Source organism: Mustela erminea, chromosome 9 (assembly GCF_009829155.1).
Source record: "Mustela erminea isolate mMusErm1 chromosome 9, mMusErm1.Pri, whole genome shotgun sequence".
In the NCBI taxonomy this organism is placed as follows: Eukaryota; Metazoa; Chordata; class Mammalia; order Carnivora; family Mustelidae; genus Mustela; species Mustela erminea.
This window is the reverse complement of record NC_045622.1, coordinates 4,935,464-5,222,972: the sequence shown is the minus strand read 5'-3', so window position 1 is coordinate 5,222,972 and position 287,509 is coordinate 4,935,464. Positions and strand designations below refer to the sequence as shown.

Sequence of the window (287,509 nt, the reverse complement as noted above, 5' to 3'; positions counted from 1 at the left end):
CCAGCTCCGTTGGTTCTCCCGGCACAGATACGTGTTGACACTTTCCCGACTGCTTGCAGATGACCACACCGAGGCACAGGGAAATGAAGTAACTGGACCAAGGTCACAGAGTGAATGAGTGGCAGCTCTGGGCTTCGCCTCCGGATGACAGTTCCCGACCACGCTCTCGGCGACCGCATTTTATTGCATTCTTTGCTGGGACCATCCTGCCAGGTCAGACCCAAGTCAGCTGCGCCTGAGAGCAAAGGGAGCACCGAGTGAGGAATGAACAAGGAAATTCTTGATATTGGCTGCAGTTCTGTGACCCATAACAGAAATGAGACCTGTTGTCACAACCCAGATTTGTTTCCTTTTTGGGTTCTGTGTGGTAGCAGACCCCCCTTTGCTGCTACCGCCTCTGGTTCAGGGGCCGTTAGGGGCAATAATCTCCCTGTGGACCACCCCTTGGCATGCTGACAGCGAGTCGTTTCAGGTGTTTCTGTTTTCTCTGCCGTTGCGAGTGTGCCCCAGACAGGGAAGCGTTAGTGGCCCGGGCAACTCTCCGTTATGGGGGTTTGGGGTGGGGTTGTTGGATACATTCTGACCTCTGACCTTGAGAGGTCACCTCTGAGTTGTGTTTAATCTGTTCCCCAGAGAAGCCCTGGGGGGCTTGGCGGCACTTGTCCACAGCGGTGACCGGCTCATAACCATGCCTCGTTGGCTTTCCCCTTTCCTGTCTCGCTCCTCCCAGTCTCCAGTTCCTCCTTCAGGAGACCACCTCCCAAATAAGTAAGTGCAGCAAGCCTTTGACTCAGGTTAACAGGTATACACCTGAACCACTTCCCTTCATCCTTTTCTTCTTTGTTTCCCTCGGATTTATACAGGGTGTGTGGCTGGCGGTTAGCCTCAGAATTCAGCCGCTGTTACAGAACGTGGACTGTGGCTGGACGAGAAGGGGAATGAACAGCACGCAGAGATGGAGGGCGTGATTCTTTAGAATCTGGACGTATCCTCCCTGTGAGAGGTTTTGGTGTGTCTTTATACCACGAAGGATAATTGCATCGTGTGAGACCAGAATGGGTTGTTTCGTTGCCGTTGTGTGGAAGGCTCAGCACGGGTACAAGTGCACATAGACATTGAGTAACCAAAGGCTGAATTTGGGGGGAACATAATTCATAACTCAGCCTCCATTCCCGAGGCTTCCTACTTTGCCTTCCTAGACTTCAGAGTCTGCAAAGTTACAGACTGGTCTTCCCTGGTATTTAGGGTTATTGTTAAGATAGTTTCCACACATTAGATACATCAGTTATGGTTTAAGGTGGAAGTGAGGTGAAGGCATCTGTCTGCCGTCATGTACAGTCATGGGGTGTTTTTTTTCTTCAGTGTCCAACCTCCAGCTGTGCTGATAGCAAGAGGCAAGGCGTGGGGTATGTGCCAGGCATGAGGGAACCCTCAAGCACCACGTGCAGCAGCGGGGACTTCCTGATCCCTTAGCTTCCATGGTAGGTTCTGGAGAAAGCCCCTGTTTCTCCATCTTCCTGGTTGTAGCAGAGCCTGGGGCTCCTCTGCTGGGCTGGTTCTGGGTTCTTCCTAGACGTCATGGCCTGAGACCAGTCTAGAGTCTGCTTCTCTATGCATTCCAGACATTTTTTGGTAAGCACCTAATTCCAATTCCCCGATTTATATCCTTTTATGTTTAAAAAAGGAGTTCCTAGATGCTGTTTTCTGCATTTGCAACCCTGAGTGAAAAGATTAGAATAAGACATGTCTCTTGGGGCACCTGGGTGGCTCAGTCGGTTAAGCATCTGACTCTTGACTTGGGCTGAGGTCATGATCTCGGGGTCGTGAGATCAAGCCCGGAGTCTGGCTCCAGGCTCAGCAGGGAGTCTGCTTGTCCCTCTGCCTCTGCTCCTCTCTCTGCTTGCACGCTCTCTCTCTTCCTCTCTAATAAATAAATAAGTAAAATTAAAAAAAAAGAAAAGACATGTCTCTGTGCTGTATCATCTTTGGGTTATGACTGGGTCAAGCTCCTGGATCCGCAGACCCAAGGGGCTAGCCCTCAACTACTCTTGCCTCATCGGGGTGACAGCCTCTGTGAGAGCCAGTCTGAGTTAGCTCCCTTCACCGTTTCTGTTCTCAACTAAAGCAAAAGCTCTTTTCAAGAACGTTATATCGGGAGGCACAAAAAGATAACCTCAGCACCCTTATTTTACTTAAAAATTTTTTTGTACTATATTTTTTTGTTTCTTTTTTTTTTTTTTTTTAAATATTTTATTATTTATTTGACAGAGAGAGTGTGCACACAAGCAGGGAAGCAGCAGAGGGAGAGGGAGAAGCAGACTTCCCGCTGAGCAGGAATCCGGTCATGGGGCTTGATCCCAGGACCCTGGGATCATGACCTGAGCTGAGGGCAGTTGCTTAACCCACTAAGCCACTCCGGTGCCCCTGATTTCCTTTTTATTTACTTTATAAATTGGGTATCACTTAGAGTAAGATGCAGGTTAACAGTGTAGCTCCATAAAGTTTTTCCATGTATATACCTTATGTAACCACTCCCCAGATTAAGATACAAAATGGTTTTTCATAGCCCAGAAGGTTCCTTCATTTTCTCTCCTTAGGTGATACCTCCCCACAGGGCGTTTCCCAGGGCTTTCGTTACAGATTGCCACAAAACAGTGGCTCGCACAACAGAAATTTATTGTCTCTGAGTTCTGGAGGCTTGAAGTCCAAAATCGAGGTATCAGTTATACTGGTTCCTTCTGGAGGCTCTTGGGGAGAAGCTGTTGTAGACTGTCTCCCAGCTCCTGCTGGCTGCCAGTGTCCTCAGAGCTCCCTATCCTGCCGCCGCCTCACTGAGCTCTGCCTCCTCATCACATGGCCTTCTCCATGCACATCCGTCTGTCTCTAAGTGTCCAAATTTTCCATCTTAAATGACACCCATCATTGAGGTAGGGCCCACGCTAATTGACCATGACCCTGTCCTACTTATTAGATCTTCAAAGATCCTATTTCCAATAAGGTCACATTCATAGGCACAGGAAATAGGACTTCAACCTATCTCTTTGGGAAACTCAATTCAACCCCTAACACCAGAAGTAACCACTATTCTGATTCCTGTCACAATAGATTACATTCTTGGGCTTCTTGAAATTCACATAAATGGAAGCCCAGAGTAGTTCTGGACTTTTTCACTCTATATACTTCTTTAGATTCATCCCATGTTGTTTCACACATCAGTACATTGTGTTTTTTCCAATGCAGCATACTATTACAACGTCGAGATTTCTTGTCCTACTGGTGTGAAAAATCTATAAACTCGGCGTCAGAAGAGTTCTGTGGGAAAAACCAGATTTGAGTAATCCACAAACTAGAAAACAACCAAATGTGCATGAAACCCATTGCTGAGTTGGAAGGAAAGGCGCACCTCTGCCATTGGCCTCAGAGACCCTGGGAACTAAGAATGTGTTAAAGCCCATTTTTGCCCTGAAGGTTGCTGAGAAACCCTGAAGGTTTAAGTTAAAGTTCCGGGCATGCTTAGGGTGAGGGCCTACTAATAAACCTCTGAATAAAGGTGGAAGCTCCAAGAACTACCCCATCTGGTCTACCTCTTCATTCTTCAACGTGGTGTGACAGAGAAACTTGGGCACCAAAGGAGAAGAAATCCTTTGGGTCCCCCACATAGAAGTAACTCAACTTTGAGAGCAGTCAACTCCAATCTAGATATTAACATATTCACAAATAATATTTCTTCTTTTTTCTTTTTAAAAAAAATTAAAATTTTTTTTATTAACATACATTATTAGCCCTGGGTGCAGGTCTGTGAATCGCCAGGTTAACACACTTTACAGCACTCACCATAGCACACACCCTCCCCAATGCCCATAACTCAACCACCCTCTCCCTCCCCACCTACCCCCGGCAACCCCCAGTTTATTTTGTGAGATTAAAGAGTCTCTTATGGTTTGTCTCCCTCCCGATCCCATCTTGTTACATTTATGTCTTTCCTACCCCCCAAACCCCCCATGTTGCCTCTCAACTTCCTCATATCAGGGAGATCATATGATAATTGTCTTTCTCCGACAATTTTCGCTAAGCATAACACCCTCTAGTTCCATCCACATTGTCGCAAATGGCAAGATTTCATTTCTTTTGATGGCTGCATAGTATTCCATTGTATATATATACCACCTCTTCTTTTTTTTTTTTTTTTTAAGATTTTTTATTTATTTATTTGACAGACAGAAATCACAAGTAGACAGAGAGGCAGGCAGAGAGAGAGAGAGGGAAGCAGGCTCCCTGCTGAGCAGAGAGCCCGATGCGGGCCTCGATCCCAGGACCCTGAGATCATGACCTGAGCCGAAGGCAGCGGCTTAACCCACTGAGCCACCCAGGCGCCCTATACCACCTCTTCTTTATCCATTCATCTGTTGATGGACATCTAGGTTCTTTTCATAGTTTGGCTATTGTGGACATTGCTGCTATAAACATTCGGGTGCATGTGCCCCTTCAGATCACTACATTTGTATCTTTAGGGTAAATACCCAGTAGTGCGATTGCTGGGTCGTAGCGTAGCTCTATTTTCAACTTCTTGAGAACCTCCATGCTGTTTTCCAGAGTGGCTGCACCAGCTGGCATTCCCACCAAAAGTGTAGGAGGGTTCCCCTTTCTCCGTATCCTCGCCAGCATCTGTCCTTTCCTGACTTGTTAATTTTAGCCATTCTGACTGGCGTGAGGTGGTATCTCATTGTGGTTTTGATTTATATTTCCCTGATGCTGAGTGATGTTTGGCACTTTTTCATGTGTCTGTTGGCCATCTGGATGTCATTTTTGCAGAAATGTCTGTTCATATCCTCTGCCCATTTCTTTTTTTTTTTTTTTTTAAAGATTTTATTTATTCATTTGACAGAGAGAGATCACAAGTAGGCAGAGAGGCAGGCAGAGAGAGAGGAAGGGAAGCAGGCTCCCTGCTGAGCAGAGAGCCCCATGCGGGACTCTATCCCAGGACCCCGAGATCACGACCCGAGCCGAAGGCAGCGGCTCAACCCACCGAGCCACCCAGGCGCCCCCTCTGCCCATTTCTTGATTGGATTATTTGTTCTTTGGGTGTTGCGTTTGATAAGTTCTTTATAGATTTTGGATACAAGCCCTTTATCTGATATGTCATTTGCAAATATCTTCTCCCATTCTGTCAGTTGTCTTTTGGTTTTGTTAACTGTTTCCTTTCCTGTGCAAAATCTTTTGATCTTGATGAAGTCCCAATAGTTCATTTTTGCCCCTGCTTCCCTTGTCTTTGGCCATGTTTCTAGGAAGAAGTTGCTGTAGCTGAGGTCGAAGAGGTTGCTGCCTCACAGATAATATTTCAAAGAAAAGAACAGTTCAAGAGAAGTAAGGCATTGGGGTGCCTGGGTAGCTTAGCTGGCTAAGCAGTTGACTCCTGGTTTCAGCTCAGGTCATGACCTCAGGGTCATGAGATGGAGTCCCACGTCAGGGTCTGCACGGAGCATGGAGTCTGCTTAGGATTCTTTCTCTCTCCCTCTGCTCCTGCCCTGCTCATGCTCACTCTCTCTCTCTAAATAAAAGAGAAGAGAGAAATAAGGTATTAACAGTAAGAAAAGATAGAAGCAAGGAACAGCAGAAGGCCTCTAAAAATGTCAACTTTTGAAATTTTAAGATAGAATATATATAAAATAACATTATTTAAAGCAACAAGAGTGAAGCTTGAAAATATGAAGAAGAAACAAGTAAATCTGCAAAATAACCTCTAGAAATAATTGAAAAGAAAATCTCAAGGGCGCCTGGGTGGCTCAGTGGGTTAAGCCGCTGCCTTCGGCTCAGGTCATGATCTCAGGGTCCTGGGATCGAGGCCCGCATTGGGCTCTCTGCTCAGCAGGGAGCCTGCTTCCCTCTCTGTCTCTCTGCTTGCCTCTCCATCTACTTGTTATTTCTCTCTGTCAAATAAATAAATAAATCTTTTAAAAAAAAAAAATCTCAAAATTGGTTTAATCACCATTAGACACAATTAAAAAGAGAGTTAACATTATTGAAGGTAGAGTTGAAATAATTTTCCAGAATAAATTTAGAGAAAAAAATATGGAAAATATAAAAGAAACTGAGAAATGCGAAGGAGAGAATAAGAACGGCTGATCTACGTCTGAAAGGCGTTCCCGGGGCACCTTGGTGGCTCAGTCAGTTGAGTGTCCAGCTCTTGATTTCTGCTGAGGTCATGATCTCAGGGTTCTGAGATTGAGCCCTCTTTTGGGAATCCACACTCTATGGGAAGTCTGCTTGAGATTCTTTCTCTCCCCTCCCCCATTCCTCTGCCCCAGTCTCACTCTCTATCTCTCTAAAATAAATACATAAATAAAATCTTAAAAAAAAAATAAAAGGAGTTCCAATAAATAAATAAAGTAATTTCTGAAGAAGATAATAGACCAGAGAAAGGGCAATATGGATCTAATGGTTGAATATTTTCCCATGTATTGAAAGATATCTTCAAATCTGGGAAGCCCAACAAAGCCAAACAAATTCCAAACAATATATCAACATTGAGTCACATCACAGTGAAATGTACAACCTCAAAAAAACCCCCAAAAAACAAAAACACAAAAATCCAAGAAACAAAAACCCAAACAAAAAAAAAAAACCCCAAAACAAACCAAAACAGAAAAGATAGTGAAAAGCCACAGGAAGGGACGCCTGGGTGGCTCAGTTGGTTAAGCAGCTGCCTTCGGCTCAGGTCATGATCCCAGAGTCCTGGGATCGAGTCCCACATCGGGCTCCTTGCTCGGCAGGGAGTCTGCTTCTCCCTCTGCCTGTCTGCCATTCTGTCTGCCTGTGTTCGCTCTCTCTCTGACGACAAAAAAAAAAAAAAAAAAAAAAAAAAAGCCACAGGAAGAGTCTTGTCACCTACAAGGAAAAGGTAAATTGATGGTTGGCTGACTCGGATACAACAGTGTAAAATATATTCCAGGTAAATTATATTCCAAATGATGAGAGAAAATATTCATCACTCTGAAGTTATATATCCACCAAAACTATCTTAAAAAATAAAGAAGGACGGTGACTGGGTGGCTCAGTCAGTTAAGTATCTGACTCTTGGTTTTAGCTCAGGTCATGATCTCAGGGTCTTAGGATCAAGCCCCATGTTGGGTTCTGTACTAGCACAGTCTGCTTGTCCTTCTCCCTCTGCTCCTCCTTGCCCGCCTATAATAAATAAAATCTAAACAACAACAACAAAAACAGCAACAACAAAACAAAGAAGAGGGATGCCTGGGTGGCTCCGTCAGCTAAGGGTCTGCCTTCTGCTCAGGTCATGATCCCAAGGTCCTGGGATGGAGTCCTGCCTTGGGCTTTCTGCTCAGAGTCTGCTTCTCCCTCTTCCTCTGCCCCTCCCCCACTGCTTGTGCTTTCTCTCTGTGTCTCTAATTTAAAAAAATTAAAAGAAAAAGAAGATACCATCAAGATACTTTCAGACAATCAAAAATAGAGAGACTTTACTATCAAAAGACACTCTAAAGGAAGTTCTAAGATGTAACTCAAGTGGAAAGAAAATAAATTCTTGATGGAAGATCTGGCTACATAATTTTGGGGTCTCAGTGCAAAGCCCTGAAAGTGCAGGGCTCCTTGTTAAAAAAATTATTAAAAATTTCAAGAGTAAGGAGTCAAGCATTGGGCCTTCTGAGCAGGAGGCTCCATGGGACTTTATAGGTTACACCATGAATTACACTCCATGAATCTGGTCCTAGATATGTCTAAATAATCAGTGACTGTATGAAACAATAATAAATTTATCTATGTTGTGTGGGGAAAAAAGGAAAAATTAAAGTACTAGACAATGAAACTTAGAGAAATTATTCTAGAATTCTTGTATTGTTTAGAAAAATGATTAACACTGATTAATTTCAAACTTTGTTAAGTTTGCATGTTAGAGAGGCGTGTGAGTGGCTCAGTTGGTTAAGTGGCTGCCTTTGGCTCAAGTCATGGCCTCAGGGTCCTAGGATAGAGCCCCATGTCTGGCTCCCTGCTCAGCGGGGAGCCCACTTCCTGCTCTCCCTCTCCTGCCGCTGTGCCTACTTGTGTGCTCTCTCTCTCTCTCTCTGTGTCAAATAAATAAATAAAATCTTTAAAAAAATGTTTGCATGTTAGAATAGCTAGGGCAACCCAAAAGAATAAACATAGTTATATAACTTATACATAAACATTTATCAACATATTAAGTTATATAACTTACAAATAAATAGGGAAAAAATATAGCCAAACCAAAAGAAGGCAAGAAAGAGAAAAAAAAAAGTACCATTGAGTTAGACAAGTTGAAAACACATAGTAATTTGATATAAATAAATCTGAATATTCCATTAATCATTCTATGTGTAACTATATTAAACTCTGATGAAAAGACAAAGATCATCAGATCAAAAAACAAAACAAAGTCCAGCTATACACTAGTTCAAGCTACTCTACAGACACGTTACTGAAAGACAAAGAATTTCATCAGGGCCATGTTCGCGATGTCTTAAAGATTTCCTGGTAGACGTGTCAAGTAAGCAGTCAGACATGTGAATTTCCAGCTCAGGGGATTCCCACACCAGAGATAAAAAAAATGTGGGCATCTTCAGCCTCTGGATAGTATTTGAAACCATGCAACCGGGCAATAGGAAATAGATATGGGTAACCACAAACTTTAGGTTTCTTCTGAAGAGCCCCTCCCCCCTTTTTGATTTTTTATTGTTGTTCAACTGCACATCTATTGCCTCTTCATTGACCCGTAAGTCCTTATTTCAGATGCTGGATGATCTGAGGGGAAAGGATTCAGGCAGTAGCATCTGGAAGAGGGGAAGAGAAGAGAAATCCTTCAGGACTGCGCAGAAAAGAGGACATGATGCGGGGACTGGCTGTGACTAAGAAGTAATCCTGGAAAAATGTCATGTTTCAAGCTCTTCTCTCCTTGCAGAGATAATAGGGTCCTGTAGGGTTCCATGCAGATATTCTCTATTAAATTTTAGACCATTCGAGGGCAAGAGCCGAGCCCTCTTCATTATTAAATTTTCCCTGCCACCTACATTATTAAACTTTTCCTGCCATCATTTCCATGGCACCTACACCGACCTAGAACACCTGGTTAGAGCAGGTGTTCTAAAGTGTTTGTGGGGAGGGAAGAAAGGAAAGGTGGAAGAAAAGGGAAAAGCATTTTTCATGTCTCGAATATTGCTGATCATATCTAGAACTGCAGCCTGCACATACTTTGCATTCAACCAATACCTGCTCAATTGATTTACAATACTCCCTATCATAAGATAATGGTTTTGATGTGAGTTCTCCAAAGTTGCCATCTAAGCATGCAGTATTATTGATTTACTCTATTTAATGACAAATAATTCTGACATTTTCATTTTTGGTACCTTATGTACTTCCAGCAATTCAGATCGAAGATAGCTTGATACCAAGATTCTTAGAACACCTGGGGAAGAGAAGGTAAGGAGGCTTAGCTAGAACAAGACAGGGTCTTGTGGGCCTCATGTGTAGTGGCAGTAGGATGCTAGAAAGTGGATTTTTTAAAATAAGGGTTTTTCCTCCAGCTTCATCCAGATGTAATTGACAAATAACATTGTGTCAGTTGGAAGTGTACAGTATGATCCTCTGACATCCATATATATATATATGGTAAAGTGATTATCACATTAAGGTTAAATTAACTCACCCATTCCCTCACATGCTTTCTTCCTTTTTTTTTTTTTCATGAAAACATTTAAGGTCTGTTCTCTTAGCAAATTTCAAGTTTACAGTTCAGTGTGGCTAACTGTCCTCACCAGGATGTACATTGGATCCAAGATCTTATTCATCTTTTAACTGAAGGTTAGTACTTTGACTGACATCTCCCCATTTCTAGCTCCCAGCCCCTGGGAACCACCATTCTACTCTATTCTCTGGTTCACCTTTTTAAGGCTCTGCATATAAGTGAGGTCATGCAATATTTGTCTTTTTCTGACTTATTTCACTTAGCACAGTGCCCTCAAGTTTCATCCACGTTGAGGCAAATGGCAGGATTTCCTTTGTTATGACTAAATAAACTCCCATTGTATTAAAATAAGGCTTTTTATGTAAGGGCTTTAAGAGGAAGTTAAATACAGACTGCATTTGTAAAGTTCCCATTTACTTTTCACGAAAAGGACAATAGTTCTGGATTCAAAGAGTCTATTTTTTCTTTTTTTTTTTAAGTAGCCTCCCCACCCAGCATGGAGGCCAATGTGAGCTTGAACTCATGACCCTGAGATCAAGACCTGAGCTGCAATCAAGTCAGATGCTTAACTGACTGAGCCACCAGGCACCCCTGGATTCAAAGAGTTTTAAACATTGATGTCTGTAGTTTGTTTGAAAATGTTTCTTCTTCCTGATCCTTTGTAGTTCATTACGAATATGGCATTTTTAGGGTTCAAATATGCCTCACAAAATGACATGATATAAAATCTTAAACACTGAGAACCACAATCTTATGTTATTGGATTGATGAGAATCAATATGGATGTGACCGTAACAGCTTTTATTAGACAGTCTGTTGTATTGGGTGAAATTTCAAAGTATGTTTATCTACAATTATTTGTACAAACAGGGAAAAGAAGATCTAGAGAACGAGGCTCATGTGTGCTTGTCAGTTACATTGGAGAAGCAGCCTGGGGAGACTGATGTCAGAATCAGTTACTATCCTAAAGAACAGGGGCAAGTCCCTTAATCTTTCTGAGCTTTCGCTTATTCACCTGAAAAAACAGGGCTAAAGAGCTGATAAGAGCTGGGAAGCCTAGCATTTCGGAAAGCATTTGTGGCTGACTCTGCTTTGCAAGGATGTTTGCAACGGTATCTCCCATCCCACAGGCTCTCCCCGCTGTGACTTCTCTGTGAAACGTCTCCCATAGACAGGTGGGTATTGTCTTTGTCTATTCGAGCTGCTTTAACAAGTTACCATAGACCATTTTCCTTAAACAACAAGCATTTATTTCTTTGTTCTGGAAGCTCTTAGTCTGAGAACCATGGTCAGGATCTGGGGAGAGCCCTCGTCTGGGTTGTAGGCTACTGACTGCTCACTGTATCCTCACGAGGCAGAGAAGTGAGCCAGCTCTATGGCCTCCGTTCAGGACCTTAATTACCTCCCAAAGACCCCACCTCCAGACACCACCACACTGGGGATTAGATTTCAACACACTCATTTGGGAGGGGCACATGCATTCAATCTAAAACAGGGATCCTTGCGTCTAGATGGCCTTGTGATTATTATGAAGATGATGCTATGTGACTTTTGATGCTAGGCCATAAATGGAGCTACTAAGACCAAGAAAAAAAAAATAAAATAAAAAAAATTTAAAATAAATAAATAAATAAAATAAAAAATTAAAAAATGAGGCTTTAACATTTGGAAACTGACCTGGCACTCACAGCTAGGCCAGTTTTCATTTTTTCTTGTGTTGGACATAAACAATCTCATGGAGTATACCATCCTCAGACAAGATTACTCTGAGACCATGATAAAATGAGACAAGACAAGGCCAGTTCCTAATTTTATCGAAGCAGAAGCCAGGATCACTGCACCACCCACAAAATACTGACTCTCCTTCTCTCTTTGGTCAAAATGAGTGGCTGTTACTTCTTCACCAATTGGAGTTTTAGCCCCACCATACCTGGCCCTCCATATAGATAAGATATATTGATTGAGATACCAATCAGAATCTCATCCAGTCCCACAGCATTCAACCCAGAGAAAATCCTTGCTTCCTTACATTGTTCCTCAAATCATTCAACCAAAGCCCATCCTATAATAGGTTCTTTCTAACATCCTCTTACTGAGAAAGTCAATGGTTCTCCCATGGGGTTTGTTCTCCCTTGATGCAAGGAGTAATAAATTCTACTTGTTTAACTACATGTATATTGTCAGTGGTCTTTGGCTGGAGGACATTAGCAATGTTTCGGCTTTTTTTCTCCTGGGACACTAGCTTGGGGGTGGTTGACCAGTTGCCATATAAGCAGACTAATAACCCCAAAATCACCAGGCTGGAAGGAAGTCCAAATTAGCCCACAACAAGAGACCCCATGGTCTAAGTGAAGAAAGAGAGAGGTGAGTCAGTCCCTCACTGCTCCAGCCTACCTAACACCCAACCACCCCCCAACACCGCCACCTTCCAGCTTCAACTATTTTTTGACTGCAAATGCATGGAAGACGTTGAACCAGATGGACTGGCCCAAACCTTCCTAAATTTCTGACTCACAGAAACCATAAGAGATAATAAAGGCATTATTGTATGAAGCCACTAAGGTTTTGATATATACAATAGATAACTGGAACAGAATTGAAAATGTCTGTGAAGTATCCGGCAGATAGTAGGTGCTCAATTAGTGGTAGCTGTTTTTTGGTACTTGTAAGAAGTAAGGCTATTATGTACAAAATCTCCCAACAACTAAATAATTATTTTTAGTGAATTTCCTTTGACAAAACCTTGTGGATCAATGCCCACAGATCCACTCAATGTATGTTAATCCTGATACCAAAATAATATAGACTGATCACTGATCAATAATCTTTAGTTAGGGGATGAGCTCACTTTGGGGGCAAAGCTAGAGCCATCCTACTACTGCTTTTTGAGGCGGATCTTCAGTTTAGAAAATACATATAACTTTGTCCTTAACTTCAGAATCCACATCAGTGGTTGACTCTATTTCCTGACCTCATTTTTCTGTGTGGGTGAGATGTTGAGCCTAATACGTTTTCAATTAGGATTAACATGACCTGTGGGAAAAAATGTCTTAGTTGAATATTTTTCAAGCTGCGGAAGTAGCATATGCCTACAGTAAGAACACAAAATGAAGATGTATAATGTAAGGACGTTTCTCTTCCCTTATCCCTCTCCGCCACGTCGCCTCCCATCACTCCCGTGACTTAAACAGGACCAGTAGCCTGGTATATACTCTTCTATACCTTCTTCTTCATATAAACAGAAGCAAAGGTAAATACACGCATATAGATGTGTACAGTACACATAAAGATACTTAGTTACTTAGTAGGTGGCGTTTACTAAAACAGAATCATGTTATACAACTATTCTGCAAGTCTGTAACTTGCTTCTTTCACCCTACAGTGTATCATGATCTCTACAAGTTAGTGTAGCTACTTGTTTCCTACGACTGCTGTAACAAATCATTACCAGTCTAGTAGCTTCAAAAAGCAAAAGTTATTCTCTTATGGTTCTGGAGGTCAGAAGTTTGAAAGCAGTTTTATTGGGCTATAGATGAGGCTTTAGTGGGCAGTGCTACTTCCTCCCTGAGGCTCTGAGCTTCTCATGGCTGTTGACTCCTTGGCTTTGAAAATGTGGTATATTTTCAAGGTGTATTCCCCCAATCTCTGCTTCTCTCAGTGTCACTTTCTCTCCCGCTGTAAATCTCTATGGGCTTTTCTTTCGTCACGACACGTGTGACTACGTTAAAGCCCACCAGATAAATCAGGATAATTTCCTCATCTCAAGATCTATCATTTAATCATATCTGCAAATCTCTTCCACTGTACTGTAAAGGCAGCTTTTAGGCAACAGGCTTGCTTGTGCAATGGAATGGAGAAAGGGCCCTTAGGCGGCTGAATGCACACAAGCCCATCTGAAAACATCTGTAAGCCCTAACTGACCAATGGCTTATTGACACTTGGACACAGTAACCAAACAAAGAAAATTCTGTAAGTTCCATTCCCATACATCCTCACCTTCCTCCTTTAAATACAGACCCACCCACTGGCTCCCGACAGTGTCTCCTTTGCTATCTGACCCGTCATATGCTTCCTCCCAGCTCCCTTGCTGTGAATTCCAGAAACTTCTACCTTCTTTGTTTTGCTTCAGGTGACTCTTTTCACCGCAGGTACCGCGGACCCCCTCCCTACATTTGGGGACCCCATCTGATTGGGAGAGACACCGCATATTTAAAGGAATATTTTCATGTTCTAGAGATTAGGAACTGAATATTTTTTTGGGTGGGGGGTATTATTCAGCCTGCCCCAACATCTAAATCTACCTTTTAATCTCATATTTAGAACACACACTTTAATATAATAGAGACTATATCATACAAGCTGGAGTTTTGTTTTGTTTTGTTTTGTTTTCTTGTCTGTATCCCTTAACTTCTTTCCGGTTACTTGTGTTGACATGTGTCCCATACTTTTCTCCATGCTCACGTACCTATAGACATATTGTCAAATAAAAAACAAATCTAGGGCGCCTGGCTGCCTAGATTGGTGGACATGAGACTCTTGATCTGAGGGTTGTGAGTTCAAGCCCCACATGGGGTGGGGAGATAACTTAAGTAAAATCTTTTTAAAAAATCTGATTTAGGGGGACGCCTGGGTGGCTCAGTCGGTTAGGCCGTTGCCTTCGGCTCAGGTCATGATCCCAGCGTCCTGGGATCGAGTCCCGCATCGGGCTCCTTGTCCAGCAGGGAGCTTGCTTTCTCTCTCTGCCTCTGCCTGCAACTCTGCCTGCTTGTGCTATCTCTCTGACAATAAATAAATAAAAAATATTAAAAAAAAATCTGATTTAGGTAAGAAGAGACTATTGGAAAGAATTATTGTGAGGAGGAAGGGGAGGACTGGTGCAAAAGGGGAACAGGGACTCTTCCCTCCCGAGGAAAGAGTGGAATGGAAGGCTGGCTTAATTGAATTGTAGATCAGAGAACGTTTTGCCTATTTTTTTTTTTTAAGATTCCATTTATTTATTTGACAGAGAGAGACACAGCAGCAAGAGAGGGAACACAAGCAGGGGAGTGGGAGAGGGAGAAGCAGGCCTCCTGTGGAGCAGGGAGCTTGATGTGGGGCTCAATCCCAGGCCCCTGGGCCTGAGATTATTTTACTTTGAGGGGACCAAGTTCTCAAGAGGGACCCATTAAGGATGGTTACAAGCTGGCTCAGGCTGAGGTGAGTGAAAGTTCCCAGGCCTGGAGGAAGAAGAGGAATGTAGTCAGTTGAGTTAACAAGTATTTTGTTCTGAATGGTCAGTGGGGAAAAGTGGTTTAGCCATCATTTACGAGGCAGACGACTGGAGCTTGGAGGGTCCATGTCTGGCTTTGTCCTAGGTGAAAAAGAACAACTCTGGGTCTTTCCCTGAGTCACAGGGGAAGCCTGTTTCTTTGCAGCTGCCTATTCTAAGAATACCAAAGTAGGGGGGGAGTTCTTTCTTTCTTTCTTTCTTTCTTTCTTTCTTTCTTTCTTTCTCTTTCTTTCTGAGAAAGCAAGGGGGTGGGGCAGGCAGCGGGAGGGGCAGAGAGAGAGGGAGAGAGAGAATCTTAGGTAGAAACCAGGAGCCCAGCAGGGGAGCCCAGTGGGGGGAGCCCCTTCTGGGGCTCTATCTCAGGACCCTGAGATCATGACCTGAGCCTAGATCAAGGGTGGGATGCTTAACCGGCTGAGCCACCCGGGTGGTTCCTAACCGCTACTGCCTTCCAGAAGCACAGGGCTCAGGTAGAATTCAACACTGTCAATATATAAGGTATAATGGGCTGTTTGGTTTAGAAAAATGAGATTACATTATCATTAAACATACTCCTCTATATCTTGCTTTTTTCACTCAAAAAGAGCTAGAGAAAATCCTCCCAAGTCTTGGCACAGCTCTTTTCCTTGCGATGCTGTTGTACCATAATACTCCGTGGTCCCTCTCTTGGATGACCTTGTTCTCCAACAATTAAAAAATAATAATTTCATTTAAACTTTGGGGGTTTCTGTAGCTGCAGAACTTGGGGTCCCTAAAGCTTCATTCCATTCTTCAAAATCTATTTTCTTTCTTACAACCTTCTCACGGAACTGCCAACTCGTTTGAATTTACCTTTATTTTGCTCCTTCTTCACACCCCTCCTCGGTCCTCCGCCCTGGCCCGGGGTGGGAGGTGGTTAGGTAGAGAAAGGGTCCCATACCTTCTCCCTGGTCTTCTGGGTCCTTCTGTGGGTGACGATCGGGAACTTTTACACCGCAGGTGCTCGTCGCTCTTCCGCCCGCAGAGGCATCGCAAGGCGTGGCCGGGCGCCCGGGGGCCCTGGGTGCGCGCCCGCGGGTGGCGGCGAGCGCGGCGTGGGTACCTGCCGGCCGAGCCTGCACGCCGAGGGCCGCGCCGCGCACACCCTCACGAACGAGGCACCCCACGAAGGCGTGTCGCAAAAATCCCTGTGGGCGTTTACGCAGGTTTTGCCTTGAAAAGAAGAGTCCCCAACGGAGCGTTTCAGTCCTTTTAGATGGAAGTGTCTTTTGTCAAAGAGAGGGAGGGCGGCGGGCGGGGGAGGCGTCAGCCCGCCGGGGAGGAGTCAGCGGCCCTTCCCGGTTAGCAAAGTTCGGGCGGTTGCGAAGTCACGGCTCCTTAGGTCGGGGCACGCGGCGTAGCCTCGCCTCACCTCGTGAGCCGCTTCTGAACAGGGACCCATAAAACCCCGAAACGCATGTGGGGTGTCACGCATCCCCGAGGCGCCAGTGCCCGGGCGGGGGAGCGCAGCGCCCCGTGTCCTCCGGCGCCCCGGGAGGGGCCAGGCTGTAGTCCGCGGCTGTCTGGTCCCGCCCCGGAGGCCTGAGGAGGGCGAGGGCTGGGCGGCCGCCGAGGCCCGAGGAGGGAGGCACGCGAGCGAGCGAGCGGGCGCGGGCGCGCGGGCACGGGGCCGGGTCCCGCCGGCCGCCCAGGCGCCGCCCCCGCCCCGTCCTCCCCGCCCCGGCACGTCGGGGGGTTCCGGGCGCCGAGCCTGCATGGAGGCGGCCTCGCCGGCGGGACCCCGCGTCCCGCAGCCGTACGCGCCGGGAGCGGCGGGCGCGCTGGGGAGCCTGCTGCGCGGGCTCAAAGGCCAGCTCTTCACCTGGTGAGTGCGGGGGCGGCCGGCCGGGAAGGGGGGGGCGGCCGCGCCGACTCCCGGGCCGGGTCCGGCGGCTCAGCACGTGCGGCGGGGACGTGGCGGCTCACCTGGCTTTGTGAGGCGCCGCGCGCTCTCCCGCCGCGGCGCCCTCTTGGAAATCGTGGGTATGTGTTCCAGACGATTCGGCGGACGTCGGCCGTGTCGGCGCGGTCAGGTGGGTCCTCGGCGGCATCCCCGGCCCCCTTCTCCCCCTCGTCGCCGGCGACCAGGAGGGGACGAGCTCCCCGGGGATGCCCGGCAGGTGGGGGAGCCCGCGCCCGGCTTCCTGCCGCTGCCAGGCCGGTCCGGCAGGGCCCCGGTCCTCCACGGAGCGGTGAGTTCACCCGAATGAGGAATCTGGGTGAAGTTTTGTGGTCCCGCCCCGAGCTCGTCCGGAGCCTGCCTCCTCCCTGGCCCGGGGCGAGGTGACACAGCCTCCTCCGGGCCCGGGGGTGCAAGGCCCGGTGCTCGCCGGGAACAGCGAAATGAGTGCTTCAGGGATTGGCGGCGACCCTGCTCGGGGAAAGCCTTTCTGTGGTCGCCGCGGGGCTTGCCTCCTGCAGACGCAGAGGACTTAGGACCTCAGTCACCAAAGCCTTGGGTATGGCGCAGTCGGTGCCTGGCCTGTTCATGTGGACACCATCAGGTGGTTTTGCCTACTTCGTGGGTGACACTGTCGTTACAGCCACTCTGGGGAAGAAACAAGCAAAGCTGGGCATTTTGCCCAAGATTTTGAGATGACCCGTAAGGGTGGTGCCCTCCAGCGCCCGTCAAGACTGTGATTTAGCTACTTCTGCCCACTGCCCCCCTCATGAAACAGGCACCCTCCGCCTCCCCCCGCCCAGATTAACAAAGCAAATATCCCATTAAAAATTGTGAAAACTCATTTTCAGAACCAGGTCAGGAATGGTGTGCACATTTTTGTTGCACAGTTAAAAATAGTGGGAAATACATGAGTGTGCTTACAGGGCCAAGTCGGTCAAAATCGCCTGCGTATTCCAGCTGTGTATGTCCTGATAAATGTCCACAGGTTCTCGGCTGGGAGGCAGCGACGGGTTTCATGGCTAAGGGCCCAGATTCTGGTCTCAGCTCCTGTTTGTGCCACTTATGAGCTGGGTGACCTTGGGCAAGTCACTTAACTTCTCTGTGCCCCATTTTCTTACTTGTAAACTGGAGAAGATAACAGTTTGTGCCTTGTAGGGGAATTTGTGAGCTGAGGTGGCTGACTTCACTTCCTGGCTCATGGTACTGCTCTGTGGAGTTTGGTGGTCGCCTGCCATCAGCGCTCCATTCCTGGGTGTTGTTTCAGGAGGTGCCAGAGGCCCTGAGGTTGGGCAGACGGCAGTGTAGCAAGACAGAAGAACAAGGGTTAGCAGTGATTGCTTTTTTTCTCCTAATGTTCTCATGTTTAAAATCCTGGTATCTAATAGCTTCCTAAATAGGAGATTTCTTCTGTCTCTGAACACACTTTTTTGTACCTCCTTTATGCATTGTTATTTTCTTCCTTGTTTGTGGCCATTTTACATTTCTAATGGATGGAGTCCTTCACAGCAGGAATAAAGACTTTTTCCTTTTTCCGTCTCCGACAACCCTTAGCACATAAATGCATGAATGAATGAGGGATGACAAGGGTCTTGAGGCTTCCTTTACCTTCTGCCACACTCCCTGCGTGCTTCCTTTCATTGGTCTTTATTCTAAGGATGTTTGGCTGGAGCTTTATTTATTTTTTTATTTTTTGTTTGGCATAACTCTTTTTTAATTTTGTTATTTTTCTTTCTTTCTTTTTTTTTTTAAAAGCCTCTTATCATTTACTTTCTTAATTTTGTTATTTTTTTAAATTTATTTTAGAGATGGAGACAAAGTGTGAACAGGGGAAGGGGCAGAGGGAGAGAATATCCAAGCAGACTCCCTCTGAGCGCAGAACCGGACGTCGGGCTTGATCTCGTGACCCATGAGATCAGGACTTGAGCTGAAATCAAGAGTTGGCTGGTGCCTGGTTGGCAGAACTCTTGTTCACTAAGGTTTTCATTCCTACCTCTGGCAACCGTCCAGACACTCAGATTCTGCTTTGCAGTTTTTCCTTATCTGACCCAGCAGTCAGAAAAATGCACTTTAGCAGATATCCAGTATCCTTTATACTCATTGTTTTAAACTCTCGGTATTAAAACACACCTCCCAGATTTAAGTTTGAATGGCTGGCTGTAGCCAGAGAGCCATTGGGGAGGCTGATGGGTGGATGTGTTATTACCACATGGGAAGTATGTGGCGGGATAGTTTGTACATAGAGGGACAGGCACAAAAAGGGAAAAGAGTAGCCCTTTCAGCAACTGGGTGCTAAATACAGGGGAAACATTTGGGGCCTGTTTTCATTATGAGAAGGATGTATTCTAGGTAACCCCAGCTCCTGATAAACTTGCCTCACTAGTAGATAATTTTACCCTTTGAATACGACTATCAGATCACTCACTCAATAAAAGTTTATCGAGGACGCAGTATGCGCCAGGCATTCACAATAAGAAGCACTGTATGTTTTCGAGACGGCTTCACGTGTAACTTGGGCTTCGGCCATTTGTTGCTGTCGTGCAAATGACAACGGCTGTGACCGGAGGCTCTGGGTTTCCTAGGATCCCTGAGATGTATTTAATTGGATGCCATTTAGCAGTTTACGTCCTAACACCTGTACTGTAATCGTATATGAAAAAATGCATATTTCTTACCATGACTACCGAGTTTGCATCTCTAGCAAGCATCTTCAATGTTTATTTCACGTATTTGTCCTTTCCCTGTTGAAGAAATGGTAAGCCTTTTAGGTTATATTTTAGGTTATATTTTCAGTATTTTCTACTGATGAAAAATGAGTTCCCGTTCATTTTAAAGATGCAGTCGCGTATAACAAGATCAGAATTCTTTCCATTCCACTAACTGTATTTACAGTTGTATTTTGTGTGTTTCTTTCAAGTCTTTTATTTCTAAATTTTGTGAGGATGTGTGATGGTATATACGAAGGGACTTTTGGGTACAGTAATTTATTTTCTCTAAGTGTAATGTTGACTTAGAATTCTAATATTTTATTTTTTTAAAGATTTTATTTGTGAGAGAGAGTGTAAACATGAGTGGGGGGAGGGGCAGAGGGAGAAGCAAGACTACCCATTGAGCAGGGAGCCTGGTGCAGGACTTGAACCCAGGACCGACCCTGAGGTCATGACCTGAGCCACCCAGGTGCCCCAGTATTTATTTACTTTAGAGAGACAGAGAGAAAGAGAGAGAATGTGCAAGGGAGCAAGGGTTAGGCAGAATGGGGAGAGGGAGACACTCTCAAGTGGACTCCGCACTAATCGGGGCTCCATCTCGCAACCCTGAGATCATGACCTGAGCCAAAATCAAGAGCCACCCAGGCACCTGTAGAATGCTAATATTTTAATTCTTATTAGTTTTTCTACATCTTTTCATTTATTTGTTATCTAAGATGGTAAGCTTTTGAGGGCACAGACTTTACCCTACTCTATTTGTAGCACGATGCAGGACATGCGTTCATTTGTTCTTTCATTTGCTACACCTCGAGCTTCTGTGGTGTTCTAGGTTCTAGACCCCTCTCTGGCCTACAAGAGATGACTAGGGTTTAGTTTGAGAGAGTTCATGATTGAGTCGCGTTTAGTAGAGGTGAGCACAAGGAACAGAGGGCACGAAGGAAGGCAGAAATCAAGGTCACCAGGGTGAGGTAGGGTTGGAAAGCGTGGCCGAGAGGGTGATCAGGAATTGGAGGCATTAATAGGAGTTTTCCAGGTGAACTAGGAGAGGAAGAGTGTTTTGCTTAAGGAACTGCAAGTCGCTTGGTGTGAGGGGGGCGTGGGCGTGAGGAGGCAAGGCCACTAGTCGTCGGTCCGTGGACACCTGTGCACTGTGCACACCTGTGATTGTCTGGCAACGGGCCTGGCCCTTGGGCTCCTCCTTTCTGCTCAGTTTCCTTCTTTCAAACGTGAAGGCCCAGGAGTTTTTGAAGGCGTCGCTTAGTGGTGAACTCTAGAGCCTTCATCCGTTGATGGGACAGACATGTCCTGAGGGTTCCTTGTGGGCACAGCAAGGTCTCTATGTGGCTTGCAGCTCTGCCGAGCGGGACCGTTCCTTAAGGTCACGTAAGCAAGGATGTAAGTGGCTTTCTGTGGCTCGTGTAAGTGCAGAACTGAGGAACTCTAGATCCTGCCCGTCTCCAACATATCTCCTCCTTTCCCCCTTGCCTCCATGAGATTATTTAATTCACATCTGTCCCCTCTACTGACACCAGGAGAGGAGAAGTGCTACTTACTTTTTAGTCACTGTTGTCTACTCTGCTGAGCACAGTGCCTACCTTATTTTAGATACATGATGAACACCAGATGATTGAATGAATCCTTAGTTCCCAACAGGAATTTTATTTTTTTTTATTATTTTTTTTAAGATTTTACTTATTTATTTAACAGAGAGAGAGAGAGCGTGAGAGCATGCATACAAGCAGGGGGAGCAGCAGGCAGAGAGGGAGAAGCGGGGGAGCCTGACCTTGGGCTCCATCCCTGGATCCTGGATCATGACCTGAGCTGAAGGCAGACGCTTAACCGACTGAGCCACCCGGGTGCCCCCCCATAGGAATTTTATAATAGATCTCTTTTCTTTTCTTTTCTTTTAAGATTATTTATTTTAGAGAGAGAGAGGGTGAGGGAGGGTGAGTGGGGGGAGGGGCGGAGGGAGAGAATCCTAAGCAGACTCCCTGCTGAGTACAGAGCCCCACGAAGGGCTCGATCTCAGGACCCTGAAATCATAACTGAGCCTAAGTCAAGAGTCAGGTGCTCAGGCCGCCGAGCCACCCAGGCGCCCGCACAGAGCCGTCCGTGCTCCCACGGCCCTCCGGGGCTGGCCACCCATGCAGTCTCCAACTCGTAGCCTCCACAAACCACAGGGTGACCAGCGGGCTCCTGCATGTCTCCTTCTGTGCTGGGGAAGAGCCAGTGGCCGGGCTCAGGTGCGTCCTGCTAGGTGACTAAGGAGGAGAGAGGGGATGAACCCCAGGATGGGGCCTCTGTGGGCACCAGCTTCACTGCTCACTGATCTCACTGTGCTGTTCTGGGCCCTGCTGGCAGGCTGTTCTAGAATCCTGGCAGCTGCTCTGGAAAGAGGAGGAGGCCATCTCTCTGGGTTGTGGCCCACAAGCTCTAAGGGCTTGGAGGGAGGGGGTGGGTGGAGGAATGATTTTTGGCTGGACAGCGTGTACCTTTTTATTAGCTTCTCAGTGCGGCAGGGAGTTGGTAAAGGGACAGGCGGTCAGTGTCCCCATGCAGCATGGGACGGAGGTGAGGGTGGACGAGGGTGGACGTCACTTCACTCCAGCGTGCCCTGACTGGGCCCCTGCAGGTGTCTGCCCCAGACTGCCGTCCTCTCCCTCCTGCAGAGCAGCTGCGCACACAACCTTTGAGTTACTCCTGCTGATCTCTGCTCCTTTCTTCAAGCTGATTGGGACATGAATGAGATGATGGCTTTCCAGTGCTTGTTCCCACCTTATTCTCTTTCTTTTTAAATTTTTTTTTATCATTAACATATAATGTATTGTTTGTTGGGGGGAGGGGGCGTGGTAACAGGTCTGTGAATCGTCAGGCTCACACAATTCCCAGCACTCCCCGCAACACATGCCCTCCGCAGTGTCCATCCCCCATCGCCCCGTCCCTCCCGCCTCCCTCCCCCCAGCAGCCCTCAGTTTGTTTCCTGAGATGAAGAGTCTCTTAGGGTTTGCCTCCCTCCTCGGTCCCATCTTGTTCATTTTTTTTCTCTCCCTACCCCCCACGGCGCCCTACCCTGCTTCTGAAGTTCCTCGTATCAGAGAGATCATCTGATAATTGTCCCTTTCTGACTGACTCACTTATTTTGCTTAACATAATACCCTCTAGTTCCATCTACATCGTTGCAAATGACAAGAATTCTTTTTTTTTTGATGGCTGCTCCATCTTTTTCTTTTTTTTTTTTTTTTTTAAATTTATATATTTATTTGAGAGAGAGAGAGAGCATGGGGAGGGGCCGAGGGGGAGGAAGAGGGACAAGCCCACTCTGCTTAGGGAGACACGGAGCTCGATCGCATGATCTCATGACCCCGAGCCCACCACCCTGACCCAAACCAAGCCCAACCCACTCTGCCCCCCAGGTGCCCCAATTCCCCATCCTGACAGCACTTCCGGGCTATTTACAGGGTCCACCTCCCTCTTCAGTCCCTGCGCTCAGGACTTCAGAGCGGGCCTCTGTCGTCTCTCCCGTGGACTCTTGTCCCCGCGGCCATCCCTGCACTTCCTGCCGCAGCATCTCCCGTCACAGGAGCCAGAGTGCTGCGGTATAACACCGGACGCTGTCAGAGCTGCCGTCAAGTGAGAATTCACCCGTGTCAGGTGTCTGACTTCCCTTCATCCACCAGGTCTTACAACAATCCTGTGCAAATATTTTTAGTCCTGTTGGTGGCAGGTCAGTACCCTGCCCCCAGGCGCGGCTGAGAGGCAGACTCAGGACAGTTTCCTTTGATCTTAAGGACCAGACCTGCTTTACTCTTTCAGAAATCCCATTGCATCCTGTTCAGCTTCCTCTGGGGACCTGCACCGGGTTTGCAAACCAGGGTGCTTTTGGGGTTCCCTGGAGACTCCTCAGGGGCTCTTGTGGGGCAGGTTGGGACCTGGTGGGCTCCTGGGCTGGTCTCTGGCACCCATCAGATCTGTTGCTCTGCCTGGTGTGTGGTTAGGTTTTTATGCCGGATGGTTGCAGAAAGGGTTCTGGAGCTAAAAAGTCTGAGAGCAACTGGTGATGGGATAGAGCTCCGGCTGTGGGGGGGGGGTTCCCATCCCCCCTTCCCGTGCCTCCTCCTCCTCCTCCTTCTTCCCCTGAACACAATGATGACATTTTTAGTGGTTTTCATTGTGGTAAAATATAAATCATAAAATTTACCTTTGTAACCATTTTTTAAAAGGTTTTATTTATTTATTTGACAGAGAGATCACAAGTAGGCAGAGAAGCAGGCAGAGAGAGAGGAGGAAGCAGACTCCCCGCTGAGCAGAGAGCCCGATGCGGGGCTCGATCCCAGGACCCTGAGATCATGACCTGAGCCGAAGGCAGAGGCTTAACCCACTGAGCCACCCAGGCACCCACTCTAACCATTTTTAAGGGTACAATTCAGTCACGTGAAGTACATTCACAGTGTTGTACACCCATCACCACTGTCCACTTCAAGAATTTGTTGTTCGTCCCATACAGAAACCCTGTCCCTGTCGAATGCTAACTCCGCGTCCCCCTCTCTCCTCAGCTGCTGGTAAGCACCGTCCCGCTTCTTTCTGTCTCTATGAACTGACTATTCTCGGTCCCTCATGGAAGTGCTGTCACACAGTATTTGTCCTTTTAGGAGGGCCAACCCTGACATGAACGACAGAGGCCGCCCGTCACTGGCCCCCATGCCTCTCCGGGCTCATCATCCCTCTCCCAGAATGTCTGTCTCTGAGGATAGCAACGAGCCTGTGATTCCCTGCACACACCTTCCCACCTGTAGCTTCCTCCAGGGAGGGTTGTCTTATCCCCCTCTTCAGGCTGCGTAGAGACCCTGTAGATGGCCCCGAGTCGGGCGGTTTTCTTCCCTCTCTTCACACACGTCTTGGCTTCGGGGCCCTTCGTCCATGTCCTTCCGGCCCCGTTCCTCACTCATTGCATGGACCGTATCGGGCCATAGGGGTCGTCATCACCAGCCTGGGAGAATGTGTTAAGGCTGGGGACGGCAGTTCGTCTGAAATACCGGTACAGCTGACGTCGTGCCTGGCCTTGACCCGAAGCCGTGGCTCTGGATTTCTAGGAACAGTGCTAGCCTGCGGGCGGCGGGACTGGTCGATCAGATGCCCGTGTTAGGGCTGAGGTTCAAGCGGGCTGTTTGCCCTGGACGGTAGCCGCGTCTGGGGAAGAAGTGAGTTGCCTCCCAGGGTAACTGCTTGTGTATGTAAGTTTGGGTAAGTTTATTAAAAAAAGGTATAAAACCTTCCTTATAGTATTATTTATTGAGGATCATCAGAGAAAAACGGATCCTTTCACACAGGTGAATTTGCAGGTAACTTAAAACGCACTCTTTTGAGTATTAAAGTTTACTTTAAAATCCAGTTGAGTGGCTTTAGGCATGAAATGGATGACTCACTTCTGTAAACTAATTCATGATTTTGGGCAGCAGTTCTTCCACATTTTATTGATTTGTATTGGACAGCTTTCAGGGGCATGCCGCTATTTTGTGGGTGTATTTGCAACTAATCCTGAGATTTTGCCCAGAAAAAAACCAAAACATTATTTAAATCTCTTCGTGGTAGGGGCACCTGAGTGGCTCAGCCGGTCAGGTGTCTGACTCTCGATGTGAGCTCAGGTCATGATCTCAGGGTGGTGAGATTGAACCCCACCTTGGACTCTGTGCTGGGCGTGGAGTTTGCTCACGAGACTCTCTCCCTCTCCCTCTGCCCCTTCCCCTACCTCTCTCCCTCTCTTAAAAAAAAAAGAAAGAAAGACTTTATGGCATATTTACTTATTTATTTATTAAGATTTTATATATTTATTTGACAGATAGAAATCACAAGTAGGCAGAGAGGCAGGCAGAGAGAGAGGGGGAAGCAGGCTCCCTGCCAAGCAGAGAGCCCAATGTGGGCCTCGATCCCAGGACCCTGAGATCATGACCTGAGCCGAAGGCAGAGGCTTTAACCCACTGAGCTACCCAGGCGCCCCCTTTATGGCATATTTAAAACAAATGTATGAGACTATTCACCTTTTAGTAACGCGTATTCATAACACCTTTTCTTCACGATTCAGGATCATTCTCGTGAAGTTTAATTATTCTGCTGAGCGGCAGTAATAAGAATATGTTCAGGGGCCAGTGAAGTCAATTATTTGTCTTTTTTTTTTTTTTTCCACAGTTGTCACATGTGATTTTTTCTGTGTTACTGAACATATCTCCGGAAGTCTGCATTCTTTCTAAATGAGGACTTCTGTGCTGACCCTGTAGAAACCAGATAACCCGATTTCTCAGAATTGCTTGTGGTGAAAGTATTAGTGGGCCGTGAATAAAGATTTAAATAATTTTCATTTTAATAAATTATATAGAAACTTTTAGTCCATAGATTTGAGGTCTTTTATTTTTAAATGGTGATAGATGTCTGTGTTAATTAAAGTCATCAGATAAGTGATACAGCACAAAAATTTGGCTACTTGTGTAAATGAGGCAGAGAGAGAGTCTATGAAAAAATCATAGTTTTTTACTAGATTTGACTAGATAGTTTTGACTAGAACCTCTTTCTAGTCATTTCTTGCAAGATAGCATACTTAAGGAACATACTGACTCAGTTTCTTCAGTCCAACAAATCCTTAGTGAGAGTCTGAGACCGGTATTGTGGTGTGTGATGTCTAGCTAGCCAGAGTCGTACTGGGACAACCCTGCTTGGAAGAGTTTAGAAGAGGGGCGTCTGGCTGGCTCAGTCAGGGGAGCATGTGACTCTTGATCTCGGGGTTGTGGGTTCAGGCCCCACGTTGGGTGTAGAGATTACTTAAAAAATTAAAAAAAAAATTTAAAAAGATTTTATTTATTTGACAGAGAGAGAGAGATCACAAGTAGGCAGAGAGGCAGGCAGAGAAAGGGGGAAGCAGGCTCCCTGCTGAGCAGAGAGCCCAAAAATAAAATCTTAAAAAAAAAAAAAAAAAGTCTACAAGAACCATTTCTTAAGCTTTTCACAGTGGTATCAAGCCAAAGTTAAAAAAAAAATTAATAATATAAAATAAAGTCTTTGTTGGGTAAAGCTGAGTTGGTGAACTTAGAGCAACCTCCCTGTTCCGGGACCTCAGAGAGGCTTAAGTCAGTGTCGTCCTACAGTAAATTTCTGCGGTAAGCATTATAATGCTGTCATTGGCAGCCTCATTGGACACACGTGGAAACTGAGGCACGGAGGGGTCAGGTATTTCCCTCAGAGTCACATGATTACACAGCAGGAAGGAGGGCAATGAGGTTTCACCCTGTTCCTCTGGGTATTTCTAAAAAGTATGCTTTTACTGTCTTTTCTTTTACTTTATTAAAAGGGTATCATACTATAGACAGTCTGTCGTGATTTAGTTCCCCTTCCGTGTCACACTGCCAAGATTGATCTGTGCAGTTGCCTAATGCTGCAGGAACCCTCACTTGGACTCTATGTAATATTCTTTCCTGTGCATAAACCGTACTTTATTAATTCAGTTAATGGGCATTTGGGTTTTTTCCAGGTTTTTTCTTATAGTGAACAGGACTTCCAGGAACAGTCTGCTATATGTCTTCTATTGATCACGTATACGCACTTCTTTTTTTTTTTCCCCCAAGCGAGTGAGAGAAAGAGCATGAGTGGGAAGAAGGGCAGAGGGAGAGGGAAAGAATCTTCAGCAGGTTCCACGCTCAACGCAGAGCCCGATGTGGGGCTCCAGCTCATGACCCTGAGATCACGACCTGAGCCAAAATTAAGAGTCTGAGCTCAACTGCCTAAGCCACCCAGGTGCCCAGCTCTTCTTTTACACACACACACACACACACACACACACACACACACACACACCCGTGCATACAGAGTATCTGAGTGTGGGCGGGGGTGCGGACAGCTAGATGCTAGGGCAGGTGACTTCAACTTCACAGAATGCTGAACTGTTCCCGAAGCGGTTGTACCAGTTTACGAAGCCACCCGCTGAGTATGAGAACAAACATCCTTTCTAACACTTGGTATTATTAGACTTTTAAACTTTTGAGTCCAATGAATGTAAAGGGTGTCTCTAATCTGCACATCCCTGATCCCCGGTGCAGGTGGGGCTCTGTTCATAGACCTTCGTGTTTCCACTTTGGAAAGATGCCCCTATTACCTGTCAAGAGCCTTGTTGAGGGATGCCTGGGTGGCTCAGTGGGTTAAGCCGCTGCCTTCGGCTCAGGTCATGATCTTGGGGTCCTGGGATTGAGCTCTGCATCAGGCTCCCTGCTTAGCAGGGAACCAGTTTCTCCCTCTCCCTCTGCAGCTCCCCCTGCTTGGTCTCTCTCTCTCTCTGTTAAATAAGTAAATAAAATCTTAAAAAAAAAAAAAGAACCATGTTTTGCACGTTGTTTTTATAATAAATGGTTTGCCCTATACACGGTGCAATTTACATGGATTTTAAGGATACCCCCTGAGAGTCGAAAAAGTTGGGGTTGGCTTCAGGTTCCCCACAAATGGTGATTTACTTCTCTTTGCCTAATACAGGCATTCTTTTGAAAAGCTTGAGAGTTGGCTGGGTTAAATCAGGAGCAGGGAAGCTGACTAAGGAGGGGAGTGGGTTTTTCTGGTGTGAGCCCTTGTGGAGGGTTGAGAAGCTCACAAGCTCACAGGAAATCTCCCTTCCGCCTCCGCCTCCCCATCCCTCCAGGCCAAGTGCCAGGAACTTTCTAGAGCAGACTCAGATTGCTCTTTTCTAGTGCCTGGTTGATGTTTGATGAGTGTATTAGTGAGAAATGCAGCTCCCCACTGGTGTAGGTAAAACAGCGGATTTACAGCCTCACAGAGTTTGAGGAGGAGAATGTGCCAAACCGCAGAGGGCGGGGGCAGGGCTGGGGCCCGGAACCCTGCCACACTGCCACACGGGGGTTTTCTGTCTGTGCTCTGGCTGCTGTTTTTCGTTTCCTTCTTTTAACTGCCCACTGGTTGCTTGTCCTCACTCCAGGATCGCCTTTGATGGTTTAAGCCACACGCAGAAACCAGCAGTTTTGTTTTGATCATCTGCAGGAAGGCTCATTGAGATTTTACAACAGTTAAGAAAAAAAACAACAATGGCCCTTCAGAACTTCTGATGTAGCCTCCGCGAGAATTTAGAGTTTGATGGTCTGTGGCTTCTTGGCTGCTTGCTGAGAACAGGGTTAGTCTGTTTCCTTCCGTGCCTGTGCCAGACCGGGGCTGGTGGAGAGAGGGAGGCTCACCTGTTGTAAATGTCATCCTCCAGACTCTCGAAACAGCAGGGCAATGCTTGGCCCGGACTAAGCCCGTCCTTGGGAATCCGCCCTTCCCCCACCCCTGCACCCTCCTTGCCCGCCCGCCTGGGGCTCCTGTTCCTGGCCTCTGGAGCAGGTTCCCGGGGGTGCCTCTGGCTGAATTCTCACAGAGGGTAACCAAAGAGAATCGGCAATGTGCCCACGTGTTTCATGCTTTCTCATTTCAACCAGTCCCACGTCAGAGGACAGAGGGAGGCTATCGTATATAGATATTATGTCCTCTCTTGTTTCCATGAGAATACCACTTATTAAGATCAAGCACACCATCAAATGGGTGGTGCTAAGCTGTGCCAACTGTTAGAGATGCAGGATAACTTGTATCACTTGATCTCCTCGCGTGGTGTCAGAATCTTCCATATTACAGGATTTATTTTTGTTATCATCAGGGAGGCAGTGGGTAGAATGGGGGAAAACAGAGACTTGGTGATTTTCTGACCTTAGGGACACTTCTCACTGGGACAGATGTGTACACGTGATCCCTGTCCCAGGAGAGGTTTTGTGAGTTTTATTTATTTATTTATTAAAAAGGTTTTATTTATTTGACAGAGAGAGAGTACTAGCAGGGGGAGTAGCAGGCAGAAGGTGTTTGAGAGAGGGAGGGAGAAAAGAGACCGAGAAGCAGACTCCCCGGCGTACAGGGAGCTCAATGTGGGACTCGATCCCAGGACCCTGAGATCATGACCTGAGCTGAAACAACTGAGCCACCAGGCACCCGTTTTGTGAGTTTTAAGTGGAGTAACACAGATAAACACTTAGTATGGCGCTGGCCCTGCCGTTATTTTTATGAAGCCACCTCACTTTTGTTGAGATAATGAAAAAGGTTTTCTGAGTCCCTGCTAGATGCCAGCAGCGTACTCCTGTGCGACAGAGACGAGGAGCCCACCCTGCTTCGTTGCTCTCCAGGTTCTGCCATTCGCTAGCTGTGTGATATTGGGCATGATGTGCGACATCTCTGTGCCTCAGTTTCGTTATAAAAACCAACAACAGAGGGGCGCCTGGGTGGCTCAGTGGTTTGGGCTGCTGCCTTCGGCTCGGGTCATGATCTCAGGGTCCTGGGATCGAGCCCCGCATCGGGCTCCCTGCTCCGCAGGAAGCCTGCTTCCCTCTCTCTCTCTCTCTCTCTGCCTGCCTCTCTGCCTACTTGTGATCTCTGTCTGTCAAATAAATAAATAAAATCTTAAAAAAAAAAACAAAACCCAACAACAGAGCACCTACCTCTTAGGATTGAATGAAACAGGACTGTGAAATCCTGCAATTGTTAGGACAGGACCTGGTATGTAGAAAGAGTGCACTCAGGGTGTTAGATACTGTTCTCACTGTTAAGAGTAACAGTGTTAACAGTCACAGCGGTAATTAAATAGTAACTACAACCATGGTAACAACAACCATGACAGTAACAGTACTAGATACTGTTCTCCAGACAGAATGGGTGTCTTATGATTTAGTTATGACACTGCCTGAAAGTAGCACAGGTGAAGGGGTCCCCCAAGGTTGCCCTCCCCCAGCTCCCTACCCCCCACTTCAGACACTGGTCAGGATTGCCAGGTTGGCACCTTGTACTTCTGACTGACCAACTGCAAATCAGAGGCTCCCACGACCTCCGCCTTGGGTTCAGTGATTTGCTAGAGTAGCTCACAGAACTCAGGGAAACAGTTTATTTATTAAATTACCAGTCAATGATGAAAAGGTACAACTCAGAAACAGCCAGGTAGAAGAGATGCATAGGGCGAGGTAGTGGGGAAGGAAAAGGGCAGGGAACTTCACCCTCCTAGCACCTCAGTGTGCTCACCAAACCTGGAAGGTCTCTGAGTTCCTTGGTTAGGATTAAAAAAAAAAAAAAAAAAAAGATTTATTTATTTATTAATTTTAGAGAGAACGCGTGGTGGGGGAGGGGCAGAGGGCAAGGGAGGGAATCCTCAGGCAGACTCCCTGCTGACCGAGGAGCTCAGAGCCTGGGATCATGACCTGAGCTGAGACCAAGAGCCAGATGCTTAACGTACTGAGCCACCCAGCCTTCCCTTTAGTTAGGGGTTTTAGGGAAGGTGTCATTATATAGGCACAGGTGATGAGCTCATTGGTCGTCAGGGCATGGCTCAGCCTCCAGCCCCTCTCCCCATCCTGGGGGGCTGGGGTGAAGAATCCAAGCCTCCAAGTCCAGGCTGGTTCCCCCGGAAACCAGCTCCCCTCTCCTCAGGGGCTTTCCAGAAGTCACCTCATCAACATAAACTTGGGTGTCCTTGAATGGGGCTTGTCATGAAGAACAAAAGATGCTCCTCTTTCTCTTATCACTTTTAGGAACTCTGGGGAAGACAAGATCAAAAATATATATTCCTTATCATATCCCAGTTTGGGAGGTGATGTATTCCCAGGTTCACATGGAAAAATTCACATGGGAATTTTTGAGGAACCTTATTCTGCCTCCTCCATTTGGTGATAGAATCCAAACGTGGTTCCGAGAAGAAAATAGAGCCCCAAGACCCCTAGATGCTGGTGAAAAACTAAACAATAATTTATAAAATGTCAAGGAAACGTTTTCTCGACTCCTCTAACCCACCGCCTTTGGTCAGCATTTGAAGTAATCAACCGAGCTGTGCTAGACTTGGTTTTAAGCTGCAGGACATGCTTGAAAGAGATCCGGTGGCCGTTCCTCTGTGCGGGAGCTGCATGGACGGGCTGCGGGCACGGAGGGTGATGGACGGTACACGCTGTTCCTGCTGCTGGGACAGCAGTTCCTGTCCTTGTCTCTTGACCCGAACAACTTGTCTTCGTTGGTCAAGTCTCAGATGAAGTATCACCTTGTGAGGAAAGCCTCCCACGGAGTCTCACATTAGGTTAGGTCCCCTCGTGCTGTTTTTGACAAAACGGATGGACCTCAAGGACGCTACATGGAATAAGTCCAACTGTTCCTTGTTTTTCTTCGCTGCTGTGTTAAGAGCTGGGTGAAGGCGGGGCTGGTCACTTCCCTGTCCTCGGAGCCTGGCCGTGTCTGGGACCTACTTGGTAGTAAAAAATACTTGGTGGATTGAACAGGATACTGTTAAGAAGATAGTAATAAAAAGGTCACTGTGGGCTGTTGAAGTTGCTGTTGTGGGACGATTTCTCCCAAGCAGATGAGAATTCGCACAGATTCTGCTCTCTAGGTAGGAGTCTGGGAGGGGGACAGCAAGACCTACCCCCCACTCCTCCGAAAAGGCACAGATACAAACTCGATTTGAGCATCCCTGAGACAGGTCAGCTCCGTCAGACCAGGCTGCCGTGTCGCAGGCGGTGGTGTGGTTTCCCTCACATCCTTCGGTGGCCATTCCCTGTCCCTGCATACTTCTTTCTGCCTGCCTGTGTGTGTGTGTGTGTGTGTGTGTGTGTGTGTGCACGCGCAAAGGCTCAGAAGCCAACCAAGGCGGGGAGTGCTGACCCCTTCAACTAGCGTTCACTTGATTTTCTGCCAAACTCTAATTTTCCAGAAGATTTGATACTGCTAGCTTTCTCTTCTTGGCTGTGGGATGACATTGTGATGATTAAAGTGCACACGTATTAGGGAAGGTTGTGTCCTTCATTAGTGCAGACAGTATTGATTAAATCGACTGGAGTGTGTTAGGCTATATTTGCCCACAAAATTCCAAGTAAAATGTAAAATAGTTCTCATTCTATAGGAACCTGTTCTGTGATAACTGAGTCTACAATTATCACGGACTGTATTTTGTACGGGAAAATACATTATTGAAGTCCTATTCAATGATCGGCTAAGAGGCCAGGCATTTAAAGAAGAGCCGTTGAATGATCTGACCTGCATTTTTGCAGCTTCATCCATTTTCATCAAATATGGGTTAGAGAGGAGTGCCTGGGTGGCTCAGTTGTTAAGCATCTGCCTTCGGCTCAGGTCATGATCCCAGGGTCCTGGGATCAAGCTACACATCAGGCTCCCTGCTCAGTGGGGAACCTGCTTCTCCCTCTCCCACTCCCCCTGCTTGTGTTTCCTCTTTCGCTGTGTTCTTCTCTGTCTAATAAATAAATAAAAATCTTTAAAAAAAATGGGTTAAAGAGGGAAGAAAAGGGGATGAGTCCTCTGTTCTGAAGTTATTTTATTTAATTTTTTTTTAAAGATTTATTTGTTTATTTGAGAGAAAGAGCACAAGCGAGCCAATGAGAGTGTTGGGATGGGTCGGGGGAGGGGGGAGAGAGAATCCCAAACAGATTCCTAGCTAGCCTGGAGCCTAACACAGGGCTCGATTCTACGACCCTGAGATCGTGACCTGAGCCGAAACCAAGAGGGGACACTTAACCGACGTCACCAGCCAGACCTCCTGAAGTTATTTAACAGAGCCATGTAGGAGGGAATGTAGTAGGCTAGCAGATGCACTTTGCTTAGTGCTGGGGGTTTGCATTTTGTCCCCGATTCTGCCACTTTTGAACAACGCCAGTTGGGTGACCCGTTTCGCCTCTCCAAGCTTCATTTTGTTCATCTGTCACTCTGCTGGGTCAAAACTTAAAAATGAGAAGGTGCAGGAACGTTTTTGTAAATGGCAAGGCCCTGTGGAAAACAAAGTCAGATATTCTGATGGGGTCCATTAGCATGAATGTGATAAATAAATAATACCTGGTAATGATGCGTGCCCTACCCGCAAATCCGAGGAGCTCTAAGTCAGCGTCTGGAACCTCGAGTTGTCTGGACAAAGAGTCCCAGGTCGTAGGAGAGCAGGTGAGCTCTGAATCCAGATGAGCACAAGGATTCGGAGCAAGGAGTCAGGAATGCTTCCAGTGCTACTCTTAATGCTTGCTTTCTGGTCCTTTCCTGGTTCTTTCAAGAAAAAAGCATAGATTTGGAAAAATAGATTTCTCCTTGTTAGAAAATTTGGTATGCCCAGAATGGATAAAGAAGAAAATAACCAAAAAATGGATAAAGAAGAAAATAACCAAAAATGTCCTATAATTCAACCTAAATTCTCTGTTAATTTTAAGGTTCAATCAGGCAGTCTGACCCGTCAGTCACTGTAGTCACTGACTTCTTATCCCTTTGACTAGTGTCCTTTGGCTGTAGGCCTTCTCTTGTTTCCAGAGAGTCAGAATAGGAAGAAACAGTTCAGGGGCATCAGGGTGGCTCACTCTTGGTTTTGGTTCAGGTCCTGAACCTCAGGGTCATGGGATGGAGCCCCATGTCAGGCTCCATGCCCAGTGGGGTGTCTACTTGAGATTCTCTCCCTCTCCCTCCCGCTCACTCTCTTTCTCTCTCTCTCAAATAAATAAAATCACTGGGGGAAGAAAAAAAGAGAAAGAAACAATTCCAGGAATTCCCGACTGCTCAGTCGGGAAGGTCCAGAGGTTGAAGTTCAGACAGGGTGATCATACCTGAGGTACAGTTAAAGTGAGTGGGTGCAGTTGGGTGGGTTCCTTGCTGGATTTAGACGGGCGCTAAGCTTGCCCTTCTCTCGGCTTCTGCTGTATTGTTACAGAATACTGAAGATTTGGTTAGCCCCACTCCCCCACCTCGGATCTAAGTAGTTCAACAGGACATACGGTGAAGATAGTAGAGGAGAGATGTTGTCCTAATTTCAGAAGTGTCCTGCTCCATTGTTCTACATAATAATCATAAATACGAGAAAACTTGATGGGTGTTATTTATGGCACCCTTTTTAGAAGAGCTTGCTTCAGTGACTTAGTTAAGTACGGGACTGTGGTTTTGGCAAATCTCCATGAACGTGCTTAAGAAAGCTGACCTCTGAAACTCTGGATTCTTGTACGTTGCTGGAATATTCCAGTCTTCTGTGTCTGGGACATCACGGTCAGTTCACTTGAGGAGGTCACCGGGCTCTAGATAAGATGATTCTTGCTATTCAAGCTCACATTTACGCCTGAAAATAAATGTATTAATTTATAATGAGAATTGTTGCTGTCAAATTTGACAGCTGCTCATAGGAAGACCATCCCAATAGAAAAACGTACTTGGGAAATATGAGCTCTGAAGTTGCTTAGTGAATGTAGAACAAAGACAAAAGAAATCACATGTCTATCCACCCCACTGCCCACCTTTATGAGACCCAGACCTCTACTCTCGATACCTGCCTTCCAGTGATGAGTGACTTGTTAAGAGATCAGGGGGCCCTTGCTCCTTGATGGGACTGGAGAAACAGATAACTTGCCAAGTTTCCTTTTTCTGGAGTTGATATTGTTCAGCAGAGCAGGCCACTGTTACTCTGTCCATGTCAAGATGCAATGTAACTTATTTTAAATTTTCATTTTATTTTTAAAAGATTTTATGTATTTGAGAGAGAGAGAGCACATGCGTGTGTGTGTGCACAGGCGCTGGGGCAAGGAAGGGCAAAGGGAGAGGAAGAACCAGACTCCCCGCTGAGCACAGAACCGGACTTGGGGCTCCATCTCAAGACCCCGAGATCACGACCTAAGCCAAAACCGAGAGTTGGACGCTTAACTGACTGAACCACCCAGGAGCCCCTCATTATAGTTTTGATTTGGATCTTTTCATGTGTCTGTTGGCCACCTGCATGTCTTCTTTGGAGAAATGACTGTTCATGTCTTCTGCCCATTTTTTAATTGGATTATTTGGGGGTTTTTGGATATTGAATTATTCAAGTTCTGTATATATTTTGGATACGAACCTTTTAGGGAATGTATTTCTGTCATCATCTCATTGCCCTGAGGTATCATTTGTATAGGAAGGGCAGAGTAAAAGTTTGTTTCTTCCTCTTTATCTGTGAATTTTCAAAGTAATGGGTTATTGGTTCCCTAGCATCCTTCCAAGGTTACCATTGAGGTTTTTTTTTTTTATTATTATCATTTTTTATTTTATTTTATTTTTAAATATTTTACTTATTTATTTGACAGACAGAGATCACAAGTAGGCAGAGAGGCCGGCAGAGAGAGGAGGAAGCAGGTTCCCTGCTGAGCAGAGAGCCCGATGCAGGACTCGATCTCAGGACCCTGAGATTATGACCCGAGCCAAAGGCAGAGGCCTAACCCACTGAGCCATCCAGGTGCCCCTATTTTTATTTTTTTTTTTTAAAGATTTTTTGTTTATTATTTTATATATAGAGAGAGACAGAGAGAGGCAGGGAGAGAGCACACGCAGGGGGAGGGACAGAGGGAGAGGGAAAGAGAGAATCTCCAGCAGATCCCTACTGATCCAGGAGCCCGACGCAGGGGTGGATCTCGTGACCCTGAGATCAGGACCTGAGCCAAAACCAAGAGTCGGACGCTTAACCAACTGAGCCACCCAGGCGCTCCATGAGTTTTATTATTATTATTATTTTTATTTTAAGCATTGCTTATTAATTCATGGATTTAAACGTATTTGAGGTATTTCAGTCCATTGCGGTTGTTCTTTTGATGTTCAGAATGTCTTCTTGTCATGACACCACTAGTGTTTTGCTCACTTTACTGCCATCCAATGTGACGAGATAGTCTAGGCTTATTTTGTATGTTTCTTACCCCAAGTCTGAAATCAGCGGTTCTCCAAGGAGCCCTAGTTCTTTGTAGTGGGAAATCGCATTTAGATGCCGTACCTGGGCACAAAGAATGTTCAGGATTGTTGGTCGGTCATTGTTTCAAGCTGGCTTTTCAGTGGACAGAGATAGGAATTATGTATCTTTAAAATATATGAAATACGGTGTAAGTTAATTCTAATTTTCAGTCGGGTTCAGAACAGTGCGGGTTTACCTCACCCTGTTCGATCCCACATCTTCATCTCCTTTTCCTCCACTGTTAACCGTGCGTCAGGATAATTTTCTTTTTTCTTTCCTGACCTATAGATGACTTTGAAAACAGTTTTGGTTTTCTCTTTACACTTAAAAATAACAAACACGGGTCAGCGTTAGCATTCCATACTCATTTTGCTCCGCATTTGCTTTTTAAAGTAGATCCTGGCCGTCACTTCATAGCAGTGGGTAGAAACGTTTGCCTGGCTTTTATAGCCCACGGTACTCTTTTCTGTTTATTCGGGTGGTTCCCTATTGGTAGGCATTTAGGTTTTTATCTTTAGTCCTTTACTGTTCTAGATAGTCGTGTAAGGAATAGCCTGTATGTAGGCCTTTTGTATTTTTGCCAGAGGGTCTTGGTGAGAGACCGCTAGAAGTACAATTCCCCACGCTGTGTCCCCCAGTAAGGATTGTGTCATTTTGCTTTGTTACCAGCAACAGTCAGAAAGTACCACTAAGCCTTTTGAAGTGTCACAGATTGTGTCCAGACTGCCATCATTTGTTCTGTGGATTTCTAGAATTGAGAGAACTCAGACCTGGAAGCCCTTCTCTAGAGCTCTGCTCCTCAAAGTGTGGTCTGTGGACTGGAAACCCAGGCATCACCGAGAGCTGGTGTGAAGTACAGATCTCAGGCTTCTCTCCAAATGTGTTGAATCACAATGTGCAATTAAAAAAAAAAAAAGATTTTATTTACTTGAGAGAGGGAGAGTAGGAACATGAGTGGGGAGCGGGGGGCCGAGGGAGAGGGAGAAGCAGACTCCTTGCTGAGCAGAGAGCTGGACGCGGGATCGATGTGAAGACCCTGGGATCACGACCAGAGCTGAAGGCAGAGGCTTAACCCACTGAGCCACCCAGGCACCCCCAGAATGTGCAATGTAACAAGATCTTCAGGTGTTCACATCACATTAAGATTTGAGAAGCACCGGTCTGGAGTTGTGGTGTTCTGTGTGGTAGCTCCTAGCCACATGGGTGACTTAAATCAGAATGAATTACACTGAACTACAGTAGAAACTTCAGGTCCTCATTCACACTCCTAGCCCCATTTCAGATGCTCAGTAGCTCCTTCTCAAACATTTCCGTCACTGCAGTAACGCCACTGCACAGTGTTGGTTTGTGGCTACTCTAGCCATTTATGGCTATTTTAATTTAAATTGAAATTATGTAACATTCAAAATTCAGTTCCTCATTTACTTTAGCCCTGTTGCAAGTGCGTGTTTGCTCCATATGGCCGGAGGCGACTCTATTGGTTGGTGCATATACAGAGCATTTTCATCATCGCAGAAACTTCTGTTGGACAGTTCTGGGCAGAAGGGTTCCAAAAGGCTGGGTGAGCCAGAGGAATGAGGGAAAGAAAATTTACCGAGTGCCTAAGACGGTGGGTACTTTTTTTCTACAGGTTACATTAATTAGCCCTTAAACACAAACAAGTGGTTTTACACCCATTAAAATAAAGAAACAGGGGTCTCCTGGATGGCATAGTCGGCTGAACATCTGACTCTTGGTTTTGGCTCAGGTCCTGATCACGTGGTTTGTGAGATCGAGTCCCGCCTTGGGCTCTGCACCCAGCGGCGGCGGGGTAGGGGGGTCAGCTTGGATTCTCTGTCTCTCACTATCCCTCCCACCCTGCCCTCCATTTGTGTGCCTGCTCTCTCTCAAATAAATAAATCTTTTAAAAAAAGTAAAAAAAAGAACGTTTTTGAAACACTAGTTGAACTTCATAACACTAATAAGGGGTGGGATTAAACATTCTGATTCGAAGTCTAGGGTTCTCTGCACAGTGTTCACAAGGAATTCTTCCCTAAAGATCACATCTGGGGTACAGTCTCCACCAGCTTTTTATGGAACAAAACATGAAGTGGAAAACACGTTTTCCACTTGTCAGCACCTGTTTCTCTTCTCTTTCTTTTTTCAAATTTAAATCTAGACCCCAGTGTTCTCTGTTTGTTGTGCTCTTGTTACTGCCACTATCACGTTGCGTGAGCTCCTCTCTCCGTGTCTCCTAACTGCAGTATTTGTCTCCCTTGCGTTTTAATGTTACAGGATCTCATCTGACATTACCACATCTCAAGAACTAATTGCGTGTAGTCACTAATCTAATAAACATTTACTGAGCATCAACTCTGCATAAGACATAATCTAGTGGGGAGAAAAGAAAACACATTTCCTTCCCTTACTTGCCTTCGTTGTAAGGTAATGATATATCCTAGTACACTTTCTAGTCTTTGAAATTTGGCTTCTGTGGACTTGAATATGCCTTTTTACGTGAGACTGGGGTTCTTCCAAAGCGCTAGCTCCTTGTGTTTATAAGAAGGTCATGATGCAGGGCGCCTGGGTGGCTCAGTGGGTTAAGCTGCTGCCTTCGGCTCAGGTCATGATCTCAGGGTCCTGGGATCGAGGCCCGCATCGGGCTCTCTGCTCAGCGGGGAGCCTGCTTCCCTCTCTCTCTCTCTCTCTGCCTGCCTCTCTGCCTACTTGTGATCTCTCTCTGTCAAATAAATAAATAAAATCTTTAAAAAAAAAAAAAAGAAGGTCATGATGCATGGTTCTGTTATATCCCATATATTACCCCTTCATTGTCCTAAGGAAGACATTTTCTCTTAGAGATTTTCATTTTAGTGTATCTTTAAAAAATCTTGTGTTAAGTTGCCTCCATCGTTTTTTTGGGGGTTTGGACAACCCAGGAATGGCCCTTTTGTGTCTATGATGTTGCTGTTCACCGCTTTTCTTGATAGGCCTAGTACAATCTTGGGAACAGGGTTGCTGTGTGCTGAAGGTTGGACAGTAGCTCTTAGCCTTGCCTATCTTAGGTAGTTATGCTGTGCATTTTTTTTTTTATTGGTGTACCACGTTTGCTTTGTCCCTGATATCTTTGGAGTTTTTCTGAAAAATGGAGCAGTAATACAGCATCAACTTATTAAAATACGTTTTAAGCCTTTAAAAAAAAAAAGAAGAAGAAGAAGGTCATGATACAGTAATGGCTGAATTTTTGAATCCTAGAAATGTAGATACGGAAAGAAGATAACCTGTCATCGAGGCTGCTTCTCACTATGTAAAGAAAGACTATTTTCTAGCTTGCTGCCAGTATCATTTTAAATGCTCTAGTAATAGACACTGGATGATCTTTATGCTAAGGCTGAGGACTTGGTCTAAATGAGTATTTCTTGTAATAGGATTTTTATAGAGGGGCTGGAAGTTACTATTCTCTACCAGGTATTTACAGGTGACAGGTGTGATGGATTTTAAAATCTCCCCAAGGAAGCTGGGCTCCGTACAAGCCTCTTAGCCCTAGTATGAAATCCTCCCTTTAGCTGACAGTGTGCAACCCAGCAGCACAGATTTATTGAGACATAAAATGAAGAAAAATGTGTGATTTGCATTCCAGCAGTGCATTTTAATCACTCATTTGGAACTCTTTTTTTTTTTTTCCTTCAAATAAAAGGAAGAGAAAAACTCAATGGTTTGCCATCCTCATTGTATAATAATTAGACTCACCCAGGGGGCTATTTAAATAGACTGATCATGGGACCCGACTTCCCCACTTTCCTAAGAATCTGACTCAACTGGTTTGGGCTGAGGTCAAGTTTGTTTGTTCTTCTTTTTTTTCAAACCCTCCAATGATTTTTTAAAAAATGTACACTTAAGCAGAGCACTGATGGTCGACTTTATTGCCTGTTAAGAAGAGCTAAAGAAATGAATCAATCTGATCTTTGTGTCTCATGTATATTTTATGTAAAACTAGTGTTTGAAGTAGGCAAGGACCCATATAGCTTTTTCTTCATTCCTGAATCTTCCTGGAAATTGTTGACTTTTCTGACCCATCCTGGGAACCTTCGCTGCGCAGTCTGGGTCCTTTCTTCCCCTTGGCCACAGACCCAGCTCGACACTGACGCTTTCCATCTTGTTGTGGTTCTGTGTGGTGAGGTCCTTCTCCTCCACCAGACAGAAAGCTCCTTATTATGTTTAAAAATGACCAGGGGCCCGTTAAGCACTTACGTGTACTAGGCACTGTGTTCATCATGGAAGAGACGAATGTCCCTGTCCTCTTGGAGTAGAGATCTGGAGAGGGGGAGACCCCAAGCAGTGTGGTAGGTATTATAATAGAGGGGTGTGGTGTTTTTTCCAGGCACAAAGCCTGAGGCCCCCCCCCCCGCCCCCCGCCCATCTGGTCTGGGTAGAATGGGATATGGGACCAGTAAATACATGGGCCTTTTAAATTCTAAATCCCTTTCTCTTGGCATGTGTTAGGCACCCAACAGATTTCAGTAAATACATGACTGAACACACGAATAAGACAAGAGAGAAGACAGAGTTCCATTAACAAGTGTGTGCACGAGTATTTTGGAATGGAAGGAATATGAAGATATGTGCTTTTAAGTTCTCTGGAAGAAGGAAGGGGGGAGATAAAATGCTTTAAATCTCTTTTCTTCTTTCCGTCCTTAAATTCTCTTTTTTAAGATTTTTATTTATTATTTACGAGAGAGAGAGCGAACATGAGCAGGGGGAGGGGCAGCAGGAGAAGCAGGCTCCCTGCCGAGCTGGGAGCCCGATGTGGGGCTCCATCCCAGGATCCTGGGATCATGACCTGAGCCGAAAGCAGAGGCTTAACGGACTGAACTATTCGGGCTCCCTAAATTCTTTTTTTTTTTTTTAAAGATTTTATTTATTTATTTATTTGTCAGAGAGAGAGAGAGAGCGAGCACAGGCAGACAGAATGGCAGGCAGAGGCAGAGGGAGAAGCAGGCTCCCCACCGAGCAAGGAGCCCGATGTGGGACTCGATCCCAGGACCCCAGGATCATGACCTGAGCCGAAGGCAGCTGCTCAACCAACTGGGCCACCCAGGCGTCCCTGGGCTCCCTAAATTCTTAAATCCATGTACTATACTCGAGGAGTCATACGGTCAGAAGTGCTCTCCTTCATTTATCTTACACCTGCCTGCCCAGCCGACCCCGAGTGACTGACCACTCCTGTCCGCTCTGTTTTCTGGGGGCCTGGCTCCCCAGCAGGAAGCCACCTTGGATAATGTGTCTTAGAGCTGGAACCATGTCCTGCCTTTGGAGTTCACTGCAGTGGAGGTTCCGTTTGAAAAGCCGGGACAGGTTACACCCCATGGTTAGATGCACGTTGTTTCTGGCGGCTTCCCTTAGGAAGGAATGGGTTTTGTTACGGTTTGGAGAGTCCCCGTGCTCAGGTCAGAACTCCGTGACCCAGGACCTTGTGGTGAAACGCAAATGCTTTCCTGTGAAGCCACAGTAACAAAAATTGTTCTGAGGCCTTTGGTATCTCTCTTGACAAGTCTGGATACTTTTTCTCTTCTTTCTTGTGTCCAGTGCCCACCTCCTTCAGGTTCTCAGCTTCTCCCTCTCTCCCTAGTGCTCTCTCTCCCTCCCAACCCCCCCACCCCAGTCTCTCTCTCCCCCTCTCTCCCTGTCTCTTGCCCTCTTGCTTCTCCATTAGAGATGAGGTCATTATGATTTGGAGCCAAGAGAAGTGCATTCCTGTAACTTTAAATCTCCCTACTCAATTTGCGACTTTTTTTTGGTTGTTGTTGTAGAGGATGGCGATACTTTATAGTTGGAGGACAGCTTGCTTCATTGTGCTATTTTAGATGGCGAATGAGAGCTCACCAGAGGAACGTTGTCAATTTGCGAACAGGGCTTAGTGCTTCCAGACTTCTATCCTCCCTTATTTCAAGTGTATCGTTGCTCTTGAGTCCATTATGGGATGGGAAAAATGGTCTGAATTTGGTTAGGTTATGGGCCACTTGGTTAGCTCCCTGGGGCCCTGTAGTTTGGACACCCAGGTCCCCGCTGATGGACAGGGAAGCAGGGCTCGTTCTCGTAGCAGAGAGAGCAGCCTAGATCCTTTCCGGACAGCGAGGTGGGGATCCTTTGAAGAACGGGTTTTCTGGTATTAGCTCTGTTATTAAGTCATGGCGGAGAAGGGAAGCAGGGTGAAGAGAGGGGTATGGGGCGGGGAGTGAGGAGGAGGAGATACAGAAATTAAGAAACCAACACTGAGGGAGGATCTCACTGTTATCCCAAGACCACGTGTTGTGGGGGAACAGCGGTATTTGTGACCGGACAACTTGGGCATCCCCTCGGCTTCTCTATCATCTTGGGTAAAACTCTTCCTTCTTCCTGGGTCACAGTCTTTTCAACTAAAAAAAGGGGGGGGGCGGGTTTAGCACCAAAGTTCTGTACTTCCGAGACTTTCTTCCAGGAAGGAGAGGAGACCTTTCCCTAGGTCCTTTTCTATAAGCAGATTTGAACCCCTGATCAGTCTTTTAATGGCTGAGAGCACTGACTTCCTCTGCCTTCTCGTGGCTGTGTGGCTGTGGCTGAGTCACGCAGCCCCTCCGAGTCTCGGTTTCCTCCCCCATAGCAGGAGGGTGGTCGTACTTTTCTCCGGTCACGGTGAGGGTTACGTGGAGAACGTGTCCTGTGCAGCGATATCAGCCGAACGACGAAGTACAGGAGAGCTGGAACCGTTGCTTCATGCAGGTGTCCTTCCTCGTGTGATTCCTGAGGGAGTCCGGAGCCGGGGACAGTGACGTAGAATGAAGTTGTTTCCCATTTTTTAGCTTTGGCTCTTTGACTTCAGTCGTCTCCTGGTGCTCTAGGCAGATCAAGTAGTGAATTTCTTTTGTTTAGCCTAAAATCTAGAATCAGTGTTTCCTTTAGAAAGAAGTGAGCACAAGAGGAAGAGGTCAGAACGCTGGCATCCAGCTTGCCTCATCAGCGGGTGATGGGCACAGCCTCCCTGGAAAGACTCCTACCCTTGTGGGAGCAAGTCCTGAACTCCTTGCTCACCTGACTGAAAGTGTCCTTACAGAGCCTAAAAAATGTCTTTGCATCTGGCCAGGGACTGATACCATTCTTCCCCTTGAAGGGTAGGGATTCCTGCACTTCCTTTCTTTTGAGAGTAACAGAGTAAACAGCGTGCGGTAAGAGAACACTTTCAAGAGGCATCGAGCAAAACAAATAAAATGGAAGATGCTTCTGTGAGGTTAAGAGCAGCCGTTCCACTCTGAGATGTTTCTCCAGAGCAAGTGATTCCTTTAAACTTCGTGCAACAAGTAGGAAGTCATTCTATCTGCAGGATACCCTGAGTAGTCCCTGCCAGGCCATCCTGAGAGCTTAGGTCCCACCATCCTGAGCAGATTCTGTATTAGCATATCAGCAACACGCCTGCCGCAGTTTGCTAAAAACCGGAAAAACTTCTAGATAAGTCGGGGAGTCGTACACAAGAATGTTTGTGGAGGCATTGTTTACGAGAGCTCACACCCCTCCCACACACACACACCCCTCAGAATACAACCTAAGTATCGAGAAGGGAATGGAGAAAGTGATAGGATCACGTACTAGGAAGGAATAAACCAGAAAAGCCTATGGACAAGATGACTCTTGTACACTGTTGATCAAAATAGCAAGTTGCAACAAAACTATACCTACCTGTTACGCTGTTTACATAAAATTTTTTTTAAATATTTTTTTTATTTATTTGACAGAGATCACAAGTAGGCAGAGAGGCAAGGCAGAGAGAGGAGGAAGCAGGCTCCCTGCTGAGCAGAAAGCCCGATGCGGGGCTCGATCCCATGACCCTGGGATCATGACCTGAGCCGAAGGCAGAGGCTTTAAGCCACTGAGCCACCCAGGCACCCTGTTTACATAAAATTTTAAAGCAAGCAGAGCAATGCTGTTTATTGCTTAGGGATATTTGCACAAGTATTAAAATACAGGGAAATGCATGGCATAGATAGATGCCCAGTTCTGGAGCAGCTGGTTACCTCCGAGAGCTGAGGCTGGGGAGAGCAGGAGGGGGACGTGTCTATGTTGCCAATATTTTGTTCCCAGGCTCCCTGGTAGATACATCCATGTGTGTTGGCTATACATTATACTTTGTTATATGTCGAGTATTTTATAGAAGTTTAAAAAGGCAACAATTAAAGCTGCGAGAGAGTAGTCCCCAGTGAGACCAGCAAAGGGAATTTGGGGTCAGATGGATGGGGTGCCCTGCAGGCCATTTTAAGGTTTGGCTTTCATTTAGGGATGAAGAGATCCTTGCTGAGAGATTTCAGGAAGGGTGGGGGTGATCCCCTTAACTTTCCGTTAACATTCGGAACATTGACTCCTGCTAGGGAGTAGAGATTGGATCTGTGGAGAGTGATGCAGTTAGGAGAAATTTGCTACAGCCCGAATGGTAGAGCACTTTCTCTTTAAAGTGCCGTCTTCTCCTGCTTCCAGAATGGTCTTCCTCCCTTGTTCTCTCCCTCTTCTCTGGACATGCCTCTCCATCCTTATCTCTAATTCCCTTTCTTCCTCTGGCTCCTAAGTGTTGCTGATTCCCAGAATGTTTCTTTCTTTCTTTCTTCTTTTTTTTTAATCTCTCTCTCTTTTTTTAATGTATATGTGTTAGCATTATTTATATTCCAATTTCAGTTGCCATCTCTATGCTTTTACTTCTCAAATTTATTTCTGCAACCCAGTCCTTCTTCCCAGCTCTCAACTGCCTACTGGATAGTTTTTCCTTGACCGTCTCATAATTATACAAACTCCAGCATGTCCAAATGGAGTTATTCTCTTTTCCAGATGTGCCTTTTTCCTGCTGCCATTGGGGTCTTGGCTAACCATATTGTGATCTGTGCAGCTGTCTGATCTAGAAAACCGGGTACTCTTCTAGACTCCGCTCTCTGTCAACTTTCCTCTTTAACTGGTTTTCATGTGAGGCATTAAGGGTAAGGTTTTGGTGCTATGTGCTATGACATATTTAGGGACCCAGGAATGCTCAGTCACTGATGTGCTAGTCACTTCACTCCCCGCTATTCAGAAGATCTCAGTGATCTCACCCCCAGCAAGATAAGATGCCAACCTTAGAGCAACCTTCTTTGCAGCTCCATCAACCCACTTGAAATCCCTGAATGTGCCCTACTGTTTTAGGGCTCTGTGCCTTAGTGTATGCTGTTCCATCTGCTTAACATGCCTTTCCTTGCTGTTCTTGTCTGGTGAACTCTTGAAGTTTTGTAAGCCACTGCATTATAGCACTTGTCCTAATTCCTAGTTTACATGCCTATTTATCCCCAGGAGACTCTGAACCTCTGAGGCACAGAGTGTGTCTCTTAAGGGTTTTTTGTTTCTGTTATTTTTATTTTTATTTGAGAGAGAGAGAGAGAGAGAGAGAGTGAGCAAGCGCATGTGTGAATGGCCAGAGGAGCCGAAGAAGAGGGAAAGAGTCTTAAGCAGGTTCCGTGCTCAGTATGGAGCCGGATGTGGGGCTTGATCCCACTACCCTGAGATCATGCCCTGAGTTGAAATCAAGTCGGACACTTAACCGACCGAGCCACCCGGGCGCCCCTCAGATTTTCTCTTCTTGTCCTGACACATGGCAAAGACTCTTCCAGTACATTCACTTAGGGTTGACTCACCCAGCAAGCGTCCCCTTTGTTTTTGGGCCCCTGGGCTAGGATTGTTTGAGTTAGTTGCAAATTACTGAAGTAAACGTTCCAGAGGGAAAAATACATTGTAAACTCTTAGAACAGATATTCTTTGTCTTCTGCTGCAGTATTTTCTACTTTGCTTCTGAGCAACTCTGGAAGGATTTATAGGAACATTTTGAACAAAAGTGGTGGTTCTCAGTCCTGTGTCCTGATCCTTCCAGGAGCTGTCTTCACTCTCTCCTTTCAGTTTCTTCTTGGTCAGTCTTCAAGTTTTCCTTCACACTGCCTTCTGCTCATCTCCCAGATATGTTTACACTTCCATGTTTAATGAGATGATAATAATAATAAATAATAATAAACCTGTCTTAAGCACTGCTGTGTATTCTTCAAACTCCTTCCTTATTTCTGTTCTCCTTTTCATCATTAAAACAAAAACAAAAACAAAAACAGTTATTTCTGCTTGATCCATTCAGTGGCTTATAATCTATGCACCCCACCCACCGGAATCTGACTTTGGGCATTCCCACTAGCCACAAGCTTTCTTTGAAAGCGATGAGAAGCTTCCAGCTTGCCAGTCCAACTCTATCGCTTTAGCCATAAGGCTGCCCCTTCTCTCTGTAGTTTTTGATACTATCATATCGATGATCTCTTCCTTTTAAAAAAAGTGTTTCCACTCTTAGCTTCTGTATCACGGCACTCCCATAATTTCTAGTTTTTCTCTGACTCTTGGGTTTCACTGGAAAACTAGAGAAGTGTCTTATATTTGGAGGTACCATATATTTGAGCGTATATGATAATTTCTTTATCCATTTACATTCATTCAACGCATACTTAACTGAGGGACAGCAAAGCGCCAGGCCCTGGATGTGTAGTGGAGAGAAAGCAGATGTGGTCTAACTTTCTGCAATCCAGAGTTTCAACTTTGTTATCTGTTACTGGATAACACGTTGTCACAGACTTCCGTGACCTTTGTAAGACAGAGGTGTTGGGGATCAGGCATCAGGGCGAGGTCTAGCTCTGACCTTGGCTTAGAGGCCTCTCGCTAGGCTGCAGTCATGGTGTCTGCTGCGGCCTCCAGCGGGGACAGATCTGCTTCTAAGCTCACGTGGACGTTAGCAAGTTTCCAAGTTAGCAAGTTTTCTTTCCTTGCCGATCGGTGGGCTGATGTTCCCAGTTCCTTGCTGGGGTTTGGCCAGAACACACCTTCAGTTCCTTTCCACGCGGGTCTTTCTGTATAAGCTTGTTTCATGGGATCCAGCAGGGGAGAGAGTAGAGTTGACTTGCAAGATGGAAGTGATAACCTTAGGAACGTGTTCATGGAAATGACATCCCATTACTTGTACTGTATTCCAGTGGTTAGAAGCAAGTGACAGGTCCTGCCCACACTCAAGAGGAGATCACACAGGGCAAAGCTGCCAGGAAGCAGAGACTCCCTGGGGAGCTTCTTAGAGTCCTCCTGTCACAAACCTCTTCCTGTTTTTCCTGGGATTTGCCCAGTCATTCACTCTAGAAACCCTAACCCTAGGCAGCTCAGATGGTTGAACGTCCCACTCTTGGTTTTGGCTCAGGTCATTGTCTCAGGGTCGTGGGATCGAGCCCCGTGGCGGGCTCTGCGCTCAGCTCAGAGTCTGCTTGAGATTCTCTCTCCCTCTGCCCCTCCCTACCTTGTGCTCGCTCATTCTCACTCTCCCTGCCCTCTCAAATAAATAAATAAAATCTAAAAAAGAAAGAAAGAAAGAAAGAAACAAACAAACAAAGAAACAAAGAAAGAAAGAAACCCAGAGATCATTTTCAATACCTCCCCTGGAGGTTTCACAGGCTGCTGGGTTCTCTACATTCTGCCCCTGTGGCACCTTTCACGCCGGCCTCTACTTTCCACTGATGGTGATGTGGTTTCGTTGGTTGTTAAGACGCTTCTTTTAAATGCCAAAAGGCAGAGTCTGGGTCTTATTCTTCTGTGAATTCAAAGTGTCAGCCTCAAGCATGATTCAGAGTCTTGGCTGCACACTGGAATAACCTGGGAAGCTTGGAGCATCATCCACTCCTGGGACCCTGATGCCTGGGATCCCGACGCCTGGGACCCACTGCCCGAGACAAGGATGCGGTCGGTCCATCCAGGCGCAGCTGAACATTGGCGTTTACAGTCTCCATGATTCAGGGATGCTGGGTGGCCTAGTCGGTTACTGTCAGACTCTTGATTTCCACTCGAGTCAGGATCTCAGGGTCGTGGGATCAAGCCCTGCATCAGGCTCTGCACTCAGTGGGGAGGCTGCTTGTGGGTCTCTCTCTGCCCCTCCCCCCACTCATGCCTGCATGTGTGCGATGCTCACTCTCTCTCTCTAAAATAAATAAACAATAAAACCTTCGAAAACTCTCCGTGACTCAAACCTGCAGGCAACCTTGAAAGCCATTGCTTCTTGTTGAAGAAATCAAGTCCCCGGGAGACCGAAAGGTTGAGAAAGTGGTGAACACTTCATGCATGGGAAGAATTTAAAACTAGTGTCAACGTTTTAAAAAAAAAAAAAAAAAAGGAAAAATCACCCACATACTTTATTTATTTTTTTTTAAAAGATTTTATTTATTTATTTTACAGAGAGAAATCACAAGTAGATGGAGAGGCAGGCAGAGAGAGAGAGAGAGAGGAAAGCAGGCTCCCTGCTGAGCAGAGAGCCCGATGCGGGGCTCGATCCCAGGACCCTGAGATCATGACCTGAGCCGAAGGCAGCGGCTTAACCCACTGAGCCACCCAGGCGCCCCTCACCCACATACTTTAAACGGTAGATGACATCACTTAGTAATCCAAATGATCTGTGTGGTCAGTGAAGGTGGGGAATATGTTTTTTGGTGGGAATGAGGGGGAAAATCAGAAACGTAAAAGCAAAGATAGAGTCTCTCGAAATACGAAACTTTCGTTTTAGTGCATGTGAAGTGAGCAATGAAGTGAACTGAAGAACCACCTGGGATAATTAGAATATTTCTTCGTGTTGAGCCTCTGTGTGTGTGTGTGTGTGTGTGTGTGTGTGTGTGTGTGTGTGGAATAACTTAGTTGGGAGTTGTTCTGATTTTCTCCTTTGTTTTCTAGGAATATCTTGAAGACAATTGCCCTGGGTCAGATGTTGTCCTTGTGCATATGCGGGACAGCCATCACCAGCCAGTTCCTGGCAGAAAAATACAAAGTGAACACCCCCATGCTTCAGAGCTTTATCAACTACTGCCTGCTGTTTCTCTTTTATACAGTGACGCTGGCGTTTCAGTCAGGTAGGTCAAATGTGAGGGTGACCTTTTCAACAAATTATCTCTGTAAAAATGTTTTGGCTTCTAGATATTAAAAAAAATAAAATGAGGTAAAAACCAAGAAAAGCTATCTAATAACTTCATAAAAGTTATTAGATAAGTATGACACCCCTGAATGCTCTGAAAATTTATGGAGATTTAGGTATAATTCGGTGAAAATGTTGATTAAAACAGGTAGCGCCGGGGCACCTGGGTGGCTCAGTGGGTTAAGCCTCTGCCTTCAGCTCAGGTCATGATCTCAGGGTCCTGGGATCAAGCCCCGAGTCGGGCTCTCTGCTCAGCAGGGAGTCTGCTTCCCCCCCCCTCCCTGCCTACCTCTCTGCCTACTTGTGATCTCTCTCTCTCTCTGTCAAATAAACAAATAAAATCTTAAAACAAAAAACAAAAAACAGGTAGCGTCAAACTGTCCCAGTAGAAGTTGTCAAAATATAAAAAAGTGCTGGTGTGCCTGGCTGATGTAGCGTGGGACTCTTGAGCCCCATATTGGGTATAGAAATTACTTTAAAAAAATTTAAAAAGTAAAATTTAAAAAAAAATTGTAAATGCCATTACGAGTTAGGTTTTGTTTTTTTCTCCCGTGGTTGGTATTTAAGAGACAATACTAAACAGCCCTTAAAAAGAGCCTCACTCTCCAAAATATATATTTCCAGTTAAGTGGAACACTGGGTGCATGTACATGAAGTCTGTGTCCTGAGGGAGACAAAGCCAAAAACTGGCAAGGAATTAACATCTTTATCGCTGGCTGTTTTTTGTTGTTGTTGTTGTTGTTGTTTTTTAAGGATTTATCATTCTTGGGGCCCCTGAGTGACTCATTTGTTAAGCATCTGACTTCGGCTCAGGTCATGATCCCAGAGTCCTGGCATCGAGCTCCCTGGCTCGGTGGGGAGTCTGCTTCTCCCTTTCCCTCTGCTGCTCCCCCTGCTTGTATTCCCTCTCCCACTGTCTCTCTCTCTCTCTGTCAAATAAATCAATAAAATCTTAAAAAAATAAATAATTTATCATTCTTTTTAAAAAGATTTCATTGTTTATTATAGAGAGAGATGGAGAGTGTGTGCGTCTAAGCAGGGGATGGGGCAGAGGGAGAGAATCTCAAGCAGATCCCTTGCTGAATGAGGAGCCTGATGCGGTGCTCGATCTCACAACCCTGAGATCAGAACGTGAGCCGAAACCAAGCATCCGAGGCTTGCCTGACGGAGCCACCCAGATGCCCAAGTGAAGTTGTTTTAGAATCATTGTAGAAATATGATTTGTAACTAATGACACAGAAAATGGGCAAAGTGAGATTCTGGTGGACACTTCTGTGCCAGGCATCATTTTAATTGATTAACTCACTTTGGTGATGTGTCACCTCACTCTCAGTGAAGCATGTGGGGATTACTGTTACCCCCACTTTGCAGATGAGGAAACTGAGGCACGCAGCACTTAGCTAACGGTCCATGAGTCCTGTAGGTAGGAACTGGAGCCGGATTCCGACCCAGCTAGCCTGCCTCTGGGCCTGTCCTCTTACCGCCGCACCACACTGAGGGCTGCTAGGCATGACAGACCTCCTTCCCACGAGAGGGGGGCATGGCTTTAAAAATACATGAAATGGGATGGAACTCAGAAACATGAAGACGACGGGTAGCCCATCACCTGATCGGGAGGGGGCAATACTTCCGTCTTCATCGTTTTAAGGTGAATGATGAAATCATCAGTGCTTGGGCTCCTGGGTGGCTCAGTGGGTTAAGCCTCTGCCTTCAGCTCAGGTCATGATCTCAGGGTCCTGGGATCAAGCCCCGAGTCGGGCTCTCTGCTCAGCGGGGAGCCTGCTTCCCCCTCTCTCTCTGCCTGCCTCTCTGACTACTTGTGATCTCTGTCTGTCAAATAAAAATAAAAATAAAAAAAAGAAATCACCAATGCTTGTGAATCCTTAACGTCATATGAACCTTAACATGCACAATGGTATTCCAGTGTCGGAATAAGTGACTTTTTTTTTTTTTTAAGATTTTATTTATTTATTTGAGAGAAAGAGCATGAGAGGAGAGAGGTCAGTGGGAGAAGCAGACTCCCTGCTGAGCAGGGAGCCCAATGCGGGACTTGATCCCGGGACTCCAGGATCATGACCCAAGCCGAAGGCAGACCCCCAACCAGCTGAGCCATCCAGGTTCCCTAAGTGACTTATTTTTGAAAGAAAGTGGAAACCAGTTGGGGGAGAGGGAAAAACATGTTAAGGGGAAAGTGCCAAATTTGGTAAGAGCTTAGGAGTTGGAATTAGATGCCTGGGTACATGGTCAATAGGGCTAGACTTTGCTTCTTTGTAGTGTTGGCCTTTAGGGAGTCAGTGTGACTCGTAAGTACATCAGTGAGGTCCCCTGTGGGATGGTGGGTGGGCATCTGCCATGTCATCTTGAGAAGACTGACTTTGTGTTTTCAGGATGTTCCTGCTAATTGGGTTTTAATAACAATCATTTGGTTATGATTCCTACTTGTAGGTTATTTTTACATAAAGTCTTCTCATATGTGTGCTAATTATATATCTCCTGTCTGCCAATGTCTCCAAAGAAGTGAATTGCCATTAACTTGAATAAGAAGAATTTGGGGATAAAAGGTGTTTGTTCAGTGATGCCACCAAATCTTTTTTATGAACTTAACACTGACTTAATTTTCTCTGGAAAGCACATCTCTTCCAGAAGAATGACCACATGCAGATGTTAAATAGCCATTGAATTCATAAGAAAACATTTGATTTTTTAAGGATAACCAGTAGCTTGTCAAGAATGACAACATTTAAACCCATACCTGATTATTATATTTCTGTTACAGTAGGAAATGAAATTTAACCCCTTTTCTCCTACTTACTTCTTTTTGGTGCTTTCTTTTTCCTTTTTTTTAAGATTTTATTTATTTGACAGACAGAGATCACAAGTAGGCAGAGAGGCAGGCAAAGAGAGAGGGGGGAAGCAGGCTCCCTGCTGAGGAGAGAGCCCGATGCAGGGCTCTATCCTAGGACCCTGAAATCATGACCTGAGCCGAAGGGAGAGGCTTTAGCCCACTGAGCCACCCAGGGGCCCCTCTCTGGTGGTTTCTTTAAACCCTTAGTCTATGCGGACATCTTAGCTTGGGTCTTGTAATAGAAGAAATCTAACAACTTGCTAAACTGTCTTAGGCATTTTGGTTATGAACAATGGAAATTAGAAGTGGCCACATTCAGGGCACCTGGGTGGCTCAGTCGTTGAGCATTTGCCTTTGGCTCGGGTCATGATCTCAGTGTCCTGGGATCGAGCCCTGCATCGGGCTCCCCGTTTGGTGGGAAGCCTTCTTCTCCCTCTCCCACTCCCCCTGCTTGTGTTCCCTCTCTCGCTGTGTCTCTCTCTGTGAAATAAATAAATAAAATCTTTTTTTTTTTTTTTTTTTTGTAAAAGAGTGACCATATTCAAAAGACATAGTAAATCTTTACTTTGACTCTTTAATCTTTAAATCAACATGCGTAACATCATTTTCAAGGACATGTACCAACCCGGATTTCTTTCAACCAGGTAGCGATAACCTTGTATCCATCTTGAAGAGAAAATGGTGGAAGTACGTCCTGCTCGGGCTAGCAGATGTGGAAGCTAATTACCTGATCGTCAGAGCATACCAGTACACCACTCTCACCAGTGTCCAGGTGAGGGCCCTCCTCCGACCCGTGTGGGTTTTTCAGCTTCGAGAGAAGAATCCGAACCCATATGTGCTAACCCAATTTTATGGAAAAGCCGTTTCCTTGTAGAAAAACCTAAACACAGTGGACACTGTCTGTTTCTTCACGGAGCATAGGTGCTAATGAGTAAAATTTCCCTGAATTAGAGAAAATGTATACAAGTTAATCAGTTCCCAAACTGCCAAAGCTATTACGGAATTAAACAGTTGCTACCAAAATAAACATAAATATTTAGTTGGCAATTGATGCTGTGCTGTTGACAAGAATTCTTTTTTAAGTTTGCTTGAAGATGACGTATAAAGGGAATGTACTTTTGTGCTGCAGAAAAGTTGAATGTTTGCTAGGGAAGTAGATATTCGAGACAAAATGAGCCATTGGAGTTGTTGGAAGCAACCTTGTAGATATCTGGGGGTAGAGATTACGCACCTTGAATAGCCAGAGGTAAAACTGATGTCCCTATTCCTTTTTTAGGTTTTATTCTTGCTGCATTAAAGGAAAAATGTTCCTGCAGAGCAGTACTTTTTAGCTAGGTGTTGAGGAAGACTGATTCAATTGTCTCGATGGTAGCGAACTCTGGGCTGTATAATGACAGTGAGTCACCGCTGCGAACAACTCAAGTTTCCTGAAGGGAAGTGAAAGTGAGAGACTCCAATGCTAGGTTTAGTCTTCACAATTAATAAATTTGTAAGTTTTTTTTTTTAAGGTTTTTATTTATTTATCTGAGAAGGAGAGTGAGAGACAAAGAGAACAGGATCTGGGGTGAGGGTGAGGGGGAGAAGCAGGCTCCCTGCTGAGCAGAGAGCCTAATGTGGGGCTCGATCCCAGGACCCTGAGATCGTGACCTGAGCTGAAGGCCTTCACCACCTGATCCACCCAGGTGCCCCCAAATTTGTAATTTTCTGATGTATCAGTTTTCTCACTATATGAAACAGAGGCGTCCTTATCTCATCTCTGGAAAAATTAAAGTGTAATTAGACTTATTTTGCTTGGAAGACGTGAGGACTGATGAAAATTCAGTACTTTCCCAATGTGAATATACATTAAATGCTACCCTTATCTGAATGCATCATATTAAATATTTTCTCTTCCGTAACATCGTGCTAATCATGCTAAGATTGTCTTCAGCAGACCTTTTGGTTTTGGGAAATTAGAGTTAAGACAGATATCACAGGAAGCATGTAGGAAAACCCAGCATTCATAAAAATTAAAACCAGGAGGTAGGGATGCTTGGGTGGCTCAGTGAGTTAAGCGTCTGCCTTCGTCTCAGGTCATAATCCCAGGGTCCTGGGATTGAGCCCCACATCGGGCTCTCTGCTCAGCGGGCTCTCTGCTCTCTCTACTGTTCCTCCTGCTTGTGATCTCTCTCTCTCTCTGACAAATAAATAAATAAAATCTTTAAAAAAAAAGCTGTTAAAAACTAGAGTTACCTAAAGGATCAAGTTCCTCACAAATAGGGTTACGTGTGCTTTTAGCTCTGGGTAGTAAGCGTACACTTAAATAGAAGACGGCATTTCCCAGTCACATCTACCCTCCTCGTACACAATTACTTGATTATAATTTCCTGGAACTCTGGATGACTGATAATGACCAGTTTTCACTTGGTACAAGGTCTAAACGCAGCTAAGCAAAAACCCCAACAGTTGGGTTTCTGTATTGAAAACAGTTTCTTCCATTCTAGCCTCTTAGAAAAACAAGCATTTGGTCGTCACAGGTTAGTGCTCTGGTCCTCTCAAGGAGGCCATGACAAAAAGGCCATCTGGCAGGCACAGCTCCCTGCTGAGGTGGTTCGGACTGTCCCTGGGACTCTTCCAGATGATTCTCTACTTGAGTAAATCTGCAGTTTGGGTAGAAGGTTGGAAGTTGGGCTCTGGGGCCTCTGAACCTCCTCCTTAGGGATTCCTTCGCAGATGCTGGAGCGGCGACCACGGACGGAGTGGTTTACGGGAGGCTTACAACGTGCCTGTGGGCACCCTGTGGGCTAGGTTTCCGCCCCTGTGTCCTCCTGCTTTACCACTGTTCCTTCTGTTCCTCTCTGTTCCTTCCCCACCCACGGCCAGCTTCTCCTCCGTTGGGCTGCTCTGTTCTTCCTAGAACACGTGCCGTTTGACGCCCCCGTCCTCCATTCTCTACGGCCTCCTTCTGTCTCCGTTTGTCCTTTCCACTCCATGTCTAATAAAGTATTTCTAACAAAGTCTAACTCAGTTTTGTATCTGTGCCTGCCTCCGCTGGCCGTCTGACTTCATACCTTGCGGACTGTGGCTGGACAATAATTTTTTTTTAAAATTTATTTATTTGACAGAGACACAGCGAGAGAGGGAACACAAGCAGAGGGAGTGGGAGAGGGAGAAGCAGGCTTCTGCCGAGCAGGGAGCCCAACGTATGGCTTGATTCCAGGACGCTGGGATCATGACCTGAGCCTAAGGCAGCTGCTTAACAACTAAGCCTCCCAGGGGCCCCAGTAATTTTTAAAGATTAAGTTAAATAGGGAGGCTCTTGGGACTGAACTCATCAAGGAGAAGACAGCCATCACCAAGAGTATATAAGAAGGAGAGTCCATGTAGGTAGATGGCCTGGTGTGCTAGAGAGCATATGAGAAGGGGAACTTTTGAAACTGTGAGATCATCTAGTCTGATCTCTTCATTTCTCACTGTGACGCCAGGGAGGACTGGCCAGGGAGCACGGCGTAGGCAGGTCCCTTAGATGGCCACTCACGGCCCACCCCAAATTGTTGAAAATAGAGCACGTTTCTTTTTAAGATTTTATTTATTTATTTATTTGACAGAGAGGGATTGAGAGAGCACAAACAAGGGAGCGGCAGGCAGAGGCAGAGAGAGAAGCAGGCTCCCCGCTGAGCAGGGAGCTCCACTCGGGCTGGATCCCAGGACCCTGAGATCATGACCTGAGCCGAAGGCAGAGGCTTCACCGATGGAGCCCCCCTCAGGCGCCCCCAGAATAGAATAAACTTAAGTTCAATTTTAAGGCACAATTTAAGGATAGGGAGTCTCCTGTGAGACTTTAGAGAGGGACCTTTTTTTTTTTTTTTTTACTTTTTTGGGTTTAAGGAACATCGTTTAGACTTTGTTAAGTCATTATGGCTGGATTGTGCTGGCGTCTTCCGGGACAGGCTGTTATCATTTGCATCATTTAATGGTTTGTTATTCAGGCTGGCTCCGTAAAGCACTTAGGGGATTGGAGCTCTGCAGCTGGAATAAATAACAAGGCGAGGTGCCCGTTCCCGCACCCAGGCTCAGGGGCCTGCAGGACTGACACCGCAACAAAAGGCAATCAGTCAGCAGCCGGGGATGGGCTCGAAGAGGCTGCGGGAGATTTAGGGCCTTGTCCAAAAGGAGACAGACACAGAGAGAATCCAAGTCAAGGTTAAAAAAAAAAAAAGAACAGGAGGAATGGTAAAGTAGGTTTGGGACTATTGTTAGCGTACGGAATATATTTTATCCTTGAATGCACTTCACATGATTTGTGAATTCAAGAATGGAGGGAATAAAATCTCCATTTTTCCCCCCTTAATCTTACAAGTGATTTTGAATTTGCTGTGATTTTTGGCACTGCCTTGTAGCCTGGCCATATCAGGCGTGGAGAGGGTTTTTCTGGACCCAGGATCACTGGGTGACGGAGGAATATCGATTTGCTGTGAGCCACGGTGCGGTTGGCCAGTCAGGGAGATGGTGTCTTTGGGCTTTCTGACAGTCTCCTGTACCTCTCGGTGGCTCTTAGCCCAACAGCAGTTGAACACCTGCTTGTGTGACTATTTCTTCTGTGTCTGTCTAGCCTTCTGTTGGCTCCTGAGGGCTGGGCCGTGTCTCTCGCGTTCTCTGCACTCCAGCTCCTCTCCTAAGGTCTCCCCGACCTGAGGTGCGGAAGTACTGGTCGAGTGAGGGAGAGCAGGTCTGCCTGCTGGACTGGAGGAGAAACACGAGCCTACGAGACACAGTCTACGAGACAGAATCCCTGGGGTCAGCCACTGCTGACCGCTTCCAGCTGTGGGACCCGGAGCACCTCATTTAACCCGACTGCGCCTTGGTTTTCCTCATGTGTAAAATGGGGACCGTGGTTTCAGTCTCCCAGGGCTGTGAAGGTACAGTGCGCCCATCCAGGGGAAGGTAAACCTGAGGAATCCGGTAGATCGCCGTCGAGACATACAGGACGGGCAGGAACTCCGAGCATGAGTCACCCATGTTTTAGTTGAGGACAGAAGGCTCACGCAGTTTGTGTCTCCTTCCTCGCAGCTCTTGGACTGCTTCGGGATCCCTGTGTTGATGGCTCTCTCGTGGTTTATTCTTTACGCAAGATACAGAGCGACCCACTTCATCGCCGTGGCTGTGTGTCTGTTGGGCGTGGGGACGATGGTCGGAGCAGACATCCTGGCGGGGAGGGAGGACAATTCAGGTGAGGCTGTAGTCCTTCTGCTTCGGTCACAGAAAACAAGGTGTTGCTTGTGTTTTCGCTTCCGTATTGCAAAGCTCTACGGGAAAAGACGGAAGACGTGTCTTGCTTAAACTGTCTTTTCAGTTTTATTTTCACATTTACTGGCTTCTGCTGTCGGGACACGGTCCACCAAGCGTGCTTTGCATTCCTGCCTGCCCATGGTCCTTGCTCCTTTTTGTCACACTAAATAGTTTTGTTTTGTCTCATGAGAGAGAAGTTTCTTTAAATATTTGCAATAATCCTCTTTTGGTCCATCCATTTGGATTAGTTGCTGGAAAGCCTACTGTAGGGGCGCCTGGGTGGCTCAGTGGGTTAAGCCTCTGCCTTTGGCTCAGGTCATGATCTCAGGGTCCTGGGATCCAGCCCCACATTGGGCTTTCTGCTCGGCAGGGAGCCTGCTTCCCCCCTCTCTCTCTGCCTGCCTCTCTGCCTACTTGTGATCTCTCTCTGTCAAATAAATAAATAAAATCTTAAAAAGAAAGAAAGAAAGAAAAATAAATCCTACTGATTCATGGCTCTTTATCAAAAGGAAGCTTCTGTCCACTGGGTGACTGACCTCTTTCTAGTCGCTCCGTGAATGAGAACACTTGGACTTCCTTCGGGTCAAAGTTCAGATGATGCTTTAAAATCTAAATATGGTGTCTGAATTTACCTAGTCTACAAGTGACCTCACGGTGTCCTCGGATTGAGAGAAGATGACCTTGACTACCTAGCTTCCTTCCCTGTAGTTTTTAGTTAATTCCCTTTCCTAAATTCCATTAATTTCTTTGTCATAGAATCATTTCCTAAGGCCTTACATTATCCGTCTTCCAGTTGCATCATCTCCCGAGGGGTCAGAATATGAAAAATCACGGCAGAATTATGCCAGAAAGTGAGAGGAGTAAGAGTCTTTAAACTTCTAGAAACCAGGGTCTCCCCTTCTATAAAATCTTATTCAAATGGACGTGAACCAGATCAACTCCTAGAACCAGGCGAGAAGGGTCCCCTGTCTTGATGCTGTGTACCTTTTTGTGTCTTGTCTTCCTGTAGGCAGTAACGTCCTGATTGGTGACATCTTGGTCCTTCTAGGCGCTTCCCTCTATGCTGTGTCTAACGTGTGTGAAGAGTACATTGTGAAGAAGCTGAGCAGACAGGAGTTTTTAGGGATGGTGGGCTTATTTGGAACAGTGATCAGCGGCATACAGCTGTAAGAGTCTAAAGTCTCCCTTCAAAACAAAATAAGCCCATCTGTGGTACACGATTCCTTTCCTGCTACTGATACTCATTGTGGTTTGGCCCAGATTCCCATGTGAAATCAGGAGCTGGCTAATGATTAGAAGATTCTTGAAATATCAAGAATCGCACCTTGTTTTCTTACATGCGCATGAAGCTTAGGATTTCTGCTTACGGTGTGGTACAGGCATTCCCAGTACAGACGTTATTTTTCAGTTATTAACAGAAAATATTAACTCCCTGTTCAAATGGAAAGCATAATCTCATGCTGGGTGCTCTTTGAAAAGTGCCTCGAAGGGCCTTGAGCATGTTTATGGGCTCCTTTGGTTTTATTTGTTGTCATTTATCTTATAGATACTTATTTTTATACACTAAGAAAGATTTCAAAATCAACATAATTCCTCACCTTAGCTTGAGTAGAGCAACTAAAATGCTTACAAGCTAGTGACAATGAGTGTGTGGTTCTCTCTGGTTTTGATCTCAGGTTGATCGTGGAATATAAGGATATTGCCGGCATTCGGTGGGACTGGAAGATCGGTACGTACATCCATGGTCTTCCTCTTTGAGTCAGTAGCCTTTCCTCTCGAGTGACAAAAGTAGGCATTGAGAAATAAATACTTCATTTAAGTAATATTAAACCATTTCTGTAAAATCACAGAGCAGTGTGGTACCCAGAGTTCTCCAGGATTTTACATTGAGTTTTCCCTGAGAACTCGTAAATGAACCTTCACAGGAGTTAATTCTTAATCTTTACGCCCAGGAAGAGCTTTTCTTTACCAGGAATTCTGAACAAGACCGACTGACCTTTGGTCACACTCACTTTCCATTAGGTCTGCGTCGCGAGTCCTCAAGCCTCGTTTGAAGGTTGTCTGCTCCATGTAATTCGTGAAACATTAACCCCAATACTCTGACGGCGTGGAATCACCCGCCGCCTTCCATATGACTCTCACCTGATGTTCCTGGGCATCTGCACAAACAAACAATGTAGCAAACAGTGAGGGAACGGTTAGGAAGGACTCCTCCAACCTTATTGAGTGACGGGTGGAAGGAAGTTAGAAACAGTCCGTGAAATGTCACAAAGTGTGTTGGCTGTGCTTACGTAATTTGATTCAGTTAAAGAACCTGGCTTGTGAGAGTGTGATTGAGTGTGTGTGAATGTGAGTGAGTGTGACTGGGGGTGTGTTGAGTATGGGGGTGGGATTGAAGGAGTGGTTGCAAAGCTGAGCGGTCACGCGCTGTGCCCTGAAGAGGATGGTTAGACCGTGCTTTCAGAGGGCGCTGAATTTAGTGACGCAAGCACAAGGTAATAAGCATAAGCTGCCTTTGGTGACTAAAAACGCTTTATTCTGAGTCCGGTGACACGAATCATGTCCAACCAATGAACCAGACAAAAACAAACGAAAGACTATGGTGATTTTTCTTGATAGTGATTCTGCTTTTTTTGACCTTTTATCACAGCATCACACTCTCTGGGGTGGGCGGTTGGGGCCAGTGATGAGAGCTGCTGAACCATTCACACCATGAGCAAGTCCCCACGGACTTCACCATTGAACACCGTGTTGCGATTTTGAAGTCCTTCCTCGGTGTCGTATCTTGTTATTGTTATGACTATTTTTTGCCGTGAGGGCTTTCTGCAAATTTCAGCATTTGCAATGCTGAGCATTAGCAAGTGGCTCTGTGGAGAGTTTGTGGAAGGGTCAGGGAATTGTAGATGGCAGCCAAGCCTTAAAAGGGTCTTTGCCTTCCGATTTCTTCCTGTAATGTTAGCTGTTACACTTTGCTTTTTCCGCAGCTCTGCTGTTTGTGGCGTTTGCCCTCTCTATGTTTTGCCTGTACAGCTTCATGCCACTAGTGATTAAAGTCACCAGTGCCACCTCTGTGAACTTGGGCATCCTGACGGCCGACCTCTACAGTCTTTTCTTTGGACTCTTTCTGTTTGGCTATAAGGTAAGCAAATAGATCGTGTTCAAATACAAACACTTGCTTGGCCTAAAAGAAGCTGTGGGTGTCTTTTTTTTTTTTTTTAAAGATTTTATTTATTTATTTGTCAGAGAGAGAGAGCGAGAGTGAGCACAGGCAGACAGAGTGGCAGGCAGAGTCAGAGGGAGAAGCAGGCTTCCCGCGGAGCAAGGAGCCCGATATGGGACTCAATCCCAGGACGCTGGGATCATGACCTGAGCCGAAGGCAGCTGCTTAACCAACTGAGCCACCCAGGCGTCCCTCTGTGGGTGTCTTTTAGATCCACAAATAAAACCTCATCTTTTTGGGCAACAATCTCGTTGGACGATCTACTCCATGCAAATATAATCATGTTCATAATATAATAAAAGTTTTGATGTTATAGACTTTTGAAAGGGTCTTGGGTGCCTAAGGTCTTAGGAGTGTACTTTGAGAACTGCTACATTGGAAATCTGTCTTTCTTGAGTATACATTCAGTAAATGCTTGTCGATGAGCTTGCTATCCTAGTTATTTGAACAAATACCGAGAATGTTGGCTGTTGCTTGATACTTTTAGTTTCATTTGGGGACAGCAAATACATTTCTTTGTCCTTGTAGAATTTTATACCTAGGCAGAAATTGCTTGACACTGATTTACACTATTCCCAGGAATTGGCCATGAACTCACAGCGCCTTGTTCAGTGGGTTCTCAGAAATTTCGGCTAAAGAAACATAAACCATTTGCCTTACCTATGAAAGGAACTCGGTGTTATCTTTACAAACTTGGTGGTTAAGGTGTTCCTGAACTTAGACTGAAAGAGTATTTGTAACTTTTTGTTGCATCATTAAAAGGCAACAAATGTTGGAGTGAATCAGAGAAGTGACCTGACAGGCCTAGATTTTTAAAAATTTCTTCTTATTATTATTTTAAAGATTTTATTTATTTATTTGACAGAGATCACAGGTAGGCAGAGAGAGAGAAAGGAGGAAGCAGGCTCTCCGCTGAGCTGAGAGCCCAACGCAGGGCTTGATTCCAGGACCCTGAGATCATGACCCAAGCTGAGGCAAAGGCTTTAACCCACTGAGCTACCCAGGTGCCCTATTATTATTATTATTATTATTATTATTATTATTTTAATGAGAACAGCTGCCAAGGGCTACAAAATGAGCCTTAAAAGTGAGCTGTGGTGCTGTGCTGGCATTTCACATGGCTGCCACCAGGAGGTGATGTTGTTTTTATTCTGCAGTTAAGCTTAGTGGTTATAGGTTATCTATGTAAAGTAGGACCCCACTCACCTGTGCGTTTTTCTTTTTAAACCAAATATATTGGTTTAGCTTTAGTAGTTTAATTTCTTCTAAGCAAAATACTATCCCAGCGGGAAGGAGAAAGTAAGGTTAAAGAAAGAAAAGCTTTTAAAATACACCTGCCACTACCTGTTATAAGCTCTTTTCATGTAGATATTTGCTCTTTAACTGCTCTTAACTTGAACATGAAAAAGCTTTTTGTATTTCATTTTTTTGACCATATAACTTTAAACCGTTATTTCAAAATTAGAGCATGCGAACGTTAAATTCCTTCTCCATTCTTTTGCTTTATGTTTCTTTCTTTGTCCCTGCATGTCTCTTAATCCAGATCAGATTTAATTGTTTTTGTTCAAAGGCCATTTCAAGACTTGTAGAACAGAGAGTAGGTCTGCTGTGATCTTCAGAGTAAATTATAGAGGTGGGAAACCATTCAGAGCTTAAAGAAGATACCTAGCGCTTAAAAAAAGTTATTTAAAGATTTTATTTATTTATTCATGAGAGGTAGAGAGAGACAGAGGGAGAAGCCAACTCCCCATGGAGCAGGGAGCCCGACATGGGACTCGATTGCAGGACCCCGAGAGCTCATGACCTGAGCTGAAGGCAAATTCTTAACCTACTGAGCCCCCCGGGTGCGCAATACCTAGCATTTTGAAGCAGTTTTAAAGGCAGTTATGAGCCCAGTATACCACCAATTCTTAAAATTGTAGTTTCTAAAATAACCTTGGCTCTGATTTTTAAAATCCACAGTTGAAAAGTTTAAACATTTCTGCACTCCTCAGTGTCAGACTCTGCCTCTTCTGGAATTGATCTTGAGTAAATACTTACTGACCAGAGTAGCCACAAGAAACTTCCAGTATAGATCCTGACACAACCAGTAGAATTGAAAAAAGAAGAAGAAAAAAAAAAAAGAAAAAAGGAAAAGAAAAAAAAAAGAATGAAAAGAAGGGAGATAAAGGTTAGAGCCTCTAATTCAGGAGACTTCCCTCATTCCCTCAGAGTCTCTCCCTTCTAAGGGAAATGACTCCATTTGATCACCTGCTTCTTAAGAGGATCCAACCATTTAAAACCACCAAACCAAACAGGACATGTTTTGAACAAGTTATGTAGGCTTCCCTACAGGTAACAGTAAACATTTTATAGGAGGCCATAGATACTGACTTTATAATACTGACTTTGAAAATTAAGGGTAATCTAAATAGGTTTAATTTTCCCTAATAGTCTCTGAATCTCCTTTTTCCCCCAAAAATATTTATTAAATGCCAGCTGTGTTTGGCCATGCTTGTGAGGACCATGCTTGGTTTGGATCCAAGAACTAAAGCCAGGTTTGGGTGTCAAGCCAAGCTTGACTCACGTCATTATCATTGACTCTTTGCACTGAATCTGGTGAAGGCTTTCCTGTTTTGGGGAGGGCTGTGGCTCTTCCATTCCTTAAAGATATCTAAAGGCTTAAGGTTAGGAAGTGATTGAGCATCTTTAGAAAATAAACGTGCAGAAGCCAGTGGTGACTCAGAGAAGCCCGGAGATGACCAGGACTGTACATAATACTCATTTCAAAACCCTATTTAGTTCCTCCTGCTACTTTTTGGAGTGTATCTTGTTCTTTCTCCTCTCTCCCCCTCTCCTCTCCTTTCCTAGTCTGTTATGTTTTCTTATTGTTTTTCTTTATCACCTTCTTATTAGAACTCTTTTTAGGCATTAGAACTCTTTGGGAGCATACTTTGAAATCTTAAGTGAATTAAACATTTGTTGGCTTGAATAAAATAGCATGCTCCATTCTTTTTTTTTTTTAATTAAGATTTTATTTATTTATCTGAGAGAGCACAAGTGGTGGGGAGGGTAGAGGGAGAGGGACACTCCCTACGGAGTGGGGAGCCTAAAGCGGGGCTCGATCCCATAACCCTGAGATCATGACCTGAGCAGAAGTCAGACACTTAACCGACTGAGCCACCAAGCACCCCCAGCATTCTCTGTTTTTAACTTTGAAATCAGGTTAGCAAGACCACTCATAAATTTGAGTTTGCTTGTACCAAGAAAAAAAAAATGATCCTAGGTGTTTAATGGCACATTAATTATGTTACATAGTTACCTTAATTTTTACTACATCATCCTTGGTCTGTCTTCAGCTCTTCTCTTTCTTTAATCTTTCATGCTGTTAAAAATAATTATTAATTTCCTTAATACTTGAACTTTTGTATGGCTCCTCCATTCAAATAAGAGCAAATATGCAAAGTGCATATTATTATTTATTCAAACTTTGGGGGTATGTCAGAAGGCCGTTTTTCAGTAATAATAAACAGTGTATTAGTGTTTTTGTCTTCACTGCATTTTATTCTGGATGTTTGTTTTCCTAACAGAGGGGGTGGGTTGGAGAAGGTCACCAGAAACTCTGAACATCCTTGTGGTGTGTTTGTCAGAATGGGCTCTCGCTGCAGTTGGTCCTTCCAGAATCCCGGACGGTGGGAGGCTCACCCACAAGGCTCCGCGCCCTGGGCTTGTCCGACTGCACTTCACACCAGTGTCCTCTTGGGGTTTGAGGCTTTTCCAAAAAATGACGTTCTTCGAGCTCTAAAAATCTTACCTGCTTGTTACGCTTGTCTACCGAAAGAAGATAATTTATTAAATTTTAACAAACTGGATTTTATTGCATTCGCATACGCGAAGGGTTTTGGAGAACTTGTCTTTTCTGTTTGCCCACATTTTATCCTGGGTCCTGTGTTTCTCTGTTTCATAGCCACATTACAAGCAGGGCTTAGGGTCTGAAATGGGCTCGCTCCTGGTGTCCGGGCTGACCTCTGATGGTCTGCACTGAGTGGGGCTGGTTGCGGGGTGGCTGTCCAGCCGGGCTTAGCACAGAGAAAGGCAGAAGTTCCGCTTCCTAGAGATGCAGGGATCGGCTGATGGGACAGGTGATGCCCAAGACCGTGTCTTCACGCACGCGTGCACCGGAGGGCTTGGGGGTATCGGCGTCTCCTTAGGCAGCTTCCAGAAACAAAGGTCACGGGATCGCGTGGTTGGCCCAGGGCAGCAGCCGGCCTGCGTTTGCCAGAGACCACAGCCCCCTCCTGTTCTCCTTCTAGTTCTCCGGGCTCTACATCCTGTCCTTCACCGTCATCATGGTGGGCTTCGTGCTGTACTGCTCCGTCCCGACGCGCACGGCTGAGCCGGCCGACAGCGACGTGCCGCCGGTCACCAGCATCGGCATCGACAACCTGGGGTTGAAGTTGGAGGAGAACCTGCCAGAGACCTACTCCGCCGCCTTGTAGCTGGAGAGGAAGGCGCGGAGCGTGGGCACCCGAGGCTTCCCGGGAAACCGGGGGCCGTCGCTGGGAGGCGGCAGAGCCTGCTGGGGGCGGAGGGGACTCTTGGAAAATTACTGGGGGGGGCGAGCCCTGAGACATTGGATTGGAGCCAGTGGTTAGATTTTATAAAGGAATAGAAAATAATGCATCAAAACTAGAAATCGGAAAATAGAGCAGAAGCTGAGGTGGCTAGGATTGTGTGTCTGTGGGTTTGAGGACCAATGCCCGGTCATGCCAGGGGGACAGGTGCGGGCCATGCTGGGGTCTCGGAGGCACCCGCGGGAAAGCCTGGTGGGGCGTATACCCAGGCGTGATCCAGCCTCAGGGCACGGCCGCAAGCGGGCTGTCCTGGCGGGAGTGGGGGCAGTCCAAGCCTGTTCAGGAGGGGAGAAGCCTTCCACAGTTGGAGGCCTCCGGGTGCTTTGTCTTGCTGAGGTCGTCCTCGTCCGCAAGCCCTGTGGCCCACCCCGGGGTCTGATGATTGCATATGGCAGCAACGGGTTGGGGTAGCCCTTGAGAAAGACTGGGATACTGGTGTGAGCGCCGTCCAGGCAGGAGAGAGGGGTGGTGCGGGAGACCTGGGGACCCCCTGTCCACTGTTCGAAGAGGACAGTACACGGCTTCTCACTGAGGATTTGTAACGTGCTGTGAGATTTTTCCGATCCTTCTTCAATTCACAGTGTGAATGTGTAGCATCATCATGATTATCCACGACCATGCTGCCACTTTGCAAAAACTGTAAACTCTACGTAAACTTTTTTTTTAATGTAATAAAGAAATTGAGGGTAACTGTTCATGTGATTAAAAGATTTTGATTTCATGGCAATACATTCGTTGTGCGGTTTCTTTGATGAACCCGTTTCCCTTCTGGATTTTTAAATGACTTAATATAGTTGACATTTCTTCCTGTCCGGCTTCTCAGAATCATGTCTTCGGTGAGCTGCGGCAGACCTACCTGGGATTATGTTGGGATGGAGGGGAAGTCAGAGGGAGCCCACGGATCATTTGCTGGAAGAAACTTTTTAAAATTCTGAATTACCTTAATTTTTTCTTTTCCTTTTTTTTTTTTTAAGTTTTTCGAGTGAAATAACCTTTTATTGTCTGCAGCCCTTTAAAACTAATGTTTTATTTTCACTGTGTATCATTCACAGCTGCCAATGAATGGGAAAAGTTTAGGTTGCTGTGTTTCACCTTTGGGGCAAGACTTCCGTTTGGATGAACACATTATTTCTTAAACACCCTGCGTAGGAACAAACCTGTGTGCGTGGGGTGACGTGAAGAGCCTGAGGTGATGACGCCCCACGTGCGTGTCAAGTCTGAGCTCAACCATCATCTCTGGCTCTGAAGCCTGTCAGGCTCCCTCTCCTCTAGGTTCCCAGGGCCCTTGTTCATATGTTCCTTGTTGCACTTACGGAGTGCTTGCTGTTTACCTGCCGTTCCTCGCCGCCGGCTGAGCTCTTCGATGTCAACCATGGTCTCTATTCATCTTTCTAGACCTCTTTTTGTCTCAGTTCTTGGGCATTTAGTTACTTTTTTTTTTTTTTTTAAAGATTTTATTTATTTATCAGAGAGAGAGAGAGGGAGAGAGGGCGAGCACAGGCAGACAGAATGGCAGGCAGAGGCAGAGGGAGAGGCAGGCTCCCTGCTGAGCAAGGAGCCCGATGTGGGACTCGATCCCAGGACGCTGGGATCATGACCTGAGCCGAAGGCAGCTGCTTAACCAACTGAGCCACCCAAGCGTCCCCATTTAGTTACTTTTAAAAAAGATTTTGTTAATTTACTAGAGAAAGAGAGCGAGCAGGAGCAGCGGGCTGGGGCGAAGGGAGAGGGAGAAGCAGACTCCCCAGCCGAACGGGGAGCTCGATGAAGCCTCCACCCCAGCACTCCGAGATCACTACCTGAGCTGAAGGCAGACTGAGCCACCCAGGCGCCCCCTTGGACATTTATTAAATGAACTTTGTCTCTGGCTGCAGTTCAGAACATTTAAGGGGAGACTGGCCTAAACTAAGGCGTTTTCTGCAGATATATGTGCGCAGTGTTAATCTCCTCCTGCTTGGCTCTTCCCCCTGTCCCCCTAAACCCAGAGTTTTTTTTTTTTTTTTTTTTTTTTCCTTACCTGCTCCCTCTGGAGAGGGGCAAAGGACTTCAACCCTGAGCATCCTAAATCAAAACTTAGAATTCAGTGTTGCAGAGAAGCCGTGCTGTGAGTGACAGTCAGCACTTAAATAATTGGATCGCAAATCCTGCATCCTAGTTTATAGAAGTCCGTAAAGACCGAGAGTTTCCCCGGTCTCGGTACCACCACTCCCATGGAAAATGTATTTTCAAACATCTGGCTCACATACAAGCTTTTGAAATGTAACACGTTCTTAGGCTGATAATCTCCCATAAATTCTTTTCCACCCTATTAGAAGAATATTGATTTTTCAGTATTTTCTTGTAGATATTTATGCCATTAACAAAACCCTGCTGAATAGTATAATAGGGCTGCTGGATTGTTCCCTCGTGTTGTATTGAGGTAATAAATTGCGCATTTGGACTGTGGTGATGCTGGAAGAAGAGAGGGCTTGGCTGGAGTCATTCTCCCTGTTTGGACATGGAAACTATGTTCTCTGGTTGACAGTGGACGTTTCCCCCCTTTTTGGGGACCAGTGGCTTGCGGAGAATGTATGTGTGTTATCCATGGCATGTCCAGCAGGTGGCGCTTTAGCAAGTATGACCAAGACCTGTGACCTAAACCACCTAGGATTTTACAACTTCTCCAGGTCCTTTTTAAAAGATTTTATTTATGCATTTGAGAGAGAGAGCGCGCACAAGCAGGGAGGTGGGGAAGAAGGAGGCGGGGGGGAAGCAGACTCCCTGCTCAGCAGGGAGCCCCACACGAGGCTGGATCTCAGGACTGCAACATCATGACCTGAGCTGAAAGCAGGTGCTTAACTAGCTGAGCCCCCCAGGTGCACCTAAAAGACGGTGTTAGGATGACTTCCCTCAGCAGGGATTGTCTTCGATGAGCCGCCGAAGGACGGGGTTCTCAGGCAAGCTGAACCATCACGAGGAGGGCACACAGTTTGGTGCCCGTGGTGAAAACAGAAGCCAGGATTGCTTTCAGCAGCTCTAGCAGCCTGCAGTAGGCACCCCCCCTCCATCCCCCGACCGCTGAGTCAGCACACGCATCCTGGGAGAGAAGGTGGAAGATTCTCGTGTAGAGCCCAGCTTGTTAGTGGTTTTCCCCGCAGCCCCGGAGCCTGCCCTTTTAAGCGTCTGTCTGCCTGTGTGTCTGTGGCCCTCTGTATGCCTAGTCACGGTTCTCTCCTCCATCATTATTATGGGGACGTGCCATTTTCATCCACATTTAATCACTTAGTATCTGGACATATCCTCAGCCCTCAAAAGAGATCCATAAATCAGGGAAATTCAGCAGATAGCCACTTAGCTGATGAAAAGGCAAGAGATTTATGAGGAAATTAGGTAATGCTGAACAGGCAGTTCTCCAGTAGCCTTAGAAAGGGCGTTTTGAGACGTCCAGCAATCTAGAGATGGTATCTCAAGGGGAGTAAAGGCGCTTCAGACCAGCAAAATTTTACTTGTAGAATTTAATGTCCCCAAATGTCTTCTCTTAATGCTTTTGTCATGCACTTTATTCCTTGGTCTCCGTATTATCTTCTTAGAACAATCTTTTATTTTATTTTTTTTTAAGATTTATTTTATTTATTTGAGAGAGGGGCTGGGAAGAAGCAGAAGGAGAGGGACAAGCGATCCGCGCTGAGCGTGGAGCCCAGCGCAGGGCTCCATCCCACCATCCCAGATCACAACCCAGGCTGTAATCAGGAGTCGAATGCTCAACCCACTGAGCCACCTGGAGGCCCCTCGAGAAATCTTCAAGTGCAGATACTTTTGGAGGAGGAGGAAATTTAGGTTGGAAGGGAAAGAGAAGTGATACCAAGGAAAAATACAAAAGTCATTTGAACAATTGTTGGCTCCACCTGATCGCATCAAGTATTCAGATGGTGCCAAATGGTCATCCCACGACCAGCTGTTCCTAGCCACGGCTGACCCAGCGGAGAGGCTGAGATGATGAAGCTGGAGTTTCCGTGCAGAGTCCCGCCTTCCTTGACCACTGATGTCTCTTCCCGCTGGGTAACCAGGCTTTTCAATCATGCCCGAGTATTTCCCATTTTTTCGTTCTTTCAGATTTCTTTTCAGACTTTGGTCTTGTGAGCCCATGTGAGACCTCATCCAGCTTGGTCTTTGTGAAAAGACTGCTCGTTCAGTGCGTACACCTTTACACACGGAGACACACACAGACACGCCACCGATACCACCGCCGTCACCTGTAGCACCAGCCCCGTCCCCACCTTGCCTTCTAGCATCTCTTTTCTCCAGAAATTGCCTTGTCGGTAAGATTGCTTGCAGCTGCTTCGGGGAATCTGCCCCCACCCTTGACACCCACCTAGAGGCATTCCTGTAAAGCCTCGGTTCCCTAGTCCATCTGTTGGTTGAGTGTAAATGGTACCTTTACTTGCCCACAACTGGTACACATTTATTTGATCCCTACTGTCCGTTCGGAGGATTAGACGGGAGGAGGAGGACAGCCAGGGCCTGGTTCCTGATCTGCTCACTGAAGTGTGAGCCATGCCAGAGCAGGGGTATGTGGCTCGACTGGGGAGCGAAGTGTCCATCCCCTGGGACTGTTAGGTCCGGATGCACAAACATCGTTCATGCCCTGTCTCATTGTGCGGAGCAGAGCAGGATGACTTCAGGTCAGGCCAGGAGACTCTGGGAGACTTATTTGTAGAGAGCAGGGCAATTTCTTTTCTTTTCTTTTTCCAGATAGAAATTTATTTATTTATTTTATATATGTATATGTGTATATTTTTATTGTGTTATGTTAGTCACCATAAAATACATCATTGGTTTTTGATGCAGTGTTTCAAGATCCATTGTTTATGCATCACACCCAGTGCTCCATGCAATACGTGCCCTCCTTGATACCCACCACAGGCTCACCCAATCCCCCAGTCCCGCCCCTCCAAAACCCTCCGTTTGTTTCTCAGAGTCCACAGTCTCTCATGGTTCGTCTCCCCCTCCGACTTCCCCCAACTCACTTCTCTCCGTCTCCCAATGTCCTCCGTGTTATTCCTTATGCTCCACAAGTAAGTGAAACCATATGATAATTGACTCTCTCTGCTTGACTTATTTTACACAGCATAGTCTCCTCTAGTCCTGTCCATGTTGCTACAAAAGTTGGGTATTCATCCTTTCTGATGGAGGCATATTACTCCATAGTGTATATGGACCACATCTTCCTTATCCATTCGTCTGTTGAAGGGCATCTCGGCTTTTTCTACAGTTTGGCGACTATGGCCATTGCTGCTATAAACCTTGGGATACATATGGCCCTTCTTTTCACTACATCTGTATCTTTGGGGTAAATACCCAGCAGGGCACTTTCTAATTGCCTGGAGTTCAGTGAGGGCATGCTTATCTCCTAGGAAGAAGGTTGGCTAGGTTATGGGAGGATACTCACGTAGATCCCCAAGACAGCGATGCATGGGACAAGAACAAACTAGGGAAAGTCAGAGCCCGGGGGCCTCTGGTACTATGAATGGCACTGAAGGGCTTTCAAAAGTTGGTTTGTAGAATCAATATCTAATGTAAGAAAATGGGAAGTCTACGAAAACACTGAATTTGAGGTCTACTTTCTGCCTTATATTGCTAATTTACCTAATTGCCAACCCATGTGAATATTTTACCCTTCTCATGAAAGTGTAAAATCTAGATGGGCAGATCTTGCCCTACTCGTAGCAAACTGAAACACCAATGGAATGAGAAAGGTCATGAACATACACTTTGAAACATTTAACACAGCACCAAACATCAAGCCTTAAAAATAACAGGGACTCAGTAGAACTGCGTTTCTGTTGCTGACCATGCGTTTCTATGTTCTGGTCAGTCTTGGAGTTGAGAAGCATTATTTTTGGTTTTGGAAAGTAGGTAATAATTCTGTGGTGGAAGAAACCCAAAGATGATTTAGTGTGTGGGATGAGGCTGGATGGTATCTGTGAACTGCTTGTGAGTCTTCCTCCCAGCTCATCTCATTCTTGGCATCAGTGCAAATAGGGCCAAAGAATTCTAGAAGATATTTGGTGAGGAAATGCTGCACTAGTTGGGTGAAAGAAGCACCTAGATCAGTAGGTTGTATTTCCTGTGGTTAGACAAGTGTTGCTGAGAAATGTCAAGCAAATTAAATAGAAGGGAATAAGAGGAAATTATGATCACCCCAGTATTCACATGAACCCTGGGGAGAGTGACTATATTTGGAAGCCAGAATTTGCATGTCTGAGTAGAGAGCTAGCACTTTGATAGACTCTCCAAGTGACTGCTTAGGAGGAAAGGATGGTTCTATGATTAAAGATCGGGATGAACTTGAGCAATCCTTTGCCCCTTTCTACTTGTACCTCTTACTGATCTAGATGTAGTACGTGTCTCACAGCGTGGTGGGTTTTCCTAAAACCTGCATTATTTATGTAAACTTCACAACATTCTAAGGAGGTAGATTCTTTTTTTTTTTTTTTTTTAAGTAGGCCCCAACGCGGGGTCTGAGCTCATGACCCTGAGATTAAGACTGAGCTGAAATCAAGAGTGGGATGCTTAACCGATTGTGCCACCTGGGTGCCTCTAAGGATGCAGATTCTATTCATGCCCCTATTGAACAAGTGGGGAAATTGGGCTTTATTAGTCAAGATGGGTTAAGTTATGCTGCTGTAACAAACAACAACAAATATATTATTGGTTTAAAACAACAAGGATTTCATTTTTGGCCATGCTCCAGTCCACTGTGGATCTGGTTCAAGTTGTCCTCACTCTGGGGCTCTGGCTAATGAAACAGCTTTACCAGAAAGAGGGAATCACAGAAAATCCCTCCCTGACTCTTAAAGGCTGCCTGGAAGGGGCAGGTAGCACTTTCTCTTACATTTCATCGGCCAAAGCAAGTCACCTGGCCTTGTCCAAATTCAAAGGAAATGCAGTTCTACTATGTGCTTGGATGGGGAGAAGCCTTGGGGGTGTTTATGTGCATCTATATCTGTCGGAAGACCTAAAGAAGTTAAGCAACTTTATGAAATTTAGGCTCTCATCTGTCTGACTCCAGAGTCTGGACTCTACCATCACACTGTGACGCTATGGTAAAGTAGTAATGCCTTCATTGTCTGTCACTGTTGAAATAGTAACACCAGTAATGTGTGACAGAAATAAAGAGTAATCAAATTGCAAAACATTGTTTTAATTTTCATAATAAAGCCATAGTCATTTAGACGCATGGAAGTCTTGTTAGAACCAGGAGAATTATGGGCTTTAAGCATGGATGCTTTGTTTTGTCCTGATTAGTGGCACTCAGGTGCAATCATTTGATCTAGAACTTGGTAGCACTCACGCCTGTCAGAGAGTCCTTTCAGGCCCTGGTAATTTGAGAATAAGTTCTGAGCTTTAGGTTTTGGTTGCTTTCTGGACATAGGCCTGCTACCTGGGGAACTATTAGAAACGCCAGCTAGAATAATTAATATTATGAACTTAAACCCTGTAAGAGATGGAGTTCTTTGTCTAGGACTTGAAAAAAAAAAATCAAACAAGAAACAACCAACCTAAAAAACCCTTGGGTAAAAAACAAAAAAAACAAAAAAAAAAACCCTTGGGTGAATTGGAGGACACGAGGCATCTTTGGGCCTGAGCAGAGATGTCTTCTGGAGGAAACCACCAGTCTTGTGATCACAGAGCCGCTGGGTTGCCCTCTAGCGCTGAGCACTGTGCAACACCACCCTTCCGGCCATGTTGGGGCCCTTCATCCTCCAGAGGTGCTGGCTCTGCCTCCCACAACTGCAGTCACCACCCCATCCCCCACGCTACACTTCAACTCTTTTGAGTTTCGCAATCTCACGACTTCCCTTGTCATCTTGAGACAGTTGTTTCTGTTGTGGACTGCGAAGGGCCAAGATCCAAAAATCAAGAAAGCACAAAGTGACTCGTCATTATTATTATTATTTTTTTAAGATTTTATTTATTTACTTGACAGATCACAAGTAGGCAGAGAGGCAGGCAGAGAGAGAGGAGGAAGCAGGCTCCCCGCTGAGCAGAGAGCCCGATGAGGGGCTAGATCCCAGGACACTGGGATCATGACCTGAGCCGAAGGCAGAGGCTTTAACCCACTGAGCCACCCAGGCGCCCCAGTGACTCGTCATTATTAATGTCACAGATAGAAACCGCTCCATAAAATGGGGCACAGTTACATCATGTTTATTTTACTAATGAATTAGTCTAGAACTCATGGTCCTTATTAGTAAGAAAATTCTCTTTTGAGGGGCTCTCCCGCTTCCCTGAATTACCTGAAAACCTATAGACCATCAGTCTTCCTGAAGGAGGCAATCTTAACTCCTTTGAAAGCCATGAAGGTAACTCACCCTTTTAGAGGAGATTTTCCAAGGGATTCACCTGTGTCTACACCAAATTCTGGGGAAGTAACTATTTTCAATGAACCTGAGATATCTTATCCCCTTTTGAAGGGAAGCTGTTGTCACTGAGGATAGAGCAGTTTTCTGGTGCCTTCCTGGCTGAAAAAGAGAAAAAAGAAACTCCTATGAAGTTGTTACCTGGACAAAGTTGTTCCACTATATTAAACTTAGGATGACTTACATTTAAGAATAAACTATCAAGTTTAAAAAATCTAACGATTTTTCTTTAGAAGCTTAACATCTACTAGGAGTCATTTCTCTGATGGGGATTAAAAAGTATTTGTGCATTATTGCCAGAAGCAGTAAAATTTGTTGCCAACAGTATTATTCCAGTTTTTGGCCCAATGGAATGATTAGTCTGTGATTTTCTTCCAGTTTCACGTTTAGTTTCATACTCTCTATCTCGTGGTATGGTCAGCCAACTCCTGCCCCCCCAGTCACTCGCCAGCTCTCACTGGGGACTCTGACCCTGGCCGCCATCTTCCTATTCAAATGCCTCCATCATTTCTTTGGTCAGTGCCCATGTGGATGAACTGCCCACATCTGGACCTCAACATGTATATATGTCCTTCATGCCAATCTATTGCCTTAACTTGTCTCTGTTACTCTCATGATAAATCTGTATGTTGCTATCAAAAGTGCTCAATATAGTCCCATATTCTAGATTCTGAGTACAATTTACATCCCTAAACCCAGCACACCAGTTTTTCAAGCCCTTCTGAACTCTTCCTTTCATTCACCCCCTTCTGGAATGTTCTCCCTATTCTGCCTAGAGTCTGTGATTGGCTGCTTTGGATTTCTTCCCTTCTCACCTACACTGTTCATTTCCTTGCACTCACATCCTGCCCAGCAAAACCCCAATGCTAGATCAGTGGTGTGAGACAAGATCTTCCATGCCTTCCTAGCCTGAGAGAGAGATTTGCCCCAGCCTGATGTCCTAGCCCATACATTGCCCAACTCCCTGCTTAACATCACCTCTGGTGTAGCTTGGGAAATTCGTGTTGGAGAATCCCCAGGGCTGAAGTCTGGCTTATCTTCTATCTAGTCGAGGGAGTTATAGCCTATAACTTTGTGACTTGGGATAAGTTACTTAACCTCTCTGAGCCTCAGTATTCCCACCCCAGGAGCAGTGCCTACAGGACTGATTCAACATCTCCAGTGGGAAGAGCTTGGCGCAGTGCTTGGCACACAGTAAATGCTCCTTAAAAGGTGGCTAGTAGTTTGGTAGAAGGACATCACCTTACTTTCCTGGTGTACCTTACAATTAGAAGAACACCCTGTGCACAGTATATGCTTCATAAATTTCTCCTGGATTGATCTAATTTCAGAAAATAGTATTTTGAGGGTGATTTTCATGTTGGGGGCTCATTTAGTCCTTTCAAAAGCTGTTTTCCCCTATTTACACAAATGGCCGATTATTGTTATGAAAAACTAAAGAAATACAGGTAAGAATAAGAAGGTAGCAAAAATCCCCCCAAATCCTACCAACCAGAGATAATCAGCATCAATAATTTGGAGAATGTCTTTCCAGATTTTTATACTTGTGCTCCCATGATTCAAGTTTACACACACACACACACACACACACACACACATCTACCTGCATTGAACTACAATAGTGCATACCACTTTGTGACACCCCCCCCCACACACACACACACTCAACAAGTTATCACAGATACCTTTCCAAGGTAGAGAAAGTGGACCTTCCTGTCTTCAGAGTTGAATACTTGAGCAGGTCGTGGCAGGCTTGGTAAGTCCAGAAGTAGACACTAGGTGGCAGTGTTGAAACAATGACAAATTTGGAAGAAACCTACCAGAATCACACAGGCATGGGAGGCCGCTGGGACTTCATTCCCCCCGAATCTTGTTATTGACATTCTGATAATTAATAACTGGTAAAAGGACATTTATCTGATTAAGATTGTATTACTTTGGAGGCTCCATATTCCCCCAGCAGAAGCTCCTATGATTCCAAGATTTTTGTAAGACTGCCTTTAGATCTGTTTTGTCATCCATCTGGGAAAGTGAAAATGTGCCCTCTGCGGGAGGAAGAAACGACTTGCCGTCTTTTTTCACACTCTCTTCCCAGCCCCCATACCAGACACAGCAGATGGACTGACACTCTCGCCGCCTTCCCACCCTGAGAAGCCGGCCTGATCCTTGTATCTATCTGCCAGCGGCAGTAAACTGGGAACAGGGTCCCTGCCTGGCCTGGGGCCCCCTGGGTGCTGCCTCCCTCTGAGGTGCCAAGTCCCAGAGACCTGGAGCCCTGCCCTCCCCATCAAGCGCGTCAGCCCAGATCGTCAGAATCCTAGTCTTCTTTGAGTCACCTTGTTTTTTGTAGATAATTTCTGCTTCTGATCCCAACACACACACACACACACACACACACACACACACACACCCTCTGGTATCCGGGCAGTGTGCTCTATTGGGAAAAAAGCAATGTGCAAGTCAGGAATTTTAACTCAGCTGCTAACCAACCTTATGACCTTGGTTAAATCCCTTACCCTATTTCTCCTTCTTGGTTTTGTTAAATAGGAGTGTTAATGGGGCGCCTGGGTGGCTCAGCCAGTTAAGCATCTGACTTTTGATTTGGGCTTAGGTCATGATCTCAGGATCATGAGATCAAGCCACGCCTGGGGCTCCACGTCCAGCTGCCCAGCTTAAGGTCTGCCCCCACCCCCCACCAACTCGCATGTGTGCGCGGTCTCTCTCTCTCTCTCTCTCAAAAAAAAAAAAAAAAAAAAAGTATTAGAAAACCACAAGTCCAAGATGGAGTCACTTAGGCCAGGCCAAATCACGAGGATGGGGCTTACTACCTAACCTGATTGCAATTCCAACCTCCTCCAGAAATGTAGTGTTTTTGGTTTTTAAGATTTTTATTTTTAAGTAATCTACACCCAACATGGTCTCAAGCCCACGACCCTCAGATTAAGAGTCTCAAGCAATGGGGTGCCTGGGTGGCTCAGTGGGTTAAGCCTCTGCCTTCGGCTCCGGTCATGATCTCCAGAGTCCTGGGATCCAGCCCTGTAATGGGCTCTCTGCTCAGCGGGGAGTTTGCTTCCCCCTCTCTCTCTGCCTGCCTCTCTGCCTACTTGTGATCTCTGTCTGTCAAATAAATAAATAAAAAACTCCACTGACCAAGCCAGTCGAAATGTAATCTTACCTTGTCAGTCAGGAATTTTTTGGTCAGCACCAATGATGTGACTTTCACATGGTCCCTCTCCATCCCCGCAAAGGAAGATGAGGTCACCCACCTAATAAGACCCCCTGCCCTTCCCTCTCAGGGAAGGTGACTTTGCCTGGAAAAATCCTTTCTTTTCTTTTGCTAATAAGGTCCTTGCCCCACCCTCCTTCCTTGGGATGGGGAGTTCCGCCCTGCTTGCTCCGTGGGGAACTGTCCAGCTGACAGCTAACGAAACTTTCCTGAACAGCTTCCCAAGGCCAGTTAGATCTTAAAATGGACTCAGTGGGATTTGTTTGTTAACATGAATAGCAACAGCCGGCCCCATTCTGGGGCATCAAATAGGTAGACAATACACACGCTTAGGACTCTGCCAACCACACCCATTAATTAGAAAAAATATTCTGAATTTGATCATTTGTATTTTTAAGAACAGTGGTCATGGGAAAAATCAGTACTTTATGAATTTCTTTAATTTGTCATACCATTTAATACCCTTTTATTTGGCACTGCACTGACACCTCAAACCACTCCAGAGTAGAGACTCTCACAAGCTTAGTCCCACGAATATACTCGGTGATTCAAGACATGAAGGTATTTCCAGAGTCAGAGCTCAGTCCTGCCGCATTCACTGACAGTAACCCCACGTGTCTATTATAGCACTGAGTCACTGACATGAATTTCGGGAAGTGACACGAGGGAACGCGAGGTGGCTTTGTTCACACGGACCCACGAAAAGCTACCAGTCGCGCTTGCTCTGGTAGCCAACCCTGCTGCCTTATGCCGGAGAAAATACCTGTCTTCACTGCAGAGCCTGGAGAGGGAAAGCTTGAGGAGATGGTTTGGGAAAGGAAATTAACCGAAAATGTAAAGGCAAGCTCACCCAAATGAAGCATCGTCAATTTGGCGACATTACGTTCAGTTGAATTCAGTGAAAGATATTCCAATCCCATTAACAGCTTTTTGTGTGCCTCCTACGGCTGGGCACTGTGAAGGATGAGGCGGGTGTGATGTCATCCCTGCCTCCAGGAGCTGTAATCTGGCAGAGACAGGCGTGCACACAACTGTCTTCTCCAGCGCAGTCCGGTAAACCCGGGGGCTTTGTGCGTCCCACGCATCAGGCCTTTACCCTCTGCCAGGAGCTCGGAGGAGCTCGTCCTTGGGTCTGGGTGAGCGACTGTGTAATCCACACAGGGCGCCATGTGACAGGAGCCCTCGCAGAGATGAAGGGTGGTGTTGGAACACATTTAAAGGGAACGAGGGCGTCTGGGGGAAGGTGGTGTTTGAGCAGAGCCCGGAGGGATGGGAAGCATTTTGAAGGCAGCAGGGACGGGGAGAGCCACTGATCTCTTGTTCCAGGAGGGAATGTGGGCACCGGGGCAGGGAAGTCAGGAGAGACAGGGGCACGCTGAACTTCAGTGCAAAGCCCCACCAACACTCCGCTTTAAGTGCCTTGTGAGCAGTAACTCCCTGAGTCCCCGACGCTCCCGTGAACTCTGTGCGAGGAGGAGCTGGTCTCTCAGAGGAGAAGGCTGCGGCACAGAAAGGTTGAGTCCCGGCTCAGGTCCCCCCACCATCACCTGACAGGGCCAGCATCCAAACCCAGGCCAGTCGGTCTCGGAAGACGGTAACCTTACCTGCGTCCAGCAAATTGCAGACGCGGACGTGGTGCTTTTCTCTCTGTGGGGACGGCCTGCGAACCTGCCTCTGTCCTTCCTCCCATCAAGAAGTGCCATGGACTTTCTCTAACCCCTGAAGTCTGGACAGAACCTGCAACGTGCTTTGGTCAGTCCCATGTAGCCTGGGTGCCCCCGCAGGTTGGGGACACAGACAACGGCCCTGTGACCGCCTTTGCTCCATCTGACAACAGCCTGTTCCCAGAACGTCCCAGCTGATCCTGGCCCAAATTCCCGATCCATGAAATCGGGGCCCAGATAAACTGTGGTTGTTTAAAGCCCCTAAACCGGGGGTACCTTGTGAAGTGATGAAGACTGATTTGCCCGGGACGACAAGATGCACTCTATTCTGATGTTTCGTACGTGATTTTTTTTTTTTTTAAAGATTTTATTTATTTGAGAGAGAGACAGTGAGAGAGAGCATGAGTGAGGAGAAGGTCAGAGAGAGAAGCCGACTCCCCATGGAGCTGGGAGCCTGATGCAGGACTCGATCCCGGGACTCCAGGATCATGACCTGAGCCGAAGGCAGTCGTCCAACCAGCTGAGCCACCCAGGCGTCCCTCGTACATGATTTTGTGTGTAGTCTCATAGTCACTACATGATATAGGATTTAAAAAAAAAAAAAAGCAGAGATTGTAGGAAGTTAAGTTACCCAAGATCAAATCACTAATCGATGGGGGAAAAACGGGATTAAAACGTATAAAATGTATAGTCTGTCCGTGTCCTGAGCCACACAGGCGCCCCTGGAGCTCCCAGGCAGGGTAATGAACATGTAATTAAGTGCCTGGGATCATTTTTTCCCGCTTGGAACAAGCAAACTCAAATATATGAATGGTCCTGCCAACCCGACTTTAATGTTAAGAACAGCACATGATGGGGCGCCTGGGTGGCTCAGGGAGTGAAGCATCTGACTTCAGCTCAGGTCCTGATCTCAGGATCCTGGGATCGATTCCCGATCCCCGTGTTGGGCTCTCTGCTCTTTTCTTAAAAAAAGGAAGAAAGCAAGCAAGCAAGCTGACTTTGCTCTAATGCTGCTAAGGAACAGAGGCTACTTCTGGTTCTAGATGAGCTGGTGAACTAGCAGGGCTGCCGGCCCTCCTCACCCAACCACAGACACGCCGCGGAGGAGAGAGAAAAGCACTGGATTTGAAGTACTGAAGCAGAAGGCGTGAGAACCCCACGAGTCAGCCTTGGGGAGATGCAAAGTGATTAGGGTCTGGTGTGGAAAGGGAAGCTCAGGGAGGGGTGAGGAAGTCCCAGCTCCGGTTGGATCGAGGAGAAACTTGGTGATGCTCTTGTCTGCTGCCCACGTGGGTCCCTGAGGGCCGTCCTGCAGTGTAGAACAGAGCTACAGCAGCTCCCATGCGGGGCGAGGGAACCAGTGGGGAAACAGCATAACAAGGATATGGTCCGAGCATCGAGCCTCCCTCTTCTTCCTATTGAAAAAATGCGGTGTTTTTCTCTCCTGCTACACTCACACTTCCCTTCTGGCCCTGTCTGCCTGCACCAGCATCACGCGCCCCAGGTTCAAGAGCTCCGTCTCACAGACTGCCCCACTCGCTATCAGACATCCAGCCCCAAGCCTTAGGTGGTCACTGTACTTCTGACCGTCCAGATGGAAATCAGTGGTTCCTAGGACAACCTCCTCAGGCTTTGTAATTTGCTATAAGGGCTCAGAGAAGTCCAGAAAGCCATGCGCTTACTAGATGACTGGTTTGTCATAAAAGGCAGTAACCCAGGACCAGCCAAGACGGAAGACGTGCATAAGGCAATGTTTGTGGGAAGGGGTGAGGAGCTCCCTGCCCTCTCAAAGAAGACTACCCTCCCGCATCTGAAAGCTCTCTGAACCCCTTCAGCTCCCCCTCCCCCACCTTTTTTTTTCAAATGGAATCTTCATTATGTAGGCACAAGTGATTAAATCATTGACCAATGGTGATTGAACTCCACCTCCAGGCCCTCTCCCCTCCCTAGAGGTCAGGGGTGGGACTGGAAGCTCCAACCTTCTCATCACAAGGTTGGTCCTTGCCACCACTGCCCCCATCAAGAGTGATCTCATTAGCATGAACACCATGTGGTTAAGACGGGCTTGTAAGCATCACAGATGCTTCTCTCCCCTTTATAACCTTTATTGCTTAGGACATTCCAAAGATCTTAAGACCTTGGTGCCTAGGAGGAGGACAAGGACCAAATATGTATTCCTTATTATCAATCCCAGTATCACACCCCCACACATCTGGGGTGGACAGTTACAGTGCAGAGAGAAAAAAAGATCTTTCAGGGGTGATTTCTGAGAAGTTTATGTAGCTTCTCCTATAACTTGGAGATCGAATCAGAGTTACCAGGTGAAAGTTTAAAAAACGGGACCCCCCCCCAACTCTCCAGGAATGATTCCAGCAAGGGTCTGGGCCTCAACTCCTCACTCTAGGTCCACATCACAGATGAAAAAGTTCACAGGAGTCCGGTGTGTTTGAGAGAAAGAACCCTGATCAAGTGACCTTTATTGAGGAAAACAATTAGTGGGAAACGTGGACTAAGACTTTAAAAGAAAATAAGCTGAATAGAACCCCTCAGAGACATAGCAGGTGATATTGGTCGTAAGAAGTAGGGACAGAAAGCCACCAAGAAGAGCCGTGTAGATGTCCTGAGTATAAGAATGCTGTCGTTGAAGCCAGATTCAACAGCTCACTGCATCCAGCCGAAGGAACACAGAATGAAGGACTGTGCTGTGATGTTGGGTCAAGAGAGTCTCCTGCAAGGGTGAGGAGTGGAGGCCCTGACTGTACCCATGTTTGCACCACGCCCTGGAGAGTTCTGAGGGAATAAGTTTCTGGGCCTGTGATGGAGAGCTTGTCTGGGGGTACCATACCAGCTAACACAAAACTTGGAGAGGGGCGCCTGGGTGGCTCAGTGGGTTAAAGCCTCTGCCTTCAGCTCAGGTCATGATCCCAGGGTCCTGGGATCGAGCCCCGCATCAGGCTCTCTGCTCAGCAGGGAAGCTGTTTCCCCCTCTCTCTGCCTGCCTCTCTGCCCACTTGTGATTTCTGCCTGTCAAATAAATAAAAAAAATCTTAAAAAAACACAAAACTTGGAGAATTTTCCTGTCCCTGCTAATGTTCTGCTTGACCAGAAACAGAGCTCAGCCAGTCCCCAACCGCCAAGCCAACTCTGGGCTCCAGGTTACTTCTTTGTTCCTCATTTTTTATCCTATGAAAGCATCATGTCTTCTGCCCTGTTTTGCAGGTTGCCAGACCTTTGGGGAATAGAAACTGCCCACTTCATAAAATGCTAAAGTCTGTTTGGATCACCTGAATTGTCTTCTTTAATCATATTTAACAGCAGGAGGGGAAAATTCTCCCTCTTTCTCTCTCTCATCTGATCTCGGACTCTTCCTTAAGTAAAGGGAACGCACTATATACTCTGTTTGGAATCTTGCTTTTTTATGCAATCCCAGAGATTATTCCACAGCAAAAGAAGAGATCTCCCTTATTTACTTCTATGGTTGTAGAGCGCTCTGCAGAATGGTACAGTTTATCCAAACAGTTCCTTACTGATGGACAATTGGACGCTTTCCAGTATTTTGCTGCAATGGTTAGCCTTGTTCATGTTGGAGGAGGTAATCCAGAGAAGGTGGCCCCTGGCCGACCCAAGAGCTGGGCCTGGGAAATTGGGAGCCCCTCCCTGACTCTGCTGTCCTTGGAATGCAGCTTCTGCCCACCGTTCCCACAGTGGAGGCCATGTTCAAGGACACAGCCTTAAGAGAGCGATGTGTTGTGGAGACCATCTGGACGGTATCGGAGACCAAAGCCAGCTAAGGCTTCTACATAAAGTTGTAAGATACGGCAGGCAGGTGGGCAAGTTGGCCTGTCTTTTAAGTATGCTTGCCTATTAAAATGGTCACCTACCAATTTGGAGGGACCTATCTCTTTCTGAGGTCTCTCCTTGCCCTCTGAGTACAAGGCCAGTTTGGGAGCCAACAGTTCACTATTACTTTTTTTGATGTGTGCACAAGCAGGGAGGAGGGGCAGAGAGAAATTTAAGCAGGCTCCTTCCCTAGCATGGACCCCATTGCAGGGTTCGACCTCCCAACCCTGAGATCATGACCTGAGCGGAAGTCAAGGGTCATATGCTTAACCGGCTGAGCCATCCAGGTGCCCCTGTTCACTACTACATTTTACCATGGTGAAGGAAGTCCTGGGTACTGCGGAGACAAACAAAAGAGACAAGAAGTGTAAGGACTGAAAGGAACATGTAGAGGCCAAGGGCAGGCCACCCCAGCGGGGGTCCCTTTGACACAGAAGTTATTTTGAATTAAAAACAATCAAAACCCAGCAGATTCAGAAAAGATCTTTGCTTCCCCCACAACTGTCTAAAAAGAATTTAGACAGAAGACCTGCTCCGGGAAGAGAACTCTTCCCACTGAGAAGCACATTGTACTGGGACCTGGATATGGCGGACAGAGAGGAACCTCTAGCAAGTCCTGTTTGAGCCAAGTCCTCCGGGTCCCATTGTTTCCAAATGTCCCAGAAACTATTCGTTTACCAAACATTTACTCTTTCTCATATTCTTGTGAATTGCAGTCCTTCTCTTTGAAGTCCCAGACCCCTACCCCCTTCCTTGGTTCAGAATGACACATATACCTCATTTTGCCTGACTGACTAGAATTTCCATGTCTGTGTGTGGATTCCTTGTAGGTACAGAATTAAATTGATTTTCTCCTGTTAAACTGTCTCATGTCACTATAGTTCTTAGTCCGGACCTTGAAGGTGATAAGATATTGTTGCTCCTCAACAGAAGAGTTAAAACCGACCTATTCAATGTGTAAGTATATTAGAACTAATATGAATATTTGATAAAATTGATACAAGGTCAAATAAAATGGATACAAGGTCAAATAAAAAAAAAAATCAACACTCTTCCTCTAGGCCAGGAAAAACAAAGTTGAACGTGATAGAGAAAGCATCTTTTGAAAAATAGCAATAAAACTTGCACAAGAGGATAGATCATTAAAATATAGTGGATACGGCTGAAACAGAAGTTTTGAACTAGATATTCATACAGGAACAAATAATCCTTAAAAATGGCGTTGAAGTGGGGGACCTGGGTGGCTCAGTCGGTTGAGCATCTGCCTTTGGCTCAGGTCATGATCCCAGGGTCCGCAGGGGAATCTGCTTCTCCCTCACCTGCTGCTCCCCCTGCTTGTTCTCTCTCTCTCTCTCTGTCTCTGTCAAATGAATGAATAAAAACTTAAAACAAAAATACCGTTGGCGGGGGCGCCTGGATGGCTCAGTGGGTTAAAGCCTCTGCCTTCAGCTCGGGTCATGATCCCAGGGTCCTGGGATTGAGCCCTGTATAGGGCTCTCTGCTCGGTGGGGAGCCTGCTTCCTCCTCTCTGCCTGCCTCTCTGCCTGCTTGTGTTCTCTGTCAAATAAATAAATAAAATTAAAAAAAAAATAGCGTTGCGGCGCCTAGGTAGCTCAGTCACTTAAGCATCTGCCTTCGGCTCAAGTCCTGATCCTATAGTCCAGGGATCAAACCCTGCGTCGGGCTCCCTACTCAGTGGGGAGTCTGCTTCTCCCTCTCTCCCTCCCCCAACTCTAGCTCTTTATATAATAAATAAATAAATAAATAAAATAAATAAACAAAATCCTTTAAAAATGGTGTTGATGCAACAGTAAGAAAAAAATTAAAGTTATTTGAGGGGGGTCTGGGTGGCTCAGTGGGTTAAAGCCTCTGCCTTAGGCTCAGATCATGATCCCAGGATCCTGGGATGGAGCCCCGCATTGATCTTTCTGCTCAGCAGGGAGCCTGCTTCCTCCCCTCTCTCTCTGCCTGGCTCTCTGCCTACTTGTGATTTCTCTCTGTCAGATAAATAAATAAAATCTTTAAAAAAAAATTAAAGTTATTTGAAAAGAATAAGTTTCATGAGAATATATGCCTGATCAAGAATATTCTATAAAATGCATTCTAGGTAGTGACTCTGGGGATTGGGAATGTAGGAAAAGAATAAAGGGATTAAGTAAAATATAAAAAGAAATAAAATAAAAGAATCAAGAGATAAGAAGAGTGGTATTTGGCTTGGACTGATGATGACACTGTGTTAAGAATTAGGATTCTGCATACCTTTTCTTCTGAGGTAAAGCAAAACAAACAAAACCAGACCTCATAAATAGACATCCCAGCAAATCCTCAGGGACGAGGCTCAGGTTACGCTGGGCAAGTGAAGGTTACAGAAATGGATCATTAGAAATCGCATGGCATGTTGAGAAGCTGTATGACAGATTTTCCAAGCATGTAAGTATTTTGTTGAAATAAATTCAACAACTTGTTAAATCAAGGTCTCCGTGTCTTAACTAAAATGGCAGGTGTGGCACGGCGCCTTTTTCCATCCTTCTGAGACCTATTTTTTAAAAAAAACCTCACTGACTTGTCTCCCACAAAACCTACTTAGCAGAGTGTAGGGGTTTCCGCTGTTAGGTGGCGATTGTCGCACCACAGAATTTAAAGTGGGAAGCCACTGTCAGTGACCCTGGGTCACAAAGATTCATGGTTAGAATATTTCTGCCTCATGGAATATTCTGCATAAATATCACCTCCTGTTGATGGAATTCACATCAGGGCCCCTCTGGGTGGTGGTGTTTAGAAAGTACACGGTCTCAAAGAGGGTTGAGTTTCAATTGGCTTAATCCAGTTGGCTAAAAGAATGAGCTCGAGGCAGTGTGGTCAAAACAAAAGTATCCAAGGAAACTGTGTTCCTTTGACTCATAGAATATTTTTAGAAGAAGCCTATTAAATGGTTGTCCCATCCAGTTCTTCATGTGATGCTTAACACCGCTTAGCAAAATTCCATTAATTAGTCATTTAATTAGGATTGAACATCCTTGTCTGGAAAGCTCATTAAGCCAGCAATATTGATGGTATGACTCTTTTCATACAGTAATATATTTATTCACAAAAATGTATTGAATACCAACTCTGTGCCAAGCACCAGGCATGCAAAGTTGAACGAGACACACTCCCTCCTCCGTGGGTCTTGACATCTGGTTAGAGAGGGGAATCAGTGCACAGATAAAGGAGAATGTCACTAAGTAATCAGTGTACGTGATATAATAAAGACGTAATGATGAGGGACGGCTCTGTTAGGTGAACTAGGATGGAAGGACCTCCCTGATGACATAGCACATAAATGGAGATCTGACAAACAGTCATTCGAAGGAAATTTCAGGGAAATGCGCTCCAGACTGAGATGGGAACTGGTGTAGAGATTTGCTGACCAGAGAAATAATACCCAGTGTTGGAAGAAGAGGAAGATCTTGACGAGGAGGGCAGGTGTTTCCTACTCACTTTTTTTTTCTATTTTGGGAATCCTATTTATGTATTCATATTTTTTACCTTTTGGAAAATTGAATGTCCTTTCTTTTTCTTAGATGTCTTCAGGTGTTCGGGGACAACCTTGATGTTAATTCCTTGTTGGTTTTATATATGGCAAACATCTTCTAACCTGTCATGTTACCCCTTGGTATGGTATGCTTTGTTGAACAGAAATCCTTAATTTTGATGCAGTCAGATCTCATCAGCTTCTCTCCTTCTGGTGAGCCAACACTGGGTCTTTGTTTAAGAAATCCTTCTCTAAGTTGATAATATTTTTTCTGACTTTTTTTTTTCTTATTTGCCTTGTGGATTTACCTTTCACGTGTAGCTATTTAACACATCAGGGATTTACCTTGATTAATGGTGTGAAGTGTGGACCCACATTCATTTTTTTTCCCCATGTCATGAGCCCCTCTTTTCAACATCATCTTTGCCTCTTCTTTAGTGAGGTCACTTCTACTATAAACCAAGATCTGGGCCCTGGGGATGCTCATTGCTGCTGGTGTGTTTCAGAAATCGTGAGTTCATGTTTATACTTCTAATGCCAATTCAAGACTGCAAGAATCTGCCCATTGCATAGTTGTACCTCCTTTCTTCATACTGAGAATGCTGGCTTCCTCAAACATAATCACCTTTACTCAGTCCTACAATAGAGGATGGATTCAGAATAGTTCCATCCATACCATTATGAAAAACAAATCTACCGAAAGAGGAGTTCAGGATTTGTTTGCCCTGTTCCCTCCCTCTCTCATTCATTCATTGGAAGTACAATTGAATTCATTTGTTTCCATTTATACTCAGCTTTAGGTATCCCCATTCTTGCTGATTTAATTTCATTGTTTGACTATGCAGCGTATTAACAGGCTTCCCAAAGTCAACAGTATACTCAGAGGACTACGGCTCCCTTCCAACCCATCCCTCCTCATTGCCTCATTTCTCCCCACTCCCCGTATGGAATCGATTTTATTATTCTTTTTGTTATCCTTCTTGTGTTTCTTTTTGCAAAAATAAATAGGTACATGTATGTCTCCTCTTTTTTTTTTTTTTTTAAGATTTTATTTATTTGAGGGAGAGCGGGAGGAGGAGCAGAGGGAGAGGGACAGGCAGACTCTGGGCTGAGCTCTGAGAGTGACTTGAGACTCCAACTCAGGACCCTGAGCTGAAATCAAGAGTCAGATGCTCAACCAACTGAGCCACAGGCAAAGCTCTTGTCTCCCTCTTTTAACACAAAGGCTAGCACGCCACACTACTCCATACTCTTTAGTGCTTGTTTCCCTTAAGAAGGTATCCTGGAAATAACTCCTCAACCCTGCCGTTTATTTAATGCTACAACTATTAAACTATCGTATAAATTATATTTACTATGCTTCTTTACTATTTAAAAACATTTCTTTTGGCAGTTGGAAAGTTTGTATTATTCGTTGTAACAGTTATCTTTGTTTTTTAAATTGAGAAGTAATTGACATGTAACATGATGTTAGTTTCAGGTGTACAAATAATGATTCAATATTTCCACATATTGAGAAGTGATCACAGTAAGTCTTGTTAACATGCATCCCCACACATGGTTACAATTTTTTTTCTTTGGGATGAGAATTTATCCACGGTCACCATGCTGTATATTACAGCGCCATGACTTATTTATTTTACGGTTGGGGGTTTATCCCTTTTGATCCCCTTCATCCATTTGCCTGCCCCCTACCCCCTGTCTCTGGCCACCACCAGTCTGTTCTCAGGACCTGGGAGTTCGAATTATTTGTTTGTGCATTTGTTTTAGGTTCCACATATGAGTGCGCTCACATGGTATTTGCCTCTCAATGTCTGACTTATTATTTCACTTAGCCTAAGGCTCTCAGCATCCATTCCTGTTGTTGCAGCTAGCAAGACTTCCTTCTGTTTTACAGCTGGGTAACAAACCGTGGGATATATGTACATACACACCATAGTTTCCATACGTGTTCACCCACTGATGGACACTTTGCTGGTTTCCATGTCTTGGCTACTGTAATAGTGCTGCAAAGAACGTGGGTGCGTCTAATAGCGATCTTTGTTCTAAAATCTTTTCTGGTACCCCTAGTTCCTGTTTTATACCCTTTTAGTTTAAAGGGGCACCTTTTTCTTCCCCCCCCCCCCCCCCAGAGTCAGTCATCTTTTTTCTCCTTTCTCTTTTATCTCTTCTCCTCTTGGTATGTTAACAGCATTGTTTTTGTTTTGTTCACACGCCAGTCTTCCAAGCCTTGTTTTATTCTTAGTTCTGCAGTAAAATACACCAAACGCTCACCAGCAGACCTCTTGCTGAAGTTTTCTTAGTTCTCTCTTGTTTGGATGAAACTTATCCCCAGTACGTTTCTCCAGAAATGTTTCTGCGTACCAGGAGGATATCTTGACTGGGTATAAATGGATATAAAATCCTTGGTTCTGCCAGTCTTCCTATCAAATCTGCTCCCTGGTTCCTTTCGTCTCCTACAGGACTGGAGACTTGCTGGGATCCTCCTGATGTCAAATATCCTGTCCCATCATCAAACCTGTGTCAGATCACAAGTTCTACTTCTGGGTTCAATATATGGTCACCAAAACTTTAAGCTTAGTGTTCTATACAAGAATTAGTAATAATGGAGTTTCATGTCAAGGCATTTGGCTAGGGGTGGGGGTGGGGGCTGGAGAGAAATAATCCAGAACTTCCAGACCCCATCACCCTTTAAACCTGGTGTGGAAGCTTCCTTTAGACAGGGTTCCTAGAATATAAATAGATAAGACACTGAGTGGGGAATGCCTCTGGGGTGAGGCTACTGAGAAAAGAAGAGGCTTTCATAATTAAAAAAAATGTTCCACAGTTTCCTTCCCTTGTAACAGCTGACAGTAGATTCCTAACCCCTTTCCAGCACTGACTCCAACAAAAGGTCACTCATTTGCAATCTCTTTAAAGCCTTTGAGATTTCGTAGGAGGTTCGAGTGTCAGGGCTGGAAGCAATCTTAGAAGTGATCTAATCTACCTTTTCTTTCTTTAGCAGATGAGCAGACTGGTGGTGTCAAGACTGAAATGGGAAGAGAATATTTGAAACTTGCGTGTGAAATGTCAGGCTTGCTTAAAATGTTTTGAAAAATAATTTTGGTGCAGAAACGAACAAAGAATTAGAAAATATTTTTAAGTCTTAGGTTTGGATTAAAAAATTATTTTTAAGGAAAAATAAGCCCATAAGCATAACATGTACAGAGAAGTTAAATCACTGTGTCGTACGTGAGACAAATGTAACATGGTGTGCCAACTCTACTCAAATAAAAAAAAAAAAAGAAAAGAAAACCCAACAAAATTGAAGTCCCTGGGTTCCCTTCTTAATCCCATTCCTGTCCTTTTCCAGAGGAAACCATTATCACAACTTTGGTAAATGTTCAGTCCTGCATTTATACTTTTGCTCCTGTATGTATTATATAATTGTATTTTCACCACTCATATGTAATGATAGAATTTATAGAAATGGTAACACAGTATATAGCATTCTGAAATTTGCTTTCTAAAAACTTTGATGGCAAACAATACTTCAGTGAACCACCTTGGTGTGTGTGTGTGTGTGTGTGTGAATTTCTTGAATTATCTATCTATTCATCTGTCTATCACCTATCTCTGATTATGTATCTAGATATGGAATTAATTGCTGGGTCATTGAGCATTTTTCAGCTTTACTCTACATTGTCTTACGCCTTGCCAGAATGGGATTCTTGGTTCTATCTTCATCCACAATTCTTATGGTTAGACTTTAAAATTTTTATAAATCTGACTGAGGTGGAAGACTTGTTATCTTCATGTTTTACTGTGCATTTTTTATTGACCGTGGTCATTTTTCATGCATTAATTGTTTGTTGTGGAGTGTCTACTGATATCCTTTGCCCATGTTTCTGTTGGGTTATGTCTTTTTCTTCTTGACTTGCAGAAATTTCCTGAACTCTGGATATTATTTCTTTGCTTGAAGGTGCAGTTTATATTTTTTCCTCAGTCTCTGGCTTGTGTTTTAACTTTGTTTATAGAGTCTTGCTTTTACAAAAATTTTGCTTTTTTATGTAGTAAAAATTAACAGTCTTTTCATTTGTAAGGAGGCTGACCTACAACCTTACACCAAATCAAGGCAAGACCAAGGAAACCCCAGTCGTTTCAGTGTCCTTCAGGCTGCTGGTGAACAAGTCGTTCGACACAAGTATTCTCGTAATGGGACATCTTGTGATAATTAGCAGCGGTCAGTCCGTATTAGGTGTCAGGACGCTCTTGCCTTCTGGAAGGAGCTTTGGATGAGGAGTCCAGTCCCCTGCTGGCTCTGTTTCTAACGCTGTGACTTTGGTAGAGGAGCTGAGGTGTGGCAGAATGAGCAGCGAATGGGACTCTGGAAGACCCGGCTTCCAGCGCTACCGCCATGCTAATTCCACTCCAGCCTCAGGGTCCTGATACGTGAAGGAAAACGGCGCTGCCTCACAGGGCTGGATAGGGGTGAAAATGCTTTGTGAGATGAGAGATAAAAGCCACATGCTGTCATTTCTTACTTCTGGGGGCTTCGGTTTTATCTCTGCAGAACCAGAGTTACTGAAGTAGGTTTTCCCTCTGTGGCTCCACAGTAGCCTGCGATTCTGTGACGGGGATATAAACAGACCACCCGGGATCAGAGGGGTAGCAGGCGGCCTCTGGAGATTTAGGACTCTTGGTAAGGCCACCTTCTGGCACAAGAAATCTTATGAGGCCAGTGAGATCATCTAGCATCTCTTCCTCCCTCCATCGCTTCTTCCATTCTTCCCGTCCTCCTCCTGTCCGTCCACCCGCTCGTCGTCTTCCTCTCTCCTTTCTTCCATTCCCTGCACTTGCTGTACTTCCTGGAACACTCAGTCCCACGCTTCCTGGCTCACCTTCTTCAGATGTTCTTTGTCCTTCTGGGCAGCGTCCCGTTTGGAGGCTTTTCCTTATTCCTCAGATCCTGCGTGCGATGCTCTGCCCATGGGATCCCATAGTGTGCTCACAACCCTATCATTGCACGGGCCACACTTCCTTTAATTGTCTGCAACCCCAAAGAGAATATAAGCCTGGCGGCGTGGGAGGCCATGCCTTGTTCACTGCTGGATCTCCAGAGCCTGTTCTAGTGCCTGGAACATAACAAATACTGAAATCCGGTTGAATTGGATGAATGAATGAATGAATGAATGAATGTATATACAGGTACTATGCCAGCAGCATGGATACAGAAATAAATAAAGCAAAGCCTTAGCTCTCTCAAGGAACTAAAAGTCTTCTTCTTCTTCTTCTTCTTCTTCTTCAAGATTTTATTTATTTATTTGACAGAGAGAGTGAGAGAGCACAAAGCAGGGCAGATAGTGGGGAGAGAGGAGGAGAAGTAGACCCCTCACCGAGCTGGGAGCCCGATGCGGGGCTTGATCCCAGGACCCTGGGATCATGACCTGAGCCGAAGGCAGATGCTTAACCCACTGAGCCACCCAGGTGCCCCAGAACTAAAAGTGTAGGGAGGACAGACGTGCAAGTAACTGCAGGGCTGTGATGCAACAACAAGCTACAGAAATGTGTTAAAAATGCAGATAAATAGAGAGGAAGGAGTCGAGCGGGTCAAAGGAAGCTGTACGAGAGGGAGGCGAACTGAATCTTGAAGCATGAGCAGGAATGTGTTAATCTGAGAAAAGTCAAGTGTGTGCCAGACAGAGCTGCAACATATTTATTCCCGAGTTTACTCAACCAATATTTGTTGAAGTCCGACTATGTGCCGAGCACTGCTGCAGGTATGGAGGTGGAAAGTAAACACAGGGATACTGCCCCCCTCCCCGCCCCATCTGGGAGACCCTCCCCTCCTCATCCTCTGTCTGACCCATATCGTCTGCTTCTCTGCGCGATCTTCTGCAGGGTGGGTGTTTACTGCATATGGAGTCCTATGGAGCAGTCGGCATGCCTTTCCTTCATCCAAGAGAACAGGGTCCTGGCTGGTTTTTAAGTATGTGGACGTGAGGGTTTGTGTGTCTCAGTGTTTTGATCAAAGGCACACAGCTGTTACGTGAGAACGCCTTGGAAATGTAACCCGAGTCCCCGAGGGCAGCTCACCATCTGTTTCAGGCCACAGTTTGACTGAGGACTATCTTTGGCCCAACGCCCCTGGCATGGGTCAGATATTAACACAGGCATTTGCTAGAGGGAAAGAACAAAGTAAGGAAAAATACAAATGGAACGAAGTGTGGAAGAAGTTTCAGAACTCAACCTATGTGATGATGCAGGGCTTTCAAAGAGAAAATCAGAAAGAACTAAGGACAGCTATAAACAGGTGAAAGATCAATCATTACGAGGTTGTCTTATCTTAAGACTAGAATTTCCATTTCCCGCAAGGTTGGGGCCCATGTATACAGAGTGCTGGAAAGGAAATGATTTTCTTTATTGTCTAATTGAGTTCTGCTCATTTACCAGAGTAAGTCAACTTGTTCTTTAAAACCCTCCTTCCAGCTGATGGACCAGAGGAGGTGGCATAAGGCTTGTAATGAGGGAGGAAGCCCGGAGAGAAGAGAGGGAAGGAAGGGGAGAAGAGGAGAGATGGAGGATAAACATGTGACGCTACGCAGAAACGTGGATCTATGTTGTATTTTATTTTTTAATTTAATTTATTTTTTTTTTTACAGAGGGAGAGAGAGCATGCGTGCACAAGCAGGGGATTGGGACAGAGTGGGGGGCGGGAGAGAGAGAGAGAATGAGAGAGAGAGAGAGAGAATCTCAAGCAGATTCCACACAGCACGGCGTGCGGGGCTCGATTTCACAACCCTGAGACTGAGACCTGAGCTGAAATCAAGAGTCTGATACTTAACTGACTGAGCTACCCAGGGACCACATCTGCATTTTAATCTTTTAAGTTATACACGTCCTAGTGTAAGGTGACTGAGGACTTTACAACGCCCCGGAGTAGTTCTCTGCTTACCCCCATGTCTCCTCCCTCAGAAGCCAACATCTCCACCTTTTTGCTGATTCATTTCACGTTTACTTACATATTTTTTAATAATGTGTTTGCATTACTCCTTGATTTTTCAACGTTAAGCATGATATTGACTTCTTACTATGGTAGAAAAGCTTATTTCCTTTTACTCGTCTCTCCTCCATGTCCCAATAGAGTTATGCCTTAATATCATCTAGCTCAATATTCATTTTTTACATTAGTGAAGTGGAAATGCTATTCATAGTTGAGTCGTGTCATAAACTGTGACTACTTTTTATTTTCTGTACAAAATTTAATTTTTTTCCCTGTTGGTAAGAATTGACATCTTTTGTTTGCTTGCTTGCTTTTCTAATATTAAAAATAAGCAGTTACTGAGGGTTGCTGGGGGGAGGGGGGGTTGGGAGAAGGGGGTGGGGTTATGGACATTGGGGAGGGTATGTGCTTTGGTGAGTGCTGTGAAGTGTGTAAACCTGGTGATTCACAGACCTGTACCCCTGGGGATAAAAATATATGTTTATTAAAAATTTAAAAAAAAAAAAGGGGCACCTGGGTGGCTCAGTTGGTTAAGCAGCTGCCTTCAGCTCAGGTCATGATTCCAGGGTCCTGGGATCGAGCCCCACATCAACTCCAAATTTTTCTCATTCTCTAAAGCTCTTTTCAAGATATTCAGGCATATCAAGCCAGCGGTTTGTGCTTTCCAGAAGGCGTCTCTCATGGCTGCTGACCTACTCCAGTGTAGACCAATGGCTCTTTATTCCAAGGTACCCAGACATCACTTTGCCACATCCATTTACAACTATCTTGGCATCCCCTTAGAAGTGTGGTTTCTTGGATCTCATGTCCTTCTTCATGGGTAACCCCTTCTTTTTTGTGGAGTACATCATCTGGGGCTGAACTAATGGGAGGTGAGGCATTTGAAGCCAAGCATGTCTGAAAATATCTTTATTTACCCTTTCCCTTGATGGATAGTTGACTGGGGATAAAATTCTCAGTTGGAGATAGTTTTTCTTCAGAATTTTCAGGTAATTTCTCCATTGCCTACTATCTCCCAATGTTGCTGGTGAGAAATTGGACACCAATCTGATTTCTTCTTTGCATGTTTTTTTCTCCCCTGTATGATTTCTGTCTCCTGAAAGTTGCTTTTCTTCTGTTTATTTGGGGCTCTAACTTCCACTTTTTCTGCTAATATTTAAGCATGTGGACTAAAAACTGTGAAGACTCTTTGAGGACATGAGTCAGGTTTCCAATGGTACAATTCTCTATAAGATGAGCTGTTGGGGCCTTTTCTTTTCTTCTTCATCTTTTCTTTTTCTAAGTTTTTATTTTAATTCCCTTTTGTTAACATGCAGTATTATATTAGTTTCTGTTGTATGATATAGTGATTCAACACTCACATACAACATCTGGTGCTCATCTTGACAAGAGCTCTCTTTCATCCCATCACCTATTTCCCCCATCCCCCTGTCCACCTTCCTCTGCTCACTGTCAGTGTGTTGTCTATAGTTAAGAGTCTGTTTCTTGGTTTCTCTCTCTCTTTCTTTTCTCTTTGCTCATTTGTTTTGTTTCCTAAACCCCACATATGATTGAAATCATATGACTGAAATCAGTCTTTCTCTGGCGGACTTATTTAACTTAACATAATACTCTCTAGCTCCATCCATGTTGTTGCAAATGGCAAGATTTAATTCCTTTTCATGGTTGAGTAATATTCCATTATATAGGTAGACCACATTTTCCTTATCCATTTGTCAACTGATGGACACTTGGGCTTCTTCCATTTCTTGGCTATTGTGAATAATGCTGCAAATATATGGATGTGTGAATCCCTTTTAATTAGTCTTTTTTGTATTCAAAGTACCCAGCAGTGAAATTGTTAGTTCATAGGGTAGTTCTATTTTTAAATTTTGGAAGAATTTCCATGCTTTTTTCCACAGTGGCTGCGCCAGTTTGCATTCCCTCCAAGAGTGCACGAGGGTTCCTTTTTCTCCACATCCTCACTAACACCTGTTGTTTCTTGTGTTTTTGAGTTTAGCCATTCTGACAGGTGTGAGGTGATATCCCACTGTAGTTTTGATTTGCATTTCCCTCCCACATCTTCTCATCTGTCTGTTGGCTGTTTGTATGTCTTCTTTGAAAAAATGTCTGTCCATGTCTTCTGCCCATTTTTTAACTGGATTATTTGTTTTGGGTTGTTGAGTTTTGGAAGTTCTTCACACATTTGGACACAAACTCTTTATCAGATAAGTCACTTGCAAATGTCTTCTGCCATTCTGTAGGTTGCCTTTTAGTCTTGTTGGTTGTTTCTTCTGCTGTGCAGAAGCTTTTTGTCTTGATGTAGTCCCAATAGTTTGTTGTTGCTTTTGTTTCCCTTTCCTCAGAAGACATTTAGTATGAAGTTGCTATGACCAGTCAGAGGAGTTACTACCTATTCTAGGAATTTTGTGGTTTTTTATCTCACATTTAAGTACTTAAATAATTTTGAGTTTATTTTTCTGTATGATGTAAGAAAGTGGTCCAGTTTCATTCTTCTGCGTGTTGTTGTCCAGCTTTCCCAACATCATTTGTTGAAGATACTCTCTCTTTGCCATTGGATATTCTTTCTTGTTTTGCCAAGAATTAATTGACCATATAGTCATGGGTTTATTTCTGGGATTTCTATTCTGTTGCACTGATATTGAGGCCTTTTCACTGGGGAATTCCAATGTCAGTTTCCCTTCTTTTTGGGTTGCCCAGATTCCTCAGAGAATTTTCTTCTCATCTTTTGCCTGGGGCTTCATGTGAAGGCTTAGCTTCTACTCTTTTGGAACCTGAGCAGGAGAAGAGGGGTTGGTTGGGAGATAGGTTCGTCATTCAGATGTACATTCATTTAAATCCCCTCGTCAATAGGATACTTCTTTCTTTAAGTGTGCTTGTGGTTTCTTAGTCCAGAGACTCTCTCCAGGGAATAAAACTCCAGCCTTCTGTCTGGGTGGGGGAAGGGCAACTGTTGGCTGTACCAAAGCTAGGGGAAGGGAGAGATCTTGGCACCTAACAATTTCTTGAAAAACTCTCAACCAGTTCTCATTCTCCTTATTTTAGACACCCCATTTTTTATCCCCACTGCTGCCAATCTGTAGAGTCTAAATCAGATTGGCTCTTGGCTTTCTCTACTACCAGTTTAGGATTCAGCTTTCTTAGCTTAGCTAAATTGGTTACACCCGTCCTTTTGCTTTACAGCTTTTAAAATTTATTTGCTGCGTTTTCCTTGATTCTCCTGTCCTTATGGCTTTATGTCTTTAAAAAAAATCCTCCTACTGTTATTTTAGTGGGGTTTGGAGCGGGAGCAAAATCAGATGCATATGTTCAATCTGCTTTCTTCACCCAGAAGCCCAGAAATCTTTTAAAGTGAGGGTAAAGGAATGCTATTCTTATTACTGAATCTTGAACATCTATTGAAGCCAGGAAATTAACAACCAGATAGCACAAGGATTCAAAGCTTAGACCCTGGGATTAAACCTGGGATTGAGCCCTATGTCTGCCACTTGCTGGGTTTCTGACCTTTTGACATTTGCCTAATCTCTCCTAGCCTCAGTATTTTAAAAATCTTTATAGTAGAGATAATAATGTAGCCCCTTGGGGCGCCTGGGTAGCTCAGTGGGTTAAGCCTCTGCTTTCAGCTCAAGTCATGATCCTAGGGTTCTTGGATCGAGACCCACATCGGGCTCCTTGCTCAGCAGGGAGCCTGCTTCTCTCTCTGCCTCTGCCTGCCACTCTCCCTGCTTGTGCGTGCTCTCTCTCTCTGACAAATAAATACATAAAATCTTAAAAAATTTTTTTGTGGTAAGTGTTATAAAGGGACAGAACAGAATGCTTCAAAGGAGAATAACCAGGGAGAATTACTTGGGGTCAGTCTGTTGGGAAAAGCTTTTAATGTCTGAGAATAATGCTTATGTTGAATCCAGATGAATGTCAAAATGGATCAATAGAATGAACATACCTTTTAGCTATTCAGAGTAAATTAATATTAACCTGTAACATAGGTGAAAGGGATTAGAGTGATCTTTTTGTCAAATCATTTAGCTTCCCTTGGCCTTGATTTCCTTATCTATAAAACAGAGATTAGACAGAATAATTTCTCAACTCACAGCTTCTACGATTCTGTACAAATTTAGGATGGTAAGAATATTATAAATGAGGTTAATTATAGAGAAGAGAAATAGAAGAAAATTGTCTGGCAACAGAAGCCAGGAAAGAGTGCAGTTATTGCTTCAAAGTACTGAGAGAAAATAAATGAAAACAAAATTTGATACTTGGAAAAAAAATCACAAAAACATTAAATGGATAATTTTCTAGTAATAGAGTAAATTTCCAGAATTGACTTAAGAATAAACAGAAAACCGAGGAGTCAAGATGGCGGAGAAGTAGCAGGCTGAGACTGCTTCAGCTAGCCGGAGATCAGCTAGATAGCTTATCTAAAGATTGCAAACACCTGAAAATCCATCGGCAGATCGAAGAGAAGAAGAACAGCAATTCTGGAAACAGAAAAACAACCACTTTCTGAAAGGTAGGACCGGCGGAGAAGTGAATCCAAAGCGACGGGAAGATAGACCCCGGGGGGAGGGGCCGGCTCCCGGCAAGCGGCAGAGCAACCGCGCACAAAATCAGGACTTTTAAAAGTCTGTTCCGCTGAGGGACATCGCTCCAGAGGCTAAACCGGGGCGAAGCCCACGCGGGTTCAGCGTGGCCTCAGGTCCCGCAGGGTCACAGAAGGATCGGGGGTGTCTGAGTGTCGCAGACCTTGCGGGTATTGGAACGGGAAAGCCGGCTACAGAGACAGAGCCGACAGTAAGCTCACAGCTCGGGGTTACCTTGAACCAGTCGCAGGCTCGGTGAGCTCGGAGCGCGGCCGGAGGTCAGGCAGGCGGGAGTAACTGGGCGCTGTTCTCTGAGGGCGCACTGAGGAGTGCGGCCCTGGGCTCTCAGCTCCTCTGGGCGGGAGACCAGGAGGCCGCCATTTGTATTCCCGTCCTCCGGAACTCTACGGAAAACGCTCAGGGAACAAAAGCTCCTGAAAGCAAACCCGAGCGGATTACTCACCCCGCCCCGGGTAAGGGCGGTGTAATTCCGCCTGGGGCAAAGACACTTGAGAATCACTACAACAGGCCCCTCCCCCAGAAGATCAACAAGAAATCCAGCCGAGACCAAGTTCACCTACCAAGGAGTGCGGTTTCAATACCAAGGAGAGCAGCAGAATTCCAGAAAAGGAGAAAGCCAAGGACGGAACTCATGGCTTTTTCCCTGTGATTTTTTTTTAGTCTTGCAGTTAATTTAATTTTTTTTCTTTTTCATTTTTTGTTTTTTTTTTCTCACCTTCGGGTAAAATTTTTTTTTTCTTTTAAACTGTTACCTTTTTCTTTTTTAACGATTTTTTACTAGTTTATATAATATATATATTTTTTCTTTTTTACATTTTTCTTAGGTGTTTTCTTTTTTTTAATTCTTTTCTTTTCTTTTTTTTTTTCCTTTTTTCTTTTTTTTTCTTTCTTCCTTTTTGAACCTCTATTTATCCCCTTTCTACCCCCTCACAATTAGGGATCTCTTCTAATTTGGTTAAAGCATTTTTTCCTGGGGTTGTTGCCACCCTTTTAGTATTTTACTTGCCCCTTCATATACTCTTATCTGGACAAAATGACAAGACGGAAAAATTCAACACAAAAAAAAGAACAAGAGGCAGTACCGAAGGCTAGGGACCTAATCAATACAGACATTGGTAATATGTCAGATCTAGAGTTCAGAATGACAATTCTCAAGGTTCTAGCCGGGCTCGAAAAAGGCATGGAAGATATTAGAGAAACCCTCTCGAGAGATATAAAAGCCCTTTCTGGAGAAATAAAAGAACTAAAATCTAACCAAGTTGAAATCAAAAAAGCTATTAATGAGGTGCAATCAAAAATGGAGGCTCTCACTGCTAGGATAAATGAGGCAGAAGAAAGAATTAGTGATATAGAAGACCAAATGACAGAGAATAAAGAAGCTGAGCAAAAGAGGGACAAACAGCTACTGGACCACGAGGGGAGAATTCGAGAGATAAGTGACACCATAAGACGAAACAACATTAGAATAATTGGGATTCCAGAAGAAGAAGAAAGAGAGAGGGGAGCAGAATGTATACTGGAGAGAATTATTGGGGAGAATTTCCCCAATATGGCAAAGGGAACGAGCATCAAAATTCAGGAGGTTCAGAGAACGCCGCTCAAAATCAATAGGCCCACACCCCGTCACCTAATAGTAAAATTTACAAGTCTCAGTGACAAAGAGAAAATCCTGAAAGCAGCCCGGGAAAAGAAGTCTGTAACATACAATGGTAAAAATATTAGATTGGCAGCTGACTTATCCACAGAGACCTGGCAGGCCAGAAAGAGCTGGCATGATATTTTCAGAGCACTAAACGAGAAAAACTTGCAGCCAAGAATACTATATCCAGCTAGGCTATCATTGAAAATAGAAGGAGAGATTAAAAGCTTCCAGGACAAACAAAAACTGAAAGAATTTGCAAATACCAAACCAGCTCTACAGGAAATCTTGAAAGGGGTCCTCTAAGCAAAGAGAGAGCCTACAAGTGGTAGATCAGAAAGGAACAGAGACCATATACAGTAACAGTCACCTTACAGGCAATACAATGGCACTAAATTCATATCTCTCAATAGTTACCCTGAATGTTAATGGGCTAAATGCCCCTGTCAAAAGACACAGGGTATCAGAATGGATAAAAAAACAAAACCCATCTATATGTTGCCTCCAAGAAACTCATTTTAAGCCCGAAGACACCTCCAGATTTAAAGTGAGGGGGTGGAAAAGAATTTACCATGCTAATGGACATCAGAAGAAAGCAGGAGTGGCAATCCTTATATCAGATCAATTAGATTTTAAGCCAAAGACTATAATAAGAGATGAGGAAGGACACTATATCATACTCAAAGGGTCTGTCCAACAAGAAGATTTAACAATTTTAAATATCTATGCCCCCAACGTGGGAGCAGCCAACTATATAAACCAATTAATAACAAAATCAAAGAAACACATCAACAATAATACAATAATAGTAGGGGACTTTAACACTCCCCTCACTGAAATGGACAGATCATCCAAGCAAAAGATCAGCAAGGAAATAAAGGCCTTAAACGACACACTGGACCAGATGGACATCACAGATATATTCAGAATATTTCATCCCAAAGCAACAGAATACACATTCTTCTCTAGTGCACATGGAACATTCTCCAGAATAGATCACATCCTCGGTCCTAAATCAGGACACAACCGGTATCAAAAGATTGGGATCATTCCCTGAATATTTTCAGATCACAATGCTCTAAAGCTAGAACTCAACCACAAAAGGAAGTTTGGAAAGAATCCAAATACATGGAGACTAAACAGCATCCTTCTAAAGAATGAATGGGTCAACCGGGAAATTAAAGAAGAATTGAAAAAAATCATGGAAACAAATGATAACGAAAATACAACGGTTCAAAATCTGTGGGACACAACAATGGCAGTCCTGAGAGGAAAATATATAGCAGTAGAAGCCTTTCTCAAGAAACAAGAAAGGTCTCAGGTACACAGCCTAACCCTACACCTAAAGGAGCTGGAGAAAGAACAAGAAAGAAACCCTAAGCCCAGCAGGAGAAGAGAAATCATAAAGATCAGAGCAGAAATCAATGAAATAGAAACCAAAAAAACAATAGAACAAATCAACGAAACTAGGAGCTGGTTCTTTGAAAGAATTAATAAAATTGATAAACCCCTGGCCCGACTTATCAAAAAGAAAAGAGAAAGGACCCAAATAAATAAAATCATGAATGAAAGAGGAGAGATCACAACTAACACCAAAGAAATACAAACTATTATAAGAACATACTATGAGCAACTCTACGCCAATAAATTTGACAATCTGGAAGAAATGGATGCATTCCTAGAAACATATAAACTACCACAACTGAACCAGGAAGAAATAGAAAGCCTGAACAGACCCATAACCAGTAAGGAGATTGAAACAGTCATTAAAAATCTCCAAACAAACAAAAGCCCAGGGCCAGACGGCTTCCCGGGGGAATTCTACCAAACATTTAAAGAAGAACTAATTCCTATTCTCCTGAAACTGTTCCAAAAAATAGAAATGGAAGGAAAACTTCCAAACTCATTTTATGAGGCCAGCATCACCTTGATCCCAAAACCAGACAAGGATCCCACCAAAAAAGAGAGCTATAGACCGATATCCTTGATGAACACAGATGCAAAAATATTCAACAAAATACTAGCCAATAGGATTCAACAGTACATTAAAAAGATTTTCACCACGACCAAGTGGGATTTATTCCAGGGCTGCAAGGTTGGTTCAACATCCGCAAATCAGTCAATGTGATACAACACATCAATAAAAGAAAGAACAAGAACCATATGATACTCTCAATAGATGCTGAAAAAGTATTTGACAATGTACAGCATCCCTTCCTGATCAAAACTCTTCAAAGTGTAGGGATAGAGGGCACATACCTCAATATCATCAAAGCCATCTATGAAAAACCCACCGCAAATATCATTCTCAATGGAGAAAAACTGAAAGCTTTTCCGCTAAGGTCAGGAACACAGCAAGGATGTCCATTATCACCACTGCTATTCAACATAGTACTAGAGGTCCTAGCCTCAGCAATCAGACAACAAAAGGAAATTAAAGGCATCCAAATCGGCAAAGAAGAAGTCAAATTATCCCTCTTCGCAGATGATATGATACTATATGTGGAAAACCCAAAAGACTCCACTCCAAAACTGCTAGAACTTATACAGGAATTCAGTAAAGTGTCAGGATATAAAATCAATGCACAGAAATCAGTTGCATTTCTCTACACCAACAGCAAGACAGAAGAAAGAGAAATTAAGGAGTCAATCCCATTTACAATTGCACCCAAAACCATAAGATACCTAGGAATAAACCTAACCAAAGAGACACAGAATCTATACTCAGAAAACTATAAAGTACTCATGAAAGAAATTGAGGAAGACACAAAGAAATGGAAAAATGTTCCATGCTCCTGGATTGGAAGAATAAATATTGTGAAAATGTCTATGCTACCTAAAGCAATCTACACATTTAATGCAATTCCTATCAAAGTACCATCCATCTTTTTCAAAGAAATGGAACAAATAATGCTAAAATTTATATGGAACCAGAAAAGACCTCGAATAGCCAAAGGGATATTGAAAAAGAAAGCCAACGTTGGTGGCATCACAATTCCGGACTTCAAGCTCTATTACAAAGCTGTCGTCATCAAGACAGCATGGTACTGGCACAAAAACAGACACATAGATCAATGGAACAGAATAGAGAGCCCAGAAATAGACCCTCAACTGTATGGTCAACTAATCTTCGACAAAGCAGGAAAGAATGTCCAATGGAAAAAAGATAGCCTCTTCAATAAATGGTGCTGGGAAAATTGGACAGCCACATGCAGAAAAATGAAATTGGACCATTTCCTTACACCACACACAAAAATAGACTCAAAATGGATAAAGGACCTCAATGTGCGAAAGGAATCCATCAAAATCCTTGAGGAGAACACAGGCAGCAACCTCTTTGACCTCTGCCGCAGCAACATCTTCCTAGGAACAACACAAAAGGCAAGGGAAGCAAGGGCAAAAATGAACTATTGGGATTTCATCAAGATCAAAAGCTTTTGCACAGCAAAGGAAACAGTTAACAAAATCAAAAGACAACTGACAGAATGGGAGAAGATATTTGCAAACGACATATCAGATAAAGGACTAGTGTCCAGAATCTATAAAGAACTTAGCAAACTCAACACCCAAAGAACAAATAATCCAATCAAGAAATGGGCAGAGGACATGAACAGACATTTCTGCAAAGAAGACATCCAGATGGCCAACAGACACATGAAAAAGTGCTCCATATCACTCGGCATCAGGGAAATACAAATCAAAACCACAATGAGATATCACCTCACACCAGTCAGAATGGCTAAAATCATCAAGTCAGGAAATGACAGATGCTGGCGAGGATGCGGAGAAAGGGGAACCGTCCTACACTGTTGGTGGGAATGCAAGCTGGTACAGCCACTCTGGAAAACAGCATGGAGGTTCCTCAAAATGTTGAAAATAGAACTGCCCTATGACCCAGCAATTGCACTATTGGGTATTTACCCTAAGGATACAAACATAGTGATCCAAAGGGGCACATGCACCCGAATGTTTATAGCAGCAATGTCCACAATAGCCAAACTATGGAAAGAACCTAGATGTCCATCAACAGATGAATGGATCAAGAAGATGTGGTATATATACACAATGGAATACTATGCAGCCATCAAAAGAAATGAAATCTTGCCATTTGCAACAACATGGATGGAGCTAGAGCGTATCATGCTTAGCGAAATAAGTCAAGCAGAGAAAGACAACTATCATATGATCTTCCTGATATGAGGAAGTGGTGATGCAACATGGGGGCTTAAGTGGGTAGGAGAAGAATAAATGAAACAAGATGGGATTGGGAGGGAGACAAACCATAAGTGACTCTTAATCTCACAAAACAAACTGAGGGTTGCTGGGGGGAGGGGGTTTGGGAGAAGGGGGTGGGATTATGGACATTGGGGAGGGTATGTGCTTTGGTGAGTGCTGTGAAGTGTGTAAACCTGGTGATTCACAGACCTGTACCCCTGGGGATAAAAATATATGTTTATAAAAAATAAAAAATTAATTAAAAAAAAAAAAGAATAAACAGAAAACCTATAACCATGAAAAATCATGAAATCAGTAGTCAAAAATTTCCTCTTATACTCCAAAAAGGTTACCAGGCCCATACAGTTTAGGAACTGGTAGTTCCAAATCTTAAAAAAGAAAAAAAAAAAAAGGTAAGGCCCATTTTACACAAACTGTTTCAGAGTAGAAAGAAAGAGGGAAACCTCTCTACCAGACTAGCATAATCTAGATGCTAAATCTAAAAGGTTTAATTATAGAACTTGGACTGTACCCCAAACTCATAGCAGCTGTTTTATCGAGGGAGATGGGAAGGAGCATAGCATTGACGGTTCAATGGCACCTCAGCTTTATCAATCATATTTTAATTCCTTTATTTAAAAAAGACATGAAACAATCTGACACAGATATTAAGAATTGCTAATTTTGTGTGGTAGGCACATTTGAATTATATTTTACATTGCTCAATTAAAAAGTTTTCTTCTAAAAAATCTATAACAAATTACGTTGCTGCTCAGCATATTATGTACCAACCTAAAAAATAGCTGTCAGATCTGATCAGTGGTAAGAAGCCTAGAATGTACTATTTTTAGATCAGGAAACCCTAAGTGGTTCAAATTACTCCAGGTCTTGTGAACATCATCATCTTTTATCACATAAATTGTTGAAAGGTTAGAGAGTTTTATTTATTTATTTATTTATTATATTATATTATTTTTTGAAGAGATTTATTTATTTATTTTGAAGAGAGGGAGTGTGTGTGAGCGGGAGGAAGGGCAGAGGGAGAGGGAGAGAGTCTTACTTAAAGAAGCCACACTGAGCTGGAAGCCCCAGCTGGGACTTGATCTCAGGACCCACGCTTAACCAACTGCACCAAGAGTCCCACGCTTAACCAACTGCACCACCCAGGCACACGAGAGGCTTATTTTTACAACATTCATTGGCCCGTGACTCTCCAGAGTTGAACAGCCCATCATTTTTGCATTCAGACATGTTTTTATTCCACAAACTTCTATGGGGCCATCCACTACATTTTTTACAGTACCTGACTCGGCGCTGCGTCCACAGGGGGAGATATCTGATCCTCGTTCTTAAGTCAGGGAGATGGACAAGAAGGTCCATGTTGAGAGTAGGCTGGAGTTAGTAGTGTGTAAGTCTCCATAGATCCCACCGTTAAAGACCTGGGCATGTGATGTTGGATTTGATTCTGGTCCCATTGTTCATCATCAAGAATGGGAACTTCACCCGGGAGTTACAGGAAACCGCTGACACACAAAATAGTATGCTTTCTGTCTGCAGCGCGGAGAAGCCAATTCGTGCTCTGTCCTCCAGGGAGGGATGTTTGGTGGCAAGCGCAGTGCGCTACACGGTCTGTGCAAGGATGCTGGAGTGGGGGGTCCTGAGTGGGAGCAGGAGCGGGAACGGCGTGTAGGGCTGCATTTCAACAACAGACCAGGAGAGGTTGGTTTGCTCTGGAAACTTAGCCGCCTGCCGAGAGACGATTCATCCTAAGAAAAGGAAAGTTTAGTACCAGATGCTATTAGCGGGAGGGGAGAAGTGAGTCTGAGATGAGAAGATGCACCTGACTTCTATGTAGGGCCTGGCTGGACTTCCCCCTGCACTCACGTCTGGAGCAAGAGCAAGGTCTTCCTTCGGTATTCCTCAGCACACAGAAGGCACCCTCCCTCACCGCCCCCTTATCTTGCTCCAGAAGTGAGCGTAACTCCAGGACCATGTTGGTCAAAATCCGTGGTACCCAGGAGAGGAGGCTGCAGAAGAGAGGGGTCTTGTAGGCAGAAGCCAAGCCAAGCCACGGGGTGGGGAGGGGTGCTAGGGAGATGCCAGAGTGGAAGTGGCAGGAATGTCTCTGCTTATGTCAGTGCCCGGTGGGCCTGGCTGGCTGGTAAGCGCTTGGCGAGCATCTAGCAAAAAGAGGGGAGACCGAATGGGAGGAGACAAAGAAGAAGTTTCCTGTCTGGGTTTGTGTTAATGCCAACGGGATACCCCCATGAGGACACAGATACAACTGGCCTGAGGTGTGGGGGCCTCCTTTCCTCCTGGACACTGGCACCTGAGGGCAGGAGCCAGCGAAATGTAAACTAAGAGGAGGCCTGAACCACCTCTCCCAGATAAGCTGCCCCAATTCCCAGAACACGAACCCCTGGCAATTCCACGTTACTTACTGTAAAAGTGTAAAAGGTTAGGTTACTCCCCAGGGTCTAGAGCAAGTGCCCAATTGCTCTCGGAGAGAGTACATCCCTCATCCAAAAGGAAACCTAGCCTGCAGCGTGCACCCAGCTAACCTCGCACATCGCTGCAACGAGGCGCTTGCGTCGTACCGTTGCCTTCACGGAGAGCAGAGTTAGATTTTCAGGATTCGTCACGACGCTCTTCTCTTGGCTTCCGTAAGCCATAGCTAAAGCCCGATGTTCTCGTTCACAGAGAACAAGCCATTTTGCCTTACAATTCGTGTCGAAATTGCAATTGTGTTATTCTGACTGACAGATTCTCCAAAGAGACTCAGTGAACTCCTCGATCAAATTCACCAGGAAACAGCAGGTTTCCAGTAGGCGTGCCTGGCCCGTCTCCCTGAACGACTCAGTAACAGCACATCGAAAGACGGCTGAATTCTTATTTCCCATCAGGAAAAATAACAAAGCCAGGCTGAAATCTGGGAGTGTTTTGAGGGCAGATGGTATTAGCCTAGTAGTAAACACATTTTTGGCTGCTTCTTTTTTCTCCCTGGCTGCTTTGTTTAATGTGCTGAAAGAAAGCTGTTTGCTTGCAGAATCTTATTATAGAGCAGAAATACGCTTGTTCCAGAGAAGAGGGATTTAATTGGTTCCAAGTCAAATGATGGTAACAGGTGTCATGTCCCCAAACCAGGACGTGAAATGGGTTATTATAAAAAGAACTAATACATATTTTTTTTTATGGCTCTTGCTCCCACCTGTTATGCAAGACGGCTGCCCCTTTCATGTTCTTCCTGACCATTTCCAGCAGCTTGAAGAGGTGGTTCACACGGCCCCGGGCACAAGAGCCGCGGGCGACCGCACGGTGCTTGCCATTTTCTTGACCTTCCGCTTCAGCTCCTCTCCGTGAGTGTTTGCTACTGAGGCCTGCACAGCTGGATGCGAAGTGCAAGTTGGTCTTGATCTGTATGGCGGCTTCTCAGGTTCCCTGACCCCTCACGGAAGGAAGGAAGGAACATTGCTGATTCCCTCGATGCTGTGGTCCGCGAGATGGCGCAGGTTGAGGGAGCGTCTCTCTCTCTCTCCCGCTCAGTGCTACGAGCTACGGACAGTTTTTATCCTTATCTAGGCCCCAGACCCCAGGCTGTAGTGAAGCAGGATGGGTAGCGTATGGGTAAGGGGCCGTGAGATGGTGCCTCTCACTGACAGCAGCGACGTCGAGGTGGATCCCAGCTGAAGTCATGATCGTGGCCACACAGAAGCCGTGTACCCTGGGGGCTCAACGGGTCAATGGCTGAACGTGGAAGGAAGACCAAGGCCAGCCCCTCCCTGAGACACACGGGATGTCACTGACATGTACTATGACTTGAGGCTTCCTCGCAGCCTTGTCAAACTTCCCTTAGAACTGAATTGCGGGGGCACCTGGGTGGCTCAGTTGGTTGAGCAGCTGCCTTCGGCTCGGGTCGTGATTCCAGCGCCCTGGGATCAAGTCCCACATAGGGCTCCTTGCTTGGCGGGGAGCCTGCTTCTCCCTCTGTCTCTGCCTGCCTCTTTGTCTGCCTATGCTCACTCTCTCTACCTCTCTCTCTCTGACAAATAAAAATAAAAAAAAACTTTAAAAATATTAAAAAACAATTAAAAAATTAAAAAAAAAAAGAACTGAATTGCGGTCTGCGATGCTTCTACCCACCTCTCTTCCTTGTCCCCCGTCTCTTTCTCTTGCCGTTCGATGGCTCTCTCAGTCTCTCGCTCTCTCTCTCTCCATGTTTTCTCTCTCAGGCATTTCCCCTAATTTATTTTCCCTTTGCACGTTTAGTCCCACCTTGACATCCACATCTCATGGGACCTGGCTAGCCAGGTATGTTATGTGTAGTGGAATGACATCTATAGTTTCCCTGCTGCGGAACCACATGTATCTTTTTGATCATTTCCCTTCAAAGGAGTTTTCTGTCCTAGGTGGTGTCTAGATCCTTGAATGAGTAGAAGAGATGTCGACCTCAGCTTCCCCCACTCAGGTTTGCTGGGCACACTCAGACACGTCTGGCTCTCAGGAGAAAAGGAGCAAACTGAGCCCCTTGCTGTATGTTCTAGAGCACCTATTATGATATTCTGTTGGTTCTATGCACGGCTTGAGGACAAAAGAAATACAAAAAACCATCCCTGCCTTTGAAACACAATCCAGTGAGTGAGACAAATAAAATCACACGTACACCAAAAGCGATTGAGAATACAGGTAATGACCATGGCTCTTTCAAGGACACGGAAAGAGCTTCAAGACATAGGGTTTCCTCTTCCTTTGGGCTTGCATTGGTGTTTGGGTTAATGAGAAAGCATAGCAGAAAGCAGTTTCTTTCCTTCTGAGCAGCTCCATGGGCAGCGGGATGTCAAGATGCGAAGGTGGGAAAGGTGAGACGAATCATCATATTTGTCCCCTCCATGGGCTAAGAGCTTATCACCTTTCATCAGGCCTTGCTGATTTCTTCCATCATGTCATAGACTTGACCCAGGAGTCATGGACTGACTTGAGGTGTTCAGTTTTTGCAAAGTAAAACGGTGGATGAAAATGGGGAATAACCGGGCACAAGAGCTCAGCATTGATTCTCAATGCATGTACTATACCGAAGAATGGGTGCCTAAGGGTCAAGCAGATCATCAGTACCCACGTCAGTGTGAACATTATTTACTTGACATTTTTTTAAAGTATTTTTAAAAAGATTTTGTTTATTTATTTGACAGAGATCACAAGTAGGCAGAGAGGCAGGCAGAGAGAGACAGAGGAGGAAGCAGGCTCTCCGCTGAGCAGAGAGCTCGGTTCGGGGCTCAATCCCAGGACCCTGGGATGATGATCTGAGCTGAAAGCAGAGGCTTTAACCTACTGAGCCACCCAGGTGTCCCAACATTTTTTAAAAGATTGTATTTATTTACTAATTTGGCAGAGAAAGAGAGAATAAGCAGTGGAAGCAGCAGAGGGAGGGGGAGAAGCAGGCTCCCCACTGAGCCGGGAGCCTAATGCGGGGCTCAATTCCAGGACCCTGGGATCACGACCTGAGCAGAAGGCAGACACTTAACTGACTGAGGCATCCAGGTGTCCCTTTACTTGACATTTTTGGCCTGTGGCTGAATTCTACTTTAATAGGTATAGAAATAACCTCAAAGGATTTTCTATTAAGTCTTGTTGACGGGCAGAACAGCATCTTTAAAGAAAGTTGAGAGGGAATGCGTGCTGTTAAGTCTCGGGAACTGCTCACAGAAAGGAAAGTAGCAGCAGACTTCAAGGAAGGTTAATTGAAAGGGATGCTTTTGCTTTGGCACTGAGGTTTGAAATCTTGTTATTCTCAGGTTCTTAAAGGAGAGACAGTAATGTTGATCTATTTATTTATTTATTTGTTGGGAAAAGACCTGCAAATCCTCAGGGCTAAACTATCCCCATAGGCCCTGAATAGTTGTCCAGTGACTTCGGGTGGCATATTTTTCTGGAGCGGGTCAGGTCAAACTGATAACAAGCTAAATTCTCAATGTAATCTCACTCTCTCATGACATCACAGGATAATCCCCTACTATGCAGAAGCTTCTGAGCCTCTATCTGGGAATTTGACAATATCCTGGGCAGAGTAGTCCCTGGTACAAAGTGGATAGACTTCAGTGGGACAACCAAGCAGGCCAACGGAAATGACTCATGAATAGGCAGTAGGGTTTTCCCTCTCAGTTGCATTGATATTGACCTCTTTTCACCAAACTGACCATGTTGGCCAGCTGTTTTAGAATATGTTAACATTCCCCCCATTATATATAATGTTTTAGAGATTGTACAGCGAATCCTGTTTTGAACATGTACAAAATAAATGCTTGTCCCCTATACACAATACCAGTCCCAGGGCATAGTATGAATTTGATTCTTCTTGACTCCAAAAAGATAACGGTTTTCCAGGGATCAGATCCCTTTACCAAAAATATCTTGGGAATTTGAGATTGTGTCTGTACAGCCCAAGCATGAATAAAAAGTAGTAGAAAGGATTCCCTACCCGCCCCCCGCCCCGGTTGAGTGGTGAGATTAATAGCTAATAGAAATTTTCTTTATGATTTATTATTTTCAAATGCTCTTTAATAAATATATAACCTTTTGATTGCCCCCAACATAATTTTGAGTGGTTAAAAGAAGGTATGGGCGTGGCTTGGCAACTAGGAAAACACTCCTAGCTTTTGAAACGATCTGGCAAGGGCTCGGAGGCAAAAGACAGAAATCTGACTACATTCGAGAGGGTTTGCCAGATGGCAACACATCAGTGCCAATGTTCGATTGAGCTATAATTATTATATACTATCTGTCACTTCACCAAGCTATCTTTTTACAAGGCATGTGGTGACAGAATGTTGTCTTAACATTATCTGTCAGTGGGTTTATGTTGAAAATGAAGAAAAGGATGGAAAGTCTTTTAGTAACGTCTCTGCAGTATGAGGCCTGGTGGGGAGAGGACTGACAATGAACACAACGAGAGGGAGAATTTTGCTTGCTTATGCCTTCTGGAAATGCATTATTTTGATTGACCCTGAATTTGGGAATTCAGAGGGGAATTTTCTCTGTTATCTGTAAGGAAGGGATTTGCTGAGCAAGCAGTTGCTGGGGTCCTGGGGAAAGTGTTTTGCTGATGTGCTTTCAAGTTCCGTTAAGTAGTTCAGGGCTCCATTTACCTCCAGACCTCAGGAATGTTGCTTGTAAACTCATTGTAGCAGCCTAGTTTTAGTTCGCGTTTATAACCGAAGGTTACACGCTTCTGTCTCTTGCAGAGAGGCTCCATAACTCACGATTGTGCTAGTGTCCACCATGTCTCCTTTTACCCCCCGAGGTCTCTCCGAAGGACTGACTTTTGCTGTATGAGTTTGCTGTGGAATTAGCTTACTGACAGAGAGACATAAACCATGCCTTCCACAGCTGTCTTGGATGAAACTGTATATTAATGTGTAAACTTCCAAAATATGGCTTAGCTGGAATGTTATGCAGAGCAGGTGACCGAGGAGATAGCTTTAACTGCTTGGATGAAGGTCAGTCTGGAGGAGCTGGAGATGTCTGTTTGAATATAGGTGCCCGCATGTTTTGGGGTGTGCATGGGCAAGGCAGAGAATGCTGCACATTTCGGATAGTTAAGGACAAAGTATTTTTTTATACCCTCGTGTGATGAGTCGGGTGAATGGCCCATTTCAGTGTTATCTGTTAGTATTAGTCTATCGCTTTGGGTTTGTGTTGTTTGAAACACATGTTAGAGCTATTCATGAAGATGTGTAAGATAAATGTAAAATCCACATTAATCATGCCTACAGTCCATGGGAAGGGAAAATGTTAGGTCTGTGTGGTGTTAGTACAAATAAGCAGCCAAAGGACTAGATTCTTAGTCAACAGACGTCTATATTCCCCTGAAACACAAATAGCCTCAAACCGTTGGAGGTGGTTCCTTTGAGATGTTTCATCAGTGACATCACAGTGACTGCCACCGCCCTCAGACTACTTTAGGCCCTGCCCAGAGTCCAGGAGTCCAGAGAGCCTGGGAGACAAGCAGGAGCGGGAGCCTGAGGTGGAGAGAGAGAGAAGAAGCCTACTGCAGCCAGGTGTGTCCTTGACCCTCTTCAGGTGACAACAGTATTTTTACACTTAGCAGAGAGAGAAAGAGAGAGAGGGAGTGTGTGTGCATGTGTGTGTGTGTATGTGTGTGTGTGTACAAGTTACAAATGAGAAACACGAGGTGTATTTACATTCCTTTATGAAATAGGCAATACCTATTGTGTCCAGTATTTTTTACGATGTAAAGAGTATTATTTATTCTTATTTGTTTTTTTTCTTCCATCTCGTGGCATGCATTTCTATCCTCCTAATTCTCACAGCCTCCATTCAAAGAAGGTCAATGTCTATGTGTTCAGGGCTTTCCTGGCTCTGGCAGTCACTTTGGATCACACGGTGGGACCTTGACTTTGGGATATATTTACAACGAGGCCACAATCGTCTTTGTGGGGTAACAACAGACAAGTGGAAGATTGCTGATCTGAACATCTGCCTAACCTTGGTATAAATGTATGTGATAGTGAAGTCCATTTCCTACTGTTAGCCTGAGCGTTGATTCAATTGCATTCATTTTAAATTCTCACCTTCACTATTTGTATTCTATGTATTTAAATCGTATATTACACAGCAAATATTCAAGTTCACCATCAAAGTGCGAGTAATAGTAAGAAGTAAACTGTAGGAAATAAAGAAGTATATGAGGTAGCCTGCCAATTCAGAGACTACTGGATAAAAATGCAAAGAATCATAAAACATATTTTGGACAATAATTATAAAGCAGCACCTGTCTACCGTCACCCACGTCAAGGAAGAGATCGTTGATGGCAGCCCAGAAGTCCATTCTTGATTATCTCTCCCCTCTGCCCCACCATCTTGATTGCTGAGATAAATTTGTTTATTCTCTTCTTTATAATTTTACCACCGAGGTCAAGATTCCTAAACAACATGATTAAGTTCCCCATTCTGGGTTTTGTATAAATGGAATCACAGTCTGTTTGTCTTTTGTAAATTCTTCTTTGGCCAGACAGTTGCACCTGTGACAGCCATCTTGTTGTGTGTTGCTGTAGTTCATAAATTTGCTTTGCTCTATAGCATTCAAGTATATGAATGTACCAAAATTCATCATCCATCCCATGGATGTTGATGAAGACCTGAGTGGTTTCCAGTTTGTGGATATTATGAAATGTGGCTGTGAACATTCTTATATATGGATCCTGGTGCACACACGCTTGAGTTTCTAAGAGCAGAAGTGAAATAGCGAGGTAATAGAGAGTTAGCATTAACAACCTTAATAAAAAATGTGAAATTGTTTTCCCAAAGTGTTGAAATTTTACACATGCTTTGTGTAGTCAGGACAGTTAGTTGAAGTAATAACTCATTCTTGTAATCACTCCAGTATCATAACCACAATTCTAACATCTAGTTCCAGTCTGCCAGTTCTGGTTCTGCTCTAAATTGCTATGTGCCATCACGCAAACAAGGTACCTCATCTCGCAGCTTCTTAGCTATAGTCGTGGAAGAGAGAATAATCGTGGTAATATTTGCCAGAGTTGTGAAAGTCACAGAGCTGTGACTGTCACACAAACAGCTGTGGACGGCTTTCAATAACATTTTCTGAGTATGTTCCTGTTGGGTCCCTCCCCATGGATCCCTTTATTTAAGAGATTAATCTAAAAAGCAGTTTGGGTGCGATAGTGATTTTGCCCTCCCTGAACTGGGTTGTTTTGATCATTATAAATAGAGCCTCTCTCTCTTTGCATATCTCTGTATTTCTCCAAAATGCACCCCAGTAATTAGTGTTTGGAACAGCACTAGATTTTATTAAGAGGGAAGAGTCTGATTCCCATTCCTTTGTGTCCAGGCTCCTGGCCTGGATTCATCACCTTCCCTTTCCTCTCCCTATTCTGTTCTTCTGACACATTCTCTCTACTTCTTTTATCCATTTATTTTCTTCTGTTTACTTTCTCCTTCAAGCAAACCTTTGTGAAGAGTTTCATTGGAATTCACTGCATCCTGGATGTGGAGGGTCGAAGGATGGGTAACCATTCAAAGGAAAATGACACAGAGATCATCATTATCGGCCATTTTTTAAAGCCAGATTCTGACAAGCTCCTAGTTGACACCATGTCCTTAGAACCCATGTGTTAATTACACCAGCCATCCCATAATATGAAGAACGATCATTTAGTTGGTGTGTACAACTAATAATTCCACCATTACTAGTATAATAACCGTGGTAATTACAATTAATCATTCAGTCCCGTTAGATGGTTAAAAGACGCCATTCAGGCCGAAAGCACACTAACAACACTTCCTACCCCCTGAACTCCTACCCTTAACAGATAAACAAAACACACCTTCCCCCTAAACTTTTTTACTGCATAGAATCTAAAATTTTATCTTTAATCTTTCATTCGGTTTGCAAACACAGACTACTCATTATGCCACATCACCGAAGGCAACAATCTCGTGGATTGCATTGCATATGTTCTCGAAGTACGATTTCCTGCACGTACGATCTGCACGCATTCTAAGGATACCATCCCTGCTCTGTGAAGTGTTTACAATATAGGCACATCCTGCACTTGACTAAAAATAGCTGGCAGAAGCCCTTTTTGAAATAGAAGTACCCATGAGGTTAACACTTGCTCTGTCGACTGAGTGCCTGTTATGCGAGGGACTTTCGGTTGACCCCGGTAGGCCCGTGCCCGGCGCAGGGCTTAGAAGAGGCCAAGCAGCTGCTGCAAGACCTTCATGCACTCGCGGGCTTGGATGGAGACCTGCGGCAGCCCAGCCCTTAAGAGATGACAGGGCCCTGCTCCTGCATGCAAATCCAAGCAAGAACAAATACTAAATCATACCACTTTTAGGCTTTATTTTGTTTCTGTGACTTTGCTTGCTGGTACCCCACATTAGCAAGGCAAACACATACATCCTGGGAGAGAGAAAATACAATATTTTGTGTTTTATCCAGAGGATCTATATATTCATCCCAGGAAAAAAATTAGGACTTTGTTGGTCTTTGTGACATTGGGCAGAAAACCCAGGTTCTTATTAGTTAGGGTTCTTCAGGCAAACAGAGCTAGTAGGGTGTGTGTGTGTGTGTGTGTGTGAGAGAGAGAGAGAGAGAGAGAGAGAGACCCACATGTATATGTGAATTTCAAGTCAGATGTAGGCAGATATATGGATAAAATTGGCTTAGGTGATTGTGGACCCTGACAAGTCTGGAATCTAGAGGGGATGTCAGCAAACTGGAGACCCAGGAAGAGTTGCTGCCCTAGTCCAAAGATAGTTCGGAGGCTAGACATTTAAACAGAAGATGTTGGCAGGGTTGATTCCTTCTGTGGCTTCCCTCCTTGTCTGGGAGATGACTGCCTTCCCTGCCTTCACACAGACTTCCTTCTTACATGTCTGTGTCCTCGTCTACTTTTCTTGTAAGAACACCAGCTATTGTGGAACAGGGCACAACTTAATGGCCTCAGACAAACTTAATTACCTCTTGAAAGACCCTTTCTCCAAATACAGTCATATATTGAGATGCAGGATGTTAGGGCTTCAACATGTAAATTTTGTTGGGGCCACCGTTCAGCCCATTACACTTTGCTCTTCCACAGCTAGGACAGCACCCTCACAAGTCTCCCCATTTTTCTTCATTACTTCCCACTAGGTGAGGACCAGCAGGAGGTCTTTGGCGTGCCCTCCAAAGTCCACCGTCCGTTCTCATCGAGCCAACTCGGAGAATGGGGATATCCACCCGAGAGCTGTTTCTCAACTTCACTATTGTCCTGATCACCGTAATTCTTATGTGGCTCCTTGTGAGGTCCTATCAGTACTGAGAAGCCATGTCACGCCCTGGGATTGACTGCAACTCTCGAGCTGCCTGCTGGATGTCCTGAGCACCCACTGCTGTCATGGGATGCCTTTCTCAGAACCCCAACTCACCTCTGACCCACAAGCACACCGTCTGAGGTCCTCTACTGTTAGGATCGATTGTGTGTCCTCTAAAGATGCCGCCCACAAGGGCTGTCAAGTATCTGCAGTAAGCATTAGATCTATTCCTCAACTCTTCCTGCAAATGGGTTAGACAAACCACAAAGTTAAAATTAAATGATTCGTGATGACGTAGAATTGTAACAAACCCCTGATCTGTCTTCCCATACGTCCCTTCTCCCCACACTGTCTGCCGCCAAACTCTCCATCAACCCATCAGAAGAAAGAAATGTTAGAGGAAGTCATTGTCAACCCCTGTAGCTATCATGTGAATAAAGTGAAGTCAACTGCAAAATGACTTCTGGGATTTATTTCGGCTTCTACTTGTGGTCCTGCATTTGACCCTTGGCTGGGATTGAAGTGACAAATGTTACAGTATTTCTGGCATTTGAGATGCTTCAACTGCTGGGGATTTGAAACTACATCAATTAAGATTTGTCACATTTCAAATAATTCTGTTGACTCAGGGTTCCTCAGACTTTCCCTCTGGAGTAGTCCTGAGGACAGAGGGAGAAGAAATTTCAGTGGGAGGTCTGGGGCATAGCCTGAAGTGTCCCCTTGAAGCAAAAAAATTTCCTTGAAGTCTTGCATTTTATCTTTAAAATTCACAAGAAATGGATATTGTACCCTATAACATCCGCTTGTTTGTTTTAATGTAAATATTTAAAATCGTTGCCAAAGAGTAAAGTAAGACACGAATATTTCAGCTTATTACACATGATTATGCACTAGATCTAGTCACTAATAAACTACAGTTATAACAAGGAGAAAAACAGAAAATACACATTTACATATGTGTGTATGAAGTAGACATTTCTTAAACATGTTGCTAGGGGGCCCCATACTAAAGAGACCATACTTGTTCTTTCTGCCACTTCTGGGAAAAGAAACGTTGATTCACCTCTTCTTTCCGAGCCCCCTCAGGAAGGTGCTCCCAGCTGAGAATTCAGTCCATCTCTGGGGCAGTGCCTGCCTAACATCATGGTTCTCAGCCCTGGCCGCCCAGCTTATGTGCTTAGGGGTGACTTTTTAAAGTATTTATTCGTGATCCTTTTTGGACCAATTAGGTAGAAGCCTTAGGGGGTAGAGCCCAAGCATCTGCATTTTCCCAGATTCCTCTAGATGATTCTGTTGTGCAGCCAGAGTCGCACTAGCACTTCTCAAACCTTGATGTGATTATGGATCATTGGAAGCGAGCATTCTGATTTGTTTCAATTCTAATTCAGTCTGGACTGGGGCCTGAGAGCCTACATTTTATTTATTTTTATTTTTTAAAAAAATATTTTATTTATTTATTTGACAGAGAGAGATCACAAGTAGGCAGAGAGGCAGGCAGAGTGAGAGAGGGGGAAGCAGGCTCACCGCTGAGCAGAGAGCCCGATGTGGGGCTCGATTCCAAGACCGTAGGATCATGACCTGAGCCGAAGGCAGAGGCTTTAACCCACTGAGCCACCCAGGCACCCCCTACATTTTATTTTTTTAATTATTATTTTTAAAACTATTTTATTTATTTATTTGACAGAGCGAGCACAAGCAGAGGGAGCAGAAGAAGGAGAAGCAGGATCCCCTCTGAGCAAGGAGCCCAATGCAGGACTTGATCCAAGAACTTGGATCATGACCTGAGCCAAAGGCACACGCCTCACCGACTGAGCCACCCAGGCACCCCAAAAGGAGATCCCACTTTAAACAATCTTCTTGGTGAGGCTGGTGCTGTGGTCCAGGGTCTGCACATGAATCAACGTGTTAGAATCACCTGGGATCTTCAGAAAACCATCCAAACTTGAGCCCCCTTCCCAGGGGTTTGCAATCTAATTGGTCTGGGGTGAACCCAAACATCATTCTTTTTCAGAAGGATTCCAGGTGATTCTTCTGTGCAACCAATTACGAACCCGGATATAATTAAGGGAAAAATTGTTTTTTTGAAGGGTTCCCAGCAAAAGTTAGGAAATAGCAGTGTATGGTCCTCAATGTCCTGTTCCTCATTTTATTTCATTTCTTTCAAGATTGATTTATTTATTTTGGAGGGGAGGGGCAGAGGGAAAGGGGGAGGGAAAGCAGTGGACACCTCCCTCCCCCCACCCAGCCTTGAGCTCCAAGTTTGGTGAGACCGATGCAGGGCTCCATCTCAGGACCCTGAGATCGTGACCTGAGCCAAAATCAAGAGTCGGTCCTGAGCCAGGTGGCCCTCCCCTTCCTATGTTAGAGTCAGACTACACACAGGGATGTGCAGTCGTTAATTTAGTGCGCAGTGCGCCTCCTCCTAGACAAGGGGCTCAGGGGCCCTTGGCAGAGGGTTATTAGTCTCTCCCTCACGCTAAGAAGACCTCAGACAATCTACGGCTGTTTGTGTCTGCGTTTGAGAAGGTGTGTGTATGGAGGTGGAGCAAGGAGTGGACAAAATGAGTGACAAGTCTCATCACCTCAGTCAGTGCTGGTGCCGACACTTACCAGAACCACCAAGTACCGAGTTTGCTGTATACGAAGTTCTGTCCTGGGCACTTTCCGTGTCTTACCCCATTTAGTAGATGTGGGAGCTGAGGACCACAGACCTCACTCGCCAGGGTGACAAAAGCACCATGCTCGTCTCTGTCAGGACTGCAAACAAATCATGCTTTATTATAGATCTCCAAACCATTTGATTATAAGGTTTTTTTTTAAAAGATTTTATTTATTTATTTGACAGACAGAGATCACAAGTAGGCAGAGAGGCAGGCAGAGAGAGAGAGGGGGAAGCAGGCTCCCTGCTGAGCCCACTGTGGGGCTCGATCCCATCAACTCTGAGATCATGACCTGAGCCACCCAGGCGCCCCTGATTATAAGTTTTCACTTTCACGTTCTTTAGCATTCTAGAACGTCACGCTAATGAGATAAAGGTAACAGCTGTAATTCTCTATGTAATTTCTCTGCTCTCTTGCCTTTCTCTTCCTTACTTGCTGTGATTGGATCTCCTGATGGGACCCATTTGCAGACCACAATATGAATCGCCTCTGCGGGCATAGAACAGCCATTAGCAAATGTATCTGATTTCCTCCAGGTTCAGGAGTCCTAGTCATTATACCTAAATTCCTGTTTGACTTATAAGTCTCCCCCCGCCTTTTTTAAGACTGTATTTATTTGAGAAGAATGAGCAAGAGAACATGAGTGGGGTGGGGGCAAAGGGAGAGGGAGCAGGAGACTCCCCACGGAGCAGGGAGCCCAACGTGGGTTCAATCCTAGGACCCCAGGATCATGACCTGAGCCGAAGGCAGACACTTCATTGATGGAGACATCCAGGAGTCCTCTAAGTCTCCTTTTATGTACAACCTTCCCTGAGTCCTCAGGTACCTGAATGATCACAGTTCCCTCAGTGTTGGCCTCACCCACTGAAACAAGATGCTAGTTCTCGGCAACCAGAAGGCTGGATCCTACTTGTTATTCCAGCTCAGGAGCTTGAACCATCGCTAGCTTTAGTTTAGTTCGATCTTTAGTTCGTTCAATTTGACAAGCACCTATATGGAACTAGAATGTGTTGGGCATTATACCACCACTGGGGATAAAATAGCTAATAAGACGGGCAAGCCCCCTGCTCAAGGAGCATTTCATTTACTGGGGGAGACAGATATATGACTGTGTGGTTATAATAGCGTAAGTTCTTCAATGGGAGGATAGGGTGGGTGTTGTTGGAAGAATTTCCAGGCAGAGGGAACAACAAGAATAGAATTTCAAAGGTCAGACAGCTTGGCAATTCCAGGAAATTGAAAGTATCACCACAGCTATAGCACAAGAACCTCTCCAACCAGACAGAAGTTATACCCCACGAGGGTGGGTCTCAAGGTTCTGACTGCCTCTGATATTCAAAGTTGGACGGTCTCTGGTTTTCCTCACTGTCATGCCTCCTCACTCACTGGAAGGGATCTCCGGCCCCCAGCAATCATCTGAATCATGCCTGGGCTTACATAGGAACCTGACACTGGGCCTGGGAACACCTGGCCACATGTACCCCCAGCAGTGAGGAGAGTTCTCCCCACTACCAACTCACCCTTGGGATAGCTCTCTGTTGGGTAATGATCTCTTCTCCTCACGAACCCCAGACTGCCCATTCAAGCACCTCGTAAAGCTGAGGTGCTCATAGTACAGTGGCAACCAACCATATAAATTTTAAAATGAGTTTGGAAGTTTTCCTTCCATTTCCATTTTTTTTTAGAGATTTTATTTATATATTTGACAGAGAGAGATCACAAGTAGGCAGAGAGGCAGGCAGAGAGAGAGAGAGGAGGAAGCAGACTCCCTGCTGAGCAGAAAGCCCTATGCGGGGCTCGATCCCAGGACCCTGAGATCATGACCCGAGCCAAAGGCAGCGGCTTAACCCACTGAGCCACCCAGGCGCCCCCCCCCCCCCATTTCCATTTTTTGGAACAGTTTCAGGAGAATAGGTATTAGTTCTTCTTTAAATGTTTGATAGAATTCCCCTGGGAAGCCGTCTGGGCCTGGGCTCTTGTTTTTTGGGAGACTTTTGATTACTACTTCAATTTCCTTGCTGGTTTTGGTCTGTTCAGGTTTTCTATTTCTTCCTGGTTCATGTTTGGTAGTTTATACATTCTAGGAATTCATCCATTTCTTCCAGATTGTCAAATTTGCTGGTGTATAGATGCTCCTAATATGTTCTTATTATTGTTTGTATTTCTTTGGTGTTGGCTGTGATCTCTCCTCTTTCACTCATGATTTTATTTATTTGGGTCCTTTCTTTTTTCTTTTTGATAAGTCTGGTCAGGAGTTTATCAATCTTATTAATTCTTTCAAAGAACCAGCTCCTAGTTTCATTGATCTCGTCTACTGTTCTTTTGGTTTCTGTTTCAGTGATTTCTGCTCTGGTCTTTATTATTTCTTTTCTCCTGCTGGGTTTAGGCTTTCTTTCCTATTCTTTCTCCAACTCCTTTAGGTGTAGGGTTAGGCTGTGTACTTGAGACCTTTCTTGTTTCTTGAGAAAGGCTTGTATCGCTATATACTTTCCTCTCAGGACCACCTTTGCTTCATGCAAAAGATTTTGAACAGTTATATTTTCATTTTCATTTGTTTCCATGAATTTTTAAAAATTCTTCTTTATTCCTGGTTGACCCATTCCTTCTTTAGTAGGGTGCTCTTTAGCTTCCATGTATTTGAGTTCTTTCCAACGTTCCTCTTGTGATTAAGTTTGAGTTTCAAAGCACTGTGGTCTGAAAATGTGTAGGAATGATCCCAATCTTTTGGTACTGGTTGAGACCTGATTTGTGATCCAGGATGTGATCTGTTTTGGAGAATGTTCCATGTGCTCTAGAGAAGAATGTGTATTCTGTTGCTTTGGGATGGAATGTTCTGAATATGTCTGTGATGTTCGTCTGGCCCAGTGTGTCATTTAGAGCTTTTATTTCCTTGTTGATCTTTTGCTTAGATGATCTGTCCATTTCAGTGAGGGGGTATTTTTTTTTTTAAGATTTTATTTATTTATTTGACAGAGAGAGATCACAAGCAGGCAGAGAGGCAGGCAGAGAGAGAGGAGGAAGCAGGCTCCCTGCTGAGCAGAGAGCCTGATGCAGGGCTCGATCCCAGGACCCTGGGATCATGACCTGAGCCGAAGGCAGCGGCTTAACCCTCTGAGCCACCCAGGCGCCCCACAGTGAGGGGGTATTAAAGTCTCCTACTTTTACTGTATTATTGTCAATGTGTTTCTTTGATTTTGTAATTAATTGGCTTATATAATTGGCTGTTCCCATGTTAGGGGAGTAAATATTTACAAATGTTAGATTTTCTTATTGGAGAGACCCTTTAAGTATGATATAATGTCCTTCTTCATCTCTTATTATAGTCTTTGGTTTAAAATCTAATTTATCTGATAGAAGGATTGCCAACCTAGCTTTCTTTTGATGTCCATTAGCATGGTAAATGGCTTTCTGCTGCAGAATCCTTCTTTAGAAGGCAGTCTCACATGAAAAGGTAAAGGTTGGATGTGCAGTTTTATTTTCTTCCACCTTCTTCCTATTCTTATTTGTTTAGAGTCAAAAGAGCAAGATTCACAGAAAAAAAGGTGTTTCTTGTTCCATGGAGAGAGAAAGAAAAAGAGAGAACAAGTGGTGGAGAGGGAGGGAGAAGCAGACTCCCTGCTGAACAGGGATCCTGATGCAGGGCTCCCTCCCAGGACCCTGCCATCATGACCTGAGCTGAAGGCAGCCACCGAACTGACTGAGCACCCCAGGTGTGCGTCCCTAGGACACAATTCTTGTGCCATTCCACATGCCCACCAGCCATTTGGGTGCGTGAGATCTGTCATTCCTGTATGGGATCCCAGAGCCTTCCTTAGCAGGAAGGTATGTGTGTTACCTCCTTGAGACCTCACTACCCAGAATACTGTTCTGAATACCTAGAGTACCCCCATTAGGTAGGGATCAAATAAACTAAACTGGTTCTGTGCCTCTTTCCTCCACACACATTACCTAGCATTCTCCTAGATGTGTTTTATCATTTTCTTGCTTTTAGAATGTCTTTTAAAAATTTTTGGCATGGAAGACCTTTTTGAGCTGACTTATGTCTACCTGTAACTTCTCTCTGTTTACCTGTCCCACGTGCCCCACTCCATCCCCCATTTCCCACTATCTCCTACTATTTGTAGTTTTCAAGTATGCCACGCTCTCTTACAGTGGTGTGACCTTGTACATCTCTTCCCTTTGCCTGAACTTTCTTCTCTTTCTTTTCCTGGCTAATGCATTTGTTAAGATTGCCATTAAGTGTTATTACCTCTTGGAGGTTATCCCCAGATGATTCTCTTTATGAGTTTCATGCCTCACATGTTCTTAGCCCTTATCCCATTGCATAGTTTGTTGTTTGTCTCTCTCATTTCTTTTTAGTCCATGGGCGAGTGGGGGTGGGGGGGGTCTCATTTCAAAGCTAAATTTTAGTTCCTAGCTGGTGGACCATCATCACTAGGTAAGTATCCATTGAATCCATCAGGAAATGCTTGGCTGGATGTAATAATCCTGGGAATAGACATGTACCTATTTCTTTGATTAGATACATGGTCTCTGCTCACCACAGTGTAAGAAGAGGGGGCATGAAATCTGTGCTCTGAAAACTCTCTCACAGTAATGAACAAAGCAAACTTTCTTTAAACTTTAGACAGTTGAAACAGCTTTTCCAAAGGCAGTTTGCATCTTTATGAAGTATTCATGGGGCTTGCTTCTTTTGATCTATCTCTGTCACCACCGTAAACAGTTTGACAGTATTTAGGGATGACTCAGCAAAGCCCAATGTGTTGAGCACATATTTGAGTTCATCTACACAAACAGGGTGATACTGAAGAAATTTCCATTTTTTAAGTTGTATAAAGTTAGGGTTAAATTTTATTTATAAACACCATAGTTAAACAAAACCTACAGTCTACCTACTGTGTGTAAATAAGAGAAACTTATTTCTTTTATCTTGTTAAGTATCCATTTTCATTCATACCTTCAGAGTGAGAAGCCTGGACAGAAAGGCTCAGAAAGGACAGTTGATTAGTCCTAAGACAGAGCTAAGGAGAGCTGGAGCTGAGAGGCAAATCCAGTTCTTTCCAGCTCTGACCACAGAGAGCTCTTTTGAATCACAGGGCTGCCCCTTTGCAGTATCAGATGAGTGACTCTAGCAGAGAAGGCACAATCCCTTAATCTGGGCTGAAAGTGCCAAAGGATAGTATATATATATCAGAGGTCTCCAGGCAAATAATTTAATTGCTCTATAGGTCAAACATACAAGGTGTGTAATATACATAACTCTATTTTCTAAGAGTTTGATACAAAGTCCTGGAATCATCTTTTCTTTGTTAGTCAACTGAGCAGTAGACAAGAAAGGACAAGAATATTGATGGGTGATTTAAACTATTTTCAATGGGTCAGTGTTAGGATTAAGTAGAAATGACAGCTCTGTCTACAGCACCAGCCTCTTATACACACTTGTAGGAGTTTGTCACATGGAGATGTTTTCATCTCCCATTCATTAGATCATTTTAAAATAAAGCACTGGAAAAAGTATGGTTTTTGGATTCACAGACTATATTTTGTGTATTAACCTGTGATCCCAGACAAATTACCGAACTTTTGTGAGCCACAGTTTTCTTAGCCAGAACAATAGAGAATAATATTTTCTTTGTAGGAAGTTTAGACATTATTTAGATATCCTGCGTTTAAGTAGAGTGCCTGGAAATTAGCAAATACTCATTAATCAATAGTTAGTATTGTAACATAAATAAAGCGTATACAATGTTTGGAACATTGTAACCCTTGGTGGTAAGGAATTCCGTTAAGATTTCAATGGTATTTCTTTTAAGAGGGAAAATGAAACACTTTGTAAAGTTTGATTTTTTTTTTTTTTAAAGTAGAGGAAAGGGATGGGAGAATGGCTGATTCCTTTATTCCAGAAGAGTACAGTATTTTCTCAAAATGTGAGGACCATTTGAATGATACCTAGATTCCTGTGCCAACCCCAAATCTACTGATGGAATCTCTAGGAGTAGGGTCTGGCTTGCTATCTTTTAAGCTTGCTGCCTAGATGATTCTTATTTCCCTAAAGCTTGAGAACCACATATCTGCAACATCCACACATGCCAACCCACAAGATTTGCATCTCTAATACTATTAAGGATTTGGGTGCTGGCTGGACTCACAAATTCTCCCACTTTCACTTTCTCAGAGGGATCACAGAATTCTCACTCAATCCCCTTGAACTGCTAATTTATGTTCTTGTTCCTCCCTGTCTTTACAGGGAAAGCTCTCCTTGCACCCTCTATACCCTATTCTTAGTCGTTCCCATGCTGGATCTATAGATTCTCTCTCAAAAGCATTTGCTTCTTTGTACCTTCAGATTCAGATGCTCTCTACACCTCCACTAATACTAATACTAATACTAATACTAATACTAATACTATTTCTAAACCTGAGGTTGTGTAATGTATTAGCTTGTATACAAGAGTTCTATTTGGATACATTTTCAAAGAAAATATTGGAGCTGTCACTCAAATTTTGAAGCGTTAGAAACATAAACATCAAGAGATCTTCCAAATTATGTTCCCATTTGACCTCACCTTCTTCCTGGCAATGAGACTGCACCCAAGGCTAGAACATCAGCGGAAAGCAGTCTTCTCATTAGACCTCAGATTTTAAAAAATGCAGAACTTTGTTATGTTCTCCCTGTGTGGGTAAAGTGAAAATGACTTTTCTCAGCAGCAGCTGTTTCATCCAGGGTCTGCCTGATGTGATACTGGTCTGGTAGCAATGTTCACAGGCTCCAGACAATACTGTCTGACCTAGATCCACCTGCGAATTGCTTCTCTTCCAACCACTTACCCGCTTTAGAGTCCTCTGACACAGCCTCAAAAAGGCCACGGAGGAAAAAAAAAGTCTATTTTCAACACATGCTATAGTGACATGCAAAGTGATACCCAGCCCCCCCTCCCAAGTCCTGCCAAGTCCTAAGATGATTTGTCTTCACAATGCAACCTGTCTTAAATCCACTAACTTTAACAATGGTTCTGGACCAGTTCATTTTGAATACCACTTATGAAAGATCATATCATTGACATTGATTATTATGGATGATTAGCCTCTAAGCCATAATGTGTTCTCTTCCTGAGAATGCATATTTCATGATAGGTATCATGAAATATATTTTCCTTGAAGATGTCTGTACTTGTTCCCATCTTTTCTATCTTCTCCTGATATTTTCAGGAGCTTATATTTATACCATAATGATTAATATGACTATTGGCTGAGGCTATACTTAATCTGTAAATCAATACCCCAAATAAAAGCACATTTTTTTCTATTTACAGTGAAGAGTCAAAGCAAGCCCCATCTTTAGTCCTAGCTACATAAACCACATGACCCCTCTTCTATGGAGATGAGAATGAAGGAATATCTCCTATGGGAGAAAAGGATGCAGCAGTACCCAATAATAAGGCATGTATTTTGGTAAGTACTATTCTTTATTTGCAATTCAAAGATGTGCTTCTGAATATTAGATATGATGACTTAAAAAAAAAAAGGTTAACAGAAATCTTTTTCTACCTGGGTGCCAATCAAAAAAAGAACTCAACCTTTTTTTTTTTTTTTCAGGAGTGAAATAAATGCTGGGTGGTAGCTTTATGGTTTTATTAACACAAATGTGATATGCACACAAACTGTCTATTCATTTTCTTCACTACACAGCCCGGCGTGGGGACTGGTGACTCTGGTTGCCAGCTGGGCTGTTTTGTCCACATCTTTGTGGTTCTCGGAGGAGACATTGTGAGCAGTCTCTGCACAGTCAGCTTTATTGTACATCAACAGCACTTCAAGCTCCTTGACATTGTGGAGTAGGAACTTCCGGAAGCCACTGGGCAACATGGGCTTTGTTGTCTTGTTGCTTCCGTAACCAATGTTGGGCATCAAGATCTGGCTCCTGAATCTTCTGCACACCCTATTGTCAATGCTTCTGGGTTTCCACCAGTTGTGCTTAATTTGGACATATTGGTCTGACGGGTTCCGGATGAACCTCTTGGTTCTCTTTTTAACGATTTTGTACTTCACCAGAAGTCTGAGGGCAGCCATGATGCCATTGACTCGAAGCTCATGGTGGTCAGTCTGTTGTTAGGTGGTTGGGCTGCAGCAGCAAGCCCAAGGCCAGAAAACCAGTAAGAGATGGCTGTCAACTCCGCAGGCAGTGCCGAGAAAGAGAGGGGAAGGAACTCAGTCCTTTTCAAAAAAAATTTTTAAATTTAAATTATAGTTAGTTAACAGTCAGTGCAATATTGGCTTCAGGAGTACAATTCAGTGATTTGTCACTTATATACAACACCCAATGCTCATTATAACAAGTGAAGAATTCAGACCTGAAATATGAGTTATATATCTTACTATACTATTTAATTAAAACTGGTTATAACACTTCATTATAATGTCTTATATTTTCTGGAAAGAGAAACTTACTCAAATTTTGTTTAGCTGGAGTTTCCCTGAGGCTTTTGGAACTCTTTGGTAAAGTGAGTGTTCTTAAGCTACTCTTGCACTATGGCAAACAACATGGAAATAGTGTTGACAAAAAATACAAAGTTTCTTAAAAAGGAAGAAAGGAAGAAAAAAACCAGAAACCTTTCAAATGAAGTCTTCACGTTGGGCAGCATCCGATGATGATACTTAAACCAGACCAAGTGATGTAGGCATGACTTCAATGGAGAGGCAGGAGAAGTTCCCCCACAATAATTTGGGGCTAATCTCAAACATAGGGAGTCACTTTCTCTTCACTACCAGACTGATAAAATTTCTGGAATGTTTCAGCTAGAGAGAATTTCAAAGATACTTGTCTCAACAGTGAAATTTTAGGGTGGGCAGCCAAGCCTAAAAAAGTTAAGCAACTACTCTTGATCTGTTAGTTGCAATTTGGTGGCAAGAAGCCACATATCCTGATGTTTAGGCCACCATTTTCCAACTGACACGACCAAATAATTGGATTTCTGTGATGGAATCTCTCTTCATAGCTCTCAGATAGGAGGGAAAAGGGCAAAATCCAGTTCTTTTAGTCTGTGGCCCAAAGAGTAGATCTCAGTTTGTATACAACTGGAGGGAGGAACAAACAGCTCCTGTGACCTCTGAGATTTCCTACAATATCACTGGATGCTTTCCCTGAGAACTTTCTTTACAACTCAGATGCTGAAACCAGCTGCTTTCAGATATATTTGCTACTCTCAAGGAACATGATCTAAATATGAATCATCACAGGCACCAAGACCGTGGCTAGAAAATCTTCCTAGTGACATAGTATCCTATTCCCTGAGTGATGCCAGAGGAATTCTTTCCACAGCTTCTTCCTCAGAAGAGAGGCAATAGGGCATAGTGGAAAAAGCTCTGCTTTGGCTACCGCTGAAGTATTCATCCTGACTCAGCCATTTGCGGGCTGTGTGACCTATGATAAGCAAAATAATTTCCCAGAGCTGCAATGTCCAATCTAAAAATGGAGATAATGTTATGTACCTCCGAAGGTAGTGAAAAAGTAGAAATAGTACATATAAAATACTCTAATACAGTAGGTTCTAGATATTATAACTTATAACTATGACGCATAGGTTGAGTGTGATTACTAGAACGGAGCACCATCTCTCTATAAGGTAAGCTTGTGAGATTTACTACCCCACCAAATCCTACACATGAATCAGAGCATGTGTGTGTTGGGGTGGGAGTTTATAGGAGAGAAGGCAAGAATAAGAAATAAGATCTGCGGTGCCTGGGTGGCTCACTCAGTTAAGGGTCCATCTCTTGATTTGGTGCAAGTTATGATCTCAGGGTGGTGTGACTGAGCACATGGGCTCTGCGCTGAGTGGGAGGGGAGGGTCTGTTTTACTCCCTCTCTCTCAGCCAACCCCCCCAAATAAATAAATAAATCTTTAAAAAAAATCTTATTTATTTATTTGACAGACAGAGATCACAAGTAGGCAGAGAGGCAGGCAGAGAGAGAGGAGGAAGCAGGCTCCCTGCTGAGCAGAGAGCCCGATATGGGGCTCGATCCCAGGACCCTGAGATCATGACCTGAGCCGAAGGCAGAGGCTTTAACCCACTGAGCCAACCAGGCACCCCAAATAAATAAATCTTTTAAAAAAACAAGAAAGACCTAATTTTCACCTTTTTTTTTTTTTTACTAAGGTGTTAGTATTCTCTTTTCCCCTTACCTTTCTTGTTACTTACTTTACTGAGACTGCCTCTGTAGTTTCCCCATTAGATATGATATTTGATGTAAATTTCTGATAGATAACTTTTACCTCATAAGGATAATTTCTTTTCTTTTTAAAATTTCTTTTCTATTTTGAACTAGCTAATTAAAAGAACCAGGGTATGGGTTTAGCTTTACCAAATGTTATTCCTTTGAGATTATCATACAGGTCTTTTTTTTCTCATTTGATCTGGTAATTAATTAATCTACTTACATTCCTGGGATATATCCTACCTGATCAGAATGTATCACTCTTTCACCGTACTACCAGTTAGGGTGGCCAGTAATGCTGGCGGCAAAGATTTGCACAAAAAAGTAGAGCAATAAGCAGGGCAGAGTTTATTTACTCTCCAAGGGTGGAGAGAGGCCAGGCATGGAGGGAGATGTTGGACCTATGTTTGTTAGGCTGGGCCTTTTAAGGGATTTTATGGTGTGGGTTGCGGTTGCGCCCACAGGGGAGGGTTTGTAAGAAAGGTCAACTCTTGGCCAGGTAGAGCAGGAGTAACAAGTTTCAGAGTCAGGGGCCGGGGTGGGGGTGGGGTGGAGGTGGGGAAGCCTCTGTCCAGGGCCCTTCCGGAATATGTGTTGTGGTTTGGTTGGAGAGGAATATGTTTTGTAGTTGTCTGTTTTCTGAGGATGAGAGGCTCCATGACCTGGAAAAACAAAGAGTCAGGGCCAAGTACAGACACCCTCGAGTTTTGTCAGTAAGCTTGGCTGGGGAGGGGTCTTTGAATAGAACCCTTTCGCTACCGGAGTCAGAGTCATAGCGGTTCATGAAGAGCTCAAGAAGTGGCTTCATACACAGAATTAAGGCCTTCATTTCTTTGGTTCTCACTCTTCTGTGATTTTTCCAATATTCCCTAGCTCTCAAGAGCACCTTTTCATGGTCCTTAGAAAGCTGGAGTTAGAAAGCAGGAGTACTGGTTTTGTTGTTGTTTTTCCATGCAGTTGCATACTTTCCATAGCTGGGTCTGGCTCTACAAAGGGTAGAAACAAGAGGGAGAAAACAATAGAGTTTCCTTCAACACTCTTCAGATCACAGGGACTCCTTTTCTCAGTTCTCATGTAATAAAGAAGGATTTTCTCCAGATTTTAGGTGCCTGCAACTCATCACAGCTGCTTTGTTGCAAGAGTTGTGGCTTTATGACTACACAGGGCAGGGTCAGGAGATTAATAAAAGAAAAAAGTGGGAGATTTTCTTCAAATTCACAATCCCCTACCTGGTCCTCCGACTAGAAAAGAGAGGTTTCTCTGGGAGCTAGTCTGTTGACACATGCTATGTAGTTCCAGGATTTGGGCTTGTCCTAGAGACTGAATTAAGACTGGAGCAGAAAAAATAACCAGAAAACTCACTATTTTAATAGTTGTTAGATGATTTTAGAGAAAGATATAGAGTGAGGTTTATTCATTTTAGGCAAAAGTAGAAGTGCCTGAAGTCTAGATTTGAACCATCTAACCCCCCTGACCAGATTAAGATGATACAGATTCTTAAGTGTGGCAGTGGTCTGGTGGAGCAAATGAAAACCCTCTTGGGAGAGACTCTCTCATAATTCTAGAGCTCCATTTATTTTTATTTTTATTTTTATTTATTATTTTTTTTCTAAAGATTTTATTTATTTATTTGACAGAGAGAGATCACAAGTAGGCAGAGAGGCAGGCAGAGAGAGGAAGGGAAGCAGGCTCTCCGCTGAGCAGAGTGCCCGATGCGGGACTCGATCCCAGGACCCTGAGATCATGACCCGAGCGGAAGGCAGTGGCTTAACCCACTGAGCCACCCAGGCGCCCTCCATTTATTTGTATAATTTCTGATATGGAATATCTACACTCAATTAAAAAAGGCCCATGAAGAGACACAAGAAGATAACAAAAAATGAGAAACAACAGACAATAAAGAAGACCCACAGAAAACAGACACGGACTTTGAAATAACTACTAACATGGTCAAGGAAAAAATATATAGTTATAAAGTTGTCCCTTATATTCTCTAATAGCTTATAATATTCTCTGTATCTACAACTTGGTCTTCCTTTAGAAGACTGGCAAGCTGTGGCTGCCTTTTTGTTTTGTTTTTCCCTGCGAAAACATTTATTTTTCCATTTGGTCTAGGTGTGGGAAAGGTCTTGCGCATGGCCGAAAAGCTGTCTAGTGGCTGCATTGGGAGGCTCAGGCAGAAGCTCCGACACCAGGGGGACAAGAAGGGGACACTACAGGGGCCCCTCAAAGCCTGCTGGGCTCCAGAGGCTCTGGTTGTGCTTGAGAGCTGAGTCAGGGGGCCGCCATCTTCCTGACGGGGTCACCTCCCACCCCGGAAGTGGTTCTCCGGGAGCTCACAGACACGGGGGCCTGAGCCGGCAGGGCACGCCTGAGGGCTCTGGCTCTGGGTGGGCGCCCCTCACGTTCTTGTCCAGAACCACGGTGGCTTCCAGGGCGGCCTGGGGGCCACCCCACTCGTCGGTGGAGGCCTTGTGCAGGTCCTGGAAGAGGGCACAGCCCCGTGCTGGGTTAGCGCCTTCCAGAGACGACGACGTCCTTGCGCTTCTCCTCAGGCGATTCTGACGAAGTGGCCGCGCGGTGCAGAGCCACGTGGAGGTGGCGGACACGGGAGCCCCGAGACAGGTAGGCTGGCACCCGTCTGGTGAGCGTCGCGAGTGGGGTGCACTCGGGCTCCGCCTGGCCTGACTAGTCCTGACGTATCGGGGTGTGCGAACTTGGCGGGCACGAGCGAGCGCGTGGGCTGGTGCCGCGGGGGAGGCTGCGGACCGGCTTCTTGAGGTCGCGACTGGGAAGGAGGGTGGAGGGTGGTCGGAGGCCAGACCAAGGGGCGTCTGGGGGTCTGTGCCGTCCACACCCTGAGAAAGCGGGGGGGCAGCCGGGCCTCACTTTCGGGCGCACCGCCCGCCCTTCTACTAAATGGGTTGAGTTCGCTGTATGGGAGTGTGGGGGAATCCCTTTAGAAGAAAAGAATGTGGGATGCGTGGGAGGCTCAGTCAGTGAAGCGTCTGCTTTGGGCTCGGGTCCTGGGATCCAGCCCCATAACTGGCTCCTTGCTCAGCGGGGAGCCTGCTCCTCCCTCTGCCCACCGCTCTCCCTGCGTGTGTTTATTCCTTCTCTGACAACATCTTTAAGGAAAAAAAAAAAAAGGGAAAAAAAAGTGTTACAAAGTCAGCGACCTTTCCAGAATAAACAGTACTACGGCCTGTCTGGAGTAGAGTAGACGAATTAGAGTCAGTCTAACTAGTAGACTAGTTAGAGTCACTTGTACTTGGCCCATATTTTTATTTCTAAAATTTTATTTACTTATATATTTTGAGATTTTATTTTTAAATAATCTCTACACCCGAGGTGGGGCTCAGACTCGAAACCCGCGGATCTACTACAGTCGCGTGCTCTACAGGATGAGCCAGTCAGGCGCCCCTGGAGCTAAATCCAGACTTTATTAAAAAAAAAAAAAAATTCATCTTACCCATTTGGACTATAGTCTCCAGGTTATTTGAGTGCCCTCTTTTTTTGAGAGGTAACATTTTCTTCAGAGAATGTTACCTTTGTTTGGTGATTTGTTTTGTCTTAATCTTCCCTTCTGTCCTGCCTCATCTTAATTTTGTGAATTTTCTTCTCCTATCCCTTGGAAAGGCTTAGGATTCCCCTAGAGGTGGCCCTCTTACTTGCCTCAGGTAACACTGAAAAGGGAAAAGGTTTCAAAATTTACTCAAATTTGTTGCTGCAGTTACAGAACCATCATATATCCCGGTGAGTGTCAATTGTCAATTTTAGTCAAAATTAGTTCAAAGGAACTGATACTCCAGCAGTAGCAGAATTCAGGAATAAAGGAGTTTTGTATTTGTGAAAGGCACGGTACTATGCTTGGCTCATCTTGTTCCTGGCTTTGGGTCTCCAGGGCATGAAGCGTGGCTGTAAGAGCATAGCACTGCCACGTCATGGGGCTTTGTTCGTAATGGAGGCGAATGAGAAGAGGCCAGTGTCTGTGGAGCACTGCACATGGAGTAATTTCAGAGCAACTTTCTTTGAATATGGTTTCTCTTAAGTAAAAACAGGTACATAACTGGAAATGCATCTCCCCACTCCCATTGCCTTTCTTACCACAGTGGCCAAACAGTATCTGCTGATCTATAAATTATATACTCTTTTCAGACAAATGCAGTATTTTAAGTAATTTGCTGCGTGATTAATTTTAATTTTTTTATTCCTTCTGTTTGAACATTTTCTTTACAGTTACATGGTTAATCATGGCACATGATATGATTTATGTGCTTTACATGGGCATTGCTCAGAATTTGTCTGTTCTCTCGGTTGACGTACTTCTACATCCAAGTGTCTTTAGTTAAAATCCCAAGAGATGGACACGTCCCATCTACATGGTTGCTTTCTCGCTTTCTTTTTAGAGGATTTTCAAACATGGTAAGGTGTGGAGTACTGTGAGCTGTCCTTCCATCTATTCCACCACCCCTCTTTCTTTAATTATTCCATTATTACTTATGAAGGGCTAATTTGTGATCTAGACAAGATATAAAACCTGAGTCAGAGATGCCTGGGTGGTGCAGTCATTTCAGTGTCTGACTCTTGGTTTCAGCTCAGGTGGTGACTCGGGGTTGTGAAACTGAGGCCCGCATCCAGCTACATGCTCAGTGCAGAGTCTGGGAATCTCTCTCTCTCTCTGCCTATTCTACTCGTGCTCTCTTTCTCTCTTTCACTCTCTCCACAATAAATAAATCTTAAAAAGAAAGTTAAACCCAAGCCAAAACATTTTGTTTTTTAAAAAATCAGATGATGTGGGTGATTGCAGCTATAAAATGAATGACCCCAGGGGTAGCACTGGGGAGGGAAATCAGTACCCCCTTGTTAAGGAGATGAATCCTTTGCCTGGAACAAGTCTTTCTGGAAATTTCTAGCTTTACTCCTGAATTCCCTCAAGAGTTTTGGTTCATTCCCAGATGTGTGAACAAATCCATACACAGCAGAGGGCGCCCCAGTATAACACTAAAGCCCCAGGGCCACTGAACAGCTCTGCAGTTAACTGGGTTTGTGCTCAGTTCTTATAGATCTGGTGATAGCTGTTCAACAAACATCTGGTGAGTGTTTATTATTTGCCAGGCACATATACACTTTAGGCATTTCAGACACGAAGATGAATTTGGCTCAGTTCCTGCTCTCAAGAAACTTACATGCAGCCGAGTAGGGAAGATGAGAGTATGTGTTTTAAAAATCACAACAGCTAACATTTATTTTCCACTTACTATGCTTCACACACCATGCTAAGGGTTTTGCCTTCATAGTCTCATCTATTATTCATGAGATTTCTAGAAGTCAGGTACTGTTGTTATGTCTGGCACCACACTGTGAGCTGTGCTGTAACTAAGAAATAAGAGTGCTTGGGAAGAAATAAGAAAGACTTAAGTCTACCGAAGGGAGTCGGAGGTGAAAGAAATAAGACAGTGACATTAGCCTTTCCTGAACTGTGAGCTGCTTTAGTGGGCGGACTATGTTTTATTCAGTTTTAAAACTTTAGTGCTTAGCCTTCGATAAATACCTCATGATCGAAAGAATGATGTTTGAGCTTGATCTTGAATGATGAGATTTTTCACAATATAGGAGAGAGGAAAGGGCCTTCTAGGCAGCGGGTACAGCATAACAAAGGCAGTGAGATATGACTGTAAAATAGGGCATTTCAAGTACTTTGGGATGAAGGAATATCAGAGTACAAGGTAGGGAGTGGGAGGAGAAGCTGGAAAGTAGGTTGGTGTCTCAACTGTGCTGTGTAGTAAGTCACCATAAGCTTTGTTCTGTGACAGATTACCATAAATGTAGTATTTTAAGCAATCAGTATTAATTATTGTTTATGAGGGTACAGGGCAGTTGGGGGGTTTTGCTGTTCTGGTCAGACTTGGCTGATTTCATGTGGGCTTGGCTGAATTCAGGTGGGCTTGGTTAAAAGTCTGTGGTGACCAAATGGGTAGACTAGGGGCTGCTTTGCCTATCATGGCAACCACACATGTGGTGGTTGGCTGGATGTTGGATGGTGAATCAAGGTGATTGGGCCTGTCATCATTTAGTAGGCTAGCCTGGGTTTATTCACTTGGCAGTGGGAGGGTTCTGAGGTGAGTAGAAGTGGGCAAAGCCTCTTGAGACCTCAGCTTGTAATTGGTCCTCTGGCATTTCTGCCACTTTCTATTGGCCAAAGTTAGTCACAGGCCAGCCTATATTCACAGGGTGGGGAAGTTGACTCCACCTCTTGTTGGGAGCAGCTACAAAGTCAAATTGCAAGGGATGGGGATACAGAGAGGGGTGAAGAATTGTGGATGTGTTTGCACTCAATCTCTTGCGGTAAGATCAGATACCAGAGGTTATCTCCATCTGAGTACTAAGTGTGGACATTATTTTATAAAAATGGGAAGCTCTCAAAGGCATGACATAGATTTGGGTTTTAGAAAGATATCTCTGGTAGTGGTATGATACAAAGTTTGGAGGGGGAGAGATTGAAGGCAAGATGCCTTTGAGGTAGGCTTTGGTTTAAACAGAACCCACAACCTTAGTTCACTCCATCTAGTGAACAAGACCACCTCTTCTCTTTCTGTACCCACCAATTCATTTTTCATAGAGATTTTAGGGTTTGAATTTAAATTTAAATTTGTATGCCTATGAATTAACTTCGGGCACCTCTGACTTTCTTGTCTATGTGAAATTTCCATCATTTCCTTCTCAGTGGTTGTTCCAAATGCCTTGAGGATGAAATACTGTCTAAAAGTTATTTTCTTACATAAAAGAAATACAGATTGGGCACCTGGGTGGCTCCGTGGGTTGAGCCTCTGCCTTCGGCCCAGGTCATGATCTCAGGGTCCTGGGATCGAGCCCCACATCAGTCTCTGCTAAGCGGGGAGCCTGCTTCCCTCTCTCTCTGCCTGCCTCTCTGCCTACTTGTGATCTCTCTCTCTGTGTCAAATAAATAAATAAATAAATCTTAAAAAAAAAACAAAAACAGAAATACAGGTTGTGAGGGATCAAGGAAGATTTTTAAGCCAGAAGTAATGTGATCATAGATACCACTTGGAAGGTGAGTTTCACAAGGAATAGTAGAATAGATTGATGGAGGAATATTGTAGTAAGGTAACCAATTTGGAACCCGTGGAGATAGTTCATGTAGGAATTCATAAGGCCCAGTTTAGACAGGGGATGGAGGTGGGGGATGGGAATTGGGAGTGGGAAGGGAGGGATGATCTGGAGGGTACTTCTACTCAGCTGGGGAGAATGTCTGCAAATAGAGAACAAACTGATGGTTTCAGTGGGAAAGGAGCGGGGGGTTGGGGGGGTGGGGGGGATGGACAAAATGGGTGAAGGGCAGTGGGAGATACAGGCTTCCAGTTATGGAATGAATAGTAAGTCATGGGGATGAAAGGCACAGCATAGGGGATATAGTCAGTAGTACTGTTTCTTTTTCAAAGATTTTTATTTATTTATTTGACAGAGAGTGAGTGAGCACAAGCAGAGGAGCAGCTGGCAGAGGGAGAAGCAGGCTCCCCGCTGAGCAGGGAGCCTGACCTAGGACTTGATCCCAGGACCCTGGGATCATGACATGAGCTAAAGGCAGACACTTAACTGAATGAGCCACCCAGGTGCCCCTAGTCAATAGTAGCGTAATAGCATTGTACAGTGACAGATGGTAGCTACACTGTAGTGAGCATAGCATAAGGTATAGAGATGCTGAATCACTGTTATACACCTGAAACTAATGCAGCATTATTTGATAAACTATGCCTCAATTAAAAAATAATATCAAGTGAAAATAAAAATGGTTGATAAATTAGACCTCATTAAAAATGTAAAACATGTTTTCTCCAAAGTTACCATTAGGAGAGTGAAAAGATAAACCACTGAGTGAAAGGTGTTTTCAATATGTACATCTGATATAAGATTCACAGAATATATAAAGATATGCCAATCAATAGGAGAAATTGGGCAGGGTATTTTTTTTTTAAGTGAGTTGAAGTATGGGACAGGAATTTCACAAAAATATTCAGATGGCCAATAAACAAATATAAAAATAGTTAATATCATTTGTTATTAGAGAAATCTAAATTAAAGCAAAAATAATATGTGCATCTGCCAAAATAGTTGAAAATAAATGAATGTAATAATATCTAGTGTTAGTGAGATATAGAGAAACAACAATTCTCATATACTGCTGTTATGATTTAAAATTAATGTAATTACTTTGAAATTAATAGGATCACTTTGGAAAATTCAGAAAGCTATATGTTGGTTTTATGTGCCAGCAGTTTCACTCCTAGATAAATACACTATATCAGTGAATGTATATGTACAATAAAAGCTTGCACAAGAATGTTTATTACAGTACTCTTCCTAATAGACCAAAATAGAAAACAATCAAAATGTTCATGAATTGTAGCATAGGTAAATTATAAAATTCAAACAATGGATTATTATGCGGCACCGAAGCAGAACAAAGTATTGGAGTATGAAACAACAGGTATAAATCTGACAAACATAACCTTTAATTAAAGAGGCCAAATACAGTGGATTCCATTTCCTATATTTCCATTTATATTAAGTTTGAAAACAGGCAAACTAATAATCTGGGTTGATAGAATTCTGCAGAATAGTAGTTCTGTTTATGGGGGTTATTGACTGGACAGAACATAAAGGAGCTCTCTGGAGAGCTGGTGATACTTCCTTTCTTGATATGAATGATTTCATTGGCTATACATATGTAAAAATCCATGTTTTATACATTACTATATTATACTTCAATTAACACTTATACCAGAAAAAAGTGTAAATCATCCCAGAGGCCAGATGCATAATGACAAAAGCACCACCTTGTTTTGGAAATATTATGGCAAATTTTCCACAGTGGAATTACTAAATACTAAATGGCCTAAACAGAGGTTACTCTTGTGTTAGACAATTGTACTGTTAAGCTTAGAAAATGATTAAGTTCATTTTTTATACAGTCACAGAAAGATTAGCGGGAACTTGGAAACTGCCTTGTTATAGGAATTTGACCAGGGAGAGGAAAAGATGGTGGTAAGTTCATTGATTAATGTCAGTCTTCAGTTCCCACTCTATCTCCAAGGTCACCATTTTATAAAAATTAAATTTTATTGCTTAGAGAGTAATAGCTAGTCATCATGGAAAATGCATGGGATTTTCAAGGCTTTCTGGAGGAGGTAAACTTGAGTTGAGGCCGACAGTAGAAGTTAGATATAGACATGAAACTGACTCTGCCGTTGGTACTAAGTGTGGGACCCAGGGCAAGTTTTTACCTTCTCTGAGTCTCAGTTTCCTTATATATAAAAAGATGATTGTGCCTACTTGATACATTGTGAAGGGCATAGAGAATTGTTTGTATAGTAGTCAGTACATAATGACAATAGCAAATAATTATATAGCATTTACCAGGTGTTGGACATTATTCTCATTTACATTATTACTTAATTTCTCAGGTAATATAACTCATTGAATCCTCATAACAATTCTGTGATGTAGATGTTTCTATTATACTCATTTTGCATATGAAGAAATCTAGACCATAGATGTTAAACAGCTAGCTTGTTATATAGTATATAAGTGGATAAATGAGAAAAGAAAGAAAAAAAAAGAATTTTTTTTTTAAATTAAATCTTGAAATTTTTTTTATTTGGGTGTAGTTGCATATATCTTTTTGAGTTAGCATTTTTGTTTTCTTTGAATAAATACTCAGGAGAGGAATTGTTGTATCAGACAGTATTTATATTTTTAATTTTTGGGGGAACCTCCATAATGTTTACCATGGTGGCTGTACAAATTGATACTCCCATCAGCAGTATTACAAGGGTTCTTTTTTCTCTACCTCCTTGCCAACACTAGTTATTTCTTATCTTTTTTATTTTGGCCATTCTGACAAGTGTGAGGTGATAACTCATTGTGGTTTTGATTTGCATTTCCCTGATGATGAGTGAACATCTTTTTATGTGTTTGTTGGCTATCTATATGTCCTCTTCGGAAAAAGGTCTATTCAGGTCCTCCGTCCATTTTAAAATTTTTTTTTTGGTGTTGAGTTGTATAGGTTCTTTATATAGTTTGGATATTAACCCCTTATTGGGTATATATTTTGTGAATATATTCTCCTATCCAGTAGGTTGCTTTTTGTTTTCTTGTTGGTTCCTTCACTGTGAAAAAGCTTTTTATTTTGATGTAGTCCTAATAGGTGGTTTTTTTTTTCTTTTTTCTTTTTTGTTTCCCTTCCCTGAGACATATATAGAAAAATACTGCTATGGGCAGTGACAGAAAAATTCCTGCTTGTGCTCTCTTTTAGGATTTTTATGGTTTCAGGTCTCATATTTAGGACCTAATCTGGAATTTTAAATAAATAAATAAATAATAATAATTATTATTATTATTATTGAAGGAAGAAAAATGCCTGAAGCACAGGAAACAGTGTGTAAAAGGACAGGAAGTAAGAGAGCCTAACATTGACTTATGCCTAAGACTGGTTTTGGCGGGATGTTATTGCATCATCAATCAAGTTTCTCTGTCTCCTATACTAGAAACTGACTCAGAGTAACTTCAGCTAAAGGGAAATTTTGGCAGGTTGTTAGGGGACTCACACAACAGGAGGCTGAACAAACAGCTTGGAAATGTAGAACCCATAAAAACCCATGGAAATCTCAGTAGGCATTTTGGGGAAGGAACTGTGTGGTGAGCAACATTTGAAAAGAATAATCCCCAACCCTAACTCAGCTGAAGCTGGCTCAAATTCTAAGTCCTCAGGATGTGTCTTATTGTTCAGTCTTAGTTACTTGCATCACTCCTGGCCCCTACTCCCAGGGCCAGGAGGAGGATCTGAGCCCTTCATCTTCTGTTACGGAAAGTGGTTTCCAAAAATTTTCTTCTAAGAAAACACACACTGGAGGAAAATTAGTTCCACAAGAAAATTGGGGTATTATTAGAAGGGAGATGCATATTGGAAGCTAAACAATGACCTTATCTACTACGTGTATTAAGAGAGCAATTAAAGTTGATACTTGGCTGCCACTTCCTGTGTCATCAAACAGGTTAGTGCTCCAAGGAGAAAAAGACATTTGATTATTTTCCTAGTGTCAAAAAAGAGTCCTTATTACTGTTGGAAGATTTGAGAAATTTCTGGAAAATGGTGGTAGCCAAGAAATTATTCTTTTCATCATATGTTTGGAAACAGATATGTATATCTCCCTCATCCTTAGCTCTGACCTGACAGTTGGCTTGGTTTTTTGCTCCTCTTCCAGCTCTCTGGAGAAGAGCTGCTGCTTGGACCAAAGGTAAGGTGGATGAAATACGACAGAAATTATATTTTTTGCTATATATCGGGAGGTAGAGAGAAAGAAGAGAAGAGAGGGAGTAACAGTGTGGGAGGAGAAAGAGAGAGAGCGTGAGAAGGGGAGAATTTTTAGACACAGAGGAAAGGTTAGAGATCATTAAATTTCTTTATTTTATGTATGAGAAAACTAAGATCCAAAGATGTTCTGGGGTGCCTGGCTGGCTCAGTTGGTGGAGGGTACAACTCTTGATCTTGAGCTCCGGGTTGGATGTAGATATACTTAAAAATAAATAAACAAACCTAAAAAAAACCCCAAACCAAAAAACCCCAAAGACATTATGTGACTTGCTCAAGGTCAAGCAGAAACAAAACTCACTCCTGATGTCAACTCTGCTTTTTCTATTCTAGCACAAAAACAATGAAATAAATTCTTCCAGATTTTTTTTTGTGGTTTGCAGCATGATTTAGATCAGTAAACTATGCAAGCTTCCAAACTTCCAGGGATTATATTCTTCCCATTTCATGGGAAAATCTGGCGCAGTTTCTTTCCTTCAAGTTTCCTATACCTTAGGGCCAGCTGTTTTCCTTCTCCAATTTATATATCAGTCGGCTACACCTCGCCTGCGTGCATTTGGTCATATCACAAGGGTAATTATGCTCTCATTTCATGAGCGGTGTCTCCTTGTTCCAGCTCCTTTACCTTTGCCTCAAGGCCTAGACCTCTATCTACATCATTTAATAGTATATCAAAAAATGCGTGAATTGAAACTTACTTGGTCTGATTTGCAAACCACCTTTGTTAACAACTTACTTCTGCCTTTCAGTACTCTTGGCCCTGCTGTCTGGGATCTCAGGCTGCTAGTGTGCTTAGTGTAGCAACCTACTGAGGCAGCAGCCATGTATCCGTCTCTTTCCTGCTATCTTCCTGAGCAGAGCTAGCCCATTAATATGTCGGGTTTTTCATATTATTAGGCATAAATGGAGATGGTCTGTTTCAGATACCTATTGCTGCATTATAAATCACTATACAACTTTATGGCTTAAAACAAAAAGCATTTTTTATTTCTCATGAGTCTGTGGTGGGGTGGTTCTGCTGATCTGGGCTGAACTTGGCTAATCTTGGCTGGGTTTGCTCATGCATCTGCACTTAGAGGGCAGGTCGGCTGGGTTTGGTTGGGTCTAGGATAGCTTTAGCTAGGATATCTTGACTTTCTTCCACATGGGTTTTGATCTTCTAGCAGGGTAGCCCAAGCTTGTCTTCCTGGTGGTGGCCAAGTTCAAAGAGTGGAGGAAGAAACCTAAAGTTTCTTTTTCAGGACTGTTTGTATCAGGTTTGAGATTGTCCCATTGATAAAAGCGAGGTATCAGGCTGAGTCCAGAGTCAGTGGAGAGAGCAGAGAAATCAGAGTCAGGGAAGCATAAAGATTGGGGCTACTAGGACATTCATTCTAATACAACACCCAGTTAAAGTAACCTTGAAATTATCCAGGCTGGTTGCTTGTTATGTGTATATTACACATGTACTATTTAGGCGCATGTATATGTGTGTGTATAGTTTTAATCCAAAGGAATAATAGTAATCGGAGTAGTGACCAATGGAGTACAAATGCCATTGGTTATTATTATTATTATTTTTTTGCCATCTTCTTCCATGTCCCTACTTTTTGCAAAGGATTTGTTTAAGACTGAGTGGCTCCTCCCCTACTCTTAGTGTGTACAGTTTTGGGAGAGTGGCACATGACCACATCTAGTCAGTCAAAGCACCACTTCCCTCTAGTAGCTGTGATGCACACACATCTCAAGTTGGGCTAGTGACGAGACTTAATGTGAGGTCTTTATCTGGAGCAGGCTCCTCCACCTAAATCCTTGCCAGGCCTGTCCCTCAAATTAGACAGTGTGGAAGCTGTTTCATTCATTGCCTCTGTGGAGCCAAGAGGTGGAGACATACTGAGTCCTCGTGAGAGTTTTTGAGCTGCTAGGTCCAAATGTATTTGAAGACAGGACTCATTTTTTTCGTTTAAATTTTCTCCCTTTATTTAACTGAGTTAGAAGGTTAATACATACAAAGTGCTTGGATCAGTATCTAGCAATAAAAAGTGCTCAATGTGTTTACTGTTATTTGTTTATATCAATTTGAGTTGGATTTTCTGTCATTTGTAACCAAGTGAATCTTAACTGATGCAACTAATGAGAAAATATGATGAAAAAGAGAGCCCATTTACAATAACAACAAGGAAATAAAAAATCGATATGTATTCATCTAGGAAGAAATAAGTGACCTAAGTGAAGAAAATGATGAAATATTATTGAGGGACTAGAAGAAGATTTGAATATTGAAAAGAGACAATAAGGGGCGCCTGGGTGGCTCAGTGGTTTGGGCCGCTGCCTTCGGCTCGGGTTGTGATCTCAGGGTCCTGGGATCAGGTCCCGCATCGGGCTCTCTGCTCAGCAGGGAGCCTGCTTCCCTCTCTCTCTCTGCCTCCCTCTCCATCTACTTGTGATTTCTCTCTGTCAAATAAATAAATAAAATCTTTAAAAAAAAAAAAAAAAAAAGAAAAGAGACAATAAGAACCTGGATTGGAAGATACCATGTTTTAAACAGATGAAATTTCCATAAAATAATCTGCAAATTTTTCTATGTTTTGGCTCCTTCTCCTTCTCCTGTACCCTGATATTCCTCTTCCAACTCATCCAAATGCGTACTGTATTCCTCCTTTAATCAGGGACCAATATTTTTTGATTTAATCTTTCTAGTAGTTTCTGAATCTGTTTCCTCTTCCATATACCCACCCCCTCAGTTCCAGTTTGGGTCCCATAATTTTGTTTCCTAGACTACTCCCAATGTCCCATCAGTCTTGCCCCTTTACTTTTGATCCTTAAATTCACCCTCAAGTCCCAGCTTTTTCTCGCAGCCTTTGAGGCCATTCTTATCCCGTCTCCCTGCTCTCTGACAACATTGAACTGCTTGTCATGCTCTGCCCAGACTGTGGTCTTTTGAGTTTAGTGCCTTTGCTCGTGTTGTCCCCGGTAGTGTTATCTGCCACTGTACCTACGATCCAGTGCCAACCATTCATTGCACTCACCTCACTGTGGTGTAATGGGCTGTTGACCTGTCTGTCTCCTGACCTGACCTGCAGGTACAGGAGCATGTCAGCTTTGTGTCCCGGAGCCCAGCACAGGGTCCTCAGTGAGTATCTGCTGATGGATACATGAATGAGTGCGTGGTTCACTAGCTCTTTGGTTGCACAGGAAAAGAAAGCTGAGTCTTTCTTCCAGGAGCATTCCACCTACGTAACAGGGCCATATGCAAGTCTGTAGCAAGGTGTATGATGCTGCTGAGTGGGAGAAATAAAGAGTATTCAGGGTCAAACAGTGAGATGAAAACGAATATGGTCACTTGGTGCTGAAACTGTCATTCCTTGTAGCTGTGCTAATAACAAGACATAAATATTCATGGTGCCATTATTCAGAGACTTATGAAGTGTTGGCAAAGGGTGTGCTGTCTGGAATTTTTGCTTCAGTGCCTGAAATTATTACTGACAAAATTTTTTTTTAAAGAGGAAAAACCAACATACTAATGGTCTCAGAGCCAGTGAGATAATAAGAATCTCTCAAGGTAATGGCTTTGTGAAAGGAGGGGTCCTTCCTGGCTAGGACCAGCCCAGGGGTCTGCCATCTGACAAGGCTTTTACTGGGAGTATTTATTAGGCTTGGCTCTCACTACTTCGGCAACCTGGGCCTGTGATTTAAGACTGTCCCCTCTTTCCTGCCAAGGAATATGTGCATATGTTTAGATTTCCAGAGCTATTCTTTGTCAGTGTTATATTGTTATTTACATGGAAACATTTATTGCTTCCTTTGGATTATAAATACCATACAAATACTGGAAGAAAATCTGGAAAATATAGATGTGTATAAAATAAAAACAGCTTCTCCCATCCAAAGGTAACCATTTTTTTCTTTTTTAAGATTTTATTTATTTATTTGACACAGAGAGATGACAAGCAGGCAGAGAGGCAGGCAGAGAGAGAGGAGGAAGCAGGCTCCCCGCTAAGTAGAGAGCCCGATGGGGGGCTCGATCCCAGGACCCTGAGATCATAACCTGTCAGCAGATCCATTGTCTGGTGAGGGCACTCATCTTGGTCTGCTGATGGCCATCCTCTCGTGTGCTCAGGGAGAGAGAGGATGAGAGAGAGAGAAAGAGAAAAGAGATTCTCATGTCTCTTCTTATAAGAGAATCTTATAAGAGAATATCCCTGGATATTACTCCTATCCAGGGATCCTTATGACCTGATCACCTCCAAAGGCCTCACCTCCTAAGACCATCACAGTGGAGATTAGGTTTTCATTGTATGAAGGGAACACAGTGTGCTGAGGGGACACAGACATCCTGTCCGTCACGGTCCTCCTCCTTTTCCATGTTGCACTCCTGTCTGCACTTGTGAGCAGATGACAACAGAACATGTAGTCCTTCTTTGTTTTCCAGAGTAAGTTGTGGGAAAACAAAGGGAATGTTTGATTTATTTCTAAACCATTAACAGCTGAGGCTTAGGCTTTGTCAGGTTTCAGTGGAGACTGACTGGATCGATACCCTCTAGAGCAGTGCTTGTCAAACTTAAACGTGTACATGAACCAGCTGAGGAGAGTGTTACATGATTCCTGTTCAGTAGGTCTGGAGAGGGGCTGCAATGATTCATTTCTATCAGTGCTCATGCTGCTGGCCCAAAGACCACATTTGACAAGCAAGGCGCTATTTAGACAATGAGGTCTGTGAGACCAAGGATACTGTCTTGTGTCCCATTTTATCCCCAGTCTTGGCGAGATGCCTGGCACAAAGTGAGTTCTCAATAAATATTTACTGAATTGAATCAATGGGGGACACTGGCTACAAGGACATATTTTATAGCTTAATTTTCTTTTAGAGTAATCTCACAGCCAAAAACCTAATGGATAAATACTAACCATAATTAAACATGTCTTTAACCAGTACTTTGGAGTTTCCCTAGCACTTTAATTAATAAGAGCTTATTTGACTTTTACTCTTGACAATAATCCTCTGAAGTGGAGCTGTCATTATTATTTTTCTGTTATGGATGATAAAAGCAAAGTCACAGAGGACAAGTCATTGACCTAATGAAGGCTAGCAGCAGGTATGCTGCAATATGGGTCTTCTGACTGCCAGTTTTTTCCTTCTGTTACTTTGCAGAAATAGTAAAAACTCAACCAAAAGCAGATTATGTAACTGTTAGTATCATACACCTAGAGGCTGCTGATGTCCCTCTTCCATGTTAATTGCTACACACTTGGCGCAGAAGAGCTAATATATTTAAAATGTAAGTGTATGGGTGTGATGTGATGAGATTTGTCAAAAAAGAACTCAAAAGCTCTCTTTGGGCTCCTTGACCCAACTATCTGTGCCTGAAGGCTCTTTTCTCTCCCTTCGGAAGGGGTTGTATCTATGCTCTCCTTCCATTAGGACCAGAGATTTCCTTCCCAGGGGCAACATCCCACACACCCCATGGTCTGCAGGGGTGGACAGCTGGCAGCCAGATCCAGACTGCCTGGGTACTAAGTGATCCCGTCAGATCACCACCTCCCCATGGTTGCTTTCAGGCTTGCCCTAAAGCAAGCAAGGGCAACAGGAACCTGGGGTTCTTCACCCGAACTCAGACCTACAGTGTGTCTGGCATAGCACACAGGCCTTGGTATGCCTTGGGACATGGAACATACTCATATATTCTTTCCTCTTGCTAATCCTTGATTTAGAAATGTCCCTAATAAAGTCTTGTGATGCTGTGTAATGCATCTGAACTATTGTTATGGTAGGTGGCAGTCTTAAGGGACCTCCCTTAACCCACCTTGCATGATGGAGAGGGTTCAGCTGTTGCTTTACAAGCTATATCTCAGCTTTCTCTTCTCTGTGCCACACTTTTCTCATTGCTATAAACTTTATTTGAGATAGAGATAGAGAGAGCACGCCTACACGAGTAGGGGGAGTGGCAGAGGAAGAGAGAGAATCTCAGGCAGACTCCTTGCTGAGTGCAGAGCCAGACATGGGTTTTGATCTCATGATCCTGAGATCATGACCTGAGCCAAAATCAAGAGCTGGACGCTTACCCAGCTGAACCAGCCAGGCGCCCCACCATAAACTTTTCATCTATAGCCCCTTTGCAAATCCAACCACAGTGCCAGGTATTTAAAATAAAATAATAGGAAGGCACTGAGTCAGGATTTTATTTTTTGTAACCTTGCCCTGCCCTCTGTCCTAAGCATCTGTGTGAGCATATTGCAGCCCAGGATCAACAGGACCATGGAGGAACCTCACTGAAGCTTCCCACAGCGGAGACTGGAGGTGGTGTCCTGGCTTCCAGGACTCTCGGGGGAGAGACAGATTAGGAGAGAGAGCTCACAATCCTATCAAAATTGTTCTTTGTGTATCAAGGAAGAAATTCTAACCAAAAATGAGGGAATTCCTGAGGGACAGTATGACAGCATTTGTGATCTGCAATATATGAATTCATCCTAAAGACACCTGAGCAAGAACTGTTATTTGTATATATATCATCACTTGCAGGGTAGGTTATGTACTTAAGTTTATAATCCAGCCTGGGCAGTAGAGAATAATTCCAGGTAGGGAGCAGCATGATGATTAAAAGTCAGGGCTTAAGGGATTCAAGATCTAGCTTTGCCATTTACTACTTCTTTTTTGTACCTCTTGACCACCTTTACCCATTTCACCCAGCTTCTACCACCTGCTCTGGCAACCACAATATGTATCTGTATCTGTATCTGTGAGTTCAGGGTTGTTTTGTTTTGTTTTGTTTTTTAGATTCTGCATGTAAGTGAGATCATAAGGTATTTGCCTTTCTTTGACTTATTTCACTTAGCATAATGTCCTCAGGTTCCATCCATGTTGTCACAAATATCAGAATTTCCTTCTTTTTTATGGCTGAATATTATTCCTGTGTGTGTGTGTGTGCGTGCGTGTGCGCACACACATGCATGCATGTTTGTGTATGTAAAATATATGAATAAAGAAAACATGGCATATGTATATATATTTCATCATTTGATGGACAGTTGAGTTGTTTTCATGTCTTGGCTATTTTAAGTATTTTAAGTAATGCTGTAGTAAAGTTGGGGTTGCAGATACCTTTTTGAGTTAGTGCTTTCATTTTCTTTGAATAAATACCCAGAAATGGAATTGCTGGATCATAGAATAGCTCTATTTTTAATTTTTTGAGGATCCTCCACACTGTTTTCCAGAGTAGCTACACGAGTTTGCATTCCCACCCATTGTGTACCCAGGTTCCCTTTTCTTCACATCCTCACCAAGATTTTGCTGTGTGAGGTGATATCTCGCTCTCTTGAGACCTGTGAAAATATATTTGACTCTATGAGCCTGTTTGGCTGAAAAACAAAGGAAGCAGTTTCACTTTGTATGCTTTTGGGGAGATGAACTAATGCAAATAAAGGCTAGCATGGTCCTGGCACATAGCATCAGCACTCACTACAGTTCAGTCTTGAAATGGACTCCATACTAAGACCTGTGTCATTCTAGGACTTGATGTTGTACTTGATTCTGCTTTTCTGCCATTTTGTTTCCAGATTATAGCAGTTACTTTAAGCTCCCTGAAGAGTTAGAGGCATTACTTTGATACAGTATGTCACTGAGGCTCAAAGTTTCCTAGGTATGGTTATGGGTCTAGCCGACATTTTTTTTTCCTGTCCCCTTTTCCTTCTGTTTCTCATGCCTGATCCCCACATTTCCCCAACTCTGGTCTGCCCCTGATATTTCTTCAGTTTGGTTCTGGCCCCATCTGTTCCCAGATGAAGATAATTTAGGGCCATGGAGTTTGATTGCTGGGTTTTGTTTCCCTATGCTGACTTTCTATAAATAAGCCTAGTCTATTCATGTGAGCTTCTCAGATAAAGCTTGTGCCTCTTATGGGTCTTTAAGATGTTGGGTAGTATCTTAGATATCAAAGTGTCTGTATCCCTGTGATGTACTTCTGCCAGAGGCTTCAATTTGAATAAATCAGGTCGCATGAGTCCGAGCTGTGGGTAGACGGTGCCTACTTATGTCTGTTCCTTGGTCTCTCTCAGGCACCTAACATTTCAGTTTCCTTATACTGTCCCAGTTCACACTGTTGTTCTAAAGAAATTATTAACAATATCCTCTTTTTCTCTTAAAAGTCTTGAGCCTTGGAAGATATATTGTAAGGTCATCCTACCTTTTGAAATAGGTATATATTTAAGTTTTAAATGGAAAAGATGGTCAGTTATCAGACAAAAACTTTTTTCTGTTACAATAATAAGAATTGTGATAAGGAAAGTCAAATGGAAGTCACAATTTTCAAAAATGATGCTTCAAAGAGTTTTCTTTCTGTAGCATATATAGGATTGTGTTTTTATCATAGCAAGCAGTGTTTTGGAAAACTACCACATAATTTACATTTTAAGTGGTCAACACTTGTTCCGTGGAATAAAGATAAGCAAGCTAAGAATGCTCAAGGGGAAAACACATACACATTACACATTTTTTCTTGCTTTTGAAACCTTCTCCTCTTCTTTTTCTCACCTCACTTCATGTTACTGGGTAGAACACATCTTTCACAAAGAGGTGTGAACACGAAGTCTAATAATACTCAGAACTAGATGGAGCTGGCAGTTTGTTCGTCCTACAATTGTGCAGCCATGTTAGGATACAACAGGGAGAGATGCAAGGAGCTGGGAGGGAAAACTCTCAGCTTTGTTACCATCAACTGTCTCTACCTGAGCAGAAGAGACGTGAGCTGGTGTAAACGTCACATACTATCAAGCCACGTCAGTGACACGGGGCCGTGGCGGATAGAAGGAGACAGGGTGCGCATACGGCTGACAGAGGCTGTACTGACTGCGCAGGGCACACTCACAGCTCCCAGGACTGGCCGTTTGGCAGGTTCACACGTTCTCACCCTGGAGAGGAATCTATATTCTTGTCACTCCTCACAATACACATGACGTGTTCATCAACTCCTTCCCTTCTCCATTCTGTCGAAGGGCACAGGGCTGTACTAGACACAGTGCAAAATGCTGCTACCTGGTATGCAGCTGAGAGAGAAAGTATAGCACAGTCCTGGAGGAGCTAGAAGGGACAAGGAAACAAAAGGCATCTTAATGTTGCCTTTATCAGTTGTCTCTCAGACAAACCAGGCTTTATAGGAAGTTACAAAGAGGAAGCTGAATCTTATTCTTTCATTAAAGCACCATCAGGCCTCAAGATTAAATAGAAGAAGTCTCTCAGACATGACACACTCTAATTTACACCTGGTTACTCTGAATGATGGCGTGATTTATATTCAGCTCTAGGTTGTCTGTCTTTGACATTCTACCCACTCACATATTTGCATTTTCAGAAGCTGTACAAGCACAAAAATATTAAAATGAAATCCACTATACGTTACAGTAGGATGACATGTAATTTATTCATATAATGACAGTTAGGCAGTACTCAGACTTCATTTTAGTAAGCAAGTGATTACACAAATGTCTAATAATACTAAAATTGATAGTCAGAAGGTATAAAATACCATGGGTATGAAATGCCATGGTAAATACTATTCAACAGACTACAGTCATAATTCCAAACTAAATCATGGTTTTTAAAATGATTTTTAGCAGTTCTGGAATGATTTGATGTTTTTCCCCTTCCAAGCAATTTACTTTTTTCACTGATACAAGACAAGGTCACTATTTTCAAGAAATATTACAGAAGGACACAGTTTAGGTCCCTCTCTTGCAACACATTTTCTTGCAAATTGTTTTTTGATGTAACCTCTTGACATTGAAAACAAACCAGTCAGCACTGGGTTCCCCAAGCAAAGATGCTTGGATCAGAACAGTGCCAGGGTATAACTCTGAGTTCAGCAAGAGGCAGGCAGTGAAAAACCTTTTGCAGCTTGAAGTATGCATACTTCTTTTCTGAGGCTCCAAGCATCATAAACTTATTTAGGCATCCAAGCCAGTAAAAATATGGGAATACAATAATTTGGTGTCCATATGACTATGACACGGTTGCAGCTGGGGAAGGATACAATATAATTCTGTGGTTCTTCAAACAAAAACAGCACCTACCTAAATCTGCTTCTTGTAAGCCTCGTTACATTTTCATGAAGCGGGGCTGTGTTTGCAGGAATGGTTTGGCTTATCGTGTGTCTGTCTGTCTTCATTATTTGAAAGTCATATACTTTAGTGGAATGAGATCCAAGCGTAAACCTGGCCTGAAGAGCTAGCAGCAGTAGTCATGTAACAGAACAATAAATTAAAAGGCTTTCACAGAACAAGATTCATCTAAATCTCTTACATACAAAATACAGCTAGAGAAATACAGTTCTTCAATGCTGAATTATGAGGGGGAGGAAAACGATCTAAAAAAATAGAAAACTCTCTCCATACCTGGGTGTCAAGGCAAATGTAACACTGCATAATGCCACAATATGAACAGTCACTGGATGACAGATCCTCCAAATAGTGGTATCTGTGGATCTGGTAATTATGACCAAGAGATGAAAATACTGTACCAAAAGGCATGCATACAATCACTGTGCATTCAGTGTGTGAGCTGGGACCTAAGCAGGGATCTAACACGACAATGAGGCAGTGTTCCGGGGTATCTGTTAAAACCAGCATGGGTGACTACATGTTGATTAAACCTTCTGAGGCAGCAAAGTGTGGGCACAGTGCCATGTCAGGGTTCTGCAGCTGTCTTATGATCCTCTTGCGGAATTTCTCCCGCACACGATTGAATTCCATTATGTCCATGGGGTCCTCTTCAATCCAAAACTTATGAAACTCATGCATCAAATAGCCTGGTAGAGATAAGACAGTGGTAAGAATGCAGGAAGAATGCAGGAGGAAAAAGAAGTCCTTAATCACATTCAAAATCACTGAATGCTGAAAGAGATGTCAGACCAAATGACAGCAACCACGGAGCTCAAAGAAGAGATCAAAATGCATCAAATACTACTGTTAAAGTTTATTCTTTAAAACTAGTGCAGTAGACGCTACCAATGTGCAGATTTTTGCAACTGGTCTTGGAATTATTGTCACTCTTCCCAGGAAGACAAATCAGTCCTGCCATCTTTTGAATATGGATCACATCTGGAACATAATCTGAAAGGCCAACAGTGACTACTTCATCCTTCCCCTCTTGATTAAATTAACATAATGGTCTGATTTTTCAAAATTACTCCACTCAGCTTTTTTTCCTTCTTGATATTTGATTTAAGTAAAGTTTTAAGTTACTCTGACAAATCAAACAAATGCATTCTGACAGTTTATTATGAGACAATACAAATTGTAAATCAACTCTGAACAACACAGACTGGTCAATAAACTACATGAAATTGTTAATAAGACCTTCTTGCTCTGAAGCATAATGTCATATTCAAATACTTCTGTGTCTCAAAAGTGTTATCAATGAATGATCTGGATTGGAAACATTTTTGGAATAAATGTTAAGTATTTGAATTTATTCACTGTGTTCTGTTTCCCCACTCTATACCCTCCCCCACCACACATTCAGAATTGAAATGTGACTAGGTTTTAAAAAACACAGTAATAGATATTTGTATGTACTAAACCCATTACAAGTTCAGGTGTCTCATTATATGTTAGAACAAAACATTTAAGGAAATAATCTTAGTTTAAAAAACCAAACATTACAGAAGCTTTTCTTGGTTTTAGCATTAGAAGGAGCAGAATATAGGAGATGGATTCTGAAGCTGGAAACCTGGTTTGAATCCTAGCTCTTCCACCTCCACAGGAAGGAGTGAGCAGCAGAAATGATAAGGGGCATGGGGAGAGAATTTGGGAGCAAACATTCTCAATGCTAATAGTAAAAACACCAAAAAACAGAAAAACCCCATTTGTTTTTCTATTAATTAGCTACTCATGAGAAAGCTTTTAACATAGGTCCATAAACATGTTTTAAAAAATTCTTACCATGTCTCACTGTAATACAGAATTAGAAGTGAAACTCCTTCCCACCCCCAACACACTTCCAGATACTGGTCTACTTCCACAAACATACCTGGTTAAATACACTGTTAAATATGCTTTACATTTTTAAGTATATGGTCTCTATAACTATAGAAAGAAAGGTAGTAAGGAGAGAGAAAACTTATTTTACTTTTATGGGGGTTTGACCATTGCATTTTTTTAATTAATTTCTTTTCAGCATAACAGAATTCATTATTTATGCACCATACCCAGTGCTCCATGCAGTATGTGACCATTGCATTTTTTTAAGGATTGGATTATCTTTGGGCCCTCTAAGCATATTAACTGATGTGTCTGTTTTTAATATCTCTTGATGGGGACTTACAGCAACCCTCACTCACATGCCTCTGGGCCACACCCCAGGGCCATTGCTACTGTTATGGGTACCGTCAGGGAAACGTCAGGGAACTTCAAGGAAGCCCCAGATCACAGGTATCAGCAATCCCAGGGGCTGTCCAGTCCATCTCTGCTCTGTCTGGTGCTGGGAGTCCCGGAGGCAGCATCCAGCCTTGAGCTCTTCTGGTGATAATACTGACATTAGCCTGTGCCATGGATGTGAAGAACCTGATTCTTCAAGGGTTTTTCCTCACACTGGGCCAAAATCTTTTATCCTGTATTTCTTGGAACAAATTCAGTCCTTTTCCAACTCAGGTAACTGAAATATCTCTTATGCCCTGAGCTTCTACCTTTTCCAGTTTAAGCATCCCTGTTTCTCCTCACCATTTCTCATGTGCCGTGACTGGGAGTCTACTTACTGTTATTTGGGGTTTAGTGCACACCAAGAGGAAGTAGTTTCCTCTAATCTCAGCACCTTATTCAACCAAAAGAACTCAGTCATCTGTCCATTTCAGTGACTGTGCAAACTTCTAAAGTATCCCACAAATGCTGTGGCGTACTTTCTGAGTGTCCAGACCTCCCAACCCAGATTCAGCTGCAGTGCAGTAAAATGAATCTCAGGCCACTAAAATTTAAGATCCATTGTTCTAAAAGATGCCCTCTTTTTAAGTTCCCTTGGCTTTTTCCTAAATATTACATTTTTTATGGTTTTAAGTAAAATCTATGACCACTTACAATTTCTCCTTCCAAAGCTACATAAAATACATAATTTTCCTGACTTGGCCTCTAAGCTCAAATAAACACACTTGAAATGTTTTGTATATAGAGTCGGGCTTCTAATACTATGAATTAAAATCACACATGGTGAATTAGAATCCCATTATTATCTCATGAGTGATTAAGGTCTTTACCCATATTGACAATAATGAACAGGCACTGTGAAAATTATCTTTTAATGAAGAATTCACTTTTGCATCTTATATATAAATAGTCACTCTTCCACAGTATGCTTGTGCATTGGCAACTCATTCTAAAGGTGATCTACTGTGGTACAGAGTGTTAGAAGAATGCAGATCCATTTGGTGTCTCCATTTTTCTACCTTACATGCAATTACAGAAAAACATTTAGAAAGGTTTAAAAAGCAAGAAAAAAACAAAAGGCAGGCAAGGATAAGACTAGAAATGGGGTGGTTAAAAATTTGACACTATTCTCAGGATCCTTTCTCAGGATCTCAGGGTACAAAAGTGAAGTACAAGCTTGCTGATTCTCGCTATCACACTGGGAAAATAGAGATTGTATAATGTGATTTTATTCAAAATGCAGAAATGGTGGCTTGGCTTCCAGGGTACATATTATAATTATAAATCTCCACTCATTTTTATAACATTACAGAGTGTTCACTTATCTACTTGGTTGATTGATCAGCTGGCTTACCTGCCAGTTAACAAAAGTGCAGCAGATACAAGAAAAAAGGTACAGTTCCTGTGCTCCCCAGTTCTCTGTCTCTGAGGAGGGACACCCAGGGAGACAATTTCAGCTAATGATGTAGTAGCTAAGGAAGCTAACAAAATGGCATGGAAAGTAGAGAGAGAAAAGTGAGGCCAGGCTATTGCTTACAGTCGCTTAATTCTTACAACAGCTTTGTAGAGTGGGTAGTGCACATATATCTTCATTTAACAGACGAGAACATTGGGCTTAGAAAAAAATATTTGAATAGTGTATACAGTTACACAATATAGCTGGAAGTTGGAAGGGAGAACTAGAAATCAGCTCCTTCTCACCACTGTACCTACCGCCTTTCCTAGTGTATTCTCTTTCTCTGGATCTTATTCTTACTGAATAGCCCCTTCTTCTGAAGGTCAAAGGAAAGATGATTCTTTTTCTTCTTCCTCTGATCATTATATCTTCCTTGTGCTCACTACACCCAGCCTTACTTCATTTCAGTGGAACTGTATGTTCAGTGGGGCTTTATATTGAATGCAGTTTTTGTAGCATACCGCCTTGGCCGTGCAGTTTTCACTGAATAATACTATAAAGTCAGAATGATAGAGCTATTATTTTCTTCTATTTCTTCACCTAGATGAAATACCTGTTTAGAATACTAATTTGGCCTTCCAGCCCAAGCCTGCAGTGTATTTGTTGCTTGAATGTATCTTGGTTTTGCTTCACTGCATTCAGTTAGTAGACAGCAGAGACATAAGCAAGGACACAGGCAATTGCAAGAATATTACAGAGGAAATGTGCAGAACTGATCATGTCTGATAGAGGAACAGTAAATTCAGGGCACAGTTTGCTTCCTCTGGAGAGGCACGAGTCCCTCTGCTTATACCCCAGTTCACAGGGAGGATTGCTGCTCTTTCTAAAAGCTGGTGAGGGCCGTGGGAAATAGTAACCCTATTGCATGCTACTCATTTGGGCTACGGTTGTCTTGAAGGCCTATCAATTCAGGGACTTTAAGTTTCCATTATTAACAAGTTATAAAGTATATGTATTGTTAAATTTGCTTTGTTTTTATCTACATTATTCGTGCACATAGTTTAGTCTCATAGTTTAACAAGGCTTCTTACAAAAAAAACACAAAACCAGCAGCACCTCCTACCTTAATTACTGCTTCCCTGAAGGAACATATCAATTCTTGTACTGATTCTTTTGATTATATTTGATTATATATAGCTTTATATAACACGATTGCCATTGCTTGATATTCTGGACTAGCTTTGTAAGATGAAGACGTAGCTCCCTTTCACCCATTCCAACCACATTATCACATGTTTTCTAACAATTTTCTTTGTGTAGTATTATCAGCTGCCCTCTCTGTTTATATTTGCTTAGTTTCCACCCACTGAACTCTAACCTATGCTAGCATCTTTGCAGTGTATTCCCACACAGTAGATGTTCCATCAGTTTCATATTCTTCAAAGAGTCTCTACCAGAGCCTTCTGACCTGTTACAATCTAGATTTATTATTCTTATCCTGCTGCACAGATAGCACCTTGGGCTTTCCCTTCACCTTCATCCTTGACGATTCTCTACACTTGGTTCCTGTAATAGATTTCCTGCTCTCTGGACCCCATTTATTCTTTCAGGATTACTCTCTTTGTGAAAACATATCCTTCAGGATCTTCCTAATAATGGTACAAGGAGATAAAATGTTTAAAACCTTGCATTTAAAATATGTCTTTATTGTTTTCTCACACTTAATTGGGAAGTTAGCCTGGGTATAGAAATCTAAATTGAAATCATATGCCCTTAGATTTTAAAAAAATTCTCTTAAATTTTTGAAGACATTATTCCACTCTCTTCTAGAGTATTCCAGAAGAGGTTGCTGTTGAGAATTCCAGTGTCACCTTGATTCCCAATCCATCATGGGGCAGCTTTGGAAATTTTTAGAATCATCTCTCTCTGGTGTCATAAAATTTCACAGTGACAGGGACCTTAGTATGAATATATTTTAATCTCTATTATGCTGGGGTTTTTTATTATGAAAACTCATCCTTTAGTTCTGGAAATTTTTCTTGATTTATTTCTTTGATTCCCTTTAGTGTCATTGTTCCTTTCTCTGGAAATTCCATTATTCATATATAAGACTTCTAAAATGGTCCTTTAATATCTTGACTTTTATTTTCTATTTTTCATCTATACTTTTTGTTCCACTTTCTGGGAGTGTTTTCAGCTTTATCTTCTAATCCCTGTTGGCACTTTCATTTTTGCTCTCTGATTTTTAATTTCTAAGAACACTCTTTTATCTTCTGAATGTTCTTTCTGTGGCACCTTGTTCTTGTTTCCTAATTACAATTTCTTTTCTTAATTCCTTGCGGGTACTAATGATACATAGTTTTGAAGTTTTCCTCTCCCTGCATAGTTTCTATTTTCTTCTAGTGGCTTTATTTCTGCTGTTTTGGACTCTCTTTCATGCTTGAGGCTTTCATTACTGTTCTTGTTATCTAGTATTGCTTATGAAATTATTCCAAAATCCAGTGGCTTAAAACAATCATTTAATACACTCATGAATTCAGTGGACTGGGAATTCAGAAAGGGAATAGGAGGGATGGTTCCACAATGTCTGAAGTCTAACTGGGAAGGCCTGAAGGGTGTGGTTGTGATATCTGTTTCACAAATCACTTGAAGGTATCTTCACTCACATGTCTGTGGGGACACTAGCTGTTGGCTATGGCCTCATCTGGAGCTGTCAGTGAGATCACTTATGTATGGTTTCTCCATATATCCTAGACTTCCTTATAACATGTAGAGATCAGTTCGTTACATGGTGGCTCATGCCTTCAAAAGCAGCTCAGTCTCTGAGAACAAGGCAAAACCCTTTTCTAATGTAGTTTTGCAAGTCACATAGTGTCATTTCTGCTATATTCTACTGGCCATCCGACAGGTCAGCCCAGATACAAGGGATAAGAGGAACAAACCCTACCTCTTAATGGGAGGATTGTCAAAGAATTTGAGGACATGTTTTTAACACTGAGACATCTGATAATCCTTGGCTGTCTTAATATTTTTTACTAAATAAAAAGTCAGGGACTAAAAGTTCTGTGCATGTGGGAGGGCTTTTTGGGTGTGAGCATGACTGTAGAGTGATATGGCTGGGCTGTTCCACTGGGGAGACCCAGAGGTCAGCATCTTAAGCTCTTTTCTGTTGGGCTGCTCCGGCAACCCAGAGAAGGCCCTGTCACTCTCATGACTGGCTGCTGAAGTTAGAGGAATGGGGAAGGAGAAGCCGCTTGCACAACTCAGTTCATCACTTCCAGTGTGGTTCACCAGTACCTGTACTTGATTGTCCTTAGACCAGAGGAGACCCTTTAACTCTCTAAAGAATAATCCACCAGCCTCTCCTGCGGGGCAGGGAAGGACAAAAGCTGTGTCCTAGGGAAGGGGATTTGGGCCTCTAAGAGTTTTTTAAGACACTTTCAAGCAGTCTTGCTGTTTTTGATCCTGCCTTCACCCCTATTTCCAGAGACACCCAATGCTGCCAATTCCTGAAACTTTTGGGAGCTCCCGTGGAATAAATCAGGTCACATTTCCACACTACCTATTTGGGATTTGCTTTCTCTGGACTGCTAAATCAGTTATCACTTCATCTGTTTTCCAGCTTTCAAAATGAGGTTTTTCCTGCCTCATTCCTGATTTTTCCTGTCCTTGTGGGTTTATCATTTCTTGGAAAAAGCCTTTATGTTAACTTCAGTGAAGTTTCGAAAGGAGCATAACGCACGCATTAACTGTGCCCTTTCTAGCTAGAAGTCCTGATGAAGCAGACACTAAAAAGGACAAAATACTAGGTAACATAATCACTATTAGTTAGGAGTTTAGAGAAAAGAAATTGCCGTTTACTCTGTCACATTGTAAAAATGAAGTGGGGACCAGTATTCCCCTGCAGTGGATTTGGGATGAACAGCTGTGTCTTAACCATAGACTGCAGACCTGCTCAGCAAATTAACAGAAGAGAAGAGCTGGAAAAATTTAAAAGAGAAGAAAAACTAAAATTTTCTTAGAAAATTTCTAAGAAAGCCTGGGTACAAGGCCCTCAGAGCAATAAGCATAGTTTAAATGACATTTCTCCTTTAAATTGCCTGGGTTGCCTGGTGACTTGGAACATCTTTCCATGTTCCTCCAAACCAGTCTGTATGTGGCCCATAAGGGTGTGACATTCAGGTTTTAGGATTCTAAGAATAGAAAATACCATCCCAGGGCTCTGTCATATAGTCTCGGTTTTTATCTTCTGAAAGCTCAGTATAACTGTAACCCTGAAGGATGCCCCTCCTTAATACTTCCTTCTGTAGCAGTACTCACGGTGGCAGGGTAAGTAATCCCATTGACAGCCCCACTGCCATCAGTATCACCCACTAAACCAGCATCTCCTCTTTCTAATGTTCACTGAACACTAACTATGGAGTGAGCTAATAAGAACTTTTTATCCATTGTCTCACTTTATCTTCATAGCAACTCTATGAGAAGAGGACTCACTTTGTACCTGACTTAAGGGAGGCTTAGAGAGGCTGGTAAACATAGATCTGGGAGTCACCTTGGGCTGTCTTCTGAACCTGAACTCTTTTAAGTGCGATGCTATGCGGCATCAGAGGGAGAGAGCTACCTAAGCCAGAAGCTGATACAGTGGATATCATGCAAAAGCTGGGAAAGAGAAAAATCCACAGTGCCTGAAAATATTACTTTAGGTATTGGAATGAGAAAACAACGAAATCAAAACCAAAGGGGAAGTTTAAAGATCCCCACACGGCCAAATCACAAAGATCTCTCAGCTTTGCCCCATGCAGAGAATGTTCCATAGAAACTATATTGATAATTCAGCAATAGGACACTTACAAAATGTTTGCTGGAAATGAGACAGTGTTGGAGCTTCTGGGGCAATGTTGTAGAAGTGAGTTTTTAGAGCTCCGCTCACCAGTAGATTATATGCCAGATCAGTTATATTGATGCCCACAATTGCAAACGAATACCTGCAAAGCACAAACCACAAAACCAACTGTGTGTCACATAAGCATTTAAAAATCACCTAATTTTTAAATTACTGCAGAATTATCAGAGTGGTAGGGTGCCATTCCCTTTCTACCCAATCTTTACCCTGAATCTTGTAACTTGAGAATGCCAGTAATGTAACCAAGGGAATTAAGAGTCCATATACTTTGATTTGGTAATTCCATTTCCAAATATATGAGAGAACAAAATCTAAAACGAAGAGCTTTATACTCAAGGATAGTCATTATAGCAGTATTTATAATGGCAAAGACATAGAAACTATTCAGATATTCTAAAAAAAAAAAAAGATGACTGGTTAAATAAATTACGGTAATCTCATATATTACAGCCAATAAGTACTGTACTCCTAAAGACTATTTAAATTGGAAACATTATGTATGAAACAAGCTATGTTTTATTATATGCTTACAAATGTGCACAAAAAGAGGGTGAAAATGAAGTGCCACCAAATGTTACTATGCTAAGTTAGAGGAATAATATAGGGGTTATTTTTTGGTTTTGCTTTCCTATATTTTCTACATTTTCCATAATCATATTTTACTTTCAAAATGAGACCGAATTTAAGTAAGTATCTTGACATTCAGAATATATTTCCTAGTACCTCTTCTGCATGGCTACCAAAAGTTAAATGGAATTGATGTCTTCAGTCTCTGGGTAATGTAAGTCCAGCACATTAAAAAAAAAAAAAAAGGAGTTCTCTATTTAGAAATATTTCTTAATAAAATGGGGCATTTTAAAAAAACTATTAAAGTAAATTTATAATCTAATAACCTGATACTTGATAAAAATCCTTAAAAAAAAACCCTATCAGATACACTTTTTTTTTTTTTAAGTCGGCTCCACACCCAGCGTGGAGCACAATGCCGGGCCTGAACTCATAACCCTGAGATCAAGACCAGAGCTGAGAACATAGTCGGATGCTTAACCAACTGAGCAGCCCTCTCCTACCAATTGTAATTATAAATGAGGATTTCTGAAAATTATTTCCATGTAGTTAGAGCTCTGTAAAGATTGTTAGCTGGTCAAAGGGAAAGTAGTACCATAGAATCCCACAAATAAATCCAAAAACACATGAACAGTGTCTTTTAAAAGTCCAACTGGATTTTTATCAGGACATTTTGTCATATTTTACAGTATTCTTAGGGCATTTTTTCTTCTGGTTCAGGTTCTGACTGACAATCTTTATATATGAAATCCCACACTCACCCAATTGCTTTATCCATCCTTTTCTTCTCCCACTCTGCTTTGCTGAATTTGCTAAATGAATGAATAAAAAAAAGGATTTAATCTCTAATTGGTAATTTCTCTTTTAAGGTTTATATTAAAACTGTTGACTAGATGCAGAGATGTCTATAACTCAGTTCTCAAACACTAACCAATTTAAATTTTATCAATTAAAAATCTACAGTAAAATTTATGTGGAGCTCAGAAATGGGATTATTTAAAGCCCTGCTACTTATCCCCTATTTCCTTTAGTGCAGCGGTGGGAGACAGTCCTTAAGGTGAAACACTAAAGTACTTTTTTATGAGGTCATTGATTATCAAACAGTACTTTCTCTATGAACCTTTGCCTGGTATGTCTCTCCTAACCAGATGCTGCTCCCTTGCTCTTTCATAATTCCCGCTTGCATTTCTTCTGGTTTTATTTCATGACATTTATCCTATTCATTCTTATTTGTGATGTCTGGCTCACTTTAGATGCCAAAGAAATGTTCATTGATGAATAAAGTAGTGAACTAGTGAAAGGAAGGAAGGCAGGGAGAGAGGAAGGAAGGATATATAGGTTTTAAAAACTCTGTTTTGACAAGTGTTATGACATTTCCTCTGTCTAAGGTAAGACAGCTAGCTAAACCATAGCAGTTCCATTTTAGTCCATTTTGTAATTTGAGCTTCTGGATAGTCTTTGTAGAAAGGGGTCTATCACAGAAGTATTCTGAAAATACTGCTTTGCATTCTTTGTGGACTCACAAGTCCTTCCCATTCTCCCCCACTCCATACCATCAATGCTTTGTAAACAGGAACAATATTCCACTCCTCTTTATGGATAATGTAATCCTCATTTTACAGAAAAAAATGTGGTTAGCATTTGAACTAAATAACATTTCAGAACTAGAGTTATGAACATTAAGCTTCCATCTAAGTAGGTTTCTCTATAGTAAGTTGCAACCACTACACACCCATGTGATACACACAGCACAAGACCACAAAAGCATGATGCAAAATTGATATTTAACTATATATACTTTCTACTCTGTAAATGACTGGTGGTAATTCAAAGTAACTGCCTTTCATTCATGTTAAAATATGCCGTGTCTTTTGAAAGTGTAACTGCCTACAAACCAGACAGCCAACCAGCCAAAAAGGAGTTAGATTTTTACTTAAAAGATTCATATCTGAACTAAACTGAGTTAGGGGTGAAATTTAAGAAACTTTAAATAAACAAATTTATAAGCACCTATTTTCTCTTAACAAAGCTTTATAAATACATAGTGTCTCTGTATTTGTTAAACAAAGTCTCTTTCTGCATTGGAAATAAAAGGCCAAATGACCTCCACACAAGCACTTATAGGATATTCTGGACTAAATGGAATGAATCCCTTTCTTTAAGAAACACACAACAGCAACAACAACAAACAATCCAGCAGGCAGAATTCTCCTCTTAAAATTGAATGTACTTATATCCCTCAAGCTTCTTCAGGACTTAACAGATGGAGGTTTACAAGGGCAATAACAGTGATGTATATAATGCTTGCTGTTGGGTAGACAGGAGTTTCCTTGTTATATCTGTTGCTGCTCAACATCTGAAGTATTCAGAGCCTGACAGAACCCATGTTGCTATCACAAGTGGTCAATATATACTTATTTTAGACCTTGACGAAGGATAGTAGCATTTAAAAACATTTGGATTTTTTGTTTACTGACAGTTGCCATCAATATGAAGTGATTAATATTTGAAGTTCATCTACTCAATTTTATGGTGGGTTGAGGAGAAAAGCATGGTGGCTTTACCTATATGCCTGTGCGCGCGCACACACACACACACACAGGGTAGTCTCTTCTTAAGTAAGAGTATTCACACATAAACTCTCAAATATATCTTCTCTGATGGTTGACACAAGAAATAAAACTACAAAGCGTAGCTTTGAGAATGGCTTGCAGCTAAAATTTATCATCCTATAATGATTAATCAAAAAAAATATTTTAAGCTTATTGTCATTTCCCAATGGCCATTGAGGGTTCATGTGTTTTTCTGATGCTCTTCCAGGAATACCTGAGTCTAGACACAAACTCCCCAGAGAGTTTTAACTGGAGGACGTTCAGAATCTCTATATTACAGAAATATGCAATTCAGAAAATGCAGTTAAAAAAATTAAAATAGCTTGATTTTAACCAGGTAATATCTATATCAAGAAAGAGCTAAGTGATTTTATTGTTTTAATCAAATAAAGGTAAAGAAAATGAAAATGTAATCTTATAAATAAAAGATTATAAATACAAATTTACAAAGCCTAGTGTAATTTAATGAACGTAGCCAAATGAAGCTTGAATAAGTATACTAATAAGGCGGTGGGAGCAAAGTTAGCCTGTTTCTGGATTTTGAGAATGGTATGATAAAATTTTGTGTTAATTTATTGAATATGAACACTAACAAGGATCTGGGTATGCTGAGGAGACAAAAGTGATACAAAAGTGTGACTGCAAAATGGTAGAACTCCTCATATGCAATAACTACTATTTTTAATAATGAAATCAGAAATATCAGTAGAAGAACAAAATTGCTCTATGCAACAAAACTTTCAAATAAAATATCCCTTTCTGGGCAGTAGATGAGGTCAGAGCATGTGTGGTGAAATGTTCAGCTATTAGGTGAACTGCTGAACATGGGTCTCCGATCAGGTACAGCCATGAATGTAGAAAGGCCCTTTGATATTTTCTGTTAGGTTGGTCTAAGCTGGTTTTCCTTCACTAAAACACAACCTAAATATAATGAAGTATAATAGTTGAAAAGTTGCAAAATGTTTATTTTTTGAAAAATTTTCATGAATTTATATTTCTGTAAATTCTTACCCATACTCATTCTAAAATTAAATAAAAGCAACAAAACACAAAAGCAAACAAAAAATACCTTATTTCCTCTTTAGTGATATCCCTTCATGTAATCAGTTAAGGAAAAAAGAATATAGAAAAGTAAATGAAAATGCAGAGTATTTAGAATCTAGATTTTTTACCAAGGAAAATAAAAAAGCCTCAGCATTCTGGATTTTCTCAATTGGCCCTTGACTTCATGGCCACCATTCTCCCCTCTGTTCCCCCATTGTGCTCCTTTGTCTCTGAAATCTTTCTTTTAGACTCTGCTTTCTCCTTCCATGCCCACCTCCTTAATCCTCTGGACACCAGTGATGTTATCAGTCCCTTTAAATACTCATCTCACTTGAACGGTGCCACTTAACATCCTGAATCTTGTAATAAGTACCTAAAGTTTCAACCCTCCTATTCAGTATTTGTCCAAAGGGCTCATTTGAAAGAGCTTTAAGCCCCACTTCTGGTGGCTTGGTGCTCCTGAGAATCTCACTGAAATATCTGTAGAGGAGAAGTTCTTCCTACTGAAGCCATAAGCCTAATCCATCTTTTATTTTCAGCAATTACCTGCATTTTGGATGGAGAGAGTCAGAGAGGACCTGCTGAGCTGCTGCAGTGTCTCTTTCTGCAAAATACCTGTGGTTGGGGGGAAAGAAAACCATACCTGTTGGATGCATTCATTTTAATCCAGTTTCAGGCCATTTTGCTTTCAGAGGTAGACACCAGCAGAAGATTTCTACTTGTTTCAGCTCTTCCAAGGAACAGACAGCTTTTCATAATAGAATTTTCCAGATGTAATGACAGTATAATAGGGTAGTTGTAAAACCCACACAGATTTAGGAATGTATTGACTGCATCTGAAATTTTATTTTATCTTTTTATTTTTAAAGATATTTATTTATTTATTTGACAGAGAGAGAGAGAGAGAGAGCGCGCGTGAGCGTGAGCAAGAGAGCACAAACAGGAGGAGGAGCAGAGGGAGAGGGAGAGGCAGACTCCCCGCAGAGCAATGAGCCTAATCCGGGACTCAATCCCAGGGCCCCAGGATCATGACTTGAGCCAAAGGCAGATTCTTAACTGAGCCACCCAGGCACCACAGGTTTGAAATTTTAATTATGAACTTTGCCATTCCCCAGGGGGCTAAGATATTTGTAGTTACAGGGGTTATAGATGAAGGGGCAGGATGAGGTCCATCAGAAGGCAGAAGCAGCGTGGACGAAGGGACATGCTGAGGGGCTGTGGCAGAAGCCAAGGGAGAGAGAGGAAGAGAGTAGAGGAGGTGAGAGAAGATGCACTTCAAGTACATTTGTCTTAGAGAATATTCACGGGTATAAGAATTCTGGATGAATGGAAAATATGGTGCTAAAAGCAAAATTCTACCCCGGGGAAAAAGGGCAATGAAATTTCTTAAAAATACAGTTATATACCTTATAAAATACATCATAAAAAGTATTTCATAAAGACAGTAGCAAAATAAAATATTAGCATCTGTTATTTAATTTGACTTGTATATATTTCCCACATCAATCTGAAGCATAAAACAAGCTTTAGAATTTTCTCTCAGAAAATTTAACCAAAGTATTTCATTTTATATAATAATGTGGTATTTACAACATTTCATAAAAGAATAGGTGATTATCAAACATCCCAATTTTTAAATAAAAGCAAAGATCTAGAGAAAAAATAGGGAGCATCAAAAATGACTAAGGCTTAGTTTCTTCTGTTTTTGGTTTTTTTTTTTTTTTTTTTTAAAGATTTTATTTATTTGTCAGAGAGCACAAGCAAGGAGAGCTGCAGCCAGAGGAAGAAGCAGACTCCCCACTGAGCAGGGAGCCCAGTGCAGGGCTTGATTCCAGGACCCCGGGATCATGACCTGAGCTGAAAGCAGACGTTTAACTGACTGAGGCACCCAGGTGTCCCAGGCTTTGTTTCTTTTAAAAATACATAGGTTTCCACTTCACAGCACTCACCATATCACAAACCCCATGTGTCTGGGGCAAATAATACATTATATGTTAATAAAAAAATTAATAATACAAAAATACATAGGTATCCTAACTAATAGAATCCTAACTAAAAAACACAAAGAACCACTGAAAAGACTCCCTTTGGCTTGAAAAATAGTGGCTCCGTATGAATTAATTCAAACATGAAAAAAAAGGATGAGCACAGTTATTTGAATCATGATGAACATATAAGAACCATGATTTAAGAATGGTATTTAAAGGGGCGCCTGGGTGGCTCAGTGGGTTAAGCCTCTGCCTTTGGCTTGGGTCATGGTCTCAGGGTCCTGGAATTGAGCTCCACATGGGGCTCTCTGCTCAGCAGGGAGCCTGCTTCGCCCCCCCCCAACCCCGCCTGCCTTTCTGCCTACTTGTGATCACTCTCTCTGTGTCAAATAACAAATAAAAAAAGATTAAAAACAAAAGAATGGTATTTAAAGAATAAGAAAAAATTTTTTTGGTCACTATGAGAGAACGAGGGCACCAACTCCTCTCTCTGATAACTGGCAACTAAACAGAAAAATTGAGCATCTGTCCTGCCTATATGTTAGAGAAAGTAAATAACATAGTTGATGAGGGAAACCAAGTTTTTACAGAATTCCAGCCAACAATTGTGGGAGGCATCACGGAATTAGAAAAGCACTTTTTGTGCAATTAATTAACTGATCCAGCGAAGATCACTGAAGGATGAAATGGTTAGATAAAGGGCTGGTGGGGGACTTTACAAAGCAGCCATCAAGCCGTGATGCCTCTCATCCCTCTCAGTGTAGGACTGAGCAGGGGACAATGGGGGCTGCCCTCGTATGTCAGTCTGAATTTCCTCAGGCCTTTCCGAATACCTCCAATTTTCAGAAAAATCCAGACCATGGGACATTTTGAGGACAGCTGATCTGGGGTCTTGCACAAGTTTATGACATTGGGGAGGGGTCAAAAGGAGAAGGTAGACAGGGAGAGACATAATAACTAAATGCAATGTGTAGATAGTCATATAGAACTGGATTGGAAGAAATCAGCCTAAGAAGACATTTTTGAGAGAGCTGGGAAATTCTTGTATGAACTGGATACAGATGACAGCAAGGAATCACTGTTAATTTTGTTAGATGTGATAATGGCACTGTGGTTCGTATAAGGTAATACTGATTTTATTAGTGCTCCAAATTGAAATGTGAAGGCAAAATGACAGTATAGGATTTCATTAACACTTCTGCCAAAAAAAAAATAAGCATTGCAGGTGTTTAAAAATTTTGATAATCACTGAACCTGGGCAGTATAAGGGGGTTCTTTACAGTTGTCCATTTGTTTTTGTATCTACTTAAATTTTTTCATAATACAAAATTAAAAATAAAAACATTTGAGATCCACTTCTAAAACACAATGAAGTTTGCCAAAGAAAAGGAAGAGGTGTACCTTTTTAGGTTTTAGGAATCAGAAGACTTCAGTATTTTCTTGGAGTTGTCTATAAAGTGGCTTTTGGAACTGATAACTCACTCAGCTTTGTCATTTCCACATGACCAGGACATCACTTTTTAATAGACGAACCTTCTCCATTTTACTTACTGCAAATTGTATAGGCCCAGAAGTCCCATTCCTCGAAAATCTGTTTTAGGATCATCACCTTGGAAACCAATTTCACACCACTGCTTAGAAATCCGAGATTCCAATGGAGTATTGGGCTTCAGGAATTTCCATAACTGGCAGATAAGACAGAAAGTTAGCCTGTTGATGTAAACACAATCACTCTTTCCTATGGCAGATTTTGTAAACTGTGTTATTAGGAGGAGCTGTACAAAGCCGAATATAGATTTGATCATATTTCAACGATCTTTGACAGCAGTTCTCTCATCATGTTCTGAAGACTCCCTGAAGGGACTCCAAGACCTTTTCAGAGGGTCTGGGAGGTAAAGACTATTTCATAATGAAACTAGGAAGTTATTTGCCGTTTCTGTCTCATCTTCTCATGAGAATATAGTGGAATTTTCCAGAGGCTGCATTACATGTGACAGTGTCATTACTCTGGAGGCTATGAAATGTGTACTTGTATATTTTAGTGTTTTACATCTTTCTGTTTTAATTTCTTTTTTATTTTTATTTTAAAAGATTTTATTTATTTATTTGACAGAGAGAGATCATAATTAGGCAGAGAGATGGGGGAAGCAGGCTCTCCACTGAGCAGAAAGCCCGACGAGGGGCCCAATCCCAGGACCCTGAGATCATGACCCGAGCCAAAGGCAGAGGCTCAACCCACTGAGCCACTCAGGCACCCTTGTTTTAATTTCTGATAAAAAATATATCTGCATTGGGGCGCCTGGGTGGCTCAGTGGGTTAAGCCTCTGCCTTTGGCTCGGGTCACGATCTCAGGGTCCTAGGATGGAGTCCCGCATCGGGCTCTCTGCTCAGCAGGGAGCCTGCTTCCCTCTCTCTCTCTGCCTGCCTCTCTGCCTACTTGTGATCTCTGTCAAATAAATAAATAAAATCTTTAAAAGATATATATATATATATAACTGCATAATCTCCCACAAAAGGTCCTCAAAAATATGTAAGAGAATGAAGGTAAGGGGCAAATAGGGAAAAATTTGAGGCCATGTATTATTTTTATAGCATTATTAACAAAAGGAAAAGTGGACTGACTTGAGTTTCATTTCTCACCTGTAGCAGAGGTGAGAATAAATAACCATCATATAACTCGACAAAGGAGGGTCACTGGTGTTAATGAATAAATAGACCTCAAAGTATGTTATCATTTTTAAGAGTTACCCAAAAGAATTTTAATTCCAATTAGCATATATTAAATGGCAAATACAAATTGCAAACACTATGCTATTTACTGTCTAAGGAGCTGGTTCTGTTTTCCTGAGTTTTCTATGGAAAGATCGATTCAACATATACTATTACTTGAGAAAGAGTGAGACCCACAGCTGCATAAATATAATGTTCAAACTCTTCTTTCTAATAAATAGAGATGGGCACATAAGCAGATTTACCTTTTAGACTATTAATTATTTGTCTTTATTATAAACAGAGACAAATGTAAAAATTTTCTTATTAGTATTTGGACATAATTCAACTTCTATATTATTTATTCTATGATGTATGAATTTTAAATCTTACAGATATTAGTAATATAGAAACAGCATGCTTTATAGTGAATTCTCACATCTGACACAATATAGAACATAATATTCAGTGATAGGAAACACTAACCAAAAAAATACAATTCAAAGGATATAATATACTAATGGCTTAACAGGTAAATGCAGTCTAAAGGGTGAGAGAAAAAGATCAGGGAAGAAAGTAAATCTATCATGCTTAAAAGCAAAATAGCAAACGTGCATATAAGAAATTTCTTTTTATATTATGCATATGAGAATTTGCCAGTGTTCTGCATTCATCAGGACAGAAAATTTTTGGGTTCAACAGAGGAGCACTAAAAATATGAGCGAAAAGTCCTCTTTTTAAAAATTATTTAGAAACTGATTTGATTATTGCCACATTGAAAAAAACCAGAATCAAAGGAAACAGTTGGTAAAGCTCATCACACACATTTAGCCAATAATTTGAAGTAACCTCAGGGCCCAACATAGTGGAGTGAAATGGCAAAAGCAAACATTTGATTTCTATTGGTAGGTTATCAATCTCATTCATTAGATGAATACTTTAGGGGAATAAAAAGTTTGAATAATGCTTAAAAAAGAAATTCCATTTTAATAATTTCATGTATCATGACAGACTAGACCAATAGCTAAAAATTGTTCTTTTTTTTTAAAGATTTTATTTATTTATTTGACAGAGAGATCACAAGTAGGCAGAGAGGCAGGCAGAGAGAGAGGATGAAGCAGGCTCCCCGCTGAGCAGAGAGCCCCATGCGGGGCTCGATCCCAGGACCCTGAGGTCATGACTTGAGCTGAAGGCAGAGGCTTAACCCCCCGAGCACCCCAGACACTCAAGAGAGAGAATCTTAAGCATGTTCCACGCTCGGTGCAGAGTCTAATGTGGGGCTCAATCCCATGACCCTGAGATCATGACCTGAGCTGAAATCAAGAGTTAGATGCTCAAGTGACTGACAGCCAGGAACTCCTATTATTTTCTATTAAGTATGTGACTCCACCTTAAATTTTTACTTTATTGGGCGCCTGGGTGGCTCAGTGGGTTAAGCCGCTGCCTTCGGCTCAGGTCATGATCTCAGGGTCCTGGGATCGAGTCCCGCATCGGGCTCTCTGCTCAGCAGGGAGCCTGTTTCCTCCTCTCTCTCTCTGTGCCTGCCTCTCTGCCTACTTGTGATCTCTCTCTGTCAAATAAATAAATAAAATCTTTAAAAAAAATTTTCACTTTATTATTAATGTGGTTAGAAAATGTTTAATAAAAATGTCCATGTGAATAACTTACATGAACAGTGCTATATGAACATAAAGTAATGTTATTCAGTTTCATCTCACCCTATATTTGAATGATTATAAAATCCATAAAATCTTTTTATACTTTAAGACTAAAAGCACTGATAATGGTCTCCTGTGTTTATAAATCAAAGCACTTAAACAATATGGCAATATATTACCAAAGTCTCTAAATCAAGGGTTGGCAAATTTTGTCTGTAAAGGGCCAGATAGTAAGTATTTTAGGCTTTGGTTGCCAAATGGTCATTGTTGCAGTTACTTAATTTTGACATTGTAGTACAAAAGCAGCCACAGGTAGTACACACATCAATGAATGGACATATTCCAATAAAACTTCGCTTACAAAAATGGGTGGGAGGCAAGATTTGGCCCATAGGCTTTAGTTTGCTGACTCTTGCTCTAAACAGTTTATGAACTAGGTAACAAGGGTATTATTACCCATTTTAAAAATGAAGCAGCCTAAGATCAGGCCTTAAACACAAACCATGGGGGCACCTGGGTGGCTCAGTGGGTGAGCCACCCAGGGTCTTCGGCTCACGTCATGATCCCAGGGTCCTGGGATCAAGTCCCGCATTGGGTTCTCTGTGAAGCAGGGAGCCTGCTTCCCTTCCTCTTTCTCTGCCTGCCTCTCTGCCTACTTGTGATCTCTGTCTGTCAAATAAATAAATAAAATCTTTAAAAAAAATAAACACAAACCACAGGCTAGCCTTTTGAAATACAAACGGGAACAAGACATGGTTTCTCCCCTGGGAGGTAGTGTAGTACAGTAGCGAGGAGCCCTTTCTAACACTTCACTGCCCGGCCTCATTTTCCTCACCTGAAAATGGGGATAATATCAGTATCTCATCACAAGGTTATTGTGACCATTAAGTGAAATAATGCTGCAAAACATTTACTGTGATGATTAATGTGTGCTAAATTCTCAATGTTTTATTATTATTGATTTTATTATCAGAATTGGGATTTGAATTGACTAAAGAAGAGAATAAAGATCCCATTCCTAAGCATTCTTGGGGAGACTAGAGAAGATTTCAAAATCGAACGAGTAAGGATTTTAAAAAGAGCTGACTTTTGCTGTGAGAATAATAGGTAATAGAGGGAATAACATGGGCAAATATCTGGGCATATGGGATACACAGCCTGTTGTGGTCAAGGTGAATGACAGAGCATGGTGGGTACAGGAGATACAGCTTGCAGTGATAAAAGGGGTCCTAAATGCCATGTTAAGATGCATGGGATTTCTTCTGTCAGATAGAGGGAATCTGAAGTTTTTTTTTTTTTTTAAAGATTTATTTATTTATTTATTTGTCAGAGAGAGAGAGAGAGAGAGATCATAAGTAGGCAGAGCAGCAGGAAGAGAGAGAGGGGGAAATAGGCTCCCTGCTGGGCAGAGAGACTGATGTGGGGCTCGATCCCAGGACCCTGAGATCATGACCTGAGCCGAAGGCAGAGGCTTACCCCACTAAGTCACCCAGGCGCCTCTTAAGTTTTTAACCTAAGGGATAACGTGACTAGATAATCCCTCCAGCAGTGTTTTAGAAGGTGGAATGTAGGAAGCTAATACTTAGTGGCAGAATTATAAGGCTATTATAATAGCCCAAGTTGGAGATAATGTTAGAATAAGTTGGTGGACATAGGAAACATTCAAAAGCTATTTTGAGGGAGCTCTGTGGTTAAGGTTTAGTGATTTTGTAGATGCATAGTATCTCCCCAATTAGATTGCAAGATACTTGAGGGTAGAAAAGATACCTTTCCTCAGAGTGCTTAAGGCAGCAATGGACAGCCCTGGCTTTATAACTTACTAGCTGTGTGGATCAGAACCTGGACTGAAATGCTTGTAGTTTGCTCAGCTGTAGATAACAACCATCACTTTGCTTAACTCTTACGGTTGTGCCAGTAAAAAATAACACATACAAACTCAAATCATGACCACAGATAAAAGGTATGTCATAAAAGTTCTTGACTTTTAGTATCTAATGAACCACAGTAATTCATGCATTCACTCATATTTGTTGAAAACCCACAATGTGCAGCATTCGTACAACAGATCAACTCAGACGGTGCACAGCAGGCACCAGGATGTCACTGATTCTGAAGGCATCATGGCCATTCTGAGGCATTCTTCAGTTGCCTGTGGCCACTCTGTTAAGTTTTCTACCACTTTTCTCTTTCATTCACCTCTTATTTCTCACCTTGAGGTCATTTTAATTGAACTTGACTACTTCTATCAGAAAACACGATAAAAAAGGCAATAACGGGAAATGAAGCTCAGCCAGTAGGTTAGCTAAATTTAAGCAGAGCAGAAAGGGAAGAAGAAAAACTACTTCTAAGAATGAGCCTTCTTTAAATTTCAGGGATTCATATCAGATATAGCACTAATTAGCAGAGACAAGTCATTTGTGTAAGTATTTACATACACAAAAGCACGGACTCCTTCACACAAAAATACAGCACTCTTTCACACAAAATTACAGCTCCTATTGACATTTTTTCAATGAAATAAAGTTAAGGCAGATAAACAAATGTTTTCTTGCAATTTTGTTAGTGTCTTTTTGTATTCTAGCAAAGGACAAGGAAGCATTCCATCCTAAAAAGCATCTATTTTCAGGAGTGAATTTAGAAAATATTTCAGATGAATAGTTCTAAAGGTTGGGTCCTAATTTCTTAAACTCCAAATTCAGTGTTTTGGGGTCAGGTTTTATTGGTGTTTAATGATGCACATCAGATCATATAAGATATTTAAGTTTTTGCTTTGACAGCCAGAAGTATTTACAAGTGCATATTGTTCTTCTAACAGTTTTAATAAACCAGATATAAACCTTAACCTCCTCTTCTGATACTCTCCAAGTTACATGAATAAATAATCAGCAATAAGATCTTAGGTAATTTCCCTAGAGGGCTATTGCTGAAGCAGAAACCAACTTCATCTTCTTTGATGTCTATTAAAAGTCATAAATGGAAATCCCAGGTCACTCTTTGACAAATGCTCTTCCTCCTCCTGGCTTTCAATACAGTTAAATAGCCTAAACCTAAGCCAGAATATGAGCATTCACAGAAATCACCTCTGATATTCTCTCAGATTTAAAAAAAAAAAAGGCTTTACATTTAGCTTCCCACATGAATTTTCTAATGAAGAATTTACCTCCTACATCTGAACCAGCAAGCAAAGTAGGCTTTGCCAACCAGTTCCACACCCATATCTTATTCATCTTTGTACTCTCCCTCTTATAACAGTGTCTAGCACTTAGCTGGTGCTTGGCAATGCTTAGCTGACCTAAGAAAAGCACAGAAATGTGTTCAAGGTCTAACCTTCAAAAGCATTTCTTCGTGTTGGGGGTTATCAGAATCATAGGGTTCTCTGCGCAGTTTTTCCACGTCTGCGATAAGGTTTCTGTAGCCAACTATTTGCAGAAGGCAAGCCTGAAGAGAGATTCCCAACCTAAGGTGTTTAAAAACAGAAGAAACACACATGAGGAAAAACAAAACATACATTTTGGCATTAGTTCACTTGATGGGTGCACAATAGGACTTTCCATATTTATATAATATTGAGGAAATTGCTCATACGTGATGTATTTAATCAAAGCCCAGTTTCTCTTTTCTTTTTGTGGACATAGATCCATATTTAGTTTACTCAGAAAAATAAAGAATGCTACTTTTCCTGCATTGGTCTCACAACTACTTCTTACTTGAGTGGAGGAGGCATAGTTTCTTACTGAAGCTTCAAATGGGCAGTTGTAGAACTTGGCTAAAATTTGCCTTTTGTTCTGGCCTTTTCTTAAACCAAGTTGTAACAATATGGCTTAAAAAACAAGGGCTCTCTTTAATGCCAGTAACTTAAGTAAGATGTAGAAAATATAGGTGATAATGTGTGTGTGAAAGAGAGACCGCTCTCAGGGGCACAGTGGAAGGAAAATTTCAGAACAATAATATCGAAACAAATACAAGAAAACCTATGCTTGGGAGCATCCCTGACACATGAGGCAATGCCAAGAGAAAGAACTCACTACTTCATAAAATTTCTCATCACATTCTGAATGCTCTATTTGTCTGAATACTTTTTCCTATGTTGAAACAAAATTTGCTTTCCCTATTACCAAATAGTTCAAATTTTGTTCTCTGAGCAAATTTATTTCCAACTTCCTCTGCCATGACTACTTATTTTAAGATAGTGATTCTTTCTTCTAGTCTGATCTTCAGGCTTAAAAAAAAAAAAATCCTGGATTCTTTCAGTTCCCTCTCATAGGACATGGGTTTCTCATGTTTTACTCTCTCGCTTAGTCTTCTCTGAATGTCTTCTGTTTGGATAACAGTCCCCTTAAAACAGGTCATCAGAACAGAAACAGTATGGCAAGTGTGATACACAGAGGATCACTACTTCCTGTGACCTCAGTTTGTTTTTCTCCCCTACAACATAGCAGATAAAATAGGGTCTTTTCAATCACTCACATAACAACTTTATCAAGCAGGTGACTAAATAATCACCAAAATCCTTTTTTCATACAAGCTTCTGTCATGTAAATATTCTCCTGTACTTGTATGATGGCATTTTTAAATCTGAAGGTACTATTTCACATTTATGTGTTCCTGTTGTTTCTCTACAGCCATTCACTTTTGTGGCTTAAAGATACTTAAATGTTGGCAATTTCATATGATTCCACCCAGAGTTACTGTCCAATATGGTCCTACTCCCAATTCACACTAAATTTGAAGATTTTTGTTGTGGTGGTTATTATAATCATGACCATCTTTTTTTTTTTTTTTTTTTTTGAGGAGAAAATAAGATGTTTAGAGGTTAAGTCTAATGCTAGGAGTAATAGAGAATTACACATTTTAGGACTGTATACCTACTCCACATATTGAGCACAGGGTCAGATAGCCCAAATGCTAAACTTAAACTGAATATTCAATTAAATGGCAGTGATAATTATCTGTTACCATAGCACCAAAAAACCAAATGAGATACTTAAATTTAGGAAAAGAATAGAGTGGCTCTGGTTACCCAGGGAATCACTGTATGACTGAGAAGAGAGTTGATATTGAGGAAGAGAGCAAGAGAAATAAAACAAGACGCAACAAGAGGGACCAATTCCATTTTTTCCCCATTTTTACTGTAGTAATTTTTCAAGTGCATAAGCAGCACTTAAAAAATGTAATTAAAACAAAATGTGGTTAAAAATTATGGCAGCAGCCCAAGTGTCCATCAATAGGTGAATGGATAAAGATGTGATATCTATGTATGTCTGTATAGATGTATATAGATATATACACATATATACACACACATACAATGGAATTTTAGTCATAAAAAAAGAATGAAATCTTGTTTTTTATAACAATGTGGACGAATCTAGAGATTATTATGCTAAGTGAAGTAAGTCAGTCAGAGAAAGACAGATACCGTATGATTTCACTCACATGTGGACTCTAAGAAACAAAACAAACAAAAACAAAGGGGGAAAAAAAGAAACAAACCAAGACACAGACTTTCAACTACAGAGAAAACACTACTGGTCACCAGAAGGGAAATGAGTAGGGGAATGGGGGACACAGGTAATGGGGATGAAGGAGGGCCCATGCTGTGATGGGCACCAGGGAATGTGAGGAAGTGTTGAGTCAGTATATGGTGCATCCGAAACTAGTATAACATTGTATGGTAACTATGCTGGTTAACGGTAGTAATGGGTTGATAAATTATAAAATATTTCCCCTAGCCTTCTCTTTTTCCTGATTTTTTTTCCAGAAAATTATTTTCCTGATTTTTTCCCAGAAAATTATTTAATTTAAAAAAATTACATTTTGGGGGCGCCTGGGTGGCTCAGTGGGTTAAAGCCTCTGCCTTCGGCTCAGGTCATGATCCCAGGGTCCTGGGATCGAGCCCGCATCGGGCTCTCTGCTCAGCAGGGAGTCTGCTTCCTCCTCTCTCTCTGCCTGCCTCTCTGCCTTCTTGTGATCTCTGTCTGTCAAATAAATAAATAAAATCTTTAAAAAAAAATTACATTTTGTCATGTCAGTCTAGAAAACACTGACATCCATATTGAGATGTAAAAACACAGTCTACTGCCTATAAGGGTTTTTTCTGCCCTAAAGGAAATCAAAAGAATAGATGGCAAGGAAATGCTTCTGAATGAAACATAAAACTTTCATAGAAGAGACAAAAAAGATTTACTATTAAATCTAATCCAATCTCCAAATACAATTGTGAGTCTAATATATCCCTCATGCCCAACTACAGTCTTAAATTTTTGGCTCAACTTAATTTAAAATGAATTGCCTTATATCTTCCCAAAGAAATAAAGTATGTGTCAGAGGTTTCAAAAAGACATTTAATGTATAATTAAATCACCCTTAATGACTGAATAAGGAAAAGACAGCTAATTAGCTGAAGTGTCTGCAGAAGAATGCTATAGAGACCATGCAGAAATGGAGTTTTGTGATGAGCCCCAATTAGCTAGTACCCAGAATTCCTCCAAGAGACAGACCTATACAAAGTGCACTCTGAAGGGCCCTTCAACTACAGCTCCCTGTCTTTGGCAATTAAAAGCCTTTTTTCAGAGATAACTTGAAGTTCTCGCCTATGCACATTTAAAAGACAGTTTGATTGTTACCTACCTAAACTGTCTCTAAATACATCTGCCTACGGGATTTATTCTACCCAAAATCCTTAGCCCAAAATTTTACTGAAAAACTCCTGCACCCAATGGAAAATATAAAGCTAATTTTAAATGTCATGTACATTGCCAAATGAATTTTAATATTTCCAAGATGAGATGACTAAATTACAAAGTTCTGAAGTCTTCAAATAAAAACCATCTCTCCCTCCCACACATGCCAGTCTTCTTGACAAGCAAGTAGGAACAGTCTCCAAGATTATCTGCCTGTCATAAACTGAAGGGATATTTTTGAAGGAGCAGAATCAGCTTAGGCACATTTACAACGTGAACATTTACTGTTCGTGTAAAACAGACATCACACGGAGCAACTGTGGATAAATGGGCTCCCTCGATTTCATCTTCTGATATCAGGGCATCCATCAGATTTCTTACTGCAGCTCAGAAGCATAAACATAAATGATAACAACTAGAGAGTTGCTGCTTTTTACAAATATGAAAAAGGCACCTTTTTTTTAAAATCTTCACCTGAAAACCAAATACATTGCAGATGACTGTGACAGGGAGAGAGGGAGAGCACGCTAGTGAGCTCGGCATTATAGACACACTAAGTACATGCCGTGTGTTCTATGTTTACAACAGCATAAATGCATTCTTACTGTGGATTTATGTCAGGGTTAATTTTTTTCAGCTCCATGATGTCCTCTATAGTTTTCTCAATGGCGTCAGGGTGAACACTCACTGAAGTCTGCAGCAGCTGGAAGACACGTTTCAGTCAGTTCCCTTGTCAAGAGCATCAGTGGCTTGAGTGGGGTCTTAGATGGGGCTTCGAGTATTCGCTTAGAGCTTCTAAATGAGACTAAATTAGAACTAAACTAAAAACAAAAATTGGTTTCATATTTGAATTCTAGTAAATTAGACATTTTCACAATAGGGGAGGTAGTGCAGTTTTCCTGATTAAGGTAATTAACGTAAAACAGAAATACATAAGTTTGTTTTTTTTTTTTAACTGTTTTCATCTTTTTCAAGCTATTTATATTGAAATATTATTTTATTTTTCTTATCCGATATACATGGTTTCTTTGTTAATGGGCAGTATGCCTATGACTAAGTGAAGTACATGGAGGATATAGTCTTAAGGTTGCCAAAATTATAATATTCAAGAATCTTGAAAAAAGACCCCAGATTTTCTCTCTCATATGGATGCTTAACTGTTAAACGAGCTAGTGCAGTAGCTTCTCTGATTTTCTTGGGAGATCTTGAGTATAAAGTTCAACGATTTAGATATTAAAGAAATGCCAGAGAGTTAACATTGCTCTTAGTTTCAAGGACTATTCATTCTGTGATTTGGAAAGTATATTAAAAAGGATTAATTTGGGACGCCTGGGTGGCTCAGTTGGTTAAGCAGCTGCCTTCGGCTCAGGTCATGATCCCAGCGTCCTGGGATCGAGTCCCACATCGGGCTCCTTGCTCCGCAGGGAGCCTGCTTCTCCCTCTGCCTCTGCCTTCCACTCTGTCTGCCTGTGCTCACTCTCACTCTCTCTCTCTCTCTGACAAATAAATAAATAAAATCTTTTAAAAAAAAGGATTAATTCAACAACAAAGTCATAAGTGCATCATAAATCTGCCTAGAAATTCACATACAGTAGCTGCTCTCATGTCAAAAGTAGAGTGAATTGCGATGGGCAAACCACTCTTTCTTCTCAGCTTGCACAGCCATTGGTATATTTTTCTTCCTTAAAATGTTCATTTTTTGACATTGGAGATAAGCCTCCAAGTGAAAAGTTGCTGTAAAATACAGAAATAATTTTACTTACTTTACTTTTTGAATCCCTCAGTGATGTTTCTGTAAAATTAAGAACAATTTAAAAAAGTCATTCAAAAATTTTCCTCTACAAGTGGTTTAAAATTATTATATACAGATAGAACACACTATGCCAACAAACCCACCAAACTTAAATTTTGCTTACTTCTTTGTTTTTATGCTTACCGATTTTCATGGTTCTGGAAGCCCCAGGCTTGGTATTGTAACAGATCCGTTGCAATTCACATCTTCCAGTCAGCTTCCTCATTACAAATTTTAGGCAGCGCCACAAAAATTTACAGTAAAAATACAGGCACACCTGGAACAACATTCTGTCAAAGACAAAAGACAGCACCCTTCCACTAGAAGTCTGGAAGAGAACAGAAAGCAGCCACCACCAGCAGGAAAAGCCCACAAGAAAATCAACCATTAGACTTCTGGATTTACAAGCATATTTCATTTTTCTAATCCCATGTTATTTTATTTGGTGAATCTATAAAACCCATTATTGGGAGGGAAGCCCAAGGTCTGTGAAGGTGCACCACCGCTGCCAGCAACTCTGGAATGCTCTGTTCTAGTATATTTGATATTCCAAAAACTGAGGTCATGTGAGGCTCAGCTAAGAATCCTTTCTTTTCGTACTTTTGCCTAAAAACATTTTAAAAATAAATTAGTACCTTGAAGACAGTATCCTTGTATTTTAGATGTTGCCTGTCCCTTAGTCTTGGGGAAGAACGTGCTGTGGCCGCTCTCGTCTTCTGCCTCTGTAGACAGCCTCTCAGCTAGCCTTGGTCCATTTCCAGGCCCTCCTTAGTGCTTTGCAGGGGAGTGGGGGCACTATTTTTATTCTTCCCTTGCTCTCATTCTTTCCCTCCTTCTCTCTGCCGGCCTTTAGGCACTGTTGTCCCCCTAGAGGACTTGCTTGTGTAGCAGTCTTCTCTGATGCCCAGTCCCTCCACTTCTTGGACTTGCCAGAAGACCTCTTCATCAGTTCATTGAACAAATGGATTGACCTTTAGTTTTCCAACATTCCCTGATTTAACCTTCCCCAAACTGCACCTCTTGACAAGTTTGTTCTTGGCTCCTGCTAACAAAGTTTTTTTTTTTGTAGCACCCTCTATCTCACTCCAGTAATTCAACAAACTATGAAATGTATAGTCGCCAGTCATGTACTTACAACATCTTTGGCACTGACTTTTATTTTTAATATGTGAGTGTCTTCTACTTCACAGTACTGCTTAGAGTCTCAGAATGACTCAGGCTACACCAGTAAAGAGGACTTCTCATCTAGGAACTTATATTCAACCCATCTTCTATTCCTACTATGGATTCCTAAGAGGCAGAATTCTTTATATAACCTCTTATTGGTGTCATTTCTAAAAGAGGTTTCTTTTTCACCAATATTCACTAATTCCCTCCAACTCTAACATAAGGTGATCCAGGGTCACTCAGATTAATGAGAGTAGTTAACTAATAGCCTTAATCATGTGATCCATCTATGAATATGAACCAACACTTGGATTGTGTTCCTTTGCTTAATTGCTCTGGCCCTAATATCTTGGACAGCCTGTGTTAAAAATAAAAATTCTAATAGGCTTATTTGTACAAGGGCATGGGATCTATATCATATAAATGCAAAGGGAATGGAGGAAACAGTAAGTAACCAAACTGCTACACTAAGATAACAGAATGGAATCCTTTGTAGGCAACAAAATTATGTTCTAGAAGATCTAATAATATGAGAAAATGTCATAATATGCTTAACAAATATAAAAAAATTAGAAAGAAACACATATGAAATGATCTCTTTTTTCTTAAAAAAAAAAAAAAATCTAATGGCAGGGCACCTGGGTGGCTCAGTTGGTTTAATATCTGACTCTTGAATTCAGCTCCGGTCATAATCTCAGGGTCTTGAGAATGAGCCCTGTGCCAGGCTCCGTGCTGGACATGGGGTCTGCTTAAGATTCTCTCTCCCTCTCCCTCTGTCCCTCCCCACCTCTCTCTCGAAAGAAAAAAAAAATTGTGAGGTATGAACAAGGAGAAAAAGATGCAGGATATGCAACAAAAATGTTAATAGTGGTATTTCTAGGTAGAAGAATTATGAGCAATTTTAATTTTCATTTTTGGCTAAGTGTATTTTCCTTTTTGTATAATAAGTACATTTTATTTTATTTAAGAAAAAAGGTTATAACAATTAAAATGTATAAAATGATCACCAAAAGCCATTACAAAAGTGCATATAAAATATCTATATGAAGTCAGATTCTGCTGAAAGACAAAAAATGGATTTACTATCTCATAAAGTCTGATATTCAACTATTTTAGTCAAATACATCCTAAAATGTATTAGGAGGTTATCAGGTTCCTCCCCCCCCCCAAAAGGTAACCTAAAAATAAATTTGGAGGAACACTTTTTTAAAAAAGATTTTATTTATTTGAGAGAGTGAATGTGTGCACAAGTAGGGAGAGGGGCAGAGGGAGAAGCAGTCACCCGCTGAGCCAGGAGCCCAATGTGGGACTTGATCCCAGGAGGACTTGATCCCAGAACCCTGGGTTCATGACCTCAGTTGAGGGCAGACTCTTAAGCAGCTGAGCCACCCAGGGGCCCCAGAAGAACATTTTAATTAGATGAGTGAGAAATTTTACTAAACTTCAACTTTCTCTCTTGGAAAAAATTTTGTTTTTCCATCTAGTAGATAGCTGTGCCAGAAGAAAAGATTGAGCAGTATCTTTGTTAACTGGTCACCAGCCAAGTGGAAATGATATTACAGGTTAGCTTTATGCCTGTTACTAAGTTGAGGGTAAAAGCTTTCCATGATCTGTCCTTATGGTGCCTGTGTCGTTTGCTTAGCACAGGGGCCACCTCTGCAGACGAAGCCTCTTCAGTTCATGTTTCAGGACTCTCAGGACAATCAGGTTCTTGTAGTACCAAATCTTCCTAGACTGAAGGGTTCTGATTATTGTTTAAGGAGTATCTTTGTATTTACTCTACTTAAGTACAAACCATCAGACCATTTTACAGCTTAAATTAAACTAGAAACTTTTCCCTCATGCAGCTTCTCCATCAGGTAGATCCATACAAAGATGTGGCTTGAGGCCTAGAAGTATCCTCCTAGGGCCAGGAGATGTCCAGGTGTACCGTGGCTTCTAGCCCATCTATAATTTCTCCCACTGGCCTCTTTGCACATGAGAAGAAAATGCCTGGGGAGCTGTTTTACATTAAGACAGCCTTACATAAAAGGAGAGAAAAGACATCAAGTTCTGTTTGCTTTTCTCTTTTCTTTTTTTCCACTTCCCTGAGGATGTTCCTGTTGTCAAAGACAGAGAGACCTAGTGGAAATGTACAGTGAGGGGTTCGAGATGCTGCATCATCCCTCTGGGCTCATCTCTGAAGTGTACGGCATCCCTCTCACACTGTCACAGAAACACTGCCACAAACTGTGCCCAGGAAATGCCCATTCACTTGCAGAGTGACATTTATATACTGCTTCTTTATTCTGTAATTTCTGGGTCAGTTGTCCTGATAATATTAATTATTAAGAATATTATTTTATTATTTTTCCTAATGGGCCAAAATACCCACAAATATTTCATTAAAATGCCAGCTCGCTATGCTAGGCACTATGTTTTCTTGCTTTGCTGGGTACTTTGTGTGTTTTTTTCAAGCCAGAGCATCAGATCAAACAATGTTTTGACAGATATAATTTATTTTTGCATTTAGATCATAAATCTAAGGCATGGTCAGAGGTGGAAACACCAGTGTTGCCCTTTACTTTGGAAACCTTGTTTTGATGACAGTGACAATATCCAACTTGCTTTCTCATGAAAGGGCCAGATCAGCAAAGCCTCCTTATGAGCGGCTCAGGATGGCTGTTCTTTACCATAAAGTGTTGCCAGGGGCTAACTTTTTAAGTTTTTGAATGTGTTTAAGTCCCTAAGTTGTAAAGTTTATGAAAAAAAAGTTGAAGGTCCAGAGGAGAATAAACATGATTAAATGTTTTGGGAGAAATTTGGGAGAATATTTTGTCATGTTTACCCTGAAAAGGAAGAAATTAAGAAAATGGACCATGAAATGTTCTTAAGTTGATTAGTGGTTGGTTTGGGAGGAAGGAAGGAAGGAAGGAAGGAAAGAAGGTCCTCTTCTTAGAGTAAGAATTATAGCCATACCCTCTTTACCATCTGAATTCTATTAAGGGGTTTTATAATTCTGCTTGGTCTGTCTTCCTGGTATAAATCACCAAAACGAGAGGCTTACTTTTAATTAGGGGAATCTTTTGCTTTTTTCATTTATAACATTAGACTTATTTTCTTAGTTCTGATGGAAGATTCTCAACTCATTACTGAAAAGATCTACATTTGGTAGGAACAACAGTAACATTCTCAAGAGTACTAGGAGAAAATACTGATCACTATCCCATGTTTAATAATTCCATGCATAGACAGCAATTTTTGTTTGTTTCTCTTTCTTTTTTTTAATCACAGTATTTTGATAGTGTTCCAGAAGGACTTATTGTGGCTTCCTAACACAATGCCTTGCACAAGCACTGAGAGAAACTGATTTAATAATTAGAACTACTTATGCATGTTTTATTTCCAACATTTTCTATTACAACTGTTTATTAATATGCTGCTGAGTAAGGTTTATGGTAGAGTTCATAGCAGTGTTTTTCCACAAGGCAGTTATGATCACTTCTATTATTTAACATTCATTCTCTGGCTTGAACCAGAATAGCCATCCAGTGTTAATTATTCAAAATGGATCATATCTCTAACACCAAATAAAAGCGAGCTCCTGTCTTGTGGTGCTTTGTTAGAAGAATCCACACAGCAGGGATGGGGCCTCTGAAATGGGAGAATCACCCAGAACCATGCAGCCCCCTGCCTGCGGGGTGGGGGTGGGGTACCTGTAGTGCAACACTACTCCAGCATCTTAAATTTGTTACTGACGTCTTCGTTTGGAATAATAAGAGAAAAGTGGCTTATTTTGAACAGTTTCAGTGAGTTTGCTAATGAAACTTAATTCTTGCTTGAAGAAAGCCTGTAATAAATAAGAAGTACACTACTGGTGAGGAAGGATACATACAAAATAATCACAGTTCTTGGTTCAAACTACAGTTTCCTCAATGAAACATTTTCCATCTAAGTGGCCATAAAGAACAAATATTTTAATATTGTGGTTTCCAGCATTTCATGCATTTTCTGAAATGATATTTTTAAAAATTTAGTTGTTCTATTGGGAGTTCCTAATTAGGGGCACTGGAAATCAGTTGGGAATTAACTTCATTAGGGGTTTGGCCTTGTAAATGGGCCCCTGTGTAGAATGAGCTAGCTACTACTAAGATAGGCTGGACAGGACCTGATGCATAAACTGATACTATGATATCACAAAGAACCATTTGTGGGCCTCTGGAAGGACAAGAGTGTTTCCCCCACCGAGCCACGGTGAGGCCCTGCCCTGTGCCCTGGGCATGAAGATCGCACTGCCTTTGAAAAGTAGTGATATAAATTTATCATGGATTGACACCATTCCACATTCGATTGCTGGAACAAAGGGCACTGTTTTTACATTCTAGGGAAATTTTATCTGAGGACTTAGAGAGCAGTAGCTGACAGAGGGATAACTAAAACAATAAATAAATTTATGGTTTATCCTTTTCAAAGGAAAGGAGGCACAGGCTTATTTTGATTTATTGATGATTCCCTACTCTACTAAAAAATGATGCTTAAATACATACATTTTACCAGATTTATTTTTTAAAATTCAGATTTTTTGTTTTACTAGTTGGAGAATATTTTCATTGATTTATTTATAAGGGAATCAGCAAACACATTTTACTTTGACATTTGAAAAGTATTTTTAAAAAAGAAACAAAAAAAGAAGTATTTAAACATAATCTTAAATATAAAGTTTTATTGTAAATACAAATATTTTTAAAAGAACCCAAATTAACCAAATCTATAAATAAAGTCATAATCCACAGTGGGCCTCAAAATCTTCTAGAGGGCATATAAGGAGTGGGCCTGTTACTGTTAGAGATTCATTTCATGGAGAATGTTCTCAGTATTATGAATATTTTAATTTCTGTTGAGTAAAAGACCTGGAGTAGCTGAAGGAAGGAGATTTGAAATGAATTGGGGAGAAAAATGAAAAGTGATCATTGACATGTAATTTACTTATTCCTTCACTAAACTGAATGAGTACAAAATGAGAAGCTGTGTAGTACAGAATGGGGTGGGGGTTATGGCAGAGGGAAGAGGTAGATCAGAGCCAAAAACTTAGTGTCACTGCAAATCCCATGCCACCCTTGTCCACAGAGAACTTAGAGTCTAGTAAAAAAAAATTACGGTAAAAACAAAAACAGTGCGGTAATTCTATAAAAGAAATGGCCCAGAGTGTTAGAGAGACAGAGGAGAGAAAGTACCTTCCTCTGAGATTGGACAGGAAAGCCAGCCTCTGCCACCTGATTCTCTTAACAAGGAGACAGAAACAACAAGGAAAATCAGCATGCCTTCCTCCCTTCATACAATAGTTCAGTGAATGAAATTCAAGCCAATACTTATTGAGGGTCCCTGGCTTTCATTTATCCTGCTCATGCTCTGGAGGAAGAGCTTCCTGAACAGTGAAGTGGCTGGAAAGTCGGCCTTGAAAAGCTGAGGGAAAGCAAAGGGGCGGGAGGCCAGCTGCCGACAGTGGCGCTCTAACAGAGCTAGATGGTGAGGCCAACCACAGGAAAGTGCCCAGGAAACTTTTCAGGTTAACATATTTCAACAAGGATACGGAAACAGTTTGTTGTGGTTTTCTTTTAATGCAGGGAACAAAATAATTTAAAATATATGTAACAAAATAATTTAAAATATATGTATGTGTAGATATACACAGGTGTTCATGTGTGCACGTGCATGTATATAAGTACACATGTGATCTACATGCATGCATGTGTGTGTGTATCCTAAGAAAGAGAAAACTCTGGTAAAAGTACCAGTCTCCAGGGAGAGAGGTATTTGGATGCTCAGGCCCTAAACCTTCCTCCTTTCAGGACTCTGCTTCTCTATCTCCTAAGCTCAGTCATCATCTCTCAAGCAGTGTTAAGCAAATTCTGGAACAACTACATGCATGACTCTACACATCATCTGCCCTTTTAAAGCAGTGGATGGGGCACCTGGGTGGCTCAGTAGGTTGGGCAACTGCCTTCGGCTTGGGTCGTAATCCTGGAGTCCCGGGATTGAGTCCCGCATTGGGCTCCCTGCTGAGCAGGGAGTCTGCTTCTTTCGCTGACCTCTCTCCTCTCATGCTCTCTCTCTCAAATAAATTTTAAAAAAAAATCTTTAAAAGCAGTGGACGTTGGTTGGTGCTGAGTGGAAATACTGCCTGATTAAATAGGGCAGTGTCTGGAAGCCTGACTTCCATTCTGGCCAGTTGCCACCATGAGCTGTGTGACTTTGGACAAGCTACTTTGCTTCTCTGGGTCTCTGCCCTCTTATTCGTCAGGTGAAGGGAATGGACTAGCTTTCTGGCTCTAAGAGAAAACTAGACACAAGGAAGGCAAAATGAGTTTTCATCAGACTCTCCCTTCTCTTCAGGTCCCACTGTAGGTCTGGCTGAAAAGGTTACCATGCTCCTGGGCTGTGTTACGCTGGGCCTGCAAAGATCTCTGAGAACTGCACCGAGTTTATCTTTGCCACTTCTCTTTCACTCACCCTAAAAAAGGTCTACAGCCAATAAACCTGGACCAGCTGCTGCTTATGGCAGCTGGTCACGCTTTCCCAGGCTGTGTTCCTTCCCAGCTGCTTCTCCACTCCCCCAGCCTCTGACTTGAGTCCTCCCTCGCCTCAGCCCCACCTCAGCGAAGCCTTCCCTGAAAACTAGACACAAAATACCAATGGCATGTCGTGAGCACATTGCCGCTTACGCCAGAGTTTTCTAGGCGTGGGCCTCACCTCTGGAGCAAGTAGTAGGTTTGCAGCAGAGGTCCCCTCATATTCGCTGTTGTGTCACCCAGCACCTCACAACAGGCACAGAGTGAGGACGTAAGCTGGTGCAGAAACGATGAGAGAAAGCTCTGGAAGTCAGACAGGCCTGCCTTCAAATATCTGCGCCCCTGATGAGTTATGTAACTTTGCTAAGTCCTCTTGCCTTGCTCTGCACAAAGGGATAGTAATCCCTACTTTGTTACAATTGTTATAAAGAGAAAATAAAAATTTAAAATGTGGATACTTCTGGAATTATTAGCGATAAGTGCCTACTAAATGAAATCGGTGGACTGAGATATTGAGTTGAACGACTTAAAAAAACACTTTACAGATATTTTTGCTAATTGGAAGCTTTTATTTACCTAATGATAACAGTAAAATACTCTCCCCCCTTTCATTGCCTTATAGCCAGGAACTGGTTATAACTTTGTTCTATTTCTCAAAATTTCTCCCATGGAGGTGTGAGGGTGACAGATGCTTCCCTTCACTTTCTTCTGCCAGAGGAGGAAGGTACGCAGTGAAGTCTATGGCCAAGAAAGTGAGATCCCGAGGCTGGCATAGTTGAAAGCAATTGTTTACATGGGAGTGACTTAGAAGATTCCTTTTGTTAGAAAATTTCATAATGTTCTGATAACTGTAAAAAATATAGTTTCAATAAAAAAAATCCTAGCATGGGAAAAGATCTTGGTACAAGTTTTAAGCCATCCCTATTATATACATCAACTTAATTAAAATTAATGAGATATATAAACTAAACCCTAAGCCTCAGTTCTATGTGGGGCTCAAGAAGTGCTCTCTCCTTTTCTGGTCATGTATATAAATACACTTTCTTCTGCATTTTATCTTTGTATTCCCTTCATGCAGACCATGGCTAAAGTCACTAGATGACTATAGGCTACTTATACAGTATCCTGTATCTACTCTTAATTGCAAATATACCCTTCAGCTTGGTGTATTAATCCTGTGACATTTATTTCTAATATTTCATGTAATTTTTTAATCAAATATTTTCTCCACTCTGCTATGCTCTGAACAGCTATGCCATTAATACACTGATGTCAGTTACACTGATGGCAGAAGTGAGCTAGAAAGAGCAGAGTGTGGGTATCCTGTCACTTAACTAGGGATTAAAATCCATTCTTTCCCCCAACCTGGTTTAAGATTAACCTCGTTTCTTCTGGAGCTGTAAATGAAGCATTTCATTCTAGAGCAACTCAGAGGCTGACAGATTAATGACTCTGTGGGCTTTTAAATAGTACTGAATTCTTCTCAGAATCAACTCCTTATTCTGCATAATGTATTTGCTGAGCTCAGGAATAAACACCTAATTTTTTCAGGCTGTGTTTACATAACCTCCTCTTTGGTTGAAATGAAAAGATTGCTGAAATTGTCCCACATCTGTTCAAAGGGACTACAGGGGGCGAAAAAAGGCAATTTAAATGACCCGATAGAGCTTGTAATTCAGGGTAATTCTCTTTGCCCTCTTATCCTTCCGATTTCATAAACACCAACGTATACTGAATATATACTCATAATGTATATATAAAAAGCACATAATGTATATATAATAAAAAGCATTAAAAACACCAACATATAATGACTATACATACATTATAATTTAATAAAAAAGCATTAAAAACACAAACTAGGGCCAAAGCAATAGTCAACTTGGGACAGTGATTGAGTTTCCTTTTATTATTTCAAAACCAGTGGTCAATGAAAATCCTCATTTTCTTTCTTTCTTTTTTTTTTTTTTTTTTAAGATTTTATTTATTTATTTGACAGAGAGAGAGATCACAAATAGGCAGAGAGACAGACAGAGAGAGAGATGAGGAGAAGCAGGCTCCCTGCTGAGCAGAGAGCCCAATGCGGGACTCGATCCCAGGCCCCTGGGATCATGACCTGAGCCGAAGGCAGAGGCTTAACCCACTGAGCCACCCAGGTGCCCCCCTCATTTTCTTTCTTGATATGTAATCTGCTACCCTATCTTCTGTTTCATATTTAAATGATTGATGTCAAATAATATTTATAAAATATATGTCTTGAGTTGGAAGAGAAGGATTTGTATCAGAACATGGAACTGACTGGGATGTGCTAGTTCTGTTCTTGGTGCTGGCATTTGGGAAGTCACAGCAGGTTTTTACCAGATTGGCTCTTAGTCTCAAGTACAAATTAATTACAAAAATCTTCTCATCCCTACTAGACATAGTGTTGTAGCTATTCAGCTTAGTAGAAGACTAACAGAAACAAATGCTACTATTTCTCCTAAAATGGCTGGTTGTGAGGCTGCTCAAGTTTTTCTAAATGAAGACTTTGAAGAGGAAACCCAGTAATAAGAATCTTGCCCCAGACTTTACCACTAGCATCTCCCCCTTTTCGAAAGGAGACCCTGACCTCTAAGTTTCACCTAACACTAAAACCTTCTGCAACTAAAAGACACCATGTTTACATTCAGGAGGGATTAAAAAATACCAATTTTTCATGAACGTGTGAGTAAATCGATGGGTTAATTACCATGGCAACCACAATCATGTCAGATCAGTATTTTGCTGGCAGATGTCCTAGTGATTTTTCAAATATTGTCCTTTTACACAGCTAAGACAAACAGGCTGAGAAATATTCTGTACAATAAAAAAAGCTAATTCCTGTAAATGGTTTAACAGTGACCTCCTAAGAACTTTCTGTAATTCTAAAACCAGTAGCCCCATCAAAACACAGTGATTCCCCCACAAACTGATCTAGGTGTTCCACACACAGTGATGCAACCAACATCAGTGAGGAAAAGAAAATCTTAAATGGCCGCCACTAAAAGAATGAAATCACTTCCTAAAAGAAGTGAGCTGACTAATTATTTGCTTAGAGAAAACAGCCACAGCAAGGGGCAAGAATATGTAATAAAGGTAGGCTATCCTGAGAAAAAGAAACTCAATATTCTGGAAAGTATGTTATTATTTTCTAACTTTTGGGACCAGAATAACTCTCTTTTATAATATTTTAATATGTAAAATTTCTCTGGGAATTTCATTAATAGATTGTGAATGGCCATCAAATACCCTTAAAATTAATTATAATTATAATTTCAGTCAGATGGCTTTCAGAACAATACAATATCACCATAGAATACACCAGCATATATGTTACTCTACACAGCACAATCTTTTATTTATTTATTTATTTATTTATTTATTTGACAGACAGAGATCACAAGTAGGCAGAGAGGCAGGCAGAGAAAGAGGAGGAAGCAGGCTCCCTGCTGAGCAGAGAGCCCAATGCGGGCCTCTATCCCAGGACCCTGGAATCATGACCTGAGCTGAAGGCAGAGGCTTTAACCCACTGAGCCACCCAGGCACCCTACACAGCACAATCTTGAGGGAACCAACAATTTATGCAGACTTCAGAGGCATCAAGGAGGCAGGAAGAGCAAAAGCTTAGAATATGAATATGTGTGTGTGTGTGTGTGTGTGAAATATATACATTTTTACCACAAATGCATAAAATATATACATTTTTTTTTACCAAAAAGGAATGTTTGAAAATGCCCATATGAATGGCCAGCCAACCAAAATCTAAATTAAAGAATATTTAAAATTACTTTTTCCAGGAAAATGATTCCACACAAATTATACTGATTCCTTGACTACTTCGCTGATTCCTTAAACCTTGACCTTAAGGCTTTAGAAGACACATGGCATCCAGGTTGCCCAAAGTACACCTACCCCATGCTTTCGTGCCTGTGCTCTTTATGATCTCTGGTAATCTCCTACTGTAAGTGCTCTCTTAACATCAGTATTCAGATAGGGCAGCAGAGGAAACTTGTGACCAAATTATTCCTAGCCAAAATACAGTGCTATTTTATGCAATTCTAAGAGATCTGGTTATAGGATTACAAATAGTGAACAGAACTATTTTTCTAACTCAGAAGGAAGTTTCTCCATTTTAGAGGGCTCAACCAGGGAACCATAAGTACTTACCTCAGGAAGTGCTTCATTGTGCCTGTTTTGATTATCTAGGTGTTGTCCAAACTATCCTCAAGTAATTGCTTCCAAATTTGCCTTTGTCAGAGTAAGTGTAAGCTGTGGAAAGAAATTTAATATATTTACTATTAATAGGGCTAGGCATCCCAAACCCAAGATGACTGCTTACCTTAGTAAGCAGATAACATGCTCTGCACCCAGAACATGATCAGCTGGACTGCTCACATAGCACTGCAGTCCAGTGGATGGAGATTACAGCCAAAGGCTTTCACTTTATCATTGCATAATTAGTCTCTCATTGTCAGTCCCTTGCTGGAGAAAGAATTCATTTCATAAGCAATCTCTTTAGTAGTAAGGGTTTTCTCTGTTTTGCTTATTATTCCTATATTTTGAAGAATAGTATTTTTAAGAAAAATAGTAATGAAGAATCATGAAATTAACTATCCTAATTTCTAGATATCTGGTGGTCTTAAATCTGGCAGCCTCAACTTTTCAGAAGTACAACTCAAAAATAACTAAAAGCAACTGGTAATGTCTTTAAGCTAAAAATTAGATGTGAGGGACGCCTGGGTGGCTCAGTTCATTGAGCAGCTGCCTTCGGCTCAGGTCAAGATCCCAGCGTCCTGGGATCGAGTCCCACATCGGGCTCCTTGTTCTGTTGGGACCCTGTTTCTCCCTCTGCCACTCTGTCTGCCTGTGCTCGCTTCCCCTCTCTCTCTCTCTCTGACAAATAAATAAATAAAATCTTAAAAAAAAATTAGATGTGAAAGAGCCAAGTACTCCAAATGTATGAATGTTATGTCCCCAACCCCCTCCCCTTTTGGCACTTTGAACAAAACAGTAACATTTTCTATTTGCCTAGCACTTTCCAGTTTATAGTTGGCTTTTGCAAAGTCTATGGGCTATTGGTCTTCTTCCTCCTGACACGGAGGTTGCCAGAAGCTGCCTACAAAGCAGCAGGTTGGGACAAGATGGAAAGCTACAAACTAGAGAAAAGAGAGTGACTGGAGGTGACTGAGAGATGGAACCCCAGTATGTAGGAGTGATGAGAGGAGCTGAGGGTGCAGACACATGGCTCCGGGTACAGACACCACTACCAACCAGCACAGCCCACCAGGGGGGCAGCTCAGCCCACATAAAGGCCAGGTTTTTCCTTTAATAAATATGCTTCTGTAACTGTTCCACGAATGCTTGAAAAAGAGTATCTATACCTCAAGATTGTGGTTGCTTCTGGGAGGCAAGGAAGGGGTCAGGACTGGGGAAAAGGCCTTTGGGGAAAATTGGCCTTCGACTTCATGTTTTTACTTTTTACATATATCTGAAGCAAAACAAAGGGAAAAAACATCTGCTTATTTTGGGTGGTGGGAAGATATATTAGTCTTTGTGCTTTTGTGGCTTTTAAAAATGAATCATGTTTTGTATTAAAAAAGTGTTGGTACCTACCCAGAGCCCAGACTGTGGTTTTGAAATAGTTTACAATGAAGGGAACTGGACTCCTTGAAGAAATGGCTGATTCTAGGTCTAGGCTTGGGAATACACAAGGTGGGCCTGAAGTGTCTTGTGCCAGAAAGAGGGAGTGCTTGAAAGACAATCAGCGATGTGTCAAATAAACCCAGGAGACAACTGAAAAAGTTCTTGATGGACAAAGCTGGAACTATTTAAGTACAAAAAAATAAAGTAGTATTGGATTATTGCCCAAAGTAGAAAATAAATATCTACGATTGCATACTGAAATAAATAAGGAATATATACGTCTCTAATACAAATGAATTCCAAATAATTTATGTGGACACTCTGGCCTCAAGGAGGAGAAGCCTAACTCCTAACCCCTTGAATGTAGGCTGGACATAGTGTAATGACCTCCTGACTACAAAATGGAAAGGGGGGAAATGAGTAACCCTGTACTAAAGAAACCTAGCAGATACTACCTCAGCTAGCTGATCAAGGTTAACATCACAGCGGTAAGTCATACTGATGCTCTGTACCCTTGATATGAGGTGATAGAAATGGCACTTTACCTCTGTGGTCTTCCTCCTCCAAACTCATAACCTGGTCTAATCATGAGGAAAACATCAGATAAGTTCTTACTGAGGGATATTCCGCAAAATACCCAGTCAGTATCCCTCATAATTCTTGAGATCACCGAAAAGAAGGGAAGTCTCAGAAACTGTTCAGGGCCAAGAGGTACCTAGGGAGAAATGGGTACTAAATGGAATGTGGTTCCTGGATGGGATACTGAAACAGAAAAAGGACATTTTGGTTAAAAACTAAGGAAATCTGGGAGTACTTGGCTGGCTAATTTGGAGAAGCATGTGACACGTGATCTTGGAGATGGTGAGTTCAAAGCCCACACTGGGTGTAGAGATTACTAAAAAATAAGTAAATGTAAAAAAAATAAACTACGGAAATCTGAATAGCATGGCTTTAGTTAATAATTAGGTATTAACGTTGCTCTATTGTGACAAATGTATCACATTAATGAAGATGTTGACAGTAGGGAAAACTGGGTGCCAGTGCAAGGGAACTCTTTGTGTTGTAACTTTTCTCTAAATCTAAAACTATACTAAAATTTAAAAGAAATGTTAGTACCTACTCTGCTCTAGACACAAGAGTTAGGTACTAGGGATATAGGGTGAACAGGATACAGTGGGCATGGGTTCCATCCATCTCCTTGAGGGAGAGAAAAGAGAAGATGAGAGAAACAAATCTGTGTTTAACCACAGTATTACAAGTGGGAAGAGCTGCTGTGCTCATGAGCATGGGAGCTGCGTGCCTCCCATGTAGGGTCGGGGCAGACAGCGCATGCAAGGTCCTAGAAGCAGGAGAATACACAGCGTGCAGAGGGGAAATGTTCTCTATGACGTAGCTGTGTTCGGTGAGTGGGACCGGTAAAAAGGGATGGCAACATATGGAAAGGCAAGAAAGTCTCAGAAGGCTTCGTAAGCAGTATTAAAAACTTTTGAGCCTCGATCCCATGAGCCTGGGAAACTACTGAAAGTTTTCAGACTGAGATGTGACATGACCAGACTTCTAGTTTTAAAAAATCTATTCTGATTGTAGTGTGGATAATGAGTGAGATTGTGTTAGAATTGTAGGTAAGGGCACCATTTAGAGTGTTGTTACAACAATCCAGGTGGAGATACTTAGTGGCCAAAGAAGGCAACGGACACAGAAGTGTGGTGTATTTGAGAGACATTTAGAATGTAAAATTTTTGTTAATTTGCTGGTTAGGGAACATTGAAGGAAAAGGAGTCATCAGACATTATGCCTGTCCCTATGGCTAGATAGTAGAATCTTCCATTAAGATATGGAATTCTGGAGATACAGATCTAAGGGTCTAGGTGTATTTGGAGGTGTTTGAGGTATTCTGAACTTGCAGGGTCAAGTGGTGGTGTGGATATCCATGGATCTGAAAGTCAGGAGAGAAATTCTGGGTGGAGACAAAGATCTGGACTTCCTCAGCATATAGATGGTAATTAAAACCGCAATCCAGAAGGAAATACTAAATAAATAGTGTATACAATATTTCTTGCTCATAACAATTTTTCTTTGTCATTAGGTTAATAAAGTAGAACTTTACTACTAAGGCAATAAAGAATGAAATACATTTCAGAAATGTTTTATCAAGATAAAAATAATTATATTCTTAAATGGTTTAATTTGTTATCTAGAAAACTGGTTTATCTAAAAAAAATTTCATAATGATGTGGGATAAGTGAAGGAATACTTCAGCTTCCTGTTATCTACATGAGTATTCCTGAATCTATCCATTCAAACAAAACAAAACAGAACCTTTTTGAATTCTTATATGCTAGCATTATGCTGGGTGGTATAACATAGTTTAATACTGCAAGGGAGTTTTACTATTTAAGGGGAATTTCAGCAAATATGGCAGAGTGTGCATGGTAGTTAAGAGCATAAGTTTTAGAGACAAAGAGTTCATATCTGGGATCTACCACTTGCCAACTGGCTTTAGACAAGTTGTTTAACCTCTCTAGGATTTAGTTTTCTCCCTGGTGGATGGAGAGAGAAATTATAACTACCTTGTAGGGTTGTACTAAGGATTGAATGAACCAAAGCTTGTAAGGTGCTTAGCATAGTGACAGGTGTACAATATGCACTAAATGAGTTGGTACTAGTTGTTAGTATCAGTATTTTATCCTTCTTACTAAAGACTCTTCTAAAATACAAGGTCATTTTGTCAAGGGAAGAATCACTGAAGAGACTATTTCGATAAATGCTGATAAGTTGTGACCTAAACCGGGACACTGACAGTGGTGGTGGAGAGAAGTGAACAGAAGTGGAACATGTTCAGAAGGTAGCATCATCTGGACTTACTGGTTGGATGGGAAAAGTGAAAGAATGGAAAATAACAATTAGTTCCAATTATCTGTCCCCCAAACAGGAAACAAAGACAGCAATTAGTTCTAATTATCTGTCCCCCAAAGAGGAGACACCAAAAATGGCTTTGGGTGGAAAGCCTGTATGAATGCTGTTTAACTCAGTTCTTAGTGGATATTCATTCAGTAGCTTCTTTAAATGTTTCCTTAAAAAAAAATTACTGCTTACTAAGTTTTTAAAATCTGGCTTTGTTTTAAAGGAGGCACAAATTTGTCAATGTCTTAGTTGCTGTTAACTAGACAATCTAGTTAAGGTAGGAACATGAACAAATAGTGTGCAAAATATGACACTCCGAGCAACCGTGATTTAAAAAAAAAAAAAAAAAAAGTCGCCTTCCCCCTAAGTGGCGCTGAGTTAATCTATCCCTTTGTGGCCAAAGCAACATTTTTCAAGTGCTGGGCAGGGCCAGAGTTCAGGGAGAATTTGCAGCTGCTTCTGGTCTGCACAGCATTTTAACAAAATGGTAGGCCGGATAGATTTTCAAGTATTTTACACACTAGCCTGTTGACCTTAACTCAGCTAAGTCACCTGGCCTTGTTTGTATCTGTCTCACTACTTGAAAAACACTGATATTAACTATTTGTTTAATTCAGATTTATTCAGGTATTATTTATATAAAGTTCACCCTTTTCTGGTCAGACATGAACTCTAATGCCACCTGCTTCGCTGCATGCAGGGACAATGTGGGAACTGCTCTTGGGTCTTCTCTTCCCTCAAACTTCCTCTCTAGAGGGGCTTTTAACCAGGTGGACATCAAATTCCCCATTTTAAATCTCTCCTTTTGTTCTGAAGTGATGTGCTTCCTGTTTCTTTCCCTTCTGGACTCCATGCTCCTTTAGGGCACTGGGGAAGTCCCAGGGCCCGATACAATGCCAGGCACATTGGGGGCTCAGAAGGGATTTGTTGGAACGAACTCTGCACTCTTTTAGAGCAATGCCATTCTTTAATAGCACTCTTCCATAGTAGCACCAATAAAACAAATGAAAAATCTCCCCACTGGAAGAAAAAGAAAACCCTGCAGATTTTTTTAAACCAAAATAAAAAATATGATCATAACGTGGGTTTCCTGATCCTGCTAGTTTATCTGCAGTGATTCCTCTCCACGTGTATGAGTCTGCTACCCAGACCTGTTCCAAAGGGAAGGATCAAATGACTGTGTTTGATGCATCAGACACCTCTGAGATCAGTTGACACTTCAGTGCTGTGTGTGGGGTTATGTCCCCTTTGTACTTTTTTTTTCCAGCTGGGAGGAAAGGGGAAGCAGGCGTGTGTCTTCGTTTGAGAACTCATCCTCTCACCTGGTATCAGGGAACCTGCCCTGCCTCCTTTGAGTGAGAAGCCCCCTAAGGCTCTTTGTAGAGTCTCCCAGGGTAACCCTACCTCTTAGAAACCAATCTATCTATTGAGCATCCCAGGGAATGAATTAGACAGTCAACTAGAGGGGAAGAAAGTCCTTTCCATAAAATCATAATCCCCAGTGAGACTAAAAAATCGATGTTGTATGTAGCTTTTCAAATTCTGACTAAATCCTCTATAACAACCAAAATGCTTGTGGACGCAAAATGTTTATATGCAATTAAAAGACAATCTACAAAGCGAACAGTGTTCTGCTCTCATAGCTTGCCTAATTTGAGATTATCCTAGTTTTTTTTTTTTAAAAAGTCCTATGGAACACATTTAAAAAGTAAAATTTAATTTACGTATTTAGCCTCAGCCTAAAGTTTTGTGAATAATACCTAATATTTATGAAGTGCTTTCTCATATGCCAGGCAATAGTCTATGAGCTTTGTTTATAGTAACTTAACAGTCATCCTATGAAGTGAATAATAATTATTATCTCCATTTTACAGTTGGGGAAATTGAGACACAGAGAGGTTAAGCAGCCTTCCACAGTCACACAGCTGCTACTGGCAGAGCTGGGATTCAAAGCCTTGCAGCCTGGCTCCTGAGGCATTGCTATTAATTACTTCCCTGTGCTGCCTCTGGAAGCCACTGAAGTAAAATTCTGGAGTGACGTAAGAGTAAAAGAAATGAATAGTGTACTCCGATCAAACCCAAACTGCAGAGCTGGGGATAATCAAAGCCTGGATGTACATCTGCACTTGAAAACTAAGGGTTCCTCTGGGAGCTAACTAGGGGACTCTTACATAATAAGGGTTACCATTCCACTAAAAATTAACCTTTTTCCTTTCCTGAAGCAAACACACTGCAGATCTGAGTTTCCCAAAGAGAACGTTTTATGGGAAGTTACACAACAGAGCCCCAGCGGGTGGGTTTTATATCCTCTCTTGAGGCCACAGTTCCAAGGACATATGAGTCCTTGGTAGTATAATTCTGAAATAACTAATAGTAAAAGTTCCCTTCCCCTCAGTGTAAATTTTCCCTTGGGGGAAAATCCAATGAAATCCAAGCTCCAGGTACACAGTGCTGTTTGTGTGGTGATTTCATTCTCCCCAAATTATTTTTTGAGTCATTGATCAGTGTAGCAGGGTCTTCTCTGGGTTTGCTTTCAGTCCACCTCTGTGTGTTCTAGTTTTCATAATAATTTACACCTTCTTTTTTTGCAAATGAAAATACTTACTTTTTTTTTTTTTTTACTATACATAAAATATACCTAATGGCTGGTAAGATATTCCACATCTACCTAGAAGATATATATTAACTTGAATGAGTTTTCTTGAAAACACTGAAAAGCAAAAATAAGTTCCATTCTCCTTTAGATTTCCCTAACTGCTTCTGTTGTTTTCTTTTCACGCTACAGCACAAGTAAGGAGAAAAAAATCAAACAGGTTAGTGTCAAAATGTGTAATTATAGTCTGGAGATAAAAACACATTCCATTCCCCCTCCTGAATTCAAAAGACAAAGTTTGGACAACAGTTATTAGCAGTAGTGAGAAAAAGTCCGCTTAGCAGTTGGGGGGTGCACACCAACAACTTCACTCTGCATACAATAAAGTTGAGGTCAGCAGTAGTGAAATTATTTGCCGTGACTTAATTTCCTCAGTTTGAGCCTTCCTTCTCATTTCACTTGAAAGAAAAAAACAGGTGCCTGGGTGGCTCAGTGGGTTAAGCTTCTGCCTTTGGCTCAGGTCATGATCTCAGGGTCCTGGGATCGAGCCCGGGGGGGAAGCAGGCTCTTTCCCCCTCTCTCTCTGGCTGCCTCTCTGCCCACTTGTGATCTCTCTCTCTCTCTCTCTCTGTCAAATAAATAAATAAAATCTTTAACCCACTGAGCCACCCAGGTGCCCCAGTAAATAAAGTAAATAAAATCTTGAAAAAAAAAAAAAAAAAAGAAAGAAGAAAACAATGACAAGTTGAACCATAAGGTCCAGAAATAATAACTTATATAGCTTTCTCCCTTAAAAACACATTCAGTCAAAAGCTGCTTTTGGTATCAAAAGAAAGCCTATGGCTGATTTGGTTCAATTGCATTTATACTCTGTCTTTATTTACAATGTCACTTTAAACATTTCCTAAAAGTATTTGAGACAATAATAAACCCAAGTAAATTACCTTCACCTATGGGGCAAATGAGGCATTTTCCCTCTGGAAGAGTCTGTGTTCCTAGTGAGGACGTGAGCATCCAGTGAAGTCACAGTGATGACATCCCTCCCTCGATCAGTCAAGGAGAGATTTGGGATTTTTTTTTTTTTTTTTAGATTTTTAAAATTTTTTTGATAGAGATCACAAGTAGGCACAGAGGCAGGCAGAGAGAGAGAGGGGGGAAGCAGGCTCCCCGCTGAGCAGAGAGCCCGATGTGGGCCTCGATCCCAGGACTGAGATCATGACCTGAGCTGGAGGCAGAGGCTTAAACCACTGAGCCACCCAGGGGCCCTGAGACTTGGGATTCTTGCTCGTGTTTTTCCACCCTTTCTTCAGCGACAGCTCTATGTCTGGGGGGAGGGGTAGGTAAAACAGAGAGAAGGTAGCTATTCTGATAAAGGCCAAACCTTACAGATGTTTGACACTAAGGTCATTTTAGGACGTCATTACTTGAGAATTGCTCCCAAATGAGCACGTGTCTGTGGGAACACCAGCAAGAGGACAGATGGCGGTGGCTGAGGAGTGGCCGGTAAGCCACCTGCCATGTGAGGGGCTGGGCTCTGGCTGAGCCCACCCACAAACAACACAAGAAGGCAGAGGTCATTCTTTTTAAATCCGGTGGGCCAAGCATCAGACTCAAATCAGGTGAACAAATAGGTCCCAATTAGCAAGTTTAGGGAATGGCTAAGCTTGCATCATGCTTCCTAGTTTCTCATGTCCTGAGAAGCACTGTGTCAGGGAACCCCAGATGGATGAGGGACTCAGTCTTCAAAGGATATAGCACAGTCACTCACCATGTGAGATAAGAAAGGAGGGGAGGGCAGGCTAGGGAAGGAAAGAGAAGGGAAAGAAACATTTCTAAGGCTATTTTTGAGCATTTGAAATCTGTATACGATGCCACTTTTGACTTTATTACAGGTATGCAGATGAGGGAGAGAGCAGGCAACGTGAAAATTCACCATCCTGGAGAAATGAAAACTCTTTCAGATTATGCATTTACATTTCACACATGCTGGCCAGCACGCCTCGTTGGAGATACAATCTTCATGTATAACATTCTCCCTGAGGCCACATTCCAGAACTTTCCTCCTCTGGCGATTAGCTTGAAAAATGCTCTGCTGACACTCACTAAAATGACAACTAGGAAGGTTTTTTTCCCTCTTTCTTCGGGAATCAAACACTCTTCCAGGGTTTATTTTTGTGATTTATAGCAAGAGAGGCCCATGCCAGCCACAAAATTCAGGGCTGCCTGCAAATGTATTTATGATCTGCTTTAAAGGTACAGTGATTTTCTGGCTTTCACTGTGGTTGCCTACATGTCTGTACTGTTCTCGTGGAGGGAGTAAAAGGTGAGAAAAGCAGAATTGATCAGATTTGTCTTTCATCTTTAAAAGAGTAAGGAAATTTCAAAATCGAGGTATTAATCCATTTTAACACAAAAATACTCAATGTAGATTTTATTCATTCTCAATTATATATTTGAGTTTTAGAAGTTAAATTCCTAAATAAAACCATAATAAAAGAATGATACATTTATGTCTACATAAAAATTAAATGGATATGATTTTGCCAATCCAAATTGATGCTTTTTGTAAAATTTTCTCTTGCATATAATGAAAATATAGTGAAGGCATCTGCTATAAACGTTGGACAGGGAAGTGAATTGGAGCATTTCCAGGGGCCTGGTGGCAAACGGTACCCTGCCTCTATATGGCAGTTGCTGACCTGCATCACACAGATGAGATAATAGCATTCACTGAGGACAAGTAGATCTTTTAGGTTAGGCTTCTGCAAAAATTCATACTGTGAAACAAATTTAAAAAAAGTTTTAAACTCACTTTAGAGCTATGACTTGATACACATGACTTGATAAGTGTTTGCTGAGTGAATATTATTTTATTCTCTCCAGTGGTATTTCCTTAAGGCCATCAAGGGTAGAATGCATCATGTGTCATGTGTCCTTAAGGGAGAATAAAATGCTGCTAATTAAACTGTGATACAACCTAATTTCAGTGGTGGGGGAACAAATCTTATTATCGGTGAAATAGAGTAAGACATTGAAGCCTACCACTTATTTCCAAATTCCAGGCTATGGTGTTTCTGCAGAAGAATCCATTGGTTAATGATAAAGAGGACTAAGGGCCTGCAGAAAATCATACTAGGGGATTCTTATTCCCCAACTCAAACATTTCTATTCAGGTTACACCAGGCTGAGTACTTCCATGATATGTTATAGGTTGGTTACATATGAGCAACACATGTCCTTAACTCACTGGAGATCCTCCCAACCCCTTAACTGCATAGTCTCTGGGTTCTGGTTCCCTTCCCGAACATAGTCCCTCCAGTATACGCACAGCATACACAAATCACACATAAATGTTCTCACACATACATCAGGTTCAGCACAACTTTCTTATGCTGTCATCTTATGCTCTCATCATAAACATCTCAGGAGTGATGAACATGCCTTATCTACACAAAGAATGAATGAGTATGGAAATGCTTGGTTGAAGATAGAGAATTTTCTAGTCCAAGCTCCATTTTCCTGTCCTTACTGTAGCTGATATGATTTCATGTGGTGCTGCTTCTTGAAGGGCCTGTTTTTGGTCTCTGTGATCCCTGTTCTCCTGGTTCCATCTCTTTCACATTCTTCTTCTTCCTTCCTTTTAAACCTAAGTGTTCCCTAATGTTCCACTCTTGACCCTTTTCTTCCCCTTCACCTCTTCTAAGTGACCTTCTCTTTTGGGGTCTCAATCAGATCCAACAAATGACTTGTCCAAGGCCAGACAACTAGCTGGTAGGAAAAGACCTCAGCTCTTATTTCTAGTCATTAAACATGTTCACTTATTATGCTCAGTTCTTTCAAGGCAGTAGAGACACAAAACAAACAGGATACAGACTTTGCCCTCCAGGAGTGGGAAATCTAGTAGATCTCACACATGGAGTCTAGGGCCTTTCTGAAGTCAGTACAGAAGTTCTGAGCTGCTTCAAATGAAAATACATTTCAGCCATGTCAGACTAAACCAGACTATCCTCTTAGGCAAGGCTTCCTAACTAGTCTGTCAGTATTAGGGACTCTTCAAGGATGTGTGACAAGATTCTGATCAGTGATTATGTGAAATTCTCTCTCTCTCTTTTTAAGGGGGAGAACATATTATTTACAATAGTATGTATTATGTAGACTATTTTGCTAAGAAGATTGTATGAGTAGGTTAAGAGAGTATTAATTGTTACTGTGGGTTAGGAGGTAAGTAAGCAAAACAAGCATGGCAATTGTGTGGGTCTACATAAGCAATATGAGATCCTTACTATGTAGTGATTCTCTCACTATAGTTATTGCTGGTGTATTTAATAGTATTTTACACTTTTAATTCCTTTTAAATGTGCCTTTAAAACTTGTGTCATGTCACTTCCATTTAAACATGGCAAATAAAATGCATGAAATCCCACTGACAGAGTAAAGAAATAAAAAAAGGCATAAATCCATAAGGCTGAGGGCAGCAGGGGAATACATGAGATATCAGCAGATTTCTAGAGTTTGAAAAGGATAGACATGTGGTAATTTACTTAGCCTAACTGATGAAGCCTGCAGTGAGGGAAGTGACCCAAAGGCAATACAATTTAGATTACAGAATCTTGGTTATATTCAGGACTTAGCAATGCCCCATTCCTCCAAAAGGGTAGTGTAGGATAAAGTCAACACAGGAGGTTTGGTTGACATTTCCCATAAGGAATAGTTAGATCTCTTTCCCCATTCTTTGGAAGCAAATATAACCGCTCTCTGTCCTTTCAGAAGAGGTGAGATTACTCTTGCAGAAGTTAATCTAGAGAGGCTCTGAACTTTTGCAAACTTTTGTTTATACTGCATATAAGAAGCTTAAGTGGAAGTCTACATGGTAAATGTGAGATTTGTCCAGGCTGCTGCTTCTACTCAGCTCCCAGAACAGAGGCAGCCATAATGTGCTCCTCAGGCCAGTGGGGGATTTATCCCTTAGGAAATTACCTGACATGAATGTGGATTTCCCCCAGTGAAGCACCAGCCCCTTACTGGTCATGAGCTCCACTGATGCACACAAAGCTTCCAGTCAGTGTTTTAGTGCCTCAGTCTTAAATATGAATAGACAGCCAGGGATTATCAGAGAATTGAGAAATGTTTCTAACTTGACTGAATTACAGACACTCAAAGTTGAGGAAAGGGGGAATGTGGAAGAATCAGAAGCAATGCAAAGAGAAGAAAATAATACATCATAATTAGTTTTCATAGACATTATAAAAAATATTATGCTCATGAAAGAGATTTGTAAGAAACAATAAAAATACATAGTATAAGAAAATATTCTTAGAAAAATTTTTTTAATGATAGAAATGGAAGTTGAAAAAATGACCCAGATTTGAGGAAACCTGCTGAGAAGAAATTGAGAAAAAGATGAAAAATGGGAGGAAAAGATTCAGCATTCAAACAACAGATATTCCCGAAAAAAAGAAAAGTGAAAAAGTATGTGAAAAAATTATTGAAGAAATAAAACAAGAAATTCCAAGAACTGAGGAACCCAAGCCTCCAGATCAAAAGGGCCCACAGGAGGGGACACCTGGGTGGCTCAGTTGGTTAAGAGGCTGCCTTCCACTCGGGTCATGATCCCAGAGTCCTGGGATCGAGTCCCACATCGCGCTCCTTGCTCAGCAGGAGGCCTGCTTCTCCTTCTGCCTCTGCCTGTGCTCACTCTCTCTGACAAAAGGGCCCACAGGATACCCAGCTCCTTAAACAACAAAAACCCTCACCAAAGCACATCCTGATGAAATTTCACAACATAAATGTTTCTGGTGGGGGAATAAAAACAGTTCATATACAAAGGACTAAGAATCAGAGCATCCAGTTTTTCAGTAGGAGCACGGAAGAATAAAAATTATGAGAAAAAATTCTTTCCCATTTAGGGGCGCCTGGATGGCTCAGTGGGTTAGGGCCTCTGCCTTCAGCTCAGTTCATGATCCCGGGGTCCTGGGATCGAGCCCTGCGTTGGGCTCTCTGCTCAGCGGGGAGCCTGCTTCTTCCTCTCTCTCTGCCTGCCTCTCTGCCTACTTGTGATCTCTGTCTGTCAAATAAATAAATAAAATCCTAAAAAAAGAATTCTTTCCCATTTAGAGTTTTATACCCAGCCAAAATATTAATATTAAGTATGAGGTGAGCATGAATACCATTTTGGACAGACAAGCCTTTCATGTACCTTCCAAGCATGTCTTTTTAGGAGTTTCCAAAGGAAGCATTCCACCAAAATGAAGGTAGAGAATGAGAAGACCTTGGACCCAGGAATCAGAAGATCCCATATTTGAGAAAGGTTAAATTATCAGGATGTTAGTGAGCAGGGGCTTAACAAAGGATATCTTCATGAAAAAAATGAACTGATACTTTACTTGACAGATAATTATGTACCGTTTTAAGTGACAGGTATTACTCTGATAACAACAAACACTTTAAAGATGACACACAGAGGATGGTGCTTCCAGCCTCTGGAGGTCCAGAGTCCTAAACTCTGTGAACCCTTACAGAAAGACAGAAAAGAGAGAAAAAGTGAAAGATAAACCAAGGCTTAAGGAACCAGAGCACTGCCTGCAACAAGTGGGTGGATTCAAAAAGCCCACCTTACTTCTAGAACAGTATCCGACTAGGCCATAAGCTGAAGGTTGAGGGCTAGAGGGGACATAGATGAAGAGCCACTGGAAATCATCAACAGGACGGTCATAGAGTTTGGGTCAACACATGCTGACATGGTTCAGTGTGGCTGTGCCCATTATCTAATAGAATGCCCAAGTCATTTGCTATAGTAACTATGAATCCTCCTTTTGGGAATGAAAATAATAAGAGGATAGATATGAATTTTCTGAAGACTGCTTTGGAAATGGCAAGAATAGCAGTATATTTGTAATAATTCTCATCTGGAAAACACATTCATGAGAAACCTATAGAATGGAAAATAAAGATCAGTACTACTCCAAAGCTGTAATATACTACCAGCATCATATTAATTTCTTCAAAAGAAATCCGTGGACATGGAAGTGAACCTAATTTGGTTTTCTTTTTAAAAAACTCCAAAGATAGGGCGCCTGGGTGGCTCAGTGGGTGAAGCCTCTGCCTTCGGCTCAGGTCAGGATCTCAGGGATCCTGGGATTGAGCCTCACATCAGGCTCTCTGCTCGGTGGGGAGCCTGCTTTCCCCGTTCTCTCTGCCTGCCTCTCTGCCTACTTGTGATCTCTCTCTCTCTGTCAAATAAATAAAATAAAATAAAATAAAATCCTTTAAATTAAAAAAAACTTACAAAAAAAGAAGACTTTAACAAAATTGAGAATCACTGTAACCATAGAGGCATGTTTTACAGCCAAGCAATGATGTTTAGCACCTGACTTTGTTCAGAACAGAAGTTAGAGGTAAATTTATTGCTCTTTAACAGCTTTGGGAGACTACAGCAGAAATGAACAGGAATTTGGTATCTAACCCACACTACTTCCATGACTGACTTGGTTCTCTTAGGAACTTTAAATCTTCTAGAGCCTCCGTATGGTGTTAGGTGTCGCCATTAAAATATTTACTGATACTGGGTGGCTCAGTTGCTTAAGCATCTGACTCTTGATTTCGGCTCAGGTCATGATCTCGGGGTCATGAGATGGAGCCCCACATTGGGCTCTGCCCTAAGCATGGCGCCTGCTTGAGATTCTCTCCCTCTCGCGCTGCCCCTTCTCCCTCCACATTCTCTCTCTCTCTCAAAAAAAAAAAAAAATTTAAAATATTTATGGAGTTTGTTTCTTAGTGGTTAAAATATTTAATGGTTTATATCAGTGATGTCTTATATTTGGTGAAATATGGTAGATGGGTTTAGGAGAAAAAAGTGGCAATTAAAATATGACACACTCTAGCAATGTTTCCTAATTTCATGAACGTTACGATGAAAAAAAAAAAAGGCGTCTTGGAATTGATGAAATATAGTATTTTCCCAAAGAGCATTCTTTCTTATTCCGATCCTTAATCCCCATGCTAAATTAGTCTTCAGAATCAGTAAACCCACAAAATGATATCTGTCTCCATCTTGTTTGACAACCTCCTCCTACTTGTCCCCATAGCACTAATTTGAAAACACCAGCTTCGTGTGCCTCTTCAAGGTGCCTTATTCCAGAAATACTCAGAAAATGAATAAACATTTCCTTTTGTGCTTTTCAGAGTGCATCATGTTCAGTAGGCCCTAGTGACTAATATGCCAGCATGAGCACAGACGTGTACCCTCTAACAGTCAGGATTTCTTATCACAAGGACCAGAAACTAGCTCTGCCTATTTTAGCCAAAAAGGAATTTGTTCTGAAGGTAACCCACAGACTCTCTGCGAGGGCCAGAGAACTAGGTTTAGAGGTTATGTAGCCAAAAATAACCCTTAAAATGATGGCATGGTCCAGCTGGTCCAGTAAAGACACCTCTTCTGCTGCCACCAGGTCCAGACTCCAGAGCAGGCCCTGCTGCTCTCCCAGCACGGGGCAAGGGATGTTGTTGTCTGGAGCACCTGCCACTGGGGCACAGTCTGGGTCACAGGCCCTGGATGCAAACATTATGTAGCTAGCATTGTAGCTCCTATGGTGGGGAGTGGGCTCTGCCTCAGAACATGGGAGAGCCTGCAGCATGGGAAAGGGGTTCAGATGACAGTGTTCAAAAGAAACAAGTGTCCACTAGACTCTAAAGAAATACTTTCAAAAGCCAAAACACAATGCAGAGGAGTACACACCAAGTACACAGAGTGAGCATGTTTGCCTTCCATCTTTGTCTAAGTTGATTAGGTACACTGTGCAATTTTATATTAAAACCTGGATCCATGCCTATTTTATGGCTATTCAAAATACATATCATTTTGCATTAGGAATTTTACTTATGATCTTAGATAATGAAAGAATACTTGGAAATGGCCTTTTAAATTTAACCCAGTGTGGTCACAGAATACATGCACTTCCTTTAAGTGATGACTGATTAATTATCTAGGGAATAATCATTAAGAAAAAAGGATAAGGATAGATACTCACTATAAGTCCACAAAATGATATGTAGTGGTTACACATTACATAAATATTACCGAATTAGGCTAAATGAGACATTGGCAGACTCACTACGTATAGGTGTGTGGAAGCTCAATTTAAACTGCATAATCAGATTTAGGAGGTGCTTTTAAGGTCATGTGAGCCAGCGTCCAACCCAACAAAGGCAGTCCCCCTTGTTATATCCCTGACAGGTGGTCCGCAGTACATCGTTTTGAGTATAGTGTATTGTGGTGTTTGTTTCTGATATGGACTCTATTCATCTAGGAATCTCACCAAAGATACCATTAATTTCTTTTGTCTTGTTGCTTAATACTCAAGTGACCTAAAACTTTTTTACAACCCAAACTGTTAAACTAGGAGTTCCATTCCATGTCCTTGAGCAGCTGATTTTAGAACCTAAATGAAACCAACATCTATTCTTTTGAAACATAGTCTTAGTTTCAGCCCTTGCTCTGGGCTCAGGGATATTAAGTTTAATAGTGATTGTCATTCAAATTCATTAGTGCTTTGAGCTTTGTATCATTAGCAAACCTAACATACTTATAGTCTAAGTATGCCTGAGTTGTTGATAAAACTGTGAAATGTCAGGGTCAAAGCAGGCCAACACAAGCCACCTTCTATGTTGGCTTCCACACCTGTGAACATTCTGTGGGTACAGCTGATCAACCCAGCTATTAGACCACATCCTAGACCTCATTTCTGTGTCTCACCCACAAACATTACTCAAGAGCCTCATTTACAGATGTGCTCCAGAATGATTGTGAGGATGTAAAAATCTGATGGTCTCGCTCTATTTTAAATACTCTAGGTTATCTACAATTCAAAGGAGCAGTAGGAGACATTCCTGACACAACACAGAACTCTTCAGTGAAGCAAAATTATGACACCCAATCCTTTTTGTAAGTCTTGATTTTCGTATGCTGGGTTTACTGTTCGGCTACGTACGCATTGTACATGAGTCAATATGAAAGTCAAAATTCTACATAAGGCATTTTAATATAGGCCTTAAAAATAATGATGTCCATAATGTGCATTTTAATTATAACTTTGATAAATGCTTATTACCATTTTAAGAGAATATATGATTTTGAATCATATATTCATATATAATCATATATATGATAATCATAATATAATTAATATATTCATATATAATCATATATTCATTTATTCTTGAATAAAAACAATTGTTTTAAGTTTTTTACTAACTTAAGAAACCAAAGAAACTAAAGAAAATCTAATTAAAATTAAAGTGTTCTACTGGAATGTAGAATCTTCAGAAAATTTGGCTTCTAAATTCTGAAGCCTGGAACATTCTTATTCTTCTTCTAAAAAGGAAGAAAAGTATAGTAAATACATTGCAGGGATCGATTTACACTTAAAATATTTATAATGCCTACTGGTGATGTAAAAAAAAAAGGGGGGGTGGGAAGCCGAGTTTATGATGTCATTGATATTTGCTAAGCCAAAAAGCAGCTGTGGGATAAATAAATTATTAGTTTCACCATGAATGAGACCTTCTAAACACATGGCAGCTTTTTGCCATCTAGTTGTACAAGAGAAATAGAGGGAGAGCTACAGCAGCTGAAATAAGCTCTTCTACTAAGCATTCTAATTAACCAAGTCCTAATACCAATAATTAAAATGGAAACTACATTTAAAAACTATGTAAAGACCTTTGAATTCTGTAGTTATTAGCTTGTTTGAGACTGATTTTTTAAAGGGGTTTAATGAGCTCTTCTTAAGCATTTACCACAATCATCTTGCTTTGTACCAAAAAAGCAAAAAATGAAACAGAGCAAATTGTGAATTATTTCAGTGGTGTCTAAAACACCAGAGGGTACACAGACAATATACAAATTGTCTAATTATCCTGAAAATGAAGTTATTTGTCCCTTAAAACAGTTGTAAAAAGCTAACATTTATTTTATAGACATAGAGGGTTGGAGCTGGCATCGTTTTCTTTTTAAATGTGCCTATCTTTCATTTTTACACCATAGAAACTGATGTAAAATAAGACTTGCTTGTGGTCAGCGTGATTGCGCTTGCTTCTGGGATGCAAGAACACACTGTCTTCAGATTCTTTCAATTCACAGTATTTACTGAGGACTTAGAATGCCAGCAGAGCACACGATTTCCGTTAAATCTCTCTTGGGTGGTAGTGCATGTAAGCCGTCTTTGGAGACCACTGCAGTAAGCCTTCCTTTAATAAGCCATATCCATGGGGAATCTTGCTCAAAATAAAACCCATGGTCTAATTACCTAGGAATTTTAGTAAGTTCAGTATGTCCTCGATCACTCTTTTTTCCTCATCTACTATAAGAATTATAAGGCAAGACATGTTTGGCAGACACTACAAAGAGGAACAGTACAAATACCTGAAATAGAACTTTTTATTTTTTGCTCTATTTTTAAAGGATAATCCTTTGATCAGAAAGACCCGAATTAAATACTTCATGATGCATTTTAGCACAGTAATTTTTTATGATTTTTAAGACTTATTATAAAATATGAAATGGAAATTTAACCATCTGGATACTCAAACATATGAGCCTTTTCTGAAGATGGTCCCTCAGGTAACTAGATTTGTTGACAGAAGTGCTATCTAGAATGGCACTCTGTGTCCTTTGCTTGAGACTGACAGATTGGAATCTTCGAGTTCTCTGCATGGACTGTACTGGTTTGATCTTCAGCTTCTCTGGAAACGTCCTGTGCTGATTAATAGTGAAGGCACCCACTGGGTTTTCAAAGACACAAATATAAGTGGTGTGCTATTTTTGGAATTAATTGCATTTGGAATATTCTGAGTAGGTACTCTCTGGTACTACAAGCATATGGTCATTTTCACATAGTGCTATTTCTGTAAAATCTCCATTCTTAACACCATCAGAATCTGTTTCCTTAAAGATAGCTGGACAACATCAGAAAATGATGGCAAGTTAGTATCTTTTCCTGCTTGAGGCAGTAGATTTGTTAAAACCGAAACATCTGCTAATCCTATGTCAGAAGTTTGTGCCAGAAGCAACTGAATATTGATCAGCAGCTCCAATACTACATTTAAATATCTACTTTTGTACAAAATACTGTAAAATGCTATTCTCCAGTGTTACTTGATGACTTTATCTGAGGAAAGCAGGATGGAAGTGGAATAGTGAAACAGGACTTTAGGTGTTAGTCAGAGGGCAGGTCAATGCTTTTTTAAATGCAGGGAGATGCATTCACCCAGGTACCATTTAGCAAGCCCTGCACTTGTCCCATCTCGGCTGGCTCCCATCAGTAGCTATCTAAAGTCTCTTTTTGCATCTCCTCCTCACTTCCTTGCCCAGCAGGCCTCTCTGTCCTCTGAGGCCATCAAGTAAAACCCTTCAACTTTCGGCTCCCATTCACTAGGTATAAACCCGGGGTGGTTTTCCTCCCAGAATAAGGATAGGATCTCACTCTTATTCAAGGCCAGATCTGTCAAAAGTGCTGGTCATCTCACTCCCCGACTAGAGCTGCCCAGCAGAATTCAGTGTCGATCCCAGGCTCCCCCCACACACTTGGCGTAGCAGGTTTCAGGTCTCATGATGTGGATTCCCCCTCATACACCCACGCCATCCCTACTCATCTTCGCAGCTTTGGCACCTCTCACTAAGCCTAGCAAGCAGAGGTACTCAACAATTACGTGTTGAACTGAAACTACTAACTTTTAAGCATGAGTTATTTTCAATAGCTTGAACCAGAAATGAGCTTGTCCCAGATTGTCTGCAGAACAACATCTGACTCCTGCTCCACTTTATTTTCAACCCGTAAGTGACCCAAAAACGAGGAGTGAGAAAGTTCCAATGCCTAGAGTTGCTAGATAAAATACAAGCTGCTCCATCAAAACTGATTTTCAAATAAACAAATCTTTTTTAAGTATAAATATGTCACAAGTAGTACATGGGGCATACTTATATTAAAAACAATTATTCATTGTTTATATGAAATTCAAATTTAACTGGACAGCCTGTATTTTTACTTGCTAAGTCTGACAGTTCTACAAGTGACTCCTTAAAAATTCTAAAGATGTTTCTTTAGAGCCCTTGGAGGTTTGTGTCCCAGTTCTGCAAACTTCCCACTTGGGCAGGTTTTATGTCTTTTACTGCTGCTCCATTTCTTTCTGAACATCTTAGTAGCATGCTTTAGGAAATGCTGTTTACTGTACATAATTTCCATTTATTTTGCTAATTTATAGAACTCCTTTCTAATATCTGTTAATAATTTTAGCAGAAAGAACACTGTAGCATTGCTCAAAATCTCTTACAAAGCTGATATTCATCATTATGACTATGCCTGAGTCAAGTCCTATCTACAAGTGTTAATAATAATTTTTGAAAATTTCATATTTTCAATTAAACCAGCAAAACACAAAACACAATATTGAAAATAAGTAAGTCTTTCATTTGGGGATTTCTTTTCTTCATTAATCAGGCACCATGAGACGTGCTATCCTCACTCACAGGCTAGGGGGAGGCAGCCTGGCAGGCGGAGGTGGGGCCTGTGATGTAACCGCAGCGGGTCTTTGTTGGTGAAGCCATCCCTAAAGGGGAAACGTCTGTAAACCCAAGTGCTTCAGCTTCAGTGTGAATGGGGTGGAAAGCAGAAAAGAGCTGCCTCTTAGAGTTTCCTGTAAATCGTGGAGGCTTGAAACCGTGGTCAACAGAATTCCTCACAGATCCTTAAAAGACATACCTGTCTCAGTAAGGAAAGCAAAAGCAGGTTTCTGCAAACGACTATGCGCCGGAGAGTGCTAACTGCTGTGTGCGCTGCGGGCTGGTGTACCAAAGGTGTTGGTGCAGTGGGAGTGAAAGGGACAGCTTGTTCCGATCCTGAAAGTTGCTCACATTAATGCATTCTTCTTTCCGCGTTCTTGACAGTGATTTCTCATTACTTATTCCCATGAAAGTATTAAGGAGAGAGAAATACCTCCCTAAGGAGAGGGATACTGGAATGTACCTTCCTCAGAATTTCAGCTGGACTAATCTCAGTTTCAACTTCTAAGCAGAGAAGGACGAAGTCCGTCCTAACTACTGGGTGTCACAAGAGGATAATGAATTAAGACGTTTAGCCCAACACAAGCAGGGTACCTGCTTTCCACCATATTGGCAGCTCCAGTTAAGGACGGTTGTCAAGCTACCGGCACAACACGCACACACTGCAGAGATGCAGAACAATGCCTGGAAGCCTGCCCAAAACTGGTCTCTCCAAAGGACACACTCAACGTATGGGACCATGCCAAAACTCACTGAGGGTTAGTAGCGGCATTTTCCTAGTTGGTGCGAGAAAGGGAGGAAATTTGGAAAGCTGAAGGCGCGGGGCTGCTACCTGGCTGTGCAGAGCAGCAGGGCCAACAAACACACTCATTAAACTTGATCTGAAGCAAGCAAGCCAGTGAGGTCGTTTCTGAAATATTCATAAGGCGTGTTACCAGACTCCCACTGAGAGGCAGAGCAGGAGCACGCACCCACACCCGGGGAAAAAGGCACTCACAACAACACACCCCACCACCACACTCGGCCGCCCGTCGCTCCCCACACGCCTGTTCGAGTCTACCTGCCCGGGAAAGAGATGGTTTCGGAGTGAGGAGTTTCCCAGCAGTTGCAGGAGCTCCTCAGACGGCCCCTCGAGGACCGCAGCGCGGAGGACCCCTTGCCCCGCAGCCCTGCAGCGTCCCTGGGGCCCAAGGCCGCGGCGCGGGGGGGTGGCGGGGGTCCAGGACCCGGGAGGGCCACTCGCCAGGGCCAGGCCGCCCGTGGTGTCCCCACCTCCCATGTTGGCCTCTGCCGAGGATGCCTCCTCCAGAGCCCCCGTTCGGTTCGGTCGCTAGGTGACCTGCGTCCGGGCCGAGACGCAAACGGCCTCCCGCGCGGCCCCGTAGCCCGGTGGATGTTAGTTGCGGGGGGGTGGGCGCGGGAGGAAAGGATGACGGTCCTGGTTGCCCCCGAATCCCCTGCACCGAGGCAGGGCGCACTCTCATTCCAGCCCCTCACTGGCCACAACCCTGGCCTCTCCGCTGCGCCCCAGACGCAACGCAGCTCGCACGGTGCCGCGTCCTCGTCACCACCTCCCCGGTCTCCAAGGGCATTCGCTCCTCGCGTCTCTGCCCCTCCGGGGTCGCCCCCAGGCGCGGCGACTCACCCGGACCCCGGCGGCGGCGGGAAGCTCAGCAGGTCCCGGCGCGCGGCGGCCGGGTCTCCATGCCCGCCCTCCGCAGGCGCTCGGGCTGCGCGTTCGGCGGCGGCGCTGGACACGGTCCCTCCGTCCCCCGCACCGCGGCTGCACAGGGTGGCCGCGGCTGTCGCACTGGCTGCGGGCGCGGGCGGGGCGGGGGCGGGCCAGGAATCTGGGTCGCGGGGAGCGGAGCGAGCCGGGAGGCACCCGGGCGGCCGGCGGCGGGGAGGCGACCAAGAGCAGCCCGCGGAGGGCGTGCAAAGGCTTCCCTGGGAGCGCGACGCGGGCGGCGACTGAGCATGCCCAGTCCCCAGCCGGGGGGCGCGGGCGCGGGGCCGGGGGAGGGACCGCTGCTGGGGCCCAGAACGGGGCCGCGGCCGGGTTGGCCCGGTTGGGTCGCGCCCGGCGGATCCGCGGGAGGCCCGGGGACCCGGACACCTGTCAGTGTGTCCTGCAGAGAGCCTTGCAGTGAGGGGCAAGGTGTGCTTCTCGCTTGCTTCCCAGAGAATTGTCCAGAAGGCAAAGTTTGCTTTAGCTCAGCTTCGGCCCTTGCGGCCTCACAGACTGATTCCCGCAATCCAGGTACGACGCCCCACCTGCTTTCCTGAGTCGGGTACCAGCCTCCTGGGTGCGTGGGCAGCGCCCGCCTTTCCCGACTCCTGGACCTGTTGGGTCAAGTTCTCCAGGAGCCAGCTCTTTAATTAGGTGTAATTGAGAGATGCTGTCAGTCCTCCCAGGTCACATGTCTGCATTTCAACCAGGGCTTGGAAACAGTATCTTCACCCCGGGGTTAATTGTAATGGATGGACCACTCCGTGCTCGGGGGCTATTTTAGGGCGCCCTGCTTCGAAGTGCAACAGGAGTGACCCGGAATGACTCACTTAACACCCTCCGAAACCTGTGCCTTTCAGTGGTGTGGTACTTCATGCCGAATGGAGAACGTTTTCTCCATATTCAAGCAAAACGCTGCTTACGTTGAGGCAGCACGGGGTCAGGGAAAGAGGGTGAGCCTCGAGGTTGGCCTGATCTCAGTTTTATCTACCACTCGCGTTCCCTAGCCATGCTCTGCCTCTGTAGCCTGGACCGTGGGGATCCCGACCTCTCTGATTGTTGTGAGGCCAGAGGCAGAGCTCTTGCTGTGCAGCTGACGTTCACCAAGAAAGCCTCCGAAAGTTCCACGTCTGTGGTCTTTTTTCATGACAGGTTGGGTTAGTGCTGATCTTGAAATGGTGACCATTTGTGCTGTTGCCTCTTCACATTAAATAACCTTGAACTTGGATTTTTCTAACTTTTTGGTTAGAAAACATTAGTCACTGTTAACCTTGTCCTTCAGCACTCCAGTTTCTTCCTGCTTCTTTGAATAAACCTCTAGGAAGGAGCTAGATCAAGGCCATATATCCGGGCAATTTGCTATGGGCAGGATTATCACCACGGGAAGGATTTCACTCCATAGTCTTCTAAAAGTAGTTTAATTGACTTGCATTCCCCCATGGTCCTTGTTTCACAACTATTGAACAAATAAGGTATGGAAGGAAGTTTTCTCTGCACTAATACTGTCCCACTTTTAAAAAATATCAACATTCAAAAAGTAAACTTCTCAGAGGCGCCTGGGTGGCTCAGTCGGTTAAGCATCTGACTCCTAATTTCAGCTCAGGTCATGATCTCAGGGTGATGGGATCGAGCCCCAAGTTGGACTCTGTGCTGGGCATGGAGTCTGCTTAAGATTCTCTCCCCCTCTCCTTCTCTCTCTGCACCCCTCCCGTGCTCATTCCCTCTTTCTGAAAAAAAGAGTAAACGTCATTAACTCTCAAACATACCATTTTCTTCATGACACTTTGCCTTTATTTATGTTATTCTACCCTTTCTGGAATACTCTTCCTTTTCCATTCCATTTCACAAAGTCCTGCCCACTCTTCAAGCTCAAATGCCACCTTTTTTCCAAAGACTGCCCAAAACCCCATGGCAGAGTTAATACTCCGCTGCCCTCCTGCTGTCTGCACCTGTCGCTGTCTGCTGGCAGTGTCGAAGCCATCTAAAACAGTGCCCCCCCCCCCGTGATTGGTATGTCCAGGCACCATTCCAGGCACCAGGAAGATAGCAATGCACAAGACAGAAGGGGTCCCTACCCTCATGTAACTTATAGTCTAGTTTGAAGAAGATAGGCAATAAACACCTGAGCGATGACACAGGTCATGTGTATTTTTATCTTTGTGTTATTCATCAGATTAATGTATATAGTCCAGATTCATCCTTCCAAAAACAATAAAGATATTAATATTGGCCCGAAGCCAACCAGACTACATAGATATGGATCCCTGCCTCGTTGTTGCTGAAGCAATGATTTTTACTCCTTTCATTTGACTCCCTCAGCTACAACAGTCCTAATCCCAGACCATTCTAGGTTGGACAATCCCATATGAAGAATGGAAGGGGGTGGGGGAAAGCCAGAGAGTTTAGTCCCTTCACCAAATTATATCCTTTCTCTAAAGTCAAGGAACAGTGTTTCCATTGGTTGGATGCAACCTGGATTCCCAGCTCTTCTGAATCCCAGGCCTCTCTTCCAGGATCACGCACCAATCCTGATCCCTCCCCTCTCATGATCTTTGGCCTCTATTTATGTCAATAGTTATTTTCTGTTGTATGTCATTTGACTGGATCTATCTGCTATCTGAATAAATCAAGCTTTTTTCTCTGATTCTCTTATTGTCTGAGCATGAGACAGACTTGTCACCTCTTAGAACCAACTTTTCCAAAGCATACGTGTATACGTGTATTCCATAGCAATTAGTGACAGTCTTGCCGCAGTTTATGTTTAATTCCAGGGCAGGATCTCATTCATTCTGATGTAGACAACACTTAGCAGATGACCATTATTCAATAAATCCCCAGTAAAAGGTTGTGAAATGAATGAAGGAATGTATGCAGGTTCTCAACTCTTCTTGCTTCCTCAAACTATAGTTCTTTTCTAATTACTCCATCTATTAACCCTATGATTTGGCTCAATTTCACCCTTTTCTATTCTCCTAATTTCCCTCCTGCCACAAAGCCACAGATGTTTACACCTCAGAGTAGAGAAAACCTTAATTCATTAAGTAATTTGTGTGTTATAATGAAAGCTGCAACCTATTACCTGTAAATCCGTATCATTCCTGCTTCAGCATTCTTGCTGGTCGACAGCAACTATCTTTAAAACTTCTTTCTCTTTTCCATCTCCCCCAGCTGCCATTTTTGAACAATATACCTCTGGCTCTCGCCACTGCTCTGGAGAAGAGTGACCACCAACGGCCATCACCCTAGGAATTAGCTCATTATAGTGAATATGTCCTCCCCCACCCACCCTAGTCTCTATCAGTAGACTATTTTCTTCCATCTTTATTCACTCTCTCCTGGCTATCACCAGCTTTTCTCTCTTTCTCTTCTCTCTCTCAATGACCTTCCATCTTCTAATAAACCTACCCGGAGTTTTTTGGGAAGCCTGATTTGATACCCATGCCCCTTTAAGATGTCTAGAAATGACTCTCTAGTCTGATACTCTCAGGAGTTCTTTAAAGAAGCCTCATCAGCTCTTTCCCATCTCCAGGCATTTCCTTTGTGCTTCATCATGGTTACGGTTACAACTGCCAAGCTTGTAAGTACACCAAGATGTGTGACCTCATGCTCTGCTAACTGAAAAAGCTTTTCTAAATATCTCCATCATCAGACATCTGTTATCTGTTAGTAGAGTACCAACTAGGCACTGCTCAAGGGAAACTGCTCTGATACGCACCATTGTCACAGGCAAATAAGGCATTTCTCATCAGTTAATCAACACTGGAGCTCTCTGACTAAAAGTGCAGTAGGATGGCATACAGAGAGGCATATAGAATTTCAGGTTAACCACCTTGTTTGGAGGGATCCAGGAAGTCCTTACGGGTTTCCAAACCACAAGGATCCTTGCCCAGGTAGTTTGGCAGCAATTAATTGTTACAATGAAGGAAGTAAAGTGTTTGGTGACACTTGTTACAGTGATGTCACATAATGATAAAGGACCAGACTAGAGACTCAAGGATCTAGGCTTCACTGTTTTTCAGTCTTCTGTCTAAAGTGAGGATGACAGTGAGCATGCCTACCTCATAGCGTTGCTGGAGGAATTACACAGGTGATTTGTAAAGTGCTTACCATCGCGGCTAGCCCATAGTGCTCAATAGACGTTAGTCATGACTCTAGCTCCCTTATCTCTGGATAAAAATTGTGTTTAACAGATTACTACGGGATCCGTAGAGGTGGTAGTTGAAGGAACTGAGATCATCTGATGGAGCGTTTAGGGAGGGTCCACAGAGGAAGAACTTGTGCCACTAAAGTCTGTCCCAGTCACAGCAGTAGAGCTGAGGAGGGAGAGGACGCTTGTGTCTCTGTGATTCCACTTTAGCTCATGACACAGAGTCTGGGTCTTTTGCAGGCAGGTGGGTAGGCTGCCTTGCCAGGAGATTTCTCGTGGAACATCACCCTTTATTTGAATAAAAACCTCCCCACCCAGAGGTTTCTGTCTTCAGCTAGGTTTGATGGAGCAATGGGCAAGTACGAATTTCCTGCCTGAGTCATTTGGTGGGGTGGGGTGGAAGCCATGGCCCATTTATTTCTTTTTAATCTGGCTCTGGTCCTCATGCTGTGACTTGAAGAATTGGTAGTAGGAGATGCATGTATTGTGTATATTGGCTTCATCATGAGACCGGAAAGACAACCTCTGGGCTTAAAAAGTATTGGGCCTTGTCTCATTTTGCTTAATTGTTGTGTAAAGTTTAGAAATTAATATAAGGTCATTCTGTTTTCCAATAGAATGGAGTTCTGGGTACAGCACTGACGTGGTAGTTGGACCCAATATGCTTCCTAAGATCTATACTGATAAAACTGTACCTGGGATTGTAGGAGAGTTAGTCATCATGCTAGAGAATGCTTGAAACCAAATACACTGAGGCTCCGAGACACACTGCCTCGCAGGAGTTCCCAGGATATGGCACAGAGAAGGCTTTCTGGGCCTCAACCCTGGAAAAAAAATGCAGTCTACTTAATAATCATTAATTGAACACCTAGTGTAGACAATGTGTTATGCTAGATACTGGGGAGACAAAGATGGATAAAACACTGTGATCTTGAGGAACTCATATCCAAATAGAGGATATTTGTACATACCCATGCGTGCGCGCACGCGCGCGCGCACACACACACACACACATTGGTTTGGGGCTTTTCTCCAGGTTTTTGCTAATATAGGATTAAATCTCTGCTAAACCTCCTCCTCCCCTTTCAGTCACCCTGTCAGACTCCTCCGGGGCTGGTTTTTGTTTCAGGTGTTGTTGCCCCCTGACAATGTAGGCCAAAAACATCTGTGAGTTCTGGTGCTCAGGCCCCCAGTCTTGTCAGCCAAGTCCAAGGGAGCTTAGTTAATCTCTGAAAGATGGCTGTCCTGCGGGAATCCAAGAGAAAACAGCAAGGTAGAAGTTGGACTGTTTTGTGGCTGACGTTGTGGTTGATGCTCCTACTTGGAAATTTTAATGAGCCCAGCCTGCAGTGACCTTTAATAATGGTCAGCCTTGAGTTGGGGCCTTAATGTTCAGTAGGTAGCAACTTATACACTAGAATATATTTAAGGTGCAAATTAACGTTTTTAAAGGTTTTTTTGTTTGTTTGTTTTTCTTTTTGAGGATGGTCACATATAGTGGGTAGGAGAAAATTTAGGCTTCTATGGATCTGTGATAACTAGGCTCTAATACAAATTAAGAACCTATGTAATTTCTTCTTGAGAACTTATACTACTTAGGTTGCACGGAAACCCTTTGGTGAAACTCTGGAAAGACAAGTCATCTATTTGGATGCCACAGTAAACTTCCAGGGCAATTCAAGACACCTAAAAAAACAAATATTTTTCCATGGACAACAAATAAAAAAATGCACCTATTGAAAATGACACAACCCAGAATACATAGAAGTAAATGAGAATTCCAGTCACTTTGTGGATGGTGGTGGGCTAGACATTGCTCTGGACGACATTATTTCCCTTGTTGTTCAAAATCCAGCCAACTTCTAGATCTCAGTAGTGGTATAAGGGAGGCTTAGACCTATTAAATTTTTAAATTGCTCGTTGCTGATCCCAGGGTTGGAACCACGCTCAACATGGTTTTAATGGAATAGTGAAATTGCCTATACTGCTTATGGCAGCTTCAAAGACTGCTGAGGGCTAGAACTCATGGCTCCGGTGGTCAGACTTAAAGAAATCAGTGTGCAGCGGTCTCAGCAAATAATGCAGCTGTGTCCACCTCCCTGCTGCTCTTGGCCTTGGCTAGGAGGGCACTTGTAAGAAGGCTGTGGCCAGCATGGCGGAAGAGTGGCTCCTTTTTTCTCATTCATTGGGGAAAAAAATGAAGTGAGTGAGGGCCAGGAGGCATATGGAAATTCTTAGATTTGCACTTCTCTCAACACTTAATTTCACATATAGTTTTCATTAAAATAATTTTCTCATGTTATGTTCTTTACATGGTAAAGCTACCAGTGGAGAGCATTTTGCTAACTTTTGGGAACACTCTTTGTGGATACAGTGAACATTTTTGAATTAGGACCTAGTTTATTTAAAAGAATTCTGGGGACACCTGAGTGGCTCACTGGGTTAAGTGAGCAGACTCTTGGTTTTGGCTTGAGTTGTGATCTCAAGGTCACAAGACTGAGTCTGGTGTGCGGCTCTGTGCTCAGTGAGGAGTCTGCTTGGGTTTCTCTCCCTCTTTCCCTCTTCCCCTCCGTGCTCTGCACTCTCTCTTTCTCTCTCTCTTAAAAAAAAAAAAAAAGAATCTGCCGGATGCATAGCTTAGAATAATAATTAAAGATTAATTAAATAATTAAATATTAAATTATTTATTTTATTATTTATTATTACATTTATAATTAAATAATTAAGGATTTAAAAATCTCTGGCAAAATTATATTTAAAACAGATGGCTTGATCATGTTAAACTATTGAAAGGGTACAACTAAAAATTGTAACAATTAGCTATTACACAATATAACATTATTGCCAGTTTTCCATTCCAACACATATTGGGAATTTATGGGGTTGTTTTATTCCAAACTATTTTCCAATAAAATACCCACGATTACCCCACATATGTATTGTAACATTTGCCTTAACCGTGAATATATTGTTTACCTCATAATTAGCATCAAACCTAAAGGCTTTTTGTGTGTGTGTCTGTGGAACAGAAATCTTCATTATTATTTCATAACTGAATAATTCTGATTCTTCTGAAAATCGATATAATTCATTCATCTTCAAGTGAGGCAACACTGAAGATCAAGTTTGTTATAGACGTTGGTGTTTTAAATATATTTTTTCTTCAGAATCTACCAGCTTGTTGTTTTAAGAAGGAATAATCTAATAAAGTGTGGCTTTCCCCATGATATTTATCTATATGGTGGAGAAGAATTTGGTTTAAATTTAAAGTTTTGGTGAGGGTTTTGAAATATGTTCATGAGAGGCGCCTGGGTGGCTCAGTAGGGTAAGTCTCTGCCTTCTGCTCCGGTCATGATCTCGGGGTCCTGGGATTGAGTTCTGCTTTGGGCTCCCTGCTCAGCAAGGAGTCTGCTTCTTCCTCTCTCTCTCTCTCAGATAAATACATAAAATCTTTAAAAAAATAAAATGTGTTCATTAATTTAAATCCTATGTTAGGTGACCCATTAGCAAAAAATTCTGTACTAAGAAGCTAAAAAGTAATCTTCCTGACTATGTATTTATTTAAAAGCAACATATATCACTCTCCACCTCATTTTGGAAATATGAGTTGGTTTAATGTACTTTGAGTAACTAAGGGATGGACGGATGGGTGAGTGGATGGGTAAGTGGTCGGATGGTGGATAGATGGAGAGGAGGGAAGGATGATAAATGTATACCGTGGACAAGGCATTCATCTGTCCAGAATGTTGAGACTCTCCAGATTTCTAGTATTTTCTGTTAGATTGTGTTTCAGATGATGAATCTCAATTCTTTGTTCAGAAGCTGTGTTACTATATATGTGGAGATATTTCTCCTACTTACTTAATACACAAACTGAAAACTAATATTACCATGACATCCTGTCTTTATGCTGGATTTATTGACTGCTATGTGTTAGGTTCTGGTGGGCGATGGGAACATGAAGATAAATACTGTGGAGACCAGTCCCCCAAATATTAGCAGTCTAGTATCAAAAAGAGTCATGGAGACAGATACTTTTAGTGCAAAAGAGTAAGTGGTGGATTGGAGAGATGGACAGATTCCGGAAGGGAGCCCACCGGAAGGAGTGTCTGAGTATATCCCTCTTTAGTTATGTCCAGCAGTTTCCTACACATAAGGAAACTTTTCCATCTGAGAGCATGTCTCCTCGTAGCTCAGTGGCATGTCACGACAGTGCCCTGTGACTCATGCAGTGTGGGTACGCAGCTCACGGAAAAGGCTGTGGCTCGACATTTCGTATTTAAGTATATTAGTCACAACATAGAGCACTGTGCAGTGATGTGCCTCTGTAAGTTTGACTTTTCAGCTCTTGAAATTCCAGATGACAGCCAGGCTTAGAGTACCTGTTCTTTTGTTATTAAAGGGCATGTCCTCTGTGAAGCTTCTCTGAGATACCAAAACATTACTAATAAATTTGCAAGTACCTCTCAACTAACATGACAATGGGGGCTCTCACGTCTCTGATTTAATTGATTTCTGTGCATTTGGGAATAAAGGAGATGAGATACTTGTGTTTGAATACACAAAGAAATACAGCCCTCTTTTAAAATCCCTGTTTTGTTTGCTAGATCACTCTAGCCAGTGTTTCCTTAGAGCTAGTATGGAAGGAGCCGCTACAGATGGCCAGATTATCAACACTTTTTAAAGGCACAGAAGCAGCCAATGGTAAATGGAGAACTTTCAATGCTGAGGAGTTACAAGTAGGTGAACCAATATGTCTTTTTTATTTATAACATCTATCCTTTTAGGAAAGTAAAACACATGCATTAGTTAAGTAGAGGAGAATTCATTACATTTTTCCTGTTCCCTGTTCCACTCTCATGTCTAGATCAAAGTTAAATAGAATAAAATTCATTATATTTTTCCTGTTCCCTGTTCCACTGTTGTTTCTGGGTCAAAGTTCTGCATAACTGGGTGCCTCAGATACCAATGTGAACAAGCATCCTAAAATAAGAAAGTAGGGGGAGAAGCTCCCAGGGGAAAAATCAAAGTGGCGATAGCAAAGCCATCATGCTCAAAACATCAGCTTTCAGTGAAGGAAGAGAGCCACAAAATCATCAACAAAGGCTCTGTTTTGTTGTTGTTCTCATTAAATTGGCAGAAGAACCCGCTAGCAGAGTTCCTAGTAGCTCAGTCCTCATGGAACATGATTCCATGCTTCTGTGATGAAATCGAACTATAGACATTTCCTTCTGTAATCAGAGAATTTGCTAAGAAAATCCCAGAACGCCTAGTTGTATGGAGAGTGCCATCAAAACTGTGGGTGATGTTTTCATTCTCGTTGAAATTGGCTTTTCTAGAATGGGAGGAAAGGGGCCAGGAATACTTGGAACACGAGTTTTGCATCAGAGTCGGTTGCGTAAATATTTCCCCAATAAACATGCCGGAACATCACCTAGGCCTAGGAATCCGAATCCTTGGGGTGTGGGGCCCAGGCACGTATGTGTTTGAAAACTCTCCTAGGTGACTCCAATGCACACAGCTGATTAAGAACCACACACTTAGGACATAAGCCAACTTCTGTAAAAGCATGAACAGGAGCTCGTTTGTATTATATTTTATTATATTCTTGCCATAAAATCAAAATGTGTACACTTCCCAGGCTGAACCTTCTGAACATGACTATTGTGAATAGACTATAATGTGGTTATTTCCTTTTTTTTTTTTTTTTTGCCTAAGTGGAGCTAGTCCTTAACTAGCACAACAGCAAGGGCATTTAATAGGCACTCCAGAGAGAGAAGCAACGTTTGCCATCACTTACCATTAACATTTATTAGGCGCTGGTCGACATGGTGAGGCCACCCGAGACCAGGCCAATTCACTTAAAAAGGAACGTGGTGTAGCGGATGGGAACAGGGGAAAAGTCTTAAAGCAAAACATTTGTTTAGAATCTTGTCCTATCTTGTGCTTGCATTCTGTCACTTCATCACGGTCACAGCCATAAAGGTGAGTCCTTTTATCATTCCCAATTTAAGATGAGGAACCTGAGACATGGAACGGTCAAGGTCACCAAGCTGGCAAGATTCCAGGCAGTCTAACTGCACCTTTGAACGACCAGGTGATATTCTCTCTAAAGTCATGGCGTTGACTAATTTGGTGATAAAGAATAGAGTACATATTTTATGCGACTTTGTCTCTTAGCTAATTATAAGTCAGGGGCAGCCCCATACCTAGTGGCAACTTGGGGTGAGTTTTTTTTTTTTAATTTTTTAAAGAATTTATTTATTTATTTGACAGACAGAGATCACAAGTAGGCAGAGAGGCAGGCAGAGAGAGAGAGGGAAGCAGGCTCCCCACTGAGCAGAGAGCCCAACAATGGGGCTCGATCCCAGGACCCTGGGATCATGACCTGAGCCGAAGGCAGAGGCTTTAACCCACTGAGCCACCCAGGTGCCCGTAAGGGTGAGGTTTAGAGGAGAGCGAGAGAAGAGCGTGTATCTGAGACCACGCACACCTTCTCCTGCTGCTCGCACTCTCCCCCTCCCCTTTGTCTTTTCCCTTTTCCATCACTTGGCTGGCTGTCTTTTGACATTACCTGCAGAAATTCTTAGTGTTCTTGGGAACCCTCAGGTATAAATAGAGTGGGAGAAGAAAGCTAAGCGTTAACGCCAGCCAGAGGAGACACAAGGGAGAACCCTATATGGAAGGGAAAAGCTGAAAGAAGCAGGGATGTATCCACGCGGAGTGAAGGGAGGCGTGTCCCGGGGGCCTTTTCCACCTGTCAGGACACCAATTGGGATCCTGAAAAGCTGGAGGAAAGGGAGGTGGTTTCGTGTGTGAAATGAGAGAGCTGGGGAGCGCAAACCAGGGATGCAGTTCAGTGCAAACACAGCCGGGCTGTTTCATCTCTGCAGACGTGGAGGGTGGCAGCAGAGGCCAGGGCTGGGAAGGGAAGCACAGTCCTTGGACAGAGATGGACTGTTACCTAGTAAGACTCGTGTCCCATGTAAACATCAGGGAAATTAAAGACCCTATTATGTTAGAGTGAAAGGGACCTTTGAAATATTTGAACAAGGTAATTCTAAAAAATTTTAGCCACGGAACCTGGCTAGATGGCCTCTACATGAACCCCACGATGTAAGACCAGTAGAAGCAGATGTGCTGTCTGTACAGTGGGCTTGAGTCAGGTGTCCGTCCCCTCTCTCCCTTCCCAGTGTGCTTGGTGGCAACCTGACACATCTCTGAGAAACCCCAAGGCTGAGAGAAACGCAACTGGAAAATCAGGAGTTTGGTCTAAAGGTCATATTTCACAGGAAAGCAGTTGAGGAGCAGAAAGGTGATGAGACTTGCGGGAATGCGATACTCCTCACTTGTGCCCCCAGCAGTATGTTCTCGAACTTACCTCAGGGCCTTTCCACTCGTATACAGAATGGAGCCACAAACATGTATTAGCACTATTTACGTGCAGTACTTGATCCTGGAGGCAATAATGTAAGATATAAAAGTATACGCTATGGCCTTCAAAGAATTTATAGCCTAATTGGGGAGAACTGACTTAATAACCTAGAAGTTGAATAGTGAAAGAGACCAGGGGACAGGACCTACCAGGAGTGATATAAATCAGACACTATTCATCTCTGCTCCCTGAGGGCTTGGACTGTCCCCACAGTGAGAGCCTTCTGAACACACCTGGAGTCCTGGAGCTCTCACATGTCTGTTCCAGCTTGTCCCAGCTGCTTCCCTCAGAAGGGATTTGAAGACCCCACAGGGTTCCTCCCTACTGCTCAGTGTCTGGTTTGGCCTATGAGCTCTTAAGAAGTATTTCCTGCCCATTGCTTCTTTTTAAATTAAAAAAAAAAATTTTTTTTTCTTTAATTTTTAAAGTAATCTCTAGACCCAACATGGGGCGCAGACCTACAGCCCTGACACTGAGAGTCACATGCTTTATGGACTGAGCCCACCAGGCATCCCTACTGCTTGGCGCTTTTGAGCCCAAGTTATGGGCACTTGCTTTCCCTTAATCTTCCAGCTCTTCTGAGCTGACTTTGTCTTTAAATTCTGGTGACAGAGGGCTTTTCCCTACTGGTAGGCTTCCCTGAAGATGGTTTGCTAGGAGTTTCAATAATTGTCTGCTGTTGGATCCCTTCTTTGTCATTGTTTTGGGATGACCTTGGGTTGCTTGCAGGTCACTGATAAGTCTGCCCTGCTTTCTGGTTGGCCGGAGCTCGGCCACACTGGAGGATGGATGGCTAGTTCCGCATCTTCCCTTTGGGGAAACAGACCTTGCCAATGGTACCCAAAGAGGTCCTGTCTCTCCTTGCTGGTGGCTTCTCCTGGTCTTAGCTGCAGTCAGTCTAACTGAATATGCACCTGAGTGCATATGTATCTTTCATGCCCTTATGCCCCTAAGGGATGGAGTGTTGTTTTTTTACAACCTAATTTTCAAATAAGAGCATGAGTGACTAGCAGCCTTATCTGTCCCTTTCAGGCCCTGACTAACCCCCCCTCTCCCCCATAAAACACTGTGGTTCTGTGGCATCTAGACCAGCATCACTATGGGAGAATGCTGCTCTGAGGCCTTACATCTCCTTTTTCACTGAGAAGGACCACCTCTTAAAAGACCCAGCCCATGGGACGTCTCATCACAGCATGGCCCGCCTCACTGACATTTCGACCCAGTGGGACTTCAGAAGTCCTGGCTAGCTATTGGTGTTGACCTACCTTTTTCTATTTTTCTAGGCCCTAGAATCTAGACCTGGACTCTTCTACTGATCACATGAAAATCAGGCTGAAGGTCTTTCGTTTCAAGAGGTAAGCAACCTGCTTTGTGAGTAACAGCCCCCAGGACGGCATTTATGGAAAAGCCCTGACAAATCTTGGGGGAGAAAAACAGTGCTGGTGAGAGGGAAGCAGTAACCCAGCTTTTAAATTCAAAGCTTTGAAGTCTTTCACCAGTTGAAATTGGAATGCATTACAGCAGGGAGGAGGCCGAGCCTCAACTATTGATAGGAGACCTGTGTCAGCTGTGGGAGTCTGAGAATCTTCTAGCTGTATGTCCTGTGTCCAGCGGGGGTGGAAATGGCTCAGCTCCATATTCAAGGCCTGACAGCTCTCTTCCCTGTGGGCTGCTTTATGTCGTCCTCTTCAGGCATTTTTGTATGACTTGGGACTCTGGCTTCCTGGCCAAAGGTTGATATGGAAATTGCCTTGTTTGGGGGGCTGAGGTTACATTTACCCCCTTCTAATAGGGCTGTCCCTTTGTCGATCTTGGCTGCATCTATAGTGGTAGACTAGTGGCTTTAGCCTCAGTCTCCAGGTCCGTATAGGACCTCACCTAATGGATGACATCCTTAGTCTCCCCAATAGTATTTTTGGGAGGAAGGTGGGGTTCTCACTGTGTTTTGTGGTTCAAGGGCCTGGATCATGGTGATCAAAGTCTGAGCCTCAAATTCCTTAGGAATGTCTACATATCAGATTTCCCTGGAGGATCCCCTGTCCTGTTTGTGCAAGAAACAAAGCAAGGGTGCTCTGGCTCTGGAGCATTCTGATTTTGCTCGCTTACCATCTTTACCTGGGGCCCATCTCTGCCAAGCACCTGTTCCGAACCTGACTCACCAGGAGAGTACAACCTTGGATCTTGAAGTGAAAGGGGAAATGGTTGAGAAGAGTGTTTTGGACCGTGCAGGAGCTGTGCTATGTATCTGAGGCTGAGCACCAGATCCTCTTCCTTAAAAGAAGGATGGGTGACTGATGTCTTGCTTCATCCTGGGGTCTGGGCCAGACAGACAACCTGATAAGATGCTACTTTAACCAAAAAGTATGACAAAGGGAAGGAGTGTTCCTGACGCACATCTTCCCTCAGGAAATAGAGATGATTACAGAAATCTAAGTGTTTTGGTTTAGAACACCAAACAGAGGTTTTTTTAATTAATCAGCTCTTCTTTAATTCGTGGTTTGACCCCCTTTCTTTGATGTCAGCGTTTCTAGGGACGTAAAAATCCAGCCATCACCTGTCATAGACTTGGCTAGGAGAACTGACAACCATTCTAGATCATCTTGAGGCTAAGCCATGCTTTATAAAATGGCACAACCAAGAATGCAAGGCGTTGTACTAGAAGTGAATTCCTTACTGTAATAATCTTTCCTTGTGATGATTAGGTGTGACCCCAGTCCCAACAACAGTCTCTTCAAGCTCCTGGGAAGAAACAGTCACTGGCCTTCTTTTATGCAATTAATTGACCCCTTGGTTTCATTCCTTTACCTCATTTAGCAGCTAATGGAAAGGGGCGTTTGTGACCTGCACCATTGGACTGTAGCTGTGCTCATGCATCACTTCATTGTGGCTCAAGAACCTGAACTACCCCCAAACACACGATTGGTTGTGCATTGCCGAGATACCTCCTACCTCAGACCTGAGTCCTCCCAGGGGTGCACCTCACCACCCTTCCAAGAACTGGCAGAACCGGAGGCCCAGCCTACATTGTTGGCGCTGGCCGCCATTGTCAACATTTTTAGTTCCCAGTCAGATTTGCTTTTCTGCTTCATTCCATAACTTATGGCCCGAATCCCTAGTCATCATTCTGCTTCTTACTGAAATACTGTGGTGTCTCTGTGACGTCTAGTTGACTTTTCTTTGTAGAAACTGGGCTAACTTCTGAGAGACCCTTTGCAACCCTGGCTTGGTTGATGTCTGCTCCGTATGCCTAACCCTTCCCGTTGGGACGCTGAATGGGAGAAGCCTGGGATCACTTCAGTGACATGGCACCTCCTGGAGGCTTCCACACCAGCCAGGAGCCTTTAGTGATGCCAGAGCACTAGGGAGCAGGGTCCTGATTTCCAAGTATGGATATTTGCCCGGGATTGTTATTCATTGTTATTTTTTCTTCTAAGTTCCTGCTTCCACTGCTGCCATCTCCTGGTTGGAAGTGTGTGCTACATAGACCGGGATCCGGCTTTGTGCTTCCTGCATTTCTTGAGGTCCTAGAGGCTCATTTGTTTAACAGTTTATCCTCAGCTCCTTTTGTTTCCTGAATTCCCAGTCAATGCTTGTCTGCCTACCCACCTCACCCCACCCCAGTCTCCTTGGATTAGATCAGAACTAGTTAACACGAGGCCACTGTCACAATAACATACAGTCACAGCACTGAAAGAGCATTTAAAACTATGGAGGAATTTGTAATAGAAGGGATGACCTAAGAAATCTGTCAGAGTCCTTAAACCCCAAACAGTTATTCAGGCAGGCACAGGAAACATTTTTAAACTTGAGATCATGGTCTACCTGTATCACCACCTCAATAATTCAGGTTCACCAAGTTTCTTGTTTCAAATGATATTTCAAAGTTATCTGTTTCCATTATGGTGTGTTAAATTTCATGAAGAGCTCCATAATCAGTGCTAATTAATTATTAATTCCTCATCCTGAGAATGTCAACAGCCTTCCTAGGGATGTTGAAAAGTCAATTCTAGGCCTGGTTGACTTCCTCCTAACCATGGTCTCCAAAGCCATGATCAGAAATAGGGGAGAAAGTTATGCGGACCAATCTTATTTCTGATGATGAGAGCTGGAACGACAGAAGAGAACAAGACAATTAATACCGCTCGTCTTTTTAAAAAGTTGACAAGAGAGCATCTAAACTTGCAATTAGGATTCTGGACACACTATCTTTATTGAAGGTTAAAAGTTATACTGTATAAATTATTCCTGCGTGTGCTTGCTGAAAAGATGGAACCATTTAAACAAAACATTTTTCATGTTTGTCAAGTCTGTATTTGTCTCATAATGCTTGGACAGACTTAGAATACCAATGGACATCTTCCTGCAGTGGTGTCCTTGAGCATTATGTGTAAGCTTGGAGAAGGAGAGACCCTGGGAGGCACTCCTGTCTCTGTCACTGTGTGATCTTAGGAAAGTCGTTTCATCTGGTGGAGCCTCTGTTTCCACATTTGTCAAACTGAGAGCATAAAACTAACTCCTGGGATTGTTTTTGTTGTTTGGGTTAAATAATAATGTACGCTTAGTGTCGTGCTTGACAAAAGTAGATAGATACGTTTTAACATATAAAACTGAGCTTTTTTATTCATGTGAGGACACAGACATGAATGTGAGTCAGTCTCTTAAAAACGTCTCCTATTTAACCAGCTTGCACTGCGTCTTTAAGTCTCAGTTGCTACATCTGTAAAATGGGATATGGAGATGACAGTAATTGGGATTGTTATGAGAAAATACATTTTACAGGTTCTGTAATAATTTGATACTCTGAGTGCTGTACCATTTGGTTTCTTGGTCCCTCGTACCTTATAAAATGAAAACATTTCACCTAAAATAAAACCCCCAAATATTAGAACCCTGGCAATTCATTACTCTGGGGCAGGTTTTTGAAGAGTACTGTGTTGACAGATAACATGCAAAATTTTTCTTCGATGGTTGAACATTTGAAAAGCAGCAGGAGGGCTTATTAAACGTGCAGAATCACTAGGCCCTGGCTGCAGAGATTTTGAAACGTACCCTGTAATCCACCGGGGTTCAGAAAAGCTGTGAAAACTCATATTTGCCTTTAGCTGGCTGCTGTCTAGTGGGGCTTGGAATTCCGTTTTCACCAGGTGCTGCTGATGGCGCCAGCCTAAGGCCCACCCTTTGAGAAACGTGACCCGGGCCTGTAGCCTCTACCGTGCAGCGCACACAGCTGAGCGTAGCTGGAAGACATTGAAAATTCTATTTACAGTTTCATGGAGAGCAAATGCGACTCCACTCCCCGTTGGTGTGCTGGAGGCTTCATCAGGTCTGCGTGTCGGGTTGTTACACGTCGCAGACTTAGAGAGCTACTCTAAAAGAAGAGTGGAGTGGGAGTTCTCAGGCAGAGGATCTGCCTCTGGTGCCTTCCCTCCTTTGCTTTAAGCAAGGCATGATTTTGGTGCCTGGTAAGTTGCTTACATAATCCAAAAACTATTTTTGCAAAATGGACAAGGGGGTTAGAAAATTCTAAATTCCCTACAGTGGAGGTGAATAAGGGTGATTGCAGCTGAGCAACAGAAAATGGCAGAACTGATGCTTCTGGCACGACGGAGGTCTTTGTTAGCCGTAAACAAAAAGCTAAGTCCATCTAATCAGCTCTAACAAGAAATCCCCCCAAATTAGAAATGATCATGAAGATGATAGGAAATAGGGATTTACGTGCAGTGCAGTTAATGATGCAGCTGGTAAGCCTCATCTCTCAGCATGGATCTTTTTAGTTTGGTCCATTTTTTTAGAGATTAATGATGGTACGAAGCCATCAAAGTTAACATTTTAAAATGAATTGTTTATACATTTTTAAGGTTATGTGTTTTAAATTCTTTTAAAGGGAAATATTTTTTTAAAAGTTGCCTCATTTGACCATCATCTTTATAAGTCACAAATCCCAGTCCTCTGGCCATAGCAAAGATTTTTCTGTACCCTGACTTACCTGCACTTTATTCTTTTCTCTCTGAGAAGTATGCTGCAAGTAAGGAATCCTTCTGTGAAGCAGCAGGTCTTCAGCCTCAAGAATAAGTAAACCATTTTGTGTGTGGGGAGGGTGGGTGTGGGCATTAAAACATTATTTTTTTTAAAGATTTTATTTATTTATTTTTTAAAAGATTTTATTTATTTATTTGACAGAGAGAAATCACAAGTAGACGGAGAGGCAGGCAGAGAGAGAGAGGGAAGCAGGCTCCCTGCTGAGCAGAGAGCCCGATGCGGGCCTCGATCCCAGGACCCTGAGATCATGACCTGAGCCGAAGGCAGCGGCTTAACCCACTGAGCCACCCAGGCGCCCATGAAGATTTTATTTATTTATTTGACAGAGATCACAAGTAGGCAGAGAGGCAGGCAGAGAAAGAGGGGGAGGGGAAGGAGGCTCCCTGCTGAGCAGAGAGCCCGATGAGGGGTGGGTGGGGGCTCGATCCCAGGACCCTGGGATCATGACCTGAGCCGAAGGCAGAGGCTTTAACTCACTGAGCCAGTCAGGCGCCCCAAAACATTAATGTTTTACAGGTAAAATCTTACGTTTTGCACCTGACCGAAAAAACCACCAATCCTCCAAGCAGTGTTTTTATGTTTTATATAACACATTGAAGACTGGCCCCTTTTCTTTTTTCTTTCTTTTTTTTTCTTTTCTTTTGCCTCTAATTACTGCACGGGAATTCTTTCACCATATGACTTACAAAACTGCAAACTTTTCATTGAATTTTTATCACCAAAGCATGAATAATGGATTCGGTTCTGAAATGTCACTGTGAACATCAAATGGTTTTACATAATGCATTCTTGCTGGAGTTTCAAGAAGACAGCAATCCGGGAAGCAGCAGAGACAAAAGTTTGGAAAGGAAACTTGTCATCTGATTCAAACTTGTCATGTACCTAGGAGGGATAAAATAAGTAGCAGAAGAATAAGGGGAAAGACTGAGAAATGAAAGTTTTTTTTTTTTCTTTTAAACCATAAATAGGAAAAAAAATAAAAAGCAAAAGTAGTACACTTGCCACTGAGGACAAGTGGGAAAAAAGCCAGAAGGTAGCCAAAAACAAATGATCTGTGTCAGGAGGAAGGGAAATTAGAAACCTTCTAATGGGGCACCTGGGGTGGCTCAGTGGGTTAAAGCCTCTGCCTTCAGCTCAGGTCATGATCCCAGAGTCCTGGGATCGAGCCCCGCGTTGGGCTCTCTGCTCAGCGGGGAGCCTGCTTCCTCCTCTCTCTCTGCCTGCTTCTCTGCCTACTTGTGATCTCTGTCTGTAAAATAAATAAATAAAATATTAAAAAAAAAAAAAGAAACCTTCTAAGATTAGGAATTAAGTCTGAAACTGCAGTGAAATGATTTCACAATTTGGAACCATTGTAAATATATAATAAGTCTCAGGGACTATTGGGAACATCTTTGATATTTTCTGATTGGGGATTTTTTTTTTTTTAAACTTTAAATTCCCTGGTTAGCTTTTTTAAATTTTTTTTAATTTTTAATTTTTTATTTGACAGGCAGAGATCACAAGCAGGCAGAGAGGCAGGCAGAGGAAGAGAGAGAGAGAGGCAGGCTTCCCGCTGAGAAAGGAGCCCGATGCGGGACTCCATCCCAGGGACCCGGGATCATGACCCGAGCCGAACGAAGGCAGCTGCTCAACCAACTAAGCCACCCAGGCATCCCCTCTGATTGGGGATCTTGAAGTAGAAACGTGATACTATTGAAATTCTAACTTTCAGTGCTTTATTAGTTTATGACAGCGCCTGTCCTTCCAGTGTCCCTTTCTCTTGGGTTTTGGGATAAATCCAGCTGCATGAAGTGTTTAAACCTCTTATGGAATATGCTGTTACTTGTCTACGCAACAAATGTTTTCGTGTTCTTCTTGCTGATAGAACACTCATTTTACTTTCCTCCAGGTAGAGTGTACTCTTCCAAGGTCTCTTGATCACAGGGAGGACGGGCCTCATCTCAGCCCCATGGAATTAAGCATGACTAGCTGAAAGCAGCCTTGGCAATCCCAATCCCTTTAGTTAGTGATTGGTCAGGGGTAAGCATGTGTAGTAGTTTTCTATTGCTGATGTAACAAATTAGCGCAGTTATTATTTCACGGCCCTGAGTTTCCGTTGGTGTGCTTGGTTTTTTTGCTCTGACTTTTGTAAGGACAGAACGGCTGTCAGCTGGCTGGGCCCTGACCAAGATACTGTGGGAAGGATCTGCTTCGAAGATAATACAGATTGTGGGCAGAATCCAGTTCCTTGTGGTTGTAGGACTGAGGTCCCCAATTTCTTGCTGGCCTGGCTATCAGCTGGGGGATGCTGCTAGCTTCTAGAAGCCTCTCTCCAGACCCTGCACCCAGACTCTTACCTCTCTGAGCCAGCAACAGTATGTTGAATCCTTTACACTTCCAGTTTTTTTAATTTCTTTTGCTCAATCTCTCTTGCTCTGGCCAGAGTAGATGTTCTGGTTTTTTGTTTGCTGGTTTTGTATTCAGACCTTGTTTGAAGCAGCCCACAAGCTGTATAGCAGACTATAGATACTGGGAGGCCAGCTTCATTGTTCCTTTTCCTCCTTTTTTTTTTTTTTTTTAAAAGATTTTATTTATTTATTTGACAGACAGAGATCATAAGTAGGCAGAGAGGCAGGCAGAGAAAGAGCCTCGAGGAAGCAGGCTCCCTGCTGAGCAGAGAGCCCGATGCGGGGCTCGATCCCAGGACCCTGGTATCATGACCTGAGCCCAAGGCAGAGGCTTTAACCCACTGAGCCACCCAGGCGCCCCTCCTTTTCCTCCTTTAACAACCACCAAGACCAGTGTTAAGATCTGACGGGAAAGGGAACTAGAGGGTTGGGTATTTTATTCTAAAGGAATTGCATGGTTATATGGGGCCCCTAGATATTTTATTTTGAGGTCTGAAAACTTCATTATTCCTGCATATTCACAGTTTCCAAAGGTTAGAGTGTGGATATCTTTGGGGGTCCATTTTCTGCCTCCTATAGTATGCAGTCCATGTATGATCAAAGAAACAAGAAGGAGTCCATTGGGAACTTCATTTCCTGGATGAGAAGGCAGAGACTCTTCTCCTTTTTTCCAGCTACAGACACTAGTATGGGGACAAGGTATCTGGAGCAGCTGCAGCAGCCGTCTTGTAATGAGGAGACGTCAAGAATGAGGACAAAAAGTCAACGTACAAAGGCTGGTGGAGTGGGAGGAGTGGGAAGCACCTGGGTTCTTGATGATATTTTTGAACAGTAGAACCAATGCCAATGATAGCTTTTGTTTGGATGGCTTGTCAGTTGAGGAAAAAATCACTTTTTTTTTAGAGCAGTCTGTCTAGTTTTCTGTCATTGGCAACTAAAAGCAATTCTGAATGATAGGTTGCTCCTAGCCTTGATTTCTGGAGCTCTACTGTAGGAGAGACCTCTGCTTTTCTGTGCTTAAAATGTTGTAGTGACTAATCTGATTAAATTCATTTATACTGTAATTCATAATAAGCATCTTCACATCAATCTTAGCTTCACCTTGAGACTGTGCTCAGGATTACAGAGTCCAGGAAGGGGGTCCAGGGGTTAGAAAACTATAGCCCGTGGGGCGCCTGGGTGGCTCAGTGGGTTGAGCCGCTGCCTTCGGCTCGGGTCGTGGTCTCAGAGTCCTGGGATCGAGCCCCGCATCGGGCTCTCTGCTCAGCGGGGGGCCTGCTTCCTCCTCTCTCTCTGCCTGCCTCTCTGCCTGCTTGTGATCTCTGTCAAATAAATAAATAAAATCTTTAAAAAAAAAAAAAAGAAAAAAAAAAAAAGAAAACTATAGCCCGTGAGCCAAGTCCTGCTGGCATAAGGGGAGCTAAGGAAGGTTTTTAGATTCTCAAAGTGTTGTTTAAAACAAAACAAAACAAAAACAAACCAGAACAAAAAAAGAATGTGTGATCAGAGACCATGTGTGACTACAAAGTAGAAAATATTATCTGGTCCTTTATAGAAAAATCTTTCCAACCCCTGCACCTGTCATCCAGAGAACTGCTCCTACCAAGAAACTGAGATGAATTTTACTAAGGAAAAAGTCATTTGGACAGTATTTAATACCTTTGAGAAATTATTATAGATCACCACATAAAGCTTTTGGCACAGGTGAAGATGAATTCTACCTTCAAATTAAGTTTCTTTTCAGCTCAACGTTTATTAGATTTCTATTATTACAAGACTATAGAAGACCCTGGAATTACATAATGAATAAAACAGGGCCTTAATGTAGCTGAAAATTGCTTCAGGGAGTCATCTTCTCTGGGAGAAACGATCCATGCAGTATTCCAAGCAAAAGAGAAGGGTCTGTATAAAAAGGATTTCATACAAAATTTTTATGTATCCACCTTTTTCTAAGTATTTGGAGGCAAGGATGGACAGTGTGTGGTTGGAATTATTGCCTGTAACTCAAGACGAGAAAGGTAGAAAAGGAATGAACCATTTATTAGATATTTTATAGTAAGTAATTATTACATCAATCCCCAAAGGCAAGTGCTGTTCTGTAGTTTCTGCATCAGGTCATACCCCAGACCCTGTATTATTTTCACTAAACCAAACTGCCTCCCAAAGGGAAATCACGGCTGAAGATAAAAGATTAGGGAATGATTCACAAATCCCTCCAACTCTGGGGCAGCAGATGGGGAAAAACTATAGAATAAGAGAAGAGGGTCAAACAAAACCAGAAGGACTACTTCTGTTTAACCGTGGAAAGATGAAGGCAAGCTAGTGAAAAACTCTAAAAACAAGTGATCAGAATGTATAAAGAGAATTAAGATAACTAAGGTGGCTTCATGGAGGCTAAGAAATTCAAGTTTTAAAAGCTTTAGGTACCTTCAAGCAGGGTGAATAAGAAGATGAAATAGTTGAATTTGGCCAAGAGGAGATACTTTACATTGTTGTCCAGTTTGCTAGCCATTAGCCACATGCAGCTATCTCAATTTAATTAAAACCAAATAAAAATAAAAATTCAAAATTCAGTTCCTTTGTTGTACACTTGAAACGCTCAAAAGCCACATATGGTCAGGTGGCTACCATACTGGACAACTAACACATTTCCATCATCGTAGAAAGCTCTGGTTAAGTGTGTTTCTGAATGCATCTAGCTGTGCAGAAGAACACAATGGTGAGACTGAGCAGGTTTTCCTTTATACTCTCTCAGGTCGTTGGCGGTGTGTGTTTTGTCTAACCTCCCGCTAGCACTTGGCTCTTCACTGTTGCAGTTCAGCCTCAGCCTCATCCTCTCCTACTTGGAACTATTGCAGTGGCTGCCTATCTGCCCCCAACTTCTGTACTTGCCTCCTTCTAACATGTTCTTCAGGGGCCAATTTTCCTAGGCCAGCAAGCCCCAGCTTTTACTGCCCATCCACTGTGACTGGGTACACGCATGGGGGCCCTGCATGGATGGCACTCCAGGAAGTGATGTCCTCCTCCCCCGTTTCCTCCCCCGCACTCACACAGCTCACAAAAAACAATGCAGACAGAATGGTGACAGTACATTCACGTCCCACACGGGACATTAGAGCGATAACAATGGCTAATCATCATCCTCTCCCGTGTCTTCTGGTCTGTTACCAAATCTTTTTCCTTTCCTTCTGCCACTGCTGGGTCCAACTTAATAGTTTGTTACCTTGTATTTAAGCACCGCACCAGCCTGTTAGTCTTCTTACGTTCACTCTCTGCTCCCACCTTCCACCAGCAGCTCGGTCACATAGCACCATTTCCTCCAGGGCCCTCTCAGACCTACACAAGAGAACGGTTTCTATAATTACAGAGAGTTCTCTGTGACTTGGGCAGCCCATCTTTCCTACATCCTGCATCCCCCCCCCCCCCCCCCCCCCCCCGCATCCTTGCACACATCATCCAGCCGCTGTGTGATCCCCGCCCCCAACTTCCCAGGCACACTCCTATTCCCTTTCCTCTCCTCTCTGTCGCCCGGGCGCGAGGTCACCTTTCAGACCCCCAAGGCCCTCGACCGTTCATCTAAACAGATTCAGGAGGACAGATGTACCAAGCTCAAGGAGGGGAGGCACCACTGTGCGACCAAGGGACACAACGGGCTTGACACTGACCATATGGGGAGGCACCAGAAGTCAGATGCACTCCCAGCCCTTACTATTCCCGCAAATAAATAACCAAGTCTTCAAGATAACGCAGAGTGGCTCACAGGCCTAAGCGAGGCTGCGCAAGAAGACGAGAGTCCAGGGCGGCGAAGGGGATTGTGGGAGCGCCGTCTCGTCGCCCCGCAGGCTCACGGGAAATGTAGTGCAGCTTCCTCCAACATGGCTGCGCCCAGGTGAGGCTGTGCGGGTATCCGCCGCTGCTTTTGGGGACAAACTGGTGAGGCTGGCGAAGGCGGGTTGTCGGCCTGGCGAGAGTCCAGCCTGCGCCGCTGCGGCGATTTGTGGCGGTTCACACTGGCAGGCGGCATGACTGCAACCCCGCGTTCTCATGTCGGCCTCTCCCGGGTGGGCCTGAGGCCAGAGGGAGGGCAGGGATGGCTGGAGCGGGCACCTGGGCTGGTCCGTGGGCGGCGGGTCCTGTCGGTGTACGGGGTGCACTTGTGTGTGTTCGGTACGGATGCTTATGTGTGTGTGTCACTCTTCTGTTTCCTTTGGGGTTGGGGACGGGCGATAGCCGCTTGGCGAGGGTTAGTCTGGCGCTGCCGGGGCTTGTCTGACCTGTGCCAATGCAGCGAGGAAAAGGCGGTGCTGGTGGTCTGCGGGGTCACACGGCTGAATGTTGCTGTGCTAGCGTTTGAGTACTCCCTGAGGCCCTTGGGCCCCTAGGAGTGTCAGGCTGTGGTTTCAGCTGATTTTTATTTCACAGATATTTACTGAGTACCTACCTACTACTGTATGGCAGGCACTCAAGTCTCTGACCTCAAGTCGACGACAGTTTTCTGAGCGAGCCCAACACACAAATGGGTAATTATAATACAGTCTGAAAACAGCAGAGATAGAGGCACACACCAAGTATTAGTGAAAACATCGATGTGGGTCACTAAGCTCAGAGTTCTGAAGAAGTGGTTTAGGAAATAAGGCAAGGTTGCTTAAGTTTAGTAAGTACAGGCTTACTCAGTAAACGTTTATTGGGTGACTTTTTGTTGCTAGATCCTGTTCTAGGTGCTGAGTGCTCCAGGGTGAATAAGACAGACAAAAATCTCTACTTTCACTTAGTATATTTTTTGGTAAGTTAGAGAAGAAAGAGAGAAATCAAATTAATGAGGACTTAAGAAAATATAGAGTAGGTATCCTTCAAAGAATTAAAACACGCTGATATGACAGGTGATGGGGTCAAATTTTTTTAACCATTTAAAAATTTTAATTTTCTTTTTTAGTAGGCAATGCAGTTTGAATAGCTACTAAATTCAAATTTATCTACAAGCCAGGAACATTTTCCTATGCTGCATCGGTTCATTATGGACACTCTGGTGTTCAAGGAGGGCAGGATCACACTAGTTTGCCCTTGGGGCAATATCCAATAGGATATGTTAGGGTTAAACTTACTAGCAGAGTCTGTGTAATCTCTAGTATCTTGTTCTCCCACAGAGAGTGTCCTTAGATCGTGTTTGATTAGACTGGACTCAGTATGGCGAATGCTCTCTAGTGAACAGTGACCTCACTCCCGTAACATCCCATAACACTCCCACAGCATCTAAGAAGTCACCTTGTTAGAAAGGGGGCACCTCCAGAACTCAGCAGCTGGTATCAGCCTATTCCTTGTGTTAAGGTGACTCAGACCTGCTGGGTCCGCACATTGCCAAGTCACTGGCATGGGGAACAAATGAGCCTTCGGGGCTATCTGGATTTGTCTTCGAAAAGGAAGAAGGGAAAAAAACAAAACACACTATCACTTGAATTAATAGGATTGTTTTTCACTCAGTATTTCTGATTGAGTTCCGAGTTGCAACTTTTAAAAAAAATTTTTTTTTTTAAAGATTTTATTTATTTATTTGACAGAGAGAGATCACAAGTAGGCAGAGAGGCAGGCAGAGAGAGAGGAGGAAGCAGGCTCCCCGCTGAGCAGAGAGCCCGATGCGGGACTCGATCCCAGGACCCTGAGATCACGACCTGAGCCGAAGGCAGTGGCTTAACCCACTGAGCCACCCAGGCGCCCACTTTTTTAAAATTTTAAAGCATTTTCTAGTGCTAATTGTTCGAACTCAAGTAAAACATTTTCAAATTAAAAAAGAAAAGGAAGAAGGTAGAGATGACAGAATGTGATCTCGCAGCTCCATCTGCTGGTACGAGGCTCTTACTGTCATACTTGTTAAAAAGATATTCAGCATCTTTTTCTTATCTCTTCTACGTTGCAGTCTTAGCTCATGTGACATACTAAAAGAAGAATTCTTAGTGTATTTATCCCTTGTTTTCCATTTCACACTGCAAAGATGCCATTCCAAAGAAGATGATCTTGAATGGCAGTAAGATAGTTCCTTTGAGGGCCTTCAGCTTTTCTTTGTCTTTTTAAACCATTCTGCTCCTGCTCTTCTGGAAGTTATCAACAATTTATTAATAGTCATATTTAATTCTTTTAACAAATTTATGAGCTAGTGTCAGAAATTAACACAGCGAGACATGAATGTAGTGAAAACAGATTTTATTTAGGAACTACTGACAGTAGAGGAAAGAGCTGAGCTCCCTTCCAGTTTGTGAGAAATGATTTGGGTGTTTTAAAGGTAGAATGGGGTGAGAGGTAGAGCAGGGGCTCCACAGAGTCAGAGAAGTGAAAAACCACAAGGGGTTGGTCATTGCAAATGCAATTAGGCCAGCTGTGTTTGCTAGCTAGCAGTTAAAAATAGGATTCTGTTCCGCCACAGAGACTGGGAAACAGAGGCCCTGTCCTTCCTGATGATTACATTTCAAAGGAATGGCTCTCAGGTCCTTGAGAAAAATACTTCTTCTTTTCTTTTTTCTTTTTTAAGATTTATTTATTCATTTGAGTGAGAGAGAGTGCAAGTGCGTTAACTTGGGGTGGGGGGAGGTCAGAGCAAGAGGAAGAATCTCAAGCAGACTCCATGCTTAGCGTGAAGCCCAGTGTAGGGCTGGATCCTGTGACCCCAAGATCATGACCCTAGCGGAAATCGAGAGTTGGTTGCCGGACTGACTGGGCCACCCAGGTGCTCTGAGAGAGATAATTTTGAGTTGCAAAAGTACATATTCACAATTGTAATCCCCTTTTAATAAATGGTCTAAAGAAGGGGAGATCAGGGGCCTATTGGCAGGTGTTGCTAGAACAAATAGTAAAATTTCTTGGCAGCATTTGTAGTTTTCTCAGGCAGGCATTGTGTTGGGGAAGCTGGGGCCCTCCTGGGGATGTGGCTTTTTGGAGCCAGAAGCCATGATCCAGTTTGGTCTAGTTTTTTAGTGCAGGGTTTAGGAGGAGTTATGTGCCAACAGCAGGCACTGTTAGCCCAGTTTCACAGGTGAGGAAATCCAAGCACAGAAAGAAAGAACTCGCACAGGGTGGTACAGCTAGTAAGTGGTAGAGCTGAGATTTGAACGCAGAACACTGTTATTATACTGTCTCACAGCACTCACGGAGACCCTGGGGAAATGGTGACAGCTATGACGTGATCTTTGTCCTCAAAGAGCTCATAGTCCAATGGAAGGGGCCAAACATTAGAATAGTTATAGTTATTATAACTATAGTTATAATAGTTATAGTTATAATCAATGCAGTGTCAAAAATATCCCTTCGGGGCGCCTGGGTGGCTCAGTGGGTTAAGGCCTCTGCCTTTGGCTTAGGTCACGACCTCAGGGTCCTGGGATCGAGCCCCGCATCGGGCTCTCTGCTCAGCGGGAAGCCTGCTTCCTCCCCTCTCTCTGCCTGCCTTTCTGCCTACTTGTGATCTCTGTCTGTCAAATAAATAAATGAATCTTTAAAAAAAAAAAAAAAAATCCCTTCAACTATCTTCCTCCTGTCTAAGCTTTCTAACCTGATTTCTCCTTTTAGCCACTTCTTGCTGTCCCCAGCCCGCCAGACACCACAGCTGTGTATCTCACCAGGGCCTCAACCCTGTTCCATCCTCAGTCCCACTCATTCTGACTCCCCTTCCTCCTCACTGTCTCTCCTCCTGACGCTCTTCTGACTCTCCAGTTTCAGAATGATGTTTCTGGTCTCTCAGTCACTCGGGCCCTGTCCTGTTCAGAAATGATCTATGTCTCCTCTTTCCCTCAGGTCTGTAGTCACCAAGTCCTACGGAAAGTACTAGAACTTTTCTTTTGTCCTGCTCCTGTCTCTCTCTTTTGCTCGGTTGCTGCAGGCCCTCCTGCCTCTCGCTTCCCTGCGAAGCCGTCAGGGCGGCCTGCCCTGCCGGCCTCAGCTCCGCCCGCACGGACCCTGTGGGTTAGTTCCGGTAGCTCGTGGCTGTTCTTCCAGGGACTCAGCATTTTCTCTCTAGACATAAAGATTCGTAATGAGAGTTTTGGCTGTTTATGAACTGTTTTGGAATACATTTTATTTAATTTCCTAAATTTATTTTGTTTGCTAACTTTGAAGACTTTCAAGTGGGTGCAGAGTGGGATCGGAGCATCAGCCAGCGGTCTCTGCTCTAAACAATGTACGCCTCCCTCTTCCTCTCTTGGTCAGATGCAGCCATTTCTGTTTTTAGCTCCTGTTCTTTATTGCCTTGCTGGAAACCTCCCTTCCAGATGACTCCATGTTCCTTTTGCCCTTCTGTGCTCAGCTCAGGTTGACTTCTGTTTTGAAGTTCTCCCAGATTTTTCCCGTTAACGGCGATCTTATTTTTTTTCGAATTCATGTCACATCAGAAGACTCTGCAGTTAACACTTAACTGTGTCAAGATACGTTATTCTTTCACTGTTTCATGTTTGTCTGTTTTCCTCAACTAATTTTTAAGCTTGTCGAAAGGATGACCTGTGTATTGTAGTTGTAGGCTGCGGAGTGCTGAGACAGTAAATAGGCATGTGTGTATCTGCCTGTTATCACTCATTTATCTTTTCAGCACATTTTTATTGAGCACCTACTATGTCTGACTTTCTTGCTGTCTTGGAGTTTACATCCTGATGGGGAGATTAAGCTATGAAACAAATCATCACAAATTGTGCTAAATTCTGTGACTGAAATAAGTAGGTAATGGCATGATGTAGGGTGTTGATTTGGATAGTGTAAAGGCCTTTGTGGGAAAGGGCTCCGTAACTACTTGCTGACTTACATATTTTAGTAGAAGGAAAGCACAGTCCTCTGGGGTTCTTATATCTGTATTTAAAAATTATGGATATAAATATACATAATATGTATAGCTTAAAAAATATTAAAAAACCTAAATCACCATATGGCTTAAGAAATACCTTTGATGCTTTTGTGTGTCCCTTTTGTATCACATTCCTCTCCTCCTGCCAGAAACAACTTCCATCCTGAATTTTGTGTTTATTATTTCTTTGCATGTTGCTATATGTGTATTTTTAAACAATATATGGCTTACTTTGGGTTTTGAACTTTTTGTAAATAGAATCATACCATATATTCTGTAAATTTTGTTTTCTTTTTTCTTCCTCTTTCTTCCTTTCCTAACCTTATGTTTGTAGAATTTGTCTGTGGCACATTTTTACCTAGGACTTCACAAGTGAGGGGATATGTCACCTGTGGGTAATGTGGTGCCATTAATAGAGCTAAAGCATTGGAACATTTTGTAGAACGCTCAGAGGTGCTCTTGCTTCTTTGATGTTCTTGCTTTTTTGTTACCTTCTTAAATATCCCTTTGTTGTCCAGGCGTCAGTTTGTTTTCACTTCTCTTGGTTGGTGAAAAGTCAAATAAGCCTTTGAAAAAATGATCACATAGAAATATTTATAAACTACAGAATATATGAATAGCATTGTTATAACTTCCGTTAGGATTCTTAAAGTTGTCATTTTCTACCTTTTTCTTTTTTCCCCAGTACTGTCATGGATAGCAACCATCACAGTAATTACAAACTCACTAAAACCGAGAAGAAATTCTTAAGGAAACAGATTAAAGCCAGGCATACTTTGCTGAGACACGAAGGTGTTGAGACAGTGTCCTATGCCACTCAGGTAACCAAAAACTTACTGTTTGAATGTGGTCGTCTCGCCATGTTAATGTGTCGTAGTCACATTTGTTACTAATTGCTCAGAGAAGAAGGCTGTTCCCCTTCAGTCTTGTGTTATGTCTCTGTTCAGTATACACAGGACAGGACCTACTAACTTTCTATTTTGGGGAAACACTGTATATAGAATTTGCAAAGCATCCTTCTATTCATTATTGTGTTTAATCCCTTAGGAATTCTTATGTGAGGAGTAGAGAACTAAGGCTCTGACCGGTGGTGTGTCCTTTGAGAGAATGGCTGAACAGAAAACTAAACCTCAGTCTTTTGTATCCTAATGTTCTCTTTCCCCTCTCTTCCTAACTCCCATTTTTGTTACAAGTATTTTGATTATGTTCTATAAAACAGGTTTAATTTATCAGACCTTATTTACAAAGACTTTTCATTTTTTAATGGCAATAATTAAATTATATATATTATACTATAATATGTATCAATTATACATATGAGGAACTGTGAGACTTCTTGGACTGTGGGTTAAGAAGAACTCAGTTTAACTCTTACCTTTTCCTCTTATTTGGACATGAGCAGTCCCTTTGATTTCAGCTTTCTTTGTTTGTAAAGACACAGTATCGCATGTGTTTTTATTCCATTGGATTAGATTCTAGAAGTATGTGACAGTATTTATTCATTGTTAAAATTCCACGTGAATCCAATTTTTTTTTTTTTTTTTTTTTTTTTTTTTTGTTAGGGGTAGGAAGGACGATCAGCCATCATCTAACCAAGGGCCAAACACAATGCCCTTGAGAAGGTGAAGCTGGGATTAAAACTTGGGTTTCAGACCAGTGCTCTTCCCTTGTATCACATTACACTATCTTCTGTGCTGTGTGATAGTTTTAGAAATTAATCGGTTAAGGGAGATTTATTTATTCACTTATTTATTTAAAGATTTGTTTATTTTAGAGAGAAAGAGAGCAGGGTGGAGGGAGATGGAGAGGGAGAGAGAAAATCTTAAGCAAACTCCATGTTCAGTACAGAGCCCGGTGTGGGGCTTCATCTCACGACCCTGAGGTCATGACCTGAGCTGAAATCAAGAGTCAGATGCTTCCCGCCGAGCAGGGAGCCCGATGGGGAGCTTGGGCCCAGGACCCTGGGATCATGATGTGAGCCTAAGGCAGACGGGTAACGACTGAGCCACCCCGGAAGCCTGCTTCTCCTTCTTCCTCTGCTGCTCCGCTGGTTGTGTTCCCTCTCTTGCTGTGTCTCTCTCTGTCAGATAAATAAATAAAATCTTAAAAAAAAAAAAAAAAAGAGTCAGACACTCAGTCAACTGAGCTACCCAGATGCCCCTGTTGAGGGAGATTTAAATTTAGCAGGTAATAGGCCTGTACATAGATTAGACACAGTATTAATGACTTCAGAGAATTAAGCCAAATTCCTATAAAGAGGACAGCATACATCATAGATTAGAAGTCATAGGACGGCACACACACTGCTGTTTCTGCCAAGAGCCATCGAGGTTGTGAGGCCTTCAGAAGATGAAACTGACTTCATCTCTGTTCTTCTCTTCCCAAATGTAACTTGCTTTCTGGTGGAGACAGGTGTAAGGAAAGAAATGGTTAATTTTTTTTTTTTTCTGTCTCTGAGGCTGTTGCTAGTGGATCTGTTTTTTTAGATTTCTAGAAGCTTAAACCTCACCTTCATGGCTTCCAAATTGTCTTCTTATTTGGTCTTGGTTATTTTTTCTCCACAATATTTTTACAAGAAAGGAATAAAATTCTAGAAGAACCTCTAATTGCATATTATCTATCCAGGAGAGAACAAATGTTCTTTTCATGATGCGTGCTAAGTATACATGCCTTTATGCACATTCGTAGCCATAGTGTTTTTTTTAGAGCAGTGGTCCTCAAATTGTCAGGACTGAAGATAACTTAAAAAAAATTCTGAATTCTTTACTTCACATTATTGGGAAACTTGCTTGCTCGAACAATTATAAATAAGACACTTTCTGCTTTTAATTATATTGTGTGACTCACATACAGTAGGAAATAAATTCCTCCCTTTCCTCCCCTCTGCACTTGTTTTTGTGTGGTTTGCCTTTAGAATTGCCCACAGATCACTTAAACAGCATCCTTGAGGACCATTAGTATTCCTCAAGTCACACCTCACCATGCTCCTCAGTTTCTAGAAGAGGTCACGGACCCTTGACATTTATAACACCTTTGCAATTCCTAAGATTTGGGAATACAGAAATATTTTTGTAACTATGGCTGCATGTAACCAAATTATTTTAGTACTTTATAAACCCTGTTGAATGAGGTCCAAGGCAAGCCATCTTAGACTAAATTTTTAATCATGTTTTATATCATTGTATTAGTGTTTTGGTTCATCATGTGTATCTGTGTGTTTGCAAACATATGAAGTATTGGGTCTTCCGTGATAGCACAGAGCTTTACTTTTGTTGTTCAGTTTTATAATAATCTATTACATTCTTTTAAGTCAAGTTTCTAGATATCACCATTTGGTGGTGTATATGAAACTAATACGTTACATTCTGATCTCCTGTTTTGTATATAAATCAGGGCTCGGCAGAGTACTGTCCCCAGGTCAGATCTGGCTTGTAAGCTAAGAACGAGTTTTACATTTTCAAAGCGTTGTTGAAAATGAAAAAGAGCATGTGACAGAGACTTGCCTGAGAAGCCTAAAATATTTACTGTCTGGCTGTTTTCAGAAGTTTGTCAATACCTGATATAAGCAATAAAACTGATAAGAGTAAGCCATCAGTGGTTTACTTCTCTTAGTCTACAAAGTTTTTAGGAGTCATAGATTATAAATTAAAAACCTTAACACTGTGTAGAGTGTTTTATACGAAGTGTTAGGCCATAAGCATCAGAATAAAAATAGGAAACTCCCCCCTCTACCCCCCCAACAAACCCCTTCAATAAGATTTAGCACAGGACTGCAAATAACAGGAAGTAAGCATGAAATAGAACTAAGGAAAAAGTTTAATTGCAAAATGACTGAATTACTGAGACACAGAGGAAAATTTTCCTGTTTTATATTCAGTAGAAACTGTAGTAACTTCATATCATGGTTATATCAATGTGGTTTCTGGAAACCGACAGAAACAGGTTTGAAACCCAACTCCTCCCTCGCTACCGCAACTTAATTTCTCTGCTATTCAGTGTCTACTCTGTGAAATGGGGCTAATATCACGTACTTTGTAGGCTTTGTTGTGAGGGTTAAGTAGATTAAGGTAGGGATAGTCTGGCAGAAATTAATATGAAACTCCTATTCCTTGTCTTCCATCTATTTCTCTTTCATTGTGTTAAATTTGTAAGTAGTAATAAATGTGAGATTTTAATTTGTATGTATAGCCATTAAGAAAGGAATATTTTTTACTGCAAAGTCTATTTAAAAATCAGTGTTATTTATATCATAGGTATACTTTTTAATCTGTACTATTTAATAAATTGGTTTATATACTATGGATGAAATTAGAAAACCAAATAACCCCCATAAGGAAACCTTTTTTCCCCATCTCAGGAGACCCCCCCCCCCCCCGGCCGTCTTCATTACACCTTTGTGGAAATCTTATTTTAAAAAAAACTTACTTTGTTTCATTTTAAAATCTTATTTGAAAATAAATGGGTTGATGCTAATTGCTCATGTCTTTTTTCTTCTTCTTCTTTTGTTTTTTTAAAGAGTCTGGTTGTTGCCAATGGTGGATTGGGGAACGGTGTGGGCAGGAGCCAGCTGCTCCCCGCGTTAGAGAAGTGTGGCCTGGTGGATAGTCTCCTGATGCCCCCTAATAAGCCCTACTCATTTGTGAGATACAAAACTTCAGAAGAAGCCAGGAAAGCCTACGTCACCCTCAATGGAAAAGAAATAGTGGGTGATTTAGGACAAAAGATCATTCTGTACTTGAACTTTGTGGAAAAAGGTATTAGTATACAGGTGTCTTTTATGTATTTATTTATTTAAAGATTTTATTTATTTATTTGACAGAGAGATCACAAGTAGGCAGAGAGGCAGACAGAGAGAGAGAAGGAAGCAGGCTCCCCGCTGAGCAGAGAGCCTGATGTGGGGCTTGATCCCAGGACCCTGAGATCATGACCTGAGCTGAAGGCAGAGGCTTTAACCCACTGAGCCACCCAGGTGCCCCTTACAGGTGTCTTTTAAAAGCAGTCGTTCATTTTTCTGGAGTTTTCTTTTCATACCCACATTAGGAGGTTCAGTGATTGTGAAACCAGACAGGAACTCAGTTAAGCAGCCTCATTTTGTCTCACAGGTGCTGCTGACCCACCTCGTGTGTGCAGGCCAGTCGTGGAAGGGACGTGGGTTAGGCATAGCCTGCCTTTAAGGGGCTGGCCCTACTGCCCACATTATCCATGTGACTTATTTTGGAACCCTGTTACCTAATTGTTTTTTGTCACAATTTAACATTGGAGATTCAGATTGCCAGTTTTATAGCGTCTACGCAGAAGCTTTTAATCGCTTAAAAATCAGTTGTGATCCGAGTAATTGTGTGCCAGACTTGCTATTTATGGGGGAACACCTCCAGCCAGCAGTGGTCCCCTAAGCTCTAGAGTGGCCGTGTCCAGCAGAACGTTCTGTGATGATGGCAACGTTCGTACATTCACAGGCGCACTGTCCAATGTGATTGTGTGATAACGGAACTGGTTTTTTAATTTACTTTTATTTAAGGAAATATAAATAAAATCTTTGTAGACTGATATACAGAACTGCTACAGAGATTATTACATCTTTTCACCACTGTCCCATGGAAATAAGATGTACTGAGATGAACTTTGATGTAGACATCCGATCTCCCATTATACTCATTTGTCATCTATTTAGGCAACTTAACCTTTTGTTCAGGTACCCCAGGGATGGGTAGGTGATAATCTGACCAAATTTATGTTTTTGTAAAATAAGACTTAGGAAACTTATAAACTTTTGAACTAAAGACTTTATAAAGATATATTTTAAGAGTTATAATTCTTAGTATCTATATGTATTTAATTTAAAATATGACATAAGCTTTAGATTTAAAAAACTATTATCTCTGTATTGCATGTGTTTATGACCAACTTTTGAAAATTGAATGGTTTGGGAGTAATTTTTTTAAAAATTTTATTTATTTATTTGACACAGACACAGCGAGAGAGGGAACACAAGCGGGGGAGTGGGAGAGGGAGAAGCAGGCTTCCTGCTGAGCAGGGAGTCCCATGCAGGGCTGTATCTGACCCTGGGATCATGAGAAAGTACTGTCCTTCGGTTTTCCCGCAGTCAGTATGTTAAAGGCTCAATAAGAAATTGCACAGAGTTCTGGACTGTACCTTATTCGAAATCCCACATTAGATCCAGATGTATTTCCAAGGCTGTTGTTAAGAAATAAATCTTAGTAGAAACAAACAGAGAACAGAACTGTGTCACAAATGTTTTGATACTGATTTTGATAATTACTACCAGAGAGCCACTGAGTAGGAAACACAAGGGGGTATTTCTCATTCTATTTTTTTTTAAACTATTTTTAGGAAAAGTAAGTATGAATTACTTGTACTGTAAATTGCCTATCTTTAAGTAATTTTCCCCAAAGCGTTTCTTACATAATTTGAATAAGTAATGTAATGCCTGACATGTAGTAAATATTTATCAGGTGATTCACTATTTGTGTTTCTGAAACAATAATAAAATCTAATAGACATTTATATTATTATTTTTGTGAATTTTTATGTTAAATGATTCAAGATCGAAAACTCTTCAGTAGAAAAATTGTAGAGATCCCATCTGTAGCATGAACAATGAGATCTCTAATGGTAAATGAATTGCATTATTCCCTTTAATTATAAATCCATTCTTCTTTTTCTTTCACTGCTACACGATCTTAAACTTTGAAGGGCATAGGGATTCAAATTATTTTAATACAAACTGAATAACTCTTTATAGGATGATACTTTTATTTCTTTAGAATATGTTTTTTGTTGGGGCGCCTGGGTGGCTCAGTGGGTTAAGCCGCTGCCTTCGGCTCAGGTCATGATCTCAGGGTCCTGGGATCAAGTCCCGCATCGGGCTCTCTGCTCAGCAGGGAGCCTGCTTCCTTCTCTCTCTCTCTCTGCCTGCCTCTCAGTGTACTTGTGATTTCTCTCTGTCAAATAAATAAATAAAAATCTTTAAAAAAAAAAAAAAAAAGAATATGTTTTTTGTTGTTTTAGCTTTTCCTGTTACTGGACCATAGCTAGCATCAAGAACTTAAGGGCAGGGTGCCTGGGTGGCTCAGTAGTTAAGCGTCTGCCTTCGGCTCAGGTCATGATCCCACGGTCCTGAGATCAAGTTCCTCATCTGTCTCCTTGGTCTGCGAGAAGCCTACTTCTCCCTAAGGGCAAAAATGAGCATTTAAATTTTTGTTTTCGATATTTAGAGACAGTCTGGCTTTTTAATAGAGTGGCAAACTGTAGATATTATGGCAAACCTTGTTTCTTAGTAAGATTTAAAAAGTAACTCAGTTGTGTTCCAATAATAATTAAGTAAACACTGTTTTTTATTTGCTGTTGGCTAACTGTGGTGGATGCACTGTACCATAATTTTTATCTTGGTTTTCATTTTTGTATTTTCCTATGTCATGTGCTTTTAGTTCTTATTTCTGAATATGAGGATTGGGAACTTTATGAACTGGTAAATGGCCTCTGGACAGAATTATTTGTATTTAGGAACTTTAAGATCTGTCTGTGACTGTTTTGTTTTGGTTTCCCAAGCACAATGGAAAGAGTTGGGGCTTCAGGCCTTACCTCCTGGCCTCATGGTAGTAGAAGAAATTATTTCTTCTGAGGATGAGAAAATGCTTTTGGAAAGCGTTAACTGGGCAGAGGATATAGACGATCAAAATGGTAAGTAAAACTTCTAAAATACGATATTTAAATGTCTGCGAAATGCCATGTCAGTGCTTCTCCTTTCCTCCTCCTTTGCTTTATTAAAATTTCTAATATTTCCTCAAAATTACTTGAAGTAGCCTAGATCTAATATTAGGTAAGTCATGCCAACATTTCTTAAGGGCATTAATAATAAATGACATTTATATAGTTATCAATTTTAACCTCCAAACTAATTAATATTCATTAGCTAACATTTGTAGAGCCAACATTGGTAAGCCCTTTCACATACATTATCTTCTTTGATCCTCTCCCCTCCACCCCCACAAGGCACATTTCCAGTGTGGGATCAGCAGCTCAGCACCTTGCTGCCGCAATGCAGTGAGAGCCTCCTGGAGATATTTGCAAATGAGAGTTCCTCTGACTCTTCCCAGATCATAAACGGTCTTGTGAGTGGCAGCATCCATAGTTGACTCTTCCGGGTTGATGGGATGAAACTCCAAGGCTTTGTAACCATTTTAGATGGAAAAGAACTGCAGAGATGAGGTAGAAGGGTTAATTTTTTTTTTTAATGGTTAATTTTTAATTTTCATTTATTTATTTTTATTTTTATTTTTTGAAAGATTTTATTTATTTATTTGACAGAGAGATCACAAGTAGGCAGAGAGGCAGGCAGAGAGAGAGAGAGAGGAGGAAGCAGAGCAGAGAGCCCGATGTGGGACTGGATCCCAGGACCCTGAGATCATGACCTAAGCCGAAGCAGAGGCTTAACCCACTGAGCCACCCAGGTGCCCAGAGTGGTTAATTTTTTAAAGATAATCCAGTAGTTATCAAAAATTACCATTCCTAAAGGAGTCCTGACTCACAATTTTGACTTTGAAATAGACAAAGGAATGCAAATATTTTTCTCTCAAATAGTTTCCTTTCTTTTCTTCATTTAGTTCAAAAATCCTTGAAGCACAGGAGGGTAAAGCATTTTGGTTATGAATTCCACTATGAGAACAACAACGTAGATAAAGACAAGCCATTACCAGGGGGTAAGTAATTGCTAATAAACGTCAAACGCTGGCTCAGGAAAGAAAGATTTAATGTACTGGAAGTATGTCATAGTGTGTTTCGTTTGCCATTTCTAGGTACACTGTTGAAATAGCTGATTAAAGTTAAAACATTTACATTACATTCATAGTGAGTTTTTGTGAAAAAACTTTAGCTAAGGCTAAAGTTCCTCTTGAACACCATCCTCACTCCCACACCTCTCAGAAGCAGTACTGTTAACAGGTGAGGACACTTGCTGTAACAAAGTAGTTTACGTCCATGCAGAGAGACTGTAGAAGTGTGTAGTTGTTAACATGTAGTGTTAGAGTGTGTGTGTTACATGTTCACATATCATGTGGATACCTCCAACTTGTTCTTCTCCTTTATTAAATGTTTTGGAGATCTGCCGTGAATATTCGTCGTGTTCAGTGTTCAACAGTGGTTTACTCAGTTAGTTCGCTGTTGGTAGACACTTAGGTTGTTTCTAGTTTTTAGCTTTATAAGGGCTGCTGTGTGTGTCTTTGTGTATATCTCTTAGGCAGGAAGCAAGAATTTCTCAAGGGAGACTGCTAAGTAGTAGAATTGTTATGTCAAAGCTGTGTTCATTTAAAAATGTTAACAGATACTGGGAAACCGCCCCCAGCTCAGCGGTATCGCCATGGTTCTTACCCAGCGTGGACCTCCTTCCCGCCGCCTCTACCAACATGTGATACAATAAAACTTTTAACTGTATAATTTCCTGATTACTAGTGAGGTTGGCCATTTTTATTTACCTTTCTGTGAATTCCCCTTCATATCCTTTGCCAGTTTTTGCTACTGGGTTGACTGATTAATAAGATTTTATTGTATGATCTGTAAATTAAACCTTTGGTAGGATTGTGTGGGACTTACGTTTATTTGTATGACTTTAATCTTACTGAAAGCGTATTTTCCCTCATAAAATAACATTTCTGACTTCAGTGAAAGTAAGTTACTTTTACTTTGAAAACTATTTTGTTTTTGTTTTTTAAATATTTAGTTTTTTGAGTAATGTCTACACCTAACATGGGGCTCAGTGGGGCTTAAACTCATAGCCTGAGATCAAGAGTCACATGTTCCTCAGACTGAGCCAGCCAGGCACCCCAAAAACTGTGTTTTTTAGAAGGAAATAATTTAGGGGTGCATGGCTGGCTCAGTTGGAAGAAGGAGCGATTCTTGACCTTGGGGTCATGAGTTCAAGCCTCACATTGGGTGTAGAGATGATTCAGAATAAATCAGTTAAATTTAAATTTAATTTTAAAAAGTGGAATAATTTAAAATAACAAGAAAGAGTCATCAGGCTAATTTCCAGTTTATAATAGTAAATTTTATAATTTTATTGCTGTCTTACAAAATGTCGAAATTGTGAGCAAAATTTTTCTTTTGGATATTTTGTTTCACTAAAAATAAAATAACTTTAAAAGATTCTGAAGGTTTCATTTTTATTTTGTTTTGTCTTAGCAGTTTATTGTTATATTTAGATCTTGACTGCTAAATAAAAGCTGTGATTTTTCTCACAGTGGCTTTTCTAATTCCTTTTTTAAAAAATTATTTTATTTATTTATTTGACAGACTGAGATCACAAGTAGGCAGAGGCAGGAGGTGGGGGTGGAGAAAGGAGGCTCCCTGCTGAGCAGCGAGCCTGATGTGGGGCTCGATCCGGGACCCTGGGATCATGACCTGAGCCATAGGCAGAGGCTTTAAACCACTGAGCCACCTAGGCGCCCCGGCTTTTCTAATTCTTGAGTAAAACATGCAAAGTAAATATTTTAATGTTTTGTCTTTATGATTACTGACATCAGGTCTTCCTGACATTTGGGATAGCATTCTGGAGAAGTGGTTGAAGGAAGGCTTCATTAAGCACAAACCCGATCAACTGACTGTTAACCAGTATGAGCCCGGACATGGTGAGTATTTTCTTATTTTCACCTTGCAATCATATATTTCATGACTGAGTAGATTCCTTAACTCTCTAAAATCAAAGGTATGATTTTTTAGCATAAACTAACTCTTTGCATTAATTTGCTTGTGTCTGTTACCTGTGTTGGCTATTTAATCCCCTGCAGATTTACACGTTAATCCCTTGGGGAATTTGTGTCTCAAAGTGTAGATAAGCAGACTGGCCCCTTCGCTGTCTGTGGTCTTTTTTTTTTTGTTTGTCTCAGCATTTCATTCAGAGAGGGGGAGGAGACTGTTGCAAAGACACAGGAGGCCTGTGTGGTGGGAGAGCCACTTAGCTTAGGGATACCCAGAAGAAGGCTGCTTGGCTGGATGGTCTTGCTCTTGCTCTTCCTTCCTTCTCTGACAATGTGACGACAATTCTAGGATGATATGTTAGTAAAAGTCTTTAGTCTCCTGAGTTTTTTTTGCACTTTTTAGCAACATCTCTGTGGGGTATTTGTAGTAGTGAAACGCTCTTCAGGATTTTAGCAATGGCAGACATCATGGGGTTTGGGGTTTTTTCCTGCTTTTATCACAATGTATTGTAATTACATAGGTACCTCTCAGTCTTTCTATTGTTGTGTATGCTCCCTGAGGACAGGGCTCTGTCTTCCTGCTTTATATACTCCTGCCATGCAGCAAAGTCCTTCTTCTTGGGAGATGCTCAGTGAAGGTAGTTGAGCAGTTGATGTCGAAATGATGCGTGTGTCTAGTCTTCACACCCGGCTCTTGCTTGTGTTCTGCTTGTGCTTGGGGATCCCATGTTCACGGGTAAACAGCACTTTGGCATTAATCTACCGCGCGTACTCTTGGGCTGGGATTGGGCGAATGCCCCAGGTAAGCAGCGACTCGCATCTGGGTGTCAGAGCGGAGCCAGTGGCTCTTGGCCGTGAAGTGGAGAGATTTTCCGTTCAGGTTTGGTCTGATGTCATGGAGTCGCATTCACCCTTGGCGTTTGCTTTTCACTAAATGACGGTACCTTCCTGAGAGCAGCAGTGTTCTCCCCGGTATAGTGTGAGGCTGTGTGTGTCTTCAATCTACTGAAAGGACAAATGAAATGACCTATTATTTTATTTTCTGTCCCAGGAATTCCTGCTCATATTGACACACATTCTGCTTTTGAGGATGAGATTGTTTCTCTCAGTTTGGGGTCAGAGGTAAATGTTCAAACATTTTCATTAGCCATCAACAACTCTTACCTTATACGATGCTGTTTCACGGGATTTCCCATACTTAAGTAAAATGAGGTAGGATTTAAACCTAAGTAAAGGTGCTAATAGCACCTTTATATCTTATAGAATATAAAGTGATCATAGCCTCTTCTTTCAGGTGTCTGAAGTTTTATGCATCAGCTGATCAGATGGTAGGAAAACCCCTGTTTTTTTCACATATTTTTACACGTTTCACTTTGTAGCTGGTGAAGACTAGCCAGACTCCCCTCCTGACGTGCAGCAGTGCCACCTAGTGGCAACAGATGGTGGCTGCGCGCCACAGGAAAAGGAACACAAAACTAAAATGTGTGTCCAGAATTTTGATACTTTTCCACATAGATTACCTGATTCATTCCCTTCAGAAACTCTGAGAAGTCCACGATAATATGCTGATTTTTACAGACGAAGAATACGAGGTTCATGTTTTTTCATCGACTTGTTTGTATAGCTGCACTTTCCTTGAGCTGCTCAAGAAGATAGAAAAAGCATGATTTAAAGGGATGGGTGCAAACCGCAGGTAGAATTTTAGTTAGAAATCAGCATTTTAAGTCCAGAAGAACCTTTAAAATATCAGGTCCTCTAATCTAACCAGAGGTTGCTTCAAAATCTGATCTTGTTCCTAGAGGTGAATACTGTTTCCTAGGTTGTTTTGTTTTGCCTTTGTGAGGTCCCTATCACTAGGTTTTTGGTGCTTTGGCTTTTTAACTGATGCTGAACTCATGTGATGATGGCAGTGCTGTGACGTGAGAGTTAGTACTCTTTGATGTGTCTTGTCACCCACATGTGTGGATTTTTATTAAATGCTTTATAAATAAGGAGGACAGGTAGGAAAAACAAAGAGCTCTCTCTGTCTGGCTTGTTTTTATTTTACCTGTTATCCTGGCTTGTGGCTTTAGGGGATCCGTAAGTAAAGAACGTCTTTGTCTTTTCCTCTCAACTGTCTAACCAGCTGAGAAAGGAGACACAGCTGGAGATCAGAGTGTCGGCTTTACTACTGAGAAAACACGGCAGAGAATGGCTTTAGATCTGTAGCCAAGTGGACGTATTAATACTTCACATCTGAATTAAAGTGACTTGCTGTGCTTGTCACCGGTGCAGCCAGACAGCTGGAGACCTTGCAAGAGCTTCCTCTCTAACAGGACATGAAGGAGCACATATTAGGTTCTGCAGACCGTGTAGATCTGAAAAAGAGAGCAAGCGAAGAGCTCAGCCGAGCGAGCGTGGCCCCAGTCTAGCTACTGCCCTGAGCCAGGCCCTCTCTCCTGGGCAATTAAAAGTGAAGGGTTGGCGGGGGCGCCTGGGTGGCTCACTAGGTTCCGGGACCAACCCTTGATTTCAGCTCAGGTCATGATATCAGTCAGGGTTGTGAGATCGAGCCCTGAGTTAGGACAGTTGGCAGCGATTCTGCTGGAGATTTTCTCCCTCTGCCCCTCCCCCTGGTCACACGCATGCACTTGTGCTCTCTCTCTCTCCAAAAAGAAAAAAGAGTGAAGGAGTAGAGAAAAGCCAGGTATGTTGTTCCTTTGCTTTTACTCTGGTGGAAATTTCTGCCCCACCTACGGAAATATGAGAAGTGAAACTAAATGGACTTCCATAACTGGAAGTCATAAAGAAAGGAAAAGAAGGGAAAACGTGCCCTGCACTGATAATATGCTGCAGTTGTCACCTCCACTTGGTGTCTCTGAAGGCACATAATTTTTAGCCGCCAATTTGGATTATGGGGTTCTTGGCTAAATCCACCTTTGTAGTAGCAGGAAAGTGTGCATGTTACGCTTTATGACAAGACCAATAGATTTTCTTATTAAGAGATAGTTTTTGATGGGTAGCCAATCTTGGTAATTTTGGGGAAAAAATATTTACTAGACATGTGTAAGTGTATCATGATATTTAAAAAGTTGACTGTATTTAGAGCCCTTTGTTTTGTATGTAAAATGGGATTAACATTAGCTCCTGTCTGGCGGAAGGATTGTGAGTTAACTCTGTAAACTGTTTTCTAACTCAGAGCGGTTCATACGTGCAGACTTACTAAGGTAAGGTGCTTCTTTGGTCCCTTCCTGGAAGGTTTCACTTCTGTAACAGAGGGAAGATCACGTTCCCATGGCCTCAAAAATAAGATTTCTGGTGGTCCCCAGAAAGGTGGCTTTCACCTTTTCTTCTTGCATTTACCCACCTTTGCACCTGTTCTGTTTGCTTTTGACACTGTAGTTGTTTGCACTTTCTTCTGGCTCTGTGCCCCAGACCTAGAATCTGTCTCCCAGACCTCTGTCTCTTTTTCTTTATTTCTTTGACAGCCTTAATTATTGGAAGAAATTTACTATAGGATCTACTCCAGCTTCCATCCCATTGTAATAATTTGTCAGTGGCACCATTGTTTTTAGTGTTTTGTTTCTCGTTAGCTAAAATCCTTGAGATTATACTTAACTTTTTTTTTTTTAAGATTTTATTTATTTATTTGACAGACAGAGATCACAAGTAGGCAGAGAGGTAGGCAGACAGAGAGGAGGAAGCAGGCTCCCTGCGGAGCAGAGAGCCCGATGCGGGGCTTGATCCCAGGACCCTGAGATCATGACCTGAGCAGAAGGCAGAGGCTTTAACCCACTGAGCCATCCAGGTGCCCCTATACTTAACTCTTTACTTGCTTCCTTTTCCTCGAAAATTTGTGAAAACTCCTAATTTGTTTTATTGAGTGTGATTGACACACAATATTATATTTATTTCAGGTATAACAGTGATTTGAAATGTATATACACTATAAAATGATCACCATAACAAGTCTGGTTACCTTCTGTCACCCTACAAAGTTAATATACATTACATCAGAATTCACGGAAAGAAGGACCAAAGGGTCACCACAATGGGCACAGATAGCTGTGGGTTTAAACACAGAGATATTTGAAGAAGTAGTAATTTTATAAGAAGTTGGTTTGTCAGTAAATATTTTTTATTATGATGATTTTTGGAACTGAGTGGGGTGAACAATTGGGTGTCTGGTTAATGAAGGCTTTGTCTGTTGAATGCCTGCTAGAGGGCTCCGAATTTGTTACATTACTTGTATTTAGCAAATAGTTACTAAGTCCAGCTTGATCTTCTGAAATATATGGTACTGAGTAAAAATTTTTTGTGAAATGTTTTGAGAGACCCAGTTTCTCTGTTGCCAGCTGAGTAGTTTTGTAGATTCTGTGTTTTTTTTCCAAACTCTGTATATTTTGCCCCAGAGATGTTCTGATGCTGGAGTGATTCTCGTCGTGTCCTGTATGTCAGGGATGACTCATAGGGTACTTCTCTTTCAGGAGTGTGTTGCTTTAACAGACAAATGTTCCCTTGTTTTCTGATCCTCAGCACAAATTGGGGGAAGAAAACAAAGATACTTTCTTGATGGGGCTTGAAACAACTAACACAGTCTGGACCTTCAGCATCCTGATCTCATTTTTAGCCTCAAATTTAGCCTCAGAATGTGTATGTAGAAGCAACATTTATAGCCTCAGAAGCCACGCAGTTTCTTCTTATTTTTTTCTTGCTTCCAGGCTCCAGACTTTATTCTTCTGCGAGTTCTTGGAATATTTACATTCTGTAAAGTTCTGTCAAATAAATTGTGTCTGCTGTGTAGCTCCTTTCTCCCTTAAAACTTGTTTGTGATATTTTCCATCATCTCTGTAATGCTCTCAGCATTGAAAGCATGACGATCTGCCATCCAAGTGGGTTTATACTTGGGCCCGTGTGTTGGTGTGGGTGTGGGAGTGCGTGCGCAGGGACGCTCCATAGCCGCAGCTGTGGTGTGGCTGTGTATGTTGGCGGAGGTGCATCGGCCACATCTTCGTTTCCCTTTGATCCAGTGTGTCCCTAACATTCAGAACTAACGTGGACAAGCGGATCTGGTTTGGAATCCAGAAGGAGATGCTTTACCGTACTTGGTCGTGTTTGTTTTTATACCATGAATTCTGTTTTCACTTAAGCACTTCCCCTACTAACTCATGTTCTGAAGATTCCAATTTTTGTGTAATTTTCTTATCTTTCAAGATATCTTGGAAGCCCAAATCCCCTTTTGTGTAAATGGGGCAATGGAGAGTCTGCTGACAATTCTCCCAGTACCCTCCTGTCCTTCATATGTTGCAGGATCCACGCTGCCCTTACAGTGAGGAGAACGACAAGAGATTCGCCTGTTCCGGGGCCAGTAATCTGCTAAAAAGAATCTGTTTCACAGCGTGACATCATGAACTAGAACGTTTTGTTGTATTTGGAGCCTTCCAAGTACCAATTCTTTTATCTTTTGAGGTAGAATTTGTACATTTACTTTGTAGCAAGACAGCAGCATTGTATCACTGCGGGTATGTAGAACTAGAATGAAATTTGTCGGTTGAAGGCAGAAAGCTACAATAGAGGCCGGTTTAGGAGATGCAGTAGAAACTGGTGATTGGCTGTTAACTAAGAGGTCACTTGAATTTGGGGATAATAATAATAAAAGATACATACATATTACAAACACTGTGTTTTAGCCTACCTGTAAATTCACTCACCAGTATTTTGATGTAGGGCCCTTCTTTCTGGGATGGTCCACAGTCTGCCTTGTCTTTCCAGCTTTCATTTCTTTAAGGTGAAGCAAAAACTTAAGATACCTGTGACATCTGAGTGATTGTATTTCCAAGATTTTATTAGTGAATTATCACATCTGTTACAACAATTCATTATTTTGTTTACTTGTACTGAGTCTTTTAGGAGCATTCAACCTCATGTATAGAGAAGAAAATTCTGTCTTTTCCTTTGTCAATTTCATTGGTTTCCATAATGTATCATTAAGTAACTGCAAAATAAATGTGGATGCACTGAGTGCTTGACTTGTTAAGTATGTAGCTCGGGTGGTGAGAGTGGAAATGCGTGAAGGTGTTGGAGAGTTGCCTGTGATTTGGGGGCTGAGCATACCTTCCAGAAGGAATGCAGCATCTCGGTTGGTTAAATAGGTGTCTCTTAAAAGAGCTTTTATTTCTGTGACCTGCAGGATACAAAAATATTTCTAGCTTTGATTCCCCATTCCCCACCTCTGACTTTGGACCTGAACATCGAACTCTCTAAAAGACATTTTCTTTTTTCTAAGTCTGAACTCATCTTTGTTTTCAGCCGTTTACCACCCACCGCTCTTCTCCCCTACAAAAAAAATGAACTTTTGCTCTTCCTGAGTTTCCTGCTCTGTTTAATTGTCCGCCAGTGGATCAATTTAGAACCTGGGAAATGAGTTTTTTTTTTTTTTTAGAATTTTATTTATGAGTGAGAGTGAGAGAGCATGAGCTGGGGGGGAGGGGCAGAGGCAGAGGGAGAAGCAGACTTCCCGCTGAGCAGGGAGCCCCACATGGGGCTCCGTCCCAGGATGCCGAAAACAGCTGCTTAACTTGAGCCACCCAGGCTCCCCAAGAACCTGGGAAATAGTCTTGACATAACATTTTTATGATAGTGAATTTTGCTTTCAGCTGCTGTTTTAACTACATCTGCCAATATTTTCTTTGAAAAACAGTTCCTTGTGGCATAATTGTCATGCACTAAACTGCACGATTTTTTTTTTTAAAGATTTTATTTATTTATTTGACAGAGAGAGAGATCACAAGTAGGCAGAGACGCAGGCAGAGAGAGAGGAAGGGAAGCAGGCTCTCTGCTGAGCAGAGAGCCCAATGTGGGGTTTGATCCCAGGACCCTGGGATCATGACCTGAGCCAAAGGCAGAGTCTTTAACCCACCCAGCCACCCAGGCGCCCCTAAGCTGCGCATATGAAAATAGACGCTCATGGGGTGCCTGGGTGGCTCAGTTTTTAAGCGTCTGCCTTTGGCTCAGGTCACCATCCCACAGTCCTGGGATCAAGCCGCACATTGGGCTCTCTGCATGGCGGGAATCTTGCTTCTCCCTCTCTTGCTTCTCCTACTTGTGTTCCCTCTCTCATGCTCTGCTCTCTCTCAAATAAATAAGTGAATAAAAATCTTAACAAAAAAATAAAACAAATGTTCGTGAAAGCTTCATGGCTTTCAAGATGTTGAATGTGTCCATCATCCCCTGAAGTTTCCTTAACTCCTCCTGTTCCTCAGCACCTTACATCATGACTATTTTCCAGAGTCTCTTATATGGGAAGATGTACTCTTTGCTGTATGGCTTCTTTCACTCAACATAATTACCTGAGATGCATTCAAAGTCTAAACTTACTTGGTATCTTTTTTTGCTGAATAGTATAAGAACTTCAGAAGTCTTTAACTTCGTTACTCCCTGATAATTTATATCCTTTTATTGTTGTGTCTATGAATTCTCTTACATTTTTTTTAGATACTTCTTTGGCAGTTACAGTGTTCACTTAGACATACTTACTGTTTCTGTTGCTCTTCATTCTTTTATGTCACACCTTCCGTCTGGGATCGTTTTCCTTTTATATAATGCAGCACCCTTGACATTCCTGTAGTCCAGGTCTGCTGCTGGCCATTCTCTTCCTCCCTCCCTCCCTCCCTCCCTCCCTCTCTTTCTTTCTTTCTTTCCTTCTTTCTTTCGTAGCCATTCTAAGAGTGGTGAGGTGATATCTCATTATGGTACCTATGGAAAAGTACTATCCTAAATAAGTTTTTCTTTATGAGGAGTGATCTAGGGCTAGAGATGTAGTCATGACTATTATTGTTCTTTTTACTTTAGCTGTCTCATTTTGGCTACCTGTGTATATGAATCTGTTAATTTATTTTGTTTAAGGAGGAAAGCTCAGAAAATAAATAAATGGAATTTAGGAAGCCTTTTGTCCAAAAATGTGAGGCATATTGCCCTGTTCTTTTCATATAAATTGTTTTTGATGAATTTATTCATTAATTTATTCATTCAAAAATCTTTGTTGAGTATAAGCTACTAGACAGACTCTAACAAGTAAATATGGATAAAATCTCAAAAAATGTTTTTTAAAGCTAAAATGTTTCATTACCTTTGGAGCTTTGTCATATATAAAATAAAACTTATTTTTACTGAAGTAGTTTGTGATAGACTTGTGTTTGGAGTCCAGTTTTAGGTGATGTGGTTTTTCACTTCACAGTTCCTACAGAGGAATAAAGCCACAGTGTGATAAATGAAAGCGGATAGCAAGTGGTCTCAGTGCAAAGCATAAACATAATTATATTATAGGCTTTTTTTTTTTTGAAGATTTTATTTATTTGAGAGAGAAACAGAAGGAGCAGGGAGAGGGGCAGAAGGAGAAGCAGAGGCCCCACTGATCAAGCCCTATGTGGGACTTAATCCCAAGACCCTTAGATCACTGAAGTCAGATGCTTAACCAAATAAGCCATCCAGGTGCCCCGATATTGTTTGCATTTATAAGCTAAGCATTTGTAATATGGAATATTCAGTGGTGGCTAAAGTGCCCCCAGTTTAGCATCTTTCCTTTTTCAGGCTTATTTTTCTGTTATGCAAGGTTTCCTTTGCTCTTGTTTGTGCCTTTTGCAAATGTGTTTCAACCATTAAACTAAAAAATGCTAACTCTTGTTTTACATTCTACTTGAGCTCAGCCGGATAAAACAGTTCAAAATCACGTGTACTGGGGGGTGGAGATGTGAGGTGGCAGCGTCGACTCATGCGGCAGCTGAGACCCTGTTCTGTAAGGCAGAGTTGTATGGAAAGGTGGAATTTGCTGACATATGCTGTAAAGTAGATTTGTTTGTGGTGTTTTCTTTTAAAATTTTTGCCTCGTTTTGCTTGTTTCCCATGCACAGTATTGCAGATAGGTTCCTGGCTACATATGCTAAGTGTATACACGGTACTTGAGCAGCCGGGGGTTTCCACACCGGAAACATTAGGTGATGCTCTGCTTCCCGCATCCGTTCTGCGAGGCAGTGAGAAGCCAGTGCGTTGGGGCTGCGGTGGGATTTCGCTCCCGCGTGTCCCAGGTGAGGGCCCACTTTGCTCTGCCATAAAGCACCATCTTTATGTTCAAATATGCGAGAGTGTCCTCTTCCTGATAAGAATACGGAGGCCTGTCCTTTATAATGTTGCTCCTGACTCCAGAATAAGGGAGTGGAGTTTGGTTTCTTCCAGTGAGTTCAAATGGGATGCCCTGGGTCTTGTTCTTGGCATTGTTTCTTTCCTTTGAGGTTCACAGGACTGGGTAATCTTGCAGTTGCAGTTTTCAAAAAATTTAGCAAATTTCAAGGCTCCTGTTTTTGTTGTTTGGAAGCCTATCTTGCTAGTAGTAGTCAATGAAGGGAAACAGATTGATTTCAGTCTTTGATTTTAACTTGCTTCAGGGTTATACGGGAGGAGCAGGCTTATACGGGAGGAGATTGAAAGGTCATTGACAGCAGCTGCTGGTCTCCAACGTGTCCCAGACAAAATTTCTATTAGGTCCTCTGCCCTGGAATAATATGGCTTGTCAGCAGGCTTCTCTTCCTGCTACTTTTCAGCTGGCCAGAGTAGACTTCTAGGAGTGTCATTTTTGTAGAGAGACAGAAAATTGTATTTGTTTTACTAAAAATGTTTTCAGTTTTTTGTCTCTCCAACGGTGGACTAATGATCTCAAGCTCTGCTGGGATTCTGTATTTGTGATCCAAGGAGAGGATGTAAACAGACAGTGTTGACATACCCACAGTTGCTCGTCAGTCGTTTGTAGCTTTAGTCTTGGCCACTTGCAGTTGTGTGTCTCCTTCTCTCCTTTCCTCTTGTCTGAACACAGTGGACATGCTCATGAGGTAGCATCACCTGTTTGCTGTTTACAGTAAAAAGCAAACTCTTATTTGGGTCCCATTTGTGTTCAGTAACAACCAACCAACATCAGTGCAACTGCAGAAGATTTTATATTTGGCAGGCTGTGGGAAGCACATGGACTTCTCTCTCTTCTGCTCCCTACTTGGCTGTGGGATACTTTTCTGGTCAAACAGAGTGATCTCCACCATTTGGACATTCGTCACTTTCTGTGAATCACAGGTCCTTCTTCCCATCGCGTTGTCTCTTGTGTGTATGCCCTTAGGGTTTCAGAAGTCTAACCGTCTCAGCCCCTTTTTAACCAGTAAGGATCTACATTAAGTTTGTGTTCTTATCCGAAGTGTTCCCACTAGCAGCGTACCCTTTATTTTCCCATTTAGCTGACATGGAGATCTGTTTATTTCATGTATTTTTCTGTTGTGAATCTTCTCTTCACTTGAGTGAGAGAGTGATGGCTGTCTCTGGGGTTTTCATTCAATTGTACTTGGGATGCTTAAATGTTTTATAAGATCAGAAAGTCTAAAACTTTTTGTTTGCTTGCTTTGAACTGAACATTATCCTCACCCTTGCCCCACAAGCTTGCTGGAACCTTGATCTTTATTGACTCTGCCATCCTGGAAAATAGGTAAAACCAAAATGAATAATTGGAAAAAAGGTCCTGTGGAGCAAAGCTGGCACATGGCAGAATGATTCAGGAGTTGCAGGGAACATTATTGATTGTGAATCCTTTGTGAGTTTTTAAAAAAGCCTTCTTTTTTCTTTCTTTCTCTCTCTCTCTCTTTTTTTTTTTTTTTGGTCTGAAACGTTACTTAGTTAAAGATATATATATACATATATATATTTTTTTAAAGAATAATTTTATTTATTTGACAGAGCGAGAGATCACAAGTAGGCAGACAGGCAGGCAGAGAGAGAGGGGGAAGCAGGCTCCCTGCTGAGCAGAGAGCCCGATGCTGGGTTTGATCCCAGGACCCTGAGATCATGACCCGAGCTGAAGGCAGAGGCTTAACCCTCTGAGCCCCCAGGTGCCCATGTTAAAGATATTTTAAATACGATGATAGTAACAATATTTTATGATTGTTTCAAGAAAATTTAATTTTTATAGAAAATGTACTTTTAATTTTATAAGTAAAAATTACTTTCTTAGATTAAAAAAAAAAAAAAAACAGACAAAAACCCCCTGTGCTTTCACATTAGATACATTAGAGGTAATAGAAAACATTTATATTGGTTTCTGTCCCCAGTTCCTGGTCAGAACTCCTGAAACACTTGTAAATTTCCTAAGCGATAGGAATAGTAGGAGCATTTTTTGTTCTAATGTTTGGTCATTCACCTGGGTCCTGACACAGAGTTCCTAAATCCCTTGGAATATCCTGGCGGATGGCAGCATATTTTGTTCTAATGAGATGACTCTTAATGGGTGCCTTGAGGAGGCCTGTTCACCGGAAGACCAAGTCATGGTTAGAAGCTTTGAATTTTCAGTCCTGTCCCCTATTCTCCAGATAGGAGCGAGGCTGGAGATGGACTTAATAATTGATCATGTCTATGTGATGAGGCCTCCATAAAAATCCCAATAGTATGGGGTTCAGAGAACTTCAAGTTGATGAATGAACACGTGGCAGTCCTAAGAGAGGGGTGTACCTAGAGAGGTCAGGGGTGCCTGCACCCCTTCTCACGTCCCTGCCCTGTGCACCTGTTCCATCTGTTTGTTCGTCTGTCTCCTTTGTCATGTCACTTTATAAAAAACTGGTCAATAGTGAGGCAGCTGTTGTGATGAGTTCTGGGAGCCTCTATAGCAAACTAATAATGACCATCAGGAGTAATAATAAGTATTGTGTGCATTTTCTCACCTAAGTCCTGTAATAGTTGGCTTAGTTGGGAGCGTATTATTCTTCCTTGAAACTTGGCTTCTGTATTCAGGACAGGTATTTCCAAATTAATTAGTGTCACGTTCATACTTGTTAGTTCTAATCATTTGCTTAAACTGAGATTTCCCTATTTAAAAATCATTACTCTATGTTGCTGGGAGGAAATGCGTTTGAATTTCACAAGTAAATAGGTACTGTATATTTGTCACACATACGAGTGCTAATTAGCCAGAAACCTCTGGGTGGGCAAGGACATGTCTCTCACTTTACATTGTGGCCTTTGGTAGCTCAGACAATGAAAAATAAATACTTATCTAAAGAATAAACTAGAATCTAGTCTCTTATTTTCCCACCAACGGCTTCCATTGTCTTAACCCACAAATTATTTCCTCTAATAACATAATTAATAAATGTGCTCATTATTCTTTCCTACATGTAGTTTCTTCAGAAGATTGAAACCTCTATGTATTGGTTTTAAAAATGGGTCACAGTGCCTTTTCTCCCCTTCAGCTTTTCAGTATGAACTTTTCCATACTGAAAAGTTGAAAGAATTCTATAGCAAATACCTGTATACCCACCACCTAGATTCTATAGTTAACATTTTAATATATTTGCTTTATCAAATATCTATCTGTCTGTCTATCCTCTTATTGGTATATTTTACTTAGACATTTTGGGAAGTTGTGGGTGTCCATGCACGTCACCCCCACAACTTCGGAATTGACCTGCAGTGTTTATCAGTAGAATGTTTTTAGAGTGTAGCTATTTGAAATTATATGTGATCATTTAGGAATGGGTAATTGTTAGAAAATGAAATTCTATCATCTTACCTTATTTTCCATGCTTCCAAGGGAAGGAAGCCGCTTAGTTCTGTATAATTCTTTGTAGTTTATGAAGAATTCTCACGTCTGTTACTGAATTTGGACAGATAATATTGCTGATAGTAACAGTAGCTAACACGCCCTGTGCCAGGTACCACGCCAAACGTTAGCCTTTAACAAAGATGCTAAATTCTGTTCCTCCCACTGATAATGGGTATTTATTTTCAAGTGAAGTGATTTGTTCATTTAAAAATATTTTCTAGGGACGCCTGGGTGGCTCAGTTGGTTAAGCAGCTGCCTTCGGCTCAGGTCATGATCCCAGCGTTCTGGGATCGAGTCCCACATCGGGCTCCTTGCTCGGCAGGGAGCCTGCTTCTCCCTCTGCCTCTAGCCTGCCACTCTGTCTGCCTGTGCTTGCGCTCTGTATCTCTCTCTCTAACAAATAAATAAAATCTTTAAAAAAAAAAAAAATATTTTCTAGGGCACCTGGGTGGCTCAGTGGGTTAAGCCTCTGTCTTCGGCTCAGGTCATGATCCCAGGGTCCTGGGATTGAGCCCCACATTGGGCTCTCTGCTCAGCGGGGAGCCTGCTTCCTCCTCTCCCTCTGCCTGCTTGTGATCTCTGTCTCTCTGTCAAATAAATAAATAAAATTTAAAAAAATAAAAAAAATATTTTCTAGCCCTGTGGCATGACTTTTGAATTCACGTTTGTCAGCTATTGCTACGTTTAGACTGAACTCTTTGGGGTTTGGGTTCCAGAGGACAAAAACAGTTTTCTGGGTGTTGTATCTTTATAGGTTGCTATCCGTAATAATACTTGAGCACAACTTAGGAAGAGTTGCTGAAAACATTGTAAGTGGCTTGTCCTGGGTCATGTGGCTAGCAAATGCAAGGGTCAGGATGTGAGTATTTTAGCTCTGAGTCCTAGCATTTGACCACTGCCCTGGTGTTTTGCATTTTACGTATGGTCCTCAGACCACCTGCATCATAATTTTCTGGGGCAACTGTTACAGAGGCAGACTCCTGAGCCTCACCCTAGACCTGCCGAGTTTGAACCTATGGAAGAAGTAGGTTTTCTAGCCATCCAGTTGGCTTGTTTTTTTTAGGGATTTATTTTACTTATTATTTTAGAGAGAGAGCACACAGGATGAGGGGCAGAGAGAGAAGAAATCTCAAACAGACTCTGTGCTGAGCACAGAGCCCATTGCAGGGCTCGATCCCAGGACCCTGAGATCATGACCTAAGCCAAAATCAAGAGTCGGATGCTTAACCAACTGAGCCACTCAGGCGCCCCATTCAGTTGATTTTTATGTGCTCTGAAGTTTGAGGACCGCTGTGCTATGCTCTTCTATAAACATTACCATGTTTTAATCTCTATGAACTGAGAAAGAGAGCCAGAATCAATCAATTATTCTTGTCCTTGGAATAGTGATGTTTTGGATTCATCTTTATGCTTTTGTCTTTCCTTCAAGATTGTCATGGATTTTAAGCACCCAGATGGTGTCACAGTGCCAGTCATGTTGCCTCGTCGCAGTTTGCTGGTGATGACCGGGGAATCTAGATACCTCTGGACACATGGGTATGTATTGAAATGACCTTGGGGACAGAATGCCTCTTGCTTTGTGAGCGTTCTCATTCTTTCCTGCTTGAGCTACGAGAATCGTGCCCCGTGTCTGCACATCGAGGTGTCCAGGTTTCAACCCTCATGGATCTCTGTGCCTGTTTTATTTTAAATAATAACCTTTTATTTTGATGAAATTTAAGTTTAATGGAAAGTTGCAAGCATAGATAATGAACTCCCTTCACCTTTCATCTAGATTTACCAGTTGTTGCCATTTGTGAACATTTGACCGTGTGTTTTATTGCTCTCGTATGTTACCGTTATTATTATCAGTGATGAATCATTTGAGGGTAAATGGCAGACATCCTGCTCCTTTCCTCTTACGTCCTTCACTGCTTATTTCCTCAGAGCAAGGATATTCGTTGTATCGGGCTGGCAAACCATGGCTCATTGGCCATATTCAGCCCTAGTCTGCTTTGTGCAGCTCACGAGTCAAGAATGGTTTTTACATTTTTATTTGTATTTAAAAAATTTTTTTGTGATTATTAATTATGATTGTTATTTTGGGTTTTACATTTTTAAAGAGTTGTAAAAAACAAACAGCGAAGAATATTCAACAGGAACTGAATGTGGCCCTTTTTGCCTTAGATATTTACTATTTGGCCCTGTTACAGAAAAAGTTTGCCGACCCCTGATACAAAACTGCTGTGCAACTCGAATTCAGAAAGACCAGCACTGATAAAATATTCTTATACAACCCGTCATTAACTTCTGCTAGTTGTACTTCACAGTACAGTACTGTGGAAGACTGCTGGCAGTTACAGGAGCCAGACCCGATTTACTCAGGGGCTATCGCGGTGGGAGAAAAGGGACGGCAGTGGAGAACTGGGCAGGATCCCAGCTACAACAGGCAAGGTCGGGATAGACAGCCGAGGAGCTGGGAGTGGGCGTGGGGCAGGGCAGTGCCTGGAAAAATCCCAATGGAAGCATCAGCAGGGGTGGGGTTGAGAGGGGTAGGTTCTGGCCAAGGACCAAAGGATTCTTGCTCATCACGTGTCAGCTGGGGGATCGCTGGGCAGTGAGGCATTTGCTGGGTACCGGGGGGATACTGGTTAAACTGACTCAGCAGGATTCTTGCTGAAGTGGGGCTCTTGGCGGACATGCCCAAGGGTGGGGCCGAGCTGGGCTCAGGGGAGTCCGACCGCATTGTGGTCAAGCAGAGAATCTTGGTCAGTGGTTTGTGGCGCGCTCTCCCTCTGCTCCCAGACTCTGCCGTGTGATTGGCTGTCCGTTCTCTTCAGTCGTCTTTACTTGGAAACAGTTCCGCAACTTCTCTTCGTCTTTCTGGTCATTCGCATTTTTAAGGGGGCCAGTTGTTTTATAGAATGGCCCTCAATTTGAGTTTGTTTGATTGACTGTAATCTCAAAGAAATGGGTTATGCACATTCGGCAAGAATATAGCTTTAGCCTTTGGAGGAGAAGCATCGCACCACTGAAATTTACGTGTATTCTGCTTAAAATACTGCTGAGTGCTTATTAATAAAGTCCTGCATGGAGATTTTAACTGATGCATTTAAGAAATCAAGGAAATGAACATGTAAATGATTCTGTAACATGTCTTGAAGGTGAGCCATAAAAACAGATAGCCTGATTTTGTGCAATGAGGCTTAAATTTACCTGATGTATTTTTTTCATGGCCACCTAAAATATTTTCACTTTCAGTAAATGAAAATGGTGAGGCGATCCAGTGGTTTCAAGTATTTCTAGAATTGAGAATATTCACGTTTTTTTTTTTTTAGGTTTAAACATTTAAACATTTTAAACATTTTTTTTTAGGTTTAAACATTTTTATCAGTGCATTTAAACTTAAGAGTAATGGTATTTCAGCAAGTACGAAATGAAAAATTACTTTTCATAGATCTTTTTATAAACATATTTTAAATTCTGGATAATGGTACAGATGAGTTCTTCTAAACATCATTTCAATTGCATTCTTCTCTCTCTCTTTCTTAAAAGTTTTTATTTTTATTTATTTGAGAGCGAGAATAAGTGAGCATTGAGGGGGGCGCGGGGGGAGCTACAGAGGTAGAGGTAGAAGCAGTCTCCCCTCTGAGCAGGGAGCCCAGTGTGAGGCTCAATCCCAGAACCCTGGGATCATGACCTGAGCTGAAGGAAGGCAGACGGTTAGATCCCCCAATCACATTATTTTCTTGTTGAGAGAATATTGTGTGGGGACGCCTGGGTGATTCATTTGGTTGAGTGTCTGCCTTCAGCTCAGGTCATCATCTTGGGGGCCCGGGATCGAGCCCCACGTCGGCTCCGGCCTCACCAGGGAGTGTGCTTCTCCCTCTGCCTGCCCCTTTCCCCTCGTTGCATGTGTGCGTGGGCATGCTCTCTCTCGCTCTCTCTCAAATAAATAAAATCTTTAAAAAAAAAAAAAAAAAGAAAGAATATTGTGTGGTTAAATGTTAAGAGTATTTATCTCTGTAAGATTGAATTGTAGGCAACATTTATTTTTAAACCTTTCTCTAGAATCAAAATTCTTTACAATAATTTCAGGGAACAAAACCCCTCAGTATTATTTTTTAAAGGCTCCCATTGAAACCCATTGCCTGTATTACGAGTTTGTGTGTGTGTGTGTGTGTGTGTGTGTGAGTGTGTGTGTGTGTGTGTGTGTGTGTAGTGAAGAGGAGAAAGGGTAGGGGTAGGGTAAGGAAGGAGGGGCTACAGTTAGAGATAGAAGTAGAGGCTGACCAAATAATACAACAACCGTGGTTATTCATCAGAATCTCTGGGTAGACAGGAGAAGAAGTTGAAAAAGCACATTTAATACACTTAAAAATATGCATAAACCATAGGACATACACCTTGATTAAAAAAACAAACTACTTTGATCTGTGTGCTGGAAGCAAGTACTAGAAAGCACTACTGAGGGACAGGAATTGAAGAAGGTTGATTTGGGGCTCCTGCTGGCTCAGTCAGTGGAACGTGTGACTCTCGATCTTGGGGTTGTGAGTTCGAGCACCGCATCAAGGGTAAAGTTTACTTTAAAAAAAAAAAAAAAAAAGGTTGATAAACCCTGCACTGAAAGGTTCATTCCAGACTCTTACTTCGCTGCAGTTCGGATTTACTCTTCCAGCCGCCATGCCTTAAATCAGAATGGGCAGCCTGGGAGGCCCTGAGGCAAATGCAGCGAGCGGCCATGTTCTCTTTGGCTGGGCCAGTGGTGGTCCCCGGGGCAGCATTTTTATGAATTGTCTGCATGTGCAGATCAGCAGCTTTCACCTGAAACTGTGAGTCTTCAGCTTCTTTTGGAAATTGGGCAGTCTGACAACGTGGGCCCTTGGATGCCTTGGCCCTGCCACCGGGGACCGTCTGTGGCCTTCTGTAGACGAGGACTGCGTTCTTGGGCTCCCCCCACCGTGCTCTGTGCTGCCCCTTGCTAAGCCTGAGCGTCAGCTGGCCTGTGTCACTGTTCCCCCGCTGTTGTGTTTGTGTTGGGACAGAGCTGCTTGAAAATGAAGTAAATTTTGTCTGTGTTAGAAGTAGGGAACGGGGGGTGGGGGCGCCTGGGTGGCTCAGTGGGTTAAGCCTCTGCCTTCGGCTCAGGTCATGATCCCGGGTTCTGGGATCGAGCCTTGAGTCGGGCTCTCTGCTCTGCGGGAAGCCTGCTTCCCCCTCTCTCTCTCTGCCTGCCTCTCTGCCTACTTGTGATCTCTCTCTGTCAAATAAATAAATAAAATATTAAAAAAAAAAAAGAAGAAGTAGGGAATGGGAAGCTAGAGTGAGTGGGAAAGTGTGTTAAGAAAAGTGGAAGAAAACATTTTGTTGTTTTGAAATGAAACCCATTCGTATGTGTTTAACAGCAAACTGTGTTTCTAGGCAAACCCACGCACTTCCCTCCTTGAGGTTATTTGACTGGCTTGGCAGGCATTTATCTATAAGTTTATTTGACTCTCCTTTTAAATTACTTTTGGAGCATTTTCTTTCTGCTGGGCCTTGTTCTCAAAGTTTCATGCAGTTAGCTCGCTTAACTCATACAAGTCACAGTGGATAGTTGGTTCTGTGGCTTTGTCCCCATTTTTAAAGGAAATTGGAGCATAAAGAGGTTATGTAACTTGCACAAAGTCACAAAATCATTAAGTGGCAGAGCCAAGATGAGAAGACAGGCAGTCTGGCCTCAGAATCTGTCCTTAACCTTGTCATTCTGGCTGGACTTGATCGCTCCTTCTTCTCCAGATGTTTGCTGTGCCCTCGGGCCTTTACTCCTGTGCCAGCACTCAGTGCAATAAATTTCCTTTTCCTTTGTTTTTAACATAGAGCTCAGCGCTTTCTTTTGATATGTAAAACTTTTTCTGGGGACATTAACCTGAAATAATTTCTCCCTTAAACGCCTAAAAATTGTATTGCTTCTGCTACTTTGAGATGTCTCTTCTAATGAACTCTTATTTAAGTCTAAAAAAGGTTTTTCTCTTTTTATTTAATATTTTTTTCAACTGGATTATAAATTTGAGTAGGGAGGGAAAAAAATGTTCAGCAATGTTTAAAAGAATTCATGTTAAGGATTAATCTTAACATGGATTACCTACTCCTAAAAGTCTGAGATTGGTTCCAAAAGCAGTTAAGTACTGCTTGGCCTTTGTCTAAGATGTAATTCTAGGCAAATAAAGTAATTGACTTAAAAAGCTGTGGTAGAGAACTACTTGGCCCTCAAGAGGGAAATTTACTTGCTAATAAGAGTTTCAGGATACATGTTGTTCTGAGCTATCTTGACTTTGTTTAATACCATAGTTGTACTTACTTTCCTCTATCAGGGTAACAATCATATAAATTCAGGCGACGTTTGCCTGCTTTTACTTCTAAAAAAAATTGCTTTTGGTGCAAGCTCTTTTATTTATTTATTTATTTATTTTTAAAGATTTTATTTATTTATTTGTCAGAGAGAGAGCGAGCGAGAGCGAGCACAGGCAGACAGAGTGGAAGGCAGAGTCAGAGGGAGAAGCAGGCTCCCTGCGGAGCAAGGAGCCCGATGCGGGACTCGATCCCAGGACGCTGGGATCATGACCTCAGCTGAAGGCAGCTGCTTAACCAACTGAGCCACCCAGGCGTCCCTGGTGCAAGCTCTTTTAAAAGAGCCACTCTCTGTATGTGTTTTATAAGACCAGCATACCCTGACACCAAAACATGTCAAGGACATACAATAACAGAAGATTACAGACCAGTGTCTCTCGTAACAGGTTAAAAAAAAATCCTAAACAGAATAGGAGAAAATCCAATTGTACGATATATAAAAAAGAAAGTACATCATGACCAAGTAGAGTTTATTCCAGGATGGCAAAATTGGCTTAACATTTTGAAACCAAACCATGTAATTCATGACATAAAAAGAACAAAGGTGAAAAAATTATTTAATCATCTTGATTGATGCAGAAAATGTATTTGACAGAATTCAGCATCTGTTCGTGATAAAAACTTGGCAAACTAGGACAAGAAGGAAACTTCTTCAAGCCAATAAAGGGTATCTCTGAGAAACACACGGCTCATATCATACTTAATGGTGAAATAGTGAAACAGTGAATGCCTTTTCCTAGGATACTCAACAGGGCAGGGATGTCTGCCCTCACCACCTCTCTTTAATATTACAGTGGGTGTTTTACATAGTATAATAAGTCAAGAAAAAGAAATAAAAATCATAGGGATTTGAAAGAGTAAAACTCTTTATGATTGTGGATGTAGAAAATCCTAGCCATTCTACAAAAAAAGTGCTAGAACTAAAAAGTGAATATAGCAAGGTTAGGGTAAAATAAAATGCTTTTAAAAATAGGCACACCGCATTATCTAACTTCATTCATCCATTGATGGACTCTAGGTTGTTTCCATGTCTTGGCTGTTGTAAATGATGCTACAGTGACCATGGAATGCAGGTATCTTTTCAAGTTGGTATTATTTCCTTTGGATAAAGATCCTGTAGTAGAATTGCTAGATCACAGGGTAGTTCTATTTTTAATTTTTGAGGCATCTCTGCACTGTTTTCCGCAGCGGCTGCACAAACGACATTTCCACCAGTAGTGCCCAGGGGCTCCCTTTTCTCTACACCCTCACCAACACTTGTCATTTCTTTTCTTTTTGATCATAGCCGTTGTTACTGGTATGAGGTGATACCTCACTGTGGTTTTGATTTGTATTCGCCCAATAATTAGTGACATTGAATTTCATGTATCTGTTGACCATCTATATGTCTTCTTTGGAAAAATGTCTATTAAGATCCTCTGCCTATTTTTTAGAAGGTTTTTTTGCTATTGAGGAATTCTTTATATGTTTTAGATATTAACCTTTTACCAGTTATATAACATAAAATATTTTTTCTCATTCTGGAGGTGGCCATTTCATTTTGTTCATAACTTCCTTCACTGTGCACAAGGTTTTCAGTTTGATGTATTCCCACTTGTTCATTTTTGCTTTTGTTGCCTTTTGGGACTTCTAACAACAGATTGAAGTAATAGTATAACAATGACAAAATGAAAATTGAGAACTGAAATACATTATGTTTTTTCATTTTAGGATCAAATCCATTTTAATTATATGGTTGAACTTTCTCTTTTTTAGATGTGTAGAAAAAACTTACCTAGTTCCTTATAAAGAGGCATCAACCACTTAAGTATGAAATTATGCTTTTTAATAACTTGCTGAGATCTTTCAGGCTTAGCATGTTCTCTCTGAATGTAAAACGCACCTCTAAAGGAGACAGATTAGGTAGGGTATATCCAGCAGAAAACTTGGACTCAGAAGATTGAAATCTTAGGAATAAATTTAACAAAAATAACGTTATGCAACACATATACACTGAAAATCATGAAGCACTACTGAGAGAAATTAAGGAACACCAAAATGAATGAAGAGGTAGAGATGCCGTTATCAGGGATAGGAAGCTTAATATTGTTATCATTTGTCCCAAGTTTATCTAATGTTTCAGTGTAATTCCAATTAGAAATCTGAAGACTTCTTTATAGAAATTGATGAGCAGATTCTAAAATTTATAAGGAAACATAAAAGATCTAGTATAATCAAAACAGTCTTAAAGTAGAAGAATAGTGTTAGAGGATTTATTCTACCTAGATTTTAAAATTTACTAAAGCTATATAATCTAAAAAGTGTATAGGATGCCCAGGTGGCTCAGTTGTTAAATGTCCAACTCTTGATCTTAGCTCAGGTCTCGATCTCAGGGTTGTGAGCTCAGGCCCCATGATGGGCTCTAGGCTGGATGTCGAGCCTGTCTGGAAAAAGAGAGAGAGAAAAAAGAATGTAGTGTTGGTGTATAGATAGACAGATAGACCAGTGGGGCAGAATATGTTCTCAGATATCAGGTCGGTTAATTTTTTTTTTGACAGACTGAGAGACAGTGTAACTAGGAGGAACAGCAGGCAGAGGGAGAGGGAGAAGGAAGACTTCCCGCTGAGCAGGGAAGGGCTCAATCCCAGGACCTTGGGATCCTGACCCAAGCTGAAGGCCGATGCTAAACCAACTGAACCACCCAGGAGCCCCACAGTCAGTTACTTTTTGACAAAGACACCAATGCAATTGAATGTGGAAGGAAACTTTATAAACAGGTGGTGCTGGAACTATGTCCTTGTGGATATAAAATGAACCATGATCTGCCTCATAGCCATTAACAAAAAGAGTAATATGAGGTAGATCATAGATTTTTTTTCCCAAAGATTTATTTATTCATTTTGAGAGGGAGCATGAGCATGATCAAGCTGGGGGAGGGGCAAAGGTAAGGGAGAAGCAGAACAAAAATCCCAAGCAGACTGTCCACTGAGCGTGGAGCCTGACTTGGGGCTTGATCTCATTGATCTCATGGCCCAGAGATCATGACCTGAGCTGAAATCAAGAGTTTAGTGCTTAATGGACTGAGCCACCCAGGTGCCCCAAGGTAGAGCATAGATTTAAATGTAAAAGTAAAACTTATAAAACATCTAGAAGAAAATACAAGAGAATATTTTTGCAACCTTGGGGTAGGCAGAGGTTTTTAAAGAAAGATTTTAGAACACACTATAAAAGGAAAAAAAGAACATCAAAATTAAAAACTTACTTGTCAAAAAAATATCATTAAAAAAATGAAAAGGCATGCCACACATGGGGAGAAAATATCCAGAATACATGTATCTGACAAAGGTTTGGGCTTAAGGTTTGAACAGGTTCTTCACCAAAGAAAGTATCAGTGAATGGCTAATGAGTACATGGGGGGAGATACAGTATCCTCAGTCATCGGAGAAATGCAGACTAAAATCACAGTTTCAGGAGTGCCTGGGTGGCTCAGCTGGTAAAGCATCCCACTCGTGGTTTTGGCTCAGGTCTTGATCTCATGGGTCCTGAGATAGGCTGCAGGCTTAGGGGGGAGTCGGCTTGAAGATGCTCTCCCCTGCCCCTCCTTCCACTCGTGCATGCACACTCACTCTCTCTCAAATAAAAAAGTCTTAAAAAAAAAAAAAGAAAGAAAAAAACCCACTACAATTTCATACCACTTGCCACCTACTAAAATGATGAAAATTAAAAACTCAGATAATACCAAGTACTGGTGAGAATGTCAGGCGGCCTGGAACTGTTCTGTTATCTGTGGTTTTCTGATGTTGATGATCTTGACGCTCAACTAGATCTCCCTTACTAAGAAAGAAGTGTTCAAAGCTACAATGATTATTAGGTGTTTGTCTGTTTCTCCTGTTATTTTTTTGTTTGCTTTTTGCTTTATATATTTTGAGGCTGTGTTGTTAGAGGCATATAAATAAATATACGTGGTGTTTATATATTCCTGTCGTATTGACACTGTTGTTATTATGAAATGTCCCTTTTTGGGGCTCCTGACTGGCTCAGTTGGTTAGGTATCAGACTCTGGATCACTCAGGGTCATGAGTTCAAGCTCACTGTCCCTTTTCATCTCTAGCAGTATTTATGCCTTTGAAGCCTGCTTTGTTTAGGATAGCTATACCACTTTCCTTTTGGTTTTGCTTGGAACATGCAAAATACTTGCCTTCTGTATGTTATCTTTTTTTTTTTTTTTTTTTAGGATTTTATTTATGTATTTGACACACAGAGAAAGAGATCACAAGTAGGCAGAGAGGCAGGCAGAGAGAGAGGGAGAAGCAGGCTCCCCGCTGAGCAGAGAGCCTGATGCAGGGCTCGATCCCAGGACCCTGAGGTCCAAGGACCCAAGCCGAAGGCAGAAGCTTAATCCACTGAGCCACCCAGGTGCCCCCCCCTTTTTAAACGATTTTATTTATTTGAGAGAGAACACAATGGGGAGGAGAGGGAGAAGCAGGTTCCCCACTGAGCAAGGAGCCCGATGGGCCACTTGATCCCAGGACCCTAGGATCATGACGTGAGCTGAAGGCCGATGCTCAACTTACTGCGCCACCAAGGTGCCCCTGTATCTTTTTATTTTTTCCTCCTATCTTGATTTTCAACCATTCTATGTCCTTATTTTAAGGGGGTTGACTTTTGTAATCAGCATATAATTGGACTTTTTTTTTTTAACCCATTCTGACATTCTTTGTTCTTTATTTAATTGCATGTTACAGTCTTTTTACATTTGACATAATTATTGATTGGATTTAGGTTTACTGTTTATGTGTTTCCTTTTTGCTCTATTTGTTCCTTGTTTTCTCTTTCCTCAGAATTAGTATTAATTAAATATTTGTGGGTGCCTGGCTGGCTCAGTCAGAGGAGCATGGGACTCTTGATCTTGAGGTTGTGGGTTCAAGCCCCGCATTGGGTGTAGAGATTACTTAAAATCTTAAAAAAAAAAAAAAAATTAAATATTTGTTACTATTCTATTTGTATTTCTTGAATAATTTGTTAGTGTACATTCTTTTATTATTACCCTGAAGATAACTTTTTAAAAAATAGAGACTTCTATTTCTTTGTTTTTATTCTGTAGTGCTTAACAATTTGGGGAATCCAATAGATTTTTGCCGTAAATTCTTAATTTGGTCTGTTCCCTTAATATTTTTAAAAAGACATGAAATATTTTTTTAAATACAATGTTAAATAAATTATTTTGACTGTTGTTTTTAGAATCACACCCAGGAAATTTGATACTGTTCAAGCATCCAAGGGTCATAAAGGTGGAATTATCACCAGTGATGTTGGCGACTTAACTTTAAGCAAGAGGGGAATAAGGACATCGTTTACATTTAGGAAAGTGAGGCAAACACCGTGTAATTGCAGTAAGTATATAGTTTTGGTTCCACTGTAAAATGGAGTAAATCTAGTGTAAAAATCTTTTAAAGTCCCATCAGAACCATGGAGAGCTTTGTTTTAACTTCTCTAATGGCATTTCTCATATTCTGTGTAATGTAGATTTTTCTTAACCACCCCCATTGAGTTTATATTCCTTAAAGGCAGGGAATGCATTTTATTCATCTTCATTTTTCCCTACATATAGTACTTAAGCATAGTTGGATGCCACATAAACATTTTTTTTATTTTAAGATTTTTATTTATTTATTTATTTGACAGAGAGAGATCGCAGGTGGGCAGAGATAGAGAGGAGGAAGCAGGCTCCCTGTGGAGCAGAGAGCCAGATGCGGGGCTCGATCCCAGGGCCCTGGGATCATGACGGGAGCCGAAGGCAGAGGCTTTAACCCACTGAGCCACCCAGGTGCCCCTAAACATTTTTTTTTTTTAAATTGAAGGCACAGTTGAGAGTGCTAAATAAAATTTAGGCCATTAAAATATCAGTTGTACAAAAGTAGGTTTTATTGGAAACAGCTTGTCAAGTTTCTAAATTATTTCTAATTAACCTAGCGAGGAGTTAGAGATGACCAGTTGTTCCAAGTAAGTAGATACTCTAAGGGCATAAACAGTAGTTTGTGTTTGGGCCAATTTGGAAATCTAAGAGGGAATAAAAGAAATGCTCAAAAACTTGTCAAGATGTTATTCTGAATTGTCTTGGACTCATTGAGTAAAAATCTCTTTCATTTTGTAAATAGTATGTGGTAGAAAACTTAAAATTGGTATATTTTATATCTTTTGGGGGTTTTTTTTGCTATATTTGTTATCTTGATGTTAGTGAAGTTTAAAACAAATTTTTGTTTCTTTTGCTAAAAGTGTCATTGAGACCTTGAAACAGCAAATTTTTGTATCAATTAAAAAAGTGCATTTCATATTTGTTGAATGTCTGACACTGTCCCTAGTTTTACAAGATACAGAAAATTAAAGCACGACCTTTCTCAAGGTTCCTGTTCTCGAGGAACCTGAGGTACAGTTGGAGAGACAAGCTGGTTTTCTTCTGCAGGTTTCTTTGTTGTGGAAATTAGTTGAACGCAAGGCACAGTATAGAAGGTCTGACTGTATATTCAGTTTACACAGGTTTTTCACGTTCAAGGCCATCTTTTTGGATCCTTTTGGTCAAAATTTGTGAAATTTTAAGGATAAGTGTTGCCCCCCCCCTTTTTAAAAGATTTTATTTATTTGAGAGAGATCCCAAGTAGGTAGAGAGGCAGGCAGAGAGAGAGGAGGAAGCAGGCTTCCTGCCAAGCAGAGAGCCTGATGCGGGGTCTCTATCCCAGGACCCTGGGATCATGACCTGAGCCGAAGGCAGAGGCTTTGAGGCTTTAACCCACTGAGCCACCCAGGCGCCCCATGGAATGCCCCTTTCTTTAGATTACTTAGCTGTTTATAATTTCTAAAACAGTAAAATGTTGCCAGGACCGGCTTAGGGTCACTGTCGCGTATGCAGTAGTGTAATCCTGATGTGCCCAAGATACAAGGTAACCCGTCTGTTGTCACCTGCATTTGTTAGAGCCGTCGGGTTTTCTTAAATTCTGCATGAAATGTTTAGAGTTGCCCTTCACACGGTAGCAGAGACAAGCTCTCTCCCATCTCTTTCTTGAGGTTCGGCCCCCTCTGATTAGAGTTAGGGAGAATTCCCGAAGCTGTGTACACTGCGGCCCACTTCTGAGCTGCCACGTGATTTCTCATTATTGCCTCTGTCCTGACTGTGGCTTTTCTGGGAGCACCGCTCTTTCCTCCTTTCTTTGCTGCAGTAGAAAGATGTGGCTCATAGACTTCGGCCATAGATAAAGGGAAATTAACAGAGAACAGGCAAGGATTTAAAATGAGTGTTAGAGGGACGCCTGGGTGGCTCAGTTGGTTGAGCAGCTGCCTTCAGCTCAGGTCATGATCCCAGCGTCCTGGGATCAAGTCGCGCATCGGGCTCCTTGCTTGGCGGGGAGCCTGCTTCTCCCTCTGCCTGTCACTCTGTCTGCCTGTGCTCGCTCTCTCTCTCTCTTACAAATAAATAAATAAAATCTTTAAAAAAAAAAAAGAGTGTTAGATGGGTTGCAGGGAAGAGGGAACAACTTCAGAATCCATTTAATTAGGATGTTAATTAGGATAACAGTGTATCCTCAACTTCCTTTTGTCATCTCCTTGAGTTAATGGTGTTCTCCTTAGGGTATGTTGATTCTGTTGTCACTGAGATTGTGGGCTCTTGAGTCCCCACTGCCTGCGTGCAAATCCTTGCTCTGTGACTTACCATCTTTGTCACTTCAGGATTGTTACTTAGCATTCTGTGCCTCAGTGTCCTCATCTGTGAAATGGACGCAGTAGTTCCAGCTCATGGTGTTACAGTAAGAATTGAGGCCATCTGTACAAACTGCTTCAAATGGTGTTCATTAAATGCTGTGGTCATAACCAAATGACACTTTCTCCTAGGTCTCGTTGTTTTTCCCAGAGTGCTAGTGTATTGCCCCAGAGCTCCTGTTTCCTTTGCTCACCAAGAGAAAAACCTTAACTCCTGTGAATTCGCTACATTTCTTCTGGTTAGGCCAGGCCCATCAAGATGCTTTCCTAAATTAAAGGACCCTTCATCCCCGGATGAACTAGGCACCTGCATTGTTAGGCTGTTATAGAACTGCAGTTCATGTCCTATTGCAGATGGATTTTCCCCTTCTCTTTATTTGGCCCCTCACTCACGAAATTGGACTTGTTGGGTAAGAGCTGTTTTTAAACTGTTAAATCAGAGCCTGCTTATCTCTTACCATTGAATTTGCCTTGAATTGCTAGATCATTTAAGAAAACATGATACCGTATGAACCACTGGATAGAAAGAAGAGGTTTGTATTGCCTTCCTTTTCCATTAGGTTACCCTCTGGTCTGTGACAGCCAGACGAAGCAGACCTCCCCATCGCTTCCTGGGAGCGCTCGAGAAGCCTCGCAGCTGGAGCGGGAGCACGTCCATCGGGTCTACGAGGAGATTGCCGGGCACTTCAGCAGCACGAGGCACACCCCATGGCCGCGCATCGTGGACTTCTTGAAAGCTTTGCCAAGTGGTTCGTTAGTGGCCGATGTTGGCTGTGGAAATGGAAAGTATCTTGGCATCAATCAGGATCTATACATGGTAAGTCACTTTGCTTCTGGCTCCCTTTTGCCTTTGTCTGTTATTATCACCTTCTTCCTTCTGCTAGAATGCTGTTTTTTAGGTCACTGATGAAAATTTGTAACCAACAGATGGAAAATTTATGAGTACTCCTTTTTTTTTTTATTCCCCTGAGAATTTGTGGGCCTGAATGCCATTATTTGTAGTGTATGTTTGTGTTTTTCCCCTCCCTTTAGATTTTGATTATTTTATCAGTAAAACTATCTTAAATTTATTAAACTTTTCACAGGTCAGAAAGGATATTTAGAGAAGTCGCTTTCTTTGCTTTGATCCTTCTAAATGTGAGGAAGTTAAAGCTAATATTTTCATCTGTCTGTTATAAATGAAGCAACTGAGACTCACAGACTATATTACTTCCCTGATGTCCTGTAATTAGGGGACAGAGCTGAAACTTGAACCCATGCCTCTGATGCCAAATATAGTGTTCTTTTACTCACAGTAGGAAAAAATAAAGGTTACTATTTGTTGGTGTCTTACTCTTGAGGAAACCAGGGCTTAAGTAGCTTAAACCATATGATCGAGGTTACAGTGCAAGGGGTAGGATCTGAATCCACTTCTTTCTGTTGCCACATTTCTGTTTCTAGTTGCTGTGATTTCTTTCCTGCGGTCCACTTTTTTTTCTGCCGTGCTAGGAAGGAGATGGTTCTCCCTACACTGGTGCATTATTGTAAATCCCCATGTCAGCGCTGCTCTGAGAGGACCGAAGCCTCCCTTTCTCAAGATTAGGGGCAGGAGGACTAAAGTCAGGAGGGTGGATAGGGACAGCGAGAGCAGTGCGCACCCATGGGTCCTCGGACGACATCACTTGCGCATCATCTGTATCTTTACTTCTTCCATGAGCAAAGTGAGTTATGCTGCGATTGAGGAAAGGCAGAGTTCGTGCATTAGAAGACAGATTTTATTTCATCGAGATAAGACATTAGTATCCATGTATTGTCATCATGTTTATAATTTAATTTTAGTCTAAGAAGAATAAGGTCTAATGAGTTAGATTTGTTCATGTGGAAGAATTCTCTGTGTGCCACTTAAAATCAGAGTGATGTCTTCTGACACTGTCATCTTCAGGTGTTGTCCAGAACGTCCCTCACGGAGCTCTGCTCTTGCACCTTCGTGGTCTAACCCACAGCTTTATCGAGCCCGACGGCACCCATGGCCGGGAAGCTGGGTGGAACGGAGTCCTCCCGACTGCCTTATCCTGTTAGAGTTGAGAAACATGATTTGCCAAAATCTGAATCTGTTCAAGAAGGAATTCACGTTGAAGAATTAGAAAATCACAAGTATAGTCAATTCCCATTATTTATATTCATTTTGTGGTTGGCACGTGCGATTTGCAGAGCTTGCTGCGGGCCTGACCTCTTGGGAAGGCTCCATAGGTGTTGGTTCGGTGCGGGAATGAAGATGCCTTGTGTCCGGTGTTTGTTATACCAGAAATGGAGTCATGGATGGCAGAGGGAAGCTGCTGAAGCTCCCGCCTGTGTATTTGAATGTATTTTGAGCAGCCGTCTTTGACCCTGAAAATATGTGCATTTTTTTGATATTTATGAGGGGGTATCACCTGGGGCATGCATTCTGAGTCTGCACACATAGGATTGCCTCAGAATTAAAAAAAAAAAAGTTTATAATATTATTACATGATTCCTTAACAAAATGTATTTTTTAAATACTAGCTTAAGCCCTCATGGAAATTGTTTTATAAGCTGCCTTTCATTTTTTAATTTCTTTTTCTTTTTTTATTAACATAAAATGTATTATTTGTTTCAGGGGTATTTTTCTTTTTTTCTTATTTCTTTTTTTAAAATTAGCATCTAATGTATTATTTGTTCCAGGGGTATCTTTTTTTTTTTTTTTTTAAGATTTATGTATTTATTGGAGAGATAGAATGTATTTATTGGAGAGAGAGAGTGTGTGTGAGAGGGAGGAGGGTGAGGGGGGAAGCAGACTCCGTGCTGAGCCGGGAGCCTGATGCGGGTCTTGATCCTGGGACTCAGGATCATCACCTGAGCCAAAGGCAGGTGATTAACCAACTGAGCCACCCAAGCATCCCTGCTTTTCATTTTTTAGATATCTTTAGTTACTCTTCATTTCTGTCATTAGCACTGGCTGCTGCCTTTATGTTCAGAGGTAAATTTTGTAAGCAAAGACTTTATACCTTTAGGAAACTTGCCGCCTTTCCTAGCAGTAGATGAGATAGTACGTACCCAGAGCTCAGCCCGACTCACTCACTAAGTGATGATTCTCTGCGTTGGTCTCAGACCACTTTCAGCCCAAATTTCTCAGATAAATAACTACTTAATACATTGTAGAGACTTTCTTGGGTTGCTGTAAAAAGTTGGGATTGCAAAGCTACTAATAATAATGATGCCAATTATCTGTTGATAAGAATTGGAGATGTGTTTGTTTAAGACCCTCTGAACATTTCTGTTTTTGTTTTGCTTTGTGTGTGAACCATTGACTACCCCAGTAATGGAAAGGACAGAATGGCCACTAACAGTGTGTGCGAAGTGCTGAGCTGTGTTTTCTCACAGGGTGTAGGAGATCATTACTACCGCTCCCATTTTACCAACAGGAAAACAGTCCCAAGGTTCCATGGTATCAGGAGAAGTGTTAGAACCTTGTTCTGGTGGCAGGGTCTTTACTCTGTGGCGTTCTGCTAACAGAGATCTTAAAGGCCGACTCTGCTGACAGAACAGCTGGCTGTCATCTCAGATGTGGCAGAAATCAGCTACTTGGCACATCATGGAAGCTTGTCGATGGTTTGCTAAGCGGCGAGGAGCAAACCTGTGAGTTCGCCTTCAGTTTCTCACATGCAAAGCGGAATATACGGTGCTGTGTCCTGTAACCCTGAAGGAGACGGGACAGACTCAGAACGAACGGCTGGGCCTTCACTCAGAGTGACAGACACTGAGGACGCCTGGATTTCTCTGTGTATCTAGAACCTAGGATGAGAAGTCGTGTCCCCGCTTTGTTCTGTGTAGTCGTTATAACATTTGCAGAGTGAAGCATTTAATACACATCATTTCGTTTGGTTTTCATCTCAGCCCTAAGAAGTTGGCATTTTTATGACTAAACAGACGTTTAGTGGCTTTCCTAGATCACTCAGCTAGTTTAGCTTGAGACTTCTGGTTGCTGTTTTCATGGTAGTTGACGGGCTTTGCCCATTCTGCGTGCTGTCAGCCCCTTACTGCCAGTCTCCTCTCCCCATCTTGCTGGTTTCCTTAGTAGCTTAAAAGTGTGGTATTTTTTTAAGTAATAAAACTAATACAGCTACAATTCAGAAAATGGACAAAAAGGAAAGGTGTTTGCCTGTAATCCTAACCCCCTAAAAGAGTACTTTGTTGTGAGAGATGTCCTTCCCGTGTTTTTCCTGTAACCTGTATCGTCCCGAGTGTGCGTACACCTTGATGACTCATTCGTATCTCTTCATACTTCCATGTGAGTGGGTAGCCTTCCTCAGTTCCTGCACTTGATAACACTCAGTGAGGGAGAGGCTACTGGATGCTTCCTCATGTTCAGTGTGGGGTTTTTATAAATGACGCAGGGACAAGCATCTTCCCTGAGAAAGTCTGACAGGAAGGAAGAACATGGGGTTTGGAGTGAGAAGAGCCCAGGTCTGAATCTCTGCACTGCCACTGAACTACTTTAACTTGGGGCGGATGACTTACCTGTGGTGAGACAAGTCTTCCTCATTAGCCGTGTAATAGCAGCAGCTAACTTCAGGGTGTGTGTTCAGGGTTGAGGTCTTTAATACAGAGTCTGCTGGCCTATCTGGTGGCTGTTCCAGTTAAAAGGCAATTCTGTTTTGTTTCTTTAGCTTCCTTAGCTTTTTTTGTCTTTTGGATAATTTTTTTTTGGATGAATTTTTAGAAGAATAATTATTGGGTCAAAAGTTATACATGTTTTTGGGGTGCCTGGTCGCTCATTGGTTGAGCAGCCAACCCTTGATCTCAGCTCAGGTCTTGATCTCAGGATCGTGAGTTCAAGCCCCGCATGAGACTGTGCTGGGCATGGAGCCTACTTAAAAAAAAAAGTTGTGAACATTTTATCCTCCTTAAAATGTGGTGCACCAGATGGCTCTTGGAAATCAGTGGCGTCCATTTGTACTGTCCTAGCGCTTCAGAGGCAGTTTTTCTTACTGCCCTCACTGTGGTGTGTTTTGGTTTTAAAATATTTTCAATACTTCACTGGAAGAAAAATGAAACCTTGTTTTGTAGTTTGCACCTTTGACCACTAGGTTGAATGTTTTTTCATTTTTTACCAGGCTTTCAGGAATTGCATGTTTAATGTTTTGTTGAAGATTTTAAAAATTAGTAAGTACGCATTTCAAGCCCAGCCATTGTGTGTTTTCATGTCACTGACTGTCCAGCACACAGAATTACGTAGCCTTACATGAGTCCTTTAATAAATGTATTTATAAATAAGCCATATTCTGTCACACTTGACATTATGCAATGTGATTAGGGAACCCTTCACATTCTGGGTGCTTTCCTTGGTTCCAAAGACTTACAGAAATTTAAAAATAGAAAGGGAAGAGAGCAAATTAATGATGATTTGACGAAGATTGTGTGTAAGACTCGGGCAGAATCAGCACAGGATGGAGGACGTGCACCAGGCACGAGTCCTGTCTCCCCTCGACCTGCTGGTTTGTGAGTCAAACCATCCCCGTCTCTTGTTGGCACGGGGGGGGGGGGGCCCATACAGATGTGCAGCGGCCTGGCAGTGGGACGAAGGACATTTCCTCTGGTTTGGTTTGGTTGCTCTTCTCCTTGTTCTGCCTTCTTGTGGTTTTCAGGCAATAACTTTCCTTCTTCGTTGAGCTCTCTCTCCTAGTTTTTGTTTTGTAGTAAGGTTTTTTCCTGTTGACTTTTAGCAAGATCTATAGCAATCTGTCAGAATTGGACCAACTTGAGACTTCTGACTCCGTTAACTGAATTTTATTGTGAAATAAGGTGACAAGCCCTGGAATGTAATACACGAATTATGTGAGTAGTATTGTCAGCTTGGTACTGTGGTTGCTGGCTCAGCAGCATAGAATATGGAAGAAAAGACATAAAAGTAGTAAGTCAGTTATGTATCCCACGGAGGTAGAGACAGGAGTCAATTGGGAATTGCGCTGCTGTTGTTAGGAGTGAGCCTTCGTACTTTCTCATCTTAGGATATATCAAGGGGACATTGCTGTGCTTTACCTCTAGCTTGGTGCCTTTCATTATGCTTCAAAGATTAATGCAGCCCTGGGATGGAATATAGAAGCTGTTTAATACCACTTAGAAATTGAGCAGATTCATCATTAAGTCTAACTAGCATGGCAGCGTGATTTAAGACTTGTTTTGACATGAGGACTCTATTCTTTTTCTGGGATAGACTGAGGGAACCCTAATAATCAGTGGTCACTGCATCTTAAATTCAAATGAGCAAATCCAAGCTTGAGGAGGCCGCTTCTGTCTGCTGAATTCTTTCACGTTGCTTCTTCTCTCTTGTAGAGAATGAGTTAAGAAGAAATACCTGGGGATAATTATTAATTAGTGATTTAATATTTCTCATGCCGCTCCCCACATCGTCTCTCAGTTTACCTGTGTACACTCTGCATTGCTCTGGTCCTCCACACACACACACACGCACACGTGCACACAGGATACTCTCGGGACTAAACAGCAAAACTGGGTACAAAAATAACAGCAGAGCTGGAGAGGAGAGGGACAGTCCTGCTTTCAAACATGTCAAGCAGAACCAGGCCCCTGCGGAGGGCGCAAGAGGCCTCCCTCCCTGGGGACATGAAGGGACGCTGCTGTTCCCCTACAATGGTTGGCTTAGACTAAAAGGTTTCATTAAATAGCATTTTACAAAGTTTGAATTCAGCACTTTATTCTTGATGTATATGGGTTAAGTGCTGAACAGAACAAGACTCAAAGCTTTAAAAAAAATGAAATTAATTATTTTACTTTTTTATTGTTTGGGGATTTTATTTTCTGATTGTACAGTCATATGTATTGAAAGGTAAAAAGAAGCAGGCAAAGACTGCAGCTGTCCTCCTGCTGTGGGGGCCAACACAGTAGAGTTTGTATTGAGAGACACCTGTAGCCCCCCACAATGGACCAGAAGTATGTGTTTTGGGGATGGTTCCCGTTACCCAAAGCTCTGGATTCTGGTGGGTGATGCACTGGATGCCAGTGGGGACTTCCCGTGTCCACCTCTGTCGTCTTTACTCTGCTCCTTGTATTTCCACGCGCGGCTCCGAGTTCGGTTCGACTCCGGTGCCGAGGGAAAGGCTGCCCTGCGGTACCCGGCAGGCCTTCGCGCCGGCTGGAGGGACTGAGACTCTCCCCACCTCCCAGCTTTTCCCACCGCCGAGCGTGTGGTAGCGGGTACGCCGTGGCTCGGGGGCTCTCGGGATGTCCAATCAACCCGTTCCGGAATTCTCTCTCTCTCCCTGCCGCAGATCGGCTGTGATCGCAGCCGGAGCCTCGTGGACATCTGCGGCGAGCGGCGCTTCCAGGCCCTGGTCGGGGACGCGCTGGCCGTGCCCTTGCGCAGCGGCTCGTGCGACGCCTGCCTCTCCATCGCCGTGATTCACCACCTCGCCACCGCCGTGAGTGTTGCGTCGGTCTCCCCAGAACTGCAGCTCGGGGCAGGACGTGCTCCCGGGTGGCTGCGGTGGACCCAGTCGCAGCTTCTCCGGTCGCCCCGTCCTCTCCCTGGTGGCCCGGCCCCTCGCCTCCTTCGCAGAGGAGGTGCGCGGCGCCCGAGCTCCCGCGAGGCCGGGGTGGGCGGGGGGACGCGCTTTCAGTGCCGCCTGGTTCTGCCTGCGGCCGGCCCGAGCGTTCCGAGGTCCAGGGGCTCCGCAGCTCCGCTGTCAGACGGTGGGGAGCTCCCTGGCCCAGGGCCCGCACTCGTCTCCCTGACTCGTCTCCTTCCTGCCGGCTTGTCTTCTTTTTTCAAAACTCAGGTGTTGAGGAGCTTAACTCATGCTTTTAATTCGTCACAGACGTTCCTGGTTTTGAAACAAGTGAATTTAATGTTTTATATTTTTCTTATAAGAAAAAACAGCTTGTTTTTCCGTGTGTCCGGGGTTTCTCCCCTAACCTAAGCAATGATTTTACAGACTCCCCCGAGCCGGCATTACCAGGCATTTCTGTACACCTGACCAGCTTACCTGAGTTCAAAACAAAATCAAGTGGATAACCACCTATGCTTCTTTCTGCTTTATTAACACAATTAAAAATGCCCTTTTCCCTATTTCTTTGACACTTTTCACTCCCTCAGTCACAGAACAAAATTTCCGTTTTTCTTCTTTTTTTGCTTTGTATTTTGCGAGATTTTCTGGGCTGTTCATCATAATGAAAACAGCCCTGTCTTCACTTACACTTTGCTGTTTGCTCTCTGCCTTTCTTCCTGGTCGATAAAGGGCAACGTGGTTTTTTTTCACTAGGAGCGCAGAGTGGCGGCTCTCCGAGAACTTGTTCGACTCCTGAGGCCTGGCGGGACAGCACTGATTTATGTCTGGGCGATGGAACAGGAATATAATAAGAAGAAATCCAAGTATCTTAGAGAAAACAGAGTTAGCCAAGGAAAGGAACAGGAGACGGACAGTGATGCAGCAGCAGTGCCCGAGTCACTGGGAGGGCAGGTGCCTGACGTGGGTGACCAGGACGCCCCATGTTGTGTCCCAGCCATTCCCGACTGCCCGGGGGAAGGGGGTAACACCAGCGATGTCACGGATGCCAGGCTACCTGTTCACACTAACAGGACTTCTTTTCATGCTCAAGACTTACTTGTTCCCTGGCACCATAAGGGCAGCCCTGGGAAGGACAAGCCCGTTGGTGCGGCAGGATCGGCCCCGGGCCCCGTGTTCCATCGTTACTACCACGTGTTCCGTGAGGGCGAGCTGGAGGCGGCCTGCCAGACCCTGAGTGGTGTCCACCTGCTGCAGAGCTACTATGACCAGGGCAACTGGTGTGTGGTTCTTCAGAAGGTCTGATTGTCTCCTTGAAGACAGAGACAGGCAAGAGAGGCTCACTTGGTTTCTTAAAGGAGGTTAAACTTACTGTCTTTTTCATTCAAGAGAAAACGAGTGGAAAAGTCCCAGAGGAGCACGCCTGAGAGAAATTTGGGAGCGGAGGTTACTCAGGACCCATCCTGTCCCCTGCTGTGGCTGACCTCATTTTATCCCCCTACATGGGGAGGAGCAGGGTGTTTGTACAAGTGACTGAGGTCGTCCGTGAAGTGTTTGGGGCGAGAAAACAGCACATTGAAGATAAACTTATGCTGTACATGTTACTGATTGACCTAAATCACGTAGAATCTTAGTGATGTCATTGTACAACATTTTAATAAAGAAAATATTCTTGGTCAGTAGAGAACTGTCTGAAGTTTTATCTTTGATGATTAACTCTGTGAAATCACAGCTGATAACACTCTGTCCCCTCGCCCTACTGTCACAGGGCTCGGCACATAGTAGGTGCTCGGTAAGATGTTAGTCCATCAGATAATAGCCACACCTCAGTAGGAACGTCATCCAACAAATCCTCACCGAACCCCCACTATGCCTCGGTTACTGTGCTAGGAACTGGGTGTGGGGCACCGAACAAGAACAAAAGCTCTTGCCCTCCTGGTACTTCGTTGTAGAAGGACAGACAATAAGCAAATAAATAGACACTGTGTGCTAGACGGTGCCGAATGCCCTGGGGGAAAGTAAGATAGTGGGAGGATATATGAGAACAAAAGATTTATTTTTAAATGGCTGAGATAACCGCTAATCCTGACGGTAGCTTATTACCAAGATTTAACTGGTCCCCCTAATGCATTGAGTTAGATGCTAAAGGCAACCCTTGTACACTCTTGTAATTCCTTTGTCGAAGTAGCAGAAGTTAGAATTGTCAGTCAGACCTAATTATGCCCGTAATGCTGAAGCTGCGGTGTCTCCATTGGGTATTTCTAGTTCATTCATAGTTGGTTCTCATCTGGGTGCAATCAGCAGTTTTCACCTACAACTATGTCGTAGTTACTGAGTTAACTTACTATTTACGTTGAGTTTCCAGAAGGAG

At 42.6% G+C, this 287,509-nt stretch overlaps 6 protein-coding genes, 5 long non-coding RNA genes, 1 other non-coding gene and 1 pseudogene across 24 annotated transcripts in view; 6 read left to right on the top strand and 7 right to left on the bottom strand.

The window, feature by feature from the left end:
- The window catches only part of RAB39A (RAB39A, member RAS oncogene family), a 67,462-nt gene extending 50,395 nt beyond the window's left edge, over positions 1–17,067 (bottom strand). The window contains exon 1 of the mRNA XM_032357061.1: positions 16,929–17,067. Within this exon, the coding sequence (XP_032212952.1) occupies positions 16,929–17,053 (125 nt within the window). The 5' untranslated portion in view covers positions 17,054–17,067. The remainder of the gene's footprint in view (positions 1–16,928) is intronic.
- Positions 16,291–66,033, top strand: SLC35F2 (solute carrier family 35 member F2). 4 transcript variants are annotated; one of them, XM_032357058.1, is made up of 8 exons: positions 16,291–16,827; positions 49,123–49,298; positions 52,850–52,977; positions 57,255–57,414; positions 58,522–58,639; positions 59,150–59,202; positions 60,458–60,612; positions 64,986–66,033. In XM_032357058.1, the coding sequence occupies exons 1-8, from the start codon at positions 16,718–16,720 to the stop codon at positions 65,169–65,171; spliced, it is 1,086 nt and encodes a 361-aa protein (XP_032212949.1). In that variant the 5' UTR covers positions 16,291–16,717; the 3' UTR covers positions 65,172–66,033. The 4 variants fall into 4 exon arrangements, with proteins under 4 accessions (XP_032212949.1, XP_032212947.1, XP_032212950.1 ...); XM_032357056.1 differs by having other exon boundaries at positions 16,293–16,827; positions 58,483–58,639; XM_032357059.1 differs by lacking the exon at positions 16,291–16,827 and adding an exon at positions 16,863–17,035 and having other exon boundaries at positions 58,483–58,639.
- Positions 36,039–48,782, top strand: LOC116598364. The gene is made up of 3 exons (XR_004289047.1): positions 36,039–36,054; positions 44,363–44,373; positions 48,734–48,782. It is a non-coding gene; the product is annotated as an uncharacterized LOC116598364 (long non-coding RNA).
- LOC116598365 lies at positions 38,858–39,542 on the top strand. Its single transcript, XR_004289048.1, has 2 exons — positions 38,858–38,917; positions 39,136–39,542. It is a non-coding gene; the product is annotated as an uncharacterized LOC116598365 (long non-coding RNA).
- A 7,508-nt stretch (positions 66,034–73,541) lies between the features above and the next one.
- On the bottom strand, positions 73,542–78,104 carry LOC116600233. Its single transcript, XR_004289555.1, has 3 exons — positions 77,785–78,104; positions 75,394–75,483; positions 73,542–73,810 (listed from the first exon to the last, which is right to left on the bottom strand). It is a non-coding gene; the product is annotated as an uncharacterized LOC116600233 (long non-coding RNA).
- A 33,256-nt stretch (positions 78,105–111,360) lies between these two features.
- SLN (sarcolipin) lies at positions 111,361–115,675 on the top strand. Of its 2 annotated transcripts, none has more exons than XM_032359942.1 (2): positions 111,361–111,440; positions 115,058–115,675. In XM_032359942.1, exon 2 carries the CDS (start codon positions 115,131–115,133, stop codon positions 115,224–115,226), a length of 96 nt encoding a protein of 31 aa, XP_032215833.1. In that variant the 5' UTR covers positions 111,361–111,440; positions 115,058–115,130; the 3' UTR covers positions 115,227–115,675. The 2 variants fall into 2 exon arrangements, with proteins under 2 accessions (XP_032215833.1, XP_032215834.1); XM_032359943.1 differs by having other exon boundaries at positions 111,379–111,462.
- A 9,808-nt stretch (positions 115,676–125,483) lies between these two features.
- Positions 125,484–125,948, bottom strand: LOC116599252 (60S ribosomal protein L32-like). Its single transcript, XM_032359026.1, has one exon. The coding sequence runs from the start codon at positions 125,946–125,948 to the stop codon at positions 125,544–125,546; it is 405 nt and encodes a 134-aa protein (XP_032214917.1). The 3' UTR covers positions 125,484–125,543.
- A 22,908-nt stretch (positions 125,949–148,856) lies between these two features.
- Positions 148,857–211,540, bottom strand: ELMOD1 (ELMO domain containing 1). 4 transcript variants are annotated; one of them, XM_032359022.1, is made up of 12 exons: positions 211,293–211,540; positions 189,120–189,221; positions 177,364–177,509; positions 177,191–177,219; positions 176,033–176,130; positions 172,072–172,201; positions 165,929–166,062; positions 162,936–163,004; positions 162,415–162,438; positions 159,495–159,545; positions 158,115–158,248; positions 148,857–150,258 (listed from the first exon to the last, which is right to left on the bottom strand). In XM_032359022.1, exons 2-12 carry the CDS (start codon positions 189,134–189,136, stop codon positions 150,086–150,088), a joined length of 1,005 nt encoding a protein of 334 aa, XP_032214913.1. In that variant the 5' UTR covers positions 189,137–189,221; positions 211,293–211,540; the 3' UTR covers positions 148,857–150,085. The 4 variants fall into 4 exon arrangements, with proteins under 4 accessions (XP_032214913.1, XP_032214914.1, XP_032214916.1 ...); XM_032359023.1 differs by lacking the exon at positions 211,293–211,540 and adding an exon at positions 182,082–182,215; XM_032359025.1 differs by lacking the exon at positions 162,415–162,438.
- Positions 191,925–203,144, top strand: LOC116598725 (annotated as a pseudogene).
- Positions 211,541–229,436: 17,896 nt separating the features above from the next.
- On the bottom strand, positions 229,437–235,190 carry LOC116600378. 4 transcript variants are annotated; one of them, XR_004289601.1, is made up of 4 exons: positions 234,932–235,190; positions 234,611–234,723; positions 233,815–233,916; positions 232,782–233,289 (listed from the first exon to the last, which is right to left on the bottom strand). It is a non-coding gene; the product is annotated as an uncharacterized LOC116600378 (long non-coding RNA). The 4 variants fall into 4 exon arrangements; XR_004289602.1 differs by lacking the exons at positions 232,782–233,289; positions 233,815–233,916 and adding an exon at positions 229,437–229,879; XR_004289599.1 differs by lacking the exon at positions 233,815–233,916.
- Positions 229,949–230,447, bottom strand: LOC116600379. The gene is made up of 2 exons (XR_004289603.1): positions 230,290–230,447; positions 229,949–230,078 (listed from the first exon to the last, which is right to left on the bottom strand). It is a non-coding gene; the product is annotated as an uncharacterized LOC116600379 (long non-coding RNA).
- On the bottom strand, positions 231,695–231,815 carry LOC116600482. The gene has a single exon (XR_004289682.1). It is a non-coding gene; the product is annotated as a small nucleolar RNA SNORA61 (small nucleolar RNA).
- ALKBH8 (alkB homolog 8, tRNA methyltransferase) lies at positions 235,178–286,820 on the top strand. Of its 3 annotated transcripts, none has more exons than XM_032360573.1 (12): positions 235,178–235,276; positions 240,885–241,020; positions 244,716–244,953; positions 247,769–247,900; positions 248,824–248,919; positions 250,738–250,842; positions 251,963–252,033; positions 264,945–265,051; positions 275,105–275,256; positions 278,176–278,432; positions 284,905–285,054; positions 285,895–286,820. In XM_032360573.1, the coding sequence occupies exons 1-12, from the start codon at positions 235,263–235,265 to the stop codon at positions 286,441–286,443; spliced, it is 2,007 nt and encodes a 668-aa protein (XP_032216464.1). In that variant the 5' UTR covers positions 235,178–235,262; the 3' UTR covers positions 286,444–286,820. The 3 variants fall into 3 exon arrangements, with proteins under 3 accessions (XP_032216464.1, XP_032216465.1, XP_032216463.1); XM_032360572.1 differs by lacking the exon at positions 235,178–235,276 and adding an exon at positions 235,291–235,554; XM_032360574.1 differs by lacking the exons at positions 235,178–235,276; positions 284,905–285,054 and adding an exon at positions 235,290–235,554.
- The last annotated feature ends 689 nt before the right edge of the window (positions 286,821–287,509 follow it).

What these genes read in the sequence shown, in the direction of transcription:
- SLC35F2 (XM_032357056.1), top strand. Translation starts at nt 16,718, where the DNA reads ATGGAGGCGGCCTCGCCGGCGGGACCCCGCGTCCCGCAGCCGTACGCG. An exon ending in GACGCTGGCGTTTCAGTCAG is followed by an intron (nt 49,299 to 52,849) that starts GTAGGTCAAATG and finishes TCTTTCAACCAG; the next exon opens with GTAGCGATAACCTTGTATCC. An exon ending in CCACTCTCACCAGTGTCCAG is followed by an intron (nt 52,978 to 57,254) that starts GTGAGGGCCCTC and finishes CCTTCCTCGCAG; the next exon opens with CTCTTGGACTGCTTCGGGAT.
- SLN (XM_032359942.1), top strand. Translation starts at nt 115,131, where the DNA reads ATGGGGATATCCACCCGAGAGCTGTTTCTCAACTTCACTATTGTCCTG.
- LOC116599252 (XM_032359026.1), bottom strand. Translation starts at nt 125,948, where the DNA reads ATGGCTGCCCTCAGACTTCTGGTGAAGTACAAAATCGTTAAAAAGAGA.
- ELMOD1 (XM_032359022.1), bottom strand. An exon ending in AACCCTGACATAAATCCACA is followed by an intron (nt 172,202 to 176,032) that starts GTAAGAATGCAT and finishes TAAACACCTTAG; the next exon opens with GTTGGGAATCTCTCTTCAGG. An exon ending in CTGGGCCTATACAATTTGCA is followed by an intron (nt 163,005 to 165,928) that starts GTAAGTAAAATG and finishes CCCCAACCACAG; the next exon opens with GTATTTTGCAGAAAGAGACA.
- ALKBH8 (XM_032360572.1), top strand. Translation starts at nt 235,478, where the DNA reads ATGGCTGGAGCGGGCACCTGGGCTGGTCCGTGGGCGGCGGGTCCTGTC. An exon ending in AGATACCTCTGGACACATGG is followed by an intron (nt 265,052 to 275,104) that starts GTATGTATTGAA and finishes TGTTGTTTTTAG; the next exon opens with AATCACACCCAGGAAATTTG. An exon ending in TTCACCACCTCGCCACCGCC is followed by an intron (nt 285,055 to 285,894) that starts GTGAGTGTTGCG and finishes TTTTTTCACTAG; the next exon opens with GAGCGCAGAGTGGCGGCTCT.